Source organism: Anser anser (genome assembly GCF_964211835.1).
Source record: "Anser anser genome assembly, chromosome: 3".
Classification (NCBI taxonomy): Eukaryota; Metazoa; Chordata; class Aves; order Anseriformes; family Anatidae; genus Anser; species Anser anser.
In genome coordinates this window covers 100,153,154-100,385,244 of record NC_139722.1, presented here as the reverse complement: position 1 = coordinate 100,385,244, position 232,091 = coordinate 100,153,154, and the positions used below count along the sequence as shown (strand labels likewise).

General features: G+C 39.5%; 6 protein-coding genes across 13 annotated transcripts; 1 reads left to right on the top strand and 5 right to left on the bottom strand.

The window, feature by feature from the left end:
* Positions 1 to 26,103: 26,103 nt before the first annotated feature.
* On the bottom strand, positions 26,104 to 28,614 carry LOC310897122 (uncharacterized protein). Of its 2 annotated transcripts, XM_083830368.1 has the most exons (3): positions 28,349 to 28,614; positions 27,889 to 28,114; positions 26,104 to 27,506 (listed from the first exon to the last, which is right to left on the bottom strand). In XM_083830368.1, the coding sequence occupies exons 2-3, from the start codon at positions 27,935 to 27,937 to the stop codon at positions 26,200 to 26,202; spliced, it is 1,356 nt and encodes a 451-aa protein (XP_083686494.1). In that variant the 5' UTR covers positions 27,938 to 28,114; positions 28,349 to 28,614; the 3' UTR covers positions 26,104 to 26,199. The 2 variants fall into 2 exon arrangements, with proteins under 2 accessions (XP_083686494.1, XP_083686493.1); XM_083830367.1 differs by having other exon boundaries at positions 26,104 to 28,114.
* A 21,194-nt stretch (positions 28,615 to 49,808) lies between these two features.
* On the bottom strand, positions 49,809 to 55,843 carry SLC30A10 (solute carrier family 30 member 10). Its single transcript, XM_083829653.1, has 4 exons — positions 55,222 to 55,843; positions 54,863 to 54,946; positions 51,170 to 51,409; positions 49,809 to 50,432 (listed from the first exon to the last, which is right to left on the bottom strand). Exons 1-4 carry the CDS (start codon positions 55,739 to 55,741, stop codon positions 49,960 to 49,962), a joined length of 1,317 nt encoding a protein of 438 aa, XP_083685779.1. The 5' UTR covers positions 55,742 to 55,843; the 3' UTR covers positions 49,809 to 49,959.
* A 15,922-nt stretch (positions 55,844 to 71,765) lies between these two features.
* EPRS1 (glutamyl-prolyl-tRNA synthetase 1) lies at positions 71,766 to 111,163 on the bottom strand. Of its 5 annotated transcripts, none has more exons than XM_083829643.1 (34): positions 111,018 to 111,163; positions 108,756 to 108,840; positions 105,503 to 105,602; positions 103,384 to 103,540; positions 102,065 to 102,204; positions 101,318 to 101,412; positions 100,096 to 100,222; positions 99,345 to 99,537; positions 98,217 to 98,388; positions 97,544 to 97,777; positions 96,028 to 96,112; positions 95,634 to 95,693; positions 93,181 to 93,291; positions 91,351 to 91,487; positions 90,408 to 90,615; positions 89,839 to 89,951; positions 89,097 to 89,214; positions 88,626 to 89,003; positions 87,573 to 87,797; positions 86,622 to 86,870; positions 85,593 to 85,823; positions 85,009 to 85,274; positions 83,593 to 83,644; positions 82,582 to 82,791; positions 82,381 to 82,453; positions 81,757 to 81,836; positions 81,310 to 81,411; positions 80,506 to 80,661; positions 80,190 to 80,387; positions 79,655 to 79,828; positions 76,914 to 77,074; positions 75,624 to 75,702; positions 72,399 to 72,463; positions 71,766 to 72,128 (listed from the first exon to the last, which is right to left on the bottom strand). In XM_083829643.1, exons 1-34 carry the CDS (start codon positions 111,061 to 111,063, stop codon positions 71,978 to 71,980), a joined length of 5,031 nt encoding a protein of 1,676 aa, XP_083685769.1. In that variant the 5' UTR covers positions 111,064 to 111,163; the 3' UTR covers positions 71,766 to 71,977. The 5 variants fall into 5 exon arrangements, with proteins under 5 accessions (XP_083685769.1, XP_083685771.1, XP_083685768.1 ...); XM_083829645.1 differs by lacking the exon at positions 111,018 to 111,163 and adding an exon at positions 110,607 to 110,714; XM_083829642.1 differs by lacking the exon at positions 87,573 to 87,797 and having other exon boundaries at positions 111,018 to 111,162.
* Positions 111,164 to 114,475: 3,312 nt separating this feature from the next.
* Positions 114,476 to 126,968, bottom strand: BPNT1 (3'(2'), 5'-bisphosphate nucleotidase 1). Its single transcript, XM_083829652.1, has 9 exons — positions 126,812 to 126,968; positions 124,361 to 124,485; positions 120,251 to 120,355; positions 119,907 to 120,014; positions 119,318 to 119,366; positions 118,080 to 118,171; positions 117,461 to 117,658; positions 116,478 to 116,583; positions 114,476 to 115,117 (listed from the first exon to the last, which is right to left on the bottom strand). The coding sequence occupies exons 2-9, from the start codon at positions 124,475 to 124,477 to the stop codon at positions 114,969 to 114,971; spliced, it is 924 nt and encodes a 307-aa protein (XP_083685778.1). The 5' UTR covers positions 124,478 to 124,485; positions 126,812 to 126,968; the 3' UTR covers positions 114,476 to 114,968.
* IARS2 (isoleucyl-tRNA synthetase 2, mitochondrial) lies at positions 126,944 to 155,822 on the top strand. Its single transcript, XM_083829650.1, has 23 exons — positions 126,944 to 127,334; positions 127,432 to 127,554; positions 128,841 to 128,997; positions 129,861 to 130,009; positions 130,100 to 130,149; positions 130,248 to 130,357; positions 130,443 to 130,533; positions 130,901 to 131,016; positions 132,004 to 132,173; positions 133,117 to 133,207; positions 133,422 to 133,573; positions 134,536 to 134,696; positions 141,344 to 141,446; positions 142,053 to 142,149; positions 147,725 to 147,833; positions 148,866 to 148,968; positions 149,913 to 150,038; positions 151,495 to 151,626; positions 152,269 to 152,375; positions 153,309 to 153,454; positions 153,608 to 153,798; positions 155,157 to 155,301; positions 155,451 to 155,822. Exons 1-23 carry the CDS (start codon positions 127,140 to 127,142, stop codon positions 155,600 to 155,602), a joined length of 2,976 nt encoding a protein of 991 aa, XP_083685776.1. The 5' UTR covers positions 126,944 to 127,139; the 3' UTR covers positions 155,603 to 155,822.
* A 219-nt stretch (positions 155,823 to 156,041) lies between these two features.
* On the bottom strand, positions 156,042 to 206,703 carry RAB3GAP2 (RAB3 GTPase activating non-catalytic protein subunit 2). 3 transcript variants are annotated; one of them, XM_083829647.1, is made up of 35 exons: positions 206,481 to 206,703; positions 196,589 to 196,656; positions 192,533 to 192,656; positions 190,350 to 190,431; positions 188,177 to 188,224; positions 187,985 to 188,060; positions 187,740 to 187,841; positions 186,588 to 186,687; positions 186,160 to 186,258; positions 185,004 to 185,152; positions 184,063 to 184,142; positions 183,858 to 183,947; positions 182,929 to 183,068; positions 181,099 to 181,315; positions 180,633 to 180,776; positions 180,313 to 180,395; positions 179,696 to 179,760; positions 179,243 to 179,333; positions 177,013 to 177,140; positions 175,925 to 176,138; positions 172,514 to 172,611; positions 171,541 to 171,646; positions 170,277 to 170,437; positions 168,102 to 168,318; positions 167,563 to 167,736; positions 167,328 to 167,434; positions 166,243 to 166,309; positions 165,446 to 165,516; positions 163,490 to 163,525; positions 162,930 to 163,004; positions 162,474 to 162,692; positions 161,028 to 161,117; positions 160,725 to 160,943; positions 159,502 to 159,660; positions 156,042 to 158,002 (listed from the first exon to the last, which is right to left on the bottom strand). In XM_083829647.1, the coding sequence occupies exons 1-35, from the start codon at positions 206,578 to 206,580 to the stop codon at positions 157,856 to 157,858; spliced, it is 4,146 nt and encodes a 1,381-aa protein (XP_083685773.1). In that variant the 5' UTR covers positions 206,581 to 206,703; the 3' UTR covers positions 156,042 to 157,855. The 3 variants fall into 3 exon arrangements, with proteins under 3 accessions (XP_083685773.1, XP_083685774.1, XP_083685775.1); XM_083829648.1 differs by having other exon boundaries at positions 196,589 to 196,653; XM_083829649.1 differs by lacking the exons at positions 192,533 to 192,656; positions 196,589 to 196,656; positions 206,481 to 206,703 and adding an exon at positions 192,018 to 192,134.
* Positions 206,704 to 232,091: the final 25,388 nt, after the last annotated feature.

Genomic DNA, 232,091 nt, shown 5'->3' with positions numbered 1-232,091 from the left:
GAGAACTGATCTCACCAAGAAAACCGTAAGTCTTTCATTCCAGGTTGACATACATGATGTTTTTTCCTTCCATTTTTTGGTTCAAATGTAATTGTTCAGACAGCCATTTGGCAGATGACATCAACATTTTTAAGGGGAAAAAAAAAAAAGTTGTTTATCAAAAACAGTTGTAGAAGCAAGCAATCCTGTTGGGGCAGACGGAGAAACTGAAAATACCTTAAAAATAATGAAATTTGATAGGAACTGCACTCTCCATGGTGACCTAAGAAGTTCAGTAAAGACATTGTCCTTATTTCTAGTTTTGGTTGCCATCAAGATTATTTTCCCAATTTTAAAATATGCAGTACCTGAAAAGTTGTAACTGGTTGACAGAGACCTTTATTAGATGGCAGTCAAAAGGACTATTTGTCATGAAGAGTCACTTTCAGCTCTTTGAATTGCCTAAATGAGGGCAAACTAGTGCTAGAAAAGAATTGGAAGGCTCCAGGCAAGAGAGAGGTGTCTGCTTGATCCTGGAGGTCTTTATTTACTGTGTTGCATGGAACCCTGTACATTTTAGTGCATTACACTGGTGAAATGTTACTCTACGTATAAACCAGAATTAAACTACCTTCCAAATTGTAAAAGCACATTGTTAACGGTGGCAAATTTCCCACACACCACTGCAACAACTTTTTCAGGAAGCTGCCATGCAGCACATGAGTTAAAAAATGCCTAAGTACCATGATGTCAAGTCAGGGAGAGGAGGGGTTTTGTCAAGGTCACACAAGGGTTTCACAGGGAAGGTGAAAACAGTTTAGTTCTCCTCTGTCCCAGTAAAGAGCCTTGACAGCAGACTATGGTCTTTCACTGATGTCAGCCTCTGTAATAAATGATGTCTCCTTGGTGGGGAACTGCCCAATTTGACATCATTAGCAGATTTGGAATTGCTAAAAGGTTTAGGACTTCAGCATGTTTTGTTTTTAATTGAGCATGAAGCTGTCTTGGCAATAATACCAGAAAAAACCTTACACCCAAATAAAATCTGTTTGGGTTGGCTGGTCTTCATGAAGTGATTCAGAACAACAAAGAAGCACCTTCTATCTTCATGTCGGCACAGTTGTCAGGGCTAAATATTGTGGGCTGCACGTCTTTGAATGAGTGATTGCACAACATTTGCGAAAGCGCAAAACATTTGAAATGCATCTTGTGTGGGAAGAAAACAAATGGATAAACCCTTCTCCCTTTTGAATCTATTTGGCTCATTGTAAAAACAGATAAACTGCTGAGTAGAAGACAAATAAGTACGGTCATTCTTGCAGGAAAGTGTGCTTGTGTCACGCTCACCCTGGGTAAAACTAATATATCCTCATTTGGCTTTGGAAAGATTTCTTCTTGGTTCCTAAAATGAACAGTTGACAGTCCATGAAAGCAATCTTTAAAAATAAAAACACATTTCTAAGTTTGGAAAAATAACACATTAAACCCTGAACTTAAAATCATCTTTAATGGCACTATTTTTCCAGAGATCATTGTTCTTACTAGAGCACACAATTTACAATAACACATGCTTTTGAAGAGCAGAATCCAACAAATACTGAAAGACATTTCCCCCTTCTGACTCCTGGTTCCCCAGCTCATGAAGGCTTTCCACATGCTCCATATGCCACACGCTTCAATTTCCAGGATGTATATTATCCATAATTGATTTAATCCCTCAGCATTGGGAACTGTATCTGTATAATAAATGGATTGTGTCTGTTTCTTGTTCCCCTCACTCCCATGATACATGCATTTTACACAGACGACTAAGATGTTTCTTCTGTAGCATCAGCAGATTTATTCAGTAAGAGTCCAGTCCCACCACATGGGAATTTTACTGCTCACTTCAGCAAGAGCAGACTTCCCAGTTTGCAACTGTACATCTAATGAAGCATTTTCACAGATGTCTTAAACTAGTCCATGAAGTGCCATTGAAAGGGTTGCCTTGCCTTTTCCCTGTGTACATTCTTGCTGCCATCCCTATAAAAATTCCACTAACTGTATGGCCCTGTAGTCAGCCCAAATCAATAAGCTGACCTGGCAGAAAGGGAACTCTACCAAAAAACAAAACAAAACAAAAAGTCATCATTTTTAGTCGGATCAGCTTGCTTTATGACTGTTAGTGCCAAAGCAAGGGATGGATGTGAGCACCTAGATAGAGGCAGCAGTGAAAGTAGAACAGTTGCTTCTGTAACAGCTTGAAGTCAACTCAGCCTTGGAGGGCCATCAAGAAACATCCTTCAGATGTACTGGACCACATCATTTGCTGATAAATCACCACAGTTAGATCACTGTAGAGGTCTGGACTTAAACCAGCTAACAATTTGACCCATTATTGCCAGTCTCCCCATGAATACAAATATAGTAGGTAGTTCTCCAGTGAGAATGAAATATATCCTCACCACCAATCATTTCTGTTTTCAGAAAGGTCTAATTAAGAAGATGAATTCTTAATCACATCTGACTGCAAAACACATTGTACTTATCTGTTCATCAGCCCATAATCATGATTCAACAGTAATTCTGACTCTACCCCTGAAATGGCAATTCCGTCTATCATTATTACTGCTTTTATTTTTTTAAATAGCAAATAGAATCTACCTATGTGGAATGTAGGAGGACTGTTTTCCTTTCGATATTAAAAATTTATCTTGTAAAATAAGTAAACATTGGCTGAGCCTCAGAGTTGGTATATTGTTTAGGAATGCAGCCTTGCACAGAGCCAAAGGCTTTTCAGAGTCTTAAGAGAAACCTCAGGCACTGGAGTCATCCCCAGTAAGTATATGAAAATGATGTGTACATGTGTCAAAATGCTCACTTCAACTGTGTGAATATGTCAACATGATTTGAGCTGGTAGGAAGGCAAAGGCTGTATGAAACAATAAAAAACACTTTTTAAAAGGCTGTTTTCTCAGATGTATTAACTCAAAGGAAGGAAGGAAGGACGGAAGGACGGAAGGATGGAAGGAAGGAAAATCAAAGGAAAAAAAAAAGGAAAGCTAAAGTAGAAATTAAGAATGAAGTCCTGCTGCTCTATAAGACAAGGTTAGCAGTTTCAAGTACAAAAAAATATAAATAAATAATCTGGAATGCCATACACTCTGTTCATTCACAGCTAAAAGCCATAGCTGTCCATCCTTCTCCAGGACAGAGTTTAAGATAAACTTTACCTTGCCATGATGTGCCATGGCATCCACCTAAATGAGTTAGGCAGTCATAGATACCTCTCATGAGCACTCTTATGATGAAATATCCCAGGTCAGAGGAGCCTGTCTCAGGGATAACCCAACCACTACAGCAACACACCACAACCAAAATGAGGCTGATGTTAGGCTTTGAGAATCTGAAGAATGCTATGCTTTCCGTCTTGATTTCTTTTTTCCATTTCCTGACAAAAAACAGCATTTTTACACACAGAAATAAAAACACATTTCTCCCTCATATTTCTAATACAACTGAGCAATCGCGATGACTCAAAAGCTGAAATTCATGACCTAGCTGGAGACTGAGCTCCTTGAATTAGAGTAACATGAACAAGATATATTTGATGAAGATTTCTGGCTGGTAAGGGAAGGATAGAAAATGTTTATTGGCCTCTCATTTGTACAGTGAAATAACTTAATAAAGTAAAAGAATTTTTTATCTGTATAAGTGAAAGGTAAGATACAAGATAATGATGTGTCTGACCTCAAAACAAAACAAAAAAAAAAAAAGCAGATCAAAATCCATCTGCACAGATTCAGTAATGAAATGGCTCAGTAGTCATTGCAAAAAGATGCAAGGATTTGTGGTTAGGGAATCAGATGGGAAAATAAGATAGATATGAGCAATTCTGCCCTGAGTAGTGAACTGCCATAGCAGGTAAAATGAATGACGCAAGACGTTTAACAGAAGTTGCAGATGTTTAGCCACCTAAAAAAAAATAAAATAAAATAACTACATATTGTTGAAACTCAGTAGGGTTGCACCGATGACATTCAGACTTGTAAACTTATTTTAGTAAAACATTCAGGGAGCTTACTAGCACAACAGGAAAAATATTTTCTCCTCCTTTTTCTCAAATTAATGAGAAGTCACTTGGAATAGGACAGAATGGAGACCACCACCTTTCCACAGGTGATGAGAGTAATTCATTAGGTTCTTCTGTTCAGGCTTGCACGCTCCTGACTATCATTGCAAATTCCTTGAAATATGAAATGCAATTCACAATATATGCTACAAAGATATTGAAAGGAGTTCATTATGAGCAGAACTACGTGTCAAGTCACATGAAAACTAGCATTTTCACCTGCATAATATACAGTCATCAAGAGTTTCACACTTCCTGTTTCTCACTGAAATTAAGTAACAATAGACGAAGAAAAATAGTGATATCAGAAAATATAGGGCGCTTAATACGTATCATGACAAGAGCTGAACAAAAGATTTTGTCAAATCAAATCTACCAAAGGATTTTTAGAGCAAAAATTTCTGCACTGGGCACTAGCAAAGGACTTCAAGATTTGCACTGTTCAGTTCTCTGCAAGAAAAAGCACTGAAGTCCCAGAAACACTCAGACAATTCCAAGAAGAGCACCTGACAGTCACTATAGGATGGAATTACACAAAGTTGAGGTAAGTTTTTTTTGTAGTTTTTCTGATAATTCTTCTGTCTTTGTGACTTTGACCTAATAGTCAGTATCTGTAAATGTTAAAGGAAGTAAACCAAGTTTTGAACTTGTGCCTCCTCTATAAAAAGTCATAAACATCCCCCCATTTTAGCTCATACTCTTAACGTAGATAAAAAGAAATCTGAAATACCTTATGAAACACATGTACGGATGACATAAGCACCATTACAGTCACAAATGTAGCCAAATTCTAGAGTCTTCATTCAGTAGGGTAAGGATAATTACAACTACATGTGTGTGTATATATATATATATAAACAAATTCAGGTCCGCTGAAACATCCTGCTTTGGTAAAGGTAAAATATTGCATTTGATTTTGCCTTTTTAATATTTTTAATCTCCTTATATATATATATATATATAAACACACACACACCCCTTAAAAAAAAAAAAACTTTCAGAGGGAATTTCTCATTGTTTTTTATTTACAATAAGCCCAATATATAAATGAAATTTACCTCAATAACCTCAAAATAAAAATGCATTAAGATAATGGGACATACTCTTCAACCTTATCAAAGCACAGCATTTATTTTTATTTCTTTATGAAGATTCATTTAAATAAATTATTAAAATCCTTAATTTTTCAGCACCCCTTGCCCAGTCAAATATCCATCACCCCATCTCAGAAAAGTAACATTAGCTTTACTTCAGAGTATTTTTATACATCAAAGGAGCAGAAAGTCCGTGTAGTGCTAAGAGCAACCTCCTGCCTGTCAGGACATCGTTAGCACTGGCTGGCACGGAGGTAGCTCGTAGCCCTTTTTCATCTAACAGCTATTCGATGCAGCACATTTGTTATTCTTCGCTGCTGCCAAGGAGACAATCTGTTTTTCATTTCCTCTGAAGAAGAGCACAATACTATGAGTAAAACATCAGATATAAGCAGACAAAATGGTTGAGTGCCTCACTGAACAGAGAAATGGATCTGTCCCAGATATGAAGAATAGCCACACACCTGAGAAAGAGGAAAAGGAAGAGAAAAGCACTACCCAACCCACTGGAGTGTGCAGAGGCTGTCACGAGTTATCCTTTCGTCTTGCAGGTGGGATACTTCCTAGGGCTTTTCCAAACTAATTATGTCCTCTCATAACATCTGGAAAAGAAAACATATGTATACAGATCCTGCATAATGAAGTAAAATGTAGCTTGAGATGGAAAACCTGATTCCCGCACATTTATAGATCTGTACACAACCCGGACACAATTCCCCAGCACTTTATGTCAATTATGTGTGCACTCGTATTTGAAAAATGTCCCTTAACTCACACAGTGAGTTTGTCAAAAGCCTTTTGCTGCTAACAGCAAATATCAATTGATTTGTTACAGTTCATTAGAAGGGAACATCTGGGAGCAAGGAAAGCTGAATGCTCATATTCCTCTGAGCCACTACTGTGAGCAGCTCCGCCTCACCCATGAGGTTGTTTAGGGCTGCAGGACCCTGCTGGAAATGCAAGGATCCTCTAAAAGAAAGCAAAAGGGTCAGCTATTGACTATCTAAAGCTTCTGCTTCATCTCAGGTGGGTGCATTTCCTGTACCACAACTCACTTCTCAGTCTTCTCCATCAAAACTTGGTAGCTTACTAAATACAGTATTGCTATGTCCAGTAACAGACCACAGGCTTAATACTATCTCTGCGAGGCCTCAGACCTTGTCTGAACTCGTCTTACCCTACCTAGAGCTTGCTTTCAGATTTATCATTCTGCAAAAACAATTTATTTTTTTAATAACCAGATGGCTGTTGCCTAATCACCACCTTATTTTGCTTAACTTTATTTAACTGTGTTGTACAGCCATCACTTTTATTGAGACTGTCACAGCAAACAGCCCTTTTGTAGAATGAAATACTTATGAGTGCAGCACAACAATATAGTGTGGGTGAATACAGGCAAGATATGGAAGCAGGAAGATGGAAAATGAGGACACAGGCTGCAGTGCAGAGCAGTCCAGGCATTGGATGGCCAGAAAGGGACATAAGACAGCACTGGAGGCCCTGTGGAAGGCAACATCCCACCAAATGAAGAAATGTAGACCTGAGCAATGGGCTGAATGGGCTCTAGGGGGGGGACAAAGCGAACAAACAACAAACATCCACCAGATGTAAGATGCTCCAAACAAAAATAAATTTGGGTACAGTGTGGAGCTGCAGACTAATGAAAGAAGCAAATGTTAAAACATGTTAGGGAAAAAAATGTAAAAATAATCCTAAATGTATGCTAGGGTAAGAGGAAAAAGTCTTCAACACTGCCATCAATGTTCTCCCAGTGGAGGACCTGGGACATTCATGTCACACCATAACTCCTCTTCCTACCTTTCACACACAGATGATCTTCATACATGTGCTGGAGCCCCACAAATGCAAATGTGGTACGTCCATCCGTATTAGTGATTGATTGGGGGCAGTAAATTCAGCACTGCCAGCAAGAGGAAGATCCTCAGAATTTCTTACCAGCACAAGGGCATGCCTGCATTGCATTTTGTGGGCTGAAGCCAGGTGGCTCTGCTTGTACACCAAGTCTGCCAGACATGACCATCTCCAAACGTGAAATCATACAGTCATGGGTAGCCCAGCGGTAAGCCCGAGCCCAAGCCCTGCTGACAGCCAGGTTTAGACTACCTCAGGTTCAACACTTCCCTAAGGTAGCCACAGTGCTCTGATTACAGCTGGCTGGCTCAGAGCACAGGTTTCTGTCCACCCACAAATCACCTCAGACATTAACTCACAACACTCATGAAAACTATTTGCATTCCCACTCTTTCCTTTTTGTTTATTCTTCGCTCCCTCCACCCCCCTCTCCCCCACCCTTTTTTTTTTTTTTTGTCATCTCTTCAGGTGTGTCTCCCCTCCAGGAGGCCACCTGAATGGTTTATTAGCAATTAACACTCCCTATTCCTTCAGTAGCAGCTAAGGCAACTGCAACACTATTAAAAAAAAAATGTTATGAAGGGATCGCAGAGTTCTTTGTGAAGAGAGAAGAGGGTGACCATGGTTGGTCATTTGGTCATTCCAAACACTGCAGATTACTGCAAGAAGCACACCACCCCTCACAACATAGTCCTGAGCACAACATAGTCCTCAAGCTGATTTCCGTCTCATCACCAGTGTTCCCATGAGGAACAATGCTCATCAGCTACAAGAGGCAAATGAATCTGTTGTTCTCTTGAAGAGCACATTCAAGGTGTTGCCTGGATGAACTCTACTCCATGAATGCTTTCAGATAACTGAAGATGGAGGCATGGCTCAGCAATGCCAAGTGGCTCAGTCTAACAACTGTCACAGCTGACAGTGTCAGGGGGAGGTTTACAGTGGTTCAGCAGTTTGGCTTTAACCTTAACATTTTGGGTGGAGACTGTAAAGAACTGGCAGCTGATGATAGAAATGGAATGAAATCAGAATATCTATCCTTTGTTTATTCATCATCTTAAAATATTAACTGTGGTCCAAGTAGCCCTCCACACACCCCACATCAGAGCACTGGAGCTTTTAAACGTGTACAAATTCAAGACTGGCAGCATCTTGAGTCCATCTCTGAATTAACTAAAACCCTTCTCCTTAGACCATTAATGGATACTGACAAAATGAGACCAGAATCTCAGCTAGCCTCAGCTTTGTATTTCTGCCCAAATCCAAATTAACATTGGGTGTTACATTACTAAAATGATCCCTAATGAACCCAGGAAATGGCACCCTGGATGAAGTCATTCAAGGCCTGATTCCAGCCAGCAGGCCTCCACCCTAAATATAAATAAATATATATAAATAAATTTAGGGCCAACTGTCCTTATTAGGGCAGTCTATGTTACAGTACCTAAACAGATTTCAAGTATCCCTCTGACTTCAGTTTAACATCTCTCATCTCTCTAATTATTTTCTTTCAAAAAGAGCTGTACACACAGCATCCATATTAAAATCATAAATGTCCACAACACTCCTAGAGATCACATCTGCAGTTTTCTTTGTTCTCTTCAAGGAGATGGCTGCCAGCAAGGAAGATTACACGTTGCCTTAAATTTTCCCAGATTATGTCTGGATCAAACATTATGTTTCAGCCTCTTGTACGCATGAAGAGGGCAGCTGGAACATTTCAGATACAGATGTGAACCTTCCCAGAGTTAATTATTCACGTCACAGTTTGCATCTTCGATTTGAGTTACCCAACTTGTATTAAAGCCCTACATACTGTGCACTAACTTTGTTGTGTCAATACCTTTTGAGGACTGCTGGCTGCAACCAGTGCTTCGGGCATACGTTCCTAGACACGGTTTGGTTTGTGTGGTAAAAGACTGTGAGCCTTTTACCAGTATAGCAGTTATTTAAACAATTAGCAGCACAGAGGAGACTAAGAACAGCTCTTCTAAATACCTTTCTTTACTCTCCATCTTCCCTCATACAACCTCTCCCTTTTTGATGTGAAATTCCTAACCTGAGAGTAAGCGAGGAGACAACTGCACTGTGCAGACTGCCGTGTGCACTGTTTCTACTGGAACTGTAAGACAGTTTACCAAAACATTTTTGAAAGATGACCATTTCTCAAACCTGAAGGAAAAGCTAGTTCAGCTCTCTCCCATGTCATCCACACACATGTTACAGAAAAGCTGTGAGGTGTTTATGATGATCTATTTCAGACTTCAAATGTTCTGGTCTCATGGTCTGACAACTGATTGATATGTGCTTTTGTGGACTTTTTCCTCTTGGATTCCCAGTAAGATAGCCCAGTATCCACTTTCTTGACCAAATGCCATGGGAAAGAGGGTGTGCAAAGACAGTTCAAAGGCTGATGTATGAATTAAAAAGAAAGAAGAAGGAGGCAGCTTTGAAAATCATTCAGCACGACTGTGCACACTAAATATATGAGTCTTTTTATCATGTAAGGACACTTCCCTCTCTGTGCTAGCCTCGTACCTTGAGATGAATTTTGCTTTGAATAAGTTTCCCTGGACATGTCTGATTCCTAGGAACTCTTTCAAACTTATTATCCACTGGGATCAATTTCCAAACAAAATCCATCACACTCAGGGCATAGATTTCCAACTTCACAAGCCATTAGTTAAGCTGGAAGAACAAATTGCAAAAACTACTGTAGGTTTCCCTAAGCTCTTAAGTTATATGATCTTGTCAGTGTATCAGAGGCCAGCAAGACCATTACTGCTGGAATAGCTAATGAGAGGCTGAAAGGAAGGATGAGCCAGCCACTTAGGATGTGGAGTAGTCACTCAAACTCCCCGTGAAACTTCTAGGATTCCCTCTGATTTGATGAGGTGCTTTTCATCCACCACTTACTGCAAAGACACATTTTCTCAGTATAACATCGCAAAACATTTGGTAGCTTATAGAACTGCATTACCTGATTCGTATCCATAACACACTTCACCCATAACTCATAACCCATAAATCAATCCCTTTCTGAGCTTCCAGAAAGGTCAGTTGGGTGTGCATGTGTTTGAAGCTAAAAAGCTACAAGAAAGAAAAGAAAAGTTGCTTAAATATCCAAACTAAAGATCCTAGTTTAGAAGGGGGGAACAGGTTGTTAGTCCTGTGTGTCCCAGAACAGGAATAACATAGCAAAAACTGATCTTGCAAAGTATTCAGTCCAACATCTGTATGAAAGGTATCACTACAGTTATCCAAGCTATCCAGAACTAATCTTTTCAGACTGGATAAGGGCTTCTGATGCATTTGTTTTTATACCCAGTCATTAAACACTTCTCATGAACAGCAATTTTTGTTAGAATTCCTCATTTTTGAGGATCTCCAAAACACCATGCAAATGATAGAATACTAGAAATTTAAACAGGGAGACAGACACCTTTAAAATCTATGTTTACATGTTTCTGTCACTGAAATGTGTGCATAGATTTCAATTTGATTTACCTTGTATTTCTTACATTTGTAAGAGATGGAAATAGCTCATTAGTTCTACAGCTTAAAACCTGTCACAACAAGGGAGAGCAAGGTAAACTCTGGGAAAGCAATGCCCTGCACAATAACTCAGGAATCTGTCAGTGCATATTTTGTCAAAAGTTGATAGGAGAAGGGCAGAGATGGAGAGAGATCTCTTACGTTACATCTTGCTCTCTTACATTAACCAAATATTTCCCTAAACCTAGCAAGATGCTCATCATACCGTTGCTGATGAAACCCCTGTACCTGTGGTGCTCACACTGCTTACAAGTTCAAGCATCTAAGGAAGTGCAGAACAGAGATCCGAATCCAAAAACATGTAATGGATGTTTCCTATGATAGTCTAAATCTGACACCAGAGATCAAGTAACTACTGACCTCTGGTGCATCTACCGTCTGCAGGCCATGGGAAACAGAAAACCAATTTTGGCCATAAAGACTTTTGTGATAGTAAGAAGGAATCACAAAAAGTGAAACACACTGTGTGTCGTTATCACAGCCTACATTGGGCTCAGTTGTAGGATGGACAGGCTTTTATTAAAGATGAGTGAATTCTGGGAGCTGCTAAAAGAACTCATTCACCCAAAGCTCTGAGCTTGTTACTGCTTTCAAGCAAAAGCTGGAAGGTTTTCAGATGACAAGGAAGAATTTTGTAAGCTGGGACAAGAGAATCTTAATCCTTTTTTTTTTTTCTTTTTGATCCTGCGAGCAAGGAAAATTCAGCAGTTTTAGATTATTTGAAGTTTATATTTGGACAGATCATCTGGCACTGACTGTGACCACCTATAGAAATGCTTAACTCTTACCTCACATGATTTTTTTCTACTGAAAAGCTTTTTGAGATTAGAGGTGAAAATACTTATATGAGTTTAGTTTGAGATTTCCAGAAAAATAATTTCACTAAACAAACAATAACCACTATAATAAAACCAAAATGCCAGTGATGGAGTGCTTTAAGTCTGGCATTTATTTATTAATATTTTATGATTCCACAGAAAGACAGACATCCCAAGTTTAGTTCAGTATTTATCAACATCACTTTAAACCATGATACTGCTTCATTGGACTGGACTATGTATCCAGTTAATTGTGTTTCCTGTAGGACCAGGAAAGGGGTTCACAGACAGACTCAAGGACTTGATAAGAAGGGATAAAAACTGGTAAAAGGGTATCTCCAGAGGAAGAAAAACAGCACACTATGGTAAAATACCCAAGTATACCTGAAGAGGAGGGGTACATTTCTCCAACATCAAAGGTGACAGAGCAATGTCCAATTCAAATGTCTAAAAAGTGTAACAGCTGAAAATTAAAATAAGCTGTCAGTTTGCTAAAAAAAAAAAAAAAAAGTATTTTTTAATTCAAAATAAAATGGACTAACAATTTGCAGATGTTTGGAAAGAAAATGTTAGGGTTACTTGTTTTCAAACCTCAAGCCCTCCCTACCTTTGGTATTCCACTTGCATTTTAATGGCTGTGGTGGCTTTCTGCCATTGCCTGCCCCCTCCATAGCACAAACCTCATGAGTCGGCAGGTCCCGCACTCACTTTTGACTTTGAAATCACAACACTTCTGTCATCCTCAGAGTTAAGCAGTGGAGGTAGGGAGAGAAACCCAGGAGCTCGTTATTTCTGGACAAAAGGAATTTATAAAGCTAGAAAATCAAATGTGTATTTACATACATATATATCATACAAAAAAAGTTATACTGGAAAATACTGTGTTGGTGGAATGGTGGAAATCTTTAGTAGTAAATTAAATCCTTAGAGAAAGGAATATAAGACAGCTTTTGGGATTTATGTTAGCAGTTTCTAAAAGCACGTGTATGAAGCCAACCTGTATTGCTAAGCCAGAAATGGACTATAAACAATGATTGGAGTCTTTAAAGTTCCTATATCAAGGCCAATCCTTCCTGCTCCTAGGGAAACAGCAATGCTAGTGACCAGGCAGGTCAACTCCATGGAAGGTGTTTGCCCTCACCCAACACAGGATCAACCTCAGCCCTCCACAATTTCCAATAGAATTAAACAAGCAGATACAGGACATTAATCAGTGCAAGAAGAGAGCTGTCCCTGCAGATGCATCCATCCACCCCCCTTTATAAGCCTGTCAGCCCTGAGCTCCAGCTCAGAGTCCCACCTATAGCACTGTGCCTCTGCTCTCAGACAAACCTTAGGCAAGGAACGACATGGCTACTACCTGTTATGCCTACTGGTATTTCTTTTAATACTGTCCAGTTTATACAGGTCCTGTTATCCACCTAGGGACTTTCTTTACTTTTTTCCTCCATGACTGGAATATATGGGATTTTTCCATGTGGAACTTTTTTTTTTTAACCTTAAGTTTTACAAATTTGGCTCCCTGACACACCCAGCTTCCTCAATGAAAGTGGAAAAATCAAACTTCATTATCTTTTCAACAGATTGTTTTCCTTTCTGAAGTTTTCTCTTGGCAAAAGTACTTATAGGAAAGGGGAAAGAAATGCTTTTTCCTGACAAATCTTACTCCCGACCAATGTCTTCTACTTCTGAAAGAGAGGAATGGGGGAGACTTCCCAAAAATTGATTATTGGCATGGAATAGATATTTTAAGTGTGAATGAGAATATAAAAGCTGAGATAATTAAGCTTTTTCACAAAATATTTTCCCCTCTCCAGCTCCAAAAAAGTGTGCATTGTCGTCTTTACTCTAGTGTTGTTCTGATGAAAGTTTTTCTTCCCCTGTTTCTGACAACCTGGGAGAAGATCAAGAATGGTGGTGATGAACACCAAAGACATGACTACAGCTGGTTGTATCAAAGCACTGGTAGAAGATTTGCTCAGACAGCTAAGGCTTGCCCCCATTGAACCTATCTATACGGGTCTTTCTTCAGAAATGAACTTTGGAGCCCAGATCATTCTGAAACACATTCAAAATCACCCTGGACACATTTACAATATACACTGCAAAACTGCACAGACTTTTCCAACTCAATCTCTTAACCATTTGTGCCACCTAGTGAAAAAAAAAAAAAAAGTTTGAGAGAAGGAAGATGGATCTTAGCCTCTCTTAAGAAAATCTTGCAAACCAGCTCTCAAGAATGCTTTGGTAGCCCAGAGCTTTTGTCAAATGCTGATGGACTGCCAGCTTCAAATCTTAGAATCACATGCAAATGAATGTGACCTGTTAATCCAGAGCCACCAAATCCTTTTCTGTGTCACAGGGCGAATGAAATAGCTGGGCCCTACCCTCATCCCCTCAGAGTCCCATAAGCAGAAAGTGTGTGAATTATTCATTACACCATTGCAAAGTCATCCTGATTTTAGGGATATAGGACTTAACACCTAAATTCAGACACCCCAGTATCTGCTGTTCTGCATGAATATATTTCAAATGAACATCTACTTGATTGTGAAAAACACAATGGTATTATCCTGGGGCACAGCTTCCTAAATAGCCTGTTGTTATTTTGGGACCATAATACATTATGAAGACATAGCATTATTCATAGCAATAGCTGTGGTGAGGCCCCAGCCAAAAAAAGGGCGGGGGGGGGGGGGGGAGTTTGAACATAGCTCAGATTTACAGTCTAATCAAATAAGAAGAAAAAGAAATCCTCATTTTACAGGTTAGAGCAGTAAAGTCAAAGTCAGGCAGGGTATATTTTAGGCCAAACCCAGCCAGCAGTGACAGTGAACGTCTGAGGCTCAGGGTATACATGGATATCTAGATGGTTTAAGGACCTGCATTGGTTTAGTTCTTCCATGGCTGTGATCTGTAAGGAGCCCCATGTCATAGAAGAAGGATTTTGGAATGCGATAGATTTCTCATGAATCTCTACCCCCCTTAGCCACTCCTTTCCAAATCTTTACCTACTGAAGGACCCGTTTTAGTACTGGCAGCTGTGTAACCCTCAGATATGACTCAGGCTGCCGTTGGGATGAGCACACCCTGCTGGCTTTGCAGGGCCAGGCTGTGCATCCCCCAGCCACCAACACCAGTCCTCAGAGATACTGTTCTGCTCTGGAGGGGGAAAAGGGCACTCACACCATGGGCTGCCACCATGGGTGACAGGGGGCTCAAAGAGCCACTCAGATCATTTTAATCTTACATCTAGGTTGCTCATCAGGCAAACCACCTATAAAAGAGAGTCCAAGGGATACCTTTTCCTTGGCCTCATGTCCCTGGACTGCTTCCAGCACTGCTCAGAGCAGGAGCTGAGGAGGACCACAAGGGTTTGAAGTCCTCAAACCTTTCAAAAACATTAGTTGATACAGGTTCAATTTGTATGATTTAAGCTTCAGCTCTGAAGTTTTTTTTCTAGATTCCAGACCAAAATCCCTAACCAAGTGTTTGAGTATTTTGTCATTTATTATATATGAATTGACCCATAGCAATAGTCAGATGCTGTGTAAGGCACTAATTTAGCTTACCAGTATTTCAAACATAGCTACTTGAGCACTAACTTTCCCTGCAGAGTAGCAACCTCAGTTCCAGGACAAACGACAGGTACTTGCACTATTAAATAGTGCCATCTAGTGCATACTGGGTGTCAGATTAAGCAACTACTTTCCCAAGGAAAAACATCCTGAAGGTAACTGGTAGACTCAACCTTAAGACAAAATTTCAAATTTCAATTGGCTGTAAAATTTAGGTTTCAACTAATGCAAATTAATTTCATCTGTCCAATATTCATGTCCTTTCATTAAATTCTTACATACAACAAATTCCCAACCACACTGATGTTAGGCATACCTTTTATTGCAGCCATATCATTTTCACAGCCTGTGTCCTGAATTCTAAGTGTAAAACAAAGACAACTCACTAGGGAGTCTCAAGTAAAATATGAAGATTGCTGACCAACAGTATCCAATAAGACGTTTACAGGAGCTAAACTTCTAAATTTACAAACCCTTGCTTTACTCATAAAAGCAACATTTGCCATAGAGAATGCCTAAAGATATGACTTACAGCACAGAAGACAAAATGAAAGCTTTCAGGGTAGCACCAGGTGATCCTGAGCAGACCTGTGAGAAGGCTCACACCTCAGGAAAATCCAGAGGCATGCTCATCCAGATTCACCATACTTAACACTGGATAATAGTAGAGTTCCAAATCATAGTACGATGTATTACAGTGCACGCCAGTCACAGAAAAGGGATGTCTAGTGCCCCCATGGCCTCAGCACAGTCATCTCTTCTTAGTATCAAGAAATTTTCTGCACCTCCCTGCTCCTGGATGCTCTACCAGAGCTTTTGTAATGTTAGCTGCAAGTATAATTTAAAAGGCAACGGATGCCACATAAGGAAGTACAACCTGCCCACAGAGGAGAAAACAGAGTTTATCCTTGCATCTCTGTTAAGAGCTGTATGCCTTTTTGGTCCCAAATACATATTAGTATCTTGAGCCACATTCACATGAGCTGTGATTTCAGCAGTTTCTGTGTGGTATATCATTCCTGTAGGAGGTGTTAGCATGCAAAAAGGTCTGTAACACTGTTAGCTGTAGCACTGATAATTCAATAAACAACTGTCTTCTGAATCTGCAGTGATCCAGCTTATCTGCATCAGCAGGAAAGACACTGGTACCACAGGAGGGCCCGACGCTACACAAGGTAGACAGTCCTGACTGTTTGCTTTGATCAAAGGGTTTAGGGGCTGTTTCAGCTAGAGGAGAGATGTCAGCTCAGGTGTCTTGGATTAAGTCCAGGTACATAATGCAATCTTCCTGCCCACATTTCCTTTTGCTTTCAGTTGGATAAACTCTCTCTCATGCTACAGCCTAAATTATTATGTTTTGCTGCACTGCATGCTAAAAAGCTGCCATATTCCACCCCAAACTTGGCTGTATTTAAAGGATGGATTAACTGTTCTTTATGTATGCAACTTGGAACTGGAGTGCACAGTCCATTGTGTGTTTTAAGATCATTGTTATTTAAAATAGCCATTTACCACTGGTGTCTTCATCTTACACTCAATGCTTGAAAGGTGTATACAAAAAAAAAAAAACCACAGACCACTGCAGAGCAGATTAATATCCACAATGAGACAAAATCAGTGTTTAGTTAGCCTGATTGCTGCAATGTTTTTTCTGGAGGGGGCTGGGAGAGAAAATGGCCTCTTCAGAATTAAGGAAAAAAATAATCCACTTACATCATAGAAAGCTGGAATCACATCAAAGGCTATGAAAGCTCAGAAATTGGCAGCTTGAAATCCACTAAGAATTGAAATGAATTTATACCTTTTTTTAATAGAGCTGGAACAATGATTGAAACAAGTTAATCCCTGAGCAATTTCACAACCTTTTGTTACTTTTCAGAAATCCCTCTCTTGTCCTTACCTCTCAAATAATCTATTTAAATCTTTTGCCTATTTAGGACTAGATTCTGCTCTAAGCATTTGATCTTGCTGAGTTCAACAACACTGTAGAAGTGTTTAGGAGAGCTGTAGAACCTGACCTCTGGTCTTTATGCAGAAAGGGAAACCAAAAAGGGTCAGCACAGTCTGAGGACAGCACATAAGCTGGTTCTGTGAATAGCTATGATTTGCCATGTCCCTTAGGAGAAAGCCAGTCAGCCCTCATTTTTAGAGTGGGAGTACTAGCAACCTGCTTCCTGGCAGAGCTGAAAAGCTACAGCACATCCACGTGACTTTTGGGATGAACTTGTAACAACAGGCTCATCTACCCTTCTGAATGGAGTGATTATAAATGAGTGACCTCTTCAGCTCCAAATTGCCAATGAAGCGTCATGCAGTTGCAGGGTGACTGATGAAATTTAGCATCTCAGACCAAGTGTGAAGTCCTGTTGGTGTTTGAATAACCACAGCCGTGAAACAGCTAGGCAAGTTCCTGCTGGCACCAGCACTTTCTACAGCAAACCCTACTGTTCCCTTAAACAGGATGAATTCACACACACAAGCACACATATGCCTTTATTGTTTTCCTGCAACACTCATCCTGTTTGATCTCTGCACATTCTAGGTATAAAGTTACTTCTGTTTCCTCTGATGATAGACACCTTTAGTATCCAGCAGTCCCTCATTGCCCTTCTGAAAGGGCTTGAGACCTCTGTACTGCCAACGTAACACTATTGCACAAGATCAGATGCTTCTGCAGAGCTGCCAACGGTTCTGGGAAGGCTGACATGCACTCAAGGGACATCATTTCTGTAGGAGTATAGCTCTAGAACCTAGGAAAGAAAGAACGGGGAATGTCACAGGCAGATCTTCTAGAGACAAGTGAGACAGGATTGCCCAAGGCTTATGGGCTGGACTATTCCCAAAAGCCAACATCTTCACTACAACACACAGCTTCGAGATAATACACTGAGGGAGGTCAGCATCTGCAGGAGTCAGTGACCCCCTAAAAACTTCATTTATTGCTGAGCACCTTGAGAGGTGGTGAAATCAATTAACACTCAAGAAACTTGCCAAGTTACATTTCTATGTTACATTTCTTCCTATCTGGAATAGATGCTTTTAATATTTAATGGCACATGAGCTAGAACCCAGTTCTCCCGTATGCTCATGTTGGGGCAGCATTGAACCTCAAGCTATTTGGTTATTCTTACCCAGGAAGCATTTAAGTTGAAAGATTAATTGGTAAAATTCTGATTTTCCCACAAATTCTGTAGGGTAGTGTAACATGTTAGCAAACAATGGTTTAGCCTCTTCCGGTTTCAGATTCAAGGTCTTAGTCTGGCTGACAGTCACATTCAGATGATTGCAACTGCCCAGTAGCAACGTCAAGAGAAGTTTCCTTACTGGAACGATAATTACAGTAGTTAATTATTTGCACAGTGTCATAGGTGTGCATAGCAATACATCGTTTAGACAAGTCCCTACCCCAAGGACCTTGCAATCTAATCTAGATGGACACAGTATAGATAATTAAAGAATGACCCATGGAAGTAGGAGCAGAAGAGAACAGAATTTGATCCCATCCACTATGACTGTGGGACATGTTTACCCCTTTGACCACTTACTGTTACGGCCAGATTTGCAAATGCATGGCACACACAGCTATCGTCGCAGTTCACCTCCGTGGATGCAGCCACACATCTTTATTTCTCAGGCTCTGGTGCCCTCCTGTGGCCATTCGGTTTTACACATTTGGAAGTGTTAACAGTCCGCACTCCCATTTATGAGTTATTTGATATTTATGTTTGTGGTATCTTGAAATCCCAGTTATCACTTCTCTGACAGCTGAGTTACACCCTATCTTTTGTGCAACTCAAATAATAAAATTTTCCCTCCTGAAAATATAAGTTGCTCCTGTTTCCTTCAGAGAAACAAGGAGATCATGAAGAAAAGAGCTAAAGTAGCTCAGGACATGTTGATACTATGTGGTCAATAACATTGACAGAGGGACAAACCAACACTTACACCAGAACCATCAACCTTTGGAGGTGCTATCTACATGGCATTGCAGGCTTGCATTAGCCATTTAAAATAAGCAACATTCCCAGACCATAGGAAGAGGGATAACTACTATATAATAGCTAATAGAATATATAACTAATAGCTAAGTGTGTCAAATATTTGTTACTTATATCAAAGTGTGAGGAAATTCGAAGTTGTTCTGACAAGAGCTTGAAAATACATTTCATTTGCTCTGAACAAACCGGCATAGAAAGCTTCTCATTTCCTGAACAACTCTTCTCATTTCTGTTCATCATTTAGATTTTGCTTAACTTCCTCCTTTCAAGACAGGAGAATTATTCTATAGCTATGCACACACGTGCTTACTGTACTCCTGATTTCTCCAAATCAGGAGAGAAGAATCCTCTACAAGCAATTTCTCTGATTTCCAGATAATCTTTCCATAGTCATAACATTCCTTTTATCAATCTTTCTTTAACCCCTTTTATTCTTTACTCTCATAGAATGCCATGACTAGTGTTCAAATTCTATTCCTAATTGTTCAAGACAAAACTGGACATTTCGAATTATAATTACTGTGCAACATTAAACTAGCCCATGCATTGCATCTCAACTGATACTAGCACAGTATCAAGATTACTCTACATCATCTGACTAAAACACACCCAAAGCCTCTTCCTGTCAGGATTGTTACGGGCTGTGGTAGACGGGAAACATTAGACAACACAGAATAACTCTGCTCAGCTGCAGCATGGACGAGCCTACATAACTGAAGGGCCAGAAGTCATGTACACCTTCCTGTGCAAATGTCACAAAGGTTGAATCTTTAACTTGCTGCAAGTCACAAATGTACACAATAGTCCCATAAAAAGAAAACACCACACAGGAAGAATTCAGTTTCTTAAACTATACTTCATCCAATCATACTTCTGTGAAGCACATTAGCACTTCAGTCGACAATTTACTGTCTTCCCGTCCCCCCATTAAGAAACTTTTCCTTATGTGTCTTGGAGTCTGAATGCCTCATGCAGTGCAGTATACAGAATAACATCATGCTGGTAGTTCACGTCTTCAGCCTTTACCTACCCTTTAGCATTTACTACCCTATTCATGTCTTTTTCCATCAGTAGTGAACTGGACATCTGTGTTGCCTTGCCACATAACAAAAGACCAGGGGATTGTACCTAACAAACCAGTATGATCATTTAAGTAGCAAATCATCCTTCTTCTTTACATATTTTAACATTTAAAGAGTGCAGTTTAACAGAAAACAGCAGAAGCCCCAACTTACTCACACACAAAACATACAACCTAACATATCCCAGCCCTTCTATGCTTACAGCCAGTTGAAATTCCTTGTAAACTGCATTATTTTGAAAACAGGTTGATTCTACTTTGGAATAGCAATTCAGCCTTCTGAAACTTTTCTGAAGAATGTCCAGTATTTCTTGTTTAGAGAAAAAGTGAATTGATCTAATAAATAAAGCAATTGGTTTTTATTCTTCTCTCTCACGCCAGTTCCTCAGAGGACTCCAGAAATGAGAGCTGCTTGAGATGGGTCCCCATAACCAAAGCACTGCCAGAAGTCAAAGTCTCCGTATGTTCTCAAAGGAAATTCTGTTCTCTTCACTGGCAAGCAAAACCAGAAATACTGAGAGCCTCTACTCAAAGAAGGGTTCCAAGATAAACTGGCAGAAGTCTGAGACACCCTAAACTCTTCTCTCAAAGGTTCCTGATAAACCCACACTGGCAAACACTGTGAAGCCCTTTAACACCACTGAAGATGTTAAAGCATCACCCCAGCAGTCATCTACTATGCTTCAGCCAGCATAATCCGTATCACTACTTGACTACATAAACTGAGCAGTTTGCAAAAGAAAAAAGCCAGGTGAGGTCTTCAAAAATTTTTTACCATACCTAAAACTCATGACTCCATTTACTGACAAAAATCACAGGCACAGAAAGAGATACCTAGAGGCATAGCTTTCAAAGCACTTTCCTCTATCAAAAAAGATTTTCATTTCTCTCAGATGCTTCTAGCTAAGAAACTAAGCTAATTAGTCAACACCAAAGCAGATAAATAGCAGATGGTTCATTAAAATCCATCAGGAGAGAAATTGATTTTTAAATTGCCATGTTGAATCTTTGAGGAAATTGCATTCACCGCTGTCCTTCAAACCTCCACCACCAAAATACAGACATACTAGGAAGTCAGGTAAGATACTGGTGTAATCTTCCCAAACTAACCAAGAACCTACCATCTTATGCAACTGATATAGCACAAGAGTTTCCAGAAGCTGAAAAGAAAGACATACTAAAGCTATTTCCAAAAAGCTTACTTGGTGACTTCAAATCATCTCAAGCAAAGGTTACACAAGAAGAAAAAGATTCTATAACAAAAACTTTTACTTTAGTACAAGTCTACTCATATCACTTGTATCCAACTAAACATGTAAAACTCACAAGTTCTATTCTGTAAATACTATTCACTATTCCTAACATTCATTGTTTCATTTAGACTATCCCCAAACAAGAGAAAAGAATGCAGCACAGCACGTATGCACTTTCACACCCTAAGCATCAAAACACCCAACACCTTAGAGTTATGTGTGCTGCTGAAACATTTCCTAAATGATCTGGGAGTGCTCTCCACTTATCTCTGTCAAATTGTAAGTGCAGAATAACAGCTTCCACAGGCAATAGGCAGAGAGTTACTATGTCATTGTTGTGGACGGATTTGCAAACTTGAAAGGATAGATGTTCTCATACAAAGACTAAAAATAAAACCTGGCACTAGGAAGAAATTACCATCTTTTCTCATTCTTCAATTACACAATCACCTTCTGATTGCCATCTGCTAGCTATACAGAAGTTCATGAATGCCTTCCTCAACAAAAAGGCTCTTAATCTAACACCTTTAATCAATAGTGTGCTAAAACACTCACAGTCAGTGAAAGTCATGTTATGCCTAATCTCAAAAAAAAAAAAAAAAAAAAAGGCCACTGGAAGAAGACTGTTAGTCTTAAAAACGCCATATAGTACCTTGGGATGGAGAATAGCTGAAGCTCATGCCAATAACCGCCAAGTTCCAAAACACCCTCATGTCCCAGTTCTTCTGTAACCTGCCCCAGCCCTCTTCACAGCTGCATCCTCCAGTAACTACTTCCAGCCTTCATATCCAAATTACTCACAGCTTCCACAAGTGCAATTTGATCTATGCTAATTTGCCAATTAGTTCTGTATTCTGCTTTCCAACATTCTCACCCCAGCAGACATGAAAAGCAGCCATCCAGTTCTACACCGGGATGACTGAACAGCTGAATGCTTAATGAATTAAATAGTTCAACTCACTGCTGATTAAATCCAAGCAAGGTTTCCAAAGTGAACTACATGCACTGTTTCCCACCAAATAAGCCCAAGTGCAAGGCAGTGAGCTTTAGTTTAGAATTAGTGGAAAAGAGATAAAACATTTTACATGTTAGGGGAAATAGTTTTCAACAGGCTCTAAAACTGTTTTGTTAAAAATCCTATTAGTCATGCTTTATTCAGCTGAAGTTTTAGTAGCCCAGATCAAGTCTGTTCCTTGGAGCTCTTTCAGCTATCTACACAGTTATTCTTCAGATTTTTCCTGTCTTGAGCCTAATATTTTTGAATGTGTTTCTTCCAATAGCCCAGTAATTCAAGTGCTGTGAACCTTTCAAACACTGGATTGTCACCTATGCTTACAAACACGTTGCAGCTTTTCATCCTCAACCTTGTAAATGAACACTCCTGTTCAATAAGAATATTTGCCAAAACTTTTTAAAAGAAAATGTGAAACTGAACCGATTTTTATACTTCAAGCCAAAATTTTACCAGCCTTTCAAAACCCCCATATCAGGTTCACTTTACAATAACCTTGGGATCATTTGATGTTTACATTTTTGACATGCTTTTAGAAGGCAGGGCACAGCTCTGTGATTGCCAATTCCAAGGTTGCACTGCACTCCTAGTCCACTGCAAGGGTAGAACCTATAATTTTAAAAAATAAACAAACTTTCAATAGTAGTAAAATCCTGTGGGTGATGCATTTTGGGGCGATTTGCAGATGCTTTGGGTTACTGGAGATGACTGCTTGCCTTAGAGTATATTTGAGCCATGTAACAGCACTCCCCGAAGAACCATGTTCTGTCAGGTCTGATTGCTTAGGAGCTCTACATAATTACATAAATTGCTTTCACTTCTTGTACGTTACTCAAGCATTGATAGAAGAGATTGGGCATTATTTGCCAACATACCCTCTTCTTTACTGCAAATGTGTCATTAGACTAATTAATATTAATATTGATTACTTAGCATTGCATAGCTCAGTAAGGCAATTACCATTACTACAGAAGTTGGCAAAAAATAATTTTTATAAGTAATATTTTGCAAGTCTGAAAATAAGGAGGTGATACATTGTAAAATTTTTCCTTTACCTGGAACAGTCCAAGACCAGGTATTAAGCTTTAATTTCCCTGAACTTGAGTCCCAAATGCAGAGCATGTTTCTGCAATTCATGCTCACTTTAATGGAAATAGAGCTACCCACAGATGCTTCAATTCTGCATTATCTGATCCAGATCCTTCTGATGAAGATAAAAATTTTACTAAATTTACATATTAATATAAACACAAATAGCTAAACAGACTAAATGATAAACTCTCCACACATAGCATGGGAGCCTCTACAAAGCTAACAACCTGCTCCACCTTTCAGCCATGTCCAATTGCCTGTATGGAAGCATCCCTGAAAGATGTCCCTGAACAACATCAGAAAGAAGCCAGTTGCCATCCTGCCTAACTTGCATCGCTTTGCTCTCCATGTTGTGGAGCATCCTTTTACAGGATTTCCACAAGCAGCTGACTTCAGCAGTCTCTGGAAACATGGTTCTCTTGAAGTACAGTCACAAAGCACTCTTTGTCTGCAGAGCAAGAGAGAAGAAATCCCTTTATTTTTATTTTTTAAATACCATCCTCACTACAAAGACAGTGGGGAACTCCACCAGCACCACTCAGTGGAACAGCTCTTGTGCCTCTTACAGGTGGGTTAAGTCAAAGCATGATGGAACATTTTGAACAGTTTTTTGTTGTTGTTGTTTTTCTAATGTAGTTTTCCACAGACACATTGATCTCTGGCAAGACTTGTGAATTCAAATATTTATTCTGTGAGGAGTACCTGGAATGATCTAATTCCATACATTTCAGTAGTTTCAAACTTTAGTCAAGTAAACCATGAACAAAACAAATGCCTTCATGTCAGCTGTGATTTAAATCCAAACTAAAATGTTACAAGATAATAACATAGCATATGATATCAAGGCAAATTACAGTCGTCAAAGCTTCAGACAGCTCTATTCTTAAATATTTAATACACAATGCCTTGCAGTGGAATTCTCTATTGTCTGACAATGGCAGAACCAGTTTCACTTTGAATTAAAATCATGTTTTCCTCCCTCCTCTTTGGAATTGAGTTAAAATTCCAGGGAACATAAAAGTCTATAGCAATACCAAGTCATCACAGCCCCAGGCCAGTGCCAAACCACTGCCTTTGTTTCCCATCCCTTTTTTCACCCCCTCCTCATGCCCCCAACACATGCTTATCTCTGTCTATAACTTATGTTTTGGGAATATAAATGAGAACATCTCTATGCTATCCCCCGGATGAGACCAAATTGGCAAAATATAGACCCTCCAAAGACAGAATACAAGGACATATCTGGATCATAAAAGTATTTGTAGGTTATGCACAGAAGCTGCAACGTAGGTCTAAGAACAGATCTCCTATACTGACGCTACAGGAAGCAACGTGGACAAGCACAATTCACGAGTGGCACAGCTTATCAAGATGGTCCTTCTGCGTAGGAAGGCAAACTGTGAAATTACTACTGTCTGTCTGACCAGTGCATGAATGTCTCCTCTTAGGGCCCTGTCTTTTCTTATCACATGTAAAGAAGAGTCTGAAAATAGATACATTTGAAAACAACAATGTTTGAAACTCTTACCTTGAGAGGAGTTGTTTGTGATGCGGTCACAAGACATGGAAAATCATAGAATAGAATAGAATCATAGAATATCCCGATTTGGAAGGGACCCATAGGGATCATCAAGTCCAACTCCTGGCACCACACAGGTCTGCCCAAAAGTTCAGACCATGTGACTTAGTGCACAGTCCAATCTCTTCTTAAATTCAGACAGGTTTGGCGCAGTGACTACTTTACTGGGGAGCCTGTTCCAGTGTGCAACCACCCTTTCGGTGAAGAACCTCTTCCTGATGTCCAGCCTAAACTTCCCCTGCCTCAGCTTAACACCGTTCCCGTGGGTCCTGTCACTGGTGATAACAGAGAATAGGTCGCCTGCCTCTCCACTCCCCCTCACGAGGAAGTTGTAGACTGCGATGAGGTCCCCCCTCAGCCTCCTCTTCTCCAGGCTGAACAGGCCCAGTGCCCTCAGCCGTTCCTCATACGTCTTCCCCTCTAGGCCCTTCACCATCTTCGTCGCCCTCCTCTGGACATTCTCCAACAGTTTCATGTCCTTTTTGTACTGTGGTGCCCAGAACTGCACACAGTACTCGAGGTGAGGCCACACCAGCGCAGAGTGGAGCGGGAAAATCACTTCCCTTGACCAACTAGCAATGCCGTGCTTGATGCACCCCAGGATATGGTTGGCCCTCCTGGCTGCCAGGGCACACTGCTGGCTCATATTCAACTTGCTGTCAACCACAACCCCCAGATCCCTCTCTGCGGGGCTGCTCTCCAGCGTCTCGTCACCCAGTCTGTACATATAGCCAGGGTTGCCCCATCACAGGTGCAGGACCCGCCACTTGCTTTTGTTAAACTTCATGTGGCTGGTGATTGCCCAGCTCTCCAATCTGTCCAGATCTCTCTGCAAGGCCTTTCCACCCTCATTCGAGTCCACAACTCCTCCAAGTTTGGTGTCGTCGGCAAGTTTGCTCAAAACACCTTTTAGTCCTACATCCAAATCATTTATAAAAACATTGAAGAGGACTGGCCCTAAAATCGAGCCTTGAGGGACCCCACTAGTGACCATCCGCCAGCCAGATGTGGCCCCATTAACCACAACCCTTTGAGCCCTGCCCGTCAGCCAATTGCTCACCCACCGTATGATGTTTTTGTTTAGCTGTATGCTGGGCATTTTGTCCAGTAGGATCCTATGGGAAACCGTGTCAAAAGTTTTGCTGAAGTCCAAAAAGATCACATCAGCTGGTTTCCCTTAATCGACTAGATGGGTGATCTTATCATAAAAGGAAATCAAATTTGTTAGGCAGGACCTACCCCTCATGAACCCATGTGGGCTGGGACCAATGACTGCATTGTCCCCCAGGTGCGCTTCAATAACTTCAAGGATCATCCTCTCCATAATTTTACCAGGCACTGACGTGAGACTGACAGGCCTGTAATTGCTAGGGTCTTCTTTCTTACCCTTCTTGAAAATTGGTACAACATTTGCCAGCTTCCAGTCCAATGGGACCTCTCCAGATTCCCAAGATCGTTGAAAAATAATTGAGAGAGGTCCCGTGATGATGTCAGCCAGCTCTTTAAGCACCCTGGGATGAATTCCATCCGGACCCATGGACTTGTATGGATCCAGGTGGAGCAGCAAATCCCACACACATTCAGGGTCTTTCGGGATTTTGTCATTCCCACCATCATGGTCCTCCAGCTCAGGGTGCCCTGGGTCCCTAAGCCCATCTTCAGTGTTGAAGACAGAGGTGAAGAAGGCGTTAAACATCTCCGCTTTGCCTATGTCATTGTTGGTGAGGAGACCCTCCCCATCTAGTAGCAGACCTATGTTTTCTTTGGTTCTCCTTTTTCTGTTCACATATCTAAAAAAACCTTTTTTATTGTCGCCCACAGACACGGCCCGCTTCAACTCTAGTTGGGCTTTGGCCACACGAATTTTCTCCCTACAAACACGAACAGCATCCCTGTATTCCTTCCTCATCGCCTGACCCTCCTTCCAGCAGCCGTACACTTTCTTTTTTCGCCTAAGCTCCAGTAGAAGTTCCCTGGTCAGCCAGGCCAGCCTTCTGCCCCGCTTGCCTGACTTCCGATATTTTGGAATCACCTGATCTTGTGCTTTTAGGAGGCAGTGCTTAAAGATTGACCAGCACTGATGGACGCCAATGCCTTCAAAAGCAGTTTCCCAGAGGACCTTGCTGACTAGTTCCCTGAGCAGCCTGAAGTCTTCTTTCCCCATATCCATGGCTGAAGTTTTGGTGACAGTTTTCCTTCTGTCACCATAAATTCTAAACTCAACCACTTCATGGTCACTACGACCGAGACGGCCGCCAATTGCCATGTCTCCCACAAGACCCTCTCTGTTCTCCAGCAACAGATCTAGGAGCGCACCTTTCCTAGTTGGCTCTCTTAGCACATGCACCAAGAAGTTATCATCTAGGTGCTTTATGAACCTCCTGGACTTGCTCGTGTCAGCCGTGTGGTGATCCCAGTTGACGTCTGGCAAGTTGAAATCCCCCATTAGGACAAGGGGAGCTGATCTTGAGGCATCTCTTAGTTCTGCAAAGAAAAATTCATCGGTGTTGTCATCCTGGCCAGGTGGTCTGTAATAGACTCCCACAACGACATCTCCTTTATTTGTTCGTCCCTTAATCCTTACCCAGAGGCTCTCAACTTTGCCATCCCCAACTTGAAGTTCCACACAGTCCAGCCCATGCTTCACATACATTGCCACCCCGCCTACCCTGCCTGTCCCTCTTGAAGAGCCTGTAACCGTCTATTGCAACACACCATCCACAGGACTCATCCCACCAGGTTTTGCTTATGCCAATGATGTCGTAGCTGCGGGACTGGGTCAAGACTTCTAGCTCATCCATTTTACTCCTCACACTGCATGCGTTTGTGTAGAAGCACTTCAAATGCGCCTCCCTACACGCAGCACCTTGTGTGGCTGACCGAAGAACAGCTCCAAGAGATCCTTCCTTGGCCATGCAACCAGATGTGCTGAAGCACAGGTTTAGATTTTGTCATGAACAGGGTAGGTTTTTCTGGTACACTGGGTAGAGCAGGCTCTACTTTTTCCTGACTGCCCACCAAGTGGGAGAACGTGGTGACTGCCAGCCCCCCCGCCTTCACAGGAGGCACAGAGCAGCTGCGGGATGGCAGACCTGAAAAAGGAAGCACTGGAGTTAGGTACAGGAGAGAGTGGAAAGAGATACGACACAAACTGATAAGAAGGCAGATTTCAGGACTATAACTCCTTCCACCAGCAAGCTGTGCAAGGGGCTGGTAGCAGGAGCTATGTTATGGTGATGTTATGATATCACCTGGAGGTTCACCCAAAAGTTGTCAGGTTTATATTTACACAAGGAAGCACTACTTGTAATATAGGATTACATTACCAATCCTGTAGGAAACTACACAGTGATACACTGCCAGATCAAAAGGAGAGGAACTCACTGCTGAGGCTGCTACGTGCCTTCCTACAAAGACTTATCACAGTAACCGCAACAAGAGAATTTTAATTCTAAATAACATCTCCAGGACAGCTAAAAATATCTAACATCTCAGATACTGTCTAAGCATTTCATACATTCCTATGCATATGCAAAATACATAAAAGTCTTCAGTATACACTATTTTGTTACAGGGGGCCAGCCGTCTTGGTCTTTTATGCTTTGCTCTTGTAACAAGATGTGCTGACAATGACTAATGATGGTAATGAAAAGCACATGATGTCTCTGGCCCAGAAGCAGGTGCTGCCTATAACGCTTGCTAAAGCACAAAGCCTGACTTTGTTTCTTAGTTGTAAATTGTTTGCATTTGTTTAATAGAAATGACTGAAAAATTAAAAAGTCATTTCTATAAAATATTTAAGTCCTCTTTGAGGAAGAAATCATAGCACTTTGGGTGGTGCTTTTTCACCTGAAAATTCATGAAGTAGTTAAGTAATATTTTCCTTTTCAAGTAATACTTAACACAATCTCATGATTTCAATTAAAAAATAAAAAATAAATAAATAAATAGTGCTTTATAGGGTTTTGCAAATGTCATTGAATGAGCATTTTGGTGCTGTTTATCATTTATCATAACCATCGATTTAAAATCTTTTTTTTTAATAGTAAATTTTAAGAACATTTAATCTTTATTTTATTTTATTTTGTTCTTTTCCCCCAGCCTTGGGCATTTCTTTCATTCATCCCTTTATCAGGCTTTCTGCTTTGTAAAGGGGTAGCACCGGTTCATTTGGAAAGTTTCCACTAGAGGGCTCGCTTCCATAGGACTTCAACAGCACAGCAGGCAAATCGCTCTGTAAGCATCCATCCCTGCCAACCACATCATGCCACTACGAACAACCATACACCCTTGTGCTGGTGAGGTGTATCCACGATTCAGCAACAGCAATAGCTCAGCTGCCCAGTGCATATTTATTGCCTGATTTAAGAGAGTGATTGTTAGACTCAGTTTTTCAAGCTACTTCACATCTGCAAATAATTTAACCTTAGAATAGAAGGTTGATGCAACCCATCAATGAAGCACAGTTAAATGGGAGGAAGAAGGGAGAAGAGGTGACATGCAAGTATGGACATCTAAAGCCCACTGAAATAACTGGAAGGTTTTTCTGACAAAATGGGAATTGGTCAAGATTGAGGGAGGAGTGAAAATTCACTACACAGTTCTTCATACTGTAAGTAGTTCTTCATATTGTAAAATTCCCAGTTTCACTCAAGAAATGTAAAACACAAAAATGTGCCCCACTGCCCTAGTGTCCATCCCACAAGTGGACACAGCTTCTGCTTTCTAGCTGTCTAATCAACCTTAAAGATTTTGCCCACCTCACAGCCACACTAATTTGCAACAAAGCACACCTGAACCTCACACGCTCCCACATTAGCTGCTGGTCACATTGACAGTGGACACCTGAGAAAATATAAAGCAGGACCAGGTGGCAGCAATGGGGCAGGCAGCTCTATACCCTTTGAGCATATATCCTTCACCTGCTCTGCACAGCTCTGTGATGGGAGCTGGGTCCCATGGTGCACCAACTGTAGTGGTACAACCAGGAATAAAATTATGGCAAGTCTCAAAACATGGCATGGATTTTAATTAGCCACCTACTAGCTGAAATTGTGGGTGGCTTCAGCTTTCATCTGGGAGAAATTAGGTTTCTAGTGTTTCTGGTGGGGGAGGAAAATGACAGAAAAAGCTGAAGAAAGCACATCCTGGAGGCTAAGGTATCCTCTTTCTCCCCTCTCCTGTAACTATTCAAGCTGTCTTGTGGTTTCAGGGAGGGAGGGAGAGGAGTAGATTACGCTCATTCAGCCTTCATTCACCCCAAGTGCCTGCACCAGCACATGTCAGTGTGCTGCCCATTCAGACATCACTGCCCAGTGCAGAAGATCCAGCTTGCAGGACCACTGAGTGCATCAGCAGTATAAATGTGCTGTATGCATCCTTGGCAGTGCCAAGAGCCAATGGTCCTTCTGTACACGTGTTACACATTCCATGTGTCTCTTCTCTGCCCACCATGAGATGTCACAAGTGGAGGAGGGAACTGAGAGCCCCTTGCTGCCAGCAGAGCCATTTATGCAGCTGGTGGCTTCAGCAAAGCACAAGCTTGCTGAGCACCAGTTTCCTCATTTGTCCACGGGGCAGCAGCCCTGCCTTTCATCTGCTCTCTTTCTAATGTGAGTTGATGGCCTTTTCCTCTAGGAAACACACAATATAACCTGGCATGCAACAGTCCAAAATGCTAACTAACAAAGCAGCATGAATTATCTCCCCCCCACCCCCCCCAAAAAAGGGGGGGGGGGGGAGTAACTTTAAAATAAAAATGAGATCAAAGAAAAAGATACAAAAAAGAAATCAAAGGCAGATACCTATCCAAAGGACAGGTTTCCATACAGTGAGAGGCTGGTGTCATTCGGGGCATCAGGCAATGACACCAACAGGGGCAGTATTGGCTGTGTGGATGTTGCCTGCACCCCTGAGGAGAGCTCTGTTCTAGGAACACCACAGGAGCCTGTGGATGCAGACAGCCCAGACTGGTGCCCTTGCTCAAGGCAAGCACTGAATGGGCCTTGTTTGCAAAAGCAACACAAGCGTCAAGGACATGCAAACATTTATAACTTCCAGAGATTAAGAGAGTTCAGGGTATACAATTCATCTTTACATACAAAGAGCAAATTCTTATGAGGTTGTTAGCTACCTCTTATGGGCTGCAGATGTGAACTCAAGCCATGAGGTGAACCCAACAGCTACTAAGAAAGGCTGATAGCAGAGGAACAAACTCATTGTCACCAGGCTTCTCTGATAACTTGCACAAATGGGCCCCAGGATTTGCGTCACCTGCATCTGAAATCTGCTGCGTAGGCAGAGGTTTTGTCATGGTGTCTTGCATGTAGATGGGTTTTCTCATGCAGTGTGGTAAGTATCTCATTCTTCCCATTTTGGTGCTTTTTTTTTGAGCAAATGGAAACATTTATTTTTGAGAAATCTGTGACTTCAACTTTTAGTTGCAGATCCCTACACCACATTCCCTGGCTGCTGCAATCTCCACCCTTCCTTAGTATCTACCTAGCCAGGTAAAGAATTCTTTCTGCAAGGAAAATCCTTTTCACTCGTAACTGGCCCTGTCATAACACTAAGGAAATTTCATGTAGGGAAGGGTCCTGCAGTGTGTAGAAAGTGATGCTGAACAATTGACTTGTACAGCCTCCGTGAGAGACTCAGCAAGGCAGGCTCGTTCTGTGAACTCAAGACACTCATCGTTCGTGTCAAGTAAACCTCATTCCTTGTGGGCAGTATCTTACATCCAGTCAGCAATACTTCAGCCATCTCCAAAGAAAAACAGATGTGTCCATTGTACTTGAGAAAGTGCAATGAAAATTTTTTGCGTGTTACAGTTATGAGAGTTATTGGGTTCAAACCATGTTAATTGCTCTGGGTGATCCGCTCTTCAGTTGACGTATCTATCACTTTTATTTAAAATGCTTGAAACATCAAGAATGTGCAGAGATGCCAGCGTCACAAGTATCATTACCTTTGCACCAACTGTTGGTAGCATGCAACGATGATAACAACTGAACTACTTTTTTCTAGTTTATAGAACAGAGAAGAAACAAGGACATTCACATAGAAAACAAGACAACAACAACAACAAAAAAAGACTGCCACAGACATTGGGGAAGAAAGAGTTAAAAGATGAATTTCAGAAAAACATAAGAAAATATTTTTAAAGTACCTTTAGTCAAAGGGACTGGGTTTGGGGTGAGGGATTGGCCTGGTTTATTTTTTAATTCATAATCATGTTGAGCCTTTTGGAACAACCAAGTTCTACCTTGGCTCAGAGGTAGACAGTCCAAAAGAGATGAATGACTGTGCAAAAAAATGATTTCCAGAAAGATTTTGGAGGAAAGATTTCAAATGAAAGGAAATGCAATAGCCTTTAATTAATATTTCTTATGTCTCTTTCCTTAGACGGTACCCAGACTTTGAAATAATTTTTTTCTACACTGTCTTGCTTTCAAATATTCCTATACATGGAACATTTTACCACTTCTACTGTAGAAGAACTCTAAATTCTTCTGGAAGTTCCTTCTTAAAATCCACTTCTTCCCTGCACATTGGTCTCACCTCCATCATCACAACTAATGTCCCACCAGATATGTTTAATACTTAGCCTTCCCTAAGTTAGTCATTTAGCAATTACAATACCAAGGCAGGGATAGAATGAAAATCTCTTCTTTTCTAAGAAATTAGAATAATGAAAACAATGACTGGGGTGGAAAAAAAAAAATCTAAGTCTATGAACAAGGATCATCATAGTCTGGTGCAATTGGATGTAAAATACCCTTCCTAGGACTTCTCTCCAAAATTCTAATGACAACATCCAGAAATGTATATAGAAAGTCCTTTTAACTTCATGCCTCATCAGAGTTTAGTGATAAATGGACAGATTTATGAAAAAAAAAAAAAATGTTTCCAAAGGCAAAGAGAAAATGTACTCCCTAAGGCTATCTCTTTGTGACGAAGATCTAATTTAACAAAGATCACCTTGGCTGAGCAATTTCTTAAGACTTTTAGACCAGAAATTTGTTGTGTTCATCTTAGATAATTACAGCATTGCTTTTCTTTCTGTAAGATTTTTTTAGCACCACTATTCTTCAGCATTGCCAGCTAGCAAACATAGTGGCTTATTAAATATTTTATTAAGTAATCTTTTATGCCTCTGCTTGCTATATGAATATGTGGTATTGTTCCAATTACTGCACAGAAGCTTCCTGGAAAATATTATTTCTGTAAGAGAAAATTTTCTAACAAAGATTTTAAATTGTATTTTGGGGGAAAGGGAAGTTAAGAAATAAAAGTACTGTGCAAAGATCTTCCTTTACATACTTCTTCATTGATGCATACTTCAGATGAGGGCTGAGCATTGGGGTCAACAGTTTATTCATTACAATTTCCTGGAATACCATTATAATTTCCTTGAACACTATGAGACCATACACCAGTTAGCTTACAGCAGCCAATCAGCACATATCCCCTGTTCTATTTCAGCCACTTTTATCCAACAACACCTTGAATCATTTGGATATATTACTTTGGGATTGTTTGCACTCAGTACACGTAAGTGTTGCTGGGAGGGGAAGGGAGGGATGGACAGACTAGCACTCGTTAACCTGTCTGTGCTTTAAACAAAGGTATTCTTTCCCTCAAATACTGAGCTGAACTACAGAATGACTGAGGAGTCCAGCAAGAGGTCTCTCCCACATCCAAAAAGGCATACACACAGCACCTGCTCCCTAGGGCAGTGAAGTGGGACACCCTGCATGGACTTCAGTGAATTTGGATCTTCAACAGACCGAGAGTTCAACTGGTCATAGAATCATAGAAAGGGTCAGGATGGAAGGGACCTTAAAGATCACCTAACTCCAACCCCACTGCCATAGGCAGAGGTGCCACCCACTAGATCAGGTTGGCCAAGGCCCCATCCAGCATGGCCTTGAACACCTCCAGGGGTGGCGCATTCACTCTTGGCAACCTGTTCCAGTGCCTCGCTACCCTTACAGTGAAGAATTTCCTCCTAATGTCTAGTCTAAATCTATCCTCTTTTAGTTTAAGACCATTCCCCCATGTCCTATCATTATCTACCTGAGCAAAGAGTCCTTCTCCATCCTTTTTATAAGACCCCTTTAAGGGGTTAGCAAAGACATGATATTGCTCTTGCAGAAGGAACTCACCTGTAGCTAAAGTATCACAGATGGCAATGTGACACCGGTAACAATTTGACCTGCAAAACCTTTAATAAGGAGGTGAAAACAAAGAGCAAGAAGGAAAGATTATGAGACCATGTCCCTCCTGGTACAAGAACAGCAGCTAGCATGGTTGTGAGTGCCTCACAGACCTGCTCAACACTGCAGCTCCTCTTGTGCACTGCTGGAGGAGCAGCCCTGGGAGACAATAGAGTGGTGTTACAGGTCTCACTGTGTGCAAGGTTATTTTACAAGTATACAGAACCATAGGTGTAACAGGGACTGGCAGCAAGGAAAGAAAATGCTGGCTTTAAACAAGAGTAAGACATTTTTATTTGCAAAATATTGGTGAGCAATAAATATAGAAGACCCTGGGAGCCATTCTCAGGTGCTTTCCAGGGGACCACTATTCTCCTAGAAAGAGGTAAGCCCCAACATTTAGGAAGGCATGAATTGGTAGCAAAATGGAGCTTCACTGACAGGATGATTCACCTCACCTTTGACCACCAGTTTCAGTCTTTCTATGAATCATTATTATTAATTATTAGTGAATCAAGAACTAGCCACACGTTGATAACTAAGGTACATGAGTCAATGTGAAACTTAACTTTGACCGTGATCCAAAGCCTAGTTAGATCATCAGGATTTTACATCTACTGTGCTTCAGATTAGATTTCTACTGAGACTTCAGGATATTGTGGTACTGATTCTCTTCTGATTTATTCCAGCATGAACCATAATTAATTCGATTTGCAACATCAACATGAAGCCAGTGCAAGTAAGAGAAGATTTAGCTCAATACAATATTTATCAGGCTTGCATCTCTGGCCTATGTCAAGGCAAAGAGAGCGACGGTGAAGGCCTTGCTGTTACATCACAGCTCAGGAGACTGTATTGATCTTCGAGTCTAAAGGTGGAGAAGGGCTGACTCAGCCCTCACTTTCCACACCTCAATGACTTCCCGCCTAATTCCAATGTTTTACTGGCATCTCACCTTTCCCTGGAGGATTTGGTGCATGGTTTGGGATAGGGTGGAATGGTATCAGTCACCTTCCATTCTCCAGAAATAAACCCAAAGTCTAAGCAGGCTGTTTTAAATGCCTTAAAGTGAGTGCCAAACTGGACCCTGACTGGAGGGCAGCAGGGTATGTGGTGATACAGATTCCTTCCTTATTCAGCAGAAGCCTATTTAGCACCATTCCATAAAAACAAGGTTGCTGAGTGTTGCAGTATGCATTCCAGCACAGGTGGACAGAGCCGTTGAATTCCCACCCACAATGTCAGCACGTTCCCTGACCTTATTTGTAAATCTGAAACTACATCTATACTGCTCACAGTGATCAAGAAAACGTGGCTCTAATTGTCAGGACTGCAAACCCAGCTCTTAAAAGAAGATTGTGGTCAAGTCAGCTTAGAATAGGAAGGCAAGAGAGAAGGTGAAAGGAGGAAACTGGTAATAGGATGGGGAAACTGCAGGGGATAAAAAACATGCTGGTCAAACAGACTTAAAAAAGCAGAGGGATGAAGACTAGGACCTGATAATGGTGAGGTGGAACAGAAAAAAGAAAGATTTAAAAAAAAAAAAAAAACAAGCATGGAAACATTGAAAAGAGTTTGTGTCCAATAGACACAAGTGTTAGAAAAAGAAAGGTATTCAACAGTTAGAAACAGTTAGAGCCTGAAAAGATGAGAAAGAAGGAAATCTCAACTATATGAGGATGAAAGAGAATGTAGTATATCAACTGGGATAAACACATCAGATCCCATGTGTCCTGTGATTTTCTTCTAATTTGCATCAGGCCCAGACAGATGCATGTGTAACCACTAAGATAACAATGGGCTGGTGCGGACTTACCTCAAGTACTGTGTGCAGTTCTGGGCACCACAGTACAAAAAGGACGTGAAACTGTTGGAGAGTGTCCAGAGGAGGGCTAAAAAGATGGAGAAGGGCCTAGAGGGGAAGACGTATGAGAAGCAGCTGAGGTCACTTGGCCTGTTCAGCCTGGAGAAGAGGAGGCTGAGGGGAGGCCTCGTCACGGCCTACAGCTTCCAACAGCTTTCAATGAGGGGGAATGGAGGGGCAGGCGCCAATCTGTTCTCTTTAGTGGCAAGCGACAGGACCTGAGGGAATGGTGTCAAGCTGCGACAGGGGAGGTTCAGGCTGGATATCAGGAAGAGGTGCTTCACCAAGAGGTTGGTCATGCACCGGAACAGGCTCCCCAGGGACGTGGTCATAGCACCAGGCCTGTTGGAGTTTAAGAAGCATTTGGACTGTGCTTTTAGTCATATGGTCTGAATTTTGGGGTAGACCTGTGTGGTGCCAGGAGTTGGACTCAATTATCCTTATGGGTCCCTTCCAACTTGGGATATTCTATGATTCTATGATTCTATGAACAATGATACCTTAACCCATTCTGATTTTGTTTTTTGAGTAAAAACTAAGGTGTCATTCAGTTTATATTAAATTAGCTTATTTCACTCTGGGTCACAAGTGTCTGACTGAAAATGCAGAGCAAGTATGGAGCAGGTCATTGGGGAGCACCTTTAAAGTACCACCCAATATTGCCAGGGAATTCCCACATAAAGTCTAGGTTTCTCTTACTAAGTAGCTTCTGATCAGGAAAGCAAGTCTGACAGGAGCTGTCAAATGCCAATACTCTGCTGTTTCTTGCTGCCTCCCCAAATTTGTCTTGGTGTGAAGACCCAGCTCTTCAGAGGGAAGCCTGTTCTTGTGATAGTCAAGTGGACCCACACCATGTGAGTCTTCCTGACTCTTTGCTGCCTCCTCACAACGATACTATCTGTACCAGTCCTTCCTATACTAAAAACAGGAGAAATAAAGCTTTTTGTAGTTTAGAAGCCCTGCAGACTTCACAAAACACCTTCCTAGTATTACTCTGACATATAAGGACTAAGCTGTCACCTGTTTCAACAAGTTCAGCTTCAACAAATGAAATCAAAGAAGAGAAGGAAGTCATCAGAGAATTGCCACACTTAATTTTAAGGTGGCTTCCCCCCCCCCTCCACCTTTGGAGAAGCTTTCCAACTTTAGTGTAGTTGTTTGCCTTGTTGGTACTCTTTGCTATCATACTGGAACCCACTATTTGACTACAAAGCTCAAGGCCCATTCAAAGCTCCCAGCAGCAGCAGCACTGTGTTTGGGATTTCCAGCCCCACGTGTGCAGTCCAAAACCTGGAATCAGTTACAGAAAGTAACTCTGCAGCATAAACGATGAGGTACGTTTTCCAAATGGCAGGCTAAATAGACCAAGTATCTTATTAAGAACCCCACGTTGTCTAAAATAAATGTTTAAGTTGTTCTGTGTATAACATTCAAGCTTAGCAGATTTCTGGCTACATGGTGTAGTAAGCAGATAATAAATAAGGGAACTTGTTCATGCAGATTATAAAATCCTTCATAAGACAGAACCTATACTTGCAGACAAATCCCATTCAGCATTCAGTAAAGGCTGTTTTCTGGCTGCTTGTGTTTGTCTTTCACTTAAAACTTCATGCAATATTTCCTGAAATACATTAATTGAATTATATGGACAAAACAAAGTCTACAGAAGGGTATCATCCCTTGACTGCCACAGGCCTGGGACCAGGGACCAAACAAATGGTTTCCTGAAGCAACCAGTGAAGCACATAGCTCGATACAGGTGGCAGCTACCAAGACTGAAAGCCACGCTGAGCACTCCTGTCTCAGAGGTGAAGAGTAGACTCATGAACTTAGTCTCTTCACTAAACCTAAGCTATTTACATAATAACTGATGTCAGTGAGTTCAGTGATTAAAATATATCTACATGCATAAATTCTGATGTGCTAACTTGTAACTGGACTCAACATCACAAAGTCTGAAGTCAAGATGTAGCAACCAAGAAACAAAAGTTACGCATGCTTCTGAGACCCTTTTCACCGTAATGAGATAACTACTCAAACCAAACCCTGCTAAAAGCAAAATTCACATCAAAAACAAAAAAAAAAAAAAAAAAAAAAAAAAATTAACAGGAAGCTTGAGAACTTTGTCTATGTTTTAAACTCTTCAGGCTCAAAAGTGCTATTCGTGTTATGTTTACAGTATGTCTGGCAAAACAAGGCTCTGAGCTTCACCAGTTCTCAGGTGCTTTCCTAATAAAGGAACATTTCATAATATTGCATGCAATAAATTGTAGGACATTTCTGTACAGGTTAATGTTTTTAAATTTTCACTCCTTAGTATACATTCAAACAACTTCAGAGAGTTTCTTAACAATGCTCAGCTGCACAAACAAAATTTGGCCTTTCTAATATAGTCTTATCAGTGAAAGCCCAGTGGTGGGGGAAAAAAAAAGAAAAAAAAAATGAGAGGATGGAGGTATTGGTTTAGTCAGGCAAAATAAGCAGCAGTGATGAGTGTCAGAGTGGAGGTTCATACAGTTCAGTCCTGCAGCTCTTGCAATAACCCTTGGTCTCAGAGAAGGCAGAATCACTGGTCTTTCAGATCAGCAGAATTTCTTTTTTAAGTAATCAGAGTGAAAGGCTAAGTGTCTGGAATCTTTACTCAAAATCTGTTTGACTTTTTTCTTTAAAATGTATAACAGAAGACAAATTAGTCACAATTGTTTAATCATTCTTACAAGAAAAGTTGCCTATCTCAAGGGAAGTGCCCTTGTAATCACTTCGGTAAATACAGTTGTATTATTCTGGTATAGGATAACAGGTTCAAAGTTGTAAACCCTGGAAATCTTTTACTATATGAAATGTTATTATAAGCATTAACTCATTGTGTCTGCTTGTTATCATGACAACAGCAGTTCCCTAGAGGTCAGGAGGTTTATGCAAAGGTGCATATCCTTCAGAGTGCTAAGTAAAGAGCACATGTAAATCTCTATTGTAACTGAACCCCAAACACCTGCTTTCCTTTACCCCACAGATACAATTCACTGATATTGAGACACACACAGATGCATCCTTCTTGATTTGTATTCACCCCAAGCTCCCTAAAATGCTTTTGATGTCTTGAGACAATCACGCATTGGAAGGACTTTAGGTGCTTGATCGAGTGCTGCTGCTGGGATGCAGCTTGCTGAGGTGGCAAAAGGGCAGAGGAACTGTCTGTGCAGGTCAGCTTCCTTGCAGCCCCAGCTGAGGGCCAAATTCTTCCTGTACTCCTGAATTTTCGTGACTCCCATTTCTGAGGTTTCACAGGTATTTTCTTAATGAGCACCTTCTCCAAATGGCTTGCAACGAGTCACCACTGACTTTTCATTTCATGTTGTTACTATTATTATTATTAAAACACACTTCTCCTTGGCCGTGGTAACTTGGTTCAAGCTTTTAATGTCCAACCTCCAGCTCTAGATATAAAATTGAAACCCAGATGTGTCAAGAGCAAGTTCGTGCTTGAGCTGATTGCTTGTTTAAGCCCTAGACTTAGCTGTGCATCTCCCTTTTCAATTTTTCCAACTCAAAGCAGACAGAGCAAATGCTGGGTGGTAAGCAGCACAGGCACAGCTGCTGCAGTGCCAGCACAGGTGAGATGGGCAGCCCTGGACAGATGGGCAAGGGATAAAGGAGATTAAGGAGGTGCTGGGTTACAAGGGGAAAGAAATCTGAGAAGAGCAAGGGGAAGGAAAATAATCGCAAGGATCAACTGGGCCGGAGCTGGGAGCTCTCAGATAGAGTCAGGGTGGAGCAGGGACCAGCAGGCTTGAGGAAGGATGATAACAACATGTTGGCTTATGGGAGTTGTCAACAGACAAAAGAAAAGTGCAGTGGGAATGACTACCTACTGAATCAAGTAGCAAGAGGACTTCCCTTGGAGGACTGACAATTGCCAGCATTTGGCCAGCCACAATCTTGTTCTTTTTCCCCAGTCATGTCCAGCTAACATCTCAAGACAATTTTAAGTTCCTCTCCACCCAGATCAACCAAAGCAGTGAAAATCAGTGTGAACCTCATAAGCCAATTGGTCCCGTTTCAAAGTGATAAGCAGGAGTGATGTAACAGATAGAAGGCATCAGGGATATATCCAGCAAGCTCTGTCTGTATCCCGCTGGGACTCAAGTAAAAACTCTCCTTTGCTGAATGGTAATGGATACACTCACATGTATGGTGGTATATGTGTGTGTGTGTGTCTGGGTGTGCAAGCAGAAATATATGCATATATCACAGAATCACAGAATCGTCTAGGTTGGAAGAGACCTCCAAGATCACCTAGTCCAACCTCTGACCTAACACTAACAAGTCCTACACTAAACCATATCACTAAGCTCAACATCTAAATGTCTTTTAAAGACCTCCAGGGATGGTGACTCAACCACTTCCCTGGGCAGCCCGTTCCAATGCCTAACAACCCTTTTGGTAAAGAAGCTTTTCCTAATATCCAACCTAAACCTCCCCTGGCGCAACTTTAGCCCATTCCCCCTCGTCCTGTCACCAGGCACGTGGGAGAACAGACCAACCCCCACCTCGCTACAGCCTCCTTTAAGGTACCTATAGAGAGCGATAAGGTCGCCCCTGAGACTCCTCTTCTCCAGGCTGAACGACCCCAGCTCCCTCAGCCGCTCCTCGTAAGACTTGTTCTCCAGACCCCTCACCAGCTTGGTCGCCCTTCTCTGGACTCGCTCGAGCACCTCCATGTCCTTCTTGTAGCGAGGGGCCCAAAACCGAACACAGTAATCAAGGTGTGGCCTCACCAGAGCCGAGTACAGGGGGACAATCACTTCCCTAGACCTGCTGGCCACACTGCTTCTTATACAAGCCAGGCTGCTGTTGGCCTTCTTGGCTACCTGAGCACACTGCTGGCTCATATTCAGCCGACTATCAACCAATACTCCCAGGTCCTTCTCTGCCAGGCAGCTTTCCAACCACTCATCTCCCAGCCTGTAGCGGTGCTTGGGGTTGTTGCGCCCCAGGTGCAGGACCCGGCACTTGGCCTTGTTGAACTTCATACAGTTGACCTCAGCGCATCGGTCCAGCCTATCCAGATCCTCCTGCAGAGCCTTCCTACTCTCGAGCAGATTGACACATGCACCTAACTTGGTGTTGTCTGCAAACTTACTGAGGGTGCACTCGATCCCCTCATCCAGATCATTGATAAAGATATTAAAGAGGACTGGCCCCAGTACTGAGCCCTGGGGGACGTCACTAGTGACCGGCCTCCAACTGGATTTGGCTCCATTCACCACAACTCTTTGGGCCCGGCCATCCAGCCAGTTTTTAACCCAACGAAGCGTACGCCAGTCCAAGCCATGAGCAGCCAGTTTCTTGAGGAGAATGCTGTGGGAAACGGTGTCAAAAGCCTTACTGAAATCAAGGTACACCACATCCACAGCCTTTCCCTCATCCACTAAGCGTGTCACTTTGTCATAGAAGGAGATCAGGTTCATCAAGCAGGACCTGCCTTTCTTAAACCCATGCTGACTGGGCCTGATCGCCTGGTTGCCCTGCAAGTGCCGCGTGATGACACTCGAGATAATCTGCTCCATGAGCTTCCCTGGCACTGAGGTCGAACTAACAGGCCTATAGTTCCCCGGGTCTACCCTCGGCCCTTCTTGTAGATGGGCGTCAGGTGTGCTAGCCGCAAATATATATACATATATATATATGCAAATATACTTATATATGCAAATATATATACATGTATATATGTGTATATATATATGTATATAGTATATATACATATGAGTGTCATAAAATAATGAGGTTTCTCCATCAGACCCTCCCTGCTGACTCCCTTTCAGACTGCTGCTGGCACTTGCTGTGGAAACAACCTCCGTCCTGCAAGAGACACACTCTGCTCCTCTCACAGCTCAGAGTCCCCAGGCCACCTTTGCTGCAACTGTTTTCTGCTGTGTGTGTGTGTCCCATGCCAAGAAGGCTACCCTCAGCCCTGCTGGCTTCACAGACAGCACAGGCAAGCTGCCGAGCTCCCGGGCCAAGTGAATGAGCCCTCTGAAAGAGCTCTGTGAGCCAGGCTCTTCTTTGTTCCCCTCAGCCTCCCGTGGCTGCTGTCTCACGCGATTGCTCTTTGGCCAGGACACAGAGTGCTCAAGAGATCCAGTATTTGTCTTTCAGAAGGAAACATAACATAAATGCTAGTTGGGGGTTGCAAATATAACATAATTCGGGGAAGCCTTTGACTTCTGCCAGAAATAGTATGTATTTCAGAAACCTGAAAGAACAATGAGGACAGCAGTGTTTGGTCTGCCGGAAGACACCAGCCTTGCCCCCCAAAATCACCCGTTTGTTGGAGAAGCTGTACCCTGCTTTGCAACCAGGAGGTGGAGTTTCTGGGACAGTGAATGTAAGGAGCTGGTTGGTTAAGACTGGATTTGATATTTTGGACACCAGGAATGGCAGATGCAAACTGCAAACAAACAAAAATGCTCACATCTGGAGACAATAGGAATTAAGAGAAAAATTAAGGGAAATCATTAAAAAAAAAAAAGCCTCAGCACTTTGACAGTCCCTCCCCTTCGTGTCAAAACTATCAGCAGTAAGACAATGTATGCACCACTGCCCACTTCTGGACGGACTCAGAAACAGTGCCTGAAAAGAGCTGATACTCAGGGAATGGGGTCTGTGGGGCTCTGACATGGAGAAGGCAGAGGGCTGGGGAGCAGCTTCTCAAGGCACCCTGCACAGGCTCACTGTTATTTCGAGGACCCTGCATTTCTTCTTGCACCATGACTTATTGACCCAGACGATTTAGGGCTACCCAGTTTCACTGTTAGAAATCACATGATGCCAGAGATGTTCACTAGCAGAAGGGTGATCCCCAGCTAGTAATGTGTCCGAAATCATTTTGGTGCAAATGCTGCACCTCTGTCTGAAACACAAGAGAAAAAGAAAAAAAAAAAAAAGAGTTTGTTTTAAAAAGAGTTTGTTTTCTTTAATTTTGCCATCCTTTAACCACAAAATTTGCTGTATACTAGGCTGTGGTCCTCCTCTGCCATTTCAATAACTTATATAAGGTCTTCACGCTTTCATTTGGCCATACATCCTCCAAAGTCTCATGCCATCATTCTGTTCCCATCTCTTCGCAACAAGGTGGGCAGCACTGTGTGGCCAGCCAGCCAGGTACAGAGCTTTCTAAAAATGGGTGGACAGTAAAAATAAATATAAAAAATGTTCTGGGACTGGAAGCAGGTAAAGCAAAGTGCAATGCCATATCGAACGTGCCACTTGCCTTGCACTTCTTGTTTTCAGAGCCATGCAAGCAGCTGCAGTGATAGCGTTATCTGCTGAGTGCATTGCTGATCCCGGCAGCCTTTCCCCTCCCAGCCCGCCCTGCACTGATACAGCACAGCATAGGCGTGGAGAGAGGAAGCCCTTCAGCCCTACTGCCTACCAGAACTGTCCACGTCCTAAGAAACCACCACCTATTTCATCTCCTTTGGGTTCTGCAGCTACTGCTACCTTGCAATACACACCAGAGGCTCAGCATGCGAGGGCCACATCAATATTAGTAAATTAAACAGTGTCTGGGAGTGTTTCCAGGCACTGAACCATGACCATCTGCATTAGTAAGCTGTTCAAACATTTCATGGTCTGTGCCAACTAGCACTCTCCCAAACAGTTCCCGGGCACAGTCCAGAGTCAAGGACCTTTTTGCAATTGGCCATTATCAAGCAGCCACCCCCTTTGAAGTGGACAATATGCAAGCTATGCCAGTATATTTAATGTACTATTATAGAAGTAGTCAATAATGCTTCACTATTATAGAAGCAGTTGATAATATTTTACTGTTATAGAAGCAGTCGATAATGCTTCACAGTTATTTAAATATGCTACGTCTATAGACCAAGATATATGCTTCCTTCATCAGACATTTGCTTTCTCACTAAAGAAGAAAAAAATCCCATTAGAGCAAGGGACCACACTCCCATGGCACTGATGTTTCACCACACTTTAACAGAGACAAGAACAGCCACATACTTGCAGGCCTGTTCTAGCAACTTCCAGACTTCACTGGAGAGTTCATGGTGAGCATTACAACCATGCACCTCCACCTAGAATTTTATAGCAAAATAACTCTGGTGGTAAAATGCAGTTAGGACTCAACAATAAATTCCGTCTTTGCATCAAAGGGCAAAACCTGTGTCCCTGAAGAGACAGAGGCTGATCCTTCTCCTTGGACACCTCATTCACTTCTCAACATTTCACTGCACACCTCCTATCCTCAGGTTAATTGAACCTTCACCTTGCCCTAACTAGAAGAAACAGCAACTTCATTCCTATGTTCTAAATTTGAAAGAGATCTTAAGTGACCCTTCATCTTCCCCTTGTGACCACTATTATTTCGCCACTTCCTACCACAGCCTTGGACCAGATCAGGACTCCATCAGATCATAAAGAATTTGCACCCAGCTGTGGGGAACCCATAGCAGTCTCCTAAAATATTCTTAGACAGGTATGTGTCTAAAACCACATGCGAAAGTCCAACAAACTGTAATTGTAAATATACATTACAACCCGAATACATAAGTAATCACTTTGTGTACAAGAAACCATACAGATTGTGGATATTTTTAGGAATATTTTCTTATAAATTTTTAAAAATGTAACCTGTTAGGTCCATCCTGAAATCTTCTTCATTCTTCTGTGGGTTTCTGGAGGATAGGAAAATATCAAAAAGCAGCAGCCCTCCAACACAGAAAATATCTTCTGCTCCAGGAGGACAAAGATAGAGAATAAGGGGCCCCTGTGTAGAGGAGAAGACCTTGAGTTCCAAGTGCCTTATGCAGACCGTGCAGCATGGAATCTGTCCATTAAATGCCAGGGTTAAACCTGCACCTTCCACAGCTATAGCCCTTGTTCTTCTTGCCTGAAAATGGTGGGTTTTTTTCAGCCTTTACTAATGTAAGTGTAATCTTATCTCTTTGAAGAGAAATCCTGGGATACTTGGGCAGCATTGATGCAATGGTTTTCATCAGCCACCAACAAGAGTTAGGTTAACAACAGAAAACAAATGTTGAGGGTTTAATTGATTTTTCCTTGAATGTATAGATTTTAATTTTACAGATTTGTGTTAGTGTCCTCCAAACCACAAGTGCTCTACCAGCTACAGGCTGAGGGACATTAACTAAGCTTATACAAATTGCCAAGCACTGCCACTCCCTTCAAACCTACCATTACTTAAAAAAACTGTGTAGCTACATGGACAACTGAAGAATCAGACACTGTCAGGTAGGCCCCAGGCAGCAGATGACAGCACTGATGCTAAGGAGAGAGGAACTCCCTATTGCTACCACACAAACAACAGGTTTATTTAAAAATGCAATTTATTTACAACACATTCAAACTTTATTTTGAAAAAAAAAAGTAAAACTGTACATAAAATTCAGTTTTCCGCTAACAGTTAATAAAACCACAGTGAGATTTACAATTCATTGATTCAGCAATCGTGGAAATTCCATTTTGGCACATTATTTAAATCACATTGTGAACAGAAAAGCTGGAGGAAGTTTTAAGCAACATAACTCCATAAATGTAACAACTTCATAGAGTGACATCCTCACATCAAGGTGTCACTGTTTAAATAAAGTATTTAACACAAAGTGCTTCCACTGTACAGCAGAGTAAATACTAAAACCTATAGAAATCTTCATAGCATTTGGATTACTTTTCCAGAAACATCCCTTTTACCTGCTTTCTAATAAGTGATCCAAGCTTTCCCTTAAGGTGTTAAGGAATGACTACTGACACCCCCCCACCCCCGGTTTCATTATACCTTCTGAGGTTTAGAAACCAACTTTCTTTAAAAAGATGGTTCAGGGGGAGTGTAGTGGAATTTATATATTTATATATTTAATTTATATATTTAAAGTCCCAATCTACTTAGACAACACTTCTATGCTGAAGAAAGGACATTAAATAATCCCATCCACAGACCTTGGCCTCAGAATAAAAGGGAGCATTCAGGAAGGTAAGCATTATAATAGAGGGAAGGGGGGAAAGTGTGGGAAGAACTGAACAAGGTAAAACAATTGGTTTGCAATGGTAAAGTGCATCACACAGCAAGAACAGACAGCAGGGAGACTTGAATAAAAATGGAGTGAAAAAAAAAAAAAGCCAGTATATAAAAGAGGTGTTTGTAAATTGTGTTATAGGTACACATCCACAACCAGAAGGATAGCAAAACTGATCTGCTTTTATTGAAAAAAACAAATAAGAAGAACATTAGGAGGAAGGAAAAAATGGCTGCACTACAAATCAAAATAAGTATCTCAAAGGACACAAGGAAATCAACTGAAAACTTGGCAAAACAAAGACAATACTGCTTTTAAAAGGCCTTATATATATAACTAAAAAAAAATATAACATTTTTTTACACAGAAAAGCAAAGGCAAGATCTGCGCTTTGTTACTGAAAAAAGAATTAACAATTGAATTTACACATTTGGTTAAAGAACATATGACAAGGTGACAAAAGTTTGAATTCACTTTAAACAAGGCCCACAGCTGATGAAGGCCAGTAAATTCCTTTTGCATACAATGTCATGTATGCATACATGTTAATTTATTCCAGATTTAACTCTTGTTCCAGAACTATCTGCCAAGGCTAGCACGTTTTGTTGCCATACAGTTAAGTCACATATATGGCAGGTTGTGGATCTGGGGGACACAAACTGGCCAGCTGTTTGAAAAATTACCTGTGTTTTAAGCACATTTCCTTTGCTAAAGGACTTTGGGGGGGGGGATCACTGCAAGAGAATCTGACTGCAGGAACGGTGAACTCAGAAGGGAGTACTTGAAGGGGACAGGGTAGCACAATCAACTTGCAACAGTCAGAAACTTTACATTATTGAACTGGAGGGGAAAAAAAGCAGTTAAAGAGGCCAGAAAGGAGAATTTATGACAATGCAATGTGCTCCAAGACTGAATTTAGAACAAGTGCCATAGATAAGTGCAAATACTGAAGTGTACTGTATTTCAAAATGAGGTAAACGTACTTCAAGAGAATTGGAAGAGGTACTAACAACTTAAGGGAAATTAGCCAACACAAGATAGACACTTATTGGAATGATGTCTTCTATGAAAGTAGAAAGGGACCACCCAGCAGAGCTAGTTGTCACACATTTAAAACAGAAGAAAAATATTCTGTTGCAGGGCTCAAAGACAGGCAAGGATACTCAGTCAAAAACCCTATCTGGGTACCCTGAAAGCCCCTACACAGAAAATGCGAGGTTCGTCTCATCAGTAACATAGCTCTGCTGGTTTTGCTTGCTAATAAAGCGTCTTTTAACTTTGCCTGTTTTCTAGGCCTGAAGATTTCTATATTCCCTGGTATTTTCCTATTTATTCACAGACAACAATTACAGCACATTCAACCAGACAAGAAAGTTCAAGAATGTTACTTCATTGTGTTTTCAGGTTACACCACTTTTAAAAACTTAAAAAAATAGATAACCACTGTTTTTACAAACACTGGAAGGATAGAGAAAAAGATGATAGTCCATTTTATCAAATACCCCAATATTACACATACTCTTTTTCTCTAATTCCAGGGTAAAACAATACTGACACTCCATCTTTCAACCATTTAGTAAAATGTGTATATAAAAAGATTACCTGATTTAAGACACAAATGCATAATTATGAAAGGGTGTTTGTTTTAGAGGATGTCTTGGAGGTAAGTTCCTGCACAGACTTTGTTGTTATTTTGGGAGAATTCTACTCCAGTTCTCAGAAAACAAGCGAACCTATAAATATATTTGTTATTTAGATTTACACTCCTCCATTTAAACATCACAAAAGATGAAAATAAGTACAAAAAGAACAGAAGCATGAGCTGTCTTACTTCATGCCACACACTTTAAAAGGACAGAGCAGTTCTTGAAATGTTTCCTGATTTACATTAATTTGTGCAACAAACGCAAAGCAAAATCCTGCTGCTGCTAACAGGACCAAACACACTGGAGGATTAAGCTTTTAATGTTATTAACAAATAGTTTAATTTATATAATACAAACCCACATTGAAAGGCTATAAAATACATTAATTCACCCAAGAATTGGTTCAAAAGGGGTAGGTACAAACCTAGAGGTGTGCAATTTAGACTGCAATCACTGGTCCAGTAAATATCATTTTCCAAGCAGCAAAATACCCTGCTGTGTGTTTTAATATTCATTGACTTTAACGTAACCATCCTTATTAAGGAGCTGGCTGCTTTAGAGCCAGTCACGGTCCTACCAGGTCTTGGTATTTTCCCAGCCCAGCAGGAAATCAATTTGCCCTTTCCACTAAGCTGTCCCTGAGGTAAAGACACCACTATTTTTTAAAGGTGTCTCTGTGAACTGCTAAGTAGCCTGTCCAGGCCACATGGAGCACTGAAAAGCTGCTTTTGAAAAAAAAAAATGTATTTGAAAGCTTCTGGATCAGATCCACAGTGAGGCTAAGCACTGCCCTCAGTGTGTACTAGGTAGTGGGTTCCCTCTTCCAAAAACCCAGAGAGCAGACCCGACCAAAATCCAACACTGCTGACAGGGCAAGTCATCTTGTTTTCCTTAAAGCACCCTTGCATGTCTTCAGAAAGAAGCAGCAGCAAACAGGAGAATGGAAATGCTTCACTAAATACTTCAAAATGCACCTTTGGGTTTGGGGAGGAGAAGCAGGGCAGAGGGGAGGGCATAGACTTTTACAATAAATCAACAAGAAATAATTGAGATTAAAATAGGAAAATCTCCCAGTATTTCTATATATATATATTATTATACAAAAGCTCCCTCTAAGTTATAACACTGTTTTAAAAAACTTCAAATGGAATTTCTCAATTAATATTAAATTGTCTCTTAATAATGGAATGGCAGAATTTTAACTATTCATAATAGACACATTAGCTTATTTATTCAGCATGAATAAGGACAGATGCTCAGTGTTAAAGATACTGCAATCATTCCACACAACAGTGAATAAGACTGTGGCTATTATAACTTCTGTTGCTTGGGAGGTTGGGGGATAGAGGCAATGGGTAAGAACTGAGTTGTTTAATCACAACAATGAACAAGATAAAAGTTAATTGGCTGACTACTTGCATTTTTGCTTGCCGAAGTCAGTAGAGACAATGCTAGTAATTCCTTAGTTTCATGACACAGAGCATATTCTTTAGCATCCTTCATCTGTGATTAGGCTGGCTCCAGCAGTTCTAGCAGAGAAGCAAGACCAGGTTCTGCTCTGTCCCCAAATACAGGCGTCACAAAAACAATGCAAGCCAACCCTTCCCAAGTGCTTCCCCTCCACTCAGACACCATTATTTTCATTCACAAACTTCTGATGCACGACGGTTACTGCTAAAAATGAACTGTCTATGCAAAGTGGGTTTTGAGGATCAGTAAAACATCTCTACTTAAGTCTTTTATAAATATACAGTACTTCAGCCCAGTACAATCATTAACTCGCTACCAGGGCTCTCAGGAAACAGCTCACTTTGACAGAAAGGCAAGAGTTTCATTCCCAGTGGCACTGGTCATACACTGCAAGCATCAGGGTGGACAGCAATACACCTCATCCACTCTAACAACAGGAATTCACACATGGTTTGGTAAGGAACTGTGTTAGGCTGTATCGGAAAACTCTTAGATGAATGCACACTTTTCATGGAACTATTAACCCTTATTTCAGATACAAGCTTTTTTAGGTGTATTTTGGTTTACAGCTAAAGCACAGAAATCTTTTTGCCACGTTAACTTCAGCTACAACCACTGATGACCCGCTTTCCTGCCTGGACACCTTTGTTCTATGAAAAAATTTTACAGAGTAGACCAAATTGTTTAAAATCGCGTACTGCTCAACTGCGACTTGTCAGACACTTCACAATTTTTCTCGTCTTTAACACTATTCTCTGTCAGTGCACACTCAATAGGGATTTCAATATCACTTTTACTTGAACCATTGTCTTTATGCAGTGCAGAAAGGCAGCTATCGTTTTTCTCGGTATAGCCATTACTTTTAGCCAGCGGTGCCTCCTGCTGACTGCAGCAGAGCTGAGAGTCACAAGCTTTTGAGATGCAGGGCGAGCTGCACAGGAGGTGGGAGGTCTTGTGGTCAATGTACTCAGGCTGGATGGTCACAGAATGGATCCCTGCTTCATGGAAAACCTTTCTTATTTTATAAGCAGCATCTTGGTAATCAGTAGGGGTTTGGCACTTGACATGAAGAGTAGCAATATTCTTGCCACCTGCAAGCTCCCATACATGCACCTCATGCAGGCTGCTAACCCCTGGCACACGAGCTAGTCTGTCAGCTGGAAAACATAAGAGAAAGATGTTAGATGGTTTGGTGTGCTGGCTAGGCCTCACTGAGAACCTAATCCAAAAAGAGCGGTCTCCAGTCTTTCAAGGAGCTGTACTTAATAAGACACATCTGCTACCTGCTGACTTTGGTTCTTATGCAAGGTGACCATGCAAGCAGTCCCCTCCACTCCTTCTGAGCCCACACCATCTCTGCCCACTGGCCATTTACCCACAGCTTATAGAAGCAATGTTGGAGTACCACTTCCTTGGCCAAGGTCCACGTATTCTGGTTTGTTTAACCCTGAGTGCGGTAGAACTCCAGAAAGACATATGTGCTATGCCACAATTAACCAGTGCAAACAGTGCTAGGGAGCTACAAAATTAGCCAGTCTTAATAGAATTTTCTAAGCTGTTTTGGAAGCCCTTCAGAAGAAGCCACTGCAGGGTTGGGAAATATTATAATTCAATGCCATTTCTTTCACAAACACCCCACACAAAGCATTAACAGCTCAAGACCTGGGTATTTTTGATGTTTTTGGAGTACCACATTCTCAAAATGCATGCTTTAACTAATCCAGAGAGATTTGAGTCATGTTGCTAGGACACAGGCACGTGACCATTTCCTCACAGTTCTTGAGAATTTAGGGCTATTATGAGTAAATAATCCAAACATGTCATTCCAGAAATAACATATGCATTGAAATCTATCATTAAAATTAATAGCATTTCAACAACAAATTTGACTTACTCAGTAGTTGCATATTAACACCTTTGGGAACCATCTGCAACAAAATAATTGAGGTCTCTTTGATGAGTGGGAATGCAGAAGACAAGATGATGACCACCATAATTATTGTCAGGCTCGGATCGATGTAGCACTGCCAGTTACAAGGAGCATTAGGCCCCAGAGGAAGTACATGGAAGATTGTAGCAGCAACTACCACAACCACAGACCCAAGTGCATCTCCCATAACGTGCAAAAGAACACCTGAAACAAATGAAAAATTCCATTAGTTTTTTGGGGTTGTTTTTTTTGAGCAGCAATAATGCTGTATTTTTCAAGTCTGTTCTACCTGACATGAAAAATGCAATATTCCAAGCACTCAAATCATTACCAGACTTTTCAATAACAGCTTTCAGAACAAAACATCAAGGGAAATACTGACTCCAAACCACAGCTGCTTAAGTGGGATGCATTATTAAACACATAGGGTATGCTAGCAACTGCAGTCCAACTCCAATGCCATGGCAACACAAAGTGTCTTTACCTAAATGCCTGCAGATTATTAAGAGATCCTGGCACATGAAATCTCAACTCACAATTAAAAATTGATGACTAAATCTATCAGTTCTACCCTGGAAGCTAAGTCAGCCACAGACCACCCCCGGTGACTAATAATTATTTCTCCTCAATCAGTTTCTACTACTCTGTTGAAATCCCAAAAAATTACTAGAGTGAAACCTAAGGATTGACTATTCTTACAGTTCCAACTGCTCCCAAACTAAATTTTTTTGGATCAAGCTTGATTACTAATATTAAACTTTGTCCCACCAACACTACTAGCGCTCAGACTCACAAAAGACCAGAATCCAGTTCAACGGTTAGGTGCATGGATGCCACAGGTGGTTTTGTTTGGTTCATTTTTTTAAAATGTGCATGTACTGCTCTAAATTCAGAGGAATGCTGTGTACCACTTCTTATGTCTATAGATAAATTTTTGCACTCAAGGTAAAGACAGAAAACAGGCTCTTTTAATAACTCTTCACTGCTCTTTCAAGTGCAATGAACAAAGCACTGTTCTTGCTACAGTTACAATAGCGTAAAGACTTCATTTTTTTCTTTGTTTTTCTCACTGCATAATCTTGTCTCTTCCTGTCACTGCTAGAAAATACTCCAGTTTTTTCTGTCTTTACTGTTCAGACTCAGGTTTCATTCCAACCTGTGCCTAATCTGTAGTACCTCTACGTATATGAGGTTAATTCCTTTGACAATACTTGTTATTCAGAGGATGTGACAGAATAAAACGGGCCAAATCCTTTTAATGTCCCTATTACAAGCAATTTCCAAAGCCCCACTCCAATGTAATCCCTTCCTCCGGGCTAGAGAAGCTGCGAATGGCTTCCTCTGAAACTCATTAACAACACAGCTAAGAGTTTTGACTCCTGTGACGATGGATTCTGGGTTTCTTCAGACCTAGAACCATGCCCGTGCTGCTGCTCCATGCCAGCTCTGTGCAGGAACGCAGATCCTTAGCACAAGGGATGGAGGCAATAACCATCGGGGTTCCTTGGAACCACTTGGATAAGATAAGAAAGCATAAACTCGCACTGAATCCAGCTCTTTCTGCTCGAGTCAGGAGTGTGCTGCCCCATTTGGCAAACTCCCACACAGTTTCACTTGCCGTAACAGTGTTGCAGTGTTTCCTCTTTCATTTATAAATAATCTGGATTCAGCATGTGCCATCAGCTATTGCACTAACAAGAGGGATAGGCAGGATGCAATTTCTAAGGTAACTAACTAAAGAATGGAGCTTAAGAAGAGTGTTCCAGGAAGACTTCTTTTGAATTAAAAAAAAAAAAAAAAAAAAAAACCAGTATACATGTAAGAATTTTGAAAAACTGTGAATTGAGAATGTCAAATTAGAAAAATGCTTATTTAACTGACAGGCAAAGTGGTTAATACATATGTCTCAGTTATGCATCACATGAGGGAAAAGAAACGATCCCATTTCCCTGTAGACCCCCAAACGCTACGGGTATAAAAACAGAACTGGAAGGCAATTTTTATTTAATAGTCATTAAGGTAAGACTATAGACAACATACAGCTTCCAACAGCTTGTGTGGGAAAGTCTGAACTACTCTGCATATGTTCAAGAAGTAAAAGGAATAATTTTAGACTACAATAATTAATCCAATTAGACAGAATATCTGGATTCCTGTTCTTACCATTTCTACAGCCAAGGAAGCAGTTCCTCTACCAACCCTGTTTGTGCAGCCAAGTTTTTTAGGGAGGCTCAGATTCTATAGTGTACCTAATTTTTTACCAAGTGACTGTGAAGTGCGTATAGCTATATAATAGCAAACTCAGATTTGCATAATAGCAAATACAGATTTTGCATTTTAGAGACATCTGTAACTCTGGCTAACCAAAATGGATTTTGCAAAGACAAAATTAAAGTAGCACCTAAAGAAAAATTATCTTTTTACAACTTAAGAAAGCCAGGCATCTTAAAATAACTGATAAAAAACTCCTCATCCTTCAGACATCTTTGACACTTGCCAGCATCAGTATGCCTAAACACTGTTGTTCAGGCAAATACAGCCTTCCCTAAAACACACTCACTGGTTTCTTATCCTTCTCTCCTCCATCCCTGAAGATGGCAGTTTGCTATGCCAATACTCCTAGCACTTTAATGCCGTAAAATCCAGCAACACTGATGCCTAGATATTCAGGCAATTGTTGTCACTCTAGCACGTGGTTTAGTCTGCAAGGTGTCCTCCCCTACACACACATTTGCATAACTCTGCAAGCATTTTTTTAATCTGTTTTGAATAAACAGATAAACAAACCAAAAAAATAGGTGCCTGACTGCCATGACAACCTCATCAGATGAATTCATGTGATGCCCGCTTGTATGACTTTGGAGGAAGACCACACCTTCTCAGATGCTGCTATGTGACCACAAGAAGCCTGAGGCTATCACTTTATTTTTGTCTTTGTAACAGTCCTTTCCTAGAAGGGAAAATCATTGTCAAATACACCACCTTGTGCTCTGTTAGGAATAGGTACATAAATCCATATGCATATAAATACCTATATGCAGGGACTTGGTTAATTTATTCCTAGATGTAGTCATAATGTTTCTCTCTGCAGATAACAGAGATCTGCCAAAGCAGAACATAAAAGGGGCTTGACTCTGTACTAGACTCTCTCAGGAAGAGGTTCACAGTTCAAGGACTTGGAAAAACACATACAGAGATACCGGTTTCAACACCTTTCTCCGCGTGCTGACTACAAAACTTGTGACTACCAGTGCTGGGATTTAAAGAAGCTCTGTTTTCTGCCTAAAAGCATTTCAAATTTGAGAACCACCCAACTAGTCATGCAATGACAAAGAAAAGTCTCATAGATACCTGCTTGACCTTCCTCTATGGCCTCTAGTGGCTTGAGCTAAGTGCACGGAGCTTTGCTCCTTTCCACAAAGCCCAGCTGCAGTCTTCTACAGAACCAAAATGAGCCAAACCAGCACCACATAGATTTGCCATTACCCATGCTATCTAACATGACCAAAACCTTTTTGCTAACTGTGTCCAGACACGCAGAGGGGTCCTCAGCTCCATCTCACACTGACATTTGGGGGGAAAAAAAAAATTAAATGGAAGGTAGAAAGTGTTTAAAGTTAATGCAACATTAGCCTCATGCTGCCATGGCATACATACCTCTGATGTTCAAGGCTTCGGACTTTTTCTCTACTTTCCTCTCAGACCCCTCTTCAGGGCTTTTTTGGTCGTTTGGGGATTCACCTGCATTCAAAGAAGAAACGCTGTGTTGTGTATAAGTTCTACAAACAGAAAAAACATCAACCTTCTCAAGACCAGCTCCTTTCCAAGAGACGACGAGAAGCCAAGCCCGAGGTCACCCCGCACCCCCACGGCCGGCCGCGCACAGACGGGGGGGGGGGGGGGGGAGCCGGCGGGGAGGGGCGGCACCGAGGGCGGGCAGGGGGGGCCGGGGCAGGGTTGGGAGCGAAGCGGGGGGCACGGGGAGCGGGGCCGGAGAGGCTGCAGCCGAAAGGCACCTGCTCGGTCGGCGGCGTCCCGCGGCTCGGGCGCCCCCCCCGTCGGGGCGGCGGCGGCGGCGGCTGCGGGCGGCGGGGCCGGGGTGGGGCGGCGGCGGCAGCAGGCGGCCCAGTCCTGGAAGACCAGCAGCCCCACCAGGTTGACGGCCAGGCCCAGGGCGCCGACGATGAGCACCAGCTCGGCGTCGTCGATGCGCTCGGGCCGGGCCAGGCGCAGCAGGGCCTCCACGGAGATGGTGAAGCAGAGGGCGGTGAGGAAGACGGCGTTGCTGAGGGCGCCCACCGCCTCGGCGCGGCTGTAGCCGTAGGTGGCGCGGGGCCCGCGGCGGCTGCGGCGGGCGATGCGGCCGGTGGAGAGCCCGACGCAGAGCGAGATGAGGTCGGACAGCATGTTGAAGGAGTCGGACACCAGCGCGATGGAGTTGCCCAGGTAGCCCGACACCAGCTCGGCCACGAAGAAGCCGGCGGTGAGCACCAGCATGAAGATGAGGCGGCACGTCTTGCCCGAGTACCGCCCCATGGCCCGCACCGACACCGCCGCCGGCACCCGCAGCGACCCCGGCCCGGCCCGGCCCGGCCCGGCCCGGCCCTTAACGCCGCCGGCACCGCCCCGCCCCGCGGACCGCCCCCGACCGCCCCCCAACCGCCCCGCCCCGCCGGTACCGGGGGGCTGCGGGGAGCCCCGGCGGTGGCGGACACGGGGGGCGAGGGGACACTGGGGGGGGGGGGGGGGGGGGAGACCGGCGGCGGCCCCGCACGGGCGGCGAGGAGAGGTCGGGGCGCGGGGGGCTCGGGGGGAGCCCCCCCCGGTTCGCCCGGAGCCCCCCCGGGCCGCCCCGACGGCGGGAGGTGGGTGCGGAGGGGCCGTCCCCGCGCCGCGGTACCGACGGCCTGGGCGAGGAGGGCGAGAGGGGGGAGACGGACGGACAGACGGACGGACAGACGGACAGACGGACAGACGACAGACGGACGGAGCCCCCTGCTGGGCCGGGCGGCGGCCGGGGGCGGCGTGCGCCATCCCGCGGAGAAAAGGTGGCTTCGTGCGGGTGCGCCCGGCACGGGGATGGCTCCGCTGTTCGTGGGGGCTTTGTCGTGACAGTCCTCGGGACAGTGGCAGCCCTGCCTGCAAGGGGAAGAGGACAGCGCCCGGCCGCCGGCACAGCGTTTTGAGGCGAGGGGAGCGGCTGGTGATTACAGGGGGTGCCAGGAAATTAAGGCATTCGCAACTGCTTGGCCCTCAGAAACGACAGCCGATGTCACTAGACCTCCAGCGATCCCAAACTGGACTTGGGGTCATCATACCATTTTTTTTTTTCCTCTATCACTTCAGAAGCAGATAAAGAACGAAAATCAGAACCAGGCCTAAGCAGAATAAACTTAAATAAAAGATGTGAGGCCTAAAGAAAATAAGGTCCTTGAAGTTACACCCTGTGAGATGCTGAGTGTTTCTGTTACCCAAGACACACAGCAGTGCTGGAGTTGTGCTTCCGCAACTACAATCCGTGCTGAAGTGCCACGTCAGGCATTTCACCACGCTTGACAAACCATATATTGCAATCAGGTTATGGACCAGCACGGCTGGGCAACACTATCATGTCCCTCCTACCGAGCTGCTCTTCTCTACAACCAGAAATTAATTAAATGCCACGAGAATCTTAAGTCCAAAGCAATTGCATCGGTACTGCTGTTAACTAAGTTCAATGCTTTGCTTGAATACATCTTTTAAACGAGGCCTCTTAGTTCCAACTAAATTCTGTGTACACAACCAAACCTTTTTTTTTTTTTTTTTTTTTAATTATAACCCAAAACACATCTTAACTTGTGGAGTGGACATAAGCAGCCATCCAGGGGATAACCTCTCATGTATTTGCAAGGATTAACAAGCACACCTCCCAGTTACTGGATATTGTTTTCTACGTCCTTCCCACATTCAATGCCCAAGTGATGAAAGTACCCTGCAATACTCAAAATTAACAGATGCATAAAAATAAATGAATTGAAAAGAAGACTTTCAAGAAAAGTGTATCATAAAGACGAACACAGCAGTGGGAGCAGATAGCATAATTGCATCAACACACATTGCAGCTACAACATTAGACCTAGCAACATATGATGAGAGACTTTAAATGGTAGTGCCAAATAAAAAGCAGCGTGACAGAGCTAGGAAAAAAGAGAAGAAAACTATGCAAAAATTACAAGAAGTTTAAGCAAAAACTTAAAGACAGGCTATATCTTCTTTAGTATAATTAATGACAGCAAACGCTGCCTCTGGCACTTCACTTTACAGTCAGAAAAATCACTAAAGCCCAGTTTATTGCAACTGCATAGAACTGGAATGAATTATCAGTGGTTCTTATTTTAGGACTATGTATAATACAGTAGCTGAAACATCATTAATCTTCCTGTGCAAAATATACATTAATTCTCTTTGAAAAGTATAACATGTCATAGCCCGGAACTCACTTCAAAAACATACAAATATCGCAGTTGCTTTGAAGAAACCGTACTAAAAATATTATTTTCACCAAATAAGGTTGTGACTAAGTCCCCTCAGATGGAGCACAATTAAAGATGACTCACTGAACAAGTCAGGAGCAGTACATGCTAAGAGCCTCAGCTCCGAGCCTGTGTCTGCTGATCCACTGATTCTTCCTCCTCCTTCTGGATCAGGGTCTTTACTCCTTCCCCACTCCTGCCCAATATTTGATTTACTTTCTGTCCTCTGAGCACTTAGCAAACATTTCTTTGGAGCATTTAGTGAACATTTCTTTTGACATGATCATTTTCTCCTGCTTCTTGTTTCCTGGCTTCTGACCAGTTTATCCATGCAAAGAACTTTCCCTTCATCCTGTGGCCGCTAGAAAGCCTCTGGTCAGAAGCCTCTCAGAAACCCAAGCTTTCAGTCACCCCACAATGCACCCCACAAAGCCTCCCCAAGTCTGTTCATCAATGCACTGCAATCACTTCCAACAAACTCTCAAAACTGTCATCTGAACAAAGTTACATCAACCATTCTTGTTTAGTAAGTCAAGCCACTTTCAATAACAAGAATAATTAATTTGGCTCATTCTCCAGAATAAAGAGCGTGTGTCTTATCCCTGTTGCTCCTTTGCACTTCGATCCCCTTCCACATAGACCTAAAGAAAGTCTTGATCCTGCATGTAGGAGCCACCAATCCTTTTACTGGGGATTTCCCTTGTGGTTCTGCTTGCACTGATCCACTTGCAGTATTGGGGAGTTGGACCTTGAATCCTTTTAGAAAGGAGACATGGTCCCAATTGTTCTGCAGAGTGCTTAGCACCCCTGTGTGTTTTACGCTGGCTGTAGGCATCCAACAGTATAATGCCATAGTACCACTCACCCCTCCACAAATGAGATTGCCTGAGCAAGCTATGTGCTATTAAACAGAACAACCAGCCCAAATATCCCAATTCCCTCTATTTCTGAATACATTGAGTAGAACAAGGCCTTAATAGCAGGTTCAGAAAAGGTTGTCCAATGCTTCTTGAATTATTTGTCAACTTTATTTTCAGCTACAATACTGCTAGAAAACCTGTTGCTGCAGTTTCCCCACCCTAATCAGAAGCAGGAATTGGTAAAATTCTTCTGAACAAGACAACTTTCCTTCTGAACAGCAAAGTCCCAAAGCACTTCTGCAAGCTTCAGGATTTCTGTGTGCCAAGTGTTTAAGGCTCTCTACGCACCAGTTGTTAGCACTTTTAGGTAAAACAGCCGCGAGGGGTCAGCCCCTATATCTAACAGCCTACCCCGACTTTGGCCATGTGGGATGCTTAGGTAGCAGTAGGAGTAGGGTAAGTATATACAGAATCATAGAATATCCCGAGTTGGAAGGGACCCACAAGGATCATCGAGTCCAACTCCTATTGATATCATATCCTATATGATACTTCCCCAAAATACACTTCCATCCTTCAAGTGTTTTCAGCTCAAGTGAGTTTCTGAGCTAGATACCTCTGCATCTAGTAGCCTTCAATGAATTTCTCTTTCATGTACTTGCCCAGCCTTTCACTCATCAGTGTAAACTTAACATGTCTTCTACCCATGGTGAATTCACCTCTTTCTCCCTGGATCCTTAGTTCTTGAATTAGAGAACAGAATGAACAGGCAAGGACTACTGACCTTCCCCATGCCACTCATGCTTTTGCAGGCTGTGATCGCCTCCTCCTTAAACTACCTATTTTCAAGATGACAGGTTAAAATCTACTTAGCTGTTCCCTGCAGAGAAGCCATTACCAGCCTTTGAAAATAGGATATCTCTGTATTATTATGAAATATTAGACAACAGTAGCAGCAGTAACAATAGTAATATTCTTCCACGGCTGAATGAAGAATGAAAATAACATTACTCACAGCCTCGTGTTGCTATAGGATTCAGATAGTAAAATAATAATAATAATCACCAAAACAAAGACCTAATTATGGACACTATATTTAAGAGAGATCAGTTAACACTGCCTATCAAAGTTCTGACTGAGATTACTTTTTAACCTATCATAAAAGCAAAACGATTTATGAAAGCTATTTCGGGAATGATCTGGAAGAACCTAAAGGATGAAAGAAACAAACGCCCACACACCACCAGACATGAGGAAGAAGAGTCGTGCCTCTGTAAGGCTGCAGGAAGAAACTATTACACTTGCAGTGAGAAGCCAAGGCCGACACTAGGCACATTGCATTTAAAGACCATCCCTATCTGTAAGAGCCTGAAATCCAACAGGTGGGTGAGACGGGACCTTTGTGCTTGTGTTTCTCTTCTTGTACAGAGCCCAAACCACGGCCATTCCAGCAACACCTGGCGGCAGCCTTGGGAGGTTCTTGTCTGCACCTCGCACAGCAAATTGCTTTGAGGGGCTCTGTAAGACGATAATCTTTTGTGAAACTTATTTCTGTAGATTAGGAATACTGGGTCAAATCCATAAATGGAAGCAATGTGGCTGGCTTCTGTCACAGATAAATTTGACTGCAAGATGAGTCACAAAATAAACACCAGCGAACCTTACTGCACAATACAGTTGATAGAAGAGCACTCTGTCTGTAGGTCTCTTCTTCCTGGTTGTATGTTCACTGTATTCTTATCTCCCTCTAGTTCTAGTCAGATCAGAAAGGGGTTTATTGGCGCACACCAAAGGGCTGAAGGACTGGGAAATCATTAGGTCTGCTTCACTCAGGCAGCAGAAACCTAAAAGTTGTCCCTCCAGTAAGACTCGGCAGTCTGGGTAAGAGCTTTGCCAGCCTCTGCTGCTGTGTGCAGAGGTGGTGGCTCCTGCTTGCTGCAAGGGCAGCTGTGACTCTTCACAGCAGCTCTGGGGTTGTCCCAGGCAGAGATCGCCTTCCACCTCCTTCAGGACTTACCCAGTCAGTACATGCTCTACCACCTGGCCAGTGCTTCCTTGAATATTCTGACTATTTGATAATCCACTTCTAAAACTGTGTAGTTCTGCTAAATTTCCCATATCTATGTATTCCCACGTAACCTTTCCAACCCTGATTTAATTTTGGTAACCAGGCAGTTATGTAACATGTTGCAAAGACCATGAGGAGAAGACAGCCAGTCACTGATTTCATCATTGTAAGTTATATTGAGTCTGCAAGAACTTCATTTTCTGTCCCAGCAGCATTTCTAGTCTGAAACTGATTAAAAAAAGAAAGAAAAAAGAAAAAGAAAACAACAACAGAACCGTGCCCGTGCAGAATAGCTGTCCAAACAAAACAATAGCAATGAACATATATAGTGTGCCCTTAAAATTGCTGTTGTATTGAGGCTGTTTATGACTTTGAACTTAGATCTCTTTCAGTCCTTTCATTTCCTTACAACTCACCACAGATACTGTGATGCAACCCAGCCAATCTGTCTGTGTCATTACTATGAAGCTGGTTCAAGGTTGAAACTGAATGTAGATACCCAAAGTTCAGTAGTACCAGTACTGTTGGAATCTGGGTTCACAAGTTTTGAACTTACTCTTATATGATTGTTTAAACCATGCAGGGGCACTTTGCTTTCTTTCCTTACAGACTTAAAAATGCTCGTTCTGCACTTTCCATTTTGGCCAAAAGTTAGCCCCAAAATATTTGGGTTTGCTTGTTTGGATGCAAAATTTTCTGCTTGAAAATAACTGGAGAAAGTAAAACATCTCCCCATTAGATCAGCTTTTGAGGCTTATTTGAAGAGAATAAAGCATTCAAAAAAAAAATAATAGTAACTGAAGAAAATTCAGAGCAGCATGCTGCTGTGTAGACTTTCACAGTCTCTTCCCACTTGTCTTGTCTGTCTTGAAGACTCTGCATCAGAGCTTCAGCTAATGTTAACACAGATCTGGTCACCTTTGGGGGTAGCTGCTCAGAAAAGCTTTGGTAGATTTTGGTGAGGTTTATTTGGCACACTATTTAACTAAAGAAGACATCATGCAGCAAAGATATGTGTCCAGTCTTATGTATCTGATAAATGCTAAAAATTACTTTGAAAGTTTCCCTTGCTTTTTCGTTCCACTTGAGAGGACTAACTCCAGTGATGCTATAGAAATCAAAGCCAGAAAATCTAGATATTTGGTTAGAGTGGGCTTTGGTTACCTGCATGCCAATGCCCTAACACCTCTGGGACTTATGGAAATAAACACACATAAAGGGACATATGTCCCCTTATTTACATATATTACTCTGGCAAGCATCTAGGAGTTGAATACCATGGTGCACTACCTAGGTAGCATAAATCTGTGAGGATGCATTGTGTGACTGCAGCAACTGTTTGGTGGTAAACTCAGGTTTTGCATGTGTGACCAGCATCTGGCTGTGAATGTAGTCAGGGCACGAATTGGCATGAAGTGTTTACTAAAGACTGGTGCTCTCAGGGAAGAGTAGCATCAGCCTGATGAAGATATATTTGAAATAGAGGTAAAATAGACGTAGTAATGCTGACCTTCAGGAACAGCTTTCAGGCTTACGTCAGAAAAGCATGGTAAGCCCAAGGTTTCTCATTATAGGTGTTAAACCCAGGGCTCTTCACCATTCCTCGAAAAAGTCCCCAAGCCATCGGGCTGGTGCAATCTGGCACCAGTTCCGCAACACTTCTCAGAGAGAAACTTGTTCAGACCAGAGAATGCATTCTTCTCTTCTTAAATAGAGGTGAATAAAGTGATTGGTTTTAAGCATTTACATGGTGACTTCTGCATTTCAGAGACAGAGCAATCCCACGTATTGAGCACTGGTTTCTTCTGTCCATTTTTCCTTGCAGGAAGACAGGTCTGTCAAGTCACATTTTCTTTACACCACTAAAAATGGGGATAAAGGAACAGTTCCTTTAGGGAGTTGTTTTGAGATCTGCAGCTCAAGCTGCTTTGTAAAGCAGATTTTGTGGGAAGACGATGGAAAAAGAAATTAAGTGCTAACAGAGCACCCATTTCTTCTATACTTGTGGTCACACAGCAGCATAGCTCCAAGTCTCCATTTAAAATAGAGTTTTGAGCATTTTAAAAATATTTCCAATCCCTAGAGCACTTTTATCTCCTGCAGTATATATATATTGCTGGGTCTGCTCAGTCAGAGAGTGCAGAGCAAAATACAATTGTGTTCCAATATCTGCATGGTTCTGCTCACCAGGTCTCCTCTGGAATGGCCCCTGGCATTAAGACACAGGTCAAGCAGCCGCTTATCCACTTCTTTTGGCCTATAAATGTTCTCACATACCCTGGGATCAGTATGTTTGCAACAATATCCACGTAAAATCGAGTTCAGAACATTATAGCAACAAAGCCCTCTCAAATCACCCAGCCAGTTAAAGCTGCTCCCTTTCTTCATCTCAATTCATTCACGCATATATCCCCAACCCAATCCTACCTACAAAAGCTTGGGAAAAGAGAGATGCCTCCAAGCAAGGCTCAGAATAAACACTCTTACTCTGCATAAGGTCCAGGAGGAGAAAGAAGGCATGTTTTCCATTTATGTGACTGCTAGCTTACATGCTACCTCTTATCTGAGAGGCAGGCTGCTGGTGCAGAGTGAGATAGGAGAATGAAGACCCAGTGGTCTTATCACGTAAAAAGCTCGTGCAAATGCATGCTACATTGCAGCTACCAACATAAAAGCAAGCCACTTAGCTTTATTTAATGAGTTGTGAACTGTGCGAGGACCATGAGCCCTTGTATTAGAAGATTAGCTTGGTTTCTCACAGCACCAGATGCTGCATGCGTGGCTCAGTACCAAACAGGTTGGGCTGGGCAGTGTCTTCTTCAGTCCCTACTGCCCCCCTCCCTCCCCCCTCAGTACAGATCACATGACAACAGGACAAATGTTTCCTCCACATTCAATCTTTATTATTTTTCTCAAGACAAACAACAGAGGAGTACTGTAACCAGACTAACGTGGTGCTTTTCAAACTGTGGTCCCCCAACAGTTGAAAATCATATAGAAATGAGCAGAAGAGATGATTACACTGAGCTACACAAACAGAAGTAAACTGATTTCTGTGTGCAGTAAAACAGGCTTCTGCACTTTTATGACTGACTATAAGGTGTATGGTCAGTTGTCTGGTATTTATTGTAAGAGCTTGATTTTATTTTCAGCTGCTTATTACACTGTCATAATCTTCATTTCCGTGCAAGATACCAGACCTCAAAATTGTCAGAAAACTCTGGCTAAAGCTGCTCTGTCACTTCCAACAGAAACAGTAAAAAGAGGGTTTTGTGAATGATAATTCTGGTAGAAGTTTCTTAGGGTAGCTTTAATATTTCTATGTTTTAGCAAGTATTTCCTGGATTTTCAGTCAAAGCAATAACCGGGCTGTGCTGCTTTCCATGCTGCCGTGGACAGCCCAGCCGGCCCAAACACCTCTACCTGGCAGTTCCAGTAGAGTATAAAAACATTTTATACCTGTAATATATAATGTAGCACGGGGAACTAGACTGCCCGAATCAAGTGCAAAGATAGACCTAGACGTCCGTCTCACCATCCAGGATGGATTCAGAGATCATCATTTAAGCAGGCAGGGAGAGATGGGTGCTTACAGCTGGCAGACACAACTAGTGAGAATCTGAATGTGCTCCAGAGACAAAGGAGAATGCATTGGATGAATACTTAGGACCTGGACAGAGAGCCAGAGGATAGCAAGAACCAGAGAAAAGGGAGGAGTGGAGGAGTGAGGGGTGAGAGGCACACCAAGCCCAGCCGGAGGGCCGAGGAGGTTGGCTGGGCCCGCCTGGTTGAGCAAGCAGGGAAGGCTGGCTATGGCAGCTCAGAAAAGTGTGCTTATGCTTGCTTGAGAAGAGTACGTTTTTAAGACGAGAACCTGAGGAGCAGATGTTGCAGTGAGCTGAATGAGGAGAGGCAAAGGAAAAGGATGGATAGCCAGGTGGGCACCTGTGAGCAGCGCTGTTGGTGCCCACTGACGCTCAGACCCCAGCAGCCATGTTTGTTGTAGTCAAGGCTCTCCCAGCCCCTGATGACTGAACCGCTCTATTTTTTGCTTTGAGTTTTTCAAAGTGAAGCAAAATCACATAAAAGGGAGAAGAGTGCTGTTTAAGTCCATTCCCTGCATGGGGAACGGAGATCTGAAGCCAGCTCTCCCGCTTCCCAGAAAAGCCTAGCAAGCAGAGAGCTTCTCCGCAAACCTTTAGCCTTCACTGATCACTGGACGTCGAGAGATTGCACAGGTGTCATCGAGGGTATCGCCTGTGCACCGCTGGATTGCACCAGGGTGATTCAGAGACCATGACCATCCCCTTCCATTTTTGCTAGTGCTGTTGACGCACCAGAAAATTTGCCATGATTTCCGCCTCCTAAGCGAGAGGAAAGAGTATCTTTTCCTCATACGCAGAATGAGAAGAGAAAGAGAAGGAATCCCTCTTTTTTCACATTTTTAATACATATAAGAAGTATATGTATAATGTAAAAGTGTTATTTATATGCTTTCAGAATACAATTTTTTGAATAACATTTCTTTTCAAAGAAACATTAAAAAAAATCCTACTCAAGTTGAATTAGAAGAAATAAATGTGAAATTTTACTTAAAGTGAGGATTATAAAATCAAGTCCAGAAAAAGGAGCATTCTCTCTGCAGTATTAAATGGCATTGTTTTGCCATCACCACAGGCGGAGAAGACCTACCTTACCAGAAACGAGGACAAAACCCCAGACAAATCTACACATTGTGTTTATGGCACAGCACAACATTCATCCATGGCTTATACAACTGAAGGCAAAACGGAGCTGCCAGGCACTTCTCAGAGCAAAATCTGGACATACGTCCATGGCTGTGCTGTCCCAGTGAGCCATTAGAAGCAGCATCCTCGAAGTTGAGGGAGAACAGCATTTACCCACACAACTGCATTAATTTTGGTTAATTTCCTAGTTGCCTGACACTCTCCATTTTTGGCTTTAAGTGCTGGTGTGTTTCTCCTCCCTGACTGCACCCAGAGGCACAATTTTCTGCTAGGATGAAACAGGTTTTCTTCCACAAAGCCACCACAAACAGAGATCATGACTTTGCGAGGAATTGGTGACAGTCCCAAAGGTAAAAGACCATTAACCCCCATCCTTCCCCCCCTGCTAATTACATCCTGCCACTGCTTTTGTCTAAGAGCAGCTCAAATTTTAAAGAATTGGGCATCTGAAATAATGGACAGACAAAAGCTGTGCATGTGGCTTTGGTGTAAAACACCAGTAAAATTAAACCTTTAGTATTGTTTGGAGGTAGCTGTAATAAACAGAAATATTGTCCACTTTAAGTCCTATAGGAAACATATTAAACACTTAAATGTAAACTAACAAACTTTATTTTCCGGCATGGGAGAACAAGAACCTCCAAAGCCCTGTCCAGCCTTAAAGCTGAACCTCACATAGAGCAGTGTATAAAAGCCGCTGCTTTGTTAGACAGGTCTCTCAGCTATTCCACCAGGATGTCCAGTTAATGTTTTGCAAATATCTGGTTCCTATCCCAACTCAAATATTTCTCTTTTTAAGAAATATGTTTGTATGTGTGTGTGTACATATATATACATATATATACATATATATACACATACAGAGAGAGAGAGAGTGTACACACACATCTATCTTACGTGAAATAAAGTGAGGCATTTTCTGCAGGAATAAAATAAAGGGTCCTCATCTCTTTGGATTTGGAATTCCTATGCTGAGATTTGAAATTTGAAAAACCTCTGCTGAGGAAAACAAACTGAAAGGCTACACCTCCGTGAGCTCAACAGAACCTCCTGCAAATTCTTTACAGAAGACAATGGGCTGTTTGCAGTCTAACATTTTTGCAGGCATGTGGACGAAGTATTTATGTAGCAGAGTACCCCCGGTTCTCCTCTGCCTCCCTCTAAAGCTCATGCTAATGAACAGCAGCAAAGAATTCACAAGTTTTTCATCGTTCAAATATTCTCAGAACAGCCATCTTCAACTGCTCAGCCCCAATTCAAAGAAGGCTGAGACTCCCCTTTCGTCTTGACCTATTCTTTCTTCTTGTACAAACTGTGAATTCTTTGCAAAAGATAATCAGGTCCTGGAAGAAAGTTACAGCAGAATGACTCAATTTTTGAGAGTTATTGCCTGTGGACAATTGGTGTTTCAGGAACACGTTTTTCCTAGTAAGAATCTCCTTACGGTCATAGCACATCTGTACTACACCTTGTCCCACGTTTTCCAGCCAGAGGATTAGGGAAAAAATTTATCTTGCAAGTCACTGTTCACTTTAGAAAGCCAATCTATACACAACTCACACATTATTTACTGAGAAGCACATTTAGTAATAGCTGCCTTACAGAATAAGTGGGAAGCACATACCAGTTCAGGCATTGCATCCATTACCCTTACTAATAAAAGAATAGAAAAAAACTATGACATTTTACTTGCTCATCTCAGAAAAACAGTCAATAGTCTCTAGAAAAGTCATTAATTGGAAACAGCATGCTGAGATGCATAGTGACTGTATTAGATTATTTACCTGTTTCAGGGTCTCCTTGGGGTGCACGACAGTAACAGCAGTCCATGAAGATAACATAGTTGAACACATTGAAGAACAGACCTGCGATCCCGACAATGAGGACAAGCAGAGCTTTCTCTGTCTTCTGAGGATTGATGTACCTCTTGATCGCCTCGATGAAGATGCTGAACATCAGAGCGACAGCAAAAACAGAGTTGCCGAAGGCTCCCAGCACATCTGCCCGGGAGAAGCCGAAAGTGTTTGCCTTGTGCCATCTGACGCGGCTGAACCTCACCCCGAGCAAGCCGATGATCATGGAGATGAGGTGGGAGAGAACTGCAAAGGCATCTGAAGCTAAGGAAAGAGAATTGCCAACGTATGCTACCGAGATCTCGACAGCAAAAAGGACCAGGGTCACAAAGCACATGAAGATGAGCCTGCTGCTCCTGCCCGAGTAGCGACCCATTCCTGCTGCTCCCTGTCCCTGCAGGTCTATGGGACCGAGCTGCGCAGGGGACAACTGCCCTCTGCGCTCCTGCCCTCCGCCTGTCAGTGCTCCTCACACGTGGGAGCCGCTTTAATAGGCAGCGGTAAAGCAATAAATCAGTCTAAAGGGCAGCTTAGCACGATTCATCATGTGAAGGCAGCTTGAAGGCTCCACTCCCGTGAGTGCTCCACCCTCAGGAGACATTTTGGCCCTGCAAAAACAAAAATAAAACAACATAATACCAGGAGTACACACCAGCTGCTGTAGAAATGGATCCCTGGGATCCCTGGCACTGGCTGCTGTAAAGATGGACCAGAACGGATCCCAATGTCTCAGAAAGAAAATAACACACAGAGAGGAGATCATATGGCCCAGAATTTTAAGCAATTAGAGAAGGCTTTTTTTTTTTTAATGTAAAACATGTCCTCTGATACCTGTTGCAGCCATTTCTGTTGTCAGTAGCTTCAGGACTGAAAAGATCCTACGTACCTTTAGAAAAAGACATTTGAAAACCAAGCTGCATTGACGTTTTTAAGAACACAGTGAACACACACTGCTTGAGAGTGTAATTGAAAATGTCCAAAAAGCACATTTTGAAGACAAGGGAATTGTTCCTCCATTTTAGCAATCTACAGGTCTCAGCTGCTTGTAGTGTTGGTACATTTTGACATTACCCATGGAAATGGAGCCAGGTTAGAAGCCATTTTCTAAATATGTTGCCAATAGACATGAAGGTTGAACAATAAACCCAAAGTGCATTGCTTATTTCCTATTTAGAAATCCCTGCCCATCTCAAAATCCCATTGTAATCCTCTTACACTTGCAAAGAAAAGAGATAGATGTGGGGAAAACATGACCAGAAGTTAAAGGGAAAATAAGAGATACAGAAATCCTAGGTTATACTTGGTGCCATGTCTGGAACAGAGTGAAAAGAACCTGAAGCCGAGACTCTTCTTTTCAATCACTGCAGTGACTGTTGAACTCGAGTGTATGCCCTGCTGTTTTTGCACACACTCAAATCCCAGTGTTTAAGGAAATCTGTCCACTAACTGCATACTAGGCAGTATAGATAAGAACAGGTGCCTTCCTTGAAAAGTTTATGATCCAGTTTTTGTTTGGAAAGTTCATCTGTGTGGATACATACACACAGTTAGATACAAGATAAAACGGAAGGAAATGGCATGCAGCACCACCATAGAGAGATAAGATAATAATATTGATAACCTGAAGTGACCAACTGTCCTTGCTGGCCTTAGACTTACCAAGTTGAATTAACTTAAGGTCAAAAACTCAAACACTCATCCCCAATTTTCATTTATTTTTTGCTCACTGGGATTCAACAGCCAAAATATTTATGTTTAAAGTTCAGTATGCTAGAAGTATTGCCTGCCAACAGATGTAATTTTTAACATGTGGTCACTTGTCTACCTAAACAGTGCAGCTTCAACTCCTGAGGTTGGTTTTGTTCCCCCTGTTTTCAGAACACCAGTAACAACTTTACAGGGAACTGGTATAGCCAATAACAACATTGAAATTGGTACATGCTCTTCTTCCTCTCCCACCTGTACTACTATTTTATTCCAGCTATTTTTATGGTGCTTTCTTCTTTTTTGCATGAAAGTGATGTTCAACAAAATTATTTTATCTGAACTACATAGCATGAAAAGTGAGATTTTTTCAACAATTATTCTCCTTTCAGTGAGAATAGGCCAAGTTCAAACTTCAGAGCTCTCAAAAGTCCTACCTTATACAAGGTTTCAGTTAACAAAACATGAGCTCAAGCATTACCTTTTCAGCAGAGCTAAAGTGCTCAAGTGTGCTCTATTTTGTCAATAGAGTGGCACTATCACTGTATCCCACCTTACTAAGTTTAACCCAAATTTATCAACCCCAAGAACAAAGAAAACTATCTGCAATTCTATTATAACAGTTAATCAACCACATTATGTTATTCTGATTCATTTACTTAGTTTCTAGTACATAATTTACCAAGAGATAAAGTTTTTTATACTGGTATAATTAAGAGTATGGATAGTTCTACTTGCAGACAGCTCAATTTGTGCTTTTAGTGGAAGGATATCTGAGACAGAGGCATCTCTGCCAGACAGGCATTAGCCTCTCCTCTGTGGAAGATCACCACAGGAGGTTCAATCACCTTCAGGTACTTCAAGTCCTACTATGACAGGAAGAAACATGCTGGGGGGCAGGAGGGGAAGCTCTGTCTTCAAACCCGTTACGGATTGAGAGTACCTCAGTTCTAAGAACAGCATTGTCAACATGTTTACTCATGAATTTAATCAAGTCAACTGGTTGAAGGCTGGCTGTTTGTTCGAACTGATAAAGGTTGCAGTATTTGAGACTGTATTTAGTTTTGCCTTTTCTTTGTTCTGTGCTGTTAGCAGCTTAAACATCTAATTTTTAAAATACCAGTTGTGTTTTGATGGGAGCTGAAACTGCTTATCAGTTCTTAACAACATGTTTTGCCCTGTCAGACTCTTGGCGCTCTCTGGTCACTTATGCCTGAGGACACCGAAGCTGCAGGTTACTGCTTTTCCTCCTCCCTGAGCGCCCAGTGTGTATGACAGTGTAAGCAATAGGCAATAGCTCTTAAAACTAGATTGATTTACCCATTTTTAGAGCCTGGGATAACAACACTCCGATCCTACTATTAAAACTTGTCCTCAAAATGTATTTCCAGTCCATGTTAGAGGCAGGATACCAGGACAGAAAGACCTTAGGGCCACTCTTCTGTTACATCAGCTGTGAAAGAAAGACGAACGCATAGACTGATGTATTGTTCCCCAAATCCTTTGCTAAATACCACTCCTGAGACTTTGTCTATATAGTGAGAAGAAAAAAAAGATAGATGATGATTTTAAGATGCAACCAAAGCAAATCCTTTAGTACTAATCATTGTCAGAGAATTTCCAAGTGTTCAAGCATTCTGAGCAAGGCGGCCTGAAGTATTTAATCATTTTTGCAATTTTCTCTCAAAACCTGGGGTACGACCACAAGTGATAATAAGCTGGACAAGCCACTGGTTCAATTTCATATTCAGTATTTTGACAATATTTTGAAGGCTGGCCACATGAATCTATGCAAAAGCAAACATTTTACATGCTTTTGAAAAGCTGAGAAGTATGGAGACCTGCACTGTAAGTCTCATATGCTTAAGACTTTTGGACTATTGATACAAAAAATTGGATTTTGGAAACAGGAAGAACAGGGAGACGTAGTATTGATCTAGGAAGTGTCTGGGAAGGATCTTACTGGTCTAATTTTTTAATTGCCAAGTTTTCACTCAACTCTTCAGGACAAGGGGTTTAGGTAACCTTCCATCATGCAGCAAAAACAAGAATGAGGAACAAGCTAAGTATGCACCACTCAAAAGGTACTCTTTTGTGCTATGTATTGCCAGGACTTTCTTCTTCAAGCCAATCTTATGCTAGAAATGAAAGGGTTTTTTTTTTTCTCTTCAAATCATTTCATACCTCTGCAACACCCAACCTTCTCTGCTGAAGCTACATATAGTAAGTGAAGGAAAAGAAAAGGGACTTTAAGGAACATGGCATAGATATAACGAGTCTAAAATCTTTAGCACTGAAAATACTTCCCTTCAGATTGCCTATGCATTACTGATTGCAGTATCGCTATGAGACAGCTATAAATGCCAGTTTATAAGATAACAAAAACAGAGCTTTGCAAAATATCTGCAATGTCATTCACCTACATCTAGCTAACAATGTGGCATTTATTTTAAGATAGTCTTTTAAATGTGTTTCAGGATGGGGGTGGATATATTCTTTGAAACACCTGGCTCGAGGGAGTTTCCAAAAATGATAGAATTTACCTTGCCTAAAAGTTAACAGCAAGTCTGTATTGAAAATTGAAAAATTTACAAGCTTTGAAGGCAAAATTAAAAACAGTCATTTTATGTGTAAATTTTATGTAGGAACACTAAACTGGAGTGTTTATGATGTTCTCTCCAATCTTTCAGACATTTTCTCAGAGAGTACAAGAAAATATGCACCAAAAAGGAAAAAAAAAAAAAAAGACAAAGACATGAGCAAGGTATATTCCATCCTTCCCATTCAGCAACACAGAAAAAACAACCAAAGCATATTACAGCTCACGATACATGTTTATTATTAGAGGTGTTTACAGAAAAGTCTGCGAATTACTGCTAGTCTGACAATTGGGGGTGTTTATGGTTTATGGCTTTGTTTTTTGAATCATCTAAAAAGTCACAAAACTGATTAAGTTTGGGGGCTATTTCAGTCTTATTAAAAAAAGTTCAATTCACAGATAAAGGAGAAGGTGCTTTCATTAGCAGTTTAATAACTACGACCAAATAGGGTGTAAAACTTGGCAGGGTTTTTGCCGCAGACACATTTTGCCCCGCTCTGTAGTTCACGGAGAGGCTGAAAAGGTATGCAGAGACTTTTTGCTCCCATGGAGGGGGCACCAGGCTCAAGATCTTGATCCCTGAAATAAAAGCATATTCGTAAGTAAAAACCTTTATTTAAAAACGAAGATACAATAAAGTGTATTATGCATAAAATCTCAAAAACACACTAATTAGTCTGAAAGTTTCAAATCTAAGGGTGTAAGTATACTGTATTACACAGGACAGCAGGAGCCAAGGACGAAGACTGTACATGTGTTACACCCACATGCATCTTCCATGCCTGCTTTACATTCAGAACATTTTTATTTTGATCTTGGCAGATCCTCTCCAATTTGGTTGAATTTTACCTGGCAGTGGTCTTCTTGATCCAATCCTCACACTCAATTTCCCCACAGAAAGGGATTTGTACAATCTGAAATGAAAGGGAGAAGGGGTAGAAAAAATGAGCTATGCATCTAAAAAAAACTTCTCCTCGTCTCTGGAAGACTCCTAAACTTTAAGATATCATATGTACTACTCGAAGTTGAAACACTTCTGACTGCTACAATTAAATTTTAATATCCATTTCTCATCAGAGTAATACATAAACATAGCCATCCCTCCACAGTATGGCATGGAAAAACCTACGCAAACCCAACACAGCACTTAAATCAAGTCAGGGTGCTGCTTTTATTTTTCCCCAATGTCTTCTTATCTGTGGAAAGCATAAATACTATTTTCTATTGGAAATACTCTGTTTTTCAGGAAAAGTTTATATTTTCCAAACTGCAGAAAAAAATCTTTGCTTACATGGTGCAAGATAATGCCTTCTTCATTTTAATTCCAGTACTATGAATTTTCATATTTTCTGAACTAGACAGACATACAAATTTAAAGATAAAACAACTGACAAGAGCACATATTTTCTTGTAGAAAAAAAAGTGATCTATATTTTCCTGCTGTTTTGAATGTTAGATAGCTGAAAAAAATGAGAAAGTAAAGCTGAGACGATCTCATACAGTCCACTCAGTACTACTGTCAGTGAGTGTAGCAAGTCTCTTTTCCCGAGTTTTGTACTCTATTGTTTTTTTCATTTTTAATGCATTTTCAGTGAAATTTAAGTCAAGTACTAAAAATTAAGACTACTGGTAAAAAAAAAAAGCACCCCCGCACACCCATTTGAGCACTCATGTAGTGCTAATAGCTGAGGAAAATATAGCTACTAAATTCTGCTTGCAGAATCATTTTAATCCTATCAATACTGTGAATAACGTTTACTGATCTGTGGTTTCCTTTCACCAAATTTACATCCTTAGTGCAGAATTCTCAATTTGCCTTGAACTGGAGCACACCTTTATTAAGCTTCACTTTATAGCTTCACTTTCTTGAAGTGAAGAAAGGAACCATTACGACTCTAATTTTGCTCACATTAATCTTTTGCTAGTTAAAGTTTAAATACACATGCAGTTATTCTTACAGCTCGAGCTACACTTTGCATGCAGCTTAAAAGAACACAGAAGCGGCCCATATTTTTAAAGAGTTAATAGCCTACATTTCAATTATAGTCAGCAGAAAACAGTAACAGGAATTAAGCAGGAGTACTTCTGCTTACAAATTTTCTTCTTAAACCACAGCCAGTGCTAACAGTATAATTTGAAAAAATTACAGAATACACGTGGCATAAAATATCCTCCATACAACATATAATGGTAGACAAAGTCATAAAATGACAAACTTCAGTTTTCTCAACTTAGAAATGTAAAAATATTTGTTCATATTTCCAAGTTTATATATTAAACTATATTCAAGTTCTAATATAATATAAATAGTAAAATTCTCTTGGAAATCTCTAGAATCTAGCTGTACATGAAACTGAGTATTGGATATTGAAGACCAGGCATTTTACACATTGGCAGACAGTATCATTTGAGAATTCTGCAGTAGTAGGAGAAAAAAGGGTATACCTACAGCATTCATGAAAATTAAAAGGTAACAATTTATGAACATGTACAAATATGCAATTAACTCCACATTGTATTCTTCCTCTTGGAATGAACTTGATTCTCCATTTCCGCTGATTTTTACATAAAAGCTTATTTTTTCCTCGACTGTTTCTTTGCCTTGAAGACTAGTATAGTTTAAAGGGGTGCTTATTTTGGAAGCATATCTTGAAGTCACATGTAGTATTATTCAGAGAACAGCAGTACTATTTGAACACCTATATGGAGTAGAATTATTTGTTAAGCAAAGACTAAAGATTTTTACGTTAAAATCTACCACCAGAATCATGAGATGCTTTAGAGAGAGCTGCTCTAAGGAAACAATACTTTGCAGTCAGCAGGAAGAACCCCAAACCATTTCAAAAGAGAGTATTTTATGCTTTTATTTAGTTTTGTAAAGGAAGATAAGACAATACTGCTACTTCAGCACCTCTGTACAAGAACATCTAAAATATCCACATCCTCAACCTCATAAGCATGCTAAATCAGTCTCACCTCTGATGTTCACAATCATTCCTTCAAAACTAGCTATAAATCGGATTCAAGTGCAATAGAAGCGAGAAATGAGTGTGATCAAAAGCCAAGGCTAACTTGTAAAACTGTTTTTGAAATCAACAAGAGTAACTGAGTTCTTGACACTCTAGCACTTTCCATCAGAAATTCTGAAGTTTTCAGAGTAGACCTAATTGGTATACAAAAAAAAACCCACTGATCTCTCTATAAAATGCACAGTCTTAATGATTGATACTGAGGATTCTACTACTTCAATACATTCGTCTAAATATATGAAGAATTTCACAGGCTGAGAGCCAGTGACAGAATTTCAGGGTTAATGGGAGTGGATCTCTGAAAAAGAATAAGAGGCTCAAATCTCTGGTGAAGATTTAATCACTCACCTAAGTTTTAAATGCTTTGCCAGAACTTAAGTTTTTCACAGGTCTCTAGTATGTCTATAAAGATAGATCAGATGAACTCAATCATCCACCATTATGGGTTATTCTTACTATCAACCCAAGGAGGGTTCTGATTCCCAGCAATTCTCAGTGAACTCAATGGCTTCTACTCAGGTCATAAAGGCAAATCTTCTCTGACGTAAGTAGCATGTACTTTAGACTCTAACTTGGACGCTATCACAAGATTTGACAAGTGTTTTTCACTGTTTTTATTAGCACAATGACAGTAGCTTATCTTAATCTGAATAAAATATTTACATTAATCTCTTTGAAAAGCACCTTCTAATAAAAATACAACACTTTAAATGTAAATTATCAAACTGCAGCAACATAATTCACTTCAAGGCACTGTCACCTCTTACATAGCACTAGAATTTTATATCATATTTAATACATACAGTATTTCAGCAGAAGAAGAAATAAATAAATTAGCTTGGAAAAGCTGACTTTTCTTTGTGCAGCTATACAGGTGATGCTTCATCTGCTTGTTAGGGGAGAGTTCCGTAACAACTACAACAGTACGTATATATGGATGGATGTATACACAGTCTTTGAAACTTTTAGCCTCTGATTATCTGTAAGGGACAGGAAGTGTGTGAAGGCACTTAGAAGGATTTTGGAATGAAGTAAATTCCCTTACCTTTCCTGAATCAAGCTCTTTTTGAAAATCTTCCATATTATTGGCTACCACCATATGACTTTTTAGGTCCTCAGAAGCTCTAAAAAAAAAAAAAAAGAGGGAAAAAAATCAGTCAGGGTAGGCTTATACACATAACCTTACTGGCCAACTGAACCAAGTTTTCAGAGTTAGCCAAAACAAAAATTACAAGAGAAGCTATATATTAATTTGAATCTTCCTAATCAGATTATGTTTTTCCACCATTCTGTCCTCAAAGAGATAACATTTTGATTAATTGCTAATGGGCGGTGCAGATAGCTGCATATTTTACTGTGTTAATTCACAATTGTGCACATCATTTCACCATTGACCAACTGTAGACAGAAACAGATAAATACTACAGGCAACTGTGTTTTGTTTTGTTTTTTAAATTACGTTCTAAATCTGAACAACAGAATGCTTTTTAACTAGGTAAACATATTCTGCCTGTAAACAAACTGATCACCATGGAAGGAAGTACATTCCAGCAGTCAAACTCATCTGCCATGGTGCTTGATCAGCCAGTTAGATCTTTCTAAGTGTGCTTGGGAACAAGAATTTGCAGTAACAGACATGCAGGGGATTTGGGATATGCAATAACTAAGGGTGACAGAACACTGGAACAGGCTGCCCAGAGGGGTTGTGCAGTCTCCTTCTCTGGAGACATTCAAAATCCGCTTGGATGCGTTCCTGTGTAAGCTAATTTAGGTGTTCCTGCTCTGGCAGAGAGATTGGACTAGATGATCTTTCAAGGTCCCTTCCAATCTCTAACATCCCGTGATTTTGTGTGAAACAACAGTTTGAAAAGCATTTGATTTCTTATGAGAAAACAATTGTATGAAAGTCAAGAGGACATAGGGTCTTACCATACACTTCTGAAAATCGATCTTCAACTACTGAAGCTTCTTTGACAACTTTGTATCTTTCAAAATTCCCTACCAAAGCATCTTTTGGAAATGAATCCCATACAATACCATCCAATTAACTATTTATGATATATACTTTTTTTTTTTTAATTAATACTTTACAAGAATTCACAAAAGTATTTTTAAAGTCAGTTCACAACCTTTAACGTTGCGTTTCACAAGCACTTAAGGAAAGTTCTGTCAATATATGTGAACAAGTTCTGGAGGCAGAATATAAAATATCACAAACAGAAAGATAGGCCAAACCTGTCTTTCTGAACAGTCTAACCAATAAATTGAGAAGTTCTTCTGACAGGTAAAGTATACCTGTGATTAGCATAGTCATTTGTTATACCACTCATTTTACCTGTTATATAGGTTAGCGTGGATCTCCTCCAAAATCTGCTTCAGTTTATCTTCTGCCTCATGTTCTGAAAGAGTCAGCTTCTGTCCTGTGTCTCTTCTGACAGCTACAAACTGTTGGCTTTTCATGTCTCGTGGTCCCACTTCAACCCTGACTGGAACACCCTTAATGAAAAAAAAGTGAGAAGTTATAATGAGTGATTCTCAGATGAGTTAATATTCTCCTTTCTTTTGTTTTCTGAAGCACAGTCCTAACATACATTATTTTAAAAACTTGAGTTTCTTTGAAAGAAATCAGCACATATTCCAGCGCTTTTATTAATTTCTGTCTTTCCCATCCACACTCTCTTCACTTGTGCATCATACCTTGCTCCAGTCTTGTTTCACTTTCAAATGTATGAATAAGAAATAGCAGAAGTTTTGTTAAACATAGATTTAATATCAGTGTTAATGGTGTGGAATATTTCACTACAAACAGATAGCTTTACATAAAGCTTTTATGCTTCATAAACTTCAGTGGTAAGAACCATGTAATTTCTCATCTCCCTTAAACAGGCAGACAAAAAGTTCCCATTTTACTAGTTAGTTAAGAGTCTACTGAGTTCAATTTATTTTCCTCTACATCCGGATGTCATGTGTGTCATAAGCTGCACATATTTTTTCAGTGGAAAGGGAAAGAGGGCATGGGAGAGTGAGTACATGAGCATGTGTTGTGTTTTATTTGGTGCGGACATTTTGGTGCTGCCCAGAGATAGTACAAGGAGCAGTAGGCAAAAACTGAAATACAGGAGGTTCCACCTGAATATGAGGAAAAACTTCTTTACTGTGAGGGTAGCAGAGCACTAGAACAGGTTGCCCAGAGAGGTTGTGGAGTATCTTGCTCTGGAAATATTGAAAACCCACCTGGACACGAACCTGTGCAACATGCACTAGGTGGCCCTGCTTGAGCAGGGGGGGTGGACTAGATGATCGATCGCCAGAGGGCCCTTCCAACCTCAATCAGTCTGTGATTCCCCACACCCCATATTCTTCATGCCATGAATTAATACATTAAAATCCATCTCAGGGATGCAATATCTACTCCTCCTGCAAAGCTACATAAAAAGCTGTTCAAAGTTATTCCTAACAACTTAAAAATTTTAATTTATGGTATATTACCAAAAAAAAGGTTACCATTATTAAAACTCAGCAAAATATATTTCGCATTTCCATCCCATTTTCTAACTGTAACAATTTTCCAGTGAAAGAAAGATTCCTAACGGCCACACAGGAAAACTACCTAAGAAAGAGCAATTGAACTACAGCCAGACACTATAAAACAACTAGCAATAACTTGTCTGTCTTTGGAGGTAGCGTGAGAAATCTGCTAAGCTGAGAAACAGATAAGGTAAAATACTTTCAAGTTCATTCTTGTACTTATTACTCTAGTATCCTTGTATGTTTTACCCTATTAACTTCCTTATCAGTACTCAGTAAAATGAGTTCACTTTGTCTGCAATTACTTTGAAGATGCAGTTTATGTATTCTACTTGTTCTTAACGTGTCAGAATTTAAGACAAGAAGATAAAATACGTTTTTTGAGGGGGAAACATACAGGTTGAAATTCAGAAGGAGTGAGGGGCACCAGATAACTTGGAATTAGTGAAATAGCACATAAGCCATTTGTGAAGTCATAGCTGCAGGAGCCCTGAACAATGCTGGACTACTACCAGGGCAATAAAGTTTTTCTCTTTGTAAGCTGAATACCCAAAGTGCTTGTCTACCACCAAAGCTCTATGAAAACCGGCATTCATGCTGAGAATACTAATTTATTTTTTTTAATTAGGTCTCTTATTTCTCAACATGATTCTAAATGAAGGTTTTACGTATGTATTTTGATGACATCTAGCTACAATTCAAATATAAGGAGACGTATAAATAGCTTATGCTGAATACTTTAGTAGATTTTATAAAAAGCATCAAGTTTGCCCCCTGCTGCACCTCCTTGGTAAACCTTTTTTTTTTTTTTAAAAAAAAAAAAAGCCTCATAACATGGGTTCTTGGTATTAGAGCTTCATTTTTTAAAATGTTAAGAGGTTAGACAAAGAAAGAGAACTTGGAAACAACGGGAAATTTTGACTACTCAGGGAGCTTCTGTCATCATTTTACAATGAAGATAAACATATTAATTTCAAATTCCAAACAAAAATATGATCCTGTAACATCACTCACTACATTGTTCAATTTCTACTTATAGTTTCGCTCCGTTCTGCTATTTTTGTTTTACAAAAGCCTCTTATAGTTGATGAAACAGAGCTGTTTCTTTCAACTACTATACAAAGAGCAACATAATAGTGTTTTTTTAAATCAACAAAATTGCTCCCTTCTTCATCAGCGCTATACAGGTTTATCTCCTCTGTTCCACTGTGTGCAAAGAACACACTGTTGTGACCCTGGAGACACTTTGTATTTATACAAATTTTTAAACATGCAGTTGATTTGTAGTAATAACGCCATTTTCTAAGTACATAAGGTGAAGACTTGAAAGTTCAAAAATTGCTAATGACATGTTTATCCTAGCAAATAGCAAGTCTCAGAAAACACCTTTCCTTCATATATTAATAAAGAGAAATCCCAATAGAGGTGATCACTGATTATGAGGCAGTAATTGTCCATTTAGAGAAAACATCCACCTTCAGAATAAAAGACACACATACATGCCCCACATTTCAGCTTTGAAACACCTTCTAGAAAAAAAAAAAGTACCTTAAGTTCCCAATGATTAAACTTCCAACCAGGTGAATAGTTGTCTCTTAGATCAGCACGTACACGGATATTAACACTAAGCAGCCTTTTACGATATTCATTACATTTCTTCAATAAAGCCTCTTTGTCGTCTTCAGAAAGGGAATTTGTGATACCACAGGGAATAATTACAACCTGCAATATAATATGACAGTTATTTCACATTATAGTAAACTTAGCTCATAGTTATTATATAAGCTTAAAAAATTATTGTGGCCCACTAATTTATTTCACTATCTTAGAAGTAAAAAATATTTCCCTTTTCCTCGAAATTATATAGATAAAATTATTTTATATGGATGGACTATTAAAGGGAGCTTGTCCACCACAAACACCCTAATGATTTGTATCAAATTTATACCGTGCATTCTGTAATTAGACAGCTCCTATCCTGTGTTAAACTCTTTGGTGCCTGATAGGAAAAGCTCAGGAATTCGAAGACAGGTAAGGAAAAGAAAGGGTATTTTAAGTCATATTATGGACAATTTTTACACACCTGAACGCAAGCTACTCGAGGTGGGAGCACCAATCCCATGTTATCTCCATGAATCATTGTCATTACACCAATAGTTCGAGTTGTAATGCCCCAGGAATTCTGATATGCAAACTGTTTTTCTCCTGGTTTCTTGGGATCTTCAAATACAATTTCAAACATCTTTGAGAAGTTTTGTCCTAGGTGATGTGACGTTGCTCCCTGAAATAGTGACACACAGAAAATTCTGCTCAATTGAAAGTTAAGTCTCACTAGTATTAGTTTAAGGCTTCCATCTTACTGTATTTACTGGAAAAAAAATCTTCTAATAGATAAATACCTGGATAGCTCTTCCACTTGCAGATATAAATGCTTCTACAGTTGTCGTATAATCACCCCCAGCAAACTTCTCCTTTTCTGTCTTCTTTCCTTTCACAACAGGTATTGCTAGAAGATCTTCATACACTTGAGCATACAGATCAAGTATCTGCATCACCTATGATGAACATGCTATTTTAAGAATTATTCAGTATTATGTATTTCATAAAACATGAAATTATTTATAACCAAAGTATTAGCATCTAAAACCTTAAAAACAAACAACATTTTCCCCAAAACTGTGATAAAAAAAGATTTCTTCAACTGCTTTGCATTTTGCTTCATTTTCTATGAATGAAATAGCAACAAATACAAACCATGACAGATAAGAAGAGTCATGGCAAAAATGTCAGTCCAATGGTTATATTGACTTCTATTTTCCAACTAAGGTTTGAATGTCTGCTATATAAATAAGGATATACCATGATATTTAATGAAGCATCTGTTTCTGGGCAAAGTACTGAAGTTGTATTTCTTACAACTAGCAAGTTAACTCGTTATTTAGACTTTCAAGGAAAATTAGAATCCTCTATGAAGGTCACACTCTTCCAACTTGTCATATTGTTTGAAATGACTGAAGCCTTACACACAGGTTACTTCTTAGAGAAAGCAGCTGCTAGCACACTTGACATTTTTCATGAGTGCTCCCAAAAAGAGCTATACCAATTTCCACCAGGTCCTAACTAAAAAGATTTGTTTGTGTTGCCATGGAGTAAGAGAAGATAACTTTCTGAAAGCAAAAGCGCCAGTGCATGTGCTTTTTTACCTCCTCTGCTGCTTCTTCGTATGTTGCAAATGCCGTGTGGCCCTCTTGCCAAAGGAACTCACGAGTGCGAAGGAAAGGTTGGGGATGCTTGAATTCCCAACGCTATAAACAAGACATAAGAGGAAACAAAATTGTATGCCATGATTAGCACTAAAGTGTCAAATTATTTATTTAAAATAGTGTTTATAAATACGTTGCCACTTAAAAGTTCAAAAAATCTGAATAAAGCTAAAAAAAGTCAACTATTTACAGATTTGTACTTAATATCAATATACCTTAGTAACGTAGATTTTATCAAGTGAGAAAAACAGATCACAAACCATGTTTATACTTCTGCCATGAAATATGTGCCGTGATTAGTATCATCATGCCACGTCCACCTAAAATAATTGCCATACACTGCACTTATGATAGAACAGTTCAGTCAGAAATTATGTACTGACATACCACAACATTGCACCACTGATTAAGCTTGATTGGAAGATCCCTGTGTGACTGCACCCACTTTGCATATGCAGGATACATGACTGTGAAAAGAAAGCAGTTTGGGTTCTCTGCACAATACAGCCACTTCATGCCAAAAATTTTTCTTTGATACATGTAAGCTTAACATTCTCTGCTGTGAGAATTACACTTTTATTTATAGTTCTCTTTAAAACATATTTTTTGTCTTAACACATTTTCACTGAAAAGAACTTTAATTTTATCCTGTCTCTCTAGAAAACAGCTTGCTTGATGTTGTTTTTATGCAGGATGTGGATCAAAGTACAATCAATCCAAACCTTAGTATATAAAATATTTAATTAAAAAAAATTCAAAGTCAATTAATTTTCAGGATATTAATGAAAAAGTTCCTGGAATGTAAATTTCCGAGAGAAGTCCACTGAAGGGAACTAATAGTGCTAGTGACATTTGCTGCAGACAGCAGTAAATTTTAGGAAATATTGTAAGGAGTTATAGTAAAACATTCTAAAAGATGGGTTTCCACTTTTCAAAAGGGACTTTATTTATCAGCTTCACTACATCAGTAACTGTTTTCTTTACAGCCAAACTGAATGACAAGAAGTCTACCTGTTTCACTTGTGGGACGTACAGCAATTGGTTCAGCCAGATCTGTTTTCCCAGATCTTGTGACCCACGCAACCTAAAGGAAAAAAAATAATTAAAAATCAAATAAAACAAGTTTGAAGAAAATTTCCTTTCATAGTCAGCTGCAGATTAAGTGGTTGGGTTTTCTTTGTACTAAGATTAAAATAATGTTTTGAAGTGTACCTCAGGGGCAAAATCAGCAATATGAGTCTTCTCTTTCTCTAGTGCAGCCTGGGATACAAACATGGGAAAGTAACAGTTCTCCACGCCAAGTTTCTTGATCTCTGCATCAAAGAAGTTCTTGATAGATTCCCAAATGGCATAAGCCCAAGGACGAAGAACGTAGCAGCCACTCACATCATAGTATTCTATCATCTCTGATTTTGTGATCACCTTTCAAAAAGAGTTAGATACTGATGTTTCAATTTCATACAGAAAAAAACACTCGATAATTCAAGCCTATAGCATGCAACTCAAGTCTCCTATTTAAAAATATTTCAGCTCAAAATTTAGCAAAGATATGTGTTGAGATTGCTTTTGTTACCTGTAAGAGAAAGTTAAGCAGGAACATTAAGTTCTATAATAGATCCAAATACCGTAAACACTTAGCTAAAATTGAATTTCATGAATCCACAGTAAGAGACAGTAGCTAATTTCCATGAACCAACAAACTGCTTTCGCAAGAACTTTCTCTAGCTCACATCAGAAGACTTTTATTCCTTTGAGCTTATGCAAAAATCGTAGTAGTAGCAAGAGATAATTTATAACACTGATATCTTTTTACAATCTTTCTTACGTAACCTAGTCATCTCTTTTCTGCCCTTGTGTTACAACAAACTCCTTCAGTATCAACAGATCATAACTTTTGTTATACATCATCTTGAGATGAAATAAATCTTCCAAGCCTGTGAAATTCCTATCACTTCACTGACGTTTTGTACACTTAATGAAGGAGGAATTCACGCACACGAATTATGAAAACACAAACACACTCATACTTTTTACAGCCTACTTTAATTTATTCAGCTCTTCAGTCTAGGCACTTTTATTTGAGACTATGATAACAACATAAGAGCAAGTACTTCAATACATATTTGAAAAAATAGAAATAGAAGATAATATATTAAATCAATATCCACTTTGGCTTTATAAGAGAATGAAATAATTCTTTAATTAAAACTGGTGTGCGCTTACCTGAGAGAACCAGTCCGCAAGATTTTCTTCTTTCTTAGCTTCTAGACCCAGCCTATGGTATTAGAAAGAACCAGATTTGTGCCATTGAGCATTTAGCAGTGAAATTTAACTTAATCTTTCTTCCCCCCCCCCTCCCCCCCCCCCCAACTTTGGTTGGGGTGGGAGGACAGGGCGTGAGGGTAGACTTTAAGGGGGGAGGGAAGGAGGGAACAGAATATTTTAGTTTTATTACATAATGCCAACTTTTCTTCTTTTTTTTTTTTTTCTTCTTTTTCCTCCTGACAGTTCTATATGAATTTGCTGGTATGAATTGCTAGTAGTTCTCACTGAGATAACGAGTATTTTTAAGAACAGCTCAGCTTCTTTTCCAGTGTTTGAACCCTTCTAATTCTCACTCAAGGTTGTATCAAGGAACCTCATAATGATTCACCAAAAAAACCAAGCACCACCAATAGGAACATAAGACTAACCAGACATACACACAATCTGTTTGTATTTTTAAAAATTTCTTACCCATCCTATGGCTACAGTTTCAATAAACAGATGCAACTTGAGTTATCAAATTAAACATATCAGTCACTCTAAGACAGAAAACTGAAATCTTTAAAAAAAAATCTTTAAAAAAATCTTTAAAAAGAAATCTTTAAAAAAATAAAATAAAAAATAAAGATAACTAGTAAATCTCCAAGATCCTAAAGAAGGCTAAAGTCCCTCAATTTTAACCAGATTCAAATGACAATAGACAAAAGTAAAGCTTCCATATATCTGTAAGCAGAGATGTTTTTTTAAGGGTGAAAAATACATTTCTCCAGAATAATTTTTATACAAAATAACCACATCTCCAACATGTAATCTATATATCTGAAACGGGAAACAAATAGAGTTGCATGATATTTGCTGTGAAAAGATCTCTACACTTTCAGCATGGGGGCAGGAGAAGGGATGCACCGCAATCATCACTGGAGAGTTCCATATGCAATAGGAGTGCCAAGCTCTGGGTTGGGCTTACATACTTCTCATGGTACTCACAGCATATATTTTGGAAACCTTGGTAAAATAAAACAAGCACAAGACTTTTTTCCCCCCTATGGTTTATATTGAGCCAAACATGGCAGCGCATTTGCAGAAGCAAATAATGAAACACAACAAATTCCCAATGACAGCTGAGCCACAATAAAAGACTATGTGCATTGCCTTATGCTTTCTACAGGCTAAGCAGGAATTCTCCTCACTAGGATGATGAGGTACAACAGGCACTAAAAACTTCAGTCACTTGCTTTTGCTTGATCCCAAATATAAAAATTAATAATTATTTCGTAATTGTTCATGCTTTCAAGAAACCTGTAAATATCTAAAATCTGAATAGAGGTAAACAGTTATGGTTCTTAGCAAATAGATTAAAGATCATATCTTTACCTGGTTTGTTTCTTAGGGCCTTGACCTTCTCCTGATCCACTTGAGGAGAGATCACTACCACTCTGTCCTTGCAAAGGCTCTTTTTTCGGTCCATCATTTTGCTTCTGTTGCTTACTCTGCTTTTCTGACTTGTTCTCTTTCTCTTTCTTCTTCTTGTCTTTGTCATCAGCAGCACCAGCAGAAACTGGTTTATAGTCAACTCCTGCAACAGACTTGTACTGGGCCTTCAGCTGAAGAAGTTCCTTAACAGCTGCATCTATCTTTTCCTTGAAGGACAAAAAAAGAAATTCATACAGAAACCACAGAAGTAAATGCTTTATCAAAAAAGCAAAACAGATCTATGCATTACGGACATCCACAGTGTTGGGGGAAAACCTCTGCAAAAGTTGATACTTAAATGTTTTAACATTTTAAGGACCATATCTGACAGGAACAATTTAAAAAGCACATTTCAGATCTCTGAATTCAAATGTTGCCTATTCTGAATGCACATTTCTAATTCCTATAATCACACTGATTTGGAATAGATTTTCACATTTAAATAAGCATATAAAAATGTAGTATTACAGCATTTTATTTTATACCTTTTCTGCTTTTTCTGCTTTCAATTTCCTAACTTCATCTCCTTGAAGAGCTACTTTGTTAAACAGCGCTTTAGCTTCAGGTGTGTCAGGACCATTCTGTGCTGTATTTGATGCTTGGGGCAAAGCACCTTGAGCTGCTGGCGGATGTCCGGGCTTGTAGTCCTGTCCAGTCTTCTCCTTATAGTCAGCTTTTAGAGAAAGAAGGAGTTTTACTGCTTCATCTATTTCATCCTATAGGGAGGATAAATAGCAAGATGTACTAGTGAGAATTAAAGACTGAACTGACAAGAAGCATTGATTTTTAAGCTAAGAAAATAAAATTTCCATCTAGCAATCAACAGAGGGCTTCATAGTTAAGGAAAGACTCAAGTATTAGCACCGTGTTGCCCCTAAGCATCAGAAGTGTGTTTAAGCATTATCACATTGTATGAGAATGTTCCCCCTACCCCACCAGGCCAGCTACAACCAATAATTGCAGCAGAATTTACACTGAAAAACACAATAAACTGTTTTAGAAAAGGACTTGAAAACAATCCACAAGACAAAACAATTCTACAGCATAGAAATATAGAGGGGGAAACAGCAGCAGCCCCTGAAAACGCATAGGTTTGTCTCCTGCTCCTTTCCACAGCTCTCACTGAATGTGCTAAGTTTTGGTAAGTCTTGCTATTGTTGTAGCATGCTAGATACTTTTATCTTCATCTGTTACAAACACAGCAAGAAGTAAAATATATTAAAAATTCTGCAGGATTGACATTTGCCATGCTTGTCTATTCATCTAGATGTCAGAGGTAAGTTTGACTTTTTACATCAATAGAATTTAGAATTTATGTCTTGATGTTGAGAAAGTATTCAGTATCAGAGTGAACTTGTGTGATATTACCAGACCATGCAAGTTTGATAGCTAAGCTCTGACCAGGATATAAGGGAGTTTATTACACCGTTTGATCATTACTTGGTGAAATATTTCCCCCCAGCGGCAAAACGTGGTAAGAATTGCAACTGATTACTCTCTATTTACTGTTATACCTTGGAAGCTTTCTCTGCTTTCAGTCTGCGTACCACTTCACCTTGTTCAGCTACATTATCATAAAGTGCTTTGCCATCCACTAAGCTACAGGGTCCCAAGTTACTGCAGCATACAGAAGATGGAAGTGTAGCAGAAGACACACAAGGAGGAGCTGTAGGTGGATTTCCAGGCTTGTACTCTTGACCTGTCTTTTGTTTATATTCTGCTTTTAAATTTAGAAGAATTTTCACAGCCTCATCTACTTGTTCCTGAAGCAAGAAAGGAAAAAAAGCAGTTGCAGATAAAGAGAGAAACAACATAGATACAACACAATAGCTAAAATAACATAACCTTTACTAGAGTGGGCACTAACGTAGCTGTTGTAATACAACTTCCAGAGGTAACATGTTAGTAGCAATTGTCATTACCGAGTTCTGCAGTAAAACTTTTTAGCCAGAATACCTATGAGCTGTTACTTACAGGATTTAAACAGGCAGTATATATGTAAGGGCTGATTTCAGTGCCATGAAAGCTCCCCATTTAAGCAGCTTAGTTCCATGCAGCTATAGCAGTACATAGCTCTGTGCACAGGAGAATGGGAGCAAATTCTCAGACTCTGAACAAAGAATGGGTTCCCTTGACACATCAAATTACCACCAAATTCATAATTGCTGTTCTAGCCTTCAACTTACAGACCTTTTTTCAAGTTGCTGCCTATATTCTCCTTCACTTAGCTTGTACTATGAAAAAAACAAAAACCAAAAAAGTGTTTATTTTTTTCAGGCTCTCCATGCACTACCACTGAACTTGTGAAGTCAGCTATATCAGCTGAAGAGAATTCAGGAAAGCATTTTATGGAATTTTAAAGTATTTGCTTAGATTTTGTTCCCCAAGTTCCACAAAACCTGTCATTACGTTTTAATCTAAACTGAAAATATTGTTCCACTCAGAAGTATTCACTGCTATTACACCTTTGAAGCTTTCTCTGATTTAAGTTTGCGGACCACTTCGCCTTGTTCAGCTACTTTGCTGTACAGAGATTTGCTGTCTACTGGACATGGAAGAGTAGGAACAGGAGAAGACTGAGCAGGGACAAAGACCACAGGTGGGCTTCCGGGTTTGTACTCCTGGCCTGTCTGTTGTTTATATTCTGCCTTAAGGGATAAAAGGACTTCCACGGCAGCACCTATCTGATCCTGAAAGAAAGAAAAGGGCAGAAAGAGGGAGAAAAAGACGTAGAGACATGAGACTGAAGTGTACATGAAACTCTTTTATGAAAAGACCTGCAGATTATGTACACCTATTCCATTTTCTTAAGTATTTAGTAGAGTTGTTTCACCTATTATTCTCCTAATACAACAAAGTATCTGCAGTTAAGGAATATACAATTCTATCTATCTTGTATAAAATTATAACAATAAAGTTTAGATCTTCCCATTGATTTAGATTTTATGGTGCCACCAAGACACTATTATGAACAGTATTTAACCACCAGGCACAAAGTGTATTACTTCCCGTCTTTTTTTTGGCTCTGCATTAGAAAGAATGAACACACCTACTAGTAGCTACGTTTCTTATGCTCAGATCCAGCCAGAAAGATGTCTTGAAGATATCGCTTCTATTTGGATCTTTACTTTTCTCTTCTTTTTTAAAAGAATCTCTAAACAGCAACAAATCAATCCTATGAAGTCACATAATTTGACTATATTTAATAAAATAAATAAATAAAAACTGCAGGACATTTTTACCCCAAGGACCAGATTCAGATAATTAATCAACTCATGCATTGGGATAAATGCTTCAGAACTAAGAAATGTTTGTTAATATCAATAAAAATGCAAGTAAATTCCTAGCATTTTGTCATATTTCTAACTAAAAGATGAATATTGGAAAACGCAAGTCTTGATAGAACACAGCTCAGTCTGAATGATCAGTCTGAAAACATTGAATCAACCTATTCACCTCCACAGGCAGAGGACAATGGGCTATGCAAACACCAAAAAAAAAATAAAATAATCATCCACCTTAGGTGCTTTCTCAGCTTTCAGTTTTCGGACAACTTCTCCTTGCTCTGCTACTTTATCATACAGAGCTTTGCTGTCCAGGGTACCAGAGGTCTCAAGCTTTGAAGACACACACTGTTCATTTACAGACACTGGAGGACTTCCAGGCTTGTACTCCTGGCCTGTCTTCTCTTTGTATTCTGCTTTCAAGGCCAGCAACTGTTTCACAGCTTTATCGATATCTTCCTTTGCTGCCTTCTTAGCTTTCAAGTCACGAACTATATCACCCTGTGCAGACACCCTGTTGTAAATAACCAGATGGTCTTCAGATGCAGTACAAGTTGGAGTAGAGGTACCACCACCAAGTGGAGCAGACTTTCCTTTTGCAACTGAACTAGCCTTTAAAAAAGAAAAAAAAAAAAGCCAAATATTCAGCACGATGACCTTGTACAGTAATACATTTTACAGCACTTTTTAAAAACACAAATTTACCTCTTTCTTCACACTTTCAGCCTTGGTCTTCTCTTTTGACCCAGATGTTGGCATTTCCTTAGTATGTCCATCAGGAATGTAAATCAAAATGCATGGGGCTTCTTTACAGCTATAAGGACTATAAGAAGATTTATTAAAAAAAAAAAAAACAAGAAATACAAGATAACACATAAAACATTTATTGCAACAAATGTTCTGCTCTTCAAGTTGCTCTTTCACAACTCCATATTTACCTTTGTATACAGTTGTAGTTATTCAAATTTACATAACTGGAGATCTGTATTGATCCCTGTTACGAACAGCAAGCTCTCTTTATATAATAATGCTATCCTGAACTACAGTGTAATTTTAGATGTTTGATAATTTTGTAAAGAACTGTTACAATGAATATTTGTGCACACTAATGAGGCAAATGACTGTTTTAATCTGTAACATTGTTCCCTAATTTGTATACTTAGAATCAGAACAAGGAAACCTGATCTCTACTAAATCCAAGCTAGCTGAGATGCACCAAAAAGTGCCACACACTTGCCTTAGACAGTTGAAGACACAGGAACATAGACAAAAGCCATGATAGTCCACAAAAATAACCCACAGAAAAGTGGTGGTAAAGAGGAAGATATTTGCAGCATTGGCAAAGTATTGGCAACATTACTCTTGACATGACGTGTGAACGTCCTAGAACACAGCAAATTAAAGCAAATTCTGTGAAGTCTGCTTGGGCTGTTCTTAAGTAGCTTACCTCACTGGCTCATAGGGTTGATCACAAATAAAGAATCCTCTTCTCTGAAGTTGTATTATGTCCCCTTTTTTTAAATCCCTAAGGCAAGGATCACCTAACATCAGTTCTTCTTGCTGTAAGAGTAAATAAAAATCAGATAAATCAGTCCAAACCTAACAGGGCACAAGAAACAGTAAGAAAAATGGTAGAGCTGTTGAAGGATAGTGGTAATTTTTCTAAGTGTTGATGTGTCAGTTAATTCCAAAGGCAGCAGAACAAGTACTCACAAGAAGATACCATATGATAAGAATGCAACATGACCAAAAAAAAATTAAACTATTGGTCCCAGATGTGTAAGAGCCAGGTAATGCATGAGTATACAAAATTACAATTCAACTCACATTATTACATTTCAGTTCATGTTATTATGAGAAGTTGAATGGAAAACATATGAACAAGTTACACACCCTTTCCTTGTTTGACAAATTAAGTTTGTCAAAGTTTTAAAAAGAGTCAAAAAACAGTAACAAGAAACAGCAATGGCAAAAAAAATAAAGCTTTGTAAAATATAAAGGGGAAAAATACTTTACCTTGCTATTTTGGTTGATATATTGCTTGAAATCCTCATCTTTACCTAGAACTGGCTTAGTGATTAGATGTTCATAATTAACACAGACAGTTGGGATGAGTGGTGCACGTGGAGTATCTGCTAACCAAGTGATCTTAGTGGTTTTTTTGAAGTCCTTATTCTCTAAGTTTAATTTGGTATCGATGGACAGAATTTTTCCACTTGAATTTCTACAGGAAAACAGAAAGGATGAGAGCAAAACCTAAATGATTTGTTCTCATTTGATACTACAGTACATCAACAGATCCACAGAAAAAAAAAATTGTTCAGAGTTCAATTCTGAAGCATGGAAGATATAGGAAATGGAAAAGTGTAGTCACTGCTGTTGAAGTTCTCCTTTACTTTTGATTTTTTAAATATCACGAGATACTTCAGAACATGGGAAAAATCTCTACCTATTTGTTTTACATTCTCTGTCTCAACTCACTCCATTCTGCCAGTGTCTCAACACAACTATTTCCAAAATATTATGATGACATTAACAGTCTCCTTCCCTCACCCCAAAAGTTCTGCAACTTACATTTTGATTGGTTTAATTGTTTAGAATGCAAAAGCGTGTATTTCTTACAGAATAAAAATTGTCAAAATTCCAAGTTGTGTGGGTTTTTTTTTGTTTGTTTGTTTGTGTTTTGCCTGACAACGCTGTTTCACAGTGGAACACCACCAACACATAGACAACACTCCATAAGGGAGACATGCAGCAGGATGTCACCAACTGGTGATTTCAGACCTGGATCTATAGTAAAATGTGCTCTGTGCCAAACATCCAGCTTTGTGATATATTTCAAAGTAGATATCTCGATATATATGTGGACAAGCACTGAAACTGTTAAAAGATACCTATACTGCAAACATCAACAAAAAGTTGAAAAACAGAAGTTAATTTCATCTCCCAGTATTCTTACCTGTTTAATTTAGTGATGATAATATTGCCCCAATTTATGAATGTAACCACCTCTCCCTCTGTCAGGGTCTCTGCATCTGCACCCTCGATCAGCACTCTGGAGCCATACCACACAGGTTTCAACCCAACATCGGCGTTCTGTGAAAAATGATGTTTATTTCAAAGGAGAGGCTATTACACAAACTGGCTAAATTTAATGCAGTGCTAAAACACTGCTTTCTTTATGACAGAATACAGACGAAGATAAAAGACTTAAAATAACAGTAACAGAAAGCAACAGTATTCCTCTACAACTATCTCTCAGGTTTCTAGTTCAAAAGCGCTGCGTATGTTCCTCTGACAGTACATTCAAAAATTATATCCCCAACAATAAGTCCAACACAACTGACAGCGGTTAGTTGTGTTAGATGACCCTATTTCCTTCAAGTCCACACTTCTTCAAGATCTTACATGTAAAGACTAACTTTTAATCAAATGTTCATCTTGTTATGCAAATTCACTTCAAAACAAGTTTCTTAACTCTCAGCTTCACTTTTTTACAATTAATATGGAATTAAATATGCAGCTTCTCTCAGCTGGATAGATTTTTAAATATAGTAATATTATGGTATTGCTTAGAACAATAAAAATATTCAGCTTTATAGCATCCAAATGATGGAGTTTTGCTTTTTTGTTTTTGATTTTATTTTATTTGTCTTTAAATGCAGACAGATGGGAGCTCAGAATTGTTCAACTTATCAGGAGTTTGAAGTTTGTTTCCTCTGGTCAGTAGAAATTTGTTTCTTCTGGTTATTTCATTACATACTGGACGCATCATTTTTAATAGCAATATTTTAGCATGCAGGCTTGTATCTGACCAAACTTCTTTTTGACTCTAAGAGTCACAATTCTCACTTGCATCTACTGAAAACCTGTTTCCCTGTGAATCCACCACAGGGAAAAGGGCAAACTAGAGGCTGACCTTTAAGTTACAAGAAATTGCTACAGGTGTATTCAGAGCAACAAAGTGAAGAAGCAAAAAAAAAAAAAGATAAAAACTTGAAAAATATTTACTTCCTTCTCAGTTAAGTTTGATATCTAAGGGATGCTTTCAGAAAAGCTGAAGTATAACTTGAGATGTCATGCTCAAAGTAAAGCATCTTTCCTAACTGTAGTGGAAAGAAAAAAAAATGCACCAGCAACACAGGCCCCTTCTCAACAGATATTACTTTGTGAATTGATTTAGTTACTAAGAGTTTCCAATTAGTAAGAACTGAACTCTTGCTGGTAACTATTTGCTATCTGAATTTAAAAGCCACATCCAAAAAATCCAGATAATGGTAGAATTAACAGTTTAATATTTCACTTTTCTACGTAAGTCTAATTTTATATAATATTTAAAAGAAATCTTCCCCTTCATCCTCCCCATATTGCATTCCTCACTCTTATGGATAAGCAGTACCTACTGTATGGTAACCATAAGGCTTGAATTAAACTTTATATTTAAACTTCTCTGTCAAAGTTTGTATTAAACAATAATAAAAATAGTCTTAGCCTCACTCCATGTTTGTAATATCTCACCTCTTCTGAAAACTCCCTTTTGTCATGACTTTATCTATATGCTTTTGTAAATATATACACTGCAGTTTCCTACATCATTCTCTTAAATGAACAAACATGTTCAGTAATTGCCGACTTTCTGACAATTTTATGAAAAAAAGCACACCTTGGTTTTATCTCCCGCCGTCCAAACAAGTTAAAATAAGGGACTCTCCTTGCTGACTGCTCTAAGCCAATGTACTTCCAACCTTACTGATCTGCAATACAAGAATATTAAGAGCAAAGCGAGAACCTTTGGATGTTTAGCCACTTCTTTCACCTCCTCTTGAGCTTCAGGAACATTTACTGGGACCACTGCGTCTTTCAGTAAAGCAGTGTACCGAGGAGCTACTGGGTCTATAACCTACAGAAAACAAATGAGGGGGATCATGAATATATGACATTGACAGAGAAATAAGATATTGTATGAAACAACAATAAAAAGGAATATTAATTGGTATTCTTTATGTTACTGCATTTTTTTAATGTTTGCCTTAATGTTACTTGGATCCAAATGTATAAAAGATAAAAAGCGAGAAAACAGTGGTAATAAAGAGAGTTTCCCTTCTTTACTGAAGTACTTTGAGTAAAAACTGTGCATTGGATACTGCCGTCAGAAGTAACCAAATTTATGAACTGATACCACATCGGGAAGATAGTAAGAAGTACTTTGATAGTTTTACTATTCAAAAATGGTATTAAATCTGGAACACTTTCTAGGTAGCTGAATTTAAAGCAATCATTTATTGGTGCAGTTCTCTCTTTTGTCCAGCAGCACAAGACCCGATCCCATACTAATTTTCCAGGCAAGTACTCCAGGAATCAGGGACAGACCTGGCTATAGAGGAAGCACCAATTAAGTCTAAAATTTTAACACAGCAGCATTAGATACTATAATAAGGCAACATCATAATATTGGCTTCATCAGGATATCTACAACTTGAGTCTGGCAAGGAAAAGATACCACCAAAACTTCTCCCTGCATTTTTATTGTTTATTCTCAAACTCAGCCAAAGCAGTTTTCCACGGTGTTTTTCATACCTGAAATACTGGTTTGGCTAACTGTTCTGAGGAACTTAAAAATATAATTCAAGTGAAATAGTTCTCTAGGACCAAAAAAGAGATCTACCAGTTTAACTGGAAGCTAACACAAAGGAAAACATCTGCTTTTATTAACATAAAGTGACTACCCCCCAGTTTATTCCTGCTCAAGTAAAAAAACTATGCAGAAAACGTATGAAAGAATAATTAGGTGCTAAATACTTGACATAAGCAAGTAAGGTGATAGATATATTTTAAGTCACACGTTCATAAGTTGATAATTACTGAAGCCAGACTCCTAGATGTTAGAGACATTTTAAAAAAGGACGTTCGTATGCATTTCAAAACATATGTGTTACGTGATTTAATATAAAAATTTTGATAACTAAACAACTGAATTTTACCATGTTTTTACTAGGCTCTTTATTTTACTCATAACCCACAATCCTGCCTCAGACTGCAAATGTTAAAAATTTTGTAAATATACTACTGATTAACGTGTAAGAGTTCTCACACTAATCAAGTCTTTGAGCTTAGAACTACCTGTGTGCAAACAATTGCTTTTGTTCATAATGCAGTTTGCAAGTTATCTGCACAGACAGATGTGAACAAAATTGACTAATAAATGCGGTGCTGTCTAAGGAGTTGGAGATCTAAGAAAGTCAGTTTAAAAGGCAATTCAAAAAATGAGCCCTGACAGTCCATCCCCCCCCCAAATTCAATTCTTAGTCATGGGTATGCAGCAACAGAAAGAACCAATTCATAAACCTTTGTGTACGTAGCAGACCAAATGCAAAATACATGAATGAATACAAGACACATGCCAGACAAGCAAAAGCTACTTAAATGAACAGATCTGGGTACTATCTATGCAAAAACGAGCAGGAATCCCAATGCAAAATAACAGGTGTTTCCACAATCACACAAAATATGCAATCAGCATTCTAATAATTCGCCTTATTATAGTGTCCAAGCATCCGCTGCCAAAAAGCAACTAACCATGTCAAGATGCAGTATTCCTTATTTGACATTCAGTTAGGAACATTAGCAGTGCTGGCTTTATCTACACAGACAGTATACCCAGCATCTTAGACTTTTGCCACTGAAAGGAAAAGTGGCTGACATGAATCAAATTGAGTAATACATACATTTATGTTAACGGATAGGCCAAACTAGAAACAGGCAGCATTTTAAAGCTAGGAATAATGCATTTTCAGTGGGTTTGTAGAGCTCCTGTTATATACGCAAATGTGACTGTGCTATGAAGCTGCAAAAATGATAGCTTATGCTATGTATGCTTACAGCACTGTAAGCTATATGCTAAGGTAAAAAGCATTGAGTAATACCTTCTTACAGATAGCTCGCAGCTTGAAAGCAGAAAAATGAAATGCAGTTTTCATATCAGCTTTACATATATCATTATCTTTTCCCATACTACTAATTAAGGCAAGTAAGTATTGGTTTAGGAGAATCGACAGGATTAGTGCTAATTCAGGTTAGAAAGGGGAGGTGGGGGGGACATTCCATTTTCCTGAAAGTGTGCCAAATGATGCAACATATTGCAACTGCTACTTGTGTTGATAAGCACTCCAATGAATGCTAGATTTTCTACATATTCCAGACAGAGGATATCACAAGTAGTTTCAAATTCAAGTAAACACCTACCTTTTTGTTAAAGGACCAAATTTTATCCCACTCCATATTCACAACAGATCGAGAGGAGCCCTGGAAAACAAAAAACACCCATGAATATACAGTCTAGCTATTAGATCCATTTAAAACAAAGTCCTTTAAAGATTAAGAACCCTCTACTATTTGCATTCATCAAAACAGTTTAGATAGGCACCTCGAGCTTGCAAAACAAGTAATTTTTTAAACACGAAACCTGTTACAGCATTTTGCAAGGACCTGCTCGTATGTTCTAAAGCAGTACACCTGAAAGCAGCAAGCCTTCAGAAGAAGAAATCTAACAGTCACACAAGTATTTTAACTGAAACTTCATGAAAACTTATTCTTACCAAGTGAAACTCAAATGATCAGAAAAGAAGGAAATACCCACCTGAGCAGCAATAAACTGTTTTAGACCTTCAACTGTCATGCCTCTTCTCAGGACACCACGCACAGTGGGAAATCTTGGGTCATCCCTAGTAGAAAAAATTTTATTAATATCACATGTTAAATTCTACCTATTAGTTAGATTACTCAAAAACTTTAGTAATACTGCTGCATGTGAAAGGCAGCTTCAATGCACTGTGCTTGTGTGAATGAAGAGTTAGATGAGAAGACCTAACTGAAAAGACTAAGCTCTTATCCATAGAAAACATCTGGTGGAGATTCTCTTCTACTTCACCCCAGGGAGGTAAACCACCTCTTAACGAAGTAGCTCTTTTCATATGTCTGTTCAATCTTAAGTCTCTCTAAAACTGACAAGGTACATGTTATGTCCCTATCACATTACATCCTTTTCAACGGCACCTTAACAATGGAACCTGAAACAACAGGGCTTGATATCTACTTGCTGAGGAGAAACCAGAAAGAAGAGTGACAATGGCAACGTTATCTCTCAGTGACAGAAGTGATAGAATTCTATAATTTTCTTGTTATGCATGAAATGAAAAGGCCTAATCTGAAACTATCTGAAATGCAAAATATGTGTGGTGGGAATACGGATTAAACTTTGCCAAGGCCCTAACACAGAGGCTTACTGAGGGAGAGGTGATCATACAATAGCTACATCAGCAGGAAAAAAAGAAAAAAAATGGCTCTAGTAGAGTAGTTGCATGCGTAAGCTTGGAATCTAGGCTTCCAGCAGTCAGAAAAGAAAAACAATCCAAAAAAAGGCTTATATGATACCTCTAGCCAAACCACTCAGAGGCAGATTAGGCACTTGCATAAAATGATACCCCAAAGGCTCAGCAGAGAAGTGCCTAAAACCAGGCCATGAAAGACACTACAACAGGTTGTCTGACTTGGAATTATCCATGAATTTCTTCAGAATCCTTTACTATACGGAAAGGACTTCAGATGGTGTGTTCCCACAGCTAGGTCACTGTGGGAAAGAACCAAGGAGGAGTCTCTCTACACTTTGACCTAACTGCAGAAGTGTAAACCCACTGCTCATCCTTTCTAGGAAAATACATAAGCTACCAGGCCACCAAGAATCCTCTATCTTCTGCAGAAATCCAGTTAACAATCAAAAAAGAATGTAAGATAAAGAAGTGGGGAACAGAAGGGAGGAAAATTTCTGGCATAGCTCAGGAATGTATCTGATGACTCGGTGTGGAAAATGTGTAAGTAGCAAGAGCTAGAGCCCCAGAATAAGCTCTATTTTAACTATTTCAGTTAAAATAAATTATATTTATTTTAGGATATGAACGTGCATATACGCAGTTACCATAGCATAGTAAACAGTCACATTGTGCATTCAGAAGCCATTGTAATTAATCTGTTCTCAAATTCTGTTTAAATATTTACTCATGCTGCTTTGATACTTAAGCACTGTCCAAAACAGAAAATGCATGCATCAGTCACAAGAATCTTCAACAACAATGCTGAACTACAAATGAGTAACATACCATCCATCCACGAGCCCTTCGTTGACAAACCATGTAAGCTTTCTCTTGGATAACACAGTGTTGTTGAGGTTTAGCCTGCTGTACTCCCATATATATGGCTTCCTTATGCCCAGTGCCTCGATGATCCAGTAGAATTGTTCATCTCTGTCATGGTATTCAGTTGTTCTAAGTGCATGTGTGACACCTTCAATAGAGTCAACAATGGGGCAGGCAAAGTCATACGTGGGATAAACCCTTGAAAATAAAGACCTTCAATTGGCAAGGCAGAAGAACAAAACACTTTCCTCATATTTAAATGTTTAAAATAAGCATCGTTTATATTTAGATATTAGAAATATTTAGTGTTTGATCCTAAATATCTTCAGATCAAGCCTTCTTTAAAAGAGAATGTACAAAATAAATAACCCACAAAGAAAAACAGAGCAATAACATTTTTAAAACAAAGAAAGCCATCAGGAAATTAATTGATCATAGCATTTATATTCAAGACTGAAAAAATGCTACACTACTACTGTTTTCAAACAAAGAAGTTTCAGAAAGTCAAGAGAGTCATTACACATTCTGACTGAAAAACGCCAGCAGGTTCAAATTGTTAAAAGAAGTTTACTAAGGAGTGGTAAATACCCTGAAAAAAGCAAAAATCACACGCCACACAAGAAGAAATTGAGCATACTTGTAGGTACTACCAGTACGTGGGTGAGGCTGGTTTTTACAACGATAAAGAGTTGGATCCCTCATACATCCATTGTTACTATTCATATCTATTTTTGCTCGTAGACAACAAGTTTGTCCATATTCTGTTCCCTTTTTCATTTCTTCCCACATTTGTAGATTCTTATTAACACCTAAAACCAATAAATCATTTTCTAAGTTATTATGAAGTTGATACAGAAACACACGTTATTACTGCAGAAACAAAAGGCAAAGCCACCACCTCCCTTAGACACATTTTACATTTTGAATTTTTTTAAAGTGGTAATGAATGGTGATGAATTCACACATACTCAGATTTACTACACCTGTCTAAAGGTATAGCTACTCCAGCCCTGCAGCACTAAACATCTGGGGGTACTGTTGGATGAAAAGCTCAACATGGGTCAGCAATGTGCACTTGCAGCCCAGAAAGCCAACCATATCCTGGCCTGCATCAAAAGAAGTGTGACCAGTAGGTCGCAGGAAGTGATCTTCCCCCTCTACTCTGCTCTTGTGAGACCTGACCCGGAGTACTGTGTTCAGCTTCAGGGCACCCAGCAGAAGAAGGACATGGACCTGCTAGAGCAGGTCCAGAGGAGGGCCACAAAAATGATCGGGGGCTGGAGCACCAGTCCTATGAAGGCAGACTGAGAGAGCTGGCATTGTTCAGCTTAGAGAAGAAAAGGGAGACCTTGTAAGTGGCTTTTCAACAACTAAAGGGGGCCTACAAGAAAGATGGGGAGAGACTCTTTATCAGGGAGTATAGTGACAGGACAAGGGGCAATGGTTTTAAACTATAAAAAAGGTAGGTTTTGATTGGATAGAAGGAGGAAATTCTTTACTTTGAGAGTGGTGAGACACTGCAATGGGTCAGATGAGGATTTGGGCAACCTGATCTAGTGGGTGGCATCCCTGCCCATGGCACAGGGTTGGAACTAGATGATCTTCAAGGTCCCTTCCAACCCAACCCTTTCTATGATTTCCAAGTTTCTACAAGAACCTCACAGTTAGGCAATTAGTTACCTCATTCAACTTTTAATAAAAAATCAAGTTTTGATGCCAAATTAAAAAAGATACAAAAGCAAAAAGGAAGCTTAAAACTGCTTACAGTTATTTCTGTGTTTAGATTCCATTCTTTGCTCACGCTCTGCTTTCATTTGTTCTGCAGGAGTATCATCTACGTATGCCTTCCCTTCTTGAATAAGCTGCTCAGCATATTTCATTATTGTTTCAAAGTGATCTGAGGTATATGTAAATTGATCTGGTTTGATATGCAGCATTGCAACATCTTCAAGAATTACCTGCAAAGCGTGAAATTGTATACTGTAATATTCTAGAAAGTTAATTTTCTTAAACCTTTATCCTCTTCATGCCAGATGAGGTGTTTTAACACTCCATAGTGCAGGAAGGCTAATGCATAAAATTAATATGACATAGATGAAAGGACCAAGAGGCAGGCACTTACTGATTCAGAGCCTATGACTATATGAGATCAGACAGATAACTTCAAGAAAGAGGTAGGACAAGAAAAGGAGATGAAAATTCAATCTGTAAGAAGTAATTTGTTTAAGTGATATATCTAACAAAGACACGAGTATTACAAGAGTTGCATATCTACATACTGTGAAATACAAATTGGAGAAAGGGAAGAAATAAGCTACCAATAAAAGGTATAATAATAAATAAAAGGTTTTAAAGGTAAAGATGATGTAAATTTCTTGCAAGCATGAGACTTAAATGTAATACCTTTGCCCTAAAAATATAGTGCAAAAACAAATTGTGCAACAACAGATCTGTACATCATTTACCTTTGAATTTGCTTAATACAGTGAAAGGATTTCCCTGTTCTCTTATCATACCTTTTCAAAGTCTTCCTTCTCTTTTTCTGGATTTGTGTCATCAAACCTCATAATAAGTTTTCCTTTGAAGTTAACTTGGTAGTGCTGATTTAACAGGGCAGCTTTGGCATGACCAATATGCAGATATCTAAAAATAAAGAAAAATAAATAAACACACCAGCACTATTTTGGTTAGACTTTTTGTTTTTGTAAGGGAAGACGAATGAATGGAAAACAATGCATAAGTTAAACAAAAAGAATATTTTTTAAAACATGGTACATTTATGAAAATAGATTATGCTTTTTCTACCATAAATTTACTAGTTAACTGTTTAAAATATCTAAATCAGTAAATTTCAGGGTCACCATGGATATAAAAATAGGACTTGAATTATCTTGTTTTACAGACTAACTTAAACTGACTGTACTGATGATATTTAGTAGCCACAAGATAATCTGAACCTATTGCATTCAGAAGACTGGAATTTTCTAAAATATAATGAAACCACCATTCTTATGTGTAAGCTACTGTTAATTTAAATCAAATATAAACACAACTAAAAATAAAAGTCACTCCCAAAAATTTAAAATATACAAGCCCCTAAAGAACAACTTTAACTAAAACACCAGAATTAAAACACTAAATGCTACTAAAGTAATGTGAGAACATAGAGTTAAACACATATATAACTCATGATAGAGTGACAGTTTATACTGGACTAAAAGAGTAAGATCCACAAGCACAGAAGTCACGTGATACTGAACAGACAGTTTACTGAAGAAGTGTAATAGGAATTTCACAGCTTATCAGTCACTTCTAAAAAGAAGCAGAAAATTAAAAGCTTGACAAAAATTTTGTTTATGAAATTGGTTGTGCATTTTTTAATTCTCTTTCCCATGTATCTATTGATAAGAGCAAAGTTCTATGTACGGGACACATTTGGGAAATAGTATCTCTGCTGAATAAAACATTTCTATACTCCTACGTCATTTCTGACTACCCCTGCATTAACCAGATTGGCAATTAAGATGATATAATAGATGAGATCAACAGATCAAAGAGGCTGGCTGTGAGGCTCATCACATCTCCATTGTTTGGTCTTTATGGGCTTGTTCATATCTTGGACTACATATAATTTGGATGCCCAGGCCAAAGTCCTCTGTTATACATTTAGTCTAAAAGCTTCCTAAAGGGATGCTATCCTATACACCTTTCCCCTCTCCAAGTATTTATGCCTCTTACCCGCTTGCTTCAGGAGGAAACCTTACAATGACCTTTCCCATCTCTGCACCAGGAAGTTCAACAAACTTCCCAACATCAGCTTTCTTTTCTGTTGCCTTAAAAAATAATGGAAACATAATTACAGATCACATGAGATGAACAAACAGATATAAAACCGTAGATATGTGCCTGTGCTCCAACATCTCCTTTCAAAACAGACAACAAAAAACTGTCATACTGGACACCAAATTAATCTCTTCAAAACTTTCACATTACTCTTAGTACATCAAAACCAGATTAATTCTGGAGTTCCAAGTTATTCTGTCTTCAGATTTGATCCAGGACTGAAGAGTTCTCCAAGCTGTTTAATTTACTAGATAGAAGAAAACAGTTGCTAGCTAAGTTTATCTCAGTGTTTTTAACCTGATTGTGATTACCAAGTTCTATCAATTAAAGACTTTGCAGCTCTATCAGGATCGTTGAAATCATTGTTAGATAAAGAAAACAATATAGCTAGAGAGCAGTGCTGACTCAGCAGTGACATTTTTACGTTATTCCATTTAAGCTTTGAACTACACCACTCAAGCCCTTCTAAATACAAAATTGTCAATTTTTTGTTTGTTTGTTTGTTTTAAACAGGAGTTTACAAAATAATTTACATTGTAACTAATTCCTTTTAATTCTCTAAGTTAAAAAAAAAAAAAAGTTCCTTACAGTATATTCATGCAAATAAAGCTACTCGCCTGGAAAGATCTGAGTAAAGCTTACCATTTTGATCTTTGGTGTACCAGAAACCCACTTGGCTCCTACAGACTGAAAAGTTTGTTGTACCTCAAGAAAGCCATACCATCGCTTTACATGGATGGGAGCTTCATTTTTCTGTAATTGTTCTTGCCAGATGTTATTGTCTGTGAGGAAACAAAATTTTCAAGCTATTGAATTATAAAAATGGAATGATTACCAACAGTGGTTTTAAGACCAGTAAAAGATTATGATTTTTTTTAAATCCACTTATTCCTTCTTCTGAAAAGACATTTAGCCATGAGGACATAAGTCATTTTAAACCATATTAAATAGGCAAACTCCCTCCAAACCTAAAACATACTGCATTCATTTTGGATTCAGCAGAACAGAAGGTGAGGCAGACTGCGCAACATGCACTTTTCTTTGTATCACTCACTCCAAAATTATTAACTTTTATTTTTCAAAAACGGAAATACAGGATACCCTTCTAATGTGTCTACATTTGATGTTTTCTAAGGTTTTTGAAAAGTGAAGCATGTATCAATATTACCATTTATTACTGAAGGCTCAATTTCCACACTAATATTCAGGGAGCAACTTCACTAAAAGGACTCAGTAGAAGAAATGCACCCATTTCAGTTTTCTTTCAAGAACTGTAACTTTGAAAAACTACTGAAAGATGCTAGCCTTTACCCTTGAACATGCATTTCACTTTCAAGAGGAATTTTGTCATACTGAATGACGGATTGACACCTATCAATTTTAGGCATACATCTGAGGGAATATAAAAAAACTAATCCATAAAAACAGTTCATCAAAGCTTATTTTATCTTCTGAAGAGTATTTCAAAGTGTAACATATACACCTTTTCGTAACTCAGATTAAACACCAAAGAAATGCAGTCTGCTAAGGTAACATAACTGCAAAGTCTGTCTATACAATTTTACTTCGTAGTCCAAAATTCAAATATTCAACCCAAAATTTTGGGCCATGGAAAAGTGGTAAGCTTTGGAAGCTGGTAATAATGGCATTATTATAGTTAACACAAAATAAGTTTTTGTGTTAAAAATAGTATTGCCATTCATAAATACATCATATAAATTTCCACATATACAAATTCAAAAAACTTACAAGGCTTCCTTACCCATACTATTCCCATCTCTAGTGATGCATAGACCAAAGCAGTATGCACAATAGTTTAGAGTCTAGCATAAGGCTAAGAGTTGCTAATAGTAACCACAAAATAAATAAACAAACAAACAAATGAACATACATACATACATTTGGGAACTCCTGCTATACTATGACAGGAAACCAATGGAAATGAGAACATATACCAATACCTTTTAGGACAGCCCAGACACACAAGTCTGCAAGACTCAGTGAGTTTCCAACTAAGTAGGTTCTCAGAGATAGACAGTGGTTGAGCTCTTGGACTGCTGAAAGAAACTGGCTAGCAGTAGATAACTTTGTAGCACTGAACTCCAGCCAGTGGTCAACCTAGTTTTAAGGGACGTAAGATACTCAAAATTAGTAAAGGAATGAGAAAGAAGTTTGTCAAAAATCTGAAAGTACATTTAATAACCGAACAGAAAATATTAACTGGAATATTAGTCTTACATATATTGGACATTAAATCACAGTAGATACATAAAGAACATTTAAAATAAAATATACTGAAACATTCACCCAGAGCTGTACTAAATGATTAAATTCAATTTCTTCTTTCAGGATGTATTCAAACTGCTGAAACTATACTGACTTAATTGAAGCTATTCCCATTGGAAAAAGAAATAGTAGTTCTTAGGCATTTATTTTATCACATACAGTATACAATAATGGCAATCCTCCAACTATTTAGGTACCACATTTGTGCACTAGTTGATCATTCCGGTATCACTGCTGGGTAAGAATGCCATTTTCCCCTCAGTCCCTATCTTCTCTGCGTCAGTTCCTTTCAGGCTTGAAGAAACCAAATCCCTACCCCATCTCATTTCCCTTCCCCCTCTCCCACAAAAGTCTTTTTTTTTTTTCCCTATAAAAGGAAATACATCTTGCTGCATAAATTCAAAAAAATTAAGAATCAGGTCCTTGGTTGATTCGTTGCTCTGTCCGCAAATTGAATCCTTTGGTTCTGTGAGAGACATCTCTCTTACAATCCTCTGTCCCTGTTTCATATTCAAGTGTTCTATAAACAGTGTAAGGAATCTTTCCAATATCTGAGCCTACGTGGCAGGCACAGATGTAATTACATTGCCACAGAATTCAGTTCAGTTGTTTGCAGTTTTGTTCCAAAATATTTTGACCACAAATGCAGCTGTCGATGTACTTCTCCAAGTACAGCATTATTTTTGAAAGATGCAGAAGTGAAAAGTATTTTATCAGAACTACCAATCTTAAAAGTGTGTTTGCAGAGGTTGTGGGGTTTAATTTAAAAATAGGTTTGGGGCAGAAAATTTAAGTAGCTACAAGACACCCTATAACTTTTTTAATGCCTTACAAGCAATATACTAAGGACAACACTTCCCTTGAGACCAGCTATACAGGATGAAGATTGATTTGTACTAGCTTCAAGTAGTTGTAGAAAAGAGAGTTGAATCAAATCCTTCTGTTCCCTCCCCAGCTTTCAGAGGAAATAAATTTCAATTCATCTACTAGTTTCAGTCATCAACTTAAAATTCAGCTAGACTCAGGAAGAATTCCATCTCATTTCATTTCATATCCACAATTTATAACAACTTTTTGCAATTCCTGTAAGCAAGGATGACCAGAAAGTCCCTCTTTGGGAGAAAAAACAGTTCAATGCCTTCATGGCACCATTGGGGAAGCATTATGGAATACAGGACTTTATACAAGGGAACATCCCATCACTGCGGTAAGATTCCTAAGCCAGAAGGCATCCAACTTGGATCTCAAGCACTGAATGAAATCAGGGTCAGAGTTTTATCTGCCATATATGGCAAAAACCAACTTAGTACAAAATCACAAGTACTTTACACAGTGGAATACTTTGTTAAGTTATAACATTACTTTGTTAAACACTTAATTATTTTCTAATTCGTAGCTGCTGTAGGTAGCATACACATATACAATGTTCCTTGGTGTTACACTTAAGTATTACATGGTATTAAGCAATGGCAACAGAGCTGAAAAAAACTGCAGACATCATCTTAAAACTTCAAGTATCCTGTGTTAGGGAAGTGTCAGGTTAAGAGTAGCTGTTGCAGGGGTAGCAAAGGGCAACCCGTTGAAAGCTCAGGTTTATAACTCTTCTTTATAAGCAGCCGCAAGATTTAAAAAAAAAAAAAAAAACACATAACCCCCCAAAAACCCTCAGCATCCCACATAATTAGAAACTCAGCCTAATAATAAAATGTAGAACAATAGATGCAAGATCCTCAAAAAAAAAAAAAAAGACTGATCACAGGCAAAAATGGGGGGAAAGGCATGATTCTTTCTCACCTCAGTGTGTTCCAAAAGGTTCGAACCATACAGGCCAGCAGAACTAGCAACTCTAGCCAGGTAACGAGCTATTGAATTCACATCAGTAAACGATACATTTCTAAAAAAAGAGAGGCAAAATAAAGGTATAATATTAAATTCAATCTCAACTGTACACACGTAATCGAAACAAGTGTAAGGCAAAGAACAACAAAATTTCTGGTGACCTGGAAACTGTTGTTTCACCCAGAAAAAATATCTAGCGAAAGAACTTATCAATCCTCACTTTTCCATTACCAGATGGAACAACAATCTCTTAATAACAAAGCAATTTTGTTTAAATAGAGAGAAATGAAGAAAATAAAGCTCTTCACATCTGACAGAACGTGTAACTTAAGCTATATATTTTCCAGAATATAAGGAGCTAAATTGACTTTTTTTTTCCTCCCCATTCTCTTTTCTTTCCTTTTCAGACATGATGGATGACTTTGAAGAAGATTCCTAGAGAATCTGCAGTGGAATAGAGCGGTCTCCACCCCGGTTCTGAGGGCTAGAGTCAGAGGAGGGAAAAAAATAAAATTGTTCATTTACTTTGCTCAATTCACACTATGTAGAGACCATCCCCTGTTGAACAGACTTGGCTGTATGTAATTCTGTTTTTTACCCAGCCATCTCAATTAATTTGCACTTGCTTTCCCCATTCTGCTATTGAAAATTCTCGAGATCTGGAGGCCAAAGGCTCTCTGAAGAGCATACTTCTTCCTATTTTTAATCTCCTTTCTCCACCCTACATATAGCATTATAAAAATCTGCATACTGTCAGAAACCTAACTTCAAAATAATCTAACATAAAAGTGAATATTTTCATTAACATTTACTGAAGAGCTTTGGAAGAAAGAAGCACCACAACCATCAGTTCTCCAGATAACACTGACCTCCACAGTCTCACATAGTTTATTAAATCATTATTTCAGTTAATTTCTAAAATGCATTACAGAATGGTTCTGTGCAGAGGTCAGAAATACCAGCATAATAGTAACATTACTCTGAAGCATGCACATGCTCATGACACAAAACAGAAAAGCTGGGCTGCAGTTTGTTACCTGATAGATGCGGGTATACCAAAATACTCCATAAAGCCATCAATGCTTAGCAAAACGGTTTGTTTGACAGCTATTGCCACATGCAGTTTTGAAACTAAGGCTTCAAAAACAACCTTTGAAATACTACTAAGCACCTCAAGTTAGTGATAAACTTTACAGCCAGCTAGCTGACAGCTAAGTTTCAGCTAGTTAGCTGAGAAGTTAATCACCAGATTTTAAATGTACTTTAAATTATTACCTAGGCAAAAAAAAAAAAAAAAAAAAAGCAATTAAAATATTGTCTTGTTCAGGTCAAGCCTTTTCAACTAATGGTTTCCCCCCCCCCAAAAAAAAATCAAAGTCTGAAATATCCCAAGTGAATTTAAAGTCATGCCAAAATAAGATAGCTTCAGCAGAATTGATGCCATGAAATCCATTTACCAGAAGCATTAGTTGAGGTATGCATTCAGCTGATGCTTCTGAAGTTACAGATACACTTTTAACTGACTTTAAATAGAGAATCAATTTTTTTCAAAATGATGGTACAACCGAGCAAGAGAAAATTAATGCAATTCTGAGGTTTGGAAGAACTTCTTAAACATAATTCAATGCCAGGGACCAGATGATACTATTGCACAAAAAATTCCATCTGATGGAACGGTGAATTTAGACCTTTTTTGCCTGGGACCAAAGAGCTGAAGGAGTGCTTTTGCTTTACATTTCTCAACATTTCCATAGGAGCTAAAATGAGTGGTTTTGCAATGCAGTGGGAGGAAGGCAAATTAGTATAAAATTATTTAATAGAATAGAAGAACAGATTATTTCATAGCTCATTATATAAATTTATAATATTCCAAGATCACCCCGATGTATTAAAGAAGTGTATATGAGGATGTATATCTTCTCATATATACATACGTATATATACTGTCTAAACTGAGAAAGGAGTTTGAATCCAAAATCTAAGACTACTCAAGAGGAAAACACTCATGCAACTAAAAAGTATCCAATTATATTCTTATTATATTCTATAACCCACATAACATGCACTAAATATTAGTGATGCTGTACCAGTTAACTCCCTGCCACATTGCTCTAGCTGTCATTCAACAGTGCAAATTCAATACCATTGCTAGACTGATCAAGAGACAATGTGTAAGAACAGAAATTATAATAAGGAAAGAACTCTCATTTGAGCTCAAGTCTAACATTTTAACAGTATCTTCTGCTGAAACAGCTCACAAAACATGAGTTTGTGAGCAGGTCTGTGAATAACAGATTATCTTCCCCTATTCTTCTAAACAACTACCAGGTACTCAAAAACTACGGTTAAAATAAATAATACTGAAGTCACCACAGTATTGTTATGTTTTAAGAATTTAATGTCCATGGGACAAAATTTGTCCCTTACTGTAGATACCAAATATCAGAGATTTCCATGGATATGTCAATGGTTTTTAGGATACTGGGATACCTTCTCTTGTTATATCCAGACACCTTACATGATATAGAATCCGAGATTACAATGCAGCTTCCCAAAACGAACAAAGTTAGCCTGCATTTCTGATGTGCATATGATTCTGTACAGATCATAAAAAACCCCCTCACATCCCAAACTTGAAAATATTTATTGCAATGAGAGCTAACTTTTAAAAGGACAGACAATAGCTTTCTACAAAAAATTATAAAAGTATTTCGACAGGATGCAGATGGATACAATGGATAGCATGGCACAGCTAGTTAGCACTTTTCTGAGATAACACCATTTGCTTACATGCAGGAGTGAGACCAAAACAATGCCATATAAACTTTTAAAATTCATTCTATCACCTGTGTACACATCAAAGGAATTATTTATACCAGTCTTTTGAAGTATAAAATGGCCTTTCTTTTCATAACTCATGGTACATCAAAAAGGCAAATATTTAAACAACAAAGTGATAGGTACTACATAAATGACTGAAAGAGACAAGAGCGTGTGCAAATAAGAATACATACATTCTTTCCATAGAGGAAATTTAGGATATATTATAAATGTTTTGTCTATGCTACAAAAAGGAAATAGTAATGCAGTCATCAATAAAACTATTCTTCTCTTTCTCCTACCTGAAAAGGTTACCACCAGTGTTAAAACCACGTGATTTTAAAAATTGCTGACCCAAAGCTAGAAGGAGAGATGCAAAGTCACTTACTCAGATACACGAAGGATGGTTTCTTTGCCTTCTTCCACTGAAATTTTGATATCATTCTTCACATGTTCCACCGTCAGCAGAGCTCCTTTAAAAAGGAAGAGAAAAACACGCTCACCTTTCTTTCAGGAAAAATATCTTTTACAGCAGCAACAAAACAGTAACATTCCTTATCAAATAGGACAAAGCACCAGAACTGGCTCCTTCAAGTAAGATTGCTCAAGGGAAAAAAAAAAAAAAAAAAAAAATCAGTGTTCAATCTCACATGCGGGAGACTTCTTATTCTTGGCAATCCCTATGGCTTCAAATTGATAATACCCAGCATACAACGATCTGCAGTGAGCTCAGCAATTATCAGCAGCGATACATTTTGCTTCCTAAGGGTACTGTAAAAATGAGTCCTGTCCTCCAGAATATGAAGAGAGCATAATCAAATTATTTTACTTTAACAGTACAGAAACTTACACCACCACAGCCCTGACAAATGCATCAAAAGAGATCAATTATCGAATATACCAGTACTTTCTGAACATGAATGAGACTATTTTTAACCTGATTTAATGTTTATGAAATGATTAGCCATCCAAAACGAAAAAAATTCTGTTCATGACAAATACAGGAAGCTTATATAGGGTTTTCAGAGTACTTCTTCGGTGACAGTAAAGGATGGCCTCTAGAAATAAAAGAATTACTGACGTTTTTAGGCCATATCATCAACTTGAGGACAGCTCTGTCCATATTCGAAGTGGTTTGATGCAAACCTGCTCTGATCTTGATGCTCTATAGCACAACACAATAGCTCAAACAAAGCACCAAGATAACTTGGCCGTCTTATTTCTGGACTGGCTCTGGTCCAGACCCAGCCTGCTAAGCATAAGTAGAGGAGCTTGTGTTCTTTTGCTCTGCTCAGAAGCACGTCCTGACAGTAAGCTTTCCATAGGTACATATTACTAAAAGGAAACTAGCCAAAGGGCTACGCTCTAGGTCTGGAAAGGCACCTAACCTGTTACAGTCTGCATAGCGCACCACCCGCTTCGTCTTCCCTGATAAGGACAGACCACCCAAGGCAGATGATGTGGCAAGCTATTAATACACCACCCCAAACACAAGTCCCCGGAGCTAGGAATCCCCTAGCTCTCACCTCAGCTGCAAACCCTTCTGGCATTAAGCTGACGTTAACAGTAATCCATACGTGAAAGTCAGGATGACGACACTTATGCAACGTGCTTGCAAGACACGTTAAGTATTTTAATAACATGCAGGGCAGTGCTTTGAAAACGACAAGCGCCATGCACGCCCGGCTGTGTAATTAATACTAGCGACACTAATAGCTACTACACTTTTCCCAGCGCGCAGCCATGACGAATAATACCAAGTAGGATGAGTGTGCTCGTCTTCCTAACACAAACGCTTGCCAAAGTGTTTCATCGGTAAAATGCAATATTTCTGACATAATTATATAATCTTCGCAAGTAGATCTCTAGTGACACTTACCAGCCATCAAGAAGAAATCCCCCAATTCCCCTAAACTAACGTTAACGTAGCTCGTGTTGTGTCACATCTCTATCAAGCCTGCAGAAGCAGGAATCTGGAGCAATGTTACCCAAAGTGTACGTGCTACCATACCTTAAGTCTGCAGTCGTGCAACTTGCATTCAAATCTGAAATGAATTGGGGAATAGCAGCAAAGAAGCAACCGATAAACTAAGGCGACGAACGGGCAGAAAACGTACTCTGAATGTAGCAAGATGGAGAAACGGCACGGAACAAGCATAAAAGGTATCAGTTTCCCGACAGCAGGGAAGGCAGCGAGGACGGTTCTTACGTTTTAAAGGCAAAAAAAAGAAGGACAGACCTGAGGAAGCGACATTTGCAGCGCCACTCTGCCAAGGGAGCCCGGTCTGGGGGCAGAGCGGGGCAGCAGCCTAGCACGAGTTACGCTGCGGGGCCGAGGCAGGCCCTGCGGAGAGCAGCGGGGCTGAGGCCGCCCCGACCCTCCCCCGGCTCTCCAGGGGGCTGCCCGCGGCCCTGGAGCCGCCCGGGGCCGCGGAGGGGAGGACGGCCGCTGCCCCCCCGGCCCGCCCCGCTGCCGAGGGCCGCATGATGCAAGGCGGCGGCCACGCGGCAGGAGGGGAGCGGGCGGGGAACGGGGTCCCGAGCGCCCCCGGGGGATGGAGAAGGGGCAAGGGGGGTCCGGGGGGACGGAGGAAGGGGATCGGAGGGAGGACGGGGGGTTCCCGGGTGCCGGGGCCCCGGCCGCGCTTACCGAGCGGGGCGCTGCCCGCCGCCACGGTGAGGCTGAGCGCCGCCATCCTCCGCGGCACCGGGGCGGGGCGGCGGCGGCGCCAGCTCGGCGGGGCGGGGACACGCGTCACGTCCTGGGGCTGCCCCGGGATCGGCCGCCGGCGGCTGAGCAGGTGCCCGGCGGGCAGTGAGGGAGCCCTCACAGAGTCGTTAGGGTTGGAAAGACCTCCCAGATCATGTGGTCCAACCGTCCCCCTGCCACCAGCATCACCCACTAAACCATGTCCCTAAGCACCACGTCCAACCTTTCCCTAAACACCCCCAGGGACGGTGACTCCACCACCTCCCTGGGCAACCCGTCCCAATGCCTGACTGCTCTTTCTGAGAAGAAATGTCTCCTCAATTCCAACCCGAACCTCCACATAACAAAGGCACCACCTGATGGTTCGCCTCTTTTCTCATCCTGTTGTGCATTCCCTTCCTCACAAGCACCCCGACCTCGCAGTGGGTCTGACCGGCCTTGCGACGGATTACAGAAACACCGCGCTAGCAGCTTCTGGCAGGGACAGACCCAAGTTCACATTGGTGCAAGGACAATGCACAGTCATGGTGCTTTTCTTTTTTTTTTTCCTGCTCTATTTTACAGCCGATACGCCAGCACCTACTTTGCTCTCAGAGAAATGGTGAAATGCTTAATCAGTGGGCCAGAGCTGTCCTGGGCGGCGGGGCAGCGGTATAGCCAGGGCATGACGGCACCCACTCCGCCAGCCGGTGTTCCTGGTCCCTGCTGTGGAGTTTCATCTCCTGTTTTCTTTGTGTCTGCCCCCATTAGTAGGCATTTTAGTTTTCATAAGCATGGGAAATGGCTCCATGCAGAAGTATGTTTATGTCTTGGGTAGGAGCTGGTGTATGCCATGTATGCTCTCCTTCCAGTCAAGCGACAGCAAATGAGCGGGGAGATCAGTTACAGCCAAATTAGAAAGGGGCTTATGCAGAGGAAATCCCCAAACATACATCAGATTCAGATGAAAATAAGGATATAGAGACACAGATGAGTATTACTAAGCTCTGTACTTGTATTTTGGTGATGATTTCAAGGAAAGACACACGAAAGCAGGCTTTAAGTCATTCTACATTTTAAAGTGTTTTGCAAATTCAGATGCCAATTTTGATGTGAATCCTAAAGCATGCATATCCAGGGATCCTGGAGAGAATTATGTATAACTGAGTGAAAATTAGTCTCTACTTGCTAGGTAGCAAACCTTAATCGCGTTCAATACATGGCATGACTCAAGTTATGAGAAGCCAAAATATGATGAAGGCCCTAATTAAAGCAGGCTGAATCTACCTTGTGTGCTCTTGGTAGTCATACATTTGTGGAAGGAGAAGAAAGGTAAGCTCTAGATGAAAGGAGTAGAAGCATGTGTTATTCTTCCATACGCAGCTTTAATCCAGTGTAATGATAGCATTATGGACTGGCCGATGATGATAGGGTGAGGTAAGTGATATTCTTGCTAATTTATCTGTAAATGTTATAGGGATAAGCTGTCCTCACTAAGGACAGAGCTTCCCCCGTTCCTTTTCCATGTTTGCACATAGGGAGACTGTGAACCCTTCAGCAAGAGCTGCCTTGTTCATATCTTCTGGTGTTAAGATGATCCTGCTTGCTGGAAATACAGTTAGCTTTAAGCCAGCTAGTTTTAAGAACAATCAGGACAAGCCTGGAGTTACTTCACTGAAGTCATATTGGCATTGCCAATGAGAGGAAAAGATCAAATCCAAGGACTCTATTTGTAGTTAGAAAAGTCAGACTTGTTAGCTATGTTGTTTGATGAAAGTAGAAATAAAGTTGTATAACACGAACACTATCAAAAACTGCATTTGGAAATTTTCATCTGTATGGAAAACATAGCATTTGTATCTTCAAGTTCTGTGATAGCTTAAAGACTGAGCGGACCCAGAGTGTGGTTATTAGGACTTAATCTTGTGGGCAAGGAGGACATAGAAGGGGTGCAGTGCAATGTGCAGGCTACTTTGCTATTCGTAGTGTCAGCAGAGGTTAAAGAAAACAAATCATGCTGGAAGAACTTTGCTATTCAGGGTTTAAGTAAGCAGTCAAATTCAGACACCCACCCTAGCACCACAAGCCTGAGAACTCAGCAGATGCCGCTTTTCTGTGCACAGAGAACAGAGAAAAGAACAACTGTGTGTAGTCTGTTGAAACTGGCAGCCACTCAAGGCATGCCTCAGTATGCATCACATTTTTAGGGAAAGGGGGGCCCTAAGACTCCTTAATTTGAAGGTGAAGGACTTGCATCATAAAGTCTGGAGAAAACAGAATACAGAACTGCCCCATTGAGTCAAGATACTCCAGAGTCCTCATTCTTCTTAAAGAGACTTCATCTGTATTGGCTAAGGTCACCGATTTTAGCTGATGATACCTAACTTCCTTCTTCCTGTTCTCTTCTGCATTCAAGTAGGCTGGACACTTCAATCCTGCTTCTCTAGCCCTCACACCTATGGGGGAAGGCTGACTGGAACAGTCTTTCAGTTTTTAAAGGTCATTTTAGGTAGTCTTGGCCCCTGCCCTCCTCTCTTTTAACCTGTGCTCCATTGGAGGGGAACATCGTAGTGTCAAGTTCACTTGCTCTTAGAAAGGCACCTGGAACTTTTGCTCTCAATTTGGACATGAAAAAATTCACCTTCAGGCATTTCTTTTGTCCCCATATATGAGAAAGTAACCTAGGACCCCCAATTAAGATGCCCCTAACTCTCCAAGATTGAGGTGGCATAGACCCTTGCCAGCGGAATTTCATATCATCAGAGGGAAGCTGGGAATTCCTTCCCCGCACAACATTAACTCCAGCACACACTTTCTAGTTGCAAGTGTGCTAACAAGAAATGTAATAGAAGCAACAGTTACAAATTACCTAATGCTCTCAAATATACCAGTGTATTTAATACCTCATACTTGTAATCGTGTGTCTATTCTGTATACAACTTAACTTGGTTGGTACATACCTTGAACTGATTGAAAGATACAGTCTTTCATAAAGTGAGAGTGGGCATGAAACGCACAAGAGAATCTTAAAATATTCAGTAAGCAAAATAACACGTACAATCATAAAACAGCCAGATGAAAAGGTTACTATTGAGTGGTTGAGTTCAATGAATGCAAAAATACCTTTTAAACAGCTTAACTGTTTTGAAACAATGAAGCATATAGAACCCCTCTAGAACTAACTTAAAACTACCCTAGTTTGGCTAGATAGAAAGGACCACAGCATCATTGTAAAGGATTACATGAATTACTGCTACATAACTATGACACAAGTCCTGCAGGAAATAAATTACCTCAGGAGTTGTCTGTATTGAAAACAGATCCTGATCAACAACTTTAAGGGAAGCCAAACAAAAAAGAAACCAGCTTCATTCCATCCTGAAATACACACGCCCCTGCCTATAAAGAACACATTTCACTTCTAAGAATCAAAACAATCAACTTTATAATAAATGGGTTAATCCATCCAGACAAATTCTTACTCCATTTGCATTTAACACAGTAAACTCTTGTTGAGTACATACAACAAAAAACGTTCAACAAAATTTGGTAAATGACTTCACATGATTTTGTGCCCTGAATTTGAAGGTGATTTTTGGATTGCACTGTCACAATTAGCAGTAGTTAACCAGAGTCATATCACATGAAGAATGAACACTCTACTTCCAAAGAGCAGGGAAAACAACTATTGAAGAAATGTCATTATTGTGTTATCTGCTAAACACAGCAAAACAATCTGATCCAACATTTTACGTAGACAGTCTGCAGGTAATTTTGAAATTATTGAACTGTTTAATGTAAGAATTAGGTTCGGATTTTGTAAAACAATTTCAAGCTCAGTTATCTTCTTCTTTCTTTTCCTCCAATCTTACTGTCTTGGCTTTCCAGGCTCAGTGAAGATGCTTTACTGCTTTAAGGCACAAGAGATTGTTTAACGGTGTTAGGAATACGACTGGCATAATAGTCATAATTTCTCAAGGTGGCAAGGACCCCAGCTGAATTCATGTGTTTCACTTCCTTGTTATACTGAAATGAGTTTCCATGGATATCAGTTATCTTGCCTGAAAACAAAACAAAACAAAAACATTTCATTCCAGCAAACAGCAGTTGGAGAGGGATAATCTAATTTGTTTTTTTAGTTATATCACTATACTAAAACAAATCAAGAAGAAAACAAAAGCCAGTCATTCTTTGAGGTACAAATCCCTGTCTTTAGATGTGAAATATGATCTTTTTGCCCAGTTTGAGCACAACAGTTTTTTATTCACTGAAACCAAATAACTAATGGGTTGTGTTTTCTTTCAGCAATACTTCAATTCCTCACGTTTCAGGAAAAAGAAAACAGCAGCTCTCTCCTATGGATAAAGTAAAATGCTTCATGAGTATTTAATACACTGGCAGTTGCCAAGAAGGAAAGTAAAATTCTCAGTTCAGGTAAAAGCCAGGGTATGTCTATACCACAAATTACAACATAAAATAGAAATACCCCAGCTGGTTTTAAATGAGTTTGGAGAAATCACTTAGCAAGAGCAACACAGATTTTAACGCAAGCTAATTTAACCACAAGATACCTGCATAACAAGGAGGCTAAATACAGCACTGTGCTGCCCCAGATTGGTTGTTTTTTTTGTGCCTGAGCTAACCTGTTTAAAGCTATCCCAGTTATCAACACTACACTGTAGACTACAGAGGAGATAAATAAATCATGTTGTTGTGAAGCCCATAATTTTGCTTGACAGAATTCAGGAGATTAAAAAAAAATATTAGCATATACTGGTTATCAATGCAAACAACAGAAAAAGTATAATCTTATATTCAAATTCTTGTTAGTCAGACTTTTCATAACTTCTCCCTTCCTCCCTATAAAGGTGAAATGACTTTTGTTGACTGGAGACCACTAACTTTACTGAATTACATGAATGACTCAATTTTGGAGTTTGTATATCCAAGGAACAACTGCACGATTTAGTCTATTTTTGCTGTTATAAAGAATGCAATATCCACATGTTATACAACAACATGTTACTAATAATGAACTTTTGCGTCTAGTTAGTAGGACAACGTGATTTTACTTTATAGTAGTAGCCAAAAGAAAAAAAATGTTTTGAAAATACAAAAAACAGTATGCTCAAAATTTTGGATTTTTTTTTTTTTCATTATTTGACTATATTAGTCCAGGGCAAAACAGATCATATAATGCTTTCCTGAGTGTAATTTGCTGCCCCTTTGGAGTTACTGTTGATTTCAAAGGGCTCAGCCCCTAGAGAACCATGACCACACACACATACATACATACATAATGTAATTTTTCTTTCCAAAGACATGTTTTGAAATTCCTTTCTTTCTATGAAGAGTATAAATGACTTTAAACTGATGTAGTTTCACTTATCTCAGAGATGATTTTGAATACTATTAACTTACCTCCGACAGCATGTAAAATAGCTTCAGGTGCACATGTATCCCACTTCTTGCATCCAGGACTGGCATATACATAAGCAGATGCCTTGCCTTCTATAAGCTGAATGATCTAGTATGAAAACAGAGTGCTAATCATTGCAAAGAATCTAGGCATTTAGAAACAGTGAAAAAATAACACCAGGAAACTGGGATTAGATCAGGTTATTACGTAAGTTTACTCTTAGAAAATAAGTACCAGTTATTTCCTTTCACATATTACGGAATATATATATATTAAGATTTAGAAAGATATACTGTATTACCATCCCAAATGATCTATTTTGATTGTTATATAAACAGTCTAAAGGGTGAAAAATCTGCTTTTAGTTCCAGAAACAAGATTCCTCATCTTGTGCAAGTATTACAAAAGTAAAGTGGAAACTCTCTCTGTGTTATCTTAGAGACATTTGGGCCTATGCACGTGTTTGAAAAAAGGCATTCAAGGGTCTTTTTGACAGCCATGACAAAAGTAAGCTTTCAAAACTATGGTACAAGAGTATTCCCTGTTTGTGAAGAAGGTTTGCAAAGGACACCATGTACTGTTCCTACATTTATCCTTAGACATGTGTTTCTCATAGGGCTTTTTCTCCAACTATCTAATGTGAACAGCTGGAAAAGTCTAGTTAGGATTAGTTATGATTACATTGAATTCCCATTAGTCATTCTGGTCTTCTCTTATCTTTTTATTTTCTCTTCTAGGAACAGAATACTAGGGAAAGACAGACTTCAGCTACGCCCAGCACAGCCACTGTTACAAATATATCTGTATGAAATTTTGACTCCTTACCCCCATGGCAGACTGAGTGCTAGGAAGACAAGTCATGCTAGGGAAGGAGGAGGAAGTCTCCTGTACATTCATGCAGGTAAACAACAGTTTTCTTTCAAAATACTTCTTCTTCCAAAGGTACCACCTCCCAATCAAACCAAAAGATTTGAAGTTTTCATACCTTATTTCCTGCTCCTCCAACTCTGATGACGCTGTCTGGGTTCATAGCACTGATGCAGTCATTTACCAGGGCACTGCTGTGAGAACGGGTGGTAACAATGATGTGTTTGCCGGCAGGTGCTTCTGTGAGCTGAAATCCAAAGGCACCTAGGCCCAGAACTCCCCAAATCGTCCTGCCCAATGCAGCATTAGCTCCTGCCTATGGAAAAGGTACACAGGTCCAGATGATGGTTAACCACAACAGTCAGTATTTAAAGGACAAATAGAAAAGCATAGCTAGAGACATCTTTCCATCTTAGGGAGTATAATATTAATACTGTGATATTCATTTAAATGGTGGCACTTAAAAGGAAACACTCTAGAGCCCAGAGCGAAAAATCAGGACACCTCAGTCTCTTTCCCTCTATGGCAATGATGTCATACAACCTTCAGAAGTTCATTTACCGTTCCTCATCTGTGAAATTACGGTGAGACATTATATTCTGCCTCCCTCGACTGAGAAACTAATACGTGCATATTTCTCGACTTAATTCTAGTTTCAAGTGTGCTAACTAGAAACGTAATAGAAGTGACAGTTACAAATCACCTAATGCTCTCAAATATATCAATGCATTTAATACCTCATAGTTGTAATATGGCTGGTTAATAACTCCTGCTATTGCTTTGCCTCCGTAAGCAATTCCAATGAGAACTGTTACATGGTCAAGGAGACCTGTAGATAAATAATATGAATATAGTTATAATTGAAAAAGAGAAAGTATTAAAAAAAAAAAAGTAAACCTTCAATAAAAGTCCATGAATTGATATGCAAAATGGTATCTTAAAAATACAAACACTAATCAGGATTTTCCGGTGTAAAATGTTGTTTGATTTAGTCAGTTTGCCTCAAGGTCTGCAAAAAAACTCTCCAGAAAGAATTTCTCTATTGTGAGCTATGTTATAATTAATACATAATGAGAAAAGTTTCAAGGTACAACTACACAGCAGCATGTAGAATCATAGAATCACAGAATGGCCTGGGTTGGAAGGGACCTTAAAGATCATCTAGTTCCAACCCACCCTGCCATGACCTCCCACCAGACCAGGTTGCCCAAAGCCCCATCCAGCCTGGCCTTGAACACTACCAGGGATGGGGCATCCACAGCTTCTCCGGTCTACCTCTTCCTGTGCCTCACCACCCTCTGAATAAAGTATTTCTTCATTATACCTAATCTAAATCTGCCCTCTTTTAGTTTAAAGCCATTCCCCTTTGTCTTATCACTCCACTCCCTGACAAAGAGTCCCTCTTTTAGGTACTGGAAATTTGCTATAAGGATATGATGACACTCTTCTAAAACTGGGAGTCTAAATTCTTTAATGGTTTTCAAAACCAGCAACTGGATGACAGTTTTACATCTCTCTCCCTGAAAATGGGGAAAAAAAACTCACTAAAAGATTTTACGTTAACCAACTAAAAGATGCAGCAGGAAGCTAGGTCATTTGAATAGTTTGAAGAGGAGGATGTAAATATAATTGAGCATATTCCTGTGTGTCCAGGAGATTCAATCCTCCAGTTCAAAGTATGTAAGAAATTGTAAGCTTATTTAACTAAAGAATTTTTAAGACAACCTGCCAGTAAGTAAAGGCAGCCTTTTGCTCCTTGAAATAATAAAAACTGGTGGGAACTTGGTAGCCCATCAGGAATATTCAATACTGGTTGGAACTGAATGTAACGATTAAAAAAATCCATAGTACTTACAGAGTACAGAAACAAAATCAGCCTTATGAAACAATATTGTATGCAGCTTCTATCATAAATGTACATGCTACTTTATTGCATTGCTGTGAGTTTTTGAATCTGCAGAACTGAGAAACCAACCTTCAGTGTACTCTTTGGTTCCATCCAAAGGATCAACCCATATTACAAGCTGTTAAAAAAATATAAATTAAGGAACAGCATAAACAAATACAAATCATGCAATAAACACACAAAGTATGTATTTTACTTTTAGTGCGTTTTATTTCCTTACAAAGGACAGTAAATAAATACATTCAAATTTTTAGCATTATGATATAGGACCGAAGCCTACATTATTAGTATTTTACAAAAAAAAAAAAAAAGTCTTGAAAACTGATTGGAACTTGTCAGCAAATATCTTAACAGAGGTATCAATGTTTAAATTGAACATGGAAATGAGATTACTTTCTCATGTCCAAAGTCAATTTGGTTCAAATAAATCTGAATCACAAGTTGTAAGAAGCAGATTTCCATTTCCCTTTGTTGTACAAAGGGATATCCAGCATTTCCAGCTCCAGAGGTGTGATTCTCAAGACTATATTTCAGGTTTCAGACCAAATAGAAAGATTGGCAACATTAAAATAATCTTTCTTCTTAATACATTCTTACTTAAAATCAGTAACCAGTAAATAGAATAGTGTAAAATATGAAAGCCAACGTATAACATTACCTCTTCCTCTTTAATTCCTGTGTACTGAGCAGGACAAGTTTTCTTCAGTATTTCTTCACAGTGTCCATCTTCAATTAATTCCTCATCCACCTCATCAGGGGGTAGTTCCTAACAAAAGGTTTCTCAAAATCATTAGAAAAAGGTGCTGGACTCGCCTCAATTTGCCTTAGAACTATGGATTGGCTTGCAACTTACTTGACAAAGCTAATGCAATGGAAAGATAAAATGGGATGGATATCTTTTTTTTTTTTTCCAAAGAGATATTTCCTTAAACTCGCCAAAGTAAGTTCCACTGCAAGTTACCACATTCTGAATTGTTAGTATGAAATAAATCAGGTACTTACTTCTTCTCCTATGATCGTCACCTTGGGAAACTTCCGTGCCAGTGAAGCACAAATGCTCTTTTGTACCAGTCGGTCAGCCTTGGTCTGCAAGTCATTGGCTCCACTCTGTCAAAGGATGGATAGAAACTTAGGTACTTCAAAACAAAAGTAGTCTAACGACTCATATTGCACCCTGAATATCTACCTTGTAAAGAAAAAAAAGTTAAATTTGACAAATCATTAACCTAATAAACAGTCCTGAGAGAGGCAGGCTAAAGACTGGAAGAAGCAGAGTTTTTCTCCCTGTATACCTCAGAGCTAAGACACACTGGTACGATATTGGAACCATACATGCCAAAAATGCTGCATTCTTATTCATGGATGCAATCATACTGAACGTGTATTTGTGCAAATATTACACTACATAAAGAATAAATTAATACAAGTATAAACCCAGTTACAAGAAGAATGAAAGGCAGAAATTAAGGTGTTAATAGGTAAAAATAAGTATTTTAAGGCACACTGGAACGATGGAGCAAATTAGGAAAAGAGAAGAGAGACGGAGGTGTTAGTAAAAGGTGATTTAAAGGTCCAATTAATCTAACCTGTAGTTCTTCAAAACAGTCATCAATAGTAAAAGAATAGCTGGGCAAAATGTCTTCCTAATCAAAAAAAAATGTAGAAGGGCTACAAAGAGATGCAATACAAATGGAGATCTTTGAGCTGACTGGGAGAAAGAAAACTCTGAACATCAAGAGAGGGATTGGAGGAGCTAGCTAAAAATTCAACTGTCCTTGGACCACTTTTTCCTCATTGTGATAAACGGATGGGAGGTCACTGTTGTGAGGGAAAAGGCGGAACACTGTCTTCCTAGCTTTTCTAAGGCTTTCAGTAAAGCCAGATGGAATTGGTCTCGAGGCCTGCTACCTGCAGAAAGAGCATGAATGATGAGAACTTTATGTTCTTTTGCATCTCTCTTCTCTCCCGACCGTAACGCATAGGCACATACAGGTTCTCTCTCTCACTTAACTCTCTTCCTTCCCCAGACACCTTTGATAAAAAGCTTGCAGGAATTCTTTGAGATTGCTAGCTCCTCAGACAGGAACCTTTCCTGTTGGTCATTGTTTTCAACCTAATTTTGTGTGTTTGTAGTATTCATAAAAATAAGGTAGGTACAATCAGTGGTCTTATTTAGAAGCTCTATCACCTATTACTTCTGCCAGTTTTTGTTACACTGTTCTTACAATTATTTACTTGATCAGAGTTCAAAATTGCTTGTTTGTTGGTTTTATTGTATTAGAAAATGATTAAGCAATGCATCTCTGATTTACTGGGAAATAATACTAAACGCCCCGCATTAAAAACAAACAAACAAAAAACCTAAGCTGATGAAACCAATCAGTTATTTTTAGGTAAAATTACCTTAACATATGTGGACTCTCAATAAATTAAAAAAAAGGAAAAAAAAAAAGTAAGCTTAATGAAATCTGTATATGCATTTAAAGTTAACCAGTTAATCTAACTATAGAGAATGGTTCCTTTGAATCTCTGAACAGAAGTATTTTAAGGCTTACTAATGCAACTGCACTACAAGATTTTCCAAGAACCTAAAAGCAGGTTATGTGAGAAAGCATACTCTATTTGTGTTTCTGAGAACACTGCTATGCATCTAAGTTCTTTTGAAAATAGATCATTACCCTCCAGGTTTTCTAAATTCTCTCTCCCCATACGCCTGATTTTAAATGCTCAGAAAAAAATGGAAAAAAAGAAAAAAAAATGCAAATGTTTTCTCACTGGTGAATATAACTGATCAAATGGTAAAAAAAAATAAAAAGAAACCTTTCTTTTTGCATCTACTGTCTGAACTGACAATAGAAGTCATAAAGGGTCGGGCTTCTCTCTACAACTGGCTGGAAGTGCTTACTTCCAGAAAAACATAAATATCAGCAACAGCTTCAACGTAAAGACCAAAAATAACCATGAAAAGACCAGGGCAGGTTCCTGGAATGCGCTGATGATAACTTCCTTCTCCAAGCGGAGCCAAAAAGGAGAGGTGCTATGCTGGACCTTGTCCTCACTAATAAGGAGGGGCTGGTGGGGAATGTGAAGCTCAAGGGCAGACTTGTCTGCAGCAACCATGAAATGGTGGAGTTCAAGATCTTTAGGGCAGTGAGGAGGGTGCACAGCAAGCTCATAACCTGGACTCCAGGAGAGCAGTCCTTGGCCTCTTCAAGGATCTGCTTGGTAGAGTACTGTGGGACAAAGCCCTGGAGGGAAGAGGGGACCAAAAAAGCTGGTTAACATTCACGGATCACCTCTTTCAAGCTCAGGAGCAATGCATCCCAACAAAGAGGAAGTCAGGCAAAAATGCCAGGAGGCCTGCACGGAAGAACAAGGAGATCTAGGCCAAACTGAAATACAAAAAGGAAGCCTACAGAGCGTGGAAGCAAGGACAAGTAGCCTGGGAGGAGTACAGAGAAATTGTCCAAGCAACCAGGAATTGGGTTAGGAAAGCTAAAGCACTGACAGAACTAAATCTGGTCAGGGACATCAAAGGCAACAAGAGCTCCTGTCGGAATGTCAGTGGTGAAAGAAAAACTAGGAAAAATGTTTGCCCTCTCCAGAAGGAAATGGGAGACCTGGTTACCCAGCATATGAAGGCTGAGGTACTGAATGACGTTTTTGCCTCAGTCTTCACAGGAAAGTGCTCAAGCCACACCACCCAAGTCACAGAAGGAAAAGGTAAGGACTGGGAGAATGATGAACTGCCCAGTATAGAAGAGGATCAGGTTTGAGATCAACTAACAAACCTGAAGGTGTGCAAGTCCTTGGGACCTGATGAGATGCAGGTCCTGAGGGAACTGGTGGATGTAGTTACTAAGCCGCTGTCCATCCCATCTGAGTAGTCGTGGCAGTCTGATGAAGTTCCCACTGACATAACCCCCGTTTTTACAAAGGGAAAATAGGAAGACCCTGGGTCATCTTTGTTGGGTACATGGACAGTGGGATCGAGCGCACCCTCTGCAAGCTTGCTGATGACACCAAGCTGAGTGGTACAGTCGGCATGCTTGAGGGAAGCATCCGCAGAGACCCTGACAGGCTGAAGAGATGCGCCTGTGTGAACCTCATGAAGCTCGACAAGGCCAAGTGAAAGGTCCTGCATCTGGGCTGGGGCAATCCCAAGCATAAATACAAGCTAAAAACTAAAGGAGGATAGGTTTAGATTAGGTATAAGGAAGAAAATCTTTACTCAGAGGGTGGTGAGGCACTGGAACAGGTTGCCCAGAGGACCTATCGATGCCCTGTTCCTGGTACTGTTCAAGGTCAGGTTGGGTGGGGCTTTGGGCAACCAACCTGATCTGCTGGCAGGCATCCCTGCCCATGGCAGAGGGGTTGGAACTAGATGATCTTTAAGGTCCCTTCCAACCCAAACCATCCTATGATTCCATAAAATAATATAAATACTTAATGCAGACCACAACATTGTAACAAACTCATAAAGCTAGAATTAACCTTAAAAATTAATTCCACCACTTCCAGTACCGCAGTCAGAACCCAGATCCTGGTTCATCAGTGCAGCATACTAACTTACAGCAAATTAAGAACTTCATGCAGATTATTGTAATTTCATGTCTTTTTTCTATTTACAATTAATTTTGAAGCGCCAAACTAACTTTGAAAAGCATGATTTACAAGCAAATCTAAGTCTCTTTTTTTTTTTTTTTAAGAAAAAAATTGGTTTGTCCTAACCCAGAATTCACAAGGACCAGTAATGTATGCTGTACTACAGATGTTAAAACACACGTATGGAAATTAATGGGAAAGATGCATTAATATGAACTCTGATTTGAAATTTGGATTTGCTATCCAAAGCTTGTGTTTTGTGGGGGAAGTCAGGAAAAAATAATGTGTTCCTTTTAAGCATCATAACATCCTTCAGAAATACCAGTCAAAATACACTTCTACTCCAATGCTCTTTTAATCCTTTAACAGGGATTTTTGTACCAAAGAGGTGAGGTCAAGCAACTTGAATTGACTGTATTGCCCTTGCCCAGTTCTGATCTTCAGAAATACTAGTTTGACCTGTATCTTGATAAAAGAAGTGGAACTGGAACAAAGTAAAAGAAATACCTTCTCCACTATCCCCAGGTCTCCTGCAGCCATTACATTTCTAACAATTGTTGCAGCTTTTTCCGCAGCGGAATATGCAGAGGCAACCACACGCATAAGCAGAGTTGGAGCCGCCATACTGAACACTGAAAAGAAACAAAAACAAATTTGCATATTTCTTTTAAGATAAGGGAAGACAAGAAGGAAAATATTTTATATAACATTCCAAACAGATACAGTTTATTTTAGCTGAGTAGGAAGGGGGAAGTGAATTACAGTGAGCAGTAATAGTGAGCTGTGACTTTTAAGTACAATTAACATGAAGGTGAGGATATGAAGCTATTTTAGACACAATTTTCTAATATCCACGTCCTGACACCGAACTTAAGTTTTCCTCACTAAATTAAAAAATTGGCATTAAACAAACAAACAAACAACAACACTACAGCATCAGAAACTCGTTATCATAAAAGCCGAGGAAAAGTGCAGTCTACACACACTACTTATGTACTAAGTTCATTTTTTCAGTTCTGAGCCTGCAGAGCTGGTCTATGCCCAGAATCAAATATAAGACTTCCAGGCAGGATGACAAGAGCAACTTGAGTTATCATTTGGTTTTAAACAAATGGGTTTTTGTAGATGGCCTGATTGTGGACGCAAAATAGGTTAATAATGTGCTGATACTGCAGATGCTGCACTTGCATGTCAAAGGCTGTTCATCTAAATTTTAATTGTATTCCCTTCTGTATTTCTTTAACTTCTCGATTTCTCAAGGAAATCTATTACACCTCCATTTCTGCCCTCAAAAACTGTATGTTCTTCTGTATATCATTCTTCCCTATTGCACTGTCTTTGTTCTCCAGAACATTTCAATGCAATTCACTATGCCTTCAATTCCGAATTAAAGAATAACTATCCCTGTAGCTAAAGGCCAGTAATCACCCTTTCCTCCCAGGTTTTTGGTACCTGGAATTATTACCAGGAATAAAAAGTATTGACAATCATTCTGTAACCTTTAAAATGTAGAGATAATTGCTTCGTATGTTTTCCTTACAATTTTTCTACCTGTGTAGACTGCACGTTTTTTTGGAAGAGCTCGCATATATGATTTACTTCCAAGGAAAACACATGAGCACAGAGCTAGAAAAAATACAGGGGAAGTGATTAACCACTGAACAGAATACGATAAGTATTAGGCTCCTCTTACAGTCACAGACTATTTGCAGCACTTTCAGCAAGCATTGCTTAAGTGGCAATAAGTCGTTGTACAACACCGCTCCTTTCTTGCTTGAGATATCTACTAAGTATAATATAATGAGGTGATAAGTCCAGCTACTGTATATGATATTGATGTGACCCCAAGTTCACCTCTATTTAAAGGAAAGGCAAATGGCAAACGTTAGAGGTATCAAAATCCCAAATGTAGCTAGTTTAAGAGCCTTTTCAGCATTTTAGAAACACTGAAAAGGTATCTCTGAAAGTCAGAAGATCTCTGAAGCTAAAAGAGTAGGCCAACTGTATAGGTATATTCAGAAAGCAGAGTTGCTAATGTTAATTATTATTATTTACTGCTCATGGATGGGAGCAAAGTGCTCTGGAGTCATGCAGAATAGCCAAGGTCCATACCCAAAGCATACACTGTCTATCTTGGACAGGCAGTAATGGTTACAGAGGAAATTTTGGAAATGCTATCTGTGGCAAAAAGCTGCTCTCAAACAACTGAAAAATTGTAGAGCAAGTATGTGTCAACGTATGGAAAGAAATACACTATTTTAACATACCCCCACATGAAATAAGGCAGAAAGAAGTAAAATCAAATGTCATTCTGAAAACATCCGGATCATGAGCACTTTTCAGAGCAGAAAAATTAGGACAATTAGATGGGGAAGCTTGGGCTAAAGAACTGAGCTTAGGAGAAGATAATTCAGGTTTTAACCTCAGCTCCCCATCCTTTGTGTGGCCTTTCATCGCACATTCACTTCTGCTTCATAAAGCAAGGTTAACACTTAGTATTTTACTGCTTAGCGCATCAAACGTTTGCATAAAGATTCAAAAGCCTCAGAAAACAAGAAAAGCTGCCTTATGTGCTAGAAGCTTGACCCAGTGTGTTTCTTGGACACATTTTTCTCGGATTTTCTTACGGGAGACAAATCTTTTTTTTTTCTGTGGAGAAGCTCTACGATATCTTTAGGCAAACTTTAAAGTATGCCTATGGAAACCAAGATTTACTGAAGAGAAACCGAAACGGCAGGCTCCGCACCCCTCTCCCCGGCTGGGAGTAAGTAACGAGGCGCAGGGAACGCCGTTAGAGCAGAAGGCGCCTCGTATTTCTACAGGGCTGCCCTCCCGTGCGGCACAGCGCCCCGTGTGCCGGGCCTTGCCGCGTTCCTTGCGATGAGCGCAGTTTCTGGTGCATATTACGACAAATTCAATGATCCCACCGCCCCCCCGCGACCCCCAGCCCTCACTCACCCGCTCCGGCCCCGTCCCGCTGCCTCCCGGCCGCGCTCCCCTCTCCTCACCGGTCCCGGGCCCGCCCCTTCCCACCGCCGGCCCGGCCCCGCTCCGCAGCGCGCCCTTGCCGGCCCGGCCCCTGCCTGTCGCGACACACGACAGCGGCCTCGCGCCAGGGTGACGCGACCCGAGGGGCCGCCCCCTCGCATCCCCCACCCCCTCGCTCCCCCGCGGCGCGGCGGGGAAAAACGCGTTGCGGCGCGGCGTGTCCCTCGGCGCGGCCCGTCGGCGCCCGCCGCTCGCCGTAGCGCAAGGCGGAAGCGCGGCGCAGCGCGGAGCCGCGGGGATGCTGCGGGCCTGGCGGGCCCCGCTGGCGGCGAGGGCCGGGGCCCGGCTCCGGGCCGGGGCCGCCTCGGAGGCCGGCGGCCGGCAGCCCCCGGCCGAGGGCGGGTACCGGGACAGCGTGCTGCTGCCCCGCAGCCGCTTCGCCGCCCAGCTGCCCGGCCGGCTGCAGCCCGACACCGAGCTGGAGACGCAGCAGGTGGGGCGGGGGGCGCGGCGCCCTGCCGGGGCGGCTTTGCGGTGCGGAGAGCCGTGACGCGCGGCGCCGGCGTTTGTTTCTCTTCTTCTCTCCGCAGAAGAGCGGCTTCTCCGGGCTGTACTCGTGGCAGAGGCAACGGAAAGCGAAGCAGGAGTTCTGCCTCCATGACGGACCCCCGTATGCCAACGGAGACCCCCACGTTGGCCACGCCTTAAATAAAGTAAATGCTCAGCCCTGCCTCCTGTAGCGGGCCGTGCGCTCTCCTTTGCCGTTTGTGTTAATAACACTTCCAGGCATTGGGGCCGGTTTTGGCATACAGGGCTTGTAACTTTCATTTCACAGATAAAAGAGAGTAATGTGGTGACACACAAACTATACGATACCAGGTTGATATAGACACCATACCCTGACGTAACTGATGTATGCCAAGGTATCACACCTATATGCTAAGCGTTCATTTATCATGCTGAATAGTAAATGAGTAAGCATTTTTAGAGAAAGTGTAGCCTTGAACTCGTTCCCAAACCATTTTAGATGCACAGTTTGTGTTTAATGAACTTATCACACATACACATGTGGGTGAGTGTATACTTGTATACATGTATGTGTAAAAATGTTACTCTAATGCATGGTTGACCTGTGCTTTATTCTTTTTTTTTTTGGGGGGGTAGTTTACAGTTTCTTTATATTGCGTTTAGTATTTTAGTCTTTAGGCTAGACATCAGGAAGAGGTTCTTCACCAAGAGGGTGGTTGCACACTGGAACAGGCTCCCCAGTGAAGTGGTGACTGCATCAAACCTGTCTGAATTTAAGAAGAGATTGGACTGTGCACTTAGCCACATGGTCTAAACTTTTGGGCAGACCTTTGCGGTGCCAAGAGTTGGACTCGATGATCCTTGTTGGTCCCTTCCAACTCGGGATATTCTGTGATTCTATGATTTTGTTTTATCTGGGTATCTTCAATAGAACCACAATGATTGAATGTTGGTGGCTTTTAAAATATGCATTTCAGGTTCAAAATAGTACTGCTAAATATGCACGGGTATGTTTAGATTCGATCTTGAGAATGGTAGTGTTGCATATACTACAGAGTGGAAAAGAATAAAATGTGACCCACAGCTTCTTAAGGTGTTAGTGCAAAAGGCTGGACTTCTGAAAACCCTAGGTCTTGCGAGGTGATCATTTATATCAAGAAGAAATAATGTGTACTAGGCAAACTAAGTCTAGCTAAATGCTGCTCAAAAATGAGGGCAAGTAGGATTTGCTCACTTAAAGTCCTGCAAGTTTATAAGCTGCATCTTTCAATTATGCTGAATGTGAATTCCTTTGCTGGGAGGTCCTTTGAGGTTCTTCCAAAATGTAAAATGATGGGCAAGAAAAATCAGAAATATGTTAACTGTAAATTAATTACGTTGCCTTTTGTATTTAATTCTAGCATCTTAAGTAATAATGTCGCTCTTCCACATGGGGGAGCTAAAGTGCTAACTGACCCTTCTCTCTTTTCAGATTTTGAAGGACATCACTAATCGTTTCTACATGATGAGAGGTTATAAAGTACATTATGTTCCAGGATGGGATTGTCATGGATTACCAATTGAGTTGAAGGCATTGTCAGAAGTCAAAGGAGCTGAAAACCTTTTACCAATGGAAATTAGGCAAAAAGGTAAACTACTGTTTGCAATATCCTTATTGGAAAGAGTTGGCTTAGATATTTCTACATCCTACTCACCATATTTTGAATTTTATTCTTTATATATAGCTTTTATACTTTATTTTGTGTTTTTTTTCCTATGAGGTATTGGTGACATTTTTGAGGATCACTGTATGTATTTGCCAAGCAGACTGAGTACTGGCTTCGTCAGGACAGTTTGGCTCAATATCATACTTCAGAATGTATCTATTGACTCTGCTTTTAATAATACTATAGAACTATAAGGGTGATCATTTCAGAGAAAGTTGGTCTGCATTATATGGAAACTTCCAAAAAAATTCAGGTGCATTATGTACTGGAAGACATGAACATTCAGCTTCAAAACTATTTGCAATGAGCAATTGAAACTGCTTTAGCATGAAATTGCAGCAATGTAACAGACTAACAATTTCATGTGCATATTGCATTGAAAAGTTTAGATCAGCATCAACAGAGGTGTTTTTTTTCATTCTTATTTTCTGTTATTTCATAGTGCATCTTGAGAAATTGTCTTTGTGGTTAAATACATTTAGTTTTTTCCTCTCCCTTATAAAGGCAGCTTATCTTCTAGAGACGTATGTGCTGTACGTCCTCATATTAGTCAAAAAATGCCTCCTCTAGGTCTTTTTACCCTTTATGGTACTTTATGTAACTAATTCTCTGAAATACATAATTTTTTGAGCCTTAATAATTATTTAATACATATCAGTAATTAGTGCATAGTTTCAATATGCTCAGCTCAGGCTCTTCTCAAAAATGCCAATAGCATATTTTAAATGATATCGTATTGACCTTACTAGATTAAACCGTATACTTAATGGAACTAATTCTTTCAGCCAGAAAATTCGCAGAAAGAGCAATTGAGAAACAGAAATCTGCCTTCATTCGTTGGGGTATAATGGCAGACTGGGAGAACTGCTACCGTACATTTGATCCAAAGTATGAAGCGAACCAGCTGAGAGTCTTCCACAAGATGTATGATAAGGTATGCTGAATTTCTGCTGAAGTATGTTTTGAATTGTGTTATGAGTTTTGATTCTCTTAACTTTCTTTTTTCCCTCCCTTTCCTCTTTAGGGTTTCATTTATCAGGACTATAAACCTGTGTTTTGGTCTCCTTCAGCAAAGTAAGAATCAACTTACTATTTTGTCTTTTAACTTCTAACAAGGATATCAACAGCTTTTCATGTTCAAGTGTGTTAATGTATGTTTGATACCTACCCAGAACAGCCTTGGCTGAAGCAGAGCTGGAATACAATGAGCAGCATGTCAGTCGTTCTGCTTATATAAAATTTCCCCTGTTGAAGACACCGCCTAAGCTGACCTCTGTGATAGGTATGATTCTTGGATAGATTATAAGTCTTAGTGCTTTTATTTTTACGATAATTGTAAGTAAAGCACTTTTTATTTACATCTGTAGATGGATCATCCCCTGCTAGTGTGCTAGTCTGGACCACACAACCGTGGACTGTGCCGGCGAATCAAGCAGTTTGTTACATGCCAGATTCAGCGTACGTCTTTAACTTAGTTCACTGATCTGCGTCGTTCCTTATCGATACTTGACAGTAAAATAAAATTAAAACATTTTGGACAAACATTAAGTTTTATTTAATGCATCTTACTTCTTTTTTTAAGTGATGCAATTATAAGCTTTGTTCTGTATCTCTATTAATATACTAATTTCTTCTTTCATTATTAGTTAATTCTTCTTTCTCATGTTGTTCTGTCTTGAAGTTATTTTGACATTGAGTGAATTGAATATGTAGATCTTAAAACCCATTATGCTGTGTTTTTAGAGAGAAAGTGTTTAAACAGTTTTAAGCTTTTTTGGTGTTCATAATTATTTAGCATCATCATAAATATATATTTGCGTTGTAGATATTCAGTTGTGAAATGTGCAACTACTGGTGAATACTTCATTCTAGCTGCAGATAGAGTTGAATCTACAGCTGCTATTTTGGATACACAGTTTGAGGTTATTTCAACGTGCAAAGGTAGGTTTTAATATTGTTAATGTTAAGTTGCTTAGAAATCTTGTAGGTAACTGAAAACTGATTCCGTTTTGGTGTTTTATTATGTTTGTTTATATTCTGAGAACATGCTTCTGTGAAACAATATGAAGTGTAGTCTGTCAGATTCAGTACTGGTGTGTTGAAATCTACGATGGAGAATTTCAGATACGAAGTACTTTTTAAAATCTGGATTCACACTTGGAAAATTTAAACATGGAATGGAAGTGTGTTTAGGCTCAAAATCTTCATTGCACTGACTGCAGTATGTCTGCCTTTCAGCCCTTGTCCATGAGAATAAGCAGCTAGTTACAAGTATGCTTACTGACTGCCTGATGGCTAAATTCTATGAAAACTATTGAAAAAAATACCTAGCGCAACATAACTGGTAGTGCTGTTAGCCATTGTTGCCGTTTAAGATTCTTAAGTTTCTTTTTGTTAAGAGGTGTCTTAAGCATTCTTCATAACTATGAAGACTATGCATGTCATCTGTACTAAGGAACTAAAGCCATTAAGTTTGTATCCTAACATACTGCACAGTAATACTTCTTAACAGGCAGACTTCTGATTCAGTGTTTTGAGTTGGGATTTAATATGTCATTTGTGAATTTTATTCATTTGCGTATGTCTGTGATGCAAAGCTGGAAATATGTGTATCTAGAGGAGGTGAGAAATCTGTTTCTATGACTTTTCATGTTATTCTGGTGTTTTGCCATGTCATTTTTGAGAACATTGTCTCAGGTAGAAGAAAAGCTTTTACTTCAAAGAGAAGAAAAGTTTGCAGAATTAAAAATGCAGATTACTTGAAAGCATTTGGATGGGGACCCACAAATAAGATAAAATAGTATTAAATATGAGAGTATCGGCAAGCTGCTGATCAGTTGTTCCATTTCTGCTCTCTGATGAGACAAGCTGAATGCATGAATCATTTCTCTCTTCTCTCCTTTTTTCTATTTTTTTTCTCCACACCAGGTACAGATTTGGCAGATGGTTCCTGTGCTCATCCTACAATTCCTGGCAGAGTATCTCCCCTGTTACCTGCAAATCATGTGACAATGGCAAAAGGAACAGGATTAGTTCATACAGCCCCAGCTCATGGTATGGAAGACTACAGTGTAGCTTCTCACCATCAGCTACCCACGGTACTTTTTTCAGCTTTTGCTCTTGATTTCCTGTAACTGTTGATCACGTGCCCATAAAGCTATTGTCAAACTTCGTTTATAAAGCTTGAAAATGTTTAAAAGCATTCAGATAAGTGTATCACTAACAGCCTAGAGGAATGCAGGACTAAGCTTAAAGTGTGTATCACAATAAAAGGATAAAGTTTTTCAGCCATCTGCTAATTAAAGATTCCAGGAAAGTGATAGAAGTTGATTTTTTTTTGGTTTCTATGTGTTTGGTTTCTTTTGTGTGTGTTTGTTTTTATTTTAATGATATCACAGGCAACAATTCTGTCAGTACAAGCTGTACCTTGCAGACTAGTAAATTACCAGTTATGTAGGTATTACTATAATAATTACTAATAATTACTGTTATTTTTCAGTAAAGCTTGGGGTATTCTTGAATAAGAAAAAAATTACAATTAAGGGACTTAATTTCTTTTAATACATAGTATCCTTGTGTGCCAGTGATTTTTAAACATGCATGCTGTTTGGTTATGCATGATCAATTTATGTTTGGTGGAAATGAAAACACAGGATGTTCTTCTCTTTTGCGTTTTCGAAGAGGTGGTTCTTGAGATGTTCTAAAACCTGTTTATTCTCTTATTTCTTGTTTTGTTTTTGTTGTTTAACTGTTAATTTGAAAAATCATTGAAATACTAACCAGGGATTTGCTGGAAAACAGTTGCGGATTTTTTGCAAACATCATGGTGCTTGTTTCTTCTCAGGTCAAAATCACTTGTCTGTCTGGTAAACTACTAAATTGCAGTTTGTTAGATTTGAAGTATACTTAAATATAACATAGTTTGCTTTTCATCAGAAAAGTAGCTACTTAGGATAGCACTTAACTTGGTTTTGAATACCAAAAATAGTAATTAATTGTCATGTAGTATTTTATTGATACGATTAGCATTTTTATTTTTAGGAGTGCCTTGTGGATGAAAGCGGATATTTTACTGAAGCAGCAGGTCCTGAACTTCAAAAGAAGAATGTACTCGAAGAAGGAAATGAAGCTGGTGAGTATTTGATGTTTAGCCATTTGTTACTTTATTATCAGTTACATTCCTGCAGGTTCTTGAGGGTTCATATGAACATACATTCATATGTTTTGAATATGGATGAGACACAGGCACTTCATATTATGTGTCAATTGTGGAAAGAAATGAATCAAGGGTAACAGGACCACTATGGTCAAATCTGACTTGTATCTTGACTCATTTTTTCTCTCAGTCATTAAGATGCTTCAAGCAGCTGGGAGTTTGTTGAAAGAGGAGAAATACGTGCACAGCTACCCGTATGACTGGAGAACCAAAAAACCAATGATTATTCGTGCCAGCAAGCAGTGGTTTGTAAACACAGCAAGTGTAAAAGCTACAGCACAGGTATGTTTTACGTTTTTTTTGTGGAACATTTAAAGGCAGCTGATGTCACTTGGAATCAGGAAAAGTCTTGCTGTAGGTCACTCCAAAATGTGTTCTTCTAGAGTGTTTACAGACACTACCTAGTTTACAAGTGGCAGTTATTTGTAGAAATGATTAATGCTGTCATTTTATTTTTTTGTCAGTATTGATACATTTCAGGATAAATAAAATGACTGAGATGTTTGTTCGTTGCATTTACAGGGGATGCATAAGATTCTTAAAGAACTACTGAATTTCTTTTCCCCCCAAAGAGTGTTTTTTTTAAACTCTCTTCTGATCTAATACCTTTTAAGCATAGTTTTTTTTTTACTAGTAAAGTTACCTTTGTTATTATAGTAGCCTTGCATGGCCATACGTCTTCATTTGCTCCTCTGTTCGTTTGGCCATGGTCTTATTTCTAATTACTTAAAAGCACTTTCTTTTTTTTAAATGAAATTATGTATATCAGCACAGAAAATTCTGACCAGCGCATTGGGCTGTCTTCAGTAACTGTGACTTTATTCTAATTAGGGCATGAGTCATTCATTCCATGTCTGTCATTGTCTAGAAAGAAAAAAAAAATGACAGTTACTCAATGTGATTGGGTGTGAGTGTCAAGATGTAATTTCAAAGACACAATGAGCTATTAAGCATCCGGTAGAGATACTGAAGCCACTTCTAACTCACGTTAGGGTGTGTCTGTTAGAGAAACAGAGCTGGCAAAAAAATACTGGTTGCTCTCTGGGAACATGTACATAGAGTGTTCTAAGTATGTTACTGAAGAGCAATGTGTGGTGGAGTAAATTAAATATGACAGTTGCCTGAGAACATATTATTCAATACTGGGAGTAGGACTGTAGGCATGTACCTTTTTTATTGATAGCACAAGCACAGTGTGTCTGAATGCTGAATCTTGTTCAACAACTCACCGTCTTAATTTATAGGAAGTGCTGAAAAAAGTGAAAATTGTTCCTACGTCTGCAGTGAACAGGATGCTAGAAATGCTGGATAGAAGGACGTTTTGGTGTATATCACGGCAAAGATGTTGGGGTGTTCCAATTCCTGTTTTTTATCAGAAGAACACGGGAGAAAGCCTGATAAACAGGTATTTATCTAACTTTATGTATTGAAAAATGAAAGAAAGAGCACTGTGGTACTGCAGTTATAAAATATTACGAAACTTCTAAATATATAAGTATAAATATATGTTATTACTTGCAATTGTTTATACACACACCTAATTCAGCTAAAATAATCAAAAAATCATTACTGAATATGATTTTGTAAGTGATAGGAATCAACTTACTTAGGTACTTAAGTTATCTGAAGAGTCCTCTTGATAGTAATTGCCACTTTCATCTCCCATCTTCGAGCTAAGTGACATGGCATTAGTCACTGGCTTTTACATTTAAGCAAGGAATAAAATGCAAGTTATAGCTAGATTATAGATATAGATTATAGATGTAGATTATAACTGTAATCTTAGCACTATGAATTGAATAACATAGATATTTTGTCAAAATAACTTTTCAGCTCGTCAGCTATTGAAATTCAGTAACTCACACTGAGAAATCTGAAGAGGAATAACCAAGTCAGTTGCAAAATAAATAACTATACTTTGTTTCAAAGTAAAATGAGAGTGTTTTTGAAGAGACAGCCTCAATAAATGTGAGTGACCTTTGGCTGTGTGAGTTGGTAGGTAGGTCTAATGCTTCAGATGCTAGCATTATTCTGCCATCTTCTGGTTAAGTTAATAGTAGCCAGTTACTGAAAACATTGCATTTTGGGAATGCCAGGCAGTGTAATGTAGAAAAAATCCAGCTATGGAAACAAGAAACCTCAACCAAATACAATCCTTTTTGTCTCTTAAGGCATAATAGGGTGCTGCTTGTACCCATTTTGGGAGCAGAGGAGTATTCAACTGTGAATATTCATTAAGAGGTCATTGGAGTTCTACATTCTTTTTTTTTATTCCATAATTGTCTTGTGTCTTAATATATGCTAGTGTAACTCCACTGTATACATCTTAACCCCAGATTTTTTTTGTGGAAATTCATTACAGATAGTAAGATAACAGAACTTAAATTGTGTTCCAGAACTTTTTTATTATTATTGTGTTGAATAAATATACTGCAAAGAGCCAAACTTGTTTTTCAGAGGCTGGATAGAGAATGTAAGTATAGTGAATAGTAAGGCTTGGGGTGTAGGAAGCAGAGAATGGACTTTAAGCAGTTAGTCCTAAGCTTCACCTGGCGTGATAGGGTGTGTTAGGTGCACAGATATGTACTTTGCCTCTCTCACAGCAGGCAATAACTGTGAGAAATGACTACAATAACTGTAGTCGTTTATGGTACTTGAGTAACACTGAGGCACATCAGGAAATAAATGAATGGAGGCTCTGTGGGGTGTAAAATCATTTTACCTGCAAAAATTGTTACTATATTTTAAAAGAAAGTATATGTTCACATCAAACGTTACAACTTCTGAGGAATATTTATTGTAGTCTATCTGCAGAGTAGGCTTGATGTGTTCCTTGTAATTGCTTAAAATTGCTAAATATGCACTTTTGCAACATACTAAGAGTATAGTGAAATACACTTTAGCAGTTCTCAGTCAAACATGAAGGGCACCATGAAGCAATAACTCCCGCAGATGTTAGAGGTGTCCCCCAGTGGCTTTTAAAAAAGATATTTTCTGTAAGTGTTTGAGCTATGTGTGAGTATTGTTGGAGTTGTATATGTGCCTGTCAGAGCGTTTTGATGTGACAGACTTTGTGTGTAGGTACTGGGCTAGAGGTTGCATTTGTTGGTGACTGAACAGAGGGATGGTATGGCATGTTTGATGGGCATTGATCAAGGGGAAAAACAAAGAGACTTATCCAATATACTTGAAAAGTTTAGATTTATTTCATTCAACTGACAGCTTCTGGTGCTCATGTATAATCAGTACTCTGTAATTCTAAAATATTTTACAGTCAAGGTGAAATTTTCAAAGAAAAAGCGTAGAATACTTGTTAAATATGTAAAGTTAGCCACAGCAGACTTCTGCGGCCAGAGTAGGAAAAGCGCGCAGAATATTGGCCTACAGAAATGACAGGCAAATTTTGAAAGCAGTCTGTCAATTCATAGGTCATTTTCCTGGGCACCAGTTCTTACTGAAATACACAAATAAGCCTAAATATTTTGTTGCATTTCCATTATCATTTCTGAGAATAAGCTGCTGACATATTTCCAACACTTGAGAAGTTTCATATGTAAATTGTACAAACAAATATAATTAAAACAACAATAAATAACTTACAATTCAAAACACAAGCTGTTTTCTTATCTTGAATGCTGGATAAATATGCTTCCAGTAGCATCTGCTCCGCAGTCTTTGAGTGGCTATCAAAAGTAACAGCATCTCCACTGGAAGTCAGTGTAGTCCACATGGAGTTGCTGTTACATGTGAGAGCACCAGTGGTCTGTCTTGAGTCATCCTATCTATGTATCACCTGTAAAAAAAAAAAAAAAAAAAAAAAGACTTAAAAAAAATCCCTAAAATAAATTGCTGGATTTCCTTCTGTAAGTCAGACCATATTCATTTCTGCAGGAAACTTCTCTTTTAAAATGCAACTGCTGGTCTCTAACAGACAGGATTTTTGGTAACTGAAAAATATTCTTTCTAATGTGAAAGCTAAGAGCTAGATTTTAATATTACAAATAAGATTATATGCAACAGGTTTGATCTCCATACGAGTCTTCCCATTTGCTGCTGTGGCCCCATATAGCCCTTAAAGAGATTTGAGTGTATGATACTGTTGTCTGAAGTTATAAATTTAATTTTCTGCTGAAGGTTAGATTCATTACATATAGAGTGTACCTCATCACATTGCAAACAGGAATTAAAAAACAGTATAAAATAAAATAAAAAAAGCTATAAAAGAGGGAAAAGAATATTTTTTCATGATTGCAATTTGTGGTAAGAATTATGAAATATAAAGGCACAAGTCTGCAATTTTTCTGCACAAGGGGAGAAAAGGACTTTAAATAGAATAAATGCACAAATGAACGTGATGTTTGATAGCTTTCTTGAGGAAAATGTTCTGATTCTAGAAAATTGTGTAACTTATGAAAAAGGAGAGAAAGAGATCCGGAAGTAAAACTAGAGATCTGTATTTCCAGTAGTAGCTCAGACCAGGCAATAAATGAGAGATACATACTTTATTTTTATCTCGTGCATTAACTTATTTTAAAATTCGCTGTTCAGATATTTATAACAATAATACCAATTTTGCAGATAAGTATTACAAAGGTTATTCAAATGCCTGAGAACTCGTCCCCTTCTCTGTGACTCTAATTAGCAAGTAACTTAAATTTCTGATATATGAAAAAAAATGGTTTTGATATATATCTACCTTGCAGTCTAATTTGCTTTTTAAAATATTAAAACATTTCAGTCACTCATAAGCAATAGCGACTTACCGTAACATAAATACTTACAGCTGAAATATCAAGATTCGTATTAAAAAAAGGAAGGTAACTTGTCTTCTTTACTGTCGTTGGAAAAGAGGTCGAGAGAACATCAGGAACTGTATTCTTCTCCTCCTGGCTATATCTTAATGCTGTCTAATTTCTGTTAACACATTAAATAAGTGTTCAGCATAATCAATATCAGACTTCAGAGTGATTGGCTGGTGTCGTGGTAGCGTGAATTGCCGTAGGGGTTTCGGTGTTAAAAACATAGCAAGTGACACGTAATGCAAGTTCTTCCAGATACGGTGTATGAATACAGGGCAAAGTTTTACAATGGTGTTTATTGCTAACTCTGTGAATTATCATGCTCACGTTGAAGCCCACAGATTATAAAGTGATGAGTAGTTATTTGAGGAAGGTGGTTTTCACTTGCACCTTGAATAAAAGTACTCTGCAAAAATCTTTCTCTTACAATATAGATATCTTCTATATAGTTATTTCTTTCTCTTGTGGTCATGGCTAATTGTATGGATCCTGGGAAAAATGAAAGTAATAGGGTGGGGCTTTTGTTTGTCTTGGATTTTTGTAAATGTAGGAGGAAAAGGTTTCATGAAATTATATCCTCGAAGTCTTAACTATCTTCTCTTTAAAATGTTTGATTGGATGATGGTTCATGTTTACTCATTTTCTGTAGGAAAACTGAACATAATGGAGAGAATGCACTGCCAAAGTATTTATTACTTGATTTGATAAAGTGATATAATTTTGGGAATATTGATCAATAATAAGTTGACCTAACAGTCATGGGCTCCTTATTTCTTGTAAGTGATTCATAACACAAATTGGACCTCTTAGTTGTCTGGGAACTTTAATCTATAGCAGAATCATACCTGCTAGTCACATCTGTGTCATGAAAATGTCTTTGAAATAATTTCATAAATTAATACTATAAACTTTTGCATCACATAATGATACACTTGGTGAAAGGTTAGTTCATATTATGTTTTGTAGAAATGGTGTATGTACAATGGTAGATAGTTGTAGTGTGGTGTTGGCTGCTACACTTACGGTAAATGAAGACAGTTTTTTATAATGGTTTCCCAAGGGAGACTGACAGCGAGGTTTTACTTCCTTCTTGTTGTTCCCCCTGCGTCTGATGAGAAGAGCAGTTCATGCTTACTACGGGCAATATGGTTTGCACTATCATAGTGCTTCTGTCCCTGTGTTGCCCCCCCCGCAATTAATTTCCTCAAATATTTGTGATAGACCATAATCTCCTCCACTGAAGAGAGATGTCTAGCGAAGCGGAATTAGAAAAAAAATGGTTATTTTCACTCTATATGAGAGTTAGGTAGTCAGTACTTAATTTAAATATTATCTTTTCCTCTCATTGCTGCAGGACAGTGAGCATTTCCTATGAGATCTGAAAGGATCTGATGCATGTTAAAAGTACATGTATGTCTCTGTACCTATACATTTTATATATATTATATATTCTTTCAAATAAAGAACAGTCTTGATTAGAGATACTTTTTTAACAAATGCTGTCATACAGCTTATCTTGATCAAAGTGAAATGTTCACAGTGAAATGATCAAAGTGAAATGTTCACCCAATAGAATATTGGATAGAATATACTAGCAATAATAGAATATACTAGCAATTGCAACTCCAAAACAGCCTTGCCAGCAGCAAACATTATTGCGTATTTCACAGTTCCCCTCCAAAAGACTTACAAAATTTTAATTCAGACACTACCAATGTAGATCACCAGCCTATATATGTTCTGAAGAACAGGCACCGTATAGAAATGTACTGAATTTTGTGACAGATCTTCTCATGCTAATGAATAACCGTCAGTCTTCCTTAAGACTCTGTTGTTAGTTAGTTTGCTTGCTTTGAAGCTGAAGGAATCAGAGAGCTACCAAACTGAATGTAGATTTAGAGCAGCTTTGGCACATCTAGGCTTTTGCTCTCCAAAATGAACCAAAGGGGGGTTTCAGGGGTTATTTTCTTTGGAATCCCTCATTTGTCAGTACCCCCTTTTTTTTTTAAAAAAAAAAAAAAACCTTCTGTGGAACTCTGGGTTAAATTAATAGTTGCAAGTCAGAAAACTGAATTGTAGAATATCCAGAGTCAGAAGGAATCCACAAGGCTCACTGAGTCCAACTCCTGGCTCTACACAGGACCACCCAAAAATCAGTTCGTATGTCTGAGTGGTGGTGCTTTGGACTGTAACTCCTTAAAGCTCAGAATATCTAACAAACTGATTTCTGCTGTCATAAAGCTGCCTTTTTTTTTTTTTTTTTTTTCCTGAGAGCTCTCTGAATTTGGAGATTTAGCCAGAAGAAAGCAAGGGATAGTTATTGGCTAGCCTCGGGGAAATTTACTAGGGCTGGATTTGTTGTTTGCATTTATCTTTGAGAAGTAACACTTCACAACTGGAAGTATAGGCAAATAGGCCTCTGTGCAAATATTTCTGAAAGGAAAAGATACCAGTCAGAAATGGAGCTCCTAAATGTTGTTTTACCAAGATAAATGTTAGCAGATACATTACGAAGCCATAAATGGTGTCCCATAATCATTGAACTGGAAAGTGAATGAGATCCATTCAAGTCTGAAAGGGCAAGAATGGCACTGGTATGCCAGCTGGCTGTCATTTTGTGAGTGTTGCTGGTTAGTGTGCCTTCTCTCTATAAAATGTTCTGGGATGTTCTACTTGGATTTACTTTGAAAAGACTATGATAGATTAATACAAAACTGTTGCTCTGACATAGCCATTTTATGTTCACAATCAACAGTAAAATCATGTTTTCTTCTCACTGTCGTGCCTCATCTGGTGTTATTACATAATAACTTGGTTTACATCTTCTTGGAGAACATAGGTTTTCACGTTTAAACTGTGTGTAAGAGTCCACTAAATGCTGTAGTGATGTAGCTCAGCTTCTTATTAAAAAAAAAATATGTATATTCAAGTCATATTCAAGCTGCTGGCATCTTTTCCAAGTGCCCAGTTACTGAGTATTTACAGAAAAAGCTGTTCAGATGCATCTGGGTTTCTCTATGTCCAGGCTTTTACATAACCCTGCAGCTGGTTTCTTGGAAGACCGAAGTTGGAAATCTTTTCTAATACAGGCAGAAAGTCTCTGGAGACTTGCCTGGATTAGAAGCTGGAAAACTCAGAGGTTTAAATAGCTTAATCTCTTTCCCAGTATATCTCACTGCGTTGGATCTGGGATACTTGTAGAAAGATATGGTTAAATCATCAATTCATAAATCCTTTTTTCTCTGCTAAACAGTGAAACAATCACAGATGTCATCAAAATAGTGGAGCAGCAAGGAACAGATGCATGGTGGACCCTTCCTATTGAACAACTATTATCAAAAGAGGCTGTAGCAAAGGTAATTTTTTTACTTAAATACGGAAAGTGCTTGAGAGATGGTTCAGTGATGAGAATATAAAACCTTTGTATATTCTCATGATCCTTTTCAGTCCTCTGCCTTTATGAGAATGTATCCTGTGAAAGGAATATTCAGAAAATGATACCTAAATGTGACAAGAATCCAATTTGTGCCATTAATTCTGGGCTGAGATCTCCAACCTCCTCCTGTTAGGTCAGGAGGAAAATAACATCCTACATAACTAAATTATGAGTGCAAGTATATATTGAGTCTTTGTAATGAAAATAAATCTAAATTTGTATTTAGTTCTTCCTATCTTTATATTGTTCCTTTTACATTTGTGTTTGTAAGCTAACAAACTGCAGTGTTACTCTGCCATCTCTTTTCTTTTTTTGTAATTTTTTCTTGTTCTGTTTGGGTTTTTCATCAGTAATTATCTGCGAACAATTGTGAAAAATTATCTGAATTATTTTTTCCTCACAAAGTTGGTAGCAGAACCTATACAAAACTGGTCTAGAAATGAAATATATTTTATTTCTAGCTTTGAAAAACACTGATGATATGGAGTATTCTATTTGCATTTTTTAATAATTGTTTTTCCAATAGGCTGGTGGTGGTCACGATGTTTTGGATTATGTCAAGGGACAGGATGTCCTAGACATCTGGTTCGATAGTGGAACTTCCTGGGCTCATGTTTTGGAAGGTACAGTATTAGTATGTTGATCTTTCTTTTATAATACTTGGAGAACAAAATATTTTACATGATGCTGTTGGTATCAGCAAAACTGAGTCAGATTATGCCAGCAACAAACTGGTTGTGACTTCTTGTAAAGCTGCTTTTGCTCGTAAAGATTATGGTTTAATGTTAGCAAGCTCATATACAGTATAGTTGAAGTTGAGATTTTTATAATACGCTATTCTGACCTTGCCATGTGGCATACAATGAAACTCCTCATGAGAACATATTTGTTCTATAGAAATTTCATGGCACAAATAGCCAAGTTATTTCACTGCTAGTTGGTAACTTTTAAATTATTTTTTCAGTAATAAATTTCAGTTTGTGCTAGAGGATTCTGTTTGAAGCAGAACAAAATTGAGATCAACAGCTGAATCTAAGAAGGTTTAATCATTTTAACATGGATATACAAGAGTACTTCTTCATTTCCGATTACTTTCAGTAACTAAATCAATATCTTGTTGCTTAAAATATTTTATTTGCTGTATGTTATTTATAGTTCCAACAACCAGTAGTTGCTACTCAGCAGGTCTGCTACAAGTGAAAAACATTATTATAGAAAAATTGGTAGCGATTTTGCATTCAGCTCAGGTAATATATACGATATAGCACGTATCGATCTATCTGTCTATCTAGAACACTCTGTTTGCCTGGAGAATAGTCCAAAGTCAGGAGTCCTTTCTAAAGGAGGAGTCTGGTCCCATGCATAAAGTCTGTTGGACTTTAAACCCTCAGTACACAATTGTGTGATAACAATCTTGTTGAATTATAAAACACGTTAGTACCAGGGGTTTTATTTCTTAGCAACATGATCAGGCAACAGTACCATCAGCAAACATTTATTTTCTGGAAGACCTTTACATACATTAAGGTTCATGATCTTTTTTTTTTTTTTTTTTTAAAAAAAAAGTTTCTGGTTTGGTTTTTGAAAGAAGTTAGGAAGTAGTGGTATTTTATGTGCACAGTTACATCCTTGCATTCCTTGATGGCTTAACACCTCAGGATGCAAAAAGTATCTGTAATCCTATATAAAGGAAGGACATTGTGTTTAATAAGCAATAGCAGAATCAAGACCCTTGATTAATTTGTATAATGCTCCCATATGGATTCTATAATGTCTAATAAATGTCTTTCACAATACCAGATATCTTCCTTCACTATACCATTAAAAGTGCCTCTTCTCTATCTACTCATGTATTTTCATGAAACTGGCTGGGACTTGATGTGTATGAGGCTTCTTATTTTGCTGTCTGACATGACTGCAGTAGCCCGGCTATGGGAAGGACTAACAAGCAGTATGATTTCGTAAGCCTCTTTATCTTCAGAAATGCCACAAAAAGTTGAGTTACCTTTTGTTCTGTGTAGTTGAGGCTCCCAGACACTGCCAGAAGTGGAAGTACAGAGCCAGAGATTCATATAAAATAATAGATTTAATTTAACCTTTATGAAGAATGCAATTTGCGAGAGAATTTGTTGAATTAATAGTTTTTTATTCTCAATATACTCCAGATTTTAAAACTTTTTTCAGAACTTCTTCCTATGTAAGTAAAAATAATTGGCAAGGCTTGCAAACTGACCAACTGGTGGGATTCCGTTCCAAAATACTTCTTGGGGGGAGGAGATGAAATCGATGGAGAAATCCAAAATTCTGTAGTGATTGTCACAACAGGAAGAAGAACTTCCTCTGGTTTAAACTCATGAAAGCACGCTGGCATTTGGGAGCTGGCATGCTACCTGTGAAGTGCTGCCTATTAATTTTGTAGTAAGAGATCAGCGATAACAGCAGTTACTGCGTGCCTGGTGAGGACAGCGTCATGCATGGCAGTGGTTCTTTTAAAGGGTTGCAGCACATGAGTTGATTTCAGGACAACCTGAAGATATAATAGATGACTAAAACTGTGTGACTAATGTGTATAATTGTTGTGCTGTACTGTGAACTCAAGTTATTGAAAATTAGAAATCCACAATTTTTCTGCCAGTAACCAATAAACAACGTTATGGATTTTCCTGCCAGTTCCAGTCTCACAAGAACAAGTAGTTTGCTGTCAGCTCCGTGACTTGGGGAACTTGGGTCTGAGCTTGCACAGGACTGGAACTACCTGTCTGAGCAAAACACTAATGAAATGAGATGTAGCAGTTTTAAAATTCATCCCTTTAGCTGCTGGTCACACAGATTGCTTTCAAAAAATAGGGCAGGCTGGGAAGGGAGAGGGGAAGAGAGAGCGGAGAGACTCTGCAATATAAAGTTTTTGAATGGATTAAAGGAATTGCTCGGTGACAGCAGCCTCAACGGCCTAAATCATAAGCCGCATGGGTACGGTAGTATTTCTCAGACTTGCCATGCAGCATTTCCTATCACAGATAGTGCATAATTCCAATGGAAATGACCTCAAGTTGCTCTTTTTGCACTAAATTATAGTTATCTTTCTTCTTGCAGAGTAGTGTTATCGAGGGCACCACTTCCAGCTAACTGACAAATTGACCAAAGTTGAGATTACTGTGCCATTCTGCACTGGCACCGTGACAGTGAGGTGTGACCTGCACTCTGAGATCAAAGATTTAGTTACCGTAGTCACGAGCCTAAAAATGGACAACTATAACTAGGGCGTGTGTAAATTACGTAATAAACAGCTTACACCACTGAGAACACAACTGTAAAATTCTTTAAGAAAAGATCTCTGCTGCTTAAAGTTTTCTGGGGATACTTTTTTCTTCATTAATGCTATGTTTGCATAACACTATTTTCACTGAACAGTTTATTGTTGTGCGATCTACTCCCATTTATTTTTGCTACACATGCTTCAGATATTGTTTGAAAGAAACCATTTCCACATTCTGTCATGCAACGTTAAAATTTTAGTGTGAATGCTTCGTTTATGAATAAATTCCTTTTCACGGTACCGCTGCTGTGAGATAAGTGTTACTGGTGCTAATACACTGCGTACAAAAAGGTTTGGTAAAGGCAAAATTTGGTTCTAAAGCACTTACTAATTTGAAATGCCCTGTTCTGTGGTATCAGAGACTTTTTGTTTGTTTGTCCAGCTTTTTGATAGTGCTTATTTCAGTAGCTGTCTTTGGAGTATCTCTCAGAGAATTCTTTCCTGTCTTTAAATTATCTTACAGATCTTATAATTTTCCTCATGGGCAGAGTACCAAGTGTATTACAAACTTGAGATTACTATTTTTTCAATGGTAATTTTCATATAAAAAAATGCCCACTGAACTGTATTGGTGTGTAATCTTCTGTCGGCAAAAGTTGTGCAGCTTTTTACCCCTAGTTTTGAGTTGCAGTGATGGTGGTTCTCAGCATAACTTTTTCCCTATCTTATTGACTAATATTTAACCAAATGAATGTGACTATTTTACAACTTACCTATCTATGTGTTTAAACTTTTGTGCTGACTGAGAGACTTGAATTTATCTTAGCTGATTCATTCCTGGCATTAAAATACAATACGTTTAATCTAAAAGTCAAAGTCTGTAAGATCAAAGATACAGAATCTTGAAATCCAAACCAGAAGGATCATAAATTGTAATTCTCTTTAATGACCTATGTACTACAATTCAGTGTAAGATAAACAACGGAAGTCTCTTCTGGCTTGTTGAACATATTTCTCCATTTAGAAAGAAATGTGCGCTGCTCTAAGTAATTTATATATAACCATTGTAACTTTAACAAAACTGAGGAAGAGGAGCTACCAGTATGCTTGAAAGGCAGTCTTTGTATATGCAAATGCTATGTTTGTGTTTTACAGAGATCAAATGTTCAGGCCCCCATTAAACATGCAAGTTACATTAGCCAGCTTGCCAGACATTCTCGTTCCTGTCAAAAAAGACCAATACAATTTGCTGTTTGTAATCAGTTGTTTGTTTAAATTCTTCTCTTCTGTACATCTTAACTTGTCATTGCTCTGAAAATGTCACTTCTCTAAGAACAGTGTGTAGGAAACTAGCTATTTCTTATTTACAGCAACTTTTTGATTACAACAAATGTGTTGCTGCTGTTTTGTTACAGATTTTACACTATAATTTTCTTCCTAGCCACAAGTATTCTTTTTTTAAAATCTTGTTCTCACAGGTAATTTTGCAGTCTGTTAATACAAAGACCGATCCTTACTTCTTCTGCTTCTAAAACCCAAATTCTTTGTAGATTTTCTTGAAGAAATAAACAAACGCGTTAAAAACCATTACATCCACCCACGCATTTTTCCTGTAGTAGCTGTAACTGCATGGCCTTGACCTTTGTAATGTTGAACTTCCTTTTATTGCAGGATGGATCTAAATATCGAAACTTCCATTAAGTTAAACAAATAAATCAAGTGTGTCAACAGCAGAAAGAAGCATTGTCTTAGGGGTCCTAGGCAGAGGACAAAAGGAACTATAAGATAAAAACTGATAAAAGATTACAAAGAAATAATTTTTATCTGAATATCTGGAAAATTACACCAACATCTTTTAGAATCCTGCATTCTTCCAATACAGTGTTACACACTTGTAGGCTCTGTGACTTGGATGTTCTGCTGTGCTCTGCGTTATTCTGTTCTCACTCTGCTGGTGACCTGGCCAGGACTGGGATTGTTTAAGACTAGGAGGGACTAGTTGAGTCAACAAATCTTGCACCCTTTCATACAGTGACTGAATTCCACCAGGAAAGCCGTAAAAGCTTTGCTGCCCTCTTTCAGCCCTGTGGGAAAGCTGGTTTTGCTCTTCTGCTTAAATGTGCAATGCTTTAAATGTGCAACTAATACTTAACTAATACTTGCTCCTTTTCCTTTTTTTTTTCGATGACAACAGTATTCATTAGCTAGAGTTGTCCCTCTTTGTGTGCATTTATAGAGAGTAATATTTCCACTCGGCCTTCACATGGGTAAGTTAAACAAGCCAGGCTCCTCCAGATTGCCCTCTCACACAACACAACAGGCTTTCTGTTTCCCATGTTGTCTGAACACTTTCCTGAAATTTTCAAACCTTCCTGGAACACCAGTGACCAGAAATGTAAATTCTGCCACAGGTGAGCTGCGGTCACAGAGAAAGCTTCCTGGTCTCCTCTGAAAATACCTGACACAGGCTAGTGAGTCACGTTACATCTGTGACTTGTATCCTGAGTAATTCCCAACTGATGAAGTTTCAGGTTGTAGCATAGATTTTTATTAATTCTGAAGTATGTGATCTTTTCTTAGATCCTTCAGTTTGATTAGGAGTATTTGGAAAGTAATTTGGGTGAAGCATTCTGAGTGTGATAGCTTCTGCTTTCATAACTTTTTATTCTGTTCACAGGAAAGCAAGCTTACTTGTTAAATTCTGGAGTTCAGCCAGTGTTGGATTTTAACAAACTTTGTAATACTAATGAATCACTGGTATCATGTTCGAGTAACCATACACCATTTATAACAGTAAATCTAATTTAAATCTACTGGATTTAAAGAGCAGAATAAGTTTTAGTAATCACTTGCAAAGAATTTCTTTTAAGTATTTAATTGTTCAGAGTTACAGGCGGTTGATATCTGAAACAAACACTCTCACGAATCTCCTATTTTTAAAGGTACAGAACAAAGAGCAGATACATACCTTGAAGGAAAAGACCAACTGGGAGGTTGGTTTCAGTCCTCGCTATTAACTAGTGTGGCAACAAGGAAAAAAGCACCGTTTAAGTAAGTGTATGGATTGCAAACATGTCACTAGTTCATTTATTAAATATTTGGCTTGTGATAGTGTTGACAGTAGTGTAGAAAGAAGAAAAATGAAACCATTACCATGTATCTGACTTTTTTAATGTTCATTATGAAGTTTCTTGTGGGTTAGATTGTAATGGATTTATTGTTTAAAAAATTTGTGTCTTAATAGATGTTTTCTTAGTCATTCAGGTTATATCCTATTACTTAATCAAATACAGGTCTTACAGGTCTGTTCTTTAGCTGTCTCTCGCTTAATAATCAAAGGGATTATTATGGGAGATACAGTATGAAAATCACTTATGACCATTGGCAGGTGTGATAGGACTAGAGGGAATGGCCTCAAGTTGCGCCAGGGGAGGTTCAGGTTGGAAATTAGGAGACATTTCTTCTCAGAAAGAGCAGTCAGGTGTTGGGACAGGTTGCCCAGGGAGGTGGTGGAGTCACCGTCCCTGGGGGTGTTCAAGGAAAGGTTGGACGTGGTGCTTAGGGACATGGTTTAGTGGGTGATGCTGGTGATAGGGGGATGGTTGGACCAGATGATCTTGGAGGTCTTTTCCAACCTGAATGACTCTATGAATGTTAGGCTATAAGGCATTCAGAATTACCATGTGCATGTCTTATAACTGTGACATACTGCCTGTCCCCTTGAAGACAAAAAACATAGAGGAGGATAGTATGAGTCAATTTGCAGGGAGGCAGTGCAATTTTAAGAAATACATTGGCTTAAATAGTAAACAATACTTTAGTTTTTAATACATCTGAAACACGTGCCCTGGATATCTGTTAACAATGTATTGGTCACATGGTAAAATGAAATGGGGAAAAGGAAGATATAAGTGCTACTTAGATGGTATATTCCTGGTTGGTTGAACTCTACAGATGAAGCCTCAGGTTTACCAAAGTAGAAGATTTCTTTGTGTTTTCACTTACACATATCCTCATTGGAAATGTATTTTTAACATAGATTTTTTGGTGAGATTTTTTTCTTCTCTAAAATCTTTCCTTCAGGACTCTGGTAGTTCATGGATTTACTCTTGGTGAGAAAGGTGAAAAGATGTCCAAATCCATTGGCAATGTGGTTGACCCTGATGTGGTAGTCAACGGAGGTGAAGTAAGTCAAACTCTTGTGTTTCTTAGAATTACTTGTTAGAATTTTTTCACTGCCAGATTCTGCAGCTGTCTCGTGGCATGTATTTCTCTATACAGCCATCTTGCAGCAGAACTCTAGAAAGCTTTCCCAAAGAGTTTGGCTACATTGCAATTCTGTTTGGCTGGAGTAAAAACTTTGGGTTGTTTTATGTCAACTGTAAGTGCTTAAAAATTGTTCTATGCTAAGGAAAAAAAAATTATTTAGAAGATGTAGATAGTTTCTTTTTTATTTGAGAACTTTGTTGCTGAAGTGATGGGGAGGTGGGATTTAAAAAAATGTAAGCATTGCTTTCAAATCGATTGGCACTTGCAAGCTGGGCCTAGCAATGCAGCAGTCAGAACAGGGGCTGCATCCCAGCAGCCTGCCTGCTCTCAGCCTGGACTGGTTATGGATTCAGGGAACTTGATTTCATTCAGGGGTCAGGGAATTTATTCATGTGAATTTATTCCTTCCCCAGACCTGCTGTTGCTCCTTCTGAGGCTTCAAAGGCTTATTTATCTGATTCAATAAAACAGCAAATAGTTCCTGTTCTTTCAAGGAGAGAAGCCATTTCCAGAACTGAAAACAGTATGAAGCAAAAAATATATGATTTTCAGATATTAACATTGATGTTTTAATGTCAGGTATTCAGAGGATTCAAGGCAATATATAAGATAAATTTATCTTAACATACCTGAGTTCCAGCATTGCTCATACACAAACTGCTGTGAGCACATGCAGTAGTCCTGGGTTAAGAGTAAACCTTGCTAAAAGAGGAGTGAAGGCCTCCAAACACATTGGCCTTCTGGGCACTGTTGCAGATACATTCACAGCACTGACAACGTGGAATTGCAGTGTTCGCCATGCTGCATGACCCTCTCACAAACACACCAGTTTTTCTAGTGTGCCTTTCTATCTCTGCTTAGGATCACACCAAGGATCCCCCCTATGGTGCTGATGTTCTCCGCTGGTGGGTAGCAGAATCCAATGTTTTTACCGAGGTGCTTATTGGGCCGGTGGTACTTAATGCTGCAAGAGATGATATTAACAAGGTAAGAACCTGTGGTGGTTTTACTCGGGTGGGCGGCCGAGCTCCACCACAACCGCTCTCTCACTCCCCTTCCTCAAAGAGGAACGGGAAGAAAATACAATGAAAAGGGCTCAAGGGTTGAGATAAGGATGAGGAGATTGCACAGTAATTATTGTGATGGGCAAAACAGATCAGCATAGGGAGATAGTAAGATTTATTGCCTATTACTAACAAGCTAGAGAAGTGAGAAAGGAAAGAAACCAAAAGCACCTTCCCCCCCATCCACCCTCTTCCACCTCCTCCCCCTGAGTGGCACAGGGGAACGGGGGAATGGGGGGTTATGGTCAGTCTACAGCGCTTCTTCGCCGCCGCTCCTTCTCGGTCACCCTCATCCCCTGTGCTGTGGGGTCCCTCCCACGGGATGCAGTCCTTGCTGAACTGATCTGGCGTGGGCTGCCCACAGGCAGCAGCTCTTCAAGAACTGCTCCAGATATGGGTCCGTACCACGGGGTCCATCCCTCAGGAGCGAACTGCTCCAACCCGGATCCTCCACGGGCAGCAGCTCCTGCCAGGTCACCTGCTCCTGCGTGGTCTCCTCTCCACAGGTTGCAGCTCTGGCCCGGAATCTGCTCCGGCAGGGGTCTTCCACAGGCCACAGCCTCCGTCGGTGCAGGTCCACCTGCTCCACCGTGGTCTCCTCCACGGGCTGCAGCGTGGAACCCTGCTCCACCGTGGTACTCCATGGGCTGCAGGGGGACAGCCTGCTTCACCATGGTCCTCACCACAGGCCGCAGGGGAACTTCTGCTCCGGCACCTGGAGCACCTCTCCCCCTCCTTCTTCACTGACCTTGGTGCCTGCAAGGCTGTTCCTCACTCCTCTCACTCTCCCAGCTGCTGTGTGGCGCAGCGTGTTTTTCCCCTGTCTTAAATATGCTCTCACAGAGGTGCAAACAACATCGCTTATTGGCTCGGCTCTGGTCAGCAGCGGGGCCCTTATCTAACGTGGGGCAGCTTCTAGATCCTTCTCACAGAAGCCACCCCTATGGCTCCCTGCTACCAAAACCTTGCCATGTAAACCCACTACGGAACCAAACATGCTAATATCTTCAACCTGAGAACAGGTCCTCTTCATATTTCGTGTCAGATGAGTAGAATGCATTGCAAAGGTTTACAATGTTTAGACTAAAAATGACTTTTCCAAACTCATTTAAGTAGGTGCTACTGCTCTTTACATCTGTGGATCAAACAGTAAAGTGTGCTAATGAAAAGACTGCTTTTTGCAGCATGCCTAGGTAACATCCAGTCTTCACAATTTCTGTAGGTCCTTTTGGCATATGTTCTTCATGGTATTTTGTAATTATTCAACCAATCAATTTGAAAAACAACCAAATTTAGTTAATTCATGATAGGATATCATCATTTTGTGTTTTATTTAATGTGCAAACCATCAATATTTAGTTTGTCTTGTCTGCTCCTAGCTTCGGAATACACTACGTTTCATGCTGGGAAATATGGCTGACTTCAATCCAGAAACTGATGCCATCCCGCCTTCAGAGATGTACATAGTAGATCAATACATGCTACATTTATTGCAAGACTACGGCAGCAAGGTATGGGTAAATTTTATTTAGATGAATACGTGTATGTGCAGTGCTTTTGACTGGGTATAGACTCTAAGGAACATGCTTTAAGTGTATGAGTAAAGAGTATGCATCCAGTAAGCAAACTGTGATCACTAAGGTTTCTTTAATGCAATGTGTACTTCTTTTAGCACACATCAATTTCGGAGAGGAAGGCTTTGTTTTTAACATTCTCAACTTGTTTTTGACATCAACCTGTTTTTCCCATGTACCCCCACCCAAGACCTGAAATTAGAAATCTTTAGAAATAGTTAGGAGCTAAACAAACAAAACCAAAAACTTAATCTTAAAACTTAATCTTTAAAACTTAAAACTTACCTGCTGTATTCCAGAATTTAGTAATTTATGTCATTTGGAACCATTCTGCTGAATGGGAAAGTATGGACATAATGTTTGGGGTTGCCCTGCCTCAAATTTGAATAGAAATGATTTATTTTTTCTAACTAATTAATTGAATTAACACTTTTCCCCTCCTACAACCTTAAAAAAAAAAATAAATCTCCCAGACTTCCCTTCACTCATCACAGCTTCACCAAGTTCATCAGGGGTAGTCATTGTATGCTTTGTGATAAAAATCAGCACCCTGTTCTCTCTCTTTTCTCCCTCTCCCAGGTTACAGAAGCATACAAAGAATATGACTATAGCAAAGTTGTTCGATTATTGCAAGCATTCTGTTCCAGAAACTTGTCTAACTTTTATTTCAGCATAATCAAAGACAGGTAAGTTCATTACTGCTGCCTGAAAGTCATGGAAAAGGGGGGAAAAACACCAAATTAATCATTTTGAGATGGAGGTAGTAACACTTCAAGCAAATGTTGAGTGAATCCAGCTACCTCTGGGAACATTTAACAGTTCTGTGTTGTCCTGTAGCACACTAACGTCCACAAGTGAAAGCTTAGCTGCTGTCGGCTTGTCATCTCTGTGTTTCTACATTCTGTCCACTAGGGGTACTGAGTCATTTTGAAAGGTAATCAAGCATTGTACACGTTTAAAACTACCTTTTAGGGATAGATTCTTGAAATTGTATTTCTACCTAGAAATGTGTATATCTACGTTATTCGTGAGTTTACAGGAAAGGGTTTTTTTTAGCATTTACCTAGGCAATTTGATGTCTTTTTACTGATCTTAAAAACTGTTGAAAAATCCTAAGGATGTGACCTTAAGCACAGATTTAGTGTGATAGCCTTATAAGTTTTGAAAGGGCTTTATCATAGGGCAAGGATGTTGGGGGTTATACTGATCAGATCACACTGATCTGTGATTACCAGAATGCACCTAAAGGAGCAGGAAAGCCTTAGTACTAAATTTTATAGATAAACTAGAACAAAGGGCTAACAGACCTACAGGCTCACCTCCCATTGAAATAGAAAAGATTATTTTCTATACAAGTGAAGTAAATTAACATGCTATGTACAAAGTCTTCTTTCCTATGACAAGAGTATTTGCATGTGCAGTCACGTTTTGTACCTGTATCACTGTGTTTGTCTAGAAAATTGGAAATTAGGAAAAGCTTCCCTTAGGCAAGCTAGGGCAGACTACTATACTTTAAGGGTGCAAAATACTACATTCCATTTAAAGAACGGTTCTTGAGTAACAACAATAACATGGAAATACTAAGATAATACTTAGCAGGTTTTATCTCTGTCTTGCAGGCTCTACTGTGAAGAAGAAAAAGATCCTAAACGTCGTTCGTGTCAAACTGTGCTAGCGGAGGCTTTAGACATAGTAGTTCGATCCTTTGCACCAATTCTTCCTCACTTGGCTGAGGAGGTTTTCCAACACATCCCTTACAAGAAAGGTAAAGAATTATAGTTTCTAAGGACTTCTTCTAACATACTATTTAATTGCATAGGTGAAAAGAATGCAAATACAGAGATAAGCCATTCTTTTCATAAACACTTGAATAGAAAAACACTAAATTAAAAATTCCTTTGTTTGCTTTGCTCTCAAGACTCAGAGGGTGTGTTTCGCACTGGCTGGATTAATGCAAGCTCAGGGTGGAAGAAACCTGGGATTGAGGAAGCAATAGAAGGTGCATGTGCAATGAGAGACTCTTTCCTTGGGTCCATCTCTGGCAAGAATGCTTTGGAATATGAAGTCGTCATTGTAATTGAGCCGGGATTGCTATTTGAATTAATGGAGGTAAATTTGCAACTTAGAATTAGTCGTCTGTGCACAAAATGTTAATTTCTGTAAACTTTCTTCTTCAGTCTGTGGCTTTGTACTCACCATAAAAAAATGCAGAATCACAGCATAGTCGAGGTTGGGACTGCTGGAGATTGTATAGCCCAGCCCCTCTGCTCGAGCAGGGTCACCTAGAGCAGGTTGCCCAAGGACCCTGTCCATCTGGGTTTTGAATGCTTCCAAGGACAGAGACTCACATCTTCTTTACACCCTCCTGTCAGATAGTTACATACATCAAGATCTCCTTGAGGCATCTCTTCCAGGCTGAGTCCCAGCTCTCTCAGCCTCTCTTCACATGTGAGATACTCCCTCCAGTCCCTTCATCATCTTTGTGGCCCTTTGTTGGACTCGCTCCGTAAGGTCACGTCTCTATTTAATGGGGTAGGTCAGAACTGGACCCAGCACTGCAGATGTCTTGCCGGGGCTGAGCAGAGAGGAAGTCTCAGACCCCTTCCCTTGACCTGCTGGCAGTACTGGCTGTTGTTGGTCTGTGTTGCGAGAGCACGTTGCTGGCTCAGGGTCAGCTTGTCCATGGGGATGCTTTCTCTGCCAAGCTGACTGTTGCTGTGTGCTGGTGCTTGGGGTTATTCCTCCCCCAGGGCCACACGTGGCATTTCCCTTCACTGAACTTCAGGACGTTTCTGCTAGCTCATTTCTCTATCCTGATGTATTCCCTCTGTTAGTGCAGCCATCTGGTGTGTCTGACACTCCTCTGAGCTTTCTGTCATCTGCGTGCTGAGGGCGTGCTCTGCCCCAGCACCTAGTTATTATTGAACATGTTGCACTGTGCTGTACACCACACTGACCTGGGCAACGCGGCTCGAAAAATACCTGTTCTAGTGCTGCTGGCAGTGATCTTCCAAAGTAATCTGCTTTCTTGTTGTGAGGGTCGAAGTAACCTGAACACATTTGAACAGGGAACATTGAATGCTGCCATTCACGTGTGTAAGGGGCTGGGGGGGAGGTCTGCTTCCTGGCCAGAGCAAGTAAATTAGACTATTGGTTCAAATCTTCCATGCTGATGAGGAGCCGCCTTCGTTATTCTTAGCATTTATTTTAAAGAATGGAGCATCTTAGAGCTTGCAGCGGCAGACCTCAATTTTGATGCTGGTTTTAAACAATACGTTCTATATGCATATATTTATACAGATGCACATGGGTGTATAAAACTTGTGCTCTCTTCCTGACAAGGCTGTGACAACTATTGCAATCACATACATAATAATTGTGGTTTATTTTGCTTTAACCTTTGGTAGCAGGAGGATGCTGGGGAGCAAACGCAGGTTGCAAGTCTGAAAATTAACTCTCTTCCACAGGCATTGCAGGCTGAAGAATCTTCTAGTGTTTCACAGCTCAATGAAATAATGATGGCTTCCCAAACAACCCTGCTGAGTGAGCTACCTAAAGAAATACCTACAGATGCAAACATTATCAAAGGGACCTTTCTGATTAACTTGGAAGGTAAGAGAACTATTCCAGGTATGCTTCTGTGCAGTATCTGGATCTTTTCTGTACTACAACCTATTTGATTGTTTATTTCATGTGTAGAACCGAATACTCTTAACTACACCTGCACTTAATGACCTCAGTAATCGTGCTTTCTTTTACAGGTGGTGATATTCGTGAAGAATCTTCATATAAAGTTATAGCCCTACCTACTGCCAAAGCAAAGTGCCCTCGCTGCAGGAGGTACACTTCTGATTCCTCAAGCACTCCTTGCCCACGCTGCCTGAAAGTCCTTGCTGGAAAAGGAAGCACATGAGGATGAAATGCCTTTGCGCGAGCTGCTCCAACATAATAAGTATTGAAGTGTGTAAAAGCGGTGGTTATCTGAAAGGTCTACGTACTGAAGACTACAGAACCCCCTATGCTTAAGCCCCAGCCGGAGCAGAATTATCATGTGCTTTGGGTGGAACCGTATGTGTATATAACTAATTGTGTATATCAATTTTCAGCTTAATAAAAAAGATGGTTTAAAGTAACTGATTTATTTGTTCTGATTTACTAATCTGTATTCTCTAAGTTCACTTTCATTTAAGTGAAACTCCACCGTAAGACCTACTGTGTCCTTCTATACTGGCAGCAAGGACTGCTGTGGAACCTCAAAGAAACAGTCCTCCATCCTGGAGCATTTAATTTAGAAAACTAGAAAGAAGAAAAGGTGTTCACCACTACCTACTAAAAAGAAGGAACAAACACAATGAAACCTCAAATTTTATTTAATCAATTTACACAAATCCACAGCAAATTAGACACAAAATAGCACTATATACAGAATATTACTTACAATACATTACAGATTTGACTGGTGTTGGGTGTCAGCTCTGACCAATTTAGTTACAGTAAAATCCTTTACACAGCTGTACCAGGATACAGGAATGTAATGCAACTAAGACACATTTTTGTTTTTCCTCGGGTTTCATGATGACCGAGTCTCTCACAGATTTGTTTCTGCAGAAGTTTGAAGTGCTGTCAGGAAAGGTGGTACAGTCACTGCCCCATCTTGCATTCTTCCCTTTTTCCCCTACAGCCGTTTTAATTTTACTTCCATGACTGAGCTAATCTGAAAGGCAGACCGGTACCAGCCCCTTAGTCTTACTGGAACTCGTAACTATTCTTTAGTCACTGACTTCCTGTATGAGTGTGGTGTCATAACACTCGGCATCAAAACACTTCAGGAAGCCTCATCATCTACATTAAAGTGCAGTGATAAAAGGGGATGCTGAACAGATGGAGGAGTCTATATAGAACAAAGCCACCTACAGGACCATTTTTGGGGGGGAATCTAACCCTAAGGTGACAGCAGCACACACTCCAGGAAGATAAGACCACCTTCCGTCTCTAACAAGGCAGAATATGTTCTTACATATAATGCAAGAAGAGCAGGTTACAAGATGGAGACAGTAATTTCAACTGACTTCAAGACAAAAAACAGCTTACACCACTATTACACCAATCTTTCCTGGCTTTCCTTTAGGTAGAAAATAAACTACTAAATGATGCAAGATAAATTTTTAATACCACTCCAACAGTGAAGATACTCACTATGCGATTCCCTGCAGGTATTATACATAAGGTTTGCTTCTTTTTTGTTTGGTTGTTTTTATTTTTTTTAAGGCTAAGGTATTCAGTACTGTAGAGCTTCAGTGAAGTTGGGTCAACTATTTAAGCAATTTTTGACTACAAGTCAACATGTGCAGAGATCTATAGCATACTACATCTTCTATAAGGATAAGATGGGAACAATCTTACAGTAAGACATTCCTTGACCTACTTAGATTCAGCAGAGCTTAATAATAAAGGAGAGGGTTGTAAATCCAGTTTTAGCTGAAGCCCGACATCCTGGAGACAATGCTGGGAAACTGAAACTGGACTAAAAGATGGGTCCATCTTTGTGTCTGGAGAAGTGAGTTCTCCCTTCCGAGCTGATTCTGACATGGGATCTTCTCCCTTTGCATAAGGCCCCAGCACGTTTCATTCTACGTCTAGTGCAGTTGTTATTGTCATGTATAACACAGTTACTAGGAATGAGCCCCACACCCGTTCTATCTTCTGAAAAAGCAGTATTGGCTTTACATGATAACTTATGAGACTGAAGTTTTTCCTCAGGTTTAATTCTACAGCTTGTTTCGATAAATCATACATGGAAAATTGTAACTGTAGCAGTTACTGCTAGCATGAAATACAGAATTTCACAAGATGTGATTTTGTAAATAGACTAAAACTGCTGTCGAATATACCCAATTTAGACTACAGCAAAAAGCGTTCAAGTCAAATAAATAAAGCATTTCAGATACTGACAAGTATACTGGAAACTAAACATCTTTCTACTAGTGCAGAATTTAAAATACGCTCCAATTTTATTAAATTATCTTTCAAAATTCTGGGGTGGGTAACATTGTTCTTTTTGTTGTTTAACAAAAGCCACACAAAAGTTGATTTCTGTAAATTTCAGCCTCATTCTGTAAAATCATGCATTGTAGCACTACACAGTAGAACCGTTCCAACAAAGATGTCATGATGAGATTGCTTCTACGGCCTCTATCAGGTTCAAAGCAAGGCTATACTGCCCGTGATTCTCTGGTAAGTGCTCTATTACTCTGTTAATTAGTTTAGCTGTTGTAGCAATTGGCACTTCTACATTTTGAAGTTCCTGGGGGTCCTATATAAAAAAAAACAAACACAGCATTAGAGTGTTTTTACAGATGATGATCTGCATATATGCCCTGCTGGTCTTGTATAAACCAGATTACTACCCGAGAATTAAGCCGACGCTTTGACCTAGAAGTATAATTTTACTACTGATCATTTTGCCCCTCAGAGCCTTCTTAACTGACTCCTCAAGCTGCTAAACAATATTCTCAACCAAATTTATTCATGCAATCTGGAAAACATCACACCTATGATTTGGATAAGCAGAGCCACTGATTTCTGAATATTGCCACTAAAACAGATTGTCAATAGCCTTTTCAAAACAAGCACACATTTTACTACAACTTCAGAAAAAAAGTATTTCAAAGTCCCAGGGGCAATTCTACATCCAACACCCTCAGTTCTCTCCAGTGAGTCTTCAAATCGTATTGTCATGCTGTGTAAACCAGCAAGGCTCACTGCGTTTATGGAACAGAGTGCCTGTCCTTTGGAGGGAGAAACAGAGAAGTTTAACTGTTGTTGTTACAAAAGTCATTTTCCTATTTCCTTGCCCCATCATGCTCACCCCTCAGAATTCAGTCAAGTTAATGAGTTATTTAGGTACGCCCTAGAAACATTTTCCACAAAAAGTTGAAGTCTGGTATAGTGGATATTTTGACTTTTTAATATCTAGTTTTCGCATGGGCCATTTAACATCCTGACAACGCAATAGAAAGGATCACTCCCAAAAACAAATTAAATACAACTGAGAAGTAGAATTTTGCTGGTTTTATTCTCAAGAACTAACCACAGAATTATAGAATGTCCCAAGATGGAAGGGACCCACCCACAAGGATCACTGAGTACAACTCCTGGTTGGGGCCACCCAAAAAAACAGACCTGAACATTTCCCAGAGAGCAGAGCTCAGCGCCTGCCCCTCCGCTCCCCTCGTGAGGGAGCTGCAGGCCGCCATGAGGCCTCCCCTCAGCCTGCTCTGCTCTGGGCTGAACAAACCAAGGGACCTCAGCCGCTCCTCATACGTCTTCCCCTCCTGACCCTTCACCATCTTTGTAGCCCTCCTTTGAGGCTCTCTAATAGTTTTATGTTCTTTTTGTAATGTGGTGCCCAAACCTGCACACAGTACTTGAGGTGAGGCTTAACCAGTGCAAAGTAGAGTGAGGAACCACCAATTACCAGAGCTCCCCTATTTTTGCTAATAGAACTTGAGTTAAAATTGAGCAACTTTCTCCAAAAACTACTTAAAGAAATCAGCTTTACAGTCTGAATCAACTAGCACACAACACTTTACTCCTTTGAGTTTCTTTATTACTTATTTGCTGGCTTCTCTGTTACAAAAAAACAATGCAAGGACATGCTGCTTTATTTTTCATGGAACAGAACTAGCACCAGATAAAATGAGAACTAGCTCGTTTCCATTAGTAAGAAAGGTCAATTCAGATGTAATCTGTGTCTGAATAAACAGAACCTTTTGTAAACCAAACGGTTTTCCTAAATCGAGCTTAACTTACCATAGCTTTAAGCCAAGTACATAGTGTTGGAGGAAGTCTAGCAAGAAGTTCCGCGCTCTCTTTTGTCTGTACATGAAGTAGAGAAAAGGCCAGTCTCTGTCCAGCCAGTATGAGCAGCTGTGATGCAAGCACTTCTTTGTCAGTCACCTGAAGAAAGGCCTGAAAATAGAGAAATACACAGAATCAGGTATTATTTGAGCATGACACAGATCACCTATCTGCAGGCTTGAAAAGGTAAACCTAAAGAAGTTTCTAGATACTAGAAGTAAAAATGGCTTTGAGGCCGTTTCTTGTGTTACCTGTCACTGTAAAGAAAGCATGTTATTAAAAAGCTTCTCAGCAGTAGAAGAGAGAACAAAGACAGAGAATTACTCTGTACTTTACACAGTGATTAGCATGATTTGGAGGTCTGTTTTACAGTTCAGCAACATATTCCTAGCTTCCTTATAATTCTGTTTGCTTTTCTGCTCAAAAAAGTGACGAATTTTCTACCCAAGGACCAGTAAACCTCCTAAAATTCTAATCAGAGGATGCAGATGATTGTGTTTTTTTCTGTCTAAACTATATATTGATCTCATTCTCTTTATAGGCAGTTTTACCTCTCTTGTATGAAGATGAGAGAAAAGATGCCTACTTAAGCAGATTTTCTCAATCCATGTCAAATTGAAGTAGAACATCCCCAAAGGGGGGAAAAAAAAAAAATTCTCATTAATTTCAGAGCTTAATTCCTACACGAGTAGGATCTGCAAAGGTTTCAGTTCTACTCTGCTCTTTTACTAAGAGCTCATACTAGGAATTTGCACATTTGTTATCACGATTATCTCTATTAATCACATGCATGAGAATAGCTCATCAACTCTTCATGGACTTCCACCAGAGGTTCCACCTCAAGATTTTGTCAGTTGTAGAGATTACAAGTGAAGGACAGATTCCTGAAATATCAAATGTAGTATTTTGAATACAAAGAGGTTGTACTAGTTCAGACCAACAGTCTAACTCCCCGACATGTTTCCAGATTACTGTTGGAAGGAAGGCAAACTAAGGAAGATTACTGGTTTAGAGAAAGTATTTCTCCAGCCTCTGACTTTTTCAGTCTGGGGATTTTTTGAGCCTGCAAGACTTGCCTAACACTTCCAGGCATCTTCAGTAAGTGAAAATGTAATTAGCAGAGTATCTGACATAATGCTGTATTAATGTAAAATTATTAAAAAAGGTATTATTACCTCTTCACCAAGATGATCCATCCCATAACTATATAGTTCACAGACATAGTGTCTTCTGACCACATCCTCACAGATTTGAAGATACTGAGCTAGATCCACAGCCAAAGTTGGCCAATTCCTTGCCTTTTCGAAGGGAAACAATTCCTCTTCTGAGACTTCTTTAGTCTTTTGTGATGAACATAGTTTTTGAACTGCTGCACTCACAACTTTGATCAAGAACTTGAAAGCAAGAGGTAAAAATTACTTCAGTATTATTTGAAATTTTAGAAGTTTAGGAACTTTCAGTACAAAACTTATACCTACCTGTTGCCGTATGGATAACACACTTTGATCCATATCCCCACTAGGTAGCAGCTGAATTGAAGTAAGGTCTTTGAAAAATGCATTCTTGCCCTAAAATTGAGAACCAAACACAATCATCAGAGATAAAAGTGAAGAAAAGTAATTCACTTGGATCCAATACAAGGAAGCTGAAGCATTTTTTACATTTAAACTGCACTGCATCTTCCATTTCTCTTTGGGAATGAAAATTAGTATTTTAAGTTAAAACTACAGAACAAAACAATATTTTGCCTATGCAATCCTTATTCAAGGATTTCCTTTCAAACTTACATAATTTAGTGGGCAGATGTTTGTACCTGATATGCTACTAGCTGGAGATGAAGTCAATATTTATTTCCTATTCCCTGGCTTATTGTTCTAGACTAACACGCTAAGCATGATATGCAGGAAGAAATGCAAGCTAGTTAATACAAAAATGCATTTCAATTATTATCAATTGACTCCACTTAAAATTAAATTCTCCTTGACTACAGATTAATCAAATTTCAGGTAAACCGCTGAACGATGGCATATGGCAGATCTCGTTTCAGCCCACCACCACCTCCAGTGATGACATACTCAATGCCAAGCATCTCTGGCAGTCCTGCTCTGTACTGACACACGGAGTAAGAAAACAAAAAAATGGCTGTTTTGAAAGAAAAATCTTTGTAGAGTTGTTCTTACGTAGTGGGGCCCTTCTCCAAATTGAAAGAACAGCCAGGAGAAATACCCAATGGGATGCAGGAAATTATGTAGAAGTGGATTACTGATACTGGAATGGTGCAAGTGACAAGCGTGCAAGTCTAGACAGTGACTTGCGTTATCAGAAATAAGGTAATAAAAGTTTTTTGAAACTTTTAAATACTGCTTTTCAGACTTCACTCAATGTTCCCTAAAGATTTGTTAGGGGTTCTCTCTCAAAGCTCACAGGGAAATGGGAACCTTGAGTGTGTGAACCTTTTTTTCTTAGTTGTTTATATGCATCTAAATGACAAGCTGTATTCTCTCCTCAGGAAGCTCAGAATTCTGGAATGATAATCAGCAAAAGTGGATACAACAGCAACACCAACAAAACAATTTTGAACTTAAGTATTTATGTTTTCTCTGATTTGGCTCTTCTCGAAGCAACTAGAAAAACCTGTCATACAGTGTTCTTACCATGCAGAATTTTCAGGCCAACTAATTGTTAAGGAGATGATTTTCATGCATCTGAGGTCACTACAAATCTTACATTCATAAGACAAAGCACCAAGCTTGTCTGTCAGCTTGAATTCTGGTGACAACTTCATTAACAGCACAGTGGGCTAAATGTCTGTCATAAAAGCATGCATGAACAGTATAAGAAGCGAAAGCTAGCATATATTACAGATACCAAGAGGAAGGATAGTAATAAGTAGGTGTATGCATATCAGCTTTCAGAAGACGTACCTTGCTATCAAACAGTGAGAGAGGCTTTACACTCTTCAGAGAAAACCTCATAATAGCGTACAAGATTGTACATAACACAAACTGGTGTTCAACGAGCGGATAGTGAATGCGTTTCTGCTCAAGCACTAGTTCTACTATTGATACTGGTCCTTCTACTGACATCCAAGCATCTTCAGTATCTAGGACAGGAGCCTGCATTTCGTCACTACTAACATCAGCCTACCGGAGGAACACACACATAGTCAGTTGCAAAATATCACCTATATTAGTCTTCTATGCAAAAACCACAGCTTTAATCACAAGTTCTTTGCTATGAAATTAAGATAATTTTACATTCTCTAGAAAAGAATATTAACATTTGTCTGAACAACACAGAGACTAGTATAAATATATTATTTAAAAATTAAATTTAATGCGTTCCTTACTTTTCACAGATTAAAAACAAAAAAAACTTACCTCTAGCAATGTTTGCAGAAGATCTGAACAGCAGCCAAGAAAAGCCGTCATTGCTGTGTCACCCATACCTACATCCTGTTAACAGTATGTTTTGAATTGTTTCAAATGGAATTGAAACAGGCTGTAATAGTTCTATATGTTTGAGAAGACGGTTGTTGACATAACACATTAAGCTCAGTTTATTAGCCTATTATATTTAGAGCTAAATAAACATTCACCTAAGCACAAAGATTTAGAAACAACAGAAAAAGAGAAAGCTTTCCATTATCTTGAAAAGTTTAAATTAGCTCAATTTAGCTGTTTACAATACCATATTTCTAAAGATGACTTAGTAGCTCACGTACTCACACCTAATACACGCCATTTTCTGAGCAAATCAGTTGCCTTCCAAGAGTTTTTAACTAATAATTATGCATGAAAAATAGTATTTTGTCATGTTATATCTCAAGTTTCAAACTTTCACAGCTTCAAAAACAAATCACAAGCTAGTATTCAAATTAAGGTGTGTGTTTTTGTGTGTTTTTTTTTCCCCCCAGTTAGACAAAAGTAGTATTACTTGCCCTTCTGCATAATCTGTCCTTTGGAGCTTTTCCCACCTGTTTTTAAAAATATATATATTTTAGCACAATGAAATCATTTTTATCATAAGGTATCTGTTATTACCATTTTCCTAATATAAAAAGATAAACTAGTTCCTTACAGCTACGAAATGCAACACACTGGATTGCAAAAGTAGCTAAAATATTCCCAATGAATTCTGTGATGTAGAACTAGAGCTAGAGCACTGTGATATTATAAAGAAACATTGGGAAACAAGGGAAGAGGAAAGGAACAGTGAATGCTGCAGAATATTCATTGAGATGGAAAAGGTTTAGTAAGAATCTTCTCTAAACTTTTCATGCTTTGCTTATGTAAATTCTTCGGAAGAGACACCTCAGACATTCTTGTTTAGGAAAATTACTGCAATGTCACTTGGGTCTAATTTCTACACACTGAATCACATTCTGCACACAATGAATCACGTACATCAGTGAAAGGTCTCTTCCACAGCAGAAAGAAATAAATGTAATTATTATATTGTGGTAGAGTCTAAACAACACCTGAAGTGAGATAGCAGGGTCCTGAATCACAGGAACATTTAAACTCTAATTCTACCAAACTGATTCAACATTTGAAGTGAAGACAACTTCTTGGGACTGATTAAGCACCACCTGTTTGGAAACTGTATTTCTCTGGGAGCTGGGGAGAGGTCAGGCATGCTTTTACTTACATAACACAGACCCTGAGGGCTAATTCACAGCTTTCAAATGTATATAAATAAAAGCTAGCAGTATTTGTTACGACATGATGTTTGTTTGAGGTAATTGACATTGTGAGCAAAAACAGTGAATAAAAACTTTCATGTCTTCTGTGGATGTTAATGTAGGCAGAAATAATTGTGATGGATGTACATAAATGCTGGAAAAGAGCTCTTGCAGAAGGAATATCTGCTACAACTGTACACAACTTTGTTTGTTGAAAGGAATGAGGAAGATGATACATTCCAATTCTTACACAGCTAAGCAAAAATGCAAAAGCAGAAAATGAGAGGAGCAAAGGAGAAGAAAAAAGATAAGCAAATTACTCTCAGTTTTGGTTTGTTTGTTTGCTGTTATGTTGTTTGTTTTTTTTTTTTTTGGTCGGCTAACTTTTTGTTTTGTTTTTAAATTACTGTCAACACCTCTCTGTTTTATATCTGGACTTTTATGCTAAAAATCACTTAGCTGCTGCTGAACATCAGGCCAACCAATAGGTAGATTCCCCTTATACAACCTAAATAGAACTATCATTTACTGACAGTTCCTAAACCGCCTTTCAGTCCTTAAGAGAACTGTCTTCCAGTAAACAATCTATTGCATATTATAAGCATGAAGCTTAGCAGGGACAAAAGACTGGTAAAACTAACAGCAAGCAAGCCACATACAAGAATGGGATTTACCAGTGCAGCAAGAGTTAAAAATGCTCACCACCACCCACAAAATGCTCTGCATTTTGCAGAATAAAAGCTCACACACCCAAAACTTAGACACCCAACATTTGGGAATGTTGCTGCATGTAGAAACCTGAAAGTTTCACATCAATAACTTACCAGGAAACAGGCACAAAGAAACACTTATTTTCTGAGCTTAAATTTGATGTGCACACAAACAGTTTCAAACTGTTTCACACTTTTTACTTAGCAATTACGAGCTAATGCCGCATATAAAGCCTCAGTATATCAGCCAGTGTCTGCTACTACTTAAAGCTACGAGTTGATCAGTCCAAATGACAGATTTAATACTTTGAAGTGTGCATTCCTTCCTCAACTCCCAAAATTAGCTTACATAATAAATCAAACAAACATGAGATTTTTGATATTTAAGTCAAAGATCTTCCAAACACTTTTTGTTTAAAGCCATAGCTTAAAAATACCAGATTTGCTTTCAGTTAATATTAAGAATTCATCCTCAAACCTACAGTCAGAGCGTGGCTCTTACCTTGTCCATTAGATATGTAGCAGAAGAAAGCCTTTTCACTATGAATGTATTCCACATCATCAGAGCAATACCTAGAACAAACACAAACTTGTGAACTCTGTGCGACCAGAAGAGAGATTTCAGGTAATGCAAGTATGGAGCAAAAAGCCATAGGCCAAACTTCCTTTAATAGTGGGAATTTAAAAAAAACAACAGATGATGAATGAAACAAGAAGGAATTATTATCCTCATTGCTTAATGCCTGAACTTCAGATTTCTCAAGGAGAGACTATCTCAGCAATCAAATCCAGTCAGAAGTGCAATGAATCATTCATTAAAACTGTTGTATTTATGCAGACTGGGTTAAACATTGCAGTTATGCAGAAACTGAGACTAAGCATGGAGGTACAAGACTAGCGCTTTAGACATAGAATGCGCCTTATTTGCATATATAATCTACAAAAAAAGGGAACTCGTCACATTCACTTAAACAGAGTGTTAAGAAATGCATGAACTCTGATTGCAAGGACCATGTGCCACTATTTTAAATGAAAATAAGAAAATATGTTTCAAAACAATTTTTAGTTTTTAGTTGCATGTCGACTTTATCTAATCAACGTATTTCCATGTTTCTGATGGAAACGGTTAGTCTCAGCAAGAAAAATGTCAGCAGAAAGTTTACCGGGGGTGGTGGGGGTGCTGACAAAAAGACCATCAATACTATGAACTACACCTGTTTACACTTGTCTATAGACAATCGTTTAACCTGTATGGTTTTTATGATTTCAAAGGTCATTTTTTGATTGCTTCATACTTACCATGCTGAACGTGAGCATTAATGATGCATCTAAGATGGTCTATAGACCTAATGAGAAAACATGCTTCCTTATGTAAAACAAAAAAAGTAAAAGAACAAGTTACTACATTATTCAAAACCTGTTTTAAATGTAAGCTATCGATTCTTAAGGGGCCCAAATAGATTATTTTAAAGCTACTTGTTTTTGACTTACAGAACTTGTAAATTATTCTGATCTTGCAGTCTTTTCTGATGACAAATATGCATGCACATGGCAAAGTACATTCCAGCGATCACAAACACATTATGATTTCTTCACTATTTTCAGGGTTTTGTTACAGTATATGTACCACTAACATTCATTGCTGAAAGATACCTCCAGTGACTAGTAACAGTCCATTTTTCAGATACAAGAATCTATTTGTGCTAGAAAATTTTTTCCACTCCGTGTCATTATGGTGGAGTAAGTTTTTTTAAACCTCAAATTAATATTTTCTATAGCAAGGCATTATGTTGCACAGATCAGATCAGCGCTGATGTCAATTTTCGTATCATCTTAAAAATTTTGATATCATAGAACTTAATTTTCTAATATTAGAAAAGCTATAGGAGAACAATGGAAAACAGGAATTTTGCCTTTTTTTTTTCCCTGACAATTCCCAGCAGTAGCTAGAGGGAAGAAGAAAAAATCCAAGAAGAATGTTCAAGAAACCTCTCTCCTCTTTAAATGGAGTGGATCTCGTCTGACAAATTGACTATTCTGTGATCTTTTTTAGCACATACAGAGCAGAGGAAGGGTTCATCACTATTTTGTAGGAATTAATAAAATTTTGTATTCTCACAAAACAGAGACAGAACACTTATTCATGTTGCTTACTTGAAGCAGTTTTGAGAATCTGCTAGCTCAGAGGTATACTGTCCTGTCACTGTGAGGTGCCATTCGACTTCGGACTCTATTCAATTTGTACTTGACACTTACCGCAGAAAAAGTGTAACCAGTACGCTTTCAAACTCAGTGTTTTCTCAATGAAAGTTTTTATGAACTAAAACTTGTGAAACTAGAGATTTGTTCTTAACCATTACTCCCTGAAAATGAAATTCTTTTACCTCTGGGTCCTTATTCCACTGCACTACATATTCCCAGCAGCAATGTGCATGGAGTACATCCAGTTCAAGACTACATGGAAACTGCTGATATGCTAGTTGCAGCAGCTCTATGGAAAAAAAAGGAAAAGTTACAAGACAGACCTCTTCCCACTATAATTTCTGCTATTCACAACAGCAGCATCTAAAACAGCTCTGAAAGCATTTAAGATTTGAAAGATTCACGTTATTTTCTTACCTAGGATTGTTTCCAAGCCTTCATCTACTTCTGGTTCCTCAAGAAAGATATTTGTATGCATTTCTACAGATTCTTCAGTACTCTCTGTATTGTTTCTGTGTTGTGCCAAATTCAGTACAAGAGGATTGAAGCCTTGCTTAAAAACCCACTTTGCTACAGTGTCAGCAATACCTCCTGGGAGGGTAAAAACAACAAAAAAAAGTCTGGGATACACTGAAAGTATTTCGTAAGATTTGTAGCTCAGAATTGAAAGACAATAGAAGAGAGATGACTATTAACTAATACCATTAATTATATTAGGATGGCTTTGCCAATCAAAAAATTCTTAATCAACTTAGAGGTTTACAATCAATGTAGTCCTTTCAGTAATACCCTTTCACCATTTTGAAACAGAATTCTACATGGTTTACTTTGTTTTTTAAACTAAGAAATGTTACCAGCAGAACAATTTCCAGTGCAGTGTATTTCACAAAGTAGGTAAGGATATCTCAGAAGTCTATTAGAAGGACAACCAACATCTTTCCAGGAGAAAAACGTACCTTTTCCACCTTCCAGCAATTTCTTTACAGAAATCCTACCCAAAGGCTCGGTCTGTAGAGATGAAACTTTTTTCGTCCTCTTGCTCACTTGGCTATGCAGTAGTGTCTGAAGTATCAGACAATCCTCTAACTGTTTCAGCAAAAGTTGCCAATATTCAGCATCAAGAGAAAGTGCTTCCCAGGATTCCGTGTCTGAACCTACAATTATTTGGGAAAACTAACAGAACATAAAAACTGTTTTAGATCTGTTCACTTAAAGTAACACGGTTTTGTTTAAGAAATTGCACAGTATTAAAATTGAAGGCTATATCTCAAGAGCTACTCTATTCTAAAAACAATTTAGCTTGAGATGTGTTATGAACTGTTACGGAAAGATAAATTAATACCCCACACTGCTCACAAGCCACACAGATTCTTAAATAAGAGTATAAGGAAACAAAAAGGACATGAAAGGCCAGCTTATAATCCTATATTAAGTTCATGTTTGAAGGGATTCTAACCTACTTTTTGACCAAAGAGATTTAATTCTAAGTCCTTGAATACAATTTTTCATTCCTTACATATGATTACTCAACCCACATTTCAATATCCTACCATATAAAAAAATAGTTATCATGCCTCATGCATCTGGAAGAATTGGATGATACCTTATCTATGCCTTATTTTGATATTCTCATGTTAATCAGCAAATAGTCTGACAGGAACCCCAGGAATTTTTCCAGGAGGTTGTAGATCTGATTTTTAGTTTTATCATAGAATCATCATAGAAAGGCTCAGGTTGGAAGGGACCTTAAAGATCATCTATCTAAAGATCAGGTTGGCCAAGGCCCCATCCAAGCTGGCCTTGAACACCTCCAGGGATGGGGCATCCACAAGTTCTTTAGGCGACATGTTCCAGTGTCTCACGACCCTTACAGTGAAGAATTTCCTCCTAACATCTAGTCTAAATCTATCCTCTTTTAATTTAAGACCATTCCCCCTTGCCCTATCATTATCTATCTGAGCAAAGAGTCCCTCTCCATCCTTTTTATAAGTCCCCTTTTTTTTATAAGTCCCCTTTAAGTACTGAAAGGCTGCAATGAGGTCTCCTAAAAGCCTTCTCTTCTCCAGGCTGAACACCCCCAGCTCTCTCAGCCTGTCTTCATCGGAGAGGTGCTCCAGCCCTCTGACCATCTTTGTAGCCCTCCTCTGGGCTCGCTCTAACAGCTCCACATCTTTCTTGTGCTGGGGGCCCCAAACCTGGATGCAGCACTCCAGGTGCACCAATACAGAAAACTCTAGAGTTCTCAAAATCCTGGCCATTAGCAGTTTTAGGCTTTATGCCAAAAGAGGGCAAAAGAAAAAAGAAAGGTAAAAAGATAAATGGTTGTATGGAAGGCAAATTTTATGACTGCTGCTTTTTTTCTTTTAAGAACAGAAGAGAAGGTTACAAAGGAGAGAGAAGATGGGTAAAGCATAGCATGTTGCAACATATCAACATTCCTATTTGGACAACATGGGGAATTTTAATATACAGAGTTGGATTAGTTAAGATGAATGTAGAAAAATGCTACAACACTTCCCAGCAATCTAGTTATAATATATAAAACAATCTATTTACAAGCCGTAACATCACCTAAATCACATCTAATTCGAGTTTGTTAATACAAGTAGTAAAACACACATAAGTCTAGGGCTGTTTAAGAATGAAATAACCTGTTTGTAGTTTTGCAGTGTTAATCAAAACTTTGTAAAAAGATCCTTATTGACCCCAAAAAAGCCTACCCATTACCTTAAGAAGAAATAACATAAGAGATAAGAAAATTCACCAGTATATTAAGAACACAATTGTGCTGAAACAGGTTTACCATCCACCTCTGTGAATTTCTCAAAATTGTATAGGCTTTAAGTTTGTCAACATTATTTGCTATCAAGAGAAAAACTCACTGTCCAGTTCCCCTGTTCCTATCACATATTTAAACATGTGTAGCAAGCAATTCCGACATATCTTTCACTTACCTCAGCATAATATTCTTCACATTCAAATACAAATTTTCAGGCTTGCAGCATGGCATGCTTGTGCCCGAGTCAGAACAACAACAAGTGAATGTTGAGGATGTTACTCTATTACAAAGACAGCAATTTGCATGGAGCTGACACAGTATATAACACTGAGATGAGTACACAGTGACTGACCTTCTTCTCTGTCACACTGTCAATTATCTGTGCAGTAACAGAGTTTCCAACGTGAGCAGACAATAAGGCAGCTGCATTATTTTCAGACTGAATACAAGCTGTTCGCATTTGCTGCCACCAGGGGGAAACGGACTGAGTGTCCCAGGACTCATCGATAGCAACTGCAGAGAGAGACAGTAGGAAACTCAACTTGGGTCATGAGATGTTAGAACTAGCGAAACAGTAACCAACCCTAAAAGCAGCACTTATTAATGCAGCATGTATTAGGAGCAATTTCCAATTACTCTACATTACATTGTTCGAGATGTGTAGCATACAATTCCTAGATTATATATCAAATGTAAAATAAAGAGCAGAACATGAACTACTCATTCTCCAAATTTCACTCAGAGGAAACAGGCAACAAATCTAAACCACTAGTCAGTAAATCCTACTGAACACTTAACTAGATTTAAGGAATATAACAAAATAACACTTAACAATGCAGCCAGCTTCCTTTGTGATTTCAAAACACCATACCCATTAAATGCACCCACTCAAGCTGGCTCTCTTCAGGCTATCTCATGTTCAGCAGAATTAATTTGTTCAGACAACAGCAACAGCTTATTCATGCTTCCAGTTTCAAGCTGATAATGGTGTCCTGTGGTGAACTACATATAAGGGAACCTGGCAGAGACATAACTACAGCAGTTTTATGTGAGGTAGGAGAATCCATATTTATTCATTCCATTATTTGGGGTAACCTGTGTGAAGTTGACTTTATAGAGCACCCCTCAAATTACAGAGTTGATCACTAAACAAATGCTGCTAAAATAATGATGTTAGTGTCTCAACGTGAATTAAAGCAACTCGAAGGACTTCTGAACACCAGGCAGCAAAAGAGAGAGGCAGAACTACACACAGCAAAAAAAAGAGGAGGAAAGCAATATGGACAGCCACCTTCTGGTGCCAAATAGTAGCTGTGTCTACTTGGTGGTGAGTGAAAAAGCAAGGCATGAAGCAGGCCTTTAATTGCAACAGTCCTCAGACTTTGACTGCATTTTCAAGTTAGTTGCTTGTTACAGAATATATCAAAATGCAATATTTAGTTCTTTTAGTTCTGTTACATTTTTTTGAGTGAGGGAACTAAATGATAACATGGATTCATCAAAAAAAATAATAATAATTAAACACCAAAGAATTCTAATAGCTAACATCCACACACAAAAAAAAAATCTAATAACTAACATCCGCGGTGTTTAAATGTTCCAAGTGTACATTTCACCTTTCATTTTGCTCAGGAGTGACAGCATAGTATAAAGGCAACTGGTAGAATCTGGTTTCTCTAGAATGTCTTTTTCCCTGGAAAGCCATAAATTGAGAAGGAGTGACTGGAAAAAAGAGAATACAAAATTTAATTAAAACAGAAGAAACTCTGTGATATTGCAATACCTAATGCAGTCACTTCCTTGAACAAATTGGGTGTCATGGAGCTGAACTGTGATATCAATGAGTCCTTATTATATTAATATAGAAGGTTAAAAATATATTGCATAAGGAACTCTGACAGACTGAAAGGAAACTATACAATCAGTATTTTCTAAGATATCTGAAAGATACTCTTTTGAATGCACAGACAGCTCATATAAGTTTGTTAGCAATCTTAACTTGGTAAAAAATAGTAGTTAATATTACAGTTGAAAATCTTAACACAGCAAAGTAATACATAAATTTTAATTACATATTAATTAAAAGTAATAGGTATTTCATTCATCAGATAGTTGGTGGAAGACAAGTAGCAAAAAAAATAAAATTACATGCAGATTAAAGAAAGATGATTGTCTCAACACTACTAGTGATTCTGACAAGTCTGACTTTTTAAAAAAACTTCTTTGCTTGATGTAACAAGGAATTATAACAAATGTCTCTGTACCTGAAATTAACTACTCACATTATTTTTGCTTCTCTTTGTAAAATAAATTTTCAGCAAAATTTTACATGACAACACTTATAGTCTATTCAATGCATACTCTAGACATTCCCACTAGCATAGCCACATTTTTCTACCACAAGATTTTTTTGACATCTGTTAAGTGGTAAGTGTAAATATGAGCAACTAAAGAACCGCATGTGGGGGCATATGAACATGAAAGACAGCCTGAGAATAGCATTAATCCAAAGGTCAACATTCATATTTTTCCTTTCAGTGTTTTGTTTCCAAAACCAGAATGTTTTAACATACATAATAAATAGCTTACCAACAAGATTTGAGGGCTAAAACCTGCTGATTCCAACGCATGACACATTTCCTCTGTGGAACTCTCTCCACACAAACACTTCCAGAAGAAAAAGTTGCCTGAAGTAAAAAAAAAAAAAAAAAAAAAAAAATTACTGAACATGATGAATGAAATCTATTGCCACAGCCTCTCCCTTACCTTTATACAAAATACCATCTATTGATCAGGTCCCACTGAGTACAATAAAAAGAACTAAGTTATGTCTAGGATACTCTGATACTTTACCCTTAGTGGAGAAAGTGGTTTGTTTCAAAGGACGAATGTTTCTACCACTACAGGAGACAGAGGAAAGTGGATTTATTAGAAAAGTTATTGTACTATTATTAGTTCAATTGAAGGAATAGCTAGAAGTGTTGGACAAGCTTATCCACTAAGTGACCCATAACTGTGTGGAAGCATGCTGTATCTAGTACAGCAAACTGGATGTACTTCAAGCAATTAAAAAACAGAAAACCAAAACAAACTAATCACACAATCCAAATTTGATCAGTGCTACAAAAGCTGAGTATCTCTTTGAGGAAGAGGAAAATTGGAAAAACATCTTCAAGAAACCATCCGAATTCCTCAGCACAACATTCATATTTAGAACAAGAAAGACTTCTATAGGTACATCAGGGATAAAAGGAAGACGAGGGAAACTGTGGGCCTTCTCCAGAAGGAAATGGAAGACCTGGTCACCAGGGATATAGTGAAGACTGAGGTACTCAATGACTTTTTTGCCTCAGTCTTCACAGGCAAGAGCTCCAGTCACATAGCCCAAGTCACAGAAGCCAAAGGCAGGAACTGAAAGAATGATGAACCGTGAGTGCAGGAGAAGATCAGGTTCAAGATCAGCTAAGGAACCTAAAGGTGAACAAGTACATGGGACCCGATACGATGCATCAGCAGGTCCTGAGGGAACTGGAGGATGAAGTTGCTAAGCCACTAACCATATCTGAGAAGTTGTGGCAGACTGGTGAAGTTCCAACTGATTGGAAGAGGAGAAACATAACCCCCATTTTCAAAAAGGGAAAAAAGGAAGACCCTCGAAACCACAGGTCAGTCAGTCTCACCTCTGTGCCCAGCAAGAGCATGGAGCAATTCCTCCTGGAAACTATGCTCAGGCCCATGGAAAATAAGGAGGTGATTGGTGACAGCCAACATGGCTTCACTAAGGGAAGATCATGCCTGGCAAATCTGGTGGCCTTCTACAATGGGGTTACAGCATTGGTGGACACAGGAAGGGCAACTGACATCATCTACCTGGACTCATGAAATGCATTTCACACACTGTGCCCCATGGCATTGTTGTCTCTAAATTGGAGAGACATGGATTTGATGGATGGACCACTCAGTGGGTAATGAGTTGGATAGATGGTTGCACGCAGAATTGCAGTCAACACCACCATGTCCAAGTACGAGCAGTGTTCCTCAGGGGTCAGTATCGGGACTGGTGCTGTTTCACTTCTTTGTCAGTGACATGGACAGTCAGACTGACTCAATACGCCCTCAAAAAATTTGCTGATGACACCAAGCTGAGTGGTTTGGTCAACACACTGGAGGGAAGGGATGCCATCTGGTGAAACCTTGGCAGGCTGGAGAGGTAGGTCCATGCAAACCTCATGAAGTTCAGCAAGGCCAAATGCAAGGTCCTGCACCTGGGCTGGGGCAATCCCAAGCACAAATACATGCGGGGTGGGGCACAAATTGAGAGCAGCTCTGAGGAGGAGGACCTAGGGGTATGAGTTGATAAGAAGCTCAAAATGAGCCAGCAATGTTAACTTACAGCCCAGAGAGCCAACCATATTCTGAGTTACATCAAAAGAAGCGTGGCCAGCACGGCGAGGATGGTGATTCTCCCCCTCTACTCTGCTCTTGCAAGACCCCACCTGGAGTCCTGCATTCAGCTCTGGGGCCCCCAGCACCAGAAGAACACGGACCTATTAGAATGAGTCCAGAGGTGGGCCATAAAGATGATCAGGAGGCTGTAGCACCTCTCCTATGAAGACAGGCTGAGAGAGCTGAGATAATTTAGCCTACAGAAGAGAAGACGCTGGGGAGACGCTATAGCAGCCTTCCAGTATTTAAAGGGGGCCAGCCAGGACAAAGCCAGGACAGGCCTCTTTGTCAGGAAGCATAGTGATAAAAAAAGGAGTAATGGCTTTAAACTATAAAAGGGTAGGTTTAGATTAGATATTAGGAAGAAATTCTTTACTATGTAGGTGGCAAGGCACTGGACCAGGCTGCCCAGAGAAGCTGTGGATGTCCCACCCCTGGAGGTGTTCAAGGCCAGGTTGGACAGGGCTTTGAGTAATCTGGTCTAGAGAGGGGTGTCCCTGCCCATGGCAGGAGGGTTAGAACTTTAAGGTCCTCTCCAACCAAAGCCATTCTATGATTCCATTTATTTTTATTTTAATTACAGCTAAATACCCTAACAAGTTATTGATGATCCTTGTTCAAGGGGTGGGAGGAAGTACTTCTACCTTAGTTCTTAAACCCAAGTACAGTGTTATGGTAGAGAAAACGCAAACTCACTTGAGCAGATTTAAGATTACTTAAGAAACAGACTTATCTTCATATAGATGAAAGCCAAGCTCTTCTGCCTAACTTTTCAGTTTTGATTCCTCTCAAAATCTGTCAATTAAGGCCAAAAGAAGCAGAAGGCTACTAAGTGAACACCACACAACAATGCCTGTGTACAGAATTCCATGCCTGCACCAAAAATTCCCCAGAAAAGAAGTCATGTGGAAAGACAGTGCCTTTGAAACAGATTTAACCCAACTTACTTCCACTAGATATTTCTCAAGAGCCTCTCAAGGTCACTTTGGAACAGATCTGAAAACTAAAGCTGAGTTCAGACAGCAACACTAATCCACACCCCAAAAGACACCTCAGCAAGGTTCCCGACACCTCCCACCATCAAAATTTCCTATTAGTGTTAGAAATCTCCCCAGCTACACAAATAAAGGGTCTCTATTGCCTCATGTAATGGTCCTGGCCAGCTCGCCTCATCTCTGAGACTAAAGTCACTCCTGTCATTAACTGAACTCTTGAGGTGCTGTAAACATAAAGGAAACGAGAATATAGCTGCTCTTTAAAGTACCTAGTTACCACTGCCCAACTTAGTGGTGTTAATAAATGAATGAAGAGTGGTAACATTGCTTTAGGGTAAACATATCCACATATGTAGTTAACTTGTATTAATATCTACCTAGGTAGAAAGACTTGTCGCATTGCTAAAGGTCAGAGTCTAGAACTATTACTGTCACAAACATCTTTGAGGTGGGCCACCTTGTTAAAGGGCTCCAAGTTAAGACTAAAATATTAATTTATTACATCTTAGAATATAAACAATTTTTAAGGTAACCTGACGAGCAGTTCAGTAGTTCTTACCTAAAGCCACATATTTGCTGTCTTCCATATTTTTCACATTAATCACATCCTTTTCATACTCTAAATACTCCAAGAACATTTTCACAGACAATACATCATCATTCTCATCAGCAAACTGAACAGGAGTTTGGGTGTTTTCTTTCTTGTAGTTCTCCAGCAACGTTTGGAGCCTCTGAAAATCTTTTTCTTCTAGCCGAAGCAATTTAGCCAAGTCCTTTAAAGCAAAACCCCAAAAAAATCCCATGTCCCAAGAGTAATGAAATGTTTTTTTGTTTTAGAGAAAAACACAGTAAAGACTTAAACAAGAGTCCGAAGAGTGAAAATATTTCATTTTGAGCATTAGAAATATATATTTGTAAAAGGATAAAATGATCAATAATCAGTTACAACTATAAGTTATAATTATAATCATATAACATACAGAATATATAATGATCATGCATATAATATTCATAATATATAATGTATATAATTCTATTATAATAATTCAGTTATTCATAATGGATTAAAAAGACCTTATTTAACTTTATTTTTAAGGACTTTAGTAGGCATGTTTCCCACATTTAGATCTTGCTTGTGGTATAACTATTGCCCATATGGGCCTATTTGCTTGATAATGCCACTGTATATCCTCTATTAGTTTGTAAGCACTTGTCATTTACTATTTAAAAAGCAAGCCAAATTACAATGCTGACCACAGAATTCTGCTTAAGAGCCCATCTTCTGATGTTTGTGCAAACATCAGAATTTATGATTTCCACTGGTCCCAGAATACCTCTCCCAAATTAAGTTGTTAAGAATATGCTACTCCGGATAAAGGACTGAAATCAGGGGATCCTGGTTCTATTTTCACTTCTGTCTTGACTTCCTGTGACTACCAAATAATTTTAGGTATATGATTTACTATGCATTTATAAGGTAAATAAAGAAAAATAAGGTATTATAAAACAAGTACTTCATTAAAAGTTTTAGCCCACAAAAATGGATCTAGTTTACCTACTTATTTTTATCCAAGGCCCTGAAAACATACTTTTATGCTTAAATCATTTCTCAATTCTACAAGATAACTGAATTTTGAATTTACTCACATTATCTGAGGGTGCAGTGTCTTCCTGTATGCTTTGGGAATTTAGCTTGCTCACTAGTTCATAAAGATGTAACAGCTTTAGCTTGTTTGCACAGAACTGCAGTAGTCCTTCATCCACACACTCGAGCTCTGAGGAGGAAAAGGACCCTGCATTTTAACTTGTATATATAGCCTGAAGTAGTGGAACATACTTTGCAGCCACATTAAACTTCTCCTTTTGGGAATCACACCAGAGGACTTATATCTCAATCTAATTTCTGATGCACTGCTGTTTGCGAAGATTACTGCTAATTCCTGGCATTATAAAACAAGAACTATTTTTATGAGATGTATTAAAGAGAAAGATATCAGGCTCATTTGTAAAACGAATGTGGTTGATAATGTGGAACTGAACAAAATAAGTATTTGTCTTTTCCTGAGTTAAGGCCAAACCACAAAATGCCCCAAATTAAAAGACACTAAGTCTCAGATTCTTTTATCAAGAAGTAATTACCAAACTATAACCTTTTATTTGTTCTGCCAGTATTTTAACATAGCACACCCACTGTACCAGAACAGAGCCTGACATCTATTTATATGAATTAAATTTCATCTCTGCATGACACTGTCATTTTTATTTCTACAATCTTAGTCTTGGAAATCTAATGTAATTGTTTCTGAACTTCGAATAAAGCAATCTGAACATATGCAGCTAACACCAATGCAATGTTGAATAAAAACTTATTCCAACTTATCTGCTAGAAAAGAAAACATTTCACAGAGATTCTAAAAAGACCTTTCTATACAGAAGGTATCTCTAAATACCTAACTTCATCTAGAACAGCTTCTAAATATGATCTTCTTCTCCCTATGAAATTTAAACACTATTGTCCCAGTGCTATTAAAAATCCTACAAAGCAGAAAAATGCAGTGTTTGCCACACACGGTCACTTGACCTCTTCTTCACAACCACAACATTCATAGAGCCTGGCATCTGTTTCGCATTATCTTTTGCCTACTAAGCACACTGCAAGATATGCCACTGCTCTTGTGAAATTAGAAGACTGGAACATTAGTCAAGTTTGTTCTTCATTGTGACTGTGAGGAAATAATGTCATGTATGACAATAAGAGATTAATGGGAATAATACACAAAAATACACACTCAGACGTAAGTATACAACTCTGTCAATTCCTCTTCAGTGGAAAAGGGCACTTAAAAAAAGAGTTCTTACAGAACTGCATGTGTGAAACTCACTCTTTCCTTTACACACCACTTCAAGAAAATGGTCAAAGCCACAAAAAAATGTCCCCAACAAGGTTTCCCCTCAAAGCTTTTAAACTATGAAAATGTGTTGCCACATTCTCACTGAGGCTGTCTCAAGGGAAACAGCCATTCTAATTGGCAAACAGTTTACTCAGGACTTTGACACAACAGTGGTAGGGATTTCTTGACTCCTGTTGTTAAAGGGTCTTCTCCTCCTAACAAGCTGAAATTAATCCAGGGAAGACAAACAAAAAAAATGGACAGATTTCTACTGCTGAGAAGTCCTAACATACACAAAGTGGCAGGCACATGCTTCTCCACTTTATGCCACAATATCCAGCTGGATCTCCTAAATGAGGTCACCTCAAACACAAGGAGGATTCTCCCGATCTGGTAAAATCCAAGTGCATCATTTCAAAGAAAGAACCTCACAAACTTTAGCAACAAGGTTGGTTTTCTTTTTTTTTGAATGGATAATGACAATCCCTGAGACTGTCCCCAGCAGAACATGAAATATAATGTCAGTGAAGCTTACCAAGAGAAGACACTAGGCATCTGACCAGAACTCAGATACTCAGTGCCTCCAGTACATTAAGATTTTACAGATCCAAAGTACCATATCTTTACTGTCTTCCTAGGAAAGAGAGAAAGCGCTAAAATGTCTTCACAGCCTGTGAAGCCTTTTTTCTAAAGGAAGCTTTTTTCTAGATGCAAGTACTCAGCCCAGTTATTTTATTTTTCTTTTTAAGTACAATCAAATTGTTAGGTACGTGGCAAGTATAGCAAAGCATATTTGTTAGCAAGCTATTTGCTGTCTGCGTGAAAAAAAGATCCATTTGTAGAAGCAACATACTGTGAAAGCTAGCGTGAAAACTAAGCAGATCAAGTCTGATACCCCTGTGGAACAGAGTAGTTCCACAATTGCCTTACAGCACTGCAGACAGTGCAAATGCCTCTCCATATTTGCAAAATAAATATCCACCTACCCTGTTTTTCTAAATTATCCATTAATGTCTGAGTGATGTTTGTGAGAGATGAAAGTGGCACGCGTTCACTTGTCAATATACTTTCCAGAGCCTGTCAAGCAGACATTCAACAGAATTAAACATTTATTTCATTTTACTGTTAAAACATAAAAGGTAAACCAACAACAGCAAAACTTTGACAACTATTTTCAGCTTTTTTTTTTTTTTTGGTCTTCACATATACTTGTGGCATATTTTGATCCTATAGTAAGGTCTGCTGGTCTGCTCTATTTTTATTATTTCAATTATTATCATGGAAGATGCCTTGAGGAAGTCACAAGTCAATATAATAGCTCAATCATTTGCTTCAACTCTAGGAACAATTAAAATATTTTTAAATATTTAAAAAGAATTTAGCACTAATCTAATAACACATTTTTCTAATATTGAAGTGTACTGACTTTAAATATTTACCTGTTTCTTTGTAGCAGGGTATTTAATATCAAGTATTAATTCCTTCGCTTCAGCTTCAATCAAGTCTGCAAACAAAGACAATGATGATATTAATTCATATTTTTCAAAATGGATTCTGACAAACAAGTCAACCTGCACCACAGCTGAGATGTACATGATCAGTTCATGCTATAGAGCTGGATACAACATTACAGAAGGTGCCAAAATAGGCTTGGTGAAAATGAAACAACATAACAGCTCATTGGCATCTCCAAATCTATCTTTTTTAAGAATTATATATTATTTAAAGGAAGAAGGATATGTAGATTCAAACGCTGAGCATTACATAGCATAACATGTTGCAAACAGATCACGTTTCTAGCAAGCACTCAAAGGAGATTTTAATATTTTGATCAAAGATTTAACTAGCAGACAAAACTTATACTGGATCTTTGCACGAGATAAATTTAATCTAGTAGTCTACAAAAAAATACAAGCCACTTAAAGATCATAATTCATAGCACATGCAGCTGTTAGAAAGCACTGTTATCACGCCTGTGTTTCTATACTTACAGGACAAATAATAGACAAACCATTTAATAAATAATTTCTTCAAACTGTATGTTAAGAGAACCTACCTGGATCTGAGGCTTTAGCTTTGAGTAAAACATTTAACTTCTTTACTAGATGCATATCCTTTGCTCGCTCACTTTTTTTATCACTGTAGAGAAATAATTTAACTGTATGAAGAAAACTGGAGTTTTCTACTTTGCATTTATGATACTTTAAGGTAACATTATATTAATAAAAATAAATTTAATATTTGAAAAAAATAAGGATATTACCAGAGTAGTACTTGGCCTGAAAATGAACACAAGAATCACTCTCAATAAATAAAACAGTTTCTAAAAACAATAATGAAATCCAGTTGCTTAAATAGAGTCCATAAAGTCCTTACCTCAATGCAAAATGAAAAGGTACATGGACAGTTTTTACACTTCCGGCGACTGGATCAACAAGACATATCTGGTAAGTCTGGGGCTGCCATCCCTGACTGGTCACATTGTTTAAACCCATTATTTTATAACCAGGATACAATAACCTGAAACCAATGAAAAAACCACGGCATTTACAGTTAAGAATGAAATCAGCAACCTTCAATTTTCATATACTGAATAAAATGATTTTTTTTTTTAATAAAGCTAAAGTTTAACAACTGCTAGGTGTGTTTATCAGTAAAGTGTGTAGAGTGATGGAGCATGACAGAATCCCATTCTATAAAACAAGATGCTGCTTTCACTGGAAACACTGCAGGGAATGCAGCAAGAGCCTGCCAGCGCTTTCTGCTTTTGTCACTGGAATATGCATGTACTGGTGTACTGCACCAACACAGCTAGTGTGCCCACATCCTAACTATGTCTTACCGACAATGCTTCCCCACATTGAAGGCCCCAACACGAGGCCCTTGCTGTGTGCTCCACACTTCCAAAATTCCTCTCCTTGGAGCATAGATCACAAGGAACTGAGCCACTCTGCTTGGACACTGTGCATTTCCAAAAGGAGAATAATCCACTTTCTCAGTTTCCCTCTCATGAAGGTCCTCTACAGTCTGTATCCAACCAACTTCTGCATCACGGTATCCTTTGTAAGAGAAGATAGAAATTCATTAGTGTACAGAAACTAATACAAGATGAGGATACATTACCACCGTTTACCAGTGGCAAGCTGTCAAACTTTGTTTCAAACTGTGCAATTCTGGCCAGTAGCCAGACTCCTGTTAAGCTTTGGTCCCTGCACTCAGAGCAGGGCTCATCAGAGGACTCCTCAGAGCCAAATGCTGCCTCCTGCAATGCTTTTGCAAGAAACAAGTTCTTCTGGGAGAAGCCACAAAAAAAAAAAAAAAAAAAAAAACCACACCACAGCTCACCAGGTCTGTATTTTGACATTACATCAATGCAAAAACTTCTCAGAGAAGAAAGATCTGTGGCCAAATTTCTTACATTTCAAAACTAAAGAGAAGATTTAATGAAGGAAACTTGCATAGTCAAGTAGGATATGTAAGTTTTTGTTCATATGTTTTTGTGATTAAAATGTAATTCTCAGTAAACAAATAGATGCTCATCTTCACTCTCTCTCTGGGTAATGCAAGTACTACCCACTTACAAACTTCATAAACAAAAGAGGAAGAAATGTTCTGCTGACATCACTAAATGCAATGGTTTAGCAAGTATGAATGAATACTTCAATCCACAAGTGAAACATTAATGCATAAAACAAGCTTACGACAAGATGTATTACACTAAGAAGGTTGCAAAGTATTCACAACTCTATTAATGATAAAGATATGGTTCAAAATATTTAATTCATTAGAAAGATTTGCTTAAGACAAACAAACAAAACTATTTCACATCTCAACACTCTCACTCAAAGCTGCAGTAGGGAAAGGCTGACAAACAAAAAAACCTTGGGACTCTGACAGTACAAGCTAGATTATACAAAGCTCTCAGTAATGAAGAAAAATTTTATAATTTTTTAATAAAAATTTTATTTAAAAATATAAAAAAATTACTATAGCTATTACACTGCCAGCATGTCCCTGAAGTTGCTACTATATTCACGACCACTAATCTGAACTATCAGGAGAGAGGGAGATTTACTAACTATTCATAAAACGTATCTCTCATCTCATTAAAAAAAAGTGCAAAATTTTAGTTCTGTAGACGGGAACAAGGTGTTGTAAGATTAGGTATGATTACAATTTGAAAGCTTAACATCTACATTTTCTTAAAAAAACCTCAGTTCAGAAGACACTGGACACCCACTTACTGTGCAGTCACCGTGATGAAATGACGGTCTAATGAATTGTGTATCCTCTAAACAGAAGTTTGAAAAATCATTTACTTTCTCAGCAGAATTAAAGACGACACTACAGCTTATCAAGAGAAGGTATCTTGGATAATAGAGCTAAAGATCTTTAAAAAAAAAAATAGGCCAAAAGCTTTCTGCTGTGATACAGACTGCAGGCAAACTATACAAACCAAACTGTTACTGTATTCCATTTCAGTATTCCAGGGATTGGTACAATACCCATATGGAGTTTACAACAAATCCATCTTTAATATTCGGTTTGTAATAAGACAGCGTACTGAAGTCTCTCATAATAATAGAATAACATTTGGAATTCTAAGTCTGAACATGAGAAGCCACAGTATTTTGAAAAGTATCATTTGCTATATTGACATACGCTACCATACCTTTCCACATGCGAACTGCAAGTCCTCTTGTAACATCCAGTAAAATAACTCTTCCAAAATCATCTGTTACTGCTGCTAATGTGTTACATGGAGAAAGACATATTCTTTCACCATGGCGACGGGAATCTGGTAGTCCAAACCTAAAAATCAAAGAAAAACACCAGATAGATATTTTTTGAGAAATACTAAACAGTATCTCATAAAGACTAATTCTTCTCTTCCTATTTTACTTTTAGGGTGCCATAAAGATTTGGGTAAAATGAAAAGCAAATGATGACAACTCTTTGTGCTGTCTACTGAGAGATCTTGAAGGTCTGTTAATGTCCTACTGAAAACCAAATTTCAGAAACTAGGATAAGCAGCTGCCTTGGCAATGTGTTGTCACACAAGGATCTCAGAGCAGTGTGTTACTTTGTAAGCCCCCTCTGACTGCCAACTAGTCTTGAAAATACTTTAAATTCAATCTTGATCGTTCTTCCTGATTTCTTAGTCTTTTATCAGCCTTTTTGAAAGCATTAAGTTACAACCTTTTTCCCCATTCTCCCTCCTCACCCAACAGGAAATTGGGATGACTTTTTTTTTTTTTGAGAGGTTTTAAGTTACAAGCAACAAGCAACTCATGCAGCTTCTTTGAAGTACTTCAGTGATAAACTTCAGGGGATGTTCATGTACCTACACTATCACTAAACTGTGCAAACTGTTCTTTTACAGCAACAACAAACAAGTTTGTTCAACAGAAGTTGAAGAAACGTGTAATTTGCACAGAATAAAGCTGAAATGAAACAAGCTTAAAACAAGTGATCAGCAAACTATCATCACTGTTTAAAGTCAGAAAAAATAAACAGGTTCAGTTATGCACTTTTCAAAATAATTCAAATAATTAAGAAAACAAGATTTTTAAAGCAATTGAGACAGTATTTCAAACTTGCCTCACTGCCAATGGGGTTGCTGGTTCAACTTTTGGTTTCTGTTTTTGGGCAGGTTCTTCTTCATGTTTGCTCTTCCAACCAAGCCAGCCACTTGCAATAGAAAAAGGTATTAGGAGAACTATACTAATGTTTCTGAAAAAATCCTCAAACTATTAGGTAGTTACTAAAATAAAAATAATTTAACATCATTTTTTATTTCATTTACCTGGCAGCGTGAAATAATGCTGAAGTCAGTTTACTTGCAACTGCTAAGGCAACATGAGACAACAGAGGCTGTGAGCTACCCTGAAAGAAAGAAACAAAAAGTTTAGGTAGTTTTTTAGGCCTCCTATGGACCTTCAGCTTAGAAAGCATAGCTTTAAGACTCTAAAAAATTTTAATTCATTGCCCCCAGAAGAGCCATTCTGACATCTTTACCATTTCAAAATCCTCCCGTAAGTCACTGGTAGCTCAGTAAGTTTGTCTGCAACGGAAGTTAAATAAACTCTGTGTATGAGTTATCATGGAGAGTTAGCTGGCATATGGCTTTGATGTCCTTGCAAATACCAATGTTAACAGTTCCGTCATAAACATGTTGCAAAAGCAAGTACAAAATCAAAATTCCAATTCTAGCATTTTCAATCAACTTTTAACCCTGATAAGGCCAGCACACACGTAGGGTCTGAATGTACAAGACACACACGGCTACATTGACAACCTTTTCCTCCAATACAAGAAAAAAAAGGAAGTTTAAGTGTATTATAGGTAACATTAAGCAAAAGCTGTAGTTCTCTTCTACAAGTAGCAGTGCCACTGTATGAAGTCACCACAGTATACTCAGGCCATGTACATGACCAAAGCCCCAAAGCCTCCAAAAATCCCTAACAGACATGTTTACACAACTACAACCTAATTATAAATAAAATCTCAGGTTACCTAACTGGCAATAAATTAACAAATTTCTATCAAATTTGTTTTAGGATAAGTAATTCATTGACAGAAACCTGTGGTAGACGTGACTACCATTACCAAATGACTCCAGTTTCTGATCAAGAGGGGGAATCATCAGCATACAATGGCTATAAGAATAACTTTGAAATACTTATATAGAAATAAGAATTACTACTTATTCAAACAGTTTCAGAAAGTCAGCTTTGTAGTACATACCTCCAGGGCAAAAAAGAAACCAGTGAAAGGATTGGATCCAACAGTAACATACTGAGACATAGCAGGTGGGCTGTTTTTTATAGCTGCATTATATCCACCTATATTGGAGGCAGTCTTCATTTGGTCAAAAGGACATAATGTCATGATGCCTAACAAAAACATTAAAGCGAGTGTCTTTTACTTTCAGAACAAAAACATGCAATGCAAGTCTAAATACATTCCTGCCTTGCTTTCTTGACTGACCAGCCAAGATTTGGGAAGGAGTACCTCTAACCATATAAATTCCAAACAATACAGCAGAAATAACCTAATGTATTTTAGTTAATTATAAAGCATAGTTTGCTTGTTTAGAAGAGCAAAAGTAAGACAAAGTGCCCTAGTTTTCATTAAAAAAAGCTGAGCAAGATTTGTTATGATGATAAAAAATAGGAACAATCTTACATGATGAGAAAAGTGAAGATTCCCACATATTTCCTGAACATTAACAACTACAGAACCAGCAGAGATGCATGCTGAAGAACAGTATCAGTATTGTAGAGTTCAGCTGCAAAACACATCTATTGATGGTTAACCAAATCCACTTCACTTGCCTGTTTAGCCCTCTTTTGACCTCCCACATGCTTTTGTGAAAAAATGGAAGAGTAATGAAGTTTACTGTCACTCAGATCTGCCTGTCTGACAAGAATCTGGACTTCTGCAAATTCCTAAGAAGTAAAAGTTAGAGTCTAGAAGTACGTTTGCCTTTTTTTGGAAAGGCACAATCTCAAATTTTAGTTTCTTGATATGCTAGATTCAGGTAAAACCCCCATCAGTCTGAACTTGCCTGCCAGACAGTTCTTTAACCTGGCAGAAAAGGGAAGAACTGCATCAGATCTAGTCTCTCTGGTCTGTTTCTTGCCAAATTAGAAGACAAGACAGCTAGCATTGTAATATCCTTTCTCTCCCCTCAAATGGACAGAGGATGCTCAAAGAGACTAGTAAACAAAGTACAATGTACTTTTGATGGTGATTAATGCTATCATTCATTACACCAACCTTCTCCCACTATTTTTATCCAAACAGTACCACTAATAAGTGCTCTCACCTCAAGCTTAACAACACTAAACCATTCAATTTCATTCAAGCCAAATATTTGAAAATAAACAGAAGTGCTTACCAATACTAGCATGGTCAACAATTGTATCCACATCCTGCAAACCCCACTTCTTATAAGCTAACGGTGGCGGCTGAACATTCTCATTGCCAGATGCTGCAGCTGACAAAATTTGATAAAACACAGAAAACCTCTGAGTCAAAGGCAAAGCAATAGCACAATAAAGGAAAAAAAAAAAAAAAAAGAAGAAATTTGAAGTTTATGTTTAGAATGTGCAAGACAGTCAATACCACTCAGGCAACTTGCACTCTGAGGACATTTTCTGTTGTGGAAGCAATCTGCACAAATGCAATATATGCATCCACATTAAAGGACAAGCAAGGAAGATACAAATTTCACCTTGATTTGATATCTGACAAACATAAGTAAATTTCATGTAATGTAATGTTCTATTAACAAACTCAGAAATAAGTATTTCCTCTTAAACCTACCTCTTGCTACCTGATTGCGACATGCACGAAGGGACTGAAAGAGGCTGAAACCATCAATTGTCACAATTGCTGCCGGATACAAGATACTTAGTTCTTCATTCTGTGAAAGCAAATGGGAGAAGACAGTTACTGCTGTAACAGTACAAACTAGAAAAGAAGCTGTTAACTACATGAAAAAAAGCATTACATCCAAAGAGTTAATTTCTAACAAGCCCCAGGCAACAAAACTACTAAAATTAAGTATTAACACTGTCCCATATATGAACAGTTATTTAAAGCCCATCATTTTATACTTTTATCTTCTTTCAGTGACTTATGTTTGCTTAATGTATTTTATGTCTTAGGGAGAAAACAAAAGTTACAGTAGCTTGTGAAGGCCACAGAAAGACACGTTTATCTAGAATACAACTGTCAAGGTTTTACACACCAAATTCTCAAAGTAGATTAGCACCTGAATTACCACTTGGGCACAAAAATGTTAATTTGGTCATATAAATTCAAGATTCAAATTCCTTAATCCTTCCGTATTTCAAAACTGATCCTAAAATGTCATACTAAAAATCACATGAACATTTGCATAAAGCAAGCTTGGAAGTTTCTGCAACTTCATTAGTTTTTTGCATAAAGCATGTCAACTCAGCCAAGAGCAAAGAAAAATGACTTTTCTACTAAATAGCCTGCGCTCTACAAGTACCTTCTCTATAGGAAATAGAATTACATGCAGATTCTTAGCACCACCTCCAATAAACACTGTTTTTTAATTTTCAACTATCTTCTCTGTGAAGCAAGTGCTTACAAATGAGTACGTATAGCTCTTGGCATCTATCAAGATGTGTTTTCTCCTTTCCTCGATATATTATCATATTTGTGCACATAAATGAAAAGACAGGATATGAATGAATCCTTCCTTTGCAACACTGTCACAGACAAAACAGAAACAAATCTACAGAGCAAACTCAAAATATAAAAGAAATGCTGAATCCTCTAACTATACAAGCAAAAGTAGTTCTAGAACAAGACATTCACCGTCTCTTGTTCTATAGAATTTTCTACCCATCAAACACTGGTAAAGAATGTAGAGGATTCACAGAGAAGACTCCCTTCCATACCCCTTAACACTGCCACTTCGCTTTTGAAATAATCTGACAAAACCTGTTCTGTGACACCAGGATGCCTGGGAATTTCATAGGTTCTGCACTTAAGCTGCAGGACAGGATCTTCATTTAAAAGCTGTGCAAGAAGCAGTACTCCACTCTAAAAGAGAAAGAATAATCACTGTGAACAATACTGTCCTTTTTCTTAGGGAAGGCAAAGAGCAATAACTACAGAAATGGATATTTTATAGAAATATTTATTACAGTAGCTGCCTTGTGGGCCTGCCATGCTGAGAAACATACCTCAGTATAAAATCGAACATAGCCAGAGGTGAAGCCAACCACAATGCAGGTCCAGTCAGGACGACCTGTGGAACTCCTGTTTCACAAAGACAAACCAGAAGTTAAGAACAAATCCTGTTCTAAGCTGCAGACGTAAGTGTAATTAATATAAGGAGACTGACAATGCACATTCACAGGAATATCAATTCTTACCTCTTCTGACTTGCCAGTGGGATACACAATACACTACTCACACATTCACTAGAAACAGAAAGATAAAACTAATAAGCATATTTTATCCTCCAGTTGTGAAAGTTTGCTCTACGTGACAGATCTTGCCCAGTCAGCATTTTTAATATTTTAACAAAATATTAAATCATCACACAATTTATCAAATTCATACCAAAAAAGGCAAAAAAAACCTTTCTTTTAAAAAAATACTTTAAATTACGAGTTCACACGAACAGTGCCCAAATGGATTGCGTAAGTACTTATTACACCTTTTTAATGCTCTCTTTCATCATTCATGGACTGATTACTCTGACACCTCTCTTCAGTAAATATTCAAATCAAATGACACATACGTAAAGGTAAATATGTTTGTTCTGATCTATACTGATATATATACTGAGGACAAGTCTTAAAAAAAAAATTAAACCATATTTATCAAAATACACTTCTGAAGTACATTATGTAATTAAGTATGATTTTACATCCACTGCATTTCACCACTTCATAATTTGAGAGAATTTCAAGAACACGGTCTTCTCAGCTACAGAAGAATCTGAGCACATTCAATGTACAGCAGGCAGAGTGTGCAAAAGGCAAGCAGAAGGGCAGGCCACAATATTTCAAATCGAAAGTTATTTAACTGTTACCACAATAGACAGTTTTTCTGGGGAAACACAAGCAGTACAGAGGTTTTGTGAAAGAGCATATAAATTCAAGATGACATTCCAAACATCACTCTAAGTGTAAATGCCTGCAGTATTGTTGGTTATTTGCATTTGAGGTCACCTTCACTCCCTATGGAGCAATTAAATTACCAGACTAGACAATTACAGAAAGAAGCTTTCTAAATGCAAGTTTAACATGAGTTGCAGTAAAATCACAGCTTAAAATCTATGTTTAATGTCTCAGTGAAATCTCATCTTTAATAGGAAAGCATAGCCACCACAGGGTATTTTCAGTTGAAGACAACTCTGGGCAGAAAAATTCAAGTCTTTAGACAATCTGACAGTATCTGTTACATTTATGCTTACCCAGAAATAAAACCCCCACCTACAGGAAACCCTTAAATCAAGCCATAGCAAGCATAACCATTTATCTAAACAAAGCTACCCATTCCGTATGACAGCATCTCTTGGGGCTCTGACAATACTAAGACTCCAGAGTTGTTTGGTCTTTTTCCTTTGTTTGTTTTTAATAAAAATTTACAGGGTAATTTCAGTGGTAGGATAGGGAAAGGTCCTAAATACACACCATACACACCATAAAACAGCTCAAATATATGGCAGCAGCAAGTTTATTTTTACAGATTGGAGATAGACTGATTAAGTCAATGCCTCCTACAGAATAACAGAAGGGTGAAGCCAACAGGCATGTTCAAAGGCAGACAGCAACTCAAGACTGCAAACTCCATAAGGAAATCCAAATCCTATTCCATATGGTAGATTCCAGAAAGCATCGGTCTGGTTATCTGAAGACAGATCTAGCAGAAATTTCGTATAAACACCAAATATATGACCAAGGCAAATTTTCCAAGTCCTCTTAATGACTTGGAGCCTAAAACCATTTCAAAAAGTGACAGAAGCATGTAAAAGACTTTTTACTATGGAGGTCAGAGATGCAAAGCATAGATGAAATTCAACGCATCTAAGAAGATTAATACATTAAAAAGCATGTTAATGTTGATCACTGTTTGTAACTTCAACTGACTTCTTAAAGAGATGGCTTCCTATTTGCTTGAGGTTGTGAAAATGAAAATAAGAATTTCTAAAACAACTTCATACATTTCCGGTTGCAACATGTCCTGACAAAATACCATCTCTAGAATAGAGATGGTATTACCTACAGTAAAAGAATACATATACTTTTTTCTTCTAGTGACAGGAACCCGTAAAAAGCCCAATAATCCAGATTGGTTCAGAATGTCTAAGTTATATGGAAATACACTGATTTGCAGACAGCACTTCTCAATTTTATGAACTTGTCCTAAGATATCACACTGCCCATGAAGCAGACAAAGGTCACACAACTTACTAGTGTTGTTTTCAACATTAAAATGTATAAAACCATGAATGTGCTTAGATAATAGCCAAAAACTATATGCTACCAATTATTAAATACAAAAACATTTTAATCACAGCTACATTTCAAGACCTACCCTTCTTCAACATTCAGAGAGCCACTCCAGCCAACAGCATACTGCATTTCTTCTTTGCCCTGGTCACTGTGCTTCCATTTAGCTGCCATTAAAAATAGACAGCATCTATTAAACTGTAATGCCTTGCATCTCACAGATATAATTCTATTCTTAATCTTTGCTTCTGTACAATACATCCTACCACACTTAGATTAAGCACCAATTACATACCTTGAAGATTGTAAATAAAACACTGTTTTTAGTAACTTTTCTAAAGAAATCTTGTTTCTAAAAAACTCAAATAGAACAATATGCTATTAAAATCCTTCTGAACACTTGGTTTTGTTCAAAAACCTCCATACAACAACACCCACTTCCTGAAATTTTAAAAGGTTCAATTAACATAACAGGCATCTTTGGGATAAAAGTATTAAGCAAGGGCAAGCTGCTTCTGGGATGATTACTGAAGTTGAGCTTAAACAGATAGCAAAACTTTAATTTTAACTCCCCAAAACAGGCATGGGAATCCTACACTAAATCTGACAACTTTTAATGATCACATCATAACCAAGGTTAGAAAACACTACACTTTCTTATTCACAGGGTTGAATTGCAACTGACATTTTACTGTTGAATCATCTTCCAGTTGCAAATGTACAACTAACGCTGTGTGGGATTTGTCTGATGCCTAAAACTTGAGACACAAGGACAACCTACCACTGTGTGGTACAGTTACTACAGAGAAGTTCAGCCACAGCAGTTCTCTAGCAGGTGAGCTAAATCATCTACTTATTCTTGATCCATTAGGAACTTTCTGAGGAATACCGCTGTCATTTTATTTTCTGTGAAAAATTAGCAACTAACCTATGTGTTTTTTAGAATATATAATTGCACATAACTTGCATTAATTTGTCATGCTGCAAATGCATTTGCCTATTTATGCAACTCCAAGCTTCAACAATCTGTTGTGTTTTTTTTTGTGGTTTTGTTCTTAAAGGATATTAAAGAATCACAGAATGGTTTGGGTTGGAAGGGACCTTAAAGGTCATCTAGTTCCAACCGCCCTGCCATGGGCAGAGAGGGACACCTTCCACAAAATCAGGTTGCTCAAAGCCCCATCCAACCTGGCCTTAAACACTTCCAGGGATGGGGCATCCACAGCTTTTCTGGGCAACGTGTTCTAGTGCCTCACCACCGTCATAGTAAAGAGCTTTTTCCTTATACCTGATCTAAATCTACCCTCTTTTAGTCAACGTCATCCCCCCTTGTTCTATCACTACACTCCCTGACCAAGAGTCCCTCCCTATCTTTCCTTGTAGGCCCCCTTTAAGTACTAGAAGGCTGCTGTAAATTCTCCTCTTCTCTAGCCTGAACAGCCCCAGCTCTCTCAGCCTGTCTTCATAGGAGAGATGCTCAAGACCTCTGATTGTCCTCATGGCTCTTCTCCAGACCAGCTCTAACAGGTCTGTGTCTTTCTTATGCTGAGGGCTCCAGAGCTGAATGCAGTTCTCCAGGTGGGATCTCACAAGAGCAATGGGGAAGAATCACCCCATAGCACTAGGTTTCCCAGCATCAAGCTCATTTCCCAGCATCAACCACCAACTGCATGTGTTAAGAGCAATACCCCAGGCATCAGCACATGTGTAAATGGAAGATGGCTGATCAGTGTTTATATATTATTCAGGGTACCTCTAAAAACAGTTTGAGAACTCTGCTTTAGAGTAAAATAAAAAGCCACGTATTCTTCAGGATGGAGAAGAATTTTTTATCAATGCTGGAAATCTTGAAGACAATCCACCTCAATTTTCTTTCCTTCAAGCAACCGTGACTCAGTTGATTTTTTTCAAGGGAGAAGAAAAATAAGTTAAAATATTTTAGCAAAGGATAAAACTAACAGTAAAGTTTTGTTCCGCTTATTGGGAATGATTAACGTCAACATCTCTGATTAACAGAGTATTTATACAGCATATTTTGGATTTAGTTATTAATGATAAAATGTTTTTCTCAGATAACACTATAGCTGAGAAATAAGGACAAAATAAGTAACTTACCAAGCAATACCTAGAAAATACACCACAGGTACTACAGAACGTTCCAAAATTCTTCAAAATATGACTTGGGAGGGTAAGTAGACAGGAGAAAAAAACTAGATCTCACTACTACTAAATGTACTAACACATATACTTAGTAGAATGTATACTTACACACTAAGAAAACTGCTTTCTGCTCATTCGCTATTACCATCAGGTCATTTGTTGGTGACAAGGACAACACACAGTCTTGAAGCCAGTAATTTTTCTGGTTCTTGGAAGCAGATTCCTCTTCTTCCTACAGGTAAAGCTTTAGTTAATGCATGCAATTATTTTTACATACAGAAAAACCTGCAAGGTTCATGACACTCTGACTTGCTCTCATTACCAGTCCTGAACGCACAATCACCTTTCAAGTTGCTGGCCCTCCAACTTGCATAAAAAGCCATGATACACAAAAAGGCAACCTTGCACTAATTATATTTGCATGTTTGCAAATCAGAAAACAGAAAAATCCCCACTGGGAGTTAAGATTGTAAATAATATTTATTTTGGGTTTTCCCTTCTACAGTTCAAACACAGCAAAAGCTTTAGACTATATTTAATAGCAAACTAAATGGTTCACAGCAGTAAAGTACAAATCTCAGTTTAAGCTAGCTTCAACCCGGACTTTGTAAGAAACACCAGAGGATTAAATGGAGAGCTGGTTGTTTTCACCTACAACTCCTTAAAATGAAGTAACAGGAAAATCCTCTATTAAAAAAAAGCTACTTCACACACTGACCAATGACCCCGCACTCTCTATGCATTATTACACTTCATTGCTATGTGTGAATTGTACAACATTTCCCTCTCAGCTGTATTCCTGGTGACAGCGAAAAGGACCAGAGCGATCAGCATGGAGCTGGGACAGGAGAGGTTCAGGCTGAGTGTTAGAAAAAGATTCTTCACTGATAGCGGTCTGGCACTGGAACAGGCTCCCCAGGGCAGTGGCCATGGCACTGAGCCTGCTGGAGTTCAAGAAGCGTTTGGACAACGCTCTCAGACACACAGTCTGGTTTTTGGGTGGTCCTGAGCAGACCCAGGAGTTGCACTAAATGATCCTTGTGGGTCCCTTACAGCTTGGGATATTCTATGATTCTATGAAATGCTCTAGGAAAAGATCTGTGCATGACAAGTAAAAGAGACTGGCTTCTTCCCACTCCTATCCATCATCAATATGAATGGCCTAGTTCTTGCCTATGCAATATGAACAAGATCAAGTTCCTTGCAGAAAGGCAATCCTGTCATGAAGTCACAAAAAACTTTTTCCGTCCATAGAAAATGTACAGTCATGCGACCTCAGCAGGGATACCTGCGGTTACAAGGCTGCAGTCCCAATTGCTAATAATTTTTATCCAGCTATTTCTAACACACACACTGACAGAGAGCACACTGGCATTTTTCAAGACTTTACAAAGAGATAATGATAATGATTTCCTGGGATACTCATGACTTTTAACTCCTTGTGTCAATGGTAAACATATTAAGTGCAAAAATATATAAGCAGAAACCAAAGAAAATCCTTGCAGTTATTTTTTAATGTAATGTGTTTCAAATTGAGGAAATAGAAACCAAAAATCAAAGACTTGTTTAAAGATTAAAATGAATTAACATACCTCAGAACTAAAAAATATCTATATGCATAAACAAGTAACTTGAAACCTAAAAGACTTAAAATATGGTCAACACATTACTGACGAAAGTGTTAAAACAGAAAAAGCACGTAACTTGTAAAAAGCCTACTTTAAAAAGTGAAAAACAGCATGATTAAAATCAGCTCTTAAGATCAGACATCAGCATCACCATCCCTACTAAATAGGGAATCAGTTGCATACGAAGACACCTTGCAGAAGAATTTTTTAAAAATCAATGTCTTTATAAAAGTTCCATGAAACAGATACTTGTTCAGGTGACTTGAATAATTCCCAGAAGAGATGCATTTTACACTACCTATAATGCAAATCAGAGAGTTTTAAAAACTATTATATTGTTACAATATTCTAACAGTAATATTGTAATATATTGTTAGCAACATAACATTGTTATATTACAATAATAGTTCTCAACTCTGTGCTAGACTGATTGAGTTCAGTTTTGGTGTGTGGTCTCTACTTCGACGAATATGCTTCTACACAGAACCACCATTTTCATGTGGATGACAGTTCCGTCCTTCTTAAGAGTTTAACCTAGAACCACCAGCAACTTTGGATGAAAACAAGCAAGCAGAGAGGGCTTCACCTGCTTGGCCAGAAGCACTCATAGGTCTTTAGCAAGAAGGGTGTGAACTACATTGCAGAAGTTTGCCATTTTAAAAAGAAATTAATAAAAACGATGACAGTTACAACTCAGCTACACCTGCTAGACCTATTTACATCATACGTAGAAAACATTGAGGGAATTACGAGCATTATGGTACATGTAATAAAGATGCAGCCTGAGAAACACATTAATTTCATGAAAATCATAGTGGAGTTGAACACCCATGCTATTCAAGAGATTTTATGCTCCTTTCATTCCTTGACATCAGCTTCAGAGTGATTCATCCCTGGGAGAAACCACGCTCGTTTTAACTTCTCACCTCAGATGTAGCATCTGTTTCCCTGCTCAAGTAAATAGCTGAAAAGATGCTGTCCCACTCCTTGGGCGTACTTCCCGCATATTGAGACAATTACAACAGTTAAGAGTTTTATTAACAAGGTGAGGTCCAGATTCCTCAATGTACCTCATTAGCTCTAACATGGCCTTAATCAAGCAATTTTGTTCAGATGATTCATTCAGATGCAGAGGATTTCTGCACAGACAGCTTTCCTAACAAAACATCGTATTCAAGTCAGCTGGCAGCTAGAAGTCTCTCAGCCTTACCAACAATCTGAGACCAGCTGTGTTATTCCCAGCAGCACTAGCTGGGCAGAGGGGTGGTTTCTTTCTTTCCTTTAAGGAGCAACTGTGCTGTCCTCATCCCATCTGTATAATTTGGTCTCTCCTGTAATACCATCCAGACATCACAACATAAGTGGAGTACTGCAAAATCATTACAAGATGTTTATGTCAGTGGTTCGGGATTTAGGAGTTCAGTTTAGATCCATTATAAAAGATTATATTAGTTCTCTTAAGAAAATCATCAACTGAGCAGCATCAAACACTGCTGAGAGGTAGGCATCAAGGCAATACTTGTCACCATTCCAGTTTTCTTCACACTAAAGCATGAAATTCTGATAGTCTTACCTACAGACCATGAACTCACAAAATTACTTAAGATCAGGGATAATGCACTTCAAGACTGGAATTACTCCTTATGATGCATTTCTCTACTAAAATAGAGTAATACGTTGTTCTGATTATGGTTGAATGTACCGAGAATCATAGAATCATTTAGGTTGGAAAAGACCTCTAAGATCACCTACTCCAACCTTGTTGCTATCTCAAAACAAGCAGTACTCCTGAGGCTGTTGCAGTTCCCTTTTCTTAAGCATCAGGTACCAGCCCGCTCATTTATAAGGAAGCTGTCTTCCAAATCCCAGAAGAACATTTAGTTCAGTGTTTGTTCTCAGCATGGTATTTTTACATGCAACTGTGAACCAAGATTTTTCTAAGAGTAACCTAGATCCTGAGACTAGATGGATGAATTTGTCACTCCACAGTTACTGCTCAGAAGCTGCACGGAAAATGGGACAGAATTGGATAGGCCTACTAAAAATATATATAAGTAGGTTACTTTATGATTTTTATTTCTAAATATAAACTGAAGCTGGTTCTGTTGCCTAGTCCTTAATGTCTATGTTTCACCAAAGTTGAGGTGGATTTTAAATACTATAAAGATGCATTGTTTTTACTTCCTCAGAAAGGACTGCAAGACTGTTCGCACCAAAGGGACACCAAGTGAGACAAAAACAAGGCTTCCTGTCTCTGGATAACTATAGGCAAAGACTAGGCAACAGCATCACAGAGAGAAAAAAAACTACAGAATACAAGAGTGAGTAATTACCACAATAACTAAATCATTCAAACTATATTTGGAAATAATTATGGGAGCAATGGACAAGAGCAGAAGTGTTTAAAATGCTGTTCAAGATCCATTTTAGCAAGTTGATAACTACCAAAGGAGAAAAAAAAAAGCAAACACAAGCAAGTGAAACAGTCCTTTAGAAACGGTAATTTAGCAATCAATCCTTATAAATATGAACTTACAGGTTCTGGTAATTCTGCTTCATCCCAGGCTCCCCAGCCACCATCTTCCCAGTTCGTTGGTTTACCTGCTTTAAACAAAGAATATTTGTCACATGAAAACAGCATAGGCAAGGAAAAACAGTCAAAATGCTTCAATAATAGCAGATACTAAACAAGTACTACAGGAAAAAAAACACATTAAGTGGTAGAAATGGATGTCTTATTTCTTTTTATTTCCACATTTGAAACTATGACAAAGTAAAAACTAAAAAATCTAATCTAAGTACAAATTGGAAACAGGCATAACAACACCCGTGTTAAATTAATTCTGACAGACTGCATCTAGAACTCCGGACCACAACAGCTTACAGTGCCTGGTGCACCACATCGCTGATCCTTCAGCAGGGCCTCTGCGCGCTTTACTGAACAAATTAATCAATTTTGTTTTTTTCTCAGTTTCTCCACAGCCATTTCAAGAGAGCCAAGATGAATTTCTAGTTATATACAGCAAACTGAAATGCAGGGTTGGGAGATAAGGACAAAAACCCTGTGTGTCCACTTGACAAAAAACTTTCTACAGTAAGTATGGAGACCTACCTTGCTGTAAAATTTAAGCCTTAGCTTGATTTCTAATGGTTACTACTCCAAAGACAGAAAAAGTACTATCTTGTACATATTAGCAGACAGTCACAGAGAGAAAATAAGGGGACAGTATGCACTTTCCAACCCTTCGAGACTTCACGTACACATCTCCGAGCATCATACCAACTGATGTAAGAAGCCCTGCAACATCATAAGAACCATGCGTACACAATTTTATGAGAAATATTTCTGTATGCAAGTAAAATATCTTCCTTTCCTTAATGATGTGGGTTTTTTTAGTCAATTGCAGGATCAGCCAGTAGCAACATAAGTTCATTTTAACAATGAATGACTGCACACATGGAAATTCACCTATGATAAACAAAACACCTGAGACCAGGATGATGCAGATTCCACAACCACCCCAAAGCAGCCACAACAAAAGCTGAGGCTGTGGCCTCCAAAGGCAAAAAGATCACAAGGACACTGTCTATTTACCTCTCCGCAAGACAAAAGAAAATCAGCTAGACACCAATCGGTTTCAATTATGTAATTCAGAAACCTCAGGGAATCCAAAAGCTTACAAAATAACTCAAATACCTGAGAAAACTGCAATTTGTTGAGACAGGCCTACTTCTCAGTTGCCTTATATGGGTTAACATATTAGTCGTATGTAAAAAACGTTTGAAATTCTTTAATCAAAACACAGAACCTAATGAGAATTAGAAAGCATTAAGTACTGCACAGGCATTAAGGATTAAAAAAATGTAGACTTCCTACAGTCAGTGAGTTCAGCACAATTCTCAACCATCACCGGCACCCGCAAGTAGATTGGCATCACTGCAGCAGCTTAAAGAAACAAGTATTGAATGTTACTGCTGATGTTAGGGCTGATGTTACTGCTTCAGATTTCATAAGACATCAAGACCTGCCTGAGGATTTCACTCAAGTTCTTCATTAACTTGTCATGGCTACATTGACCTTAAGAAGAAGTTTACGCATCATGTCTCAAATTAGTTCAAATTTAGTTTTAAGCAAGCCAAGCTTTCCCATTTTGGATGGCCAAAGGTTTGTATCAAGAACACTCCAATTATAATTCCTCTAAAAACTCTGATTCCTTTAGCACCAGAAGAAAAAAAGCTAATAAGAATCCAGTACGACAGAATAGAAATCTGTACTCTGTTTACAAAAGTTTTTAAAGCTTTTGTATGGCTAATGAAGACAAAAGACTTTAAAAAATATTTTGCCTTATTTCTTAAGCTTTCCACCAGTGCTGTTAAGAAGGTGTTTCACAAGACTGGATGACAAAAGATCCACTGTATGAATAATCTGTGTTAAAATTGAAATATCTGCACCATCTACAGAAGGGGTGAGTCAGCCAGTTTTACCGCATCATCATCAATACAAAGCTGACGGCACCGCTATCTCAGGCCTAACTATAAAAGCTTCCAAGGGTCAAAGCCTCATCTTGTGCTTGAGCTTAAGAATTTTCCAGTGTACAAATATATAAAGGACAATTACAGCAAATACTGTTGAATATGAACCGCAAGAAGAAAGCAGTAACCAACTTCAATATTTAGTTTAAGGTAGTGTGGTGGTTTTACTCATCTGGGCAGCTGAGCTCCACCACAACCTCTTACCATCCTCAAAGAGAAAGGGGGAGAAAATATGATGCAAAGGGCTCAGGAGCTGAGATAAGGACAGGGAGATCACTCAACTATTATCGTCACAGGCAAAACACACTCAGCGTAGACAGATTAATGAAATCTATCACCTATAACTAACAAGCTAGAGAAGTGAGAAACAACAACAAAACTAAAAACACCTTCCCCCCTGCTCCCCCCCCCCCCCCCCAATCCACCATCCTCTACCTCCTCCCACCAAACAGCACGGGGGAATGGGCAATGGGAGCTGTGGTCAACGTACAGCACTTCATCTCCGCTGCTCCTTATCGGTCCCTCTCTGCCCCTGCTCCCCGTGGGGTCCCTCCCACGGGATGCCGTCCTTCCCGAACTGAGCCTGCGGGCTCAGCTCAACAGCCCACAGGCAGCAGCTCTTCAAGCACTGCTCCCACATGGCTCCGTACCACGGGGTCCATCCCCCAGGAGCAAACTGCTCCAGCACGGGTCCCCCACGGGCGGCAGCTCCCCCCAGACCCCCTGCTCCTGCGTGGGCTCCTCTCCACGGGCTGCAGCTCCGGCCCGGGGCCTGCTCCTGCGGGGGCTCTCCATGGGCCGCAGCCTCCTCCAGGCCACGTCCACCTGCTCCACCGGGGGCTCCTCCACGGGCTGCAGCGTGGAGATCTGCTCCGTGTGGGACCCGTGGGCTGCAGGGGGACAGCCTGCTCCACCAGGGGCCTCTCCACAGGCTGCAGGGGAACTGCTGCTGCGTGCCTGGAGCACCTCCTGCTGTACTCACCTTGGGGGCTGCGGGGCTGCTTCTCACTCCTCTCTCCCAGCTGCTGTTATGCACCAGTTTTTTCTCTTTATTAAAATCTGCTCTCACAGAGGCCCAACCAACATCGCTTATTGGCTTGACCCTGGGCAGCAGCGGGTCCCTTTGGAGCCAGCTGAAATTGGCCCTAATCTAACATGGGTCAGCTTCTGGATTCTTCTCACAGAGGCCTGCAGCCCCCTGCTACCAAAACCTTGCCACATAAATCCAACACATTCCCTACAGCACAGAGCTGACCAGCCTTTCCAAGAAACCTCAATTACAACACTGAGATGAACACCCAACATAGAACTTCCACTGTGACAGTTCTTGCTGCCTCTTTGTGAATAGTTACTTTCAATGTTGTCACCATCTTCCTCATGTGAATCTAGACCAATCAAAAGAGGATGGAAAAATGAGGTAGAGGTGAGCTATCATCTCACTGATGAAGCTACAGAGATCTTTCCCAGCTGTGTTCTCCCCTGCAAAGCTAGCATCTCCCCCAGCTTACAGCCATTAAAAGCTTGCTCCATCATATCCGTCCTCGGCATTATACAGACAGGCCCTACATGCTTTAATCAAATGCCTTTCCCAAGCACCTGAATACATTCCTTCCATACATTAATTCTTCTGAGAAAAACTGTGTCCCTATCCATATCAGACACTTCACCTATGCACTGAAACAGTGAGTGAAGCAGGGTACTAAACAACAGACAACTAAACTCTGGAACAGTGAGTGAAGCAGGGTATTAAACAACAGACAACTAAACTCTGAACCAATGGCCAGAGAAGCAGAGGGACACACCTGTACCTTATGCCACCAAAGCACTGTGTAGTTCACTGGCACCAATGAATCACACAACATCCCACAGAAGCTGTCAGCTTGCCAAAACGTTCCTGTGCACCAGCGCTTGATAACATTGGTCAAGTGAGAGATGACTTGGTATCCAAGTTGCCTACAACAAAGATTTTGAATCAATCCCCCACAATTTCCTTTAGTAGTCCTGTAGATCAGAACTAGCAACTGTGGAATGAGACACCAATAACGATCAACACCTAAGCAACTCTTGACTTGTAACATGTTCATTTTTCCAGCCCACTGTTGGGAGATGAAGCTTTGTTGTGCAAGCCTACATTTCCATTACCTCTATCTCAGGCTAGTAACAGATGTCTGGTACATAGCTCTCCTGTGTTAATAGAGCAGCAGCAGCAACATGACAGATTTTGCTTTATTGTGGAGACTGCAAAAACAGAAGTTCATCTACTGGGTCTACAAAAACTACTTCATTCTTCAGTTTGAAGCATACAGCACTGAAACTTTATCATCAGTACATTTGAAACTTTAAAGGTGCTCCCTATGCTGCACATTTGCAAAATTGACGTTAAAGCATAAGAGACTTCGTTTCAAGCATATTATCATAAACTTAAGACCCAAAAGAATAATTTCTATACTGAGGAGCATGTTTTGTTTAAAAGACAAGAAAAGAGGAAAGAAACCTTAGCAAGAGATCTATACTACTGAGGTTTAACTAGCATTTAACACGTCAAATTCAATATGAAAAGTGTTTTTACTCTGCTTAAGACTTTCTCCCCAAAGCGCAGAATGTATCCGAGTACAGAGAAGTGCAGAGAAGGTACCAGAGCAGTCCGTTTGTCCAAGCTGGAGAGCTCCTCGTGGAAACCAGACCCCCAAAGCTAGACATCAGACTACCCCTAACTGCATCGATAGAAGGCTTTAGAATAAGCAAGTTAATAGATTTTTTTTTTTTTAAATACGAGAGAAAATTTAATACACGCACAAGACAATCTGTCTTCAACAGGTTTTTATATGTTGTCTGTAAAGTATCAAGCTGCATCAGGTAAAAATCTAACGTATACACACTTTTTGCATATAAAAATGATAAATAAAACCAAGTCGTACCAATTCATTTCATACAGTAATTATGATCTTCCAGTTTCCTTCTCATCAGTACCTTAAAAATTTATAAAATTAATATGTAACAATTTCTTGTAGTATTATTAGGTGAAGAGTTTCAGATTTTTTTCTACATACGTTTATAGCTATTCTGATACCGCCAGATTGCATAATAAGCGAAGAAATACCAGTTTCTCTTCTGTACGGGCCAAGGAATTTTAGAAATAGTTTTAAATCTACTTGCTATTCAGGAATCTGAGGAGATTTTTCCTCAAAGTTCCCCTCAAGTGGGAACTGTCATATATACTAGACAGCCTTGCCAGCATTACTAGCAAACCCTTTCTGAGATCAGTATTATGTTTACTCTTTCTTATCACTTCAAATGTCCATAACAAGTGAAAAAAGAAAAGATGACATTTAAGCTAAATTAGCTCACTAATCTGAAAAAGAAATTGAGAATTATTTGGAACAATTTATCCTCTAGATGGTCACAATTGCTTTAACTTATTCTTTTTTTTTTCACTGTTTAAAATTGATCCATGTAATACATAATGTTTTTTTCTTTTCTTTTCTTTTTTTTTTAAATAATGCTGCCAATTTCTATGGTTTACTGTTACAACTTAACCCTAAAACCAAAGTTTAAGGTACCATTGAAGGGGAGGAATCTCATGATACTACACAGCACAGGATACAAATTAGACACACGATATACAAAACACGGTATTTCATCTTTCTTTCAAATGAAAGTCACAGATCAGGTTATTGTAAGAAAGAAAGAAGAATATCCAGCTAAGGGGATGTTAAAGCTGCAAAAAACCCTCAGGTGTGAAGACGGTTAGGACAAAGTACTCTGATGCCACTCTGTCATGTGTTGAGAACATCACTTAGTCTTTCCAGTACCTCAGAGCGTATTAACAATTATGCATGAAACATAATACAGGTATAATATTTTTGATATTTTACAGGAATACAGACATGGCAAGAAAGGAAACTTAAATGTGTATGATGAAATCTGGGGAGGGAGAATCTGACTAAAAAGGCAATACGGAAAAGATTGTCAGAAGGCACTTCGAGAGGAATATACCAAATTCAATAAGAGGCACACAGATACACTTAAGAACCCTGCTGTTAAAAGCAATTTAGAAATTAATTTTGTAATGCATTTTTTTCTTTTTAACCTAGTTTCCAACTCTGAAATAAAAAGCCTGGCTTTCTGTATTTCTGAATTAAATTAGTTGATCCCGATAAAGCAAAGCGCATAAGCACAACCCCAAAGATGAAGTTTCGAGGAACTGAGCAGAAGAGCGTCTTTCAGGACACTGTCAATTTAACACTGCTGGATTTTGAAGAAGAGTTCTTCTACCAACATTAAGCTATCATTCCTACTGTAAAAGAAGAACAATAAACAACCCACATAAGGGTCAAAACATTCCCCACACTTCCAACAGCCCGAGCCCCACTCCAAAATAAGTAGCAGCATCTCGGAATTGTACACTGGGCCGTGAACTGCCCTGAAGTGACATGCTTATTATCAGACACGTAGGCATCATTGCTTGGGAACTCCCAAGGAGCAGTGGTGTTTTGTGTTTTTTGTTTTTTTTTTTGATGAATTTCATTGAGGTAGTGGGAGATAAATGCATTTGGGAACTATAAATATCTGCAAACCAGGAAAGTATTAATTTTTTTTTGTTCTCTTTCACACTGACACCTCCAAACTCCAGCAAGCACCAGTCCTACCTGGCTATGGCACTAAACTGCTGTCGTTAAGCCTATCAAGAGATTTAAAATGCACAGTTCAAGCTCAGTGTCTATTAGAACAGGCACGCTGCATCATTTTAAATGAACTGCAGATAAATTCCTCAAACAAATTATAAATATTATAAAAAAGTGCTATACCTTTATTGCTTAGTTTTCTGCTCTTTGCAGTTACACATCCATCAATTTCTTAATGCTACAGTTTTGTTATGCCTGTGAAGCTTGATCATATTTTGCAAATTGCATGGATTTAACGATTTTTTTTTTATTCACATGCAGTGTTTTATTATAGACAGCTGTATAACAGAGCTAACCGTTACAGCTGTTTTTTGATCTGGCCAATACATCATCCAAGAACATCTTCTCCACAGCAAGCTGTCAAATTAAATGCAATACGAACACTTCCTATCCCTAGTATTTGCACACTGGAGGCAGTAGTCTTCAAAGCCACTTAGATATCACTAGGCTCAGGCTCCACAGAGGATTCATGCCTCATTATCAGCAATAACTTTTCCCAAGAATCATCATCATCATGCTTAAGAGTCCCATTCTTCATTAAAATGTGAAACAGCAAATTTCTTTTCCCCCCTGAAGAATAAAGGGATGAGAACCTGTTATTAAGCACCATTAACCAGTTTGCTCCGTAACACTGGCAAGATCCGCCCTAACACTTTTTATTCTAACATATCCAATAAAAAGTAGCTAAATGTTTTTATCACAGCAGAGCAGTCACTACCTCAGTCTATGGACGTTTAAGCTGTTTAAGCATTGTAGTATTAGGTGTTTCAATGTATGATTGCATATTGCAACTGGGGAGAAGGACACAAACCCTTCCTTCCAGTGCTTCCTGACCTGCTCCACTGGCACCTGCAGAACTGACTTTACATGAAGCTCAGAGGAGGACATCATTATTTTTTTCTTCCACTTTATCAGACAAGTATATAATTTGCAAAAATTAGACAAACTGCTGGGCTACTGATAAAGGTTAAGTGAAGTTGTAGTTGATAGGATGCTTTCTATCATCTTTTTCTACAGCTGAACGTGTTTAAATTTTACCTGCACAAAGGAAGAAAATAATTTACCTTAAAAATCTGCATTTTTATTCTACGTCATTTTACCCACATCCATATTTTTAATGTACGGAGCGTTTCAATAACCCTTTTAAAATTAAGCCTAAATGTAGATTAGCCTAGCATGTTATAATTAAATGAAATATGCTGCTATGTTATACTACAGCTCAAAATGAAAAAAAATGGCCAATGCTAGAACAGCAGAAAAACTTCTCATCTTCAGATGAAAAGTTCTTCTTTTGACAACTAAGAAACAAAAAGAAGAAAAGATACACAGCTTCTAAAAAAAATCCCAAACGTACACGTTAAAGGAAGCACCTTTGCAAAAATATTTTTTTTAATCCAAAATCTGACAGGATCTTTAAATAATTAAAAAGTTATGACTCCAAGAAAAAAAATATATTAAGTTACTGTTTAACAAAAAGGTTTAGTATGTACTTTACTTTTCCTAACGTTGTCAGCATTTTTCATTTAGCTATAAAGTTTAAAAACTAGTCAAGGAGTTTCCATACAAATGGAAATACACAAACAAAGTTTCCATACTAACTTTGAAAATAAAAAAATAGAAACCTTCAGCTTGTGGTTTCTTCCCAGCAAAAAGTTCTTCCATGTAAACCAAGTAAGAGCCAAAGCATACAGCAAAGAGGAAGCAGAGTAATTTTGAACTGCCATGCAACAAGCCAGTTGCTTACAAGGAAAAGTGGCTGGATTAACACGCAGGTGAAAAACAGTAAAGGAACAGACAATCAAAAAACAATTAAATATTTCCAGCCATCGCAGCAACTCGAAGCGCAAGACCTTGAGAGTAGCAGCGAGTGTAGCAGATACATCATCACAGCCTAACAGGAGTTCCCAAACCTTGCAGCTCCAACGATTCAGGTCCTTAGGCTGCAGAGTAGCAGCAATGCAGACTTCAATAAACAAGTGTAAAAGGGAAAAGGATCTCCCATTCCACGCAGACAGATCTATTTTTTCTAACTTAAGACACCTCCACGACTACTCATTTCTAACTTAGACACCTCTGGAAGTTGTACCAGCGTTTCTCCCGGACAAAGATGAATGCACTAACAATTTCTGCTTCAACATAGCTAGTTCATATTCCTACGTAAAAGTCACTTTGAGAACTATTACTCACATTCATGCTCTTGAGCCAAGGAGGTGGTTGCAATATTAAAAAAAAAAAATACTGCTACAAATCCAAAAGACTCAAGTAAGTCTAAATTTTGAAAAATTCTAAATTCTGGTACTCTGCTGTGATGTCTGAACGACCACATATAAATATTCCTGAATACTATCTACTCATTAAAATGGATGAACAGTGCATTTTAGGATATACGTTGTCCTTGATACTACTGTGTTTTGTGGCTTTCCAATATACTAAATGCTTCCTCTCTTCCATTTGACAAATCCACACCACCACAAGTGTCCAGGAGTTACTTTACACCAATTGGCCTTGCATGTGCGACCAAATAAGAGAGAAATTCTTTAAAGCCTTTCAGCACACACTTTTAGAAACACAAACACGTTACCATCTGTTGCTTTTACCTTCTGTTTTTATCAAGAGGCACGGACAGGACGCTAAAGGTACCAGAACCCTTCCTTTAGATAGGGATGACACCAGAAGAGGAGCCATACGGAACCTGTGCGCGTTTTTTGGAGCATTGCAGCAGCAAAACAAGCACAGGTAGGGGAACATAAGTGTTTTCTATCAGAAGTTTTGAACAACCTAAGGTATGACAAGTGGGACTGATTATATAAAACTCTTACAGAATCACCTTCTGTCAAGTGCACTTGAACAATAAAGCATAGCAAGTCCAACCCTGAGCACAAAAAACGACCATCAATAAAACAGGCTACGATACGCAAGTTTCGGTGGTAAATTTACCTGGCTGGACATGCGTTGTTTTCTTAAAACACTTTAACAGCTGTTGTGTGACATCTCCTTCTTCTAACCCCCTCCCAAACCTCGTGTGTCTTTAAGTCAGCACGCCGCTGCTCCCTCTCAGAGCCCTGCGCGCAGACCCTCCACCAGCACCCCGGCTATCCGCTGCCAACGCCGTCGCCCCGTACCGCAACACACCAGCCCCACGCAGCCCCCCCTGCCCCGGCCGGCGGCCCGCTCCGGCGGGCAGCCCCGAGCGCCCCGTCCCGCACTCACCGCCCCCCGCGGCGCCGCCCTGCCGCCGCTGCGGGCAGAGGAAGTCCCGCGCCGCGCCCAGGTCCCGCAGGCGGCCGAAGGGGACGAGGGCACACGCCATGGCGCCGCCGCCCGACCCGGAACCGCTCCGCGCCGCCCGCCCTCCCGCACGGCACCGGCGGGGCGCGTGCGCGGGGCCGGGACCGCTCCCTCCGTCCCTCCCTCAGCCCCGCTGCTCCTCCTCCTCATCCTCCCTTTCCTCCTCCTCATCCTCATCCTCCTTTTCCTTCTCCTGCTGCTCCGCCGGGTGCCGACGTGGCCGCTCAAGGCGGGGCCGCCGTTTGCCGAGGGCATTCGGGGCTCGGCTCCCCTCAGGGCCCCGGCCCGTTAGAGGCAGCAGTGGTTAGGGTGAGTGGGATTTACTGGGGGCGCCGACAGTTAACACACAGCATCGAAAATCCCCCTCCAGGGCAAGGAGAAGAAAAGCGTGTGAGAAGAAGGCCAGGGAATGTTCTCTGGGCCTCGAAGAAAAGGTGCTGTCAGGAGCCCTTTATGATTTTAAATAAATCCTACTTTACTGTGGCTTCTTATTACTGCTTACTTTTAGCATACATCAGTGTAGTTCGGGGTTTGAGGTAGGCTTCTTGGGTGCTGGTTAAAGACCATCTAAGACCGAGCACTAACTCTTCTATTTACTAAGAGAAGTTTAATTCAAAATCACTTCAGATTTTTCTGAAGGCACAGACCATATACACAGTCTGGGTATACAGTCACAGGCTATAACCTCTAGAAAATCTCCATCAAATTTTCAAATAAACTGTCTTTAACATCTCCTGACAGCTTCTAATGTTCTCACCTGTTCTATTTTGCTGCAGTAATCAGAACCCAGTAACAGTTTTGCCCTCAGCGACAGCTTGGACATTTATTTTTACGTTTAAAATCTGCGGCTCCTCAGGCAACACACAGGTCAGACGTGGATTTAAGCAGATGAATAATCCCGCACCTATTCAGAATGGCTGAATCCTGCGTTTTTCTGAGCAGGCATAAAATGGCATGTTGTGTACCAAAGGAGGGAGGCTCTTGGAAATTAAGGTCACAGTGGGAAATGTTGAAAGCAACAGGTTTGGAGGAATGACTAATGACTTTGAAAACACTAATTAAACATGTAAAGCCTATGGGAAAAAAAAATAATGGTAAATGTGTAACATATGCAAAGGTGCTAGTAATGTCAAGTGAATAAATAAAGAGCATACAAGAAATTAAATGAAAAACATGGTTTGTCATTCTTCTAGGGATACTTTCATCACCTCATGAAAATATCCTCCTCTGAGACTAGTGAACAGTGTAAGACGCTGTCATATCCCTGCCTGGTTTGCTGTACGCAAAGAAGTCGTGTTACAAAACTGCCAAGATACTAATTAATGCATAAAATAAGGCAATGAATAACTCAGCAAATGAATTAATATTTAAGACAGGATTGAGCTCTGATGAACCCATGTTTTCGCTTTGGCTATGGAATTACCTTTTGTGTGTTTGTTGTACCATTTTCAATACGTATTAATTTAAAAAAAAAAGTCATAAATAGTAATCAATGTTCTTAAAGACATTCAGATAAACGTTCAATCAATATCCAAAACTAACAATACAATCGTAGTGACAACAATACTTTGCATTTATGTAGGTTCCATCATTTGGAGCCCTAAGTGCATTTTACAAAAAATGCAAAATTAGGGCTGTTAGGGATTTTCACTTGGAGAAATGAAGGTAATGAAAGATTAAGTGATTTGCTCAGGGTCAGTCCACAGATCCATGAAGTGCTCTGAGTGAAACTCCGTTTTTCATCGTCAGTGATGATCTCCACTTGTTGTTCATTCATGCTAGTTAGCATAAATAAATATGTAGAGTCCTGAATTTGGTCTTTGATAATAAGTGAAAATGAAAACGACCATTTACTTAATAGTTATAGCAGACTCACGTATATTGTCATCTCAGCTTGATACCAGCAATTACCTTCTCAAATCTATCATATATGGCTTCCGAGTAACGCAGTTAGCCCTGTCTTGGGATATCTGTAGCCAGCCTCTCTGTCTATCCAGGGGATAAGGCGCTGAGCTCTTTGTTCAGAGCTCCCAGCAGGCACGAGTCAGAACCGGGGCAGGGCCAGAAGCATGAAGATTAAATAGTGCTGTCACAGGCAGATCATGAAATTTAGTAAATGCTGCATTTTGAAGAGCAGAAGACAGAAAGATGCCTTCGAGGACTATGTATGCCACTGGTATTTCTCTCTTCCTATAAAGTTCTTGCATACAGTGAAGTGCATTCTAGGCCCCAATTTGTGGAAGGAAAACAACATACCAAAGAAATGACTTCCATTTAGTCACTAGGCCAGATGTTCTGACTCACAGCACATGCAGAAGAGGAGTGAAGACAGGGAGGGCTGGACAGTACGTCTCTGGCTGTTCTGAGCTGGGTTAAGTCCGCACGTGAGCAGTCTTTTTTCCACTCTGCATACTTAGGCAGGCAAGCGTAGCAGCTCCAGTTGAGATTTATCTACAAGAGCCTATAAGGCTTAACAAAATTCTGTATATGCCTTGCCACAAATTCATCCTTTGAAATTTGTAGTAGTGTGGGAGTCATGAAGATTAGCGTGCTCTTCACTGAAGATTTTATTCACAAATTTGTATAGAGAAATGTGTTTACTATCCCAAACTTAGACTAAACAATCAAAACAACAAAATCCTTCCCCACAAAATGACAGATAATCTGAATCTTAAATTCATTTTCCAGATTATTTTTGAAGTAACAAGATTTTTAAGATCACATAGATCTTTTGTCATCATTGAATGTTTTTGATTGGTGCTGCACTCTCAGACTCTTCCTTTGCATTTCTTGATTTTTGCCTAAAGACGTGGTTTAAGCAGCGTTTTAACAGCCAAAGTACGTTGCCCCACAAATATACATATAGAGGATGATGAAACCCCCCAAAAGTTGTCATCCCACAGTTTGCTCTGCATTTTTGAAGAGCAGTCCTGAGACAGAAAGGATCTGACCTGTGCTGCGCCAGTATTTTTTGTTCCAAAAGCCAGTTCTGGAAATGAAAGCAAACCCTGCCTTGCTGATGTACTTGCCAGTTTGTAGCAGTGTGGTGTGCAGCTGCAAAGCCATGAGGGATGACGATCTGTCTTGCCCCTTTTTTTCTCACCTTTCTGGGCCAGGCTCACACTGGCATCCTTGCCTGTCTGTTATCTGTGCCTGCAAAGGGCAGGTGTTGCTACGCAACTGTGCACCAGCCACCACAGGCTAGCTTTAGTACAGAGAATTAACTAAATTAGTTCTGATGAAGACAAGATACATCTGGAGAGCAGCAGGAATAAGGAAAAAAGAAATAAGAAAAAAAAAAAAAAAAAGCTATGATTTGCACTAGTGAAAAGGTGGCCAATCAGAAAAGGTAGTTTTGAAGGGAAAGAGGGAATGACATACATGGCCCAAGTGGAAGTAGTAAATACAGAATTAAGTGTTCTTCAGGGCAAGCACTGTCTCCGTCTCTGTGCATCACATAGCACGGCAAAGCTCCAAATCTAGGGGGCTGGCTTCAGGATACTGCCATAGCATAAAAAAAGAGAAAAAAAGTGATGCCACAGAACCTTCCACCTCACCCTCTTGCTAGTCCCAGTTAAGTATGGACTTTAGGAGGTAAGGAATATGGGAAGAAAAGCTAGACAATTTAATAGCTCACTTTTCTGTCCTGGGAAATTGTTACCTCCACTGCCTCCTTGAGCCACCCTGGCTTGCATGACATCAAGCATGCAGAAGCCTTGGGTGACTACTCAGTGGCTGGGGACTTGCTAAAATTTTTTTTTCCTAATCCTAAGAATATAATTATTGGATTAATGCATATACCATAATTATTTTTTCTTGCAATAGGGGCATTCTGTGCTCACTGAGCATGGCCAACTTTTGTCCTTTTGTATTGCCCAAGTTCCCCAACCTCAGAATCCAGACCGTAGCATTCCATGGAAAAGCACATCAGCTATTAGGTTAAATATTTGCATAATTCCTCTAAAGATATAAGGGCCAAGCAAAAATATACAACTTTTCCTGAGCATATTCATGTCTTGTCATTAATTCACTGCAAGCTTACTTATTCCTATCTGTGCTCACTGTTCATGAATATTTCAGCAAATAATCTCATGGGCTGGAACAATCCCAGAAAGAAAAAAGTATACAAATACTGAAGAACATTGCCAGAAAAAAAAAATCTATGCTACGACTGTGATTCTGCCATTTATAATTCTCTTCCCCTCCCCCCAGTTATGGAGCATGTGTGTACCCCACTCAATTTCTGGTCCATTCATGACAAATCAGTGTGAATAAGAATTCAAATACTGAATATTCAGACTGGAAAATTTGCAGGCCAGCGATTCTTTGTTACAATGAACCTGAGAGTGATCCTAAAACAGCTTAACACAGTTTTCTGGTGTTCAGAAAACTGAAAACAACAGCAGAGAGAAGTAAGGAAGGTAATTGCTTTTCAGCATTTCAGCTTTGCTTATAGTGGTGATCAGTCCATCATTTAGTCCCTTTCTCTCCTGCTCTTAGAAGTCAGCAATAAATTTTAAGAGTTCTTTGTTCACAAATGTATCTTCACACAACTTTACAAATACTACTTTGAGTTTTACTCAGCCCCTTTAAAATAAGATAGTGACATCTCATAGGCTTAGTCAGAGATGGAGTCCAATGAGAGGGATTTCTTGTATTATTCATATCTCTGAAGTACATTTTTAAAATAATTGGTTATCTGAGCAGAATATTACATATCTGTCTTTTCAGTACATAAATTAGAACTCTCTGGAGTGGTGATTAAAAGTTATGGACCTCTCTTTCAGTTTTGGTGTTGTTAAGAAAGCAGCTGACATAGCCATAGATGCTGTATCAGTACAACTTTGCTAACATGCTATCAAACAAGCAAAAATATTCATTTCCTGTGTTTGAAGTTCATCTTTTCAACGTCTTCATTCATTACTGTGAGACTTTGATGTCACAGATCTGAGAGAAATATCAGGGAAAGGATCAGTAGAAATATAAACACAGAAGAAAGGAAGCCTACTCTTCATGATCCTTAATGAAAGAAAACCTGAACGTCAGCAAAGCAAATTTAGCTTCTCCGAGGATGAGTTCAGACTGCCATCTGGGGGATTTAGGTCTGATAAGTCTGGCTGAAGGGCTGAGAAATTTAGCCTGCATGGTGAATCTAACTGGATGCCTTCCATGCAACAGTAGCCAAAGCATTTACTGCAAATATCTTGCCCAGTGAATTTTGTACTGAGTTGTTCAGTTTGCAAACTCTTTGTGAACCTGGCCTAATTTCTGACTACTTGCAAGATTGTTTGGATGGATAATTTTCAACCTACAACCTGTCTTCAAACTTCCTTTCAGTAATACTTATTATTTTAAATAGCATGGGTATGGTAGGTTTGATTGGACTTGCAAACTGGATTAAGGCTGTAGACATAATATTTCTGTTGAAGGGCTTTCTTCATCATCTTCCCACTTAACCAAGGTAACAAATCACATCAAAATCAGAATGCCACTTATTAAGGTGTATTTAAACATCTGTAAAAGTGTTTTCTTGAATGAAAACGGTATTTTGTCTTTAAAATTCCCCATTGGGAGCATCAGTAAATAACCAAGCTGTTTATATAACCAGGGAAATTTAATGCCTTTTAAGACATGACCAATTTACGTCCTGTTGTCATCTGTTCCATTCAATGGGATTTCAGTAAATTTGCTGATACCTAAAGGTAACTCTAGAGAAAAGACAAGGTTTTGCAGACCAGGCAATCTCTCACTCCTGTTAGAAGACACGTGGAAAAAGGAGCACCCATAAATGCCTGAAATGACATACTGCATGCACAAAGCAAGTAGCTGCCTATGGCTGAGCTGGATTACATGATTAGACATCCAAGTCTTGGATAGAATGATATGAAAATTGCATGTCTCGTACCTCCAGAGAGAAATGAACCATCTCTACACAGAGAAGGGAGCCAGGTCTTTAAGCTCTACGTAATTTCTTTAACTTCATAGTGCCATGGGCTTGTTAGATTGGCCAGTGCCACGAGCACTGAGTATGCCAGTGGGCTAGCAGCTAATCCAATTAACGTTAGCTGCTTTGTATCTAAAACGGGAACTGAAACACTGGATGACAATCCTACTCTGCTTCGCTATTTGAGCTAGAGTTCTCCTTCAGATCTGAAGACCTACACAGCACGAAAAATAAATTCTCAACAGAAATGAGGTTGCCAGAGAAAGAGTTTCTCTTTCCACTTTTAAACTACCTGCACAGAACAGGGTGTGTTTATCATGCATAGATTACATAGAGGGAGATTACAATGCTTACATAAACAGCTTGCTAAATTGGCATTTAAAACAAACATTTACAGAAGATCCAGTCTGGAAGTACCTATTAAACTGATTAAAAATCATAAAGAAATATTAACTCCCTTTTTTATGCAACTGTAGTTGTATAGGTTTCAGGAAGAAAATTTGATTTCCTACACTTTTTATTTATGATGTTATCCTTTCAAGAGTCTGTCAAAAAGTATTACATTTGCATGGAGTGGAAACAAACTGAGTAGCTAGCACAGAAACCTATTCACAATCTCATCTCAGAAGTTGCAATAATTCTTGTTATAAATTATCCACGTGGTTCTAGGGAGAAGACATCCTGAAGATAACATGCCATTGAAATTTAGGGTGTTGGTTTTGGGTTGGTTGGGTTTTTTTGTTTGTGTTCTATTTGCCCCCCCCCCCCCCCTTTTTTTTTTGGTAAATGCAACTGTGGATAATTAACTCCACAGCGCTCGCCTCCTGTGTGCATTTGAAGTCTAGAGATACTAAGGGAGAGAATTAAAAAAAAAAAAAAGTCCCCAGAAACACTTCCTTGCCTAGAAGGGTTGTTTTGCCTTGTTTTTAAAGCGTGATAGTGCTGGATGGAAGGCTCCAAGCCACACATACTGATAGTCCCTCTAGATTTCTGATGGCTGCGTGAAATCAGAGGAGTGGTGATTGCTGCTTGGCAGTTCCAGCTTGCATTTTCTCTTCCTAAGCTGTAGGGAAACAATAGCAGGACACGTTTCTGGAGTTACAGGAGCCAGGAAGGTGTGTAGTTCAGAGTAAGATGAGGTCCTGTGTTTTCCAGTTGACGAGTTAAAAACAATATGTGGTTCCTAAGTATTGCTGTTAGAGGGCAGCAGATATCCTAAAAAACAAAGGTCTCCAGACACTGTATGACCTAGTTCTGCCACGGCTTTGTAGCATCCGCAGTGGGAAATCTTGAGCAGCAGAGAAAGATTGCATAGCACTCTTTTCAACCTCTGTTATTAGTCAGCTATGATTCTAAGTTTTAATTGTTCAGGTTAATATTTTCCATGCTTCACCTTTTTCTTATCTTGGGCTTTCTTGAGAATGTGAACAACTTTACAACCCTTGGCAGGATGGAAATTAATCTAGAATCTAACATTCTGCCACTGTTGAAAATATTCCCTACTATGCATTTCTTCAAATTGCCTTCAAATTTTTCTAAGGCTTGAGAGAGGAATTTGTACATGTGTAATGCTGGAGTCTAGAGCTTCTTTAATTTCTATAAACGTACCAAATTCTGTTACAAAATCCTGATACAATCATTTGACTTTTTGAGTATTTGCTTTTTAAGCTTCCAGATATCTCATCAGTACTGTGCTTTTACTGAAGCCTCTTTGTCAGGATACCTGCACATCTTTCTCTTCCTCCAGCTCTCACCAGAATGAATATCAGTGGTGTCAGGGAAAATAAAACAAAACAGCCTAGGATTCTGGAAACCACTAATTTAAGTTTTACCTCTTTCAATGACTGTTACTTAGCAGTGTCCACTCCTAAGCAAACCCATGTATCCTGACCTTGGAGACTGTCCTGGGGCAGGTGAGTTAAGTACTACAGAGTCGATTCCCCAGAATAGGAACGATGTGTTTAATTTAAGTGTTTGTCAGTTTAACTACAGCACTTTCCAAAGGAAATTGTCTGTAGGCCGAGCTCTGATACCTATAATTACTACTCTAAAAAGGACATTTAATTTGCTCCTCTGGAATTTCTGATTAAACAGTTCTGACCTGAGCCTTCAAAATATTTTCTTTACGAAAAGGTGTATGATCTCCATCTAAAGATAGTGTGCAAAACAAACAAAAAATAACAGCATTTTACTTTACTGACTGCTTGAATCCAAGAAATCTAATAAATGAATCCAGGCGTCACTGTTGTCATTACACACAGAATTGGTGAAAGTTTGGTTTTCTTTCATAAATTGGCTAGGCCTCAAAATGTGCCTGGTTTTGCTTGTAATTACTTGAAATAATCAAACACCAGATACCTGGAAATGCCACAGTCAAGTTCATAGCCAACAGCTGCCAGCACAGTCAGAGGATAATCCTCAGATTACAGTTATTTTTAGGGTTAGGATTCAGGTTCGGGTGGAGTGAAAGCCTAGAGGTGGAATGGTGCTACGGAAGGAAACTGTGGGCTGCAAAGAGAAGAGCTTTCAGAAGTTCTTGTAGTGAATGTGCTTGTCAGAGGCTCAGCCTAATTTAGGGTTGGGAACACCGAGAGAGTTTGGGTCCAGCTGAGAGAGAGGCAGCCCTGAGCTGTGCTTGGAGGGAGGCTGGGAGGGTGCTGCCGAAGGCGAGCATCAGCTGGGAGGAGAACTGTCCTCGGGGGAATTTTTCCTGGGGGCACACAGAGTAATCGTGATCATAACACATAATTATGCGTAGCAATCCTAGCAGAAACACTGGCCAGAATGTGAATAACCATTCTGAAAAAATGATAAAGATGACACAGGGTGGACGTCATATCATTAAACATGCTAGCTTCCACAAGAGGCAGCCTCCTTGACCGCTTTTATTCTAACTGGTTAAAGAAATTATTCATTACCGCATTAAGCATCTTTCTTTTCATCTTTTCTGTGGCAATTTAAGAACTCATTCCACTTTCCCCATACTCCTATATTTTGAGTCCTCTTCTAACCCATTGTTTTCTTTCTTTTAATACACAGGTATTATTACACCAAGGTCAGTGACAGCAACATCTGGCCTGTATTTCTGATGTGCATTTAGTTTCATTAAAGAAATTAGTTAATTTGTAAGTGTGCAAACAGGTGTTAGTACCAGGAATAATTTGTTTCAGCTAAAAGCAGAAATGAAAATGTCAGTGTACTTTATACTTATTTTTACCCAAGGAACAGGGTAGCTTGTGGGAAAAACAAACAAACAAAACATTAAACACCGGAAAAAAGAAAGAGGTGCCCATTACCTGGTGAAGGACTGTGGCACTTTCTCCAGAGGACTGCTTTCTGCACCTTGTCTCAGATGCCACACACTTACCTCTGCAAAGCTCTGGGAGGCTGCAGCATACGTAGATGGGATTTTCCCCCCATTGATGCTTCCCTTGAGGTGTTTTTGGCCTGGCTGTGCATCAGGGGGAGCAGCAAACGAATACCTGGTGCAGCCCACTGCTTGTGGGGGAAGTGGAGAGTGTTGGTTTAGGGCCAGGATTGCATCCTAGCCAGAGGATGCAATGAGGGAAGGCATGAGGGAAGGGCTGCTCTCTTCTGACCTGTCCTGCTACACCTCCAGCTACAGGATTTGCTCAGGTCATTTCTGGAGAAAAAAAATAGAAAACAAAAAAGGCTGCAGTGAGGCTAGAAGAGCAATCTCCCATGTTGCTCTTCTGCCAAGCCAGTACTTTTAGACATGTATTACTGCGGTCTGGATACTCCAACCTACCTGAACGTAAAAAAAAGAGTAATTTGAGCAGACAGCCAAAATGCCCACTAATTAACTTCTTCCAATGTTACCGTCAGAGCAGGCTGTAGCTGGAAATAATTAGTTAGAACAGAGCTCTAAAGCTTTATTAACTGTTTCATTTTTTAGCTGCTTTGTGCTAGCTGGACACGTTTTGCAGCTAGGAGAACAACCCTGTCGGCACTCTGCTGCTGCCCTGGCCTTTGATGCAGGGCTGCTCTGTGGCTGCATCTCCGCAGACTGGAGGGGGATCTGACACAAACACCAAGCCAGCACATCAGACTGAAATAAGGGACGCTGCGCTTTGCAGACCACTAGCAGGATAAAAGCCCACAGCATGCCCACTGGTAAATCAAGCACATTCCTTCAAGCCAGGGAGCAGGGCCTGAACTTCTGCAAGCAAAGGTTGAAAAGCACTTTTCATCTGGAGTTAGAGAAGGAACACAACTGGCAGTGCTCTACATGGCTGCTCCAGGTTTTACCCATCATTCCCCAGAAAAAAAGAAAAAAAAAAGGAACAACAACAAAAAAAAGGACAATTTTTAGGTGGCAGGCTGAGCTTTTCTTTTCACCTGGGGAAGATTAAAAGATTCGAGACATACTAAGATCACACAGCTGCAGCCACTCCCCTTCCCAGGAAGGGAAGGGCAACATTCCCCCCCCCCCCCCCCAACTTCTACAGAGGAGATCTTCCTGTGTGCCTTATGATAGCACCTGCTGAACAAGGGATTTAGGGAAACCAGAGCTGTCCTGGCCAAGCAGAGAAGCACAGCGGCACCAGGGCGTTTGGGGTGATGTTCCAACCTAGCTCAGCGCCGTTTGTTGGGGTCCTGTATATCATCTATCTTTTCAACTGTCTGCGACAGTCTGATGATGTTTAATTCCTCTTTATTGCCCTAAATTGTGTGGCAATATCCTGTACGCTCTCCATACCCTGTGAATTTCCTTTGTAGCCAATATCCCAGCTATCAGCAAAGACTGAGAATCTACCAGCTTTCTAGAGGCCCGAGTGCCTTGAGTGCCTTTTAGCAGCTGTCCTGTTGCCCACAGGCACTCCACCCCCAGAGAAACCTGGAGTACAATCGCACACCCCCCCTTAGCTCGGGAAGTCTGTTTCTCTTTCTGCCATATAGAAGAAAATCCTTGCTTAAGCAGCTCCCAAATGCATGATTATTTTTTTCATCAGAGCTGCATTTCTCACCTTGAGCCCCCTGCCCCCATGCACAGTTACGCTAACTTTTACGCTGTCCTGATTCCAGATACGGACGTTGTGTAAGGGGAGCCTGAGCAGCAGGGTCAGCTTGGACATGAAACTATGCCTAAAATTACTTTTCAGTCTTTCTGTGCTTTCCTTAACCACAAAGCCCACATCTCCCAGAGGATGCACCCCGTGTGCTTCTTTCCTCTTCACCCTCCACAACCGCATGGCTCTTCTCTCCCAAACAGGAGGCAACCTTTGAATTTTACTCCTTTATTACCAAAACCACCTCCCTCATCACTCCCACAGAAGCTCTTGTGCTCCTTTTTCTCCCTCCCCTTGCCCTACTCCCAGTTTCAAGACCTACCTTTCTCCCAGGTGAGGGTAGTTTTGGTTTAATACCAAAACCCACTGACCTTACTTGATTTCTTCTTGTTTTGGTTAAGAGTGTTTTTTCAACTTTGAGTCTCTATTATACAAAGTAAATTAATAGGCACGACATTACAGTAAAATACTCTCCCACATCATAAAAGGCAGGGTTTATTTCATTTTCACTACAAAGCTGACAGGTGTGTTGCCTTTCCTCTTCTTCAATTAAATCCAGATTCTTTCTGAACTCTATGCAATTATATTATAATAACATTGTAAGAAATTATCTTGTTTGGTAATTTACAATGCCTTCTTGTGAAATAAGTTTCATTATATTTTGAAATTCTCTCCTGAAATAAAGTTAAAGTTAGTGTTACTGCTACCCAAGCCTACTCTGTGCATGGGGAAGTTCCTAGCTTGTTTAATAAACAGTATAGCTTAAGAACAGTTTTTTTTCTACAAATATTAGGCTTTCTCTTGTATGTGTTGAGGTTCAGACTTACGGCCGATGTTGCCCTCCGTGCTGCACCCCCAGCCTCGGCCCTGCTGATGCTGCAGTAGGCGAAGGCAGGAGCTGCTCCCTCGCTTGGGGGCACTCCTGCAGAAACAGGGGCATCCCACACACAGCCGGTACCAATTACAGAAATGATTTAAAGCACAGAGGACTGATAGAAAAATGTCTCAAGTATGCTGTTGGTGCTGATATTGATGTCGTAATTGTCCAATGGATTTATAAAGGGGGTTGGATTTGATCTCAGCTGTTAACGCTTTCCGTGCCACAGGAATCAAACATACCAGTTTTCTATTAAGGTTGTTTGCAAGGTTACGTGGGCCTGCTCCTTGTCATATTATATGTAATTCCCTCTTCCCGAAGTATTCTGGACAAGCGTAGCTCCCAGGAGCAGCAGAGGGACAGTGCTGCCCAGCAGAGACAATGCATTGCTCATTCAGAAGGAAAGCACCCTCTGCCTCCCTCCACAAATGCAGGCTGGGGCAGATCATAGATACAAAGCTGCATTACAGAAATCTGTTTGCAAAGCCAGTGCTGTGTCTTATCTTAATTTAAAAGGCAAACATAGCTGCTGAATAACAGTTTACACACACACACACACACACACACACACACACAAAAAAAAAGGGTTTCAAGTAATCCTCCATGGAAAACTATAAAAAAAAGTCTTCATTTGTCATGTTTCCACATTGGCAATGGTGAGACAGTCTCTTTTTAAACATATCCAAAGCATTCAGAGGCATTTCTTTCAACTGTTGACTACTGAGTATAGTATCTTTTTTTTTTTTTTGATATTTTGGGTCACATATAAAATATTTTTATCTTCTCTTAGATTATCTATTATTATTATATATTAAATTATAGCTTTTATATTATTTTCTGAATATGAATTCATTTAGTTATCCTACATGATTTAGCAAGGCTCCACTCTGCTCTCCTCAGCCAAAGAAGATAATTTCTTTTGTCTCTGTTAAAATTTTGATAATTCTTCCCTATTTGTTCATGCATCATGAAGGCACTCAATTGCTGTAGTTCGTGTTACTTTATTTCTGACAGGTTGAAATTACATTTGTCAAAAATAAAAAAATACTAAGGCAACTCCCCCAACAATATAACATTAACTCAATTTATTGATGTGCATCAGGTTGGACATATTACCCCTGGTTCACAGCAGTTAGAAGGACAAAACTGCTATATATTTTGTAATCCACAATCTGTAATATTCTGGTACAGGTCAGATATCTGTGAAACAATTTTTATAAAAGCATAAGGAAGTCTTCCTGGCACCTTTCTGGTTAATATATTCCCAAATGTATTGAAATGTTTCTGGTTAAGTGATCTTCTCTATTTGCTTTGTGGCTTAAAATATCTCGTGGTGGCCACTGACTTCAAATCATGTGTCTGTGTGTCTTGTTTCAGAGGTCTCTTTGTCTCTCCTGATTTGTTGTAAAACACAGTGAAAGAGTTGCAGTAACTCCATACTGAAGTTTAACAGCAAGCTGCAGCCTTGTCTTACTTAAATATCTAGGAAGCTGATAGCCAAACTAAAAATCAAGTGTACCTGAGATTCAATAGCTTTTTTTTTTTCCAGACAATATCTGTATCTATTTACCTTTCTTCAGCACTTGTTTTTATCCCAAAGTATTTATTTTAAAATAATGTTCCTCATCCTGAATAGCACTTTAGTAATATGAGTCAAAAAAGGTGGAGTTGAAATGTGAGCAGCAAGCCCGGACTATACAGGATTGAGAGACTTACTTTCAAGAATGAACATAAAAAAGGTCATTCCATGCAGGCCTTGCTGGAGCAAGGATAAAAGATGGCATAAAGCTGTCTTTGCAGCTCCCGGTTTTAGGAGTAGGAGGCGTCACCCCTGGAAATGCTAAGAGCATAGTGAACAACGTAGGCTCAATCCGCTCTGCTGCAGCCGGCCTTTAGGCCTTTAGAGATGCAGCGCGCATCATCTGTCCAGTATCTACCAGTGCCGTGGCTGGAACACAAGCAAATCGCCGTGAGCTTGTAAAGAGGCTCCCTAACTTTTATTAGTAGTATTACTATTTGCCATTTAAAGGATAATAAAAATTATTTGGGTGAACTTCAAATTTTAAGGCGAGTGCTTTTAAAAACCAAGCAAGTACCTAAAGAGATGTGTGTTACATATTAGCAACATCTGCACCAACACTATGAACACTGCAGAGAAATGCAGCCAGATCCTCAGGAGATACTATGTCTGTGGAGCAATACCAGTTTACATTAGCTGTGGGTGGAGGCCAAAGAATTCAATGACCTCTGAAATGAATCTGGTAATGATAATACAACTTCTGCTGTAATAAACTATATTAAAAATAAACAAACAAAACCCCTGCCAGGTGCTGTTTAAAGCTGGAATGCTTTATCAGTCTCAGAAGAGGCAAAAGACCAAGTGAACTAAAATCTTATTCACAAATGCAGGCTTTTAAAGTCAAGGCTGGGAAGCACTGGGGTAGAAAACACAGAATTGCATTGATTGTCAAGCCCTGAGAAGCAAAGATGGGGTGAGCTTCTAGAGTTTTCTGTGAATCATTTATATGAGTAAAAATGTATTTTAGTCCTCACATCTGTGAATCAGGCACCTCACAGTGGAATTTAATTCACACACTGATGTGGAGAAGACAAGGGAGTTCAGCTGGGTAGTTTTGTTGTTTGGAAAAAAAAAAAAAAAAGTAATGCTAAGAAGAATTAGTCCAGAATATTGAAAACTTCCCATAAATGACTCTTTTCGTTCTTTGACCCAGTTTAACTCTGGGCCGAATCTGTGAAGCTGTATGGGAGCATTTTATAAACTTAGATGAGAGCATGATGTGGTTTTATATCCACATTTATACACAGGATCTTGCATAGCGCTCTGCAAACAATGACTTAGATGCTGGTAATGCATCAACTATGTAAGCAAATGTGGCAGCAGCTCTATTTCAGTAATAGCTGGCACAGAGTAGACCCTGTCTGACTGAAAAAGGAATTGTTGGCCAGGCCATCAGAAGAAGAATTGCTCTCCAGCCTATTTCTAAAGGAGTGATGAATGCTTAGTGTCCTCCTGGATGAACAGTTTCATGCCAGGCATAGGCTTGCTTGCCTTTTGTCCCGTTGTGCTTTGAGTATACGCAATGTCACCTAATCTATTTCTTGCCTAATAGTGTTTTTATAAACACACATTCATTTTAGATTTTAAGTACTTTTCAAGTTACAACAGCAGCTGTTGAAATGTTTGTTTCTGGTTGAAATTGAGGAGCACATCCTATATCTAATAATATTGCTAGTCATAAGCTTTTTCTTTTTGGCAGCAGATTTGTAACAGTGCTCTTGCTTTACAATGAGAAATTGCGGATCAGCTCTCTTCAGGGGGGAACAACATAAGAGTTATAGAGTTACCAAAGTAGAAAGTGAGATAGGGACTGACTGGTTGTACTAATGATAGTGCCACAGGATGGTGCCAGACATTTAGTTGCCTCAAAACCTTTTGGTTTGCTGCTTAAAAAGTGTTAGCTTTGAATTTTCTCAGGCTAAACCTTTTCTCAGTTGAAGGAACAGTGGAAGTCTATACTGAGCCTGTGCTGGCTCACTACACAGGGGCATTCAAACTGGCTGTCATTGCACCCAGATTGGATAGGAGGTTTTCTGTTTTTATTGTTCTGAAAATATCATTGTTGCTGATTTGGAGTTGTGCATCCCAACATGAGGTCATGGTAGGTCAGCTCAGCTTTGATCCTACCGTGTCGATTCTCACCTGAACATGAGCCGGCAGTGTGCCCAGGTGGCCCAGAAGGCCAACGGCATCCTGGCTTGTGTCAGGGACAGTGCAGCCAGCAGGAGCAGGGAGGTGATCGTCCCCCTGTACTCGGCTCTGGCGAGGCCGCACCTCGAGTGCTGTGTTCAGCTTTGGGCCCCTCACTACAAGAAGGACATCGAGGCCCTGGAGCGTGTCCAGAGAAGGGCTACGAAGCTGGTGAGGGGCCTGGAGCACAAGTCCTGTGAGGGGCGGCTGAGGGAACTGGGGTTGTTTGGTCTGGAGAAGAAGAGGCTCAGAGGAGACCTCATTGCTCTCTGCAACTGCCTGAAAGGAAGGTGTGGGGAGCTGGGGGTCGGCCTCTTCTCACAGGTAACCAGTGATAGGACTAGAGGGAAAGGCCTCAAGTTGCACCAGGGGAGGTTCAGGTTGGAAATGAGGAGACATTTCTTCTCAGAAAGAGCAGTCAGGCACTGGGACGGGTTGCCCAGGGAGGTGGTGGAGTCACCGTCCCTGGGGGTGTTTAAGGAAAGGTTGGACGTGGTGCTTAGGGACATGGTTTAGAGGGTGATGCTGGTGGTAGGGGGATGGTTGGACCAGATGATCTTGGAGGTCTTTTCCAACCTTAATGGTTCTATGTCAAAGCCCCCCAGATTATCACTGTCTGTCAACCCCCCTGTTGCTCATAGCCACCTGCAACGGTGACTGAGCAATTCAATCTTCGTGGCAATAATGATGCTTTTGGGGTTTTAACATGAGAAAAATTCTTACAAGTAGAAACTATATAGTTTCATTCAATTCAGTAAAAACTCTAGAAACAAAGACGTCTTAGAAAAGAGATTATGTGCCTGTTATGGCTTGTAACTCACTCTTGAACACAGAGATCTGATCATTACTTTTTTTTCCATTAATGTTTCTCTAAAATTAATTTTCCAGTATTGCAAGGGTTAGTGAAGCATTTCTGATATTTTCAGTACATGACTGGCAATGCTGTTATCATTTCCTGAGTAAATGTTTAGGAAAAAAAATAGAGCGGTAAAACTTTCAGGTCCGATTCTCAGTGAGATCAATGGATCTACAAAGATTGTAGCCACTGCAAACTAGGACTTTAAGTTGGAAAAGGGCTGGATTCATGCTTTTGTAACATTGATGGAGTTCAGATTTCGATCCTGACATAACTGGCCAGTGTTTTGTAATGGGAAGCATCCAAGTCTGGAATTTAAATATCCTGAAGTCTAGAAGTGTTTATGTTCCCATCTGAAGTTAGGGAGCACTCCTATCTCTAATTTGTGGTGTCTCTGCTCCACAGGATTTGTGGTCTCTCTTCCCACAGACAACACCTCCTACAGACTCTTTTTCCAGCTGCTCTTCTGATTTTATAACCAGTCAACCCAGAACAACACAGCAGATACGTTCTAATATACAGCATCTCTCCGCTTGTTTATTTTCCTTACCGACAGAGATGAGTGGTTTCAGTGGCAACAAGAGCAACGTGTCCAGCTCCCCTTTTATCTCTGGTTTGGAATACATTAGTCTTCTCTTGTCCTACTTTGGTTTTACATGCCTTCACTGTAACAATGTCTTTTCCAAAACTGCAGGCCATCCGCGAAGGCATATGATGAAAGGAGAAGGAGTGTGATTTTTGTTCATAGTCAGCATCACTCCAAGCCTTGTGCTAGTGATGTTGTTAAAGAGGAAAGGTTAAAAATCACTTGTCAGTATTCATTGAGAACATTGGAAGTATTTTGTGTTTGAAAAATTTGGATGGCTTGCCTTTATGAATAAAATTGTATACAGCAATCTCACAGTGTTTTATTAAGGTAAGAATTCATTATTTTCTCAGATTGAAAGACACAGAAATTAGAATGCAGAAAGCTCAAAAGAACTACAGAAAAATGAACTGGGTCCAATATCACAGGTAAATTCCTGGACTTCTGAATGCCTGTTCATTCCTTTTGCAATTTGCACACACTATATGAAACGAGAAGTACTTGGTGTTTATCAGGCCATTTTAAACAACGCAATCAGCTGAAAAATCAGCAGCTCAAAAAGTAATCACTCTGGGTCTGTTTTTAAATACAACCAAACAAATATTTTGCCATAGCTTCTCATTGTAGGACAGTGACTATAGATTTAGTACTACTTTGTCATTTTGGAGTAATAAATGTGACATTTTAGTTTAAAGAATACTATGTAAATGCAGTATCAGTCAGACTTATTGCAACAACAGATACTTCCATGAACACAGTTGTTCTTGAAATGGCATTATGGGATTCAGGTTTTCCCAGACACTCTTCTTTGCATCTGTTGCAGGGTGTGAGGTTGCCTTTCTTCCCTTTATCCTTCAATGTGGCTAGCAGAATGCAGTATCTGATCTCCTATTGTTATTCTAAATGAAAATAGAGACATAGGGGTGTGGTATATTACTGCATAAGTAAAGCTAAAATTTTTATCTGAAGAATTCTGCATTTTCCTAAGCATACTCAAATTTGGAACATCACTGGGATTGCAACAGATTCTTAATGGGAACAAGAAACTTGGTGTTTACATAAAGTCTCTGTGGTGACTGTCTGGTTTCTGGAACATGTGGTAGCATATTCATACTCCACACCCTGCATGAGTGATATAGTTATTGTAGCCTTCTTACAAGTGTAAATTACAGAATAAAATCTGCATTCAAAGTAACTCGTAGCCCTTTCACACTGCCTGTATACCTGCCTGCTTTAGGATTCCCTTGCTCTACGGAGGTGTAAGAAGGCCTTAATGAAAATGAAACTCATGGCCTGGTACTTTGATTGTCTCACTTGTCTCTCCTTTACGTCACCCTTTCAACTACATAGGCAAAGAGAAGGTGGGTGGGAGGAGGGGGGGTGTTGCGATCTAGTGTTTTGCATTGCAAAATGCTACCTAATTTGTGATGACACTTTTTGCAACGTTATTACGGTGATAGTTCCTAAATAGGCCTGTCTATAAGTAATGAAATAATAACCAGCTAACACTTTGAAACTTCCTACCTCATCCTTGGGATGCTTAGAAATACTGAGAATCTGTGTTGGCTTGTGATTTCCACGGGAATTTCATGCTGCCTGCCTGGCGTCAGGCAAGGGAGAGCAAAAGACGCAGAGACTCCACGTTTAGTGATTGGTTTTCTGCTGCCCTCAAGCATGTAGGTTGCTTATAGCTAACCAAAACAGGTAAAAACCCTGCACATTTGTTGCTTCCCTGACACTTCTAGCCGGGATGTAGTCACTTTCTGCCATTTAACCTGGTGCCTTGCTTGATCCTGCCTTGGCTGCTTGTCCTAGTGCAATTGTTTATGTACCTCTCCTGGGCAAAGCAATCTACGAGTTTGCTCATCGTGTACCATTACGTACCATAATGAGTGAACACACTCTGGGAAAATGCATGCTGAGTACAGGGTTTGGGTCTATGAAGCAACTTTCACAGAACTTTGGGGAGTTTTGGTTAGAAATCATTCCTAATTATCTGGAACAACCTTTGACAGTGTGCAAATTCTGACGTGCGTGCATTAAAGGAATAAAGGTAATACTTCATACTGCTGGGGGTATTATCGTTATTCCAGATAATGTGCACCATCACAATACTGACTTAAAATTGGCTTAGCACTGAGTAATACATGACTTGGAGCAGTCATTGAAAAGTCTTTGCGAATTCTGTGGCAAAGGCTAATGTAAATAAAGGAAGATCAAAGTAAACTTTGAAGTAGGAAGGGAGCCTGACATAGCCTATCAAGACATACTGTACTCAGGCATAACCCAACAAACTGGAAATATTTCATTTTCAATTTCCTGTCCAGGATACCAGCCTGAAGACTTACTTTTTTATTATTATTCTTATACTTTTTGTTTTTCACTGCCATTAAGTAGAAGCTGTGCTGGCAACTTACTTTACAAGCTTTTCCTAAAGATATGAGGTATATTTTCTTTTTGTAAGCACTATTGATAGCATTTTACCATGCAGCAGAACAGTGCAGCTTACCAGCTGCAAGATGAATGCAGTCAGTGTCACCCCAAAAACACCATGCAGCAAACAAGGAGCAAAATAAAGGCACAAAAGAAGGTGCCAGCATATAAGTATATTCATGCATTGGGCAGCGTCCTTTCATTCACCTTCATTTTCATCTTCACATAAACCTCCCATAAATGCTGCAGCTCTGGAACCAGCTGTGCAGAGTCCTATTTTCCAGACCTGTCACATACACTTAATAAATTCTTAGATTTTGTTTCCAGCCTCATATGTCTATTCAGGCTTATAAGGGAAGCAAGACCCTTCTTCGTAACCATGCAGGTCTTCACAGTTCTCCATCTCCAATGCCGGAGGCTCTGCAGGACAATCTTTCTGCCTCTTAGGCTCCCCAGGGCATACGGATGGGGCTTTCGCTCCACCATTTCATTCCACTGAAGAAGATGAATGACCATTGTTTTCCTGTGTGACTTGATTTAGGTGTTCCTGCTCCGGCAGGGGGATTGGACTAGATGATCTTTCAAGGTCCCTTCCAATCCCTAATATTTTGTGATTCTGTGATTCTGTGATCAACTGCAGAAAAAATCAGCTGCAAAAATCTCCATCTACTGTAAGTGCACGCTTCCACACACAATCACACCTAAAGGCAAACTGCTGGAGTGTCTTCTCGATGACGTGTAATGCAGCTAATCGACCACTGGGCTATAGCAATGAGCTAGTGAGAAGCAGAATCTTTCTTGGTGAATTATGTCTTTTGGAGAAAAGCCCGAGCAAGAAAATCCAAATCCTAACCTGGATTTCTCCGGAGCCCTTGGGCATTAACATCCCATAGGTTAATGGCTATCTTTTATTGCTGTATGATAGACAAAATTTAAGTGAATTGGATTTATTACTTGGCAAACCATTAGTAATGAACTCTGATAATTTGGTGATGTGAAAGTGGCAGAGATGTCCTGCCCTGTTCGCTGCTGGAGACCTGGCAGGGCGCAGTGCTGGGGGAGCGGTGTGGCTGCCTTCATCCGAGCAAGACCACGAACAGCAATCTGGCAGCTGCTTGCCTTCCCAGCTGAGAGCAGAAGGCACAAGGTAGCAGAAAACTCCTTTGTACTCCCACTGCATAGCTCTGCTGCAGCCAGCTGCACACCTGGAAATCAGGACCCCCTTCTGAAGTGTTCTTGAGCATACGGTGAGAGCAATCACCATGAGAAAAGCTCTAGATCAAAGTGATGGCCAGTAGATCAGTTCTAGCATAAACACTGCCATTTCCAAACAGTCCTAGCTTCTTGCGGAGATTAAAGTAAATCCCATAGTATTTCATCCTAGCTATAATCCTAAATAACAGCAAATCTAGATGTGCTGTATTAAATTATGTAACTCCTCCATTATTTTTTGTCTTCCCTGTCTCAAAGAACATCAGGAGCTTCGACAGTCAGGTACTCAGCATCGGGGTGCACTCGAATGCCAGATGTGTTGTTCATATGGAGGACTGGCCACCCCATAACATGCACTGAACCACTCGCTGAATTTATTTCATTACACGCTCTCTTCCAGAGAAAGAAACTACCCCCAGCTGAGCAATTGTAGGGCCTGCACTCCCAACTACGATTGCTAGGTCAGTGCTTTCATTATTATGGGTTCTTGGTGGAGGCATAAACCACCAGAGCAGAGAGCTCTCGTGGTTTGTACAGCTGAGCAGAACGCACAGGCTACCTAGTTTAGATGTGTTTTATTAACACTTGAGCATTCACTTCATGCATAGATAGCCTTTGACACTGTGGGCACGTATATAACAGAGCCCCTGTTATGCAGTATATTTAGGGGGGAAAAAAAAAAAAAGATTGTATTTTTTAAAGACATGTGCCTTTGCAATGTGAGGTGTTGCTGTGTCATCTCTCTGCCTTAAGGGTTGTGGTATGACTGGTATATCACTGCTTGTAGGAAACTAGACTCTGGGGATGCAGCTGTGTTGCCAGAAAGTCTGCACACTACAGACATATCTTTTGAGCACTGCCAGTAAGCTGTGGCTGTGACTGCATCCCTAAGGGTTCCTCAAGTGTTTTGGACTGTAGGTGTAGCTCTGTGCTGCCAGAAAGCCTTTGGTTGTGGATGTCTTTGTCTACAGGGCTGAGAAGTTGTGGGCTGTTAATGTATCAGCATGGGCTATAATAAAGCCTGGGTGCAGAAGGTCTCTCTCTCTCTTCTACTAAAGGCCCTTGGGCCATCCCAGAGCTATTTGCCTCCACAGCATCTGGGACATATGCTGTTATGTTTGCCCTAGTATATCTCCATGGTAATAACGTTCTGGGTGTGATAACACGTTTGTGCCATCTTACCCTTGTATTAGCGTAAGCGCCATCCCTCTGAGGATCTCAAGACAAAAAATTTCTAATTAATCAAAAATAATCAAAAATCAATTAATTATTTAATTTCTAGTTAATTTAATTAATTAACCTAAATAATTATTTTCGATTAATTTAATTAATTAGAATTTCTAATCAATAAAAAAATTCTAAATTTTCTAATAAAGTTTCTTACACTAGAGACAAGTAAGGATTATTATGCCCATTTTACAGATGCACGTTGCCATGTTTACCAGAACACTAGTGTGCCGCCTGCTGGTAATGTGTTTAAAACCTTCGTGCCTGTTCAGGGTGCCTAGCTAGCTCTTAACCACATATAAGACTGATCTGAATAGCAGCTGAAACTAGCACTCTGCAGCAAATAATGAAACTTCAGCTGGAGCTGTTGGCAAAAGGAGCTTAGCTGGCATGTATACAGCATACACAGAAAATACCACATGCATTCTTTTTCCTTTTTTTCAGGAACAGCATTTTCTGGTCCAAGGGCAAGCCCTAAATGCACACTCTTGCTCCAGATCTTGGGCAGCCTCAGCAGAACCTAAGCACCAACTTGAGCATGACTTTGTAGCACAAGATAGCGGTCTGTGTAATGCGCAGGCCCAAAGGAATGAGTTATCCTGCAGGACACGGTGTGCAAAAGCCTAACAGGGATCCCATCCAAATCTTTGTAGTTCTGCCTGCTGCGTATTTCCCCCTGAACAATTAACTGGCTCTAAGGCTGCGGTCTAGACAACACTTCCATTCTGAAGCTAAAAATAAGGAAGTGTGAAAAGGTGCTGAACCTTTGCTGAGGTGGAACAGGCTAAAGTTTTAAGAAGGCTATGGGGATTCTGCTTTTTATGTTTGCTTATTACAGTCGTACCTTACGTTTTTTCCTCTGCACTGGAAGAAATAGAGATTGCCTCATTCAGTAGTAACATAACGCTGAGTACTTTTTTCCCTGAGTACTCAAAAATACAGATCCTGATATGTGTTCAGCCAGGAGATGTTTCTGATCATGTGCCCAAACGAAAAATCAGGCTCCAAATACCCATCTGGATTCAGAAATAAACTCGGCACCTCAGGCTCATCACTCATGGAAAGAATGACACACACAAGCATGACTTCATGGTCATAAGGCCTTGAAAATGTACATCCAAAATGTTTGTAACAATGTACATTTTATCAGTTTTGGAAGATGCTAAAAATAAGAGCCAAACGATGAAGCAGTCTGGAGTATCTGCAGAGAAAAAGTGCTTTGTGCCAGTAAGTCAGGGATATTAGCTTTTGGCTCACAAGTGTGAATTATTTTCTGGCCATACACCCAAAGGTGGATCATGCAGATCCTGCAGAAATGCAAGAGAGTAGATGCCACTTGCTTCCTTATGCTCAAACCCCATTCTAAAAACTCTACCAAGCATTTCATATTGCATATGTTTCTACCTGTTTCTCTTCACTTGAAATAAATATAGAAAAGCAGCCAGTCTTATTAGATGGACTCAAAGTGAACTTCCAGATGCTTTGATTTTTATTTCTTTCCTTGTCTTCCTTCCCCCAGGTAAATCTGCTCTATTTTTCTAATGAAACCTGTAGGATGAACTCATTACTAATAAAATTTGTTGTGATAACCATAGGAAATAGAGCCATTTTTCCCCCTAGAATTGGGTGACTATTGCAAGAAGTTTTTACATAAATATTTTTCAGTTTGAACATTTAGATTAACATGCTTCAGGCACAGCTGCTAAGTAGGCAACTGCACTAGAATTGACAAGCTGGAGAAGCCCAGGAGGTGGTTTGTGAAGAAAAAGAGCGAGCAGTGGGGTTTGTACTGCTCATGGCTGAGTGCAGGCTCTGTTTCACTTCCAACACCAAAGGACCAGATGAGCTGTGCTAGCCCCCTGCTTTGCTTTGAGTGGAGCTCCTCACATTTTCTAAGCACTCCAGTAAATTAATTTAATGGTAGTCTTGCATGGTAACAAAGGCATTATAAGGAAATACCACAAAAAGATTTGTTTTTTGAACCTGCAGCCCTGCAGATTTACCTTGCAAAGGTATTTCCAAGAGCTACCTTCCTTCCATCAGAGAGCAGAGCGATACCTTGTGAGCTTTGCGTCAAGGCAGCTCGAAACGAGAGATGCAAACATGCCGGTGAGCCATGGATTGTCTCTTCATCTTGCATAGACACTTACTCAGCCAAATGGGGCACCCTCAGCTCCCCCTTCAGTATACAGGTGAGCCTACTTCTCCCTCCCTGGCCCTGCTGAGGAAGGCTGGCACTGGTCCCAAGCCTCCTTCAGCTCTCTCCCGAGCCTGCTGCAGGTGACCTGCCAGTTGGGCTGAAGGCCAGATTGCAGCGCTCTGTCCTCAGGCAACAACCGGCGAACCCTAAGGAAAATGGGTGAGAACCATAGGGCTGGTTTGCAGTTTCTTGACCCACAGAAGAGCAAGATTCTCCAAATAGGGCTAAGGATCTTGTAGGAGACAGGAGAGACTTCAGCCTGTCCAGTACACTAGGAGAACCATATTCCAGGTCACCTGCAGGATGTGTAAGGGAATAATGGGGGAGAGGAAGGGGAGCAAATAGCTTGGAGGATCCTGAGCATCTTTCAGGCAGCGAACGAAACGAGGTGACAGCCAGGGACACTTGGACTCACTCTTCTCTGTCTGTCCCAGACCTCCTGCTCCATCTGCTCCAGCAGCTTCCAAGTGCTGTATCAGCTCTCGCAGCTGTGACAGTGGTGCGTGAATCCCTCTCTTTAGCTTATTTGTAATCAGCTACATTTTTGATGTGCTGCCAATATTCTTCTTTCAGCAATTCTACCAGGAGTGAGGCAATAGTAAGTATTCAATCATTTATACTGTGGCGATACCTGAAGAGAAAGTCACAGAACAAAAAAAGGAGGTATTTGTCTGTACCGACTCTTTTCCTCCTGCCAGATTTCAAAGCACGAGATGCATAATAAAGGTGTTAGGATTCCTCAGAAAGGGCGTCAGGAATCTTTTACCTCATGAAGCGCTAGCCCGGTGGTGGGGATCCCTGTGAATTGCCTATGTCTATAAAGCTGACAGCTGAATTTGGCCCACGTGCATTAAACAGAAGGTGTTAAGGGGAATTTAACCCTATGTGAACGAAAGAACAATGCGAAGCTCTCCGCATCAGAAACCCTTTTGTGAGAAACGTCACGTCTGACAGCAGCGATCCCACCCTCCTGTCCCAGTGCCACCCTTCTGCGTGCAGGTGAAGGTCGCAGGAGCAGACAGGCCACCAGAAGGCTTTTAGCAGCTTTACATTGCATCACGCCGGGCAACCACCAACAGGAATAGTAGTGCTAGTTGAGCTGGTATGACATCGGTTTTGTTCTAACCCCAAAGCCTGTCTAAACCTATTCCATCAACACTTTTTGTCATGTATGATAGGTGTAGTGATTAATGTGGAGAGACCGCGTTGAGAAGGGCCGGCCCACACCCTCATCCACGTGTTATCAGTTCCCATTTACAGAAAACATGTCCGGGCAAGACTTGGCTACATGAGTGTGGTGAGGTGTTTTCTCAGGAAAATAATGAGATTATTCACCCAGAGATGAGGGTGCTCGGTTTAACCTCCCCACAGAAGGGCAGGCTCCTCAGTGACCCAGGCC

What these genes read in the sequence shown, in the direction of transcription:
- EPRS1 (XM_083829643.1), bottom strand. Translation starts at nt 111,063, where the DNA reads ATGGCGGCGCTCAGCCTCACCGTGGCGGCGGGCAGCGCCCCGCTCG. An exon ending in TTTGGTCCTTTAACAAAAAG is followed by an intron (nt 93,292 to 95,633) that starts GTAGGTGTTTAC and finishes TGTTTTCTGTAG; the next exon opens with GTTATAGACCCAGTAGCTCC. An exon ending in CTCGAGTAGCTTGCGTTCAG is followed by an intron (nt 79,829 to 80,189) that starts GTGTGTAAAAAT and finishes ATTATATTGCAG; the next exon opens with GTTGTAATTATTCCCTGTGG.
- RAB3GAP2 (XM_083829647.1), bottom strand. Translation starts at nt 206,580, where the DNA reads ATGGCGTGTGCCCTCGTCCCCTTCGGCCGCCTGCGGGACCTGGGCGCG. An exon ending in GCAACCCCATTGGCAGTGAG is followed by an intron (nt 183,069 to 183,857) that starts GCAAGTTTGAAA and finishes TTTGATTTTTAG; the next exon opens with GTTTGGACTACCAGATTCCC. An exon ending in TTCTGCAAACATTGCTAGAG is followed by an intron (nt 162,693 to 162,929) that starts GTAAGTTTTTTT and finishes TTCCTCCGGTAG; the next exon opens with GCTGATGTTAGTAGTGACGA.
- IARS2 (XM_083829650.1), top strand. Translation starts at nt 127,140, where the DNA reads ATGCTGCGGGCCTGGCGGGCCCCGCTGGCGGCGAGGGCCGGGGCCCGG. An exon ending in TAAGCTGACCTCTGTGATAG is followed by an intron (nt 130,358 to 130,442) that starts GTATGATTCTTG and finishes TTACATCTGTAG; the next exon opens with ATGGATCATCCCCTGCTAGT. An exon ending in GGAGAAAGCCTGATAAACAG is followed by an intron (nt 134,697 to 141,343) that starts GTATTTATCTAA and finishes TCTGCTAAACAG; the next exon opens with TGAAACAATCACAGATGTCA.
- LOC310897122 (XM_083830367.1), bottom strand. Translation starts at nt 27,675, where the DNA reads ATGTATGTGAAGCATGGGCTGGACTGTGTGGAACTTCAAGTTGGGGAT.
- BPNT1 (XM_083829652.1), bottom strand. Translation starts at nt 124,477, where the DNA reads ATGGCGGCTCCAACTCTGCTTATGCGTGTGGTTGCCTCTGCATATTCC. An exon ending in ACCTGGGGATAGTGGAGAAG is followed by an intron (nt 120,356 to 124,360) that starts GTATTTCTTTTA and finishes ATCCTTTGACAG; the next exon opens with AGTGGAGCCAATGACTTGCA. An exon ending in TGACGATCATAGGAGAAGAA is followed by an intron (nt 120,015 to 120,250) that starts GTAAGTACCTGA and finishes ACCTTTTGTTAG; the next exon opens with GAACTACCCCCTGATGAGGT.
- SLC30A10 (XM_083829653.1), bottom strand. Translation starts at nt 55,741, where the DNA reads ATGGGGCGGTACTCGGGCAAGACGTGCCGCCTCATCTTCATGCTGGTG. An exon ending in GGACGCCGCCGACCGAGCAG is followed by an intron (nt 54,947 to 55,221) that starts GTGCCTTTCGGC and finishes CTTTGAATGCAG; the next exon opens with GTGAATCCCCAAACGACCAA. An exon ending in TGTTAATATGCAACTACTGA is followed by an intron (nt 50,433 to 51,169) that starts GTAAGTCAAATT and finishes TATGTTTTCCAG; the next exon opens with CTGACAGACTAGCTCGTGTG.